Consider the following 288,358-nt stretch of genomic DNA (forward strand, 5'->3'; position numbering starts at 1 on the left):
CCATTTCACTTCAGGGCAGCTTCATTGTCTTCAGAAATGTTCATACAAGGTATCTCAAAACACTTGAGATTGCAAACAAAAATAAGATTGTGTGGCAACCAAGCTTTTGCAACCAATTCTGTATAATTCAGGAGTATGAAATACGATGTGAACATCAATGTTCAAGACTTCACATTCATTTGCATGACCTCTAGTTTATTTGTGGGGATATTTTGGCAACCATTATTGTGGAGGATTTATTCCTTTATTTTCCTCAATTGTCACTGCATTGCCCTTCAAATTGATGGAAAGGAAGATTGTACTAAAGTACAGGAAACCTACTCTTAAGGAAATGTTTTTCCATTGTCTCTACATGTGCCAAGCACAATACATCTTTGCCTTTCACTGATTTTAAAAACGTCTTTTAAAAGTAAGGGTTTGCAAGGGCTAACCCAGTGGTCTAATTTTTCAGTGATTTCCATTGTTCTTTTGACAGGAGGAAGAGCGAGAGATTAGTTTTCTAACTAGCTCCCAAAGTCAGATGGGATTAAGAGTGTCACAAAAAAGGAAATAGAAGAGTAAGTGTGAGGTAACCATCTCCTCTATATAGGGAAAGCATTTCTCTTTAGTAAAAAGAACTCATGAAAATGCATAATTTTTATGTAAAAATAGTGGTCACAGGAAAGTGCTTTCCAGAGACAAAATTCACAACTATGTTTAAGTAGAATCTGATGAGGACCACTATAGTAACATGACTTAAAAAAGGTTGTGCAGAGACCACTTTAGGATCAACTCTCTGTAGTTTTAGCAGATTATCTTCATACACTACTTGTATGAATAACACGGCTTTTTTGTGTTTCAGATCAACTGAAACATTTCTCTAAGTGACACTGGGGACAGGAGAATGCAAACATAACATATATCTCAGCTTTAGTAGGAATTTTGGCGTTGCCTTGCTGAAGTAGGGGGAACAGTCTTGGAAATGAAATAGGGGAGTGTGGCCTAGACAAAACCTTTATAGGGTAGTGCAAAACTTATTTGAAAACAGTACTCAGGCAGAAGATTTAGAACATTCAGTATCAAAATGGAATCATATGTTCAGTGGGATTATGTTATGGTTCCAGCCCTGGTCAGTGTCTTCATCTTAATGATGGGATAAAGTATGAATAAGCACATCAACAGCTAAGAGAGCACTGAATGACAGGATAATTTAACATTCTCTTGACATATGGGAGAAGTGGTCTGAAAAATGTAAGACGCAATTTAATAAAAACAAGTGAAGGTTTCAACATTTTTGTAGCAATGAGCAACTGGGTGGGGGACTACTAGCTTAACAGTAGTCTAAACAGACATGTTCTAAACATAACCTAATGTCACGCTGCTGCAAAAAGGGCAAACAATATTATGGGATACTTGAGCAGGAGTTAATGGTAACACATGTGAAGTAAACCTACTATTCTACTTGGAATTGATATGGGTCTCAACGGAATAATTGTGATCTTTTTTTTCCCTGACTATAGACCAGTTGGACAGACTTAAGAAAATATACGTTGTGAGGAAAGCTTGAAAGAAACTGAGTTATTTAGCTTAAAGAAAAGACGGTTGAAGGAAAACTTCCCAACAGTTTTGAAATCTGCAAAATACTGTTGCAAAGAAACAAGTATTTTAGAATCAAATTAGTCACCCTTTAACAGCTGTCTGTCTCTCTGACTGATGGTAATAAAGGAAGTCTAATCTAAATTAGGATCCTAATTTTCCCATGCATAGATTACATTAAGAAAAGCAAGGATACTTTCAGGTCTCACAGACCAAGATTCATCTAATGCACTTCTCTTCCTCAGTTGTAATTGATATAATTACTCCTTTACTTCAAGTGGTGGTGTTTATGACATTTTAAGGCACAACAGAAGGCACAAAATGAAATGGATGAGATCTTGGCTTTGGCACTTCGTTAAATCACATTACTTGCTACTGGAAGCAGATTTAAAAGTCCTGATACCTTATACATAAAATCAATGTGCAACTCCAGGTTCATTCATATCCTAGCTGAGATCTTACAAAGCTGCATATCTGAAAACAATCTTGGTACTAGGACAGAGTTCTCCTCCATATAGCTATCCCTCCTCAAAAGACCTCAGAAAAATTTCATCAGCTTCCACCAGAAAACCTCACCAGAAGCCTTGGAACTCTGGAGTTACAGGAGGACTCTTCCAGTAATCTGTTATGCATATATTACATGAATATATAAGCTATTTCATATATTAATTCAATCTTTAAGGCCTTTTATCTTTTAACCAGTCTGTGGTATCAGATATAAATCTAATTCACAAACTGCACTTAGCCTCTCTTTTCACATGTTCACCTCAGGTTAGTCCGTGCCATCTCCTGCTTCACAAGTATTGACTAAACTCAGTTAAAAATTTGCTGGAGTGCAGGGGAAATATCTGACACATCAGAACACAAGACCTAATCAGTTATTGGCAAATTACCTTCCACTTACTTTACATAGATCTCTCTTGCTCAGGAGGCCAAGCAAAATTATTAGATCAGAAAAGTACTTTCTGCCTCCTGTTACACCCCAGAAGAATACTTTAAAAGATGTAGCTTAGCACCCATGTTCAAAACACTATGAAAAGAGGCTTTTACGAAGTACAGTGCTATGCATTTCAATAACTAGTCATGTGGGAGTGTTGAAAGTTGCTGTTACCACTTCATAAACCATCTTCTTAGTACACTCGACAGATCTCATGAAAGACCCCACTCATAGGAAGATAGGCTAGATTAAAACCTCTGACAAAAGTCTAAACATCCTTAAAGAATGTCTTCCAAAAGGTCTGTCTTTACCAATGGGGATGGTGAAGGTGGAATTCAGAGACATGTTATCAAAGCAAGGAGGAAATCTTGTTTTGAAGTAGAAACTCTTGCAAGGAAGAAAGCATATTCCATTATTTTTAAAAAAAAAAAAAAGTACCAACCCTTAAATAGGCAATAACATTACTGGAAAAGTCTTTGCTTGGGAACAAGTTATAAGAAAAAACACCTATCCTGTGAGGCATAACAAGTACAGTGGAAAACACCAGTGATTCGATTAGTGTTGCAGCTGGCACTGCTGCCAGCTGTATTCTAGGAAGCGAAGCATAGACAGGAAACACAGACTTTTCCTCTAGTGAAATAACCTGCGTCACGTTCATCCTGAAGATCTGGAGTGGGAAGGGAACATGTGAAAGATTTAACTCCAAGAGAAACTCCACAGACTCTCCGTCATGATCAATATGCAAGTGCAGGCAGAGAGATGCTCAATACATCAGTCAGGGCAAACCAGTCTTCTCCCAGCCCCCTAGAAAAGGCAGGATATGAGAGGGCAGCTGGAGCTGGTCCCCGAGTGAATGCCTCCAGCTCTGCAGCCTACCAACTTCTACACTCTCCAGGTTCTGCCACAGCTTCACAGAGGCACAAGCTTCTCCCCGTCTTAGCAGGAGATTATACACAAGAAAAAGAAACCTGTCAGCAGCAGCAAGGCATTAAAAGACTGATTTAATCTTCAATATATGAGCACAGGCTTGTGTTTCCACCATTACCTTCAAACGGAGATCATACCACAAATGTAACGCATATACATACATGCCAGACCAATTTTGCTTCCATTGCACCCATCAGCTCTGAAGCATGACTGATCTTCTAGTTTGTGGAGCTGATACTCTTTCGATTTCACTGTGAAACACCAGGAGGTGGTTTTGAAAAATAACTAAATCATGCAATTCCTTTCCTCTTGTAAACAAGACAAACACCTGCCAGAACTCAGCTAAGCAGTGAGTGATTTTATGTCTAACCACCACTCTTTCATTTGTCCACTAATTAAATCTGTTAGTCTTGAGGACCCACAAATATTAGATTATAGGCGTGTCATTACGAAGAAGTTTCCAATTCACTTAGCAAAATAAGTATTGAAAGATAAGTACCGTCTTCATTTTCATGGATAACACTGAGTTCTTATGCTTTTTTATAAGACATTTCAAAAATCTGCAGACTGTCAGGTGAAACAAACTAGACATACTGGTCTCTCCTGAGTTCCTGTGCTATGAATCTATAGGACTTCTTCCTCTGCAACTGCATTCCTGCAAATATGAAAGTGTCTCTTCCGTCTTCCATGCCAGTGATCATATCTATTTACCTTCCTAATATCTGGTCTTCTGGAGAAGCTAAGCCAATGAACACTGTGACCTGGAACAAATTATCACCAGCAAAAAGGCATAGAATAGCAGCCAACAGTGAGAAAATAATATAATGGAAGCAACAACTGCATAAAACAGACAGTTGCATGCTGACAGTCCAAGAAAAACATCTGGCCAACACTTATGACTAAGATAGTTAACGAGCCATTCGTGAATGGGCAACCAGTTCCAAAGTCTTCAAGGGATGTGAGCATTTGAATGATGGAAAGTACAGGGGTGAAGGTGGGGAACATATTTTTCCTTTAACAGTGTTTTATGCTGTGTTGGGAGCATCTTTGGACTGATTTGACCTACAGTTTTGTCATTGACTTCACTGACATATGTATAAATATATTTATCTAGAAGTTAGTAATATATTTATTATAAGTAATCATGTTTTAACTTGAAAATACAATCATTTGGGAGATAAGCTATTTGTTCTTGTCATTACCTTTATAGGGATCACACTCCACCACACATTCTTCTGACCCTTATATAACTCTCTTCCCTCCAGAAGTGCTGGATGACCTGCCCTTCTGCCTTCCTCTTCCTTCACCTTTCCTTTCCATGTCTGCTCATACACAGCTCCAACAACATTGTCATCCCTGGCAGTTTTTTTGCCTTTCATGTTCCCATTTCTCTAACACACTCTAAGCCATCTGGATCACCAGACATCCCAAGTCCACCATTTTCCCCCTTTGCTTGGGGATGATGATTCCATCTGTCTGATTCCACCCTTCCTCTCAGATCGTTCCTACAGTCTCCTAGCCCCAAATTCCTCTTTGCTTACCATGATGACGTTGCAACTGTGTCAACTCATCCCAAAAATGTGATATTCCCTGGTATTATTTTCAGTTGTCTGCCATATACCAGACAAAACCTCAGAGTCTCAGCAGAGACAGGGGCCTCTAGGCAATGCACAGGTCTCAAACTGTCCTTCTCCAGAGAGTGGCTGGGTAACCACCACCCAGCTTGGTGCAATCAGCCATTTGCTCCCAGGACACAAAGGCGGAAGCATTAGGCACTGGTGTGCGAGCTACGTTGCACATCGTATATTCAGCTCGACCTTTCCTGCCTGTGAGTACTACATATATTTTACATGTAGAGCACCCTCACAGAGCAACCACAAAACCCCACATATTCTACAAAATTTTAGGTGCGTGGGATGCTTGATGCAATTTGTTACTGTTTTGGAAGTCTGGTGTTGACTTGAGTATTTGTTTCTTGTTTCTGTATAATTCTCTCATCACAACGAAATGAAAAAAGGACACTGCATACACTTCAGATGTGCCTGCTGTTGCTGTCCACATACACTCTGCCTTCAGAGGGTGTTTTGGGAGAAGGGATGCTTGAACTCTCCTGCTTCAAGCAGCACTTGACAGTGGCCCTGACTCTGTGGCTATGCTTGCAGCGTCACTTGATTGCAAAGACTTTTCATTGCGGATGAAAAAACAAATGAGACAGAGACGAATTATCAAATTTGCATGGATAAAAAGAGACATACTCACAAAGTAGTCTGATGAGAGTTAGAGACGGAAAAGATGTCAGTACTCTGGACTGGCTTCTGTGACTTAGCTGGAGAGTATTTGTGTCTTGATCGTCTAGTGGGTATCATTAAAGGATGCTCAGAAGGACCATCGGATGGTCATGGTTAAAGGAGGCTCAGAAGGGCTGTCCAAACTGTGATCCAGAGACCAGGCATGAGAAAGCTCTTCCTAGAGACCACAATTGCAGAATATAAACACAAATAAGCACCATGCCATTGCATTCGTTGTGTAACTGTGGCATCTGCTGGCAAATGCAAATGAAAATGTGCCCGAGGTCTCACCCTTAAGAAAGGGTACGGCAAAACGGCAATTAAACCTATTTCCCTGTTGCATGGCAGAACCAATAGAAAATGTGATTAAGTCGGCAGGGGGGAAAGTTACAACCTCAGGAACTGGTCCAATATCCTGTAGGCAGTAGCCTGGATAGTTTCAGTGGTCTGATCTATCACCCACTGAAAAGGTCTGGATTCCAGGAAGGCCAGATCAGCCCTGACTCACACTGGGTGCATGGCTTGTACATACAGTAGGAGCAAAGTTGAGCTGAGGACACAGCAAACGCTTGTTTGCCCACAGTTTGTGTCTCATACAGAAATCGGTGCTAAAAAACTACAGCTGGACTTCACATGGCAACTGTGTTCCCCCAGTGCTGTTTCCCCTTCTCATCTTTAGCAGAATCTATAGAATATAGATAGTATTGCAAATCCCATTTTGTGCAGATGGCTTCCAAAGTCCATTTTCTTGCTCTATTTTCTGGTATAATCCTTTAGTCTGCCCAGACTTCCTTCTTACTCCTGAGGAGTGTCTTTTTTTACCTTCTTGCCCTGTCTGAGGGGCTCCCCTCTCACCCTTCGTTCCTCTATTGTTCTTGAGCTTTTCTTTAAACACCTCACTACCCTTTCAGTAATATCTACCGTTACCCTAGCACCAGCATTTCTGAAACTCTTTTCAGGTTTACTTTGACCAGTAATATCAGAACATTCATTTAGGATAGTAAATCTGTCCCTGTCTTGTTCCTAGATTCCAGGGATCATTAGATGGAGGGGAGGCATCTAGTTGGTTAAATGTTGGGAGTTTTCAAGATGAAAAGGGCATTCTTACTGACATTTTAAAACCTCAGGATTTTAAACTTCTTACTATTACGTAAGAAGTAGCGAGACTACATCTCTGAACAAGGCAACAGAAGTCTACCTGTATCTTCCTACTCAGGCCTCTACTCTTTTTTTAGATCTGGCTCCTACTCTAACCCTTAGTCCTAATATGGGCTATAGTTATCTGCAGTCTGACGCAGAAAGATTAGCTATGACATTGTTTTAAAACCATCCTGAAATTGCAATTTTCCTTTCAAGTCATGTATTGAATTGATAGGGAAAACATTGTTTCTCTGTAAGACAATTAATTAGTTTAATATATCAGAAAAGAACAGAGATGAGAAAATATTCCTCTTCAGATGCTTTCTATGCAAATTTCACCATAAACTTGGATTGACATATTTTAATATCCTGACAATATAAAGCAATCTTGTGTTTACATTGCCCCTTTTTTTGTCATTGTCGTGACAATAAGTGATAAAAACATATCCACGGTCTTGAATTTATATTAAGATTGTAATAAATCTTAGACAGCTCTATTCTGGAGATGGAAAAAATGATGAGGTCATCCCATCAAAACGCCTGCCAATGAAGGAATATTTTCTGCAGTGTAGTCTCCGCTGATTTACAGCCAGATTGTACAAATGACTTTAAGTGATGGTTTCCTTTCTGAAAACTACTTCAAGAGAACGGCAACACAAAATGTGTCATGGAAATTAAACAGTATACTTTTTCCAGAAGCTTTTTCATGTCAAAAATATCTAGTCAATCATATTTGTAATAAATTGAGCAAATACATTGCTCACATATTGAAAGTAAAACAAACAGACACTTACAAGGATGAATAAAAAAAATGACTACAGCTTTGATTGAAACAAACATAACTCTTTTCCACTCAGTATATTGTGGAACAAAACTGTAAATCAGTTCTATCTCCCAATTGTCTGGAACCAATCTAATAATCTTTAGTGGTTTTGAAATGCAAGAGGGGAGATGGAAATCACAATACTTACACAAAACATTCCTGGTCTGAAGATGATGCTGTGTCTGCATTAGCAGCAACCAGTTCTGTGATGGGATTTTAAAGGCTGGAATCCTTATTCATTTTAAAGTCACACACACACACACCCTCCTATACACTGTAGTCCCCAAGGGGATGGTTTCACAGTAGATTTAAGAACATATGCAATCACACTGCCACTGGAAGTGTTCTTCACTCACCTCTGCTGCCTCCTTCACCCACCACAGAAGCATATTCCTGAATGTCACTTTTTGGCAGCTATGCCAGCTTAGGTTGGTTCAAGCTGATTGCTAAACCTCAGCCTCAAAGTGGATAGAGAAATTAAAGAGTATGCAAGATCCCCTGCTGGTTATCTGGGTTCCCCATGGACTTGCTGTTGCCTAGTTTGAAAGTTAAGATGATCCTGCAGAGACAACTTGAACAACTCTGAATATATATGAATTTTATATCTGAATCTTCTGCCTGAAGTGGCTTGCAAAGATGAATCCTGGAAAAGCATTTACCCCAGCATTAAAGTTCAGACAACACAAAGTGTCTTAGCATAGACATCTCATGGATGTCTGTTGTGATAAAAAAAGATGCTGTAGAGGAAGGAAGGCAGTGGGTTGGTCAGCATTGATAACATGCAGCTGTGGCCTGGCCTCAGAGGCAGTGGGTTGATTGACATGGATGATGTGCAGCTGTAGCTCGTTCCTGCTAAGTGGTTAAATAGCCCTGAGGAGTGTGGGAGAGGGGGGTTGGGTGGAGGAGGGGTGTGGTCTGATCTCTGGAGGAAGGAGCTATAGCATGGACAGTAGATGCTGGCCAACAGTAAAGCCTTGTTGCAGCCTACTAGTTTGTTTGTGCCTTAACAAGATGCCAACATTTTCCTATGACACATATATAGCAAAAGATATTTATAAAACACTCCAGTCAAAAGACAAATGTAGGTAGCTTTGAATGTGTACACATGTAAAATCCATTCTCTTTCAATTATGAGTATTGGTTGGATTTTGATTTTTGCTGTTCAGTTAACATATCTGAGTCAAGGAAAATTTTTTTGAGTAATGTTATGCTGGTTATTTATCCTGTAGATTTTACAAATTTCTCAAATATGTCTATTTTTTCTTATCTATGATCCAGTTAATTTCAGTGTATGAAGTTCTGTATCTTAACAACTTTAGCAATATACCTTACCACTACAAGACTTGCATTCACTGGTGGAAAATAATGCCCTCTTTGGCATGGTTTTGCCTGGTTTAGGATCAATTAATATAAGCTGAGTCTTAGTGAGGAATGTACAAACCAGACAGAATTCTAAGCTTAAAATTTTATTCAAACCTATTGAAACAGGAAAAATATAGTCCTATTTCAAAAGTGACTGAAAATCACATATAAAAGTATGTATATGTATATACGTGTGTATGGATACTTCAAAAACACTTAAGATCACTAACAGATCAAGCTGTCTTCCTCTGCATTCTTTTCATGCATTTTCCACAGTCAGACACAATATTTCCAAATCCTCCACTGTAGCTAAAGCAGAAATCCTTTATATGTTGTAGATCATTAAACTGATTTTAAAAATATATCAACCTGAAAAAAGTCACCAGTGCTATTCTGAAGAAAGCTACTGTGATAATTAGTAGTAGTACGAAAATTATAAGTAGGCCATTACTTGACTATTGCAACTAACTCTAGTGTCAGCACATTGGAAAGGATGCTGACTGACTAGAAACAGTTTAAGAAAGAAACAAACACAATTCAGTCTCTGGAAAATGTATTTCCCAGTAAGACAGGAGGCAAGAATAGCCATATCTTGGTTATGATCCTTTCCTCTCTGAAGAAAAATGTTTTTGTAACAGAGAATCCTTTAACCTAGCAGACAAGCTGGAAACTGCTTTCTATGTTGAGTGTAGAATACATACATTTTAGTTTAAAAATCTTCATGTCACACACAAAAAGCAGCAATAAAATCAGTTTACATTAGTACAAAATCCATTGATGTGAGCAAGTAGGGTTTATTGTCTAGTTTTTTAGAATTTCTAGAAATGTAAAAGTCCAACAGATTCTTCTTGTGTTTATATAAATATATTCACATAGTGTTTGCAAGGATACAGGAAGCATTGTGAACAGCAATGTATTTGATATTGATGACTTGAATGCACAGAGCTTGCTCCAAAGTGTGTTGACTTCAACAGAAGCATTTTTGTAAGCTTCGTTGATACCTCAGTTGAACAAGGCATATGAACGTGGAGCAAAATCCAAGAACTTCACTGCTTAACAAAAGATTTAACATCATCTTAACAACCCAATGTATAAATTCTCTAAAACCCTTTCTCAATCAGCTGCCACTTCCTATCCCTGGAGGCAGCTAAAACTCTAGCCCATGTGTTTCTAAGCTATCAGGGTTGCCCAAATCTAAGAAATCTTTGCATGCTCCAGTGTTTTGCTTTTATCAGGTTCATACTGGCAATTAAAGTTCCTTCTGTAAAGTTGCTGTCATCCTAAATAATTCTACTAAACGCCCTTCAAGTAGTGCAGTTCCCCTTCACTTTTTACTAGCCTGCATCCACTTTCATCTTCCATACTGGATCTGCATCTGCAAGAAATCCCTGGACCATTTGTCCTCATTGAAGCACAACCTAAAACCTTGGGAGCTGCAAAGGCCCACAGGAGAACATAGCCAGCAGAGCCAGCCAACATGCAGCAGTTTGCGCAGCAGTTCCGGGGCTTTGCTTCAGGATCTTCAGGAGCTTCTTTTGGGATGGTTGGAAGACTCCTGGGAGCTATTTGGGGACCTCAGTGCAGCCACTCCTATCATTGCTGCTGCGGAGTGTGGGTTTCTGCAGCAGGTACTGCCTGCTAGCAAGCTCTAGCAGCCTCTCACCCCAGCTCCACCAGCAACTCCAAATCAAATGGAACTTTTAACTTTTTGTTTCCAACTGGCTTCTCCTTAGCAAGGGCCAGACATTGTGTCAGCAGGTGCTGGAGGTGCCCATGTAGCTGCAGGTCCTAGATCAGAAGTGGACCAGAAATTCTGCCATGGTGTGTTTGTGTGCTGGGCAGTGGTGGTGACATGTGGCAGGGCATGGTCTCTAGTCCCTAGGAGTGTCTACCCCTGGCACATCAGAGACCTCAGCTCAGAGCAAACTCCCAAAGGCAAGTGCAGCTGTGCAGCTGGGGGCTGCAGGGTTGCCTGGAGCCCCTTGCCAAGGCTGGGCCAGAGCTCCTTGCCTGCAGGACATGAGTGCTGGGGAGGGCCATCCTGCCAACCGAGTGAGCTGCAGGAGGTGGTCCACAGGCTGTGCATCAGAAACGGTGAACAGGAGGCTGACTGGAGCTTCTCCAAAATCCTTCAGGGACCAGACCTGGCCCAGCTGTGCCAACGGAAGGGGAGGTCCATGCCAGTGGGAATAGGAAATGGAGATTACCATGATGGCAGACAATGGAAGCTGGTGACTTCTAGTACCAGGAGGATGGCTACTATCCCACCTGCAGTTCCAGAAGGGAATCAGCGCCCTGGTAGTAGAGTATGCACTGGGACATCTAACCGCAAAGCCTCCAGGCCAGCAGTGCCTGAGCACCAGAGCAGCACCAGCAGTAGCTGTAGGAGACTTTGTTGCAAGGACGGAGGCTCCCATCTGCCCACCTGACCTGATCTAGGGAGGAGGTCTTTCTCCTTGCCAAGGGCTTGGATCAGGGATACTGTGGAGAGGCTGCTAAGGCTTGTCTGGCCTTGGGACTGCTATCCACTGCTGCTCTTCTACAGAGGCAACAACAATGCTGCCAAGGAGACCTGGAGCCACAGGTCTAGTCACAGGTTCTTCTTAAACCACAGGTCTAGTCACAGCAATGAACCAGTAATGGAACCAAAATTGTATCAGACCTTGGAGCATTTTTTATTTAACTTTCCTTGCCTGTAAACACATTTCCTCCATCCCATCATGAGTCTGTGAACTCACTCTGTCCATTCGTATGTTCTTACTGCATCTGTATTAGATCTTTATATCTCTTCTGCCTCAGAAAAATCTACTTCCTTTCTGAATATGATTACTCCTTGTACTTGCCTAAGCCTAAGTCACAGCACTTTAAGAGGGAATACAAACAAAACCTTTAAATACCTCAAGCAACTTGTGATACAAGCTGGCTAATTGAAAAACTCTAACCCAGAGACCCTTATGAGATATGGCTGCATTTAGTTTCAGCTTGTAGACTGTTGTTAGGTTTAGGTCATTATACCACTGTTTAAGTATTTAATATTTAAAACACTACCACTTAAGAACTTTTTTAATTCTAAGCTAAAGTTGCATTTAAGAACTGAAAGAAATGCACAGGAGCACTCAGTAACGTTAAAAGTAAAAATGCACTCATTGACTTATAGATAAAAAAATGAGGAAAAAAAAAATGTCTGCAGTTACCCCTTCCAGAACTTTTTTTAAGAGGCAGTTCATTTAATCCCAGTGTAGCAAATACATGTCCTCTTAGACAAATGTTAGTGACTCTTCATTGTTAAACCAAATCTTAAGTTTGAAAAACAAACAGGCAACTGGCTAAGGAAGGGGCAGTGAATATTATTTATTTGTTTTTATTTTCATCTCTTCAATCCTTGTTTTTCCAACCACTCAAAGTATGAAATATAGGAAAAGTTAAGTTTTAATAGCTCCCCTGAACGTAATAATACCATTCTGATGTCCCTTGAGGGTTTGGAGCTCTTTGTGCGGAAGGTCTCAAGGTACACACTTTTATAAGGGTGTCTGTAGAAGAAACCAACAGGGCCCTCTACTTTTCTCCAGGTATTTCTTTCACATTCAACAAAGCAACTGACAAGTTCTCATAAAAAAAAAATAATAATCTGGTATTTTTAAGCTGGGTTTTTTTTCTTTAAAACATTACAAATTTCCCATCCAATGGCTGATATACAGTATATGGATTTCTGGTTCCACAAAGCAAAAATGGTACAAAGAAAAATAAAAATAAATATTCCCTAAAACGTAGTAATCTTGCCAAATGAGTTCTGCCTAATGCAGTCTGATAGCAAAACCCATGCACTTCCAGGATTTTCTTCAGATCCATTATTCATAGTCTTTGGGGCGCAACTTTATATACTTTTGCTTACAGTGCTTTGGAAAACTTATATTACAGCTAATTCTAGTGCATTAAAATGAAAACCAGTAGATGTTATCATCATTTGTTTTTAAAAAGGAGAAGTGGGGCCAAATGCCTGGTAAATTACATGAGTCCAGTTCAGGACCACTAATTTCATATTCAGCTCTGAGACCAGCATTCTGTGGATGCCATTTTTGTATGAAGATATAAACAGAAGGGGGGAAATTGCAGAAAAAAAACTTTAAACATAGTCATAATGAATCTTTAAGCATAATTAGCTGAAATACACAGTCAGCTCCATGAACTGAACTTGGCATGTCAGCTATACATAAACGAAGCTGATTCAAGTGAAAACCAAACTGCTGTTTTCACAATATGTATGAGATATGTAACCTAACCACTACAAACAGTACTATTCTCCTCCTCCAGATCAAATCCAAGTTCTCACAAATCAGGACCTTCTGGACATGTTTTAATACTATAACTAATAAAGTTATACTTTATTTATTTATTTATATATACTAATAAATATAAACTAATAAAGTCCATACTCAACATGATGTACTTTTTCCTAATTGTTCAAAAGTTTGGGATAACATGTTCTATTTATTTTTTCAGTAGGACTCTGCTGAGCTGCTGTTTATCTTACTGCTCTCAGACCACAAACTTTCAAACAGGCCCAGCTGCTCGGTGTCAGCCGTGATCTTCCACTACTCATGAACATATTCCCAAGCCCAAAAGTGTAGAGGTCCTGGAAAGTCATCTTTTTCAGGCTTAGCAAACATCAGCTGCATGCATTAAACTTTCATGCCTTGCCCATCTGTTGGAGGCAAGTGAAAAATTCTGTGAAATCTCATGGATTTTCTGTTATTTTCATGTGTCCAAACAACTCCAAGTTCCTCACCTCCATAAGAAACGCAAAACCTTATGAGGGAAACCACTGAAAAAGTGCTGCCAAGCATTATGCAAGGATCACCCTGGGGGAAAAGCATTCCGGCAGCCACCATTCTATATGGCCATGGCTATTTCATCAGAGACCACACGCTATTATTACTACTGCTATTGTAGTATAATAATAATAATAATAATAATAATAAATAGTGATAAATAGTGATAAATAGTGATAAATAGTAATAAATAGTAATAGTAATAATAATAATAGTAATAGTAATTAAAGAATAATAATATCATCTTCAACATTCAGAACAGGAAACAGGGAGACATAAAGGTCAAATCTGCGGATGTAATAGGCCAAACTCCAGTATCCTCTTTCCAGAGTACCTGCATAAAAGCTCAAAATTTATTCCATTTTATGGGAATTTTCTGCTCAGTATTTTGAACCATAACACTCCTTTTAAACAGAACTGCCGTGATGCAAGATAATAAATGGACATTCAGAACTCACATCATTTCTCTACTGAAAATGAAAGCAAACGTAAGACATGCAAAGGCAAAAACAAGTACAGCTTGCTGGGCACCTTTATTTCATCATGCAGGGGAGACATTACTCTAGGAGTCTACATGCTACCTGTTAACATTTAAAGTTTTCTGCAGATTGCCCATAAGTATACTACAGCAGCTGTTGTCCCTGGATTTCTATTAATTTATTCAAACACCTGTTCTCTCCATTGCTATCCAGTATTTCAAAACAGGTAATTTTTAATTCTATACTACATATGTCAGCTTATGTGATGAAAACCTCATCTGCATGGACATGGAATGGAGTGTAGAGGAACAACAGCAGACAAGGGAACTAAAATAACACCCAGTCCCAGCTCCTCACAGGCCCATCAAAGGAGGGCACACAGCCCAGCAGCTAAACCCAGCAGCTGGGGGTGTCCACACTGTACATATGTACATACGTATTTCCCACTAACAAACCTTCTTCCTGATCTGCCAGAGAAGGGAACAGTTTGTTATTTTATTTCTGGAACATGTGGTCGGTCATTTCAGACAACGATAACTTGGTGGAGGGGTGGCAGATGCTTTTGCAAATAACGGGAGAGAAACTGGACGCTGCTTATGGCTGTAACTGTATTTAAGAGTGCAAAGCCTCCCTTCCTGACTGGTACAGGCTGACTTTTCTCCCAAATCATAGCAGGCTGGAAAAGTCTCTGCATGTGGATATAAACTCGCAGAAGAGCAGAGCCTGAAGAATTCAACCCTGCATCACTTGCTGCATACAGCTTACCAGAAGGCCTGTGAGACCAAGACCTGTGCTTAGAGGGGGCAAAAAGGTAATGTCACAGAGAGGTGCAGAGTTGTATTGGAAAGGGATGGAGTCATCCTGGACCCGGGAGCCTGCTCAATCATAAGAACACACTAATTCATCTGGCAACGACAAAAATTTCTAAAACACAGATGGAAGCTGTGATTACGAGATTTATGTTGAGAAAATGAAAAGTGTAGGTTAAAAATTGTGGATTTACAAGTTCACCAGATACAAGTAGTGCTTTTTTCCTAAGTATGTATCAAGTTGCTAGTGGCTTGACACTGTGGAACATTCTGTATACACGGGACACACACCAACCAGTCTAGCTTTCTTCACAGCATTCTCAATGCAAACATGATAAAGTCTTGGTCAGCTTAGTTACACTGTAAACAACACTGAGCAAATAAGTTATGAAGTACAATAAAGTGAATTGGAATGCAGTTAATTTGCTGAGTAAACAACCACCAGAATCATTTATCTGAGGTACTGACAAAATCAAAATAGACTACAGATCTGCTATTACCATAATCCCTGATCTCATCAGGATGTCTTAATGAAGTAATTATTCTTGCTATTTCTGACTGATGATGTTTTTAAGAATTACAGCAAACGTACTGACTGAAGGGTTCACAAAATAAATCACAACATTCGGTATAATCCCATAGCACAGGCTGTATTTATAATGAGCATGATCATGCTCTGGGCTCTACATCCTCCAAGCCTCCAGGCGGGGAAAATGGTCACAATCTTCAACTCCTTTTCAGCCTACACAGCCAAACTCTCTTTCTGTAGTAACCAAGAGTTTAGGGAGGATGCACTGATGTGAGCTTGGATGTGCCTGTGGCTAGACCCAGCACTGCCAGGTACAACAGTTTAGAGTCTTTTGTAGCTTGTCTAACCTTTACTTTCACCTATCCAGTGCTGACAATGCTGGAGGACACTGTGAAGTGGTCTTGTGGTTTGTGGTGTGGGGAAAAGATTTTCTGTGAGCCCCACCAGGACTGTCCATCTATGATACACTACCTGTGGCAGCCGGTGGTCAGTCTCAGAGAAGGGAGAATTCCCGTCCTTGCTGGATTCTCATGTTTCCATATGAGTGCAAAAATGTCATCTGCTGCAAGAGTTTGGCAAATCAGTGCTCAGCAGAGAAGCATCCACCCGAACATAAGAGAAGGTAGAGGGACACGTGGAAACTCTTTACAGTGGTGAGAAATGGGATCTCTGATCAAGTAGAGGTGATCTCCAGCAACAAATACACAGGAGCACATACAAGATATGGGAGAAGAGGAAGGAAAGTGGGATATGGTTTCAGAGGATGGTTTCAGACTTCCTCCTCACTCACCCGGATTTCTGCAAGAGCTCTATCATCCATAAAAGTTGAGGGGAAGCCTTTTTGACCAACAACTATCTAGAAATGGGTAGGTAATCCTCAACAGAGTAGTTAGAATACATAGAAGTTATTATTAGTAGATGTATTTTTCTCTGGACTCTGTGGAGTTCAATGATTTCCTCAGGAATAAGTAACAATAAAAAGATAATTTCCTGAATTAACCTGGATTGTCAGTTATAATCTACATGGATTAACTAGGAAATTATAATTCTACAGTGGTCAGTTGATCAGCTAATAACTTACAAAGACTTTTGAATTATGTTTTCTGAAAAACATCAGAAAAAATTATCTATGTCATAGCTAAGGATTATTCTAGTAAAAAAGTTAACAAAACTTCCATTGCTAGGGCTTTCATCTGTGATTACCCTTACTTGGTTTTCTGCTTTTATCTGTTTGGCCATTTCTCACAATTAAACCAGTCCTTTATCATATTGCCATATTGCCTTCAGCTTGTTTATTTTAATCTTGACATCATATATTTTGGTTTATGGTTACTCAGCTATAGTGTCCAAGATGTAAACTGGTTTTTGTTGTCTGGAAGGGAGAATGTAATATGAAACAGAGTGACAAAGAATCCTATTAAACCATATTTCAGGAAAACCCTTACTGAAAATACAAAAATGTTTTTTCCCCACTTTTGTTGCTAGCTAAAATTAAGTATACCTAAACACATTTTGTTCTATGCACAATACAGTTCAATTTAGGGCATTTCATTCAACAAAATTGAGACATTCCAGAGATCTGCAAAAACCTACAAAAAAAAAAAAAAAAAAAAAAAAAAAAAGGATTATTTTCAGGAAAAAAACAACTCAAGAACTTGGAGATATTTAGTCTAGAGGGGAGACATGGTAACAGTCTTCATATCCATAAGTCTGCTGCAGAGAAGAAACAAACAAACTGCACTCTACTGTGATCAGGACAAGAAGTCATTGCTTTGAAACTGCAGAAAAGGAGAAAGAAATTTTGGAATCAATCTAGGAGTAAAAAAGTGCTGAACTGAAGCACTTCCACAGTCAAGGAATCTGTCTCTGAAGAGGTAAGAACAAGTGAAACACCCAAGTCAAGAATGATGGTGAACCACCATGAGCCTGCAGTTTAGCCAAGCAGATGGAATAAATAACAGCTCAAAGTCTCTTTCAGAATAATCTCTAACATTCAAAATCAAAGACCTTCTGAGCTGAGATCTTGCCTGTGGTCTGGCATCTTTTCACATGCCAGCTGATGAACGCCTTTCTTTCAAAACACCTGTCCTCTACAGAGTAAGTCTAGGAGACATGGCATAAGCAGACCACAGCTGAAGTGACTTTTCTACAATCAGAACATACTAGAGAGATTTCTTTTCCTGGTTCTTCAGCGATAGAATACACTTCTTCAATAAATTATAGTAGCAATTTCTCCAAGGTTTTAACTTTTGCTTGTGATGAAGTAAGATGTCCCTTTCTCTTTAAGACCTTATTGGGAAATTTATTTCAATGGTAATTTTGTACTTCACTAAGCAATGGCATTTGTGATGCTTAAATAGAGGGTTAAACAACAGTAGAGGGCTGTGGGGTTTTTAGAATTGTGATAGAGTGTGAAAATTAATCAGTTCTCATCTCACCAATTAAGTGGACGTAGGATGGGTATGTGCACAGCTAAAAAAATAAGTATCTAGAGCTCTGTCTAAAAGTGGTAGAAGGTTCATTTTCTCTATGGAACAAGTGCACATGTTATTTTCCCTTCATTTTTATTAACCATGAAAGAAAAATCATGTGAGTCTTGTTCTAATTATCATTTTTTCCTGTGGCTAGAAATGTTACTTTTGAGAAAGCTGAATTTTTCTTAATTAATAAAATATTTCCATTCACAAGACAAAAACAATGTCTCTAGTCTCTGTATTTATTTATACATGCTGAAAATTAAGTTCCTGGATCTGGACTTACTCTGAATTTGCATGTATGTAACAGGGTGAAATGCAGTCCTTCAATTAAAGACAATTTTTTAAGTCTACTGTTGTCGCCTAACTTAGTTTCTGGTTAGTTTGTAAAATAAAAAATGTATTGGAAAGTTGCATATGTTATGACTTTTCTGTTTAACACATTCATGTTTTTTAGCCTCCTGATGAAATGGACTAGTAATCTTGAAAATTAGAAAATGCAGATCTGGTTTTTGTGTAGACTTTACCATAGCAAAACACATCCTACTGAGATGACTAGTAGCTGCATAGTACAACCCCAGTGTAATCAATGCAGTGGCTACATCATAGAATTTAGAAATCTAAATTACAGTGTATGGGTTTATGTCAGCATACATAGATTTTTTTTTTTTCTCCATGAGTAATACTTTCTTTACCAACAGAGACAGGGCTGGCATTAAAATACCTTTTGATGCACTGCAGGTCTATAAACTCCCAAAAAAGGGAGTCATGGGCCAGGTTTTAGGGAAGCTGAAGTGATGCCCAGAAGCAAGTAAGCCCACTCCAACTCCCATGTGTAGGGGAGAGCTGGACATCACAGACTGGATCCAAAAGAGCCAGGATGCTTACCTGGTAGCAAGAGAAATGCTGGCAGACCTCGTCCCCCTGAGCCAGGTGTCCAGGTGTCCCACTATCTTCTTAACAAGCTGTCAGAGCCCTATCTTCTGCCACCCAAATGGTGACCTCTTTGTTTTATAACATAGCTACTAGTGACAATTTTAACATAGCCGGGCAGGAGGCATGCTTCTGATGTTTGAGCTCTCACTGACGCTGCAAGGCTTCCCTGTCTTCAGCTCCCTTCTCTGCCATTCGGGATTTACACCTCAGCTCTCCCTGGAGTTCACCCAAGGAGAACTACTATGAGCCTCTTTAATAAACACTGCAGATAATCTCCCAAAGAGCTTATCCCAGTTTGTCAGATGAACAAATTGGGTGGTGAAGTATATCATTTTATACGACCCACCATTTTCCTACCCTTTATTAGTGAGACAGATCAGTTTGACAGTTGCCAGGTCTGTGAGGGGCCAGAATTACAGGGTCCCAAGCAAGCCCTTAGGATCTTTGGTGGTGGAGACCTCTGGTCTGCCTTTACCTGGCATCAGCTCACTGATTCGTAATAAAATCATTCATAGCCTTTCTTTACAGTTGTAGCAGGCTGGGGGAAATGCCGAAAAATAGGTGCTGCTTGCACTGCCCCTGGAAGCTGTCAACTTTATGAGTCCACCAAAGCTGCTGAAACAGCGCCAATTTATGGGGTTACAACCAGTAATTCTTCAATGTCTTCCCTTAAGAAACAGGATATTGTTTACAAAAGACCAAGTCATCTACTCTATTACACAGACCAGCCTCTACCAGTTATCATCTATAAATAAATCATGTAGGGAAGTGCTTTTAGCCATCACACATAATGAACCCATTGAGACCCACTGTGTCACCTTTGCTAGCCAGCGTGCTACACAGCAGGGGATGGAGGAAAGTCCTGCTTGTCTTGATGGAGAGACCCCATGAACCTAAACATTGCACTGAAACAGAACTAAATGACAGGACTGCTGGCACATCCACAGAGCAAAATAAAACACCACGGCTAATGCAGAGGAAAGCAGCAATCATAAGACTTCTGTTCCGCTGAGGAAAGGAAAGGAGAACAGACATAGTTTGGTAGCACACGTCATGCGAAACTCAACAGAGCCCACAAGAAGAAATGCAAGATTGTAATCACCACTTGCCCATGTGGTTTGTTACACAACTTGTGTCCCAGCACTACTATGGTTTACAACTTAATGGTGCTTTTTAAATTAAACTTCTACATATTTTCATTTGATTATAACTGTGGAATGCAAACAGTGTCCAAGCTAACCCAGGCACGTTTATTGTCCCCTGGCTACCACATGCACACGATCTGAACTCACATACAGTGTACACACAGCAGTCTGATGCAAACAGCTTTAAAGTACAATAATGAGGCTTAGCTCACTTTGATAGTACTGCAATTACCATTAAATCCACAGAGAACTGTTTACAACCCTCTGTTTTTCAAGCATAAATTTAACAAGCTTTTAAGACTCAAATAGTAATGGTTCTACAAAATTATTTTTAAATAACTTTCTATCAGAAGCTTTAAAGTTCTGTGGGAATACAACATGAATTTAAATTTGGATTTTGTGTTCATCACTGACAGGACCACAGCCTCCTGAAACTACAGTTTCAGTTTATCTGGGTAATTATTAACTGCTGATTCTCCCATAAATGCCATCTAGATTCCAATATTTTCTAGCTTATGATAAGGAAAGGATTTGCATTAGCTCTTGTATATCGGCCACATATCTGAATAGTAAATCTAGCAATTTATCAAAGAAATGAAAGGGGGGAAAGGCTAATAAATATTACAACTCTTCTATGTTTCACAAAATATGCTATATTCCCTCCAAGCAGGAGTCTTGGCAGTCTTACCATTCTTCACAGTGGTAACACAATCAGGTCAACACTGAATATTCTTGAATATGCTATCTTAATTCAGAATTTGTAAACTCCAGTACTGATCAAGTTTTCTCTTCAGCTGTTAATAACTTATTAAAGTACTGACAGGCTACTGCCAGGATATCAGCTTGACTAAGAATATCAGGCAAGCAAACTGCCAGTAGCAGTCAGCATGAAAAGTCACTTTGCACCACTAAGGCATAGCCTTTGCTATGTACATGAAGACAGTCCAATTACATTTTTATCTGTCAGCGAAGAGAGAAGGATCTTTTCAGAATGAACTCTAGGCAATCTGAGCCAAACTCCACTGATATGACCATGACAGTGGGTCGAAATGGTTACACTGAACAAGAATGTGTACATTTACAGAGCACCATGAATATCAGAAATATTAGTGATATAATGATAGTTTTGCCATTGACTTCAATATCAGAAGGCCTTTGTCCAAAAAAAAAAAAAAAAAAAAAAAAAAAAGAGGTCTCACAACCACCGTACTACCACTACAGAACCCTAAAAACATTGTGCAACCAGGAGATCTCACAGGTGGATGGCCAAATGCTACAGCCGGTCTAGTCTGTCAACAGTGCAGCTTTTCCAAGGTTGTCTGTGGTAGAAGTACATGAAAATACAACTGTTACACCTGTAACCAAAGACAGCAGGATGTAACATAGACAGGAATATCTGGGGGGGAAAAGGTCTCTGAGTACCACGACATAGAAAAACATACCATTTACACAGCAGATTTGCAAAACTTAAGAAGAGACATAGAAATCAAGTAGAGAACAGCTCAAGGGACAAGAAAGAAAAATCTGTCATATAAAACTGGGAAGTGTAAATTAATAGATGTCTGAAATGTTTTGTTCCTTATCCATACTATAACACTGTAATTTTGTACTTCTTTTCCTAAAATGCAATTGGCATTGACAGCACGGCAAGAATTCCAGATTTCAGTCATCTGTTACAGTTACTTGCTCAAGAAAATTGTGTGCTTGTTCTCCAAACCCTAATGAGCTCTTCCACAAGATAAACACTTCATTTATTTAGACTTGAGCTGGTAAAAACACAGCCTTTTCCAGGCAAATAGCAAGAATTCATTACATATTGCAGTGGAAGTTCATCAGTCTTGGGGCAGGCTGGAGAGACAGACACCTTCTGCATGCCATTCCTCTCCAGGAGGAACCCAAAGCTACTGCCATCAATGCCACCTGAAGATGCTCAATGCTACCAGAAACATACTCTTCACTTTGCCTTGCAGAGAACTTTGTTTCAGCCATACCCCAGCTTATTACTAAAACAGCCCTGATACATAACCTCATCAATTTAAGTGCATGCTAGAGATTAGAATGAACAAATAGTCCTTCTCCACAGATCAAGGAGTAAAAGTTGGTGCTGAAACTGAGCACCAGCGCTATAATGCATGTCGGACAGTGGTTTCCTTAGAGCAAAACCTTGACTTACTGCCTTGCTAGTATTATCTGCCTCACAATGAAGAGCAGAAAGCCTGTTGGTGGTTTCTTCTCTTAGCAACACCAGATTTTGTTGTGGCTAATGCTATCAAGCATCTCTCTGCTTTTTGAAAGAGTTCCCAACTTTCATTTTACTAAAATGTGGCAGATCTTGAAAGCTGTTTAAACCAAACCTGCGTCAGAAAACAAGCCAAGCATTACTGAAAATTTTTTACTTTCTTCAGTCCAGCTATGTGTCATGACATCAGCTGAATGCCTCAAACAGGATTACTAGTCTGTAACTAGTGCCAAGCTAGATGGGATTTGTAATCAGTTCAGCACACAGATTTAGAGCAACGTTGAACCAACAATACAGAAATGTCTAATATGAGTGCATATCGCATTGTAAAGAGCCCCTACACTGAACTTTCTTCAGAGGCTTCATTCGACATTGTCCAGCCACTAACAAAGCGATTGCCTCAGGCTTCATGTTTTTGTCTTTAGCTCTTTCCAGCCAAATTCTGCCCAAACAGAAAAGCAAGCAGGGAATTGCCTATTACCATTCTGTAATGATGCTCAGGCACAAGTACGAACAACTACCTTCCATTACTGTGAGTAACAAGGGGGCTGGCACTGGAGATCAGAGGGTGATCCTACCATCTTTCTAACATCTAAGCTCCACCACGTAAGGGGAAATGTTCATCCTTACTGCAGTTAAAAGATACTTTTTGCTGCTCACTCATGCAAATTGCCTTGTATGGATTGGAGAATTAGACCCCAATCCTTTAAACCACGTGTGGGTGTCATAAATTATGATTACAGTCTTTCCCATAAATGAAGGCTCATTTTCATACCTTCTGTGTGATGAGGAATGGAACACCATTGCTTCATGACAACTTTGTTATCACTGTTGAAAAAATCTACATCAGTTTTGCAATGCATCTGAAAGCATTTACATGCCTCCCAAAGCTTTTGTGCAACTACACTGGGAAACTCCGAGCCTTCCCTACTGTGCAGTTATTCCATAATTCTGTCCTTAGGTGTCAGGATCTTCTCTGGAGTTTCATGAACAGACAGAGAAAGCTGAGAATATAGAACTGCCAATGAATTTGGGGGGACACCTGTAAAAGGGTTATTTTTGTCATATGAAGACTAAGGAATATGTGCCTTTCCATGAAAAGAGGACAATGAAACCCTTCTCAAGAATACATCTTAAATGACTGAAGACAGCACTTTGCTCTTGATTTCACCCATTCACGTTAACCACAGGTTTGACTAACATGTGGGAAGCCAAATGCTACCTGCAGAAAACCATAAATTTATGAAAATCAGAAAGTGTCTCCAATAGTAAAAGAATACATTTCTAGCCATTGGAGAAAATAAGAATGGTAGAGAAGATGTGAGAGAAAGAATAAAAAAAAGTATTTCCCTAACAGTATTCCATTAACTTCATAGAAATTATTTTTTCTAAACATGGAAATTTTTTTCTTTGTTCCACCTACAAGGATTTCATGTGCATAATATTCCAAGTTGTTTACAAGCTCTCAGTTCCTGCACCACAGTGGAACTTGGATCCAGATTCAAATACCTAAATTCAGATGTCTATGTGCAGGCATCCACATGTGAGCCAGCTGTGTAAGCTTTCCAAATAAAACAGCGTTCTGGTCAACCCCATCAATGGAGCCTGCAGAGCTGCTTGTCATGCCCCAAAATAAACGTCAAGGCTTGATTCATTTGCCTGAAATTACACTCACTGTCTTTTTTATAATGTCAAGTAGGGTATTCTGCTTCACCTTGATCTGCCACTCCAGAAGGACTCAGGTCTTCCATAGGGGTGTTGTCCCGTGGATGTGCTCTTCGGATGTCTCATACAGCCCAAGGCATCTCAACTAACGGTAGACATCTTAAGTTAAAGCAATCAGGTTAAGATGTTAGTAGCTGGTCTCCAAGCACCATTGACTCCATAACAGGAATGCCCAAGCACCTACATTTACGGATGTAAATTTAGGTGTCCCAGTCTCAAATAAATTCTACCCTGAGAGACTGATCAGCCTTTTAAATACCACTGACCAACCTTTTAATAAAAACTTTACCCTTTTTACTGTGTGTTATTAACAGAAGTCAGTAAACTGCTAAATACTCTACTGGTAGAGTGGAAACATGAATATCATAACAGCATATTTTAGGTATTCCATGTCTCGAAAGAATTGCTGGGTTTTGCTAGAAAACGCGATAGTTATTCTGTAATGATATTATTCTAATTCTATGCAAAATATAGTATACCAGAATATCAGGTCAGAAACTTAAGAAACGTCAGAATATAATTAAATATGTCCTACACATGAGAATAGATGATGAATACTTCATGTCTCTGTGTTCAGACTGTGCCTGTGACAGAGGCAAAATTCTGTAATGATTCTACCAATAACCATGTTCTCCTAACTAGAGTCCATGTGAAAATGAAAAGGTTTCAGTTAAAAAGAAATTCATGCAGAAGAGATTAAAGTGGTTTTTCCACTTTCATTAAGACTCAGAAACACACTCACATTCCTACCAGAAACAAACATGAAATGTCTAAATCCACGCAATACTAATTAATATATCTAATGCAAAATGAAAAAAAAAAATAGGCACTATTTAAATTATTAAGTTCTCAGAAGTTAATGCACTTAAGCAGCAGGGATCAGCATGCAGTACCCACTGGGACTGATATAATGGAACAATAATTGCTGGACCTCCTGACTGTCTAAAACACTGCAGAAAAGGCCTTGAAAGTGCAGCTTTATTATATCAAAGCTCTTGGTCCAAGCACTTAGCCAACATTGTTTCTGCCAATTCCATTACCAAGTTAGTCACACATATCACTCCCAAAACCAGAAAGTCTGCATAACACTGTCTCAAATTGTTCAGCACAGGTTTTGAAAAGGATAAAGTGTTTTTCGATATGCTTTGCCATGTACACATGCATAAGCTGTTCTTTCCTAAATTAGACAGCGTAACAACTGCTAAAGCTAAAAGAACCACTGCAGCAAGCAAAATAGTCTTTAAGATTTTGATACAATTCATTCCAATATTGTCTCAAACGTCTCACACAAATGTTTTCAACAACTAACAAAATGCAGGTTTTACTCTGGGATCATAGAACTGTGAATGCCTTACTTTCCTACAACTCAACAGGATACCCAAATTTATCAAAAATTGTGTCTCATTTCAAGGTAACATCTGAAGACCTTTCAAAGAATGGTTCACTGCTTGGTGGAAAAAGAAAGCTTACAACAACGTTAAAAAATTTGAAGGAGGTAATAGTATTACTGCAAGTGAGAACAAGAATCCGGTCTAGAGCAGGGAAACAGCAGATGAAAGAGCAGTGATAAAAGCTGGCTTGATTGAATTTACTCTGATGTAATTTCACGGCCATCACCTTAAAGAGTTCATGGAGGATAGCTGAGGCTCCAGAAGGCCAGTAAAGGGAAAATCAAGGGTCTCCCTTTGGAAGATGGAAAATGAGGAAAATGGGAGTCAGAGGATTAGGGGTCAGTCAGCCTAACCTTGTGTCAGTACTAGAATGCAAATCCATACTATTTGAAAACATATCAAAAATAGCAAGGAGATGAGTCACAGTCAATATTGTTCTGACAAATCATCTAATTTCCCTCTGCAAAAGGTATTTGGGCCTTTTAGATGAGAGAAACATAGTCAATGTTGTGTATATTAACATTCACACACTTTCTGGCACTGTTCTACAACACGTTTTCATAAATAAATAATACACAAATTGTAAATAAATACTGTAACTACTATGGAAAACCTAGATCCAGACAATATAAATCTGTAAGTGAACTAAGCTATGCTTAGACATTTTCTGGCACAGAACATCCTATGTCCACATTGTTTAACTTCCTTCCCCTCCATAACACGATGACCACATCTCAGGTGCCTGTTGCTCAGCCTAAGCAACCTCTGGTCCATGTCAACAACACTCGCGCTCAAACACTGCTTGAGAAAGCATTAGCTGGCTTGGACCTCAGTCACAACCATGACTGTTCTGAAAGATCATAAACAGCACAAACGATGGAGTCCTGACCCCAGGATCATTCCTTGGCATGCTTCGTTTTCTTCACATAAATGTGCCTAGAGATTAATTATTAGAGGTTAATTGCCAAACCATAAATCTCAAGGAGCATCCAGAGGAATCTCTGCTTGATCTACACTTGTGGCCCTTATAATCTTGATGACAAAGAAAGCACTGCCACTGAAACAGCAGGTAATGCTGGAACAGGAGCTTGGAAGGCACAGGAATGCTGGGATGAGTAGAATGAGAATTCTGATTGATTGTCACAAAATTAAGAGATGACCTTAAAAAAACACAATACACCTCAGTAAGAATCAGCTGCACAGAAGCTCAGCTAGGCAGGAGTTCTACAGAAAAGAAAGTGAAGGTTAATATGAGCCATTAATTATGCAAATTTATGTTCAGGGTCATTCACTCAGTAATTATAAAAGACAGGGTCAGTCTCATGGAAATATCTCTTAAGTCCACATCACTACAGCTGGGCCACTGTGTCCTGATGCTCCATTGCAAGGGACCTTGGGGAAAAATGATCAAGTACAACATGAGGTGATAGTACCAGGTTGGCTGAGGCACTCAGACCAGATGTCCCTGTGCTGTGTAGAAATACCCTGTGCCACATTTGTTCTTGACATAGCTACCTTTTCAAGGCATTTATTTCCCTGCTGCCTACCCGTTATTCTTTGATCACTCCAATACCTTTCAGGCATCTGTGCTTTTGAATTAGTATCTTATGCCCCTTTCCCAGGCCATGCTCAATGTCCAGCAGCTCTGTGGTTCCACTAGACCGAGCTGGTTCTACGGTACCACAGCATATGAACAAAAGAGATGGAAACTGAAGCCTAGGTAGCTACAGACTTTATCTGATATTCTGCATCAATAAGTGCAGGTAGAGGCACCATCAGCTCCTGGCTTGCCATAAATTCACTCATTTCAGTGACTACACAGTATATTCCAAGCTGTTTAGCAGATACATCATTAACAATTGTTAAACAGCAGCTCAAAGCTCAAAGAATGCGGTTTTATTTATTCAGTTGAGTAGAGAATTGTGTTGTCTGGGCTCTAGTCCTAACACATTTAGCATACCTCAGTGCCTCACAGTCCTCACCCCCAGTCATCCATAGCTCCTTACAAGCCATCAATTCCAATGAAAATCAAGGTGAAGGAGTGGTGCCATTCATGCAGATCTTGTCCTAAATGGGGTTGGACCACGAATTCTGTCTACCTGTTTCTGGGATCTGTGAAGAACCCTGAGCTCCATGGTTTAGCTGTAGCTCCAGAGACCTTCCATTTTTGCACACAGGTAATATGCCTAGACACACTAAGGAAGTCAGGAATGAAATCCACACAGTTTGCTTCCCACATCACTAAGGACTTCTGTAAGTCAGATATAACTGTAACTAGGCTCAATTCACATACTTTTCATATCATTAAGCATCAATCAATGCCTTTATGTGGTGTATGAATCTCCAGAAGACAGTGATAAGTCAGAAGTCATTGCACAAAATTATTTCACTAATTCATTCCTATTCTTCCCATCCCAAGCCTGACACAAACAATTAAGTTTTCTGAAATTTGCAGAACCTTCCATGGTATTTGTTGGTATCACTCAACCACCTTCCAACAAGCTCTATCCTACCTGGATGCATCAGTTAAGTTATATTGAGACACCACATAGATATAGCCCAGAATGCAGTAAAAATATGTCTATTTATAGCATTTAGCCTAGAAACAATGTAAGATCTACAAATAATCTTATGTTCTGAGGTTACTAAAGATCACTGGTTTCACTATGTCATTTGCAGCATAAGCTATATTTAAAATGGAGAATCCTGTGAATAAAACAAGTAACTCTTGCAAGATCAACCATCTAAATTTTAAAGTCACTCATTCTGCCAGAAGTGGCTAATACTGAATATTCAAACATGTTGGCTGAAAAGCACCACTTCCATTCAGTTACCAATGAAGTCCTAATATAAAATCCCTCTTCTTGCAAAGTGTGGTTTTATATGAAAAAAAAACCAAACAGGTGGAAGAAGGAGTGGAATACTCTTCAGTGACTAGCATAGGCTGTGGCAACGTAATTTAAAATTATTCTGGATTACTATTTCTTCTGTTGTATGGAATTCAATGTTTTGTTTCTTTGTAAGATGACTGTATCTTACATGAAATAGGAAACATATGTTCTTCATTGTTTTATAAAAATATTTTTGTATGACTAATAATTTGTATAATTCATACAACTCCCAGTAAACATACAACTTTAGACTTTTTCCTGTGCTCATTCAGAAAAAGCAGAATATTTTACAGATATCAGGCTGGCAACTACTGAGAATGTTTTCTTTTCTTGAAAAATAAACAGAAAAGAAAAAAACAGATTGAGAGAAAATAGGAATAAGCATTTCTTCAACTCTTTCACACAAGTCTCATTCAATGTATCAGACTCTTTTATAGTGCTTGAGAAATCTGCTGGAGAGGAATTCACTGATTCAGCAGTCAATTATGTCTTTCCATAGGTGGAGCACACAGGCCAAGGACTTTGACCCATGTGCATTTTAGGTTTTGAAAACTTAGAAACATTTCTAGTTGGATTCCTCATTTTGTTTTTTGTTCCTAGAGTGAGGGATAAAACTGCTGTGGCCCTTTTGTTGCAGTGACAGGACAATCTGTTCTACTTGAGCAGAGGAGAGCCTCCAGGCACTGGGATTGGAAAATAACGCAGCGGCAAATCTGCCAGCAAGATTGATCAATGCACTGCAGACTGGAAAAAAAAAAAAAAAAAAGCCCAAGTTCAGGTCAGCCCCACTGACAGCTTGATGGCAGGAGTGACGGAGCCATCACCCCACACACACCCCCACACCCCCGGAGGCACAGGAGGCTGCGTTTGGCTTGCGATCTGCCCTTAGAGCACCTTTTTGTTTGTAAGAAAATAATTCCCCCGACACAGGTACTGGAGTGTCAGCAGTTCTTCAATAGTTTTTTTTACTTTACTGCTGCACTCTATTCCCATTAGACCCCCCTACATTTGACCAGGTTTAAACCACCCTCAGGATGTGACAGTGTGAAAATAACGTTTGACATTAATTGACTTTCCTTGTTGGTATTTCCACTCTTCACAGCAGATAATAAAAGTTTCCAATAGCATTTATTTGAGATCTCACAGCAATATAAATGTAGCGTTCAGTTCAGTCCAGCATCACATTTAAACGGCTGTTCAACAAGAGCAAACTCTGAAAAATCATGCCTAGACAAATGCCACATCAACATACCCAGAACTTAAGAAAAACTGCTGGTTGATACAACATCCAAAAATTCTAAGCTGCCTAATTAATCACATCATGAGGCCAAAGAAACAAAGAACAACAAAACTCACAGCTTTCAAGCATACACTTTGCAAAGAGAGGACACTGCCAATAAAAAGACTTCCATATTTGAGTCTGTTTTAAAAATCATGCACTTCCCACTGAGTTCCCATAAATACAAATTCATCAGTTGTGTAACTTGCAGCTATTTTCTCATAAACATGTTATTTAAGGCATATTTTCTGGCATCACAAAGGTAGCTTCCTTTGTTACACACTGGTAAAACACGAAACATAAAGTGGACATGTAAGTATTTATGCTTTACAATATTTTTTTTCATCCAAGGTGTCAAGATATTAAGTATCTCGGGGAAAAGGTGCTACAGAAAGAGAGATGTGCTGGAAAATAAAATGTGGCTGGGTTCTCTGGCCTTTTAGACAAGTCAGAATTTACTAGATCATTTTATCAGCCTAATAAACCTTTCTAAGTGTTTCAGATGAGCAGCAATGTGTCAGAACAATCCCAGGACCCGATCTTCGGCAGCTGCAGTTTCAGAAGACTTAGCTCCCCAGTGCATCCACGGGAGGCTGGCATGAACAGAAGTCTTGGAAATACCAAGACAGAGCTGATGCAGCTATTTTTAGCATTGGTTAGCTCCTTAGATTCCTGTTACAGCTGAGATACTGCAGACATCTCAGCATTTGGTCACATGCCTCATGCTGGTCTTTATAGGCATGACACGTTCTCTGCTGTATCTCAGGTAGTGCTGTACTGTGAATGCAACATGGGGCTGGATTAGCCCACAGGGTCAGAAAAAAAGAGAAAAGAAACTTAGGAAGAGGCATCCCCCAAAAAATGGGAATCTAGTACATAATATCCATGCAGGTTTCTTGTGTGGTCAAAGGACAGCTGGCTACCTGGCTTACGGTGAGTTGAGGTGAAGTACTCTCTGGAAGGGCCTCTGTCTCTCTAGCAACAATGAAGAGAGTCTGAACAACTAATTTTTGGTGGATATTTTTAGATGGCTGGAAACAGTGAGAAACATCCCACCTCCTGGACTGATCATTTCTGGCACAGAATGCACAAGGAGTCTAGCCTTGTTCATCAAGTCTGTCCAGGAGAGACCTAGGAGAGAGCTCAGGAGTGTGCAGTGGGCCCCTATCCTAAATTCAGGATTCAGCTGAGAGAGAGGAATGAAAATGGACGAACAATTAAGTAATACATTCCCTTCTGCCAGTTATCTGTTCCAAAGCTCAAATACAACTCAAGAGCATCACCAAGTGACTGCAGATTAAAAGCATCTTTCAGACATAACTGCAGTGTGTATTCAGAGGTTTCCTTCTGGGTATTTTCAGACATCCCTACCCATTCTTACTCTTTTTGATGCCTGGTGTTCACACCAGTGGCAACCATTCTCTAAACTCATCCCCCACTGACATCATTCCTCTAGCAATATTTACAATACAGATCTAAGACAAAAAGGTAGAACACCAGAAAAGTTTTTCAACATGTCACAAAACCTTTTTTCCTGGTCCTGCAAGATGTTACGACACTGTATACAGCACTGAGGCAGGTATCAGTTTATCTTGTGGTTGGCTGGGAAACTGGAAAAAACCATAAAAGACTCTGAAATCTGAAGGAAACTCCCCGAGTATTATTCTCTCACCTTTAACTAATTCTTCTTATCTGTAATATTAGTTTGGCTGTTCTCAGCAAGTAAAGAGAACTTCAGCAAACTGACAGAACATTTAATGGAAAATCCATGCAAAGCTGCCTTATGCATGTGGGCAGTTCAGTTTCCTCTCTGTTAATGCTACCTGAGGGAGTCGGTTAGCTGCTTACTATGTTTTGACCTCACTGGATTATTATGCAGTCATGCTATGAGAGTCTAAAACTTTAACACTGCTGTTCTTAATAGGAATGGCTTGTACTATGTGTTTGTTGTTGAAGAACTACAGGCAAAATCTAATGATATCAGAGAGCTATGAAATAGTTTTATTATATCTCTAATGGCAAGAAAAACAAACTTCAGTTTTGCCAACTTGTGCATCTCACTACCTCAGATAAAACTCTAAAGTATTTTTTATCTCTTATAAAGTAGGATTCACTAAATAATGTCACCTTGAAGGTGTAGGCGCCTGACAAGCAAACGCTGTTAGCAAAAATAAACAAACAAACAAAGGCAGAGAAAATTTAAGCTTGCAGGGTTCAAATCCTGCTATCCTTGTAATAAGCAAGCAAACTCATCCTTTCTGTTGTTCTCCTAATAGCCTTTTGTGAAACACATCACCTTTGCAGCAGTTCCTGGAGAAGTAGTGTCCTTACCACAACAACCTTTTTCACAGTTATTTACCAGCTGCTGCCAGTCCTCGCATAATCAAATCTGAAGTCTGACTGAGCAAGGTTATACACAGGTGTGAGAGGGGAAAGTCAGCCACAACAAGTGGAAGCAGAAAGAGGGACTACTTAAAAGGTAAAAACTGGGCTATTCAGCAATCTGGGCAAATGAAAGTCAAAATGTGCTGCTGATGAAGCTTGACTTACTATTTAGTCCTGAACAGAAGAAGGCATATTTCATAAGTATTACACTGTCATATTGTATGCTTAGCTCCAATGCAAAATCCCTGTTCTCTTTGTATTGTAATTCTCCCAGCAAAGTACAGAAGATAACTTAATTTGGATGCTGCAGGTCTCTTACCCTGTAATGAAAGAGGTTGAAGCTATAGTACAGTAACTTAGATCTGCCACATGCTTAAAGCATATCCACAGAATTACTGTGGTTCATCTGGCACTCTACCAATTTTAATGGCTGTCCCAACCCTAAGGCTGCTCTGCTGTAACATCTCTAGTCAGGTACAGAGTTTGTGAGGAGCTGCCACACTTCTGACAAAGATGGCACTGCTGGAAGGACATTACTCACCATGCACACTAAAAATGGGGGGAAAATACGTTTTGATTTTTCTTCCGTGTTCTGAACAGAGTATACTGAGAAACCCCCCTGCATAAAAAACACAACTGACATACTCTGTGAAATCACTTGGTATCCTGCTCACTTCTGATTTAATTAACTCAGCTGGACTTTACCATGCAAATGTGAAAAATGTTGGCTTTAGTATGTTGGAAAGTGAGAAATGAGTAAGCAACAATGAGAACGCAGCACAGTGCAAGCAGACATGGTCCAAACCTCCCTGCACTGTTCCAGCAACACTGACTTGCAGCAATGTGCCCTGAGGCTGCCAATAATTATGAATTCTGGCATTCCTCTGTTATTTTTATAGGGGCAAAACAATCCCATTAATTTCTTTTTTGTGACCTTCTTAGGGCTTGTGTCACAATCTCCCACTCTGAAAAATGTCAGAAGGAACAGTTGATTCCTGGAGCACTGTTCATAAAAGATAACCTTGCTAAATGTTGCCCTGGCAGCAGAAAGCTCATCCTTAAAATCTTTATTGCTCCAGACAACTATTATAAAATCATAAAACATTATTATTAAATACAATTAATATGGATAAGCAGTCATATGGATACTACACATGTCATTTCAGGCCATACCTTGCACTTGAATGCTAACTTCAATTTGCACCTTCAAGAAGAATCATATTTAGTCTGTCAAGCACTGCTTAGGGCAAGAACAGTGTTTGAAAAATCTCTCAGCTTTGTTTTACATCCCTTAGGCATCTCTGATGTTCAGACACAAAAGCTTTCCCTCTGAGCCTGCCTGCAACAGAAGGTTACTGCTAGTCAGCCCCTTTCATGTTTCTTTCCAGTTGTCTAAAGGCAGATTGTCCTGGCAGAGCAACTTTTTTCATTCTTAAACATCTATTCAGATATCTCTACCTCCTTTCCTCAGGAAATTGATTTAAAGGGGTTTTGTAGTTAATTTCTTAGCAGCGTGTTACTGCTTTTGCATAAAATGTTCCACTCCACTCCCCTGCCTCCTTTCTGTCTCCACCGTCTGCAATACCACAGGCTCTGCCTGCAGGTACACAGCATTTCCCCAACCTCAGGCAACACCAATTTGTAGTATCAGCCTGTCCAGCACCTCTGGAGAGTGTTCTGCCATCATGTTCCCGCATTTTCCATGTTTTCTGCACTCTCCCTCTGCCACAGTGAACAAGCCAAGCAGTGCAAGCATGGCACTTAGGACCTACTTGAGCTTATCGTGTTTTACTATCGTCTCTTTCAGCAGCTGCTCCAGGCTCTCCAGCAATACCATCCTTGTGTTTCCAGCCATCTCTCATCTTTTCGCCATGTTCTTTGTTTTATGCAACTTTTTACTGTTTTTCATTCCGGAGTTGATCTGAGGAGCTGCTGCCTGTTGTGGCTGCTTTCCTCCCTCACATACCTACCCATTATTTTGCTTACTCAGACTAGATTTGCTGATCTGGGGACTGGCAGCATCCCCTGCAGCAGTATAACAACATCCATCCAGTCCTTAGGGGTCTGGCCATTTTATGCTATCCACAGACATGCCATTGAGACCTTTCAGACAGCCCTGAGGTGGGGTTGGATCTTCTAGAGTACCCAAACAAGTCTCACAGTTCCCCAAAAATACGTATGCAGCAAAGTGAAGATTACGTGTCCCAGTTCAGGATGGGACCTAGCCATCTCTGTGTGCTTCAGGGACAGCTCTGACTCAGGCTTTTCTGGCCTCAAAAGAAGAGTCTGATGGCCAGAAGATTCTCCCTTATGAGCCCTCTTGACTCCCCTTGGTCTCCCACTTCATCACACCAAGATGCAGCATCTCAGGGCAGTGGGAGTTCCTCTCCATCTTCCCTTAGGGAGCAGATACTGTCCCTAGGGCATTGTAAATCAGCATTTCAACTGATGATCTAGTGTCCTCATTCACAGTCTGCCAGTGTGTAACATTTCCCAATTGTCATTTTCAAGAACGGTTTGTTATGGAGAGAAACAATTACCTGTTAATTGGCTTCTGCTGTAGAAGTGGCATTTCTCTTCCAGAAGACATAATTAATATTCCTCATCATGGGCACCCTGTTAGATTGATTGAAACTTCCTCCCTTTTGTTTAGTCACTTTTTATCACCTTCCAGCCAGCCACCTTTGCTCAGTGCTAGGGCTGTACTATACCTTTTTACATTCCTGGACCACTCTTGTCATTGCAGGCTTTGTATTAACATTCCTATCATTTGCAACAGTTTGCTTTGTCTTGGATTTCTCAGTCTTCCCTCTGCTTCCCAGAGCCTGTCCCAGAGAATCCTCCCACAACAGAGTCATTTTTAAATAAACTGCTACCTGGAGAAACTACATCCCTGGGATGAAACAATTTTTGGGTTTCTGTACAAGAGCATTATGATGGTTCATCTTTTTATTCACAGTTTGAAGGATCACTGGGCCCTTCAAAGAAGGATTTTCACCTGACACTTATTCTTTCAACTAAGTTGAGGTGTTCTTAACATAAAAACCCCACACCACATAGTCTCTAGGACTGTGGGAACGTATAAGCCTTCCCATCATTTCAAGGACACTCTTCAGGGAAAGGGGTATAGGAATTTATTTCTGTTGTTGTTATTAAGCAGTATTTTCAGAATAAAGTAAACTTTTCTGTACTTCCTAGCCCCAGAGCCAAACCTAGAAGAAAATTATGTACAAGGAAGCACTACATTTTCAGTCAAAAGAAGAGCCCAGAGTATCTGTGTTGAGAAAGTCTTCTCCTAGATGTTTTTACATGTAAAGCCTAACCTTGCTGTCTAGCTAAAAAAGAATTGTGTCTTTGCAGCATGTTGAACAAGCATTGAAGCCAAAAGTGCTATTTCCCATCTGATAGCGGGACGTGGACTATTATGTGAGAAGAGTTAAAGCTTTCTGGTGACCCTCTAAGCTAGGGCTCATGCAACAGTGAAGCTGTACAGCAACAGAGCGGGGCTGGGTTGTCATCTTTGTTGTTTTAACTGCTCGATTACTGTGTGTTCCCAAAGACCTGGGAGAAATAATTGTCACCAGCAGACAATCTAATGATCCCCAACCACCTGAAAAACAAAGACCTACCAGAGAGGTCACAGCTCATATAAACTGTTCCAGTTACAGGGAAAATCCTACTGATGGTTTGAAGGTAAGTGTTAGGCTAGAACAAATTAAACAACACTTTTCCAGTGAACCTCTTTAAATAAGAGTATGTTCCAACTTATGAATAACTACAGAGGACCAAAGGTGTTGTATCATATCTTCCAGCATACATCATGTGTTAAGTCTCAATAGGCAGATTTATCCAATTTTGTTTGATCTCTGCTGTCTGGAACACACTACACCTGTGAGACAGACCTCATGTGCAAAGCAGGATTTGTAAATGAAAGCCAAATGTGGCTGGAAACAGTGCTTGCAAGTCAGAACATGTATTTAGCTCGTGCTTTCTCCCAAACTTTTGCTGCTGATTTCTTTAGGCTCCTTTTGAATGAGCTATATGTGTATGGCTTCTTTGGTCCCGCTACTGACAGTTTTCTTGGCACTAACCTCCAGTCGACACCAAGAGACTCAGCCTATTAACTACCTATTTACACCTCTCTGTTATGCCAGCCACTTCTCTTAGAAATAAAAAGGAATTTTAATTTGTACAGCTCAGTTACAGCAGCTTCTTATGGAAAGATGAAGCTCCAGTATTTGTAATCAAATGTGTTCTTATTACCACCATAAGGCCAGTGGCTACCCAAAACTGTCCCTTGGTCTCTCCCAAGGCCATTACTATGAGGCACGGCTTGATGCCCACCACCCAGCAGAACAGGAAGGTGTTTAATATAAGAAGTTATATTTTTCAATTTTCACTCCTAGATTCTGTAAGGAAGGTGAGGCTTTGAAGTCTTATGACTGGGAGGGGTCTTTTTTTTCTTTCTTATTTTGTCCAATCTTGCAAACACAAATCTGATACACGCATTTTTTCTTTTGCCAGCTGATTATATGTCTCCCAGCAATCTACTATTAAAAGGTGTAGAGGCTATGCACACCCATGAAATTCAGCAGCAAGTACCGGATGCAAATTAATTGTACCAAAAAAAACCTTCTTCAGAAAAACATTTATAATTTTTCTTAAGACACAGAGTTTCTTGTGAGCATGAAGGAATCACAACTGATCATCAAGAAAAGGCTTCAAACCAGATGCCTTAGCAGATTTTGTGCTTAAAATATTGCCCAGGTGTCTCTGTGCAATATTTCAGAAAAGCTTGCTTGTCATATACAAAATCTTCCAAATCTGAACTGCCCTTGTTACTGTAGTTGTATGTGTGTGTGAAAAGGAGTCTCGATCTTCTGAAAATTCAGTTCTAATTCAGCAGGGAAAGTATGTGAGCAAACCTCCTAAAATTATACTTTTGCATCTAGGAAAGAAACTGCCATTCTGACCTGAGGTCTAAATGATTTCACCTATTGCATTCTGTGCCAGAGGCAAATCCTACTTATTTTTATTGGAACATAATCTATATTGAAAAAGGCACAAACAATACTAATGAAGATACAAGCAGCAGAATACACTGAAACAGCCCCACCACCCAGACCACAACTTTTAGAAACTGGTGGCCACATTTTCATGTATTACAACTGCCACAAATTCCACAGAAGTCAATTCAGGAATTAAAGTCAACACAAGCAATGTACAGTATCATGCCATTTGTCACATGTAGTGGGAAGAATATCCTTTTCTGTAGTCATTGTCTCTAATGGCTTTTCTGGTCTTTGCTTGGAACACCTGCAGCCCAAAATAATGATTGCTGAGAGCAGGACAGTCACAGAAATTTTTTTAAAGGTCACGTCTCATGGAATACACCCCATTTCTCTTCAAGTGTTGGTATCAGGGGGAAAGGCATTTACTTCAGGTATGTGAAATACTGCATTAAGAAATTTATTAGCACTGTATACATACCTCAGCTAAATAAGGTGCTTGTTTCTCTCTCTCTCTAGAAAATCAGTAACACCACAAACTGAAGGGGGAGGTGTGAGGGGTGGAGGAGTTAGAGGGGATTTAAACTCTCTATATGCTATTCAGACGTTGCCTAAAAGTTTTTGATCTGGTGAATCAAAGGTCAGTCAGGGTTAGATGTGGTAGTGGAAAAATATTTGGCTGGCATAGTCCACGGAATGTGTTGCAATGGCTTTGAAAAACTCTGGAAATCCAAAGCTGAGGAATTTTATAGAAATTAAAGAGTTATTGGCAACATTTTTGACAGAAGACAGCTCAGTGGAAATATCCTCAACCTGAAAATCTCCTGACGACATTTCTGGCTCGTTTGGTTTTATTGCATGGCAATAGGCTGACATCTAGTGGATATGGTCCTCTCAGGAATGCTGGGCCTAACCAGGGCTGGGGACAGATTGTCTGATCTAATCTTTCTTTTGATTTTTTAATGGAAAAGTACATTTTTGTCTAGGCAAAAGCTTTCTTGGAAATTTTTCTCTTGCTTTTTTATAGGAAACCACAATTCTTTCATCATTTGCCATTTTGAAACATTTTCCCTGGACATTTGACATTTTTGGCTGAAACCTAACCTGCAGGGTTTGGGGAGGGGGGGGGTGGTGCTTTCGGTGTTTTTTTTTGTTGGGTTTCTTTTCTTTTTTTTTTGGGGGGGGGGGAGTGGATTACATCTTAATCTTTTCAGTTTCACGTTGAAATTTTCCAGTCAACTAGATCCCCAATCTCTGTCCCTGTGAGACGTCCATTGCTGCTTTGCCATATAAATCCTCCTTATTACTCTGACCCTTCAGGGAAACAGCAAAAGTCTGCTCCACGTGGAGGAATCACAGCTGTACAACCGATCGTTTGCCTTTGCTTACACCCACAAGAATATTTGGTCAATATCCTCCTGGTTTGGACCAAGGACACAACTCCCAACCTGGGAACCTGTGAAAAGGGTGAGGATTCATCCCGCAGGGAGATAGCTGTGTGCAGAACAGGGCTACAAAGCTCATTTCTTAGCAGACGGTGTATGGCAGAGCAGTGCCAGGGCACAGCATTCCCCATGTGATCTTTGCTTTGTGGCAAAGCGACATGAAAATTAAAGCCTCTGTTGCTCTCCCCCCTCCCAGTGACACTTCCCTTCCCCAGGCGCTGGGTTTCTTTTCAAGTAATGACTTTATGAATCCTCTTACAATCAAAGCCATCTTTTCCCTTTGATCTGCGCTTCTGATATGCCATTCCTACACCCCAGGTGTGTTTAATCCCTTTGCTTTCTAAATGGCTTTCCCGCTCAAAGCCCTCTCCTGTGGCATGGCGGGGGCTTGGCTGAGGCCCCCAGCCACCCTCCTGCAGCAAGGCTGGACCACCCTCTCAGCCGCCCCTGGATAGGGGCCCAATGTGCATCACCCAGGAGAATCCCAGCTTCCCTAACATCTGTGAACAGGAATGGTTTGGGGTTTCTTGGGGTTTTTCCTGTGTTAAACCATGAAAGACTAAGCAAGAGACCGGGAGAGGAGTTGGCTGGGGGACTGTGATTGGCCATGGGAAGGTATGCAGTGTGGGATGGCAGGAAAGCTCTCCTCATCTCCATCCTCAGCTTGAAAATGGGGGCTATAACTGGCTGCCAGCTGTCTGTTGGCTGGATCTGCTGGGCTGGTGAGATATTTTTGTGCCCAACAGAACAGACTAGTTAGTAATGGTCATCCCTGAATGACTGAACAGGCAGCAAGTCCCCATCTGTACCGGGGAAATGACACCAGCGATGACATTCAGCTGAGGTGGTGGTTCAGCAACCCTCATTCCAACAACACAGGCCACAAACCAAAAGACCTGGGTGCCTGGGTGTAAAACTGGAGGAACAGGGGTGGGACTGATTGCTACCTGCCGTACCCTACCTCAGCGCCACAGGCAGCAAGCCCTGGGCACAGCTGCAGCAAGGGCCGCACTGCCCACTGAGAAACAAGCTCGTGGATGGCTTTTACCAGCTGTTTTACTCTTTTCCCACTGCAAAAGCCAGCAATCCAGTATTCAATTGCCTTTACTTCATCGAGGTCTCTGCTTGAAAGAAATAATAATACATTTAATGCTGGGGTTGTAAAGTGTATACGCTATGGACTCAGCTGTTCACAAAGTCTGTGCAAAAGAGCTTTATTCGGATAGGAAACTCTGAAATACCACTGAGTTTCTTTCACTTCTCAGATTTATTCAACTAATAATTTTATTTGGCAGACTGATTTGACTATAAGCCTGTGTTGTTTAGGAGCAGCTGGGACAATAAATCACATCATGTATAAGAGTCACCGTTTCTTGCTTTAGAGGAGAGTACAAACAAGACCTGTCTTAGGAAAAAACACACTGACATCAATTGTGCCAAGTGACGTGATAATTCAATTGTTGCAGAAAAATGAGTCTGGAAGAAATAATACGTACGTTGCCATCAAATCTGATTTGATTTGAGTACATACACACAAAAATTGCGGTAGTTTGTGAGTCTTCTTATCTCCTGCTTTCTCTACTACAGCAAATATTTTTTGATGCATTTTTTATAGTGTTATTTCATTCCTGAAACTAGAGGGAAAATGAATGAGGATTAGATTTCCAGCAATGCTGCAGCTGGGAATTTCACCTTGATGGTGAAAAGAGGTTGGGTCCAAGCTTGGACAGAAACCAGCAAGAGGTCTAACAGGTGCTCAGCCACAGTGTTTGTAAACCTTTTTTCTTCAGCCTGAAAAAGAAACTTAAACTGTCCTGAATGTATTTTAAACTATAAACAATTGTGATAATACTGGAACATTGCCATTTTCCCATTACTCATCGGTCTTGATAATGCAAAGTAAACCATTATATTCATTAGGATTTGCTGTGTTTTTTCCAGTTAGCATGATAACTGTTTGGGTAGCTTTTTAATACTAGAAGACCAAAGGTCTTGGTTGACAAACCTTTTTAAAATATCCCAGCATTTTCTCGGACGGAGGCAGGCGATGGTGGCCAAGCAGGTCGGTGCAGGCTGGCACACTGCCTGGCCCAGGGACCAGACGTCCCACTAGCGCTCACATTGTCCTCCTGGCATTTCCCCCCAGCCTTTGAGCAGAACCTCGCATTTGATTGAATTCAAAGGCAGATTGTCTTCGCTGCTTGGCCCCAGTCCCTGCAGCAGCAGAATACCCTAATTATTTTTGCAGACTCAAAGCAGTGCTATTTTGCCATCGCGGCAGGCCTGATGTCAGGCTGTCTGAGAGGCAGTGCACAGGTTAAATAAGGCTACTGTGCATGCCATTTTGCTTTTTCATCCAGCAGTAACCATCGATGTTTGCGGTCTCATCCTCCCCGAAAGCTCAGTGGCCCTTTCACTGGTGGCAAATTCCTCAACATCAGTCTCATCAGGATCAAACAGGAACAGAGTTTCTTTTTTTCTGGGCTTGGAAAAAAAATAAAGACCAAAGCCCTGACAAATGCTGTGTCTGGTGCAGTTCCTTCCTAAATCCCCATGGGAATAGGATGGGAAATCAGGGGCGCATCATGCCAGTTTTTGCACTGTTACTCTGTTCTCCATAACAGTAAAATGCTACAGATAGGATCTCCATTTACAGAGATATGGAAGAAGCAAAAAGCAGAAAAGGCAAATTTACTTTTCTTTGTCAAAGTGAAAGCCAATAAACAGTATTTTTCTCACTCTTTTTGCCTCCAATGCATTTAACTATTGATATTAAAAACATCCCCATCTGGGCTGGGCTTACGTCACGCACCTATTTCTGGCAACCCAGTCTAATATCTCTTTTGCCTGTCGACACATTGCCCTCCACAGAAAATGATCCCCTCCTGATTAAATATCCAGGCCAAGCAGATGAGTCTTGTCTGCTGCACAGCTCTGCCCTGAGCCATGCCTCCAGCAGGATGCAGCTCCAGGAGGGAGAGCCCCCTGCCAAGGATAGCAGCCCCTGGCACAGCTCTGGGATGGCCGGCTCCAGCCTCACCCGCAGCAGCAGCCACAGGGTCTGCACAGCCCCAGCCCCCGGGGGGTTGGCAGAGCTCTGCTATCATCTTGAGCTGCAGCCCCAGTTATAGAGAAGGCCAAGGAAACCCCAGAGCTCCCACCTGCCAGCCTTGCTCAAAAAGCATACTTGTCACTCAGAGGACTTTGAAAGGGGCTGCAGTGGTGTTACCATCGACTGGAACCAGCCTAGCACTGGTTTATCGATGACACAGACTGCAGACGGCACTGGATCTCAGGCAGGCCAGTCAATCCACCCGTCATCAAATACAAACTGGATACCCATTAGAACCCAGACCAGATAGGGTCTAGGGGGCTACGAGCCTCACAAGATCTAAGTCTCAAGTATCTTGCTTCAGTTCACCACACAATGCATGGGGAGAGCTAGCAGGAGCTTAAAAAAAACCCAGTGCTGGGTAGGAAACCAACAAATCTCATCAGTTCTTTCAGGTCAGGGCCTTCTGCTCTCCTCCTGTGTCTTCTGGTACTGTACCTTGATTTTTATGATTTTACTCCATTCATTCAAGAGTCATAATCCAGATCCCTGAAGACAGGAGCCTAAATAGCTTTTTTTTTAAAAGGAGCAAAGGATCACTTGCTTGCTCCCTTTACCTCTGCTCCTCATCCCTGACCCTCTGCAGAGGTGGCAGAAATGAAACCCAGCTGCCACCTCTGTTCCCCGCACACCACACTGTCCTCTCATTGAGGGTAGGGCACTTACAGAAGAGGGAATGAGACGTTGCCTTAACAGTGTGATTCTTAGATATGTGGAGCATCTGTGACTCTGAAGGCCTCTGGTCTGCATTAATGAACAGCCATAGGATGTGGTGAGGGCAATATACCAGTGGCAGTCTGCTTTATAATCACTGTCTCCACTGACCAGAGCTGTCAGTTGCATTACACAGCATTTCGGGACATTGCAGGGTTGGCTCCGAGTAGGTGATACTTGTCTGCTTGTGCCGAGCAGTCAGAAGAGCGGCACTTTCTGCTGGTTTCCTGACAGGTGTGTGCCTGCCTTCTGCTGTTTGATTTTGCAGTTGGGGTGTCTGTTCAGCATCGCAGCCATCAGGCGAAGATTAGCAACCGCTATGGCAAAGTTTGGTTTTTTCCACTTAGCAGGTGGCGGAAGGATTGCACCCTTTTTTCTTTTTTTTTTTTTTTTCCCTTTGGATTTGAACTTTGCAACTGTCTTTTGAGCCTGTGTCAGCTGGAGATGAGATGATGGTGCTGTGCTCGGCACAGAGCAATGGTTCAGCTATTTGGAGACTGCAGCTAATCAGCTCAACCTCCTACTCCTGATGAGGAATTTCCTTACATGAAGATACCAAGTGTGGGCTCTCTGCAGGCTTGCGCTGGCAACGGGGCTGTCTGCCAAAGTAGGTTTTTAAGACCAGTCTTAAGAAGTCAAGCCTTGCCTAAGAGATGCTCTCTTTTCCCTACAGTGGCTAGGCAGAGCTGCCTCAGCAACGTGCTGCTGCTGAGCCCCACTGTTGCAGGAGCAGGACCACAGCAGGAAATTCTCTATTAGGGTCTCGGAAATTATCTCACCTCCAAGCCACATGCAGTTATTAGTCTCTGAGAGAGAATCATATTCCTCACCTGTGAGGAGGTGGGCGGGGAACTGAGGGACTTAAAACTCTGCAGCTGGCAGAGGGGTAGACTCATTTCCTTCCTTCCAATATAGCTGTGCTTTGGGGCTGTGCTTGAGGAAATGCAAAGTGATAATTTTAATACGCTTCACAGTCTGCCACAGGTGCCGGAGCATTGGAAGCGCTCTCTATTATGAGGATCTATATAAATGAAAAATTATACGTGAGGAGAAAGGAGAAGCAGGCTCCCAAGACTTTTGAAGATTGAGTTTCTACCCTTGCTGCTACTGCGATTGGAAAAAAACAACCTGCTTCTGAGTGCCCAGGTAAGAAAATGCAGCTCTAATTTGTGCCAGTGGGTTCTATGGAATGAAACTCTAGTGAGATGGTTTTTTTACCTGGAACAGTAAAATACATCCCTGGTTTAAACTCTCACCCCAACACCAACTTCATTAGGGGTGCAGGATGGGAATTTCTGGGAGTAAGAACTGCTGTTGCTAGGGAGCAGGGGGGGCAGGGCGGGGAGCAGTTTGGGGGCTGGGTTTTGAAGGGCAATGTTGGTTTAGCTGTGAGACCAAAGCAACACAGTGACTGACGGGAAGGTTTTAAGAACAGGTTAGACAAACATCTGTCGGGGATGACAACTGGCCATGGAAGCAATGGAAATAATGATCAACTAAATTTCCTAGCAGCCCTGTTTTCTATCATTTCTGGGATGCTCTGTAATTCTTTGGTCAAGCAAGCATATAGCATGCTTTTTAATTATGATTCTAGCAAATCTAGACATAACCAATAAAACATTTAGGATTGTAATATTAGAGCTGTTTGTGTAGCAATTGGCTAGGGTAAGGCTGAGAAGATATGCGTATGTGAGGGAAATATGCGATATGCTGGGTGGTCTTTGTTCATCCTCCAAAAATGCCTTATGTTCCTAATTTGTTGACTATCTTTATTAATTATCATATTTATTTGAAACATTTTTAAAAGCATAAAGCATTATGTCAATGGAAAAAGCTACTTGAGGTCTGTTGGGATCCTTCCATTTATGCTTCATCTGTAAAAATTACATCAGACCAAGGAAAAGGGAAACGAGCCACACAGAAAGGCACACCACACCACAGGTAACAAACCGGGCAGTGCACCACTGACCCTCTCAGTCAGTAACAGGACACGCTGCAGCACGCCCTGGAGATCTGTCATCACTGATCTTGGACCACTGAAGGGAAGAGCACTGTCAAAGGGTCCTGTTGGAAAATGCCTTTCATTTTTATTCCCATGGGGCTCCTACCCACCTGCCTTCATTGCTTACATCTCCAACAGCACAGCAATAAATGGGGCAATGCTATTTCAGGTGGGACCGTTGAATCCAAGCTACTTGAACTATTCTGGAGCTCATTTATTACCCCACTGTTATCTCTAAAGTGCAGTTGATGGAATCTCTGTGTTCCAAGTGTGTGCCTGTCTCTGAGCCACTTTCACTAGCAGGCACGCTCCCATGTTCCCAATGGCAGCTGTCCCACAGAAGGTGTGTGGCACTGCATTCATCCTGTGAGGCCACTGAGCTGGTGAGATGGGATAGTGACATCCTAAGAGAAAACTCACTTCTGGCTGAAAATCAAAGAAAAAAAAGTGATCATGACAGACAGGCTTGTTTAATTGATTAGAAAAAAAAGACCATTTTATTATTAAATTATGTTGTTATATATAATTATAAATTTTATATTGTATTATTAGATATAATTATGTTATGATATTTTGATATTATTAAAATAATACACCATACAAATTGATTTAGGGGGGGAAAAGACCCATAAAAGAGCCAGTAAGACATACCATTGGTGATCATAGTTGTCTCTTCTGGCTGCTTTATGCAACCTAGCCCATAAGCATAAGTAATAAATTTAGGCTGGATGTTAGGAGAAGGTTTCTAACTAGCAGAACGATGTGGATGCACATGAGATTCCCAACACAGGGACTAAATGGAGTGGGGATGGCAAATGAAGTGGGCTCCAAAACCATTCTTGGAGGAGTCTGGTCAGATGCCAGAAAGAATGATCTAATGCAGCTAGCCTCAGGTCAACGATCTGGAGATCCTCCTCTAGGGCTGTGTCCCCAGCATCCTTTTGGCCTCAGCACAATCACAGGGCCACCTCCTGCTGATGCAAGCCTCCACATTCCCATCCCCAAGCCAACATGGACCAGGCCATCATGTCCTGCCACCCTAACCGAAGGTACTTGCCACTGATGGAAACCTGGCCTTGAAGCCACCTCTGTGACTTTAACTGCTCTGGAAACCAGCAGGTGCAATGGCTTTCACCTCTTTCTCCTTCAGAAGTTATTCATTCTGATCATGTCTTCCTTGAAAAAAGACTAACACTTATCCTCATGGGGTATCCAAGCTGATTAGTGTTTCAAAAAATAAAGACACTGCATAGCTGACAAGTATTAAAATAAATGGTGTGAACAGTGGAACAGCATGTGCTGGGAAAGAGAAGCATCCAGGAGCCTTTTCAATTTGGCAGTTTTGCAATTTAGTAGAGGATGCTGGCTCTCTTAATTTAAAAAAAAATAATAATAATCCCCAAACCATTTCAGCTGGACAAGGGAAAAGGAACAGAAATTTATATTGACTATACTTTCCAAAACCTTTAAATATGAAGAGGGTAGACTGAGTTTAATTGCTGTAGATAAAAGAAGTGGAGAATTATTACAGAGGATATCAACTGCAAAATGCTAAAGCTTGCACTGTCTTCACCATAGATGGCAAAAAATGAGGAAGACAAAAAGTGTATCTGAAAGGACCTAGAGAAAACAAGGACACTGCTTACCCATTGTTACTTCTTCAGTCCTTCATATTTTCAGAGTATCAAAATGAGTTACAGATGGACAAAAAAAAAAGTGCGGTGAAAGAGATAAACAAAGACATGCTTTCCAATTATGTTTTAGAGTTAGAAAATCCACACGATGGAACTGAAAGGAAGGAGAGAAGAGGAGAGAATATGAACTGCTGGGAGTTCACCAAAATGTTAGTCATCTCTTGAGCCTACCCTGAAAGGTTAGTGTTATTTTTAAGAATGCATTCCTTTAAGGAAAAGAATAATTTCCTAGCAGAGGTAATTTCTGGATCGTCATAAACTCTCAAGGGAAGCAGAAGCTCCAACAATGAAGTCAACAAAAGTTAGGCAGAGGAAAAGGAGGAGTAAATCTGCACAGGAGTCCTCGGGGCAATCCCAAGAGTGACCTGCTACTGGAAGGGAAGAGATATGGAAAAGCTTGAGAGAGAGCAACTGTTGAGTAGGTGAAGATCTGGGTGGGAAAAAGTCTACAAGGAAAGGGAGTAGAAAACAGGTATGTGCTTCCTAGGCATCACCTTAGCTGAGATGGCAGTAAAGAAGGCTGACTCACTCTAGTTTAGGTTTGCTTAATTTGAACTATGTGAGCTGTTCATGGGGATAAAGCAGGCGGGCAAAAATGTTGTCACCTATCCTGTAGCCCACAATACAGAATTTGTAACTTTTCATGTTTGAAAAATTGTCAGGTACCTCTAGCAACACGATGAACTAAGGGGTTGTCACAGAAACAAAAGTGTCACTCCCTCTCTGGTTCCATACCAGCCTCCCAGGCCAGCATGTTCTCCAGGCAGCCTCAAGTCGCAATGGAACCTGATCAGTTCAGTGAAGAAAAAATCACAGACTTTGCAAGTTGAAAACAATAGTGTTTTCATATTTTAATTTACTAACATAAAATTTAATTTAATAACATCTACGTGTTTCAATGCTCTGGAATTGTAAGTGGTAGCATGTTGCCCAGGAGACAAAGGAAAGCATGGTTCATGAGCTAGATGTTAGGTCTTAGCCATCCTTGAAAGGAAGGAGGACTCTGAATGGAGCTCGTGAGCCTGAATAAGCACTATGCCAGCGCCTCTTCTAGATGCCTCCGAAGCTGCAAGTTTCTGAGCGCTCCTAAGCCCCTCTGACATGCCTGGGAGTCAAGGTTGCCCAGTACCTCTTGACAAATCTCTAAGTACTGTGACAATTAGATTCATTGCCCACTGCAGAACACACCACTGTGTGTTTTCACTGAATGGCAAAGGCTGATATTTGCCTCACCGGGACCACTTAATGTGTTAAAAAAAATTTCTTGCTAGGCATTCTTTAAAACTGGAAAAGTTAATAGACTCAGTCATTCAATATGCTATGAGGTAACGACACTGTTTTTCTAAGATAAGTGATGACACTTCATATGAGTTCAGGAATGTTAGTCTATAAATTCAGCCTAGCAATCCTAAGTAATGAGTCCCTGCTACGATCAATAGACACAGAGACACCTGAAACAAAACAGCTGTCGTTCATCGCAAGACTTGCAGCTAAGTTTTTCTAAGTTTTTTTTTGCTGTCTGCCTTCTCACTAGTTAACTTCCACTCAGTCTGTTTTTCAATCTATAGACAGCTGAAGGGAGGGACCACTTTACCAGACAGCATGCACAGTGCCAAGCCCATTTTCAGCACACTAAGTATATTCATATTGTGGGAATCAGTGAGAAAATCTTCTTTGTGCAAGGAAATACAATTTGGAGTTCTATTGCTTTAACTTAATCCATAGGGTCAGTGCCGAAACGTGATCCACGTGATTCCTAGTGTGGATGGAAACATTTTGTTGTGCAGGGACTAACTTGGGTTAGAGGCTTTAATTTAACACTACCTCATTCACGCTCTTGAGAAGTCAGCTCATGAACTCATGTGATGTCGATACACCGAAAGAACTGAAACCAATTTCTAATGTACAACTCATCAGTAGTTTCCCTATTGATAGCAATGTATTCATAATCTAATATTAAAGATGATCTTCATGTGTTTATGAGTTTGGAGCCATGAAGGTGGAATTTTAAAAACATAAACACATAGGAGGCCAAAACCAGCTGTTTCTTCTTGGGAGGTTTTGGACTTGGGGTTTTGTTTTTCAGTAGCTGTTTCTTCTGAAGCAACTATCTCAGTATTGCCTCTCACCAGAATCCAAAGCTTTATTTTGACTTGAATGCCACTTCTTCCAGTCCTCTTATGACTTTGGTGCAAGTCTGGAGTTCCTTGAGGTTTTTAAGGACCAAAAAAAATTGGTATTACTCTAAGGTATGACTTCTAGCTTAATAGCTTTTACCCGGAGCACAGAAATTTGAAGAACTTTTTAGGGGAAGAGTTTCTTTAATCCTCAATTAGAATTTCTGGTCCAAAGAAAATTCATTCATAAGAGGATAACAACAGTTGAATATTTAGGTACTTATTTGGAAACGCAGGTTTCATGTGATGCTGGTCTTAAACCTCAGCCTTTTACATAAAAGGTGTGTTTAGGCCTCCATGGCATCGGACATTGTCTAATCCATAACAAGAGAAACCGGCGCTATCGTAACTAGACTCTTCTAGACAATCCTGTGAGAAAACCAGTATCTTTTTCAATATCAAAAGGGTTCAGGGAACTGCAAATACCCCTCCACCCCCTTCCAAGTTTCTGAAAGATCAAAGACTAAATCAGTCTTAAGTTTAACACATTTTTATTAAATGAGGTCAGGAAGATCATTTTGGGAAAATTATCACAACTCAGTGAATCTGGAATGTTTGAATCAAATCTGAACCTCAGCTTACTAAAATTTCCAAGCTTCTGTTAGGTGAGTTAAACTTCACAATTTTTCTACAATTCCAGCAAAGTTTTATAGTCTTTTTTTTCCCCTAACTTTATGGTGAATTACAGCTTTTACAGAATGAAATCATTACCATAAAATGGTGAATGATGACATTGCAAAGATATGTAATGTACTCATTGTGAAACACTCTCAAAATAGAAATCTCTCAATATTATGGTTTGAAAATTCACATTCAGCATCAAAAAGAAAGAGAAAAGCAAAGAGAAATTTCTGCAGGTTTCTCCTGGAATTACATCAACATGACCAATATTCTTTCTTTTATCCCAGTGCACAAGGCAATAATAAACCTCAGGCCAAAACAGCTCTCTGAGCCATCTTGAACTCTCAAAACGGGGCACTCGGGAGGTTTGACAGGTAAAGCATGTATGTCTGGAGATCTTCATCCACTTCTTGATTATTTTCCTGTTGTTTCAAAATTCAACCCTTGCAATAAAGTGCTCGGCTTTTGTAAACCTTCTAATAGACCTCTGGGCATGTGATACAGTACAAATTTCTTGTAGCACCAACTGTTTATCGAAAATACTGTCTGCTTGTTCCAGATGTTCATACACATCACATACCACATACAGAGCAGTACATACAGCATTCTGAAGTACAGCCAGATGAGCATATGTCTTTTTTTACCTACACAATAATGTTACACTTCACTCAGACCCAAACATTTCCCAGTATAGTTGGCTGATAAAGATTTTCCCAGTCCTAAAATACTTTGCTTCCTAAAACCTTGCAATGAGGTCAATCTCTTGGAGGCATAAAACTGTTGGCTTTATTACAGTACTCGGCAGCATTTGTGTCTAAGATGCAGGAGCTCTCTGGAGCTAACTCTGAATTGAGCTGCTTTATCATCTCTTCCCAAGCTGCAAAACGTCAAGTATTAAGCCACTGGAGAAATTGTACAGTTCTGATATTTCCAAATTTCAGGACAGAAATCAGGAAACTTTAATGGAGTTCAAGTTTGATTCAAATTTTCTAATGTTATTAAATCTGGAATTCTCTCTCTCTCTCCTCACCACCCCCACCATCCTTCTGGACCTCCTCCATTTCTGAATCACCTTCTGCATGGCAAGGCAGTTCCAGAATACCATGGTCATCCTTTCTATTTATGAAGATGGTATTTGCTGAACAGGACACAGAGCCAACATTTTTAGGGTTCTTTTAATTTCTTTCATTTCTCAGTTTCTTGAGTGATTTTTCCACTCACTAGTTCTGCACACAGAGGTGGAGCAGCAGTCATCCAAAAGAGAGAAAAGTTAATCAGGTGGGTGTCACTTCTACTTAATTAACTTTTTCTTTTAAAAATCACGAAAATCACATCTGCAGAGCTTTGACATTCAACTACATTTAAAAATTACTGCTTTCCATGGAGAAGACTGAATGCAATGATGAAAAGTCTCTTATGGGAAACATTTATTTTTAATCCTTTTAATGGTATTTCCAGAATAACTATTTAGCTACATGGGGGAGTAATAAAATCAATGAAAGGCAATTTTTTTTTAACATTTAAACCAAGAAGCAATCTGTCACCCCCAAACATGCAATCACTTCGAAAGTTTATAGCTGAAATCAAATCCCATCACAATTCTTCCTCTGACCATTAAAACTGATCATGACACCACTAAGGCTTCTAAACAAAACAATATTAATTATCTTTACATGCCTTTAAAGTACTAGTTATGCAAAGCAGCACAAGCCCCAGTTAATTACACAGTTAAAGTAAGTTTATAGTTGTTGATGCTTTAATGAGATTCAAAGAGAAAATGCAAGGACCTTGTCTGGAATTTTGTCTATGCCTGAGCTCTACCAGACATTCACTACATGACCTACCTGCTGCTTTGTAGTTCTCTTGCTATTTCTTCATGTCCCTTCATCTATTTGCATCCTTCTGTGTCCTCCCTGTTTCGTGTGTTGACAGTGAGTCAGCTGGAGTAGGGACCATATTTTTGCTCTACGATTGTACAATGTCTGACATAGGTGGGTTGGGGACACTGAGAAGGATTCCTTAGTTGTCCCAGTTAACAGTAATGATACGGTCAGTGACTGTGCATGTGCACTAAGTCCTGACCTGTTTTAAAATTGGATATTAAAAGAACATGAACCAGCTGTTTAATGATCTGACTTGTCAGATAATTTGTCAATTAATATTTTTGATTGACAAGGTTTTTAGTTAAGTTAAACTCAGCTGAGGCTCGACACCATATTCCATTAGTTTAGCACCTGAAAGGCTGTCTAGAAGGTTGACCTGAAGTAGAATCTGGTTTCAGTAAATCCCTTTTTTTAGGAAATTAGTGCATCATTTACAATCAGTTTCAGGAGCTTTTTCAAAATGGGAATTTGCTGCGCATGGCAGCTGGGGTCTACACTGCCTCTAGAGCTTTTAAAAAATCACTTTGTTTGCAAAATCTTTTAGTGAATGTATCTGAAATACTTATCTGATATGCTTTTATAAAGCCAGCTATCTATCCATAACTGTGTTTAAAAGAAAATCCTGTTTAAAAAAATCTTCAAACTGTAAATTCTTTCTTTAATTAAGGGATCCATTTTTGTATCAGGAGTCTACACAAGACTTACTGAAATACTTGTAGATCATCTGGAAGCTTGAAAGGAAACTTGGTAAGTTCCTGTGGCTTTAGGGCTCTGTAATAGGAGGGTTTAGGCATAGGATCCAGTGAAAATGGAGAGTGGCTGAATGTGCATTTTCTCTAAACCAGTGGCACTTCTCAAGTAACCTAAAAACCTGAAATTTTCAATCACAGATTATATGTGAAGCTCTCCTGCTTGGGCATCAGCCTCCTTCATAGAATATGATGGTACATAAGATTTGTATGCTCTGCTGCAAGTAATAAAAGGAAAAAAAATACTAACAACATAGTCATTTGATCTTTCTACCTCCTTTATTTTCTCTGCTTAACTGCATGTATGGAAAGACTTGCACAAAAACCGACTATTTTAATAAAACCAGATAAAATCCAATACAGCATGCTGAGGAGTAAAACTAGAGCTACACTGGGCTGTCGGCTTTAGGAGAAAAAGGAAAAAAAACTTGTCACCTGGTTCTCAGACCCTTCCAGGCTCGCTCACTAGACAATACCCAAGTTATGCTAATATTGTGCATGCAGATTTTTTAATTTTGACTATTGGCAATCTTTTTCCAGTGTGAACCTACCAGTAAGCTTTTATAATTGTAGTTAGGTCACTGGACAGCAGTGAGCTCATTTTCAAAGGAGCAGTTCACTTACAGCTCGCTGGGACTCTGGGATTTTCAGAAACCAAGAACTGAAATCCATCTCCATTTCTGATTCTGGAATATTCAACATAAGTACTTGAAGATGGCCTCAAGAAATTAAAATACGTGCAGCTGGTGGCTGAGCATTACATCCCCACTTTGAGAAGGTGCCTCAGCTGAGACTCATTGGTGGCCTCCAAAGAAAATTCCATGCCTCCCCCTGTGCTCCAAGTGCTGCAAGGCGTGCACCAGTTTGTGCTAATGTTTGGATTATTGCTTTCACCAAGAAATAATAATTTTAAAAAAAGTTAATAACACAGCAGTTAATATTTAAAATGGATGCAATCAGTTGTTTCTCAGATGGTGAAACTACAGCGGCCCAAGGGCAGAAATTCTGGTATTTGCTCTGTCCCAGCATTGTGGCTTCTTTCATGGGCAGCTGCACTCCAGAAGAATGGAAATACAGAAAGTATCTGATGAGAGCACATACCTCATCAACACTCTTTTGGGGATGTTGAGTTGAACTTCTGCCAGGATATAAGACCTACATCACTGGGGATTTCACAGATTTGGGACAAATTCAGATTTAAAGTGTTCTACAGCTGCAAGCTGTAGAACAGAAAATAACAAACTGCTGTGCTTCTATTCAAGCCATACACATGTGGATATGCAAAACCAGTAACTTGCAGAGGTCAAAAATCTCTCCCTACAGTTATCACTGCTCCCACGTAATCCTGCAGGTTGGATTCGGTTGATTTCTCTTTGACAAGGGTGTGCAGTACACCAGCTACATTCTCTGTCATTTGGTCACTTGAAATGGTGACTAGCAGCTCTAGCAAGCAGTGTGGCTGAACAGCCACGATAGACTTCCTTCTGTAAATGTTAATGGGATATTTGAAAAGATGCAGAGCAGTGCTAAAGAATTTTTCAAGAGCTAAAAATTTAAAGATGTCAGGACATCTCTATATCCTTCCTTGTTCTCTCTCAGAGTTGCCTTTATAGAGGTAGTGCGCATTCTCACCAGGAAAAGATAAATTCCCGGTTTTAATAGCCGTGTCCTCAACTTCCATCCTGCAATCGCGTCAGCTTCCCAAGGAACAGGGGTTGTTTCTGTTTTGTATAATCAGGCCAGTGGCTGTCAGCTGTCGTTGCCCACAGCCATGTCTGGCAGGCAGTGCCTCCTACCCAGAGTAATGCCCTACAAGTACTCTGCTGCACGGCTGACCCCTTCAAGGTTCAATCTCAGCACAGCCTTTCCTGGAGAAGCGGTGTGTGACAAAACATGAAACCACCAGTTACACTGCACTTTCCAGCATCTCAGTGAATGTACTGCATGCGATAGATAATTAGTCACTTAAATAAGGGGATGTTTTGCCCCGCCACCTCAGTGCCAGGGAACAGCAACAGCAGGGCTACTTGACTAAGTTCATGAGGACTCCTAAACCTAAGATACTCTAGAAGGGCTCTGACTCTTGGGGTCTTGTGTAGTCCCGGACTCCTAAAACCCCTGTACACCCAGTCACAGCACTTAAAATGTGGCACAACTGTAAGTACAGCAAGAAATGTGGTCCTAGGAAGCATTGGGACCATGCCAGCTCCATCCATACGTGTATTTTAAAGGTAGTGGGTGTAAAGCTGTGCTTCTGCCTAACAACCTGCCTTCGGCACACACTTAATTTGGTGTTAAATAGTTCCTTTGTTTGACATCTGTTTGGACAGACAAATGTGAGCTCTGGTTTCATGGAAAAGCGTAACTAAAAATCAGAAGTGTTCTTGTTATCTTGGTTATCACAATCTTGCTTTCTGTGAGTGTTATTATGTGCCTAAGGTATAGTCAGAATCATTTTTCTGGTTTTGTAACCTCTAACATTTCAATTTTATCCTTGGGAAAGAAAATGCTGAAAAAGTAGGAAAGTTCAGGAGAAATATGATATGATTGGCATGGAACCGTAGCTACTAATGAAAACACTCCCCAGGTAGCTTGCTTGTACTCTGTAGAGCTGACTCTGCATGCTGTAATCTAACAACACAGCTTTAACCAGCACAGTCACAAAGACATCATTTAAATCTCTTTATAATAACCAGGAGCTGGGCTTCGTAAGCTACAAAAACCTATGCTATGATTCAGCCTCACTTTAGGAACACCCTGGGAGAAAGTTACATGGTCTACGTTTGTGCAACTCAGATCTGTAGTTAGGGTGCCTGCTTGTGTTTATTAGCCATAGACAACCCCTGAAAGACTCAGAAATTCAGATCACCGTATCTGATACTTCTTATAGGATGCCTGATCCTATATTTTCCAATGAGGCATTTTCAAGAATGTTTCATTCTGAAAATACTGTGAACCCTGTTATAAATCAGAAGTCCAATGTGCTGGCAGCCCAACTGTGCTTTTAAGAATCGGCATTGACTTATGGAGGGAATTATGGGCTAAATTTTCATTTACACCATGTAACCCCACTGTAGCTCCAGTGAATTCAAAGCAGTTTTTCAGCACGTACCTTTGCATCAGCAGAAAGTTACACCTTGCATGTCTCAGTAGGTCTCTTATAAAAGCGGTCCAATGGTATATCACTGCAGCAGAGCTTGCAGACATCAGCTCATAACAAAACAACGCAGGAAAGGACATCAAAAGAGTACTTAACCCATCTCCACCACCTAGACAGACTCATATAGACCCAGGTCATTATTAGCAGATGTCTGTCCAACTCGTTCTTCTTGCTGAAGAAGCAGGCTGCGTCCCACAACAGCCTGTCCCACAGTTTGTTTGTCCTCTTAGGAAGGTTCTCCCTGATGTTTAAACTGAAACTTTCTTTCTGCAATTCAATGACCTGCTTCTAATCTTACCTTTCATGGTTACAGCAAACAAATTATTCTCCTTGACTTCAAGAGGTTTTGATATCGCTAGGCATAGCTGACAGAGAAAAATCTTGTCCCACCCCTTACCCCCAGGGGCTTCAAGCAACCCTAATTCAGTTAACCTTCCTGTGGTGGCTGTGCTTTCTAGACAACCCTTGCTGTCTGCCCCTGGGAGCTCCGCAGTCAGACCACTGGTTTCCTGTTGCAGAGCTCAACAAAACACAGCCGTGGTGATCTCGGTAGCTGAGGAGTGGAAGGGCATCACGTGTCTCCCAAGTGTGCTCTTGTTTATACACTGGAGCCTGTTGTTTGCCTTTTTCCACTGCAGCTTGACGTTGTTGCTGGGCTTGTTCATGCCAGCACGTCCTGCTCCTTGACATCCTTTGTGGAGTGATCTACGTTATAGGTACACTGCACGTGTTGTAGAGCAAGAGATTCATGTCCAGGCCAATAAAATGCATCTTGAACACATGTAGGAATGTGCTTTGTGACCTGTAAAACAAGTCATGCAATGTCAGCCTGAAGTCAGTTCTGCGGCCGCTAGCACAGAACAAATACCGATGTATACATTGATCTAGCACCAACAGTCCAACATCAGCCTGATTAAAGTTTTGTTCCTTCTCCCTCCCTTGCTTTCCTTCTTCCACACAGCCAGCTTTCCCTGTGTCTCCCAGACAGACTCACGTCCCATCATCAAAAGTATTTTTTGGCCAGTGAGCAGGGACAGAGGCTGGCCGCTGCCCTAGGTGGGAGATAGCTGCTCCCGCCGGGGCCTTGGGGCAAGACAGTGCCAGCAGCAAGCGCTGCCTGCCAGGCCGCCCGCGCTGCATGCAGCCCCCCTTGCTCACTGCCCCTCTCATTGCCTCCCTGCAGCCACCCAGGCTTGGGGAGCACAAGGTGGCACTTGGCTTCGCTTGTGGTTCGCACAACTACTTTTCGATCGCCTCCAGGGAAAAGGGCTAGATACGAACCTCCTGCAAGCCAGATGTGCCCCACCAGTTGCCAGATGAAATGTGCTAATCTAGGGAGACTCGGGGTTTAGGTTTGTGTTTGAGGATGTTCTTGCATTTGACCTTGTGCAGCGTTATCCCAGTCCTACGTGTTGCAAATGTAGAAGAATAAGGTCATTATGAATAAGTGGAAAAAAGAATGAAACTAGAGAAGCAGCTGAGGCAGGTCACACTAGGCTTTGTTTTCCGCATAATGCACTGTTAAATGTCTCATACTCCTTCGGTGAGAAGTGCCATTTTGAGACCACACGCTGTGCTTCCTCATGAAGAATTCACACCTTTTTTTTTTTTTTTTTTTTTTGTTTTGTTTTGCTTCTCCTGTATCCTGTAATAAAAGTCTTCTAGACTGTGGTTGGTCTCTGTGTGTTGGAGAAATAGTGGATGGAGTTGGGGAAGGAATCATGAAACGCAGCACCCCGTTTTAAATGGAGCGAGCAGAATATGTAGCAATGGCAAACTCACTCCTTACAACTGTCTCGATATAACTTAACGTTAAACATTAAAAGTGTTCATATTTTTATCATTCTAACTAAGATCCAATTAAAATCAGGGAGGGAGAAACAACAAGCTTTACCTGCGTGTGAACAAATGACCAAGGAAAAGGATCATGCACAGGAACAAGACACATTAATCATACTGAGTCTCATTTAACATCCAGGCAACCCATTCCTCTTTAAATGATCGCTATGGTGACGGTGCATAGTTCATTCCTGAAATCGACTGCAAACTGTAAAGGAAAAGTCACATGGCACCTTGCTGATACATGCCTTTGTACTGAACTTAGAATACAATGTACAGAGAGATCTCTGGCTTAATTAGTTGCCCACTGAGCTAGAGTTGGCTGCTATCTTTTTTCTCCATATGAAACCACAGAGCTTTTTCAGTACATTATTTCCACATGTGCTTATATTACTATCCCGGCCCCTTGATCCAGCATTTTAATAAGCATTCATCTCTAAAAAATGTATAAAGACATGTCTATCCACTTACCTAAAGTATCCCTTAGCCCAGTCCTCCCTTTCCATCAATGTGAGCCAGAAGAATCCCCAAGGATACTCGTAGAGTCTCCCTGGTAGGCGGCTGTTGTGAATCACATCAAGAGGCTCTTTTTTATATCATTTTATTCCTCTTTATTAGGGATACAATTTCTTATTCTTTACTCCAGACATATTAAAATCCTCTCTTGCCTGCGTAGCGCTGCCTAAGGTCTCAGCTGGTTTCAAGACATGAACACCCTGCTAGCGCCAGACAGACATGTGCTACCACAGCACAGGGAAGAGGATGCTGAGGTCTGAAAGCAAGCACCAACAACTTGCGCTTCCTCTGCAAGTATTTAAAAGGTAAGAAAAAAAGAAAGGAGTCAACACTTCTGCACCACTTACACATGCATCTGCCTGACACTTCACGACTGCTTGTGTAGGAAAAAGGTGGTATGTTTACACCAATACTTACACTTAAACTCAAGCTCTGGTTGCTTCTATGTTTCATCCAGTAGCCTGCATCAAAACCACCCTTCTGGGAACTGACCTATAGTCTAAATGTCTCATCTTCCTAATTTGCTTTATTTAAAGCTAATAACAATACTGAAACAAACAAACAAAAATATAATGCTTTGATTGACAGCCAAAGTTGTTTTAAGATGTTCCATTTTACATTTATCACTCTTCTTTTGTTCATATTTAATATAAAAATATTTTGAAGTTAAACAATTACTGACAAAACTGAAATTAAAATTTCCAGATAAGTGACTCAGTATGGATACCACAGTACCAAGTACCTCCTATCAGACTGCAAAATTAACTTCCTTTTATCTACCTCCCTGAACGTTTTAAACCATCTGAAAACTTAACTGTATATTAATTTCTTCTAGTAATAAAATATATTGAATGGCATTGTAATAAACTCAGTGGGTTTCCCTTTTCTTGCATGCTTTCATGAACAGTGAATCAGTTTTATTGCATTCTCAATGACCATAATAAAAGTGTTGGCCTAGAAGATACACTTCTGCATTTATTAATCTGTTCATATATCAGCTGGGAGATTATGGCAGACACTAGTGCATAAAACTACATAAAATATAAGGTAGAACTACAAAGCAGTCCTTGTAGTCATCTTAGAAGGAATCAGCCACCTGGATTTCATAAAAGACTTGAAATTGAAGGCAAATGAAGAAAATAAAACAGGACACCAAACGCAACAAACTACCTAAAATACAAGACAAAAACTAAATGTTAATTGCCAGTAGGAATATAAACACAAAACAAGTTTTGCATCTAAATAATCCTGAATTCCATTCTGCTGTGCTACCGTTTATTCAAGCAGCTGCTATGGCCTTACGGGAGCAGAGCCAGTCACAGGTTTCTGGACCCAGATAAATAAGAGTGTCAAGACACTGAGAAATCGTGTCCATGCCCCAGGCAAGTTTTACAACAGCTTCTCCATTAACTCCCACACTGTCTTACATTGGCCTTTGCTGGTCTCCCAGTGTGGGACAGGCTTTTATAGCTCATTTATACCGAACTGTTTAAAAGCCCCACTATCAGGCTTCGCAGCCTTTTGGTTGCCCAGCTACAATAGTTGGATTTCATTCCTTAGGCTCCCTTGGTGTTATTTAGCCTACAAGCTATTTTCAGAAACTTAAGTGTTCAAGATCCTTTGACTCTTTTTATTAATACCTACACTTACTGCTTCTTGCTGATATTTAAATCTCTTTACTACTTTTACCACTATCATAATAACCTCTGTGATAAACTGTTATCACGTTAACCTCTGCTGTCTCTTCTGTAGCTTAAACCACTGGTTCCTTCAACCCCTTCCTCATACATCTCACCTGTGAGGTCCCTGATCATTTCAGCTGCCACTTCCATTTGGAGCCCCTTGTGCACAGCTGGAGTACTGTGCCCACGCAGGAGCAGCTACTCCAGTGAGACTGCAGCAACGCTGGATGGAGAAGGCACCGCTTTCCAGACAACACTCCTGTTTACACAGCCCAGCACATTGGCTTCTTTTGCGATGGCTTGATAAATGTCAGATGCGATAGCTTGGCCTGCGTTCCGTGAACGATCCGTTCGCATCCCGGCCCTTCTTCAGCAGAATTTCTACCTTGTTAGTCATTCCCCACTCTGCATCTGTGCAGCTCAGAACTGTCTTTCCTGAGCACACAGCTTTGCTCTTATCTCTGTTAAAGTGGAACTAATGTTTCCAGAGCATTTCTGCATTTTCTCAAGGTCAACTTGAATTCTCTGCAGTGCTGGAAGTCCCCCCCCCCCCCAGCCTATTGCTGCCTGCAAATTTAATAAGGCTCTTTTCTAGCTTTCCAAACAGGACCCCAACACATCCCTGTGAAACCTAATTCAGTAACTTCCTCTTCTGAAGATTCAAAAGATAATCCTTCCTCCACTGCAACAGTCAGTTATTATAAGGCTTTCAAAGTCCAGAAGAAGATCGTAAGTGCCAATTCCATCCAGGGATCCTTGCACTAGAAGGGCATTATAGCAGACAACAGCAGAAACACATCCAGCCCAGTCATGAAACCAGCAGAGGATGCTTCCAAAGGTATGAAAATTTAGCTGCACAATACTTATTACGTCAAATTTATTCCTAGTCTCTCACAAATCAAGGCTAGCTTAAACTCTGATGCATTAGGGTTTAACTCCTCTTGCCCAGGTAAGCACAGCTGTACTTGGTCACAGTATGCTCAGAGGTAAAATCAACCCTGGAAGTCATGCCTGTGTTAGATTGCATTATTTTTTTTTCACATGGAAAAAGTCTTACCACAAAGGTGGTCACTGTACAAAGCAGCTCCATGTCTCACGAGCACGTCTTGCTCAGAGGCTGCTCTACCTCTGACAGAGTCCCAGGACTTTCCATATCATGCCAGGGACTTGCGTCACTCCCAGGAGAAGCCAAAGGTTGCACTGGTGGCTCATAACTAACCCTTCCTTCTCCTTACAGGTATAGTTCATCTCTCCCCTAACTTACGGAGCTTGAAGACCCTTAAGACACTGTCACTAAGATATCAGTCTCCTTAGGATCCCTCTATAGCAGAAACACAATAAATAAATAAATCGGGACATAATTTAGGTGCTCTGACTTACCCTTTTCAGAAACCCATGTCCTTCCATCAATTATTTAGACATTATAGGAATATTCCCCTCCTCAGTTGTTCCCTTAAGGTCACAGTCCTGTCACCCCTCAGGACTGTAATGTGTTTACCGGGACTGCAGCAACACACTAGCTACATGGAGTAAACTCAGATGGAAGGAATCAAAGGGAAAACAAGAAAAGGATAGTTTGCAGAGCACGCAAAGACTGCAATCAGCATCCACCATTTTATATTATTAGAAATTTATATTCTTCACATTCAGCAGTCACAGCCTGCTGCAGTTCTTGTTGCCATTAAAGATTACCACTCCTTAGTCCCTAATGTGCTAATAACGGGGAGAAAGGAGGCTGAAAGGCAGCAAGAACAAATGGCAGACATCAGGCAAATGTCTTGAGCGTTAGGGAAAATGTTTTGAGAAAACAGAGAAAACATGAAACCATCTTCCACTTTGGGAAGTGCTTTTCTATTAAATGAACGCCACCATAAGTTATGTGTTAAGAATAAGAGCACACAGCTGAAACATATGGCAATAAGATTAAGCATTTTTATTGCTTTATTATCTTCTCATTCTGGGCAAAAACTACAAACCCACAAACCTGCAGCTCTTAAAGCAGTTACACATATGGGAGGAAAAAAGCAAGAAACAAGACTGAATCACTCTGTATCTTTTATCATCTGCTGCCATCTGGAAATAGGTGTATTTTCTACAAGGCCGGGGGATTTCAGGGAGAGTTCTAGGTGAGAAAAAGAAATTATAGAATGGGATTTTTTTCAAAGCTAACAAACACAGTAATTTTACTTCTGTGGGTTCTTGACCTGTACAACTGAGGTGCAGTGGGCTGACCCCAGATGGATTCCAGGCGCCCGCCGTAGTTTCTCTGTCACTGCCCTCCTCAGCTGGGCAGGGGGGAGAGAATATAGAGTCTCGTGGGTTGAGATAAGGGCAGGGAGATCCCTCAGCCATTACTGTCATGGGCAAAACAGACTCGACTTGGGGAAAAATTCATTTCATTTGTTACCGATCAAATCAGAGTAGGGCAATGAGAAAATAAAAACAAATCCTAACACCTTCCCTCCACGCCTCCCTTCTTCCCAGGCCCAACTTCACTCTTGATTTTCTCTGCCTTCTCCCCCCAGCAGCGCAGGGGGATGGGCAACGGGGGCTGGGGTCAGTCCATCACACGCTGTCTCTGCCGCCCCTTCCCCCTCAGGGGCAGGGTCCTCACACTCTGCCCGGCTCCAGCCTGGGTCCCTCCCATGGGACACAGTCCTCCATGAACCTCTCCATGTGAGTCCTTCCCACGGGCTGCAGCTCTTCACTCACTGCTCCAGCCTGGGTCCCTCCCACGGGGTCACAAGCCCTGCCAGCAACCCTGCTCCAGCCTGGGCTCCTCTCTGCAGGGGCCACAGGTCCTGCCAGGACCCTGCTCCAGCACAGGCTTCCCTCGGGTCACAGCCCCCTTCGGGATCCACCTGCTCCGGTGTGGGGTCCTGCACGGGCTGCAGGTGGATACCTGCTCCACCATGGACCTCCACGGGCTGCAGGTGGATACCTGCTCCACCATGGACCTCCACGGGCTGCAGGTGGATACCTGCTCCACCATGGACCTCCACGGGCTGCAGGGCACAGCCTGCCTCACCATGGGCTGCACCATGGGCTGCTCCACCGCCTGGAGCAGCCACTCCCCTTCCTTCTGCACTGGGCTGGGGGTCTGCAGAGCTGCTGCTCTCACGTGTTCTCACTCCTCTTTCCCACTGCAGTTTCTATTGCACAAGTGGAGAGTTTTTCCCCCCCTTAAATACATTATCCCAGAGATGCTGCCACCATCACTGATGCGTTCAGCCTTGGCCAACGGTGGATCCATCTTGGAGCTGGCTGGCTTTGGCTCCATTGGACACGGGGGAAGCTTCTGGCACCTTCTCACAGAAGCCACCCCCATAGCTCCCCCACTACCAAAACTTTGCTACACAAACTCAATACGTGAGGTATTTTAAACTGTATCAAAATAAAATATTTCCGAATTTATACTCTTAGGCTTTACTGTATTTCCCCATAAAAGGATGTTATTGGCACATACAGTGAGAGACCCCATTGCAACAAACTTGTGCCAACACAGGAAAAGGCAGGCATCACCTAGATGGCAAGAGTCTTGCAATCTCACTAGAAGGGAAGAGACAGCAGCAGATACACAGAGGCAGAGGACACAAGAAACCGCAAGATGTTGGTCATCACAATAGCTCTCAGCTCCATGGGATCACAAGGCTTGTCAGGCTCACACACACCGTCACATGAAAAATCACAGCAAAGCAGACCTGCTGGAAGGGCTCGTAGGTGTACTGATCCAGCTGGGACAGTTTTTCTTCAGAGTAGCCCATTCGGTGCTGCGTATCAGATTTGTGACCAAAGCAGTGCAGATAACACACCAATGTTTTAGCTCCATCAAGGCCATCTCTATTCCTCGTGCTGCCCTCCTAGCAGGTAGGCTGGAAGTGAGCGAGAGCTTGGGAGAGGACACAGCTGGACAGTTGACCCAAACTGACCAAAGGCATGTTCCATACCACAGAATGTCATGATCGGCGATAAAACTGGAGGTACTTTCCAAAGTAGCTGTTGCTCAAACACTGGCTGGGCATCGGTCTGCTGATGGGAGGTGGTCAGTGATTGCCTTTGTATCACTTGTTTTTCCTTCCCACCACACCCCACACCCCCCGCCCTTTTTTTCCCCTTCCCCGATTAAACTGTCTTTACCTCAACCCATGAGTTCTTCTCTCTTTGCCCTCCTCATTCTCTCCCCCATCCTGCTGCGGGTGAGAAGCAAGTGAGCAGCTGGTAGGTGCTTAGTTGCTGGCTGATGCCAGCCCCGTGCAGCAGGAGAGCAGCGATACAGCTTTATAAGTGCATGTAAGAGCATGCCAAGCATCATGCATGTATCGACCCCGGAGGTACGCCACCAGGGACTGCTCTGCAGCTGGGCTTTGTGCTGCTGATCGTAACCCTTCCAGTCTAGCTGTTCAGCCAGTTTTAAGTCCACCTCAGTGACAACACATTTAGCTCATACTTTCATCAGTTTATCTATGAGGATTTTATGAGAGAAAGCCTTACTGAAGTCTACATAAACATCCAATGTTTCTTCTCATCCATGCAGCCAATCTCCATATCATGGAAAGCTATCAGGTCGGCTAAACATGATTTCAGCTTCACAAATCTGTGCTGAACAAGTCCCAAGTGTCCCTTTTATCCACCCTGAGTTTGAGTTGGTAGCTATTCATCCATAAGTGAAACTGAAAACGATTTCAGTCTTCACAGGCAACAAAAGCTCTGAAGGAAAGGGCAGACCTGTGAGACAGCACAGGGACGGCTACTGAGCTCATGGGCAAGATCACTGAGAGGTCAGGGTAAAAGAAGTGAGCAAGGCTGAGCAGATCCTGACCTCAAAGCTGAAACAGGCCAGGAAGCCCTTCCAAGGGCAGGCCGGAGGAACAGCAAGAGAACTGTGAGGAGAATTAGGGAAAAGTAGCGCCACGGGGGCCAAACTTCCAAAGCATGAAAAATGACAGTTAAAATAGCAGTTCACCCCCCAAAAAAATAATAATCTGCACATCAATTGAGTTTTTATAAAATACTTTAGCATAAAGTTTTCCTGGAGCTCTTTTACAGCCACTTCAGTCCCTGGACAGCAATGGGCTCTTTATCTAAAAGGTTTGCTCCTGTCCACAGAACCAGTACAGTTCCTGAGGTTCTCCACGAACACCACGGGCCGGCCTGAACTGAGCTCATCAGATAAGACTATTTATGCTACTTCTGCCAAAGGTAACAGCAAAGCTTCCTATAACTTCATGTTGAATCAAGCAGTATGCTTTTAAAATGAGGTGACCCCTTGTCAGAAAAGTCCCACTCAATGATCTGCAGGGTCATGCTTACCAGCCTGACCACGGAAACCACTGCTGCATCGCTTTGGATTATGAGCTTTAACACGCAGGTGAGGCAGCCTCTAAGACGCGGTGAGGATGGGTAGTGGTTGACAGCGTACAGAAGCTGTGTTCTAGTGCAGGAAGCTGTATTGTTAAACAAGCAAACACTTGATATTATTAAAAGTCATCTTTAATAGAATTCAAAAATAGCTATTGAAAACTTTATTTGAAGAAAAATAAATCAATGACAGTTTTTGAAAATCCTGTGGAACAGTCTAGTTCCTTAACATTCGTTTTATTATTTGAAAAGAAAGAAGCAATTTGCATAGCTGGCATGTTAGTTCACCTTTGCTCAAGACAGCTCATAAAAGCATTCTTTTTCTACCAATTTCTGATTCGATCAAAAGTGGAAATGCATATGATTATCCTAAACTAGATCAAAGTGGGTATCTGACTAAGTCTTAAGGCAGCCAAGAATGTTAGTTCAAATTTCTTAGTGTCTGATTTGAAAAAAGAAGAGATGCAACAGCCAGTAGGATAGCTAATGTATGGTACATTACACCTGCTTATATGATAATTCCCTTGAGACAGCATTTTTTATATTTTCCTCCTCATATCAGTATCCCACCCAACCTAACAGTACTAAAAAACACAACAAAAAAAATTAATTCATAATGTAACATCATAAGATCTGAGCAAGGCTGATGAAGCTTTTGATTAACCACTAAGAAATACAGAAATAAAGTGTATGATTTGAAATTACAGAGAAATACTAACACTGGAGTTCTGGTGACAGAACTGTAGTACATAAGCAATTAATACACATCTGAAAATAATGAACTATCCATTAGGAAAAAAAATCACTGAATTGATCTGATACTGCACACTGTCAGACTTTATTGCATAGAATAGCATCAGTGCAATGCTATTTCCAAGTGGCAAACAAAAATTCAATAAACTGAATAAGAAAAAACACTGAATTCAAATATTTTGACATGGGGAAAAGGAGAATCTAATAACTCCTCAAAAGACCCGATCACATAACTGCTGTTATATTTTATGGACAAATTACTAGTGAGAAATCTAATTTTGAAATCTCCTATGTATTTAAGAGGACTAAACACATAAAGATGGTTCACTGTATAAAGATTTATGGTAGAAGAAGAAAGGCTGTAACAGAAATATTATTGGCCATTAGAATTAAAACTGCATACTCTTTCTCAGTATTTGAGATAGAAAAATTATGCCATTGGGCACCAGTTGCTTCCCAAATATAATCTTCCCTAAAAGCCTGTGTATTTTGAAAAACAGAGCATCACACAATGCTGTTGGTTTGGGCACTTTGTGAAGACCTTGTATGTTTTTTAACTGCACATACATTGCACACTGTAGTACCCTGGAGCCTATATAATGGCTATGTGTATATATATATATGCTTTCTACAGGAATCTGCTTAAACCAAATGTTGCCAATATTCATACTAACTTGAACAACACATTTGGAGAAATATCGCTAGGATAGTATTTTGAAAAGTGAATAAAACCAATTTTTGAATCTTAGGTTCAATTTTCAACAGTGACTTTCAAGGCAAAATTGAGGCACGTAACGTTGGACCTTGGCTTTTATGTTTCTCCTGCATCAGTCTGGCCGCTCCCCCTTTTATTATTCATGTGCACAAGCCACAGGCTCCTGCTTGTGAAGCACAGGACAGCATGGCAGCGCCACACTGGGCAACAAAGCAGCCACTGAGCTGGCCCAGCACACAGACTCCAAGGTGCTGTATAACTGTTAGGCAGCACTTGTTGGCTGGTCAGTACAACGTGTGGTATAGAAGGCTTCTAGGTGACACCCACAGAGAAACTTGTAAAGAAAACTTCAGCTAAGATCATGGATGACAGCAAAGGTAGAATCTGGGGCGGGGGGGGAGATCCATTAAAATGCATTATGGTTTTGTTATGAAGCCAATCCTAACTAAATGACTATTTCTTACTGCTTTATTAGCACATTAATGGCCCTGCACAGACCACATCCATTGAAAGCATACGGCTGAAAAGGGCATGGGAAGTACTGGACAATGCTCAGATTTCAAAGAAACAGCAACCACACAGAAATGTTCGGGCAGTGCAACATGAAGCCTCCATCACAAAATACCTTTTTCCTGACTACTTCTAGCACCACTCCTTAAAGACCTTGTTCCTAAAGAGTTACTGAAGATTTTCTGCTGAAAGATTTCCTAGTAACTTCAGTGGGAGCATGGCCCCTCTATCATCAAACCTGACTTTACAGAGCAGTTAAAAGAAAAAAAAAAATATGCTGAGCATTCGTGTAAAAGGTTTCTACGCAATGATAAGGAAAACAAAAAAAAAAAAGTCACTATGCCACATAATGTTCCCTTTCCTCTGTTCCATTCACTGCCAACACACAAGACAAAATGTATCATCTGCAACTCATTCAAAGCAATAGCCGCAACTACAAAGTGACTGAAGGCATCAGTGTAGGGATGTTAAAGGCCACCTGGTGTAAATATTTCTTTAAAGTCATACAATGTACCATGCTCCTTTAAAATAGCTTAGTACAGAGGCAGATTTGGATGTCTGTAATATACGCCTGCCGTATAGAAAAAAATAAAATAAAAGAGGATGTTTGTTCACTGACTCAGACAATTTCCATGGCATGGTGCATTATGACTGATGCTTCTTAGTAGGGTGTGCAAGGCAGCCTAGAGAAATTTAAAAACATGTGTTGTTTGTCTCAGAAATAAATGTAAGGGAATACTAATAAAAGCTGCATTATCTGAAATTAGGCTGAGCAGCTTAAATCCATTTTTCTGGAGGATATTCAGGAAGCTGGGACTGCCTGCAAAATAAAACTAATTTATTCCTACTATCTACTGCAAAGGACTAGTTCATCTCCAGTACATCTTGCCTAGAACATAAGCCTCTTTATCCCAACATTAATCAGGTATCAATGTCCCTTTAGAAGTTCTACATATATTAAAACCTGAAAGTACGTGCGCTTTGGGTTCTTGAAATTATATTAAATGAAGGCAAATGACACATCAAGACTGCTGTCCCCAAAGGCAAAAGAAAACCTGCTTTCATAGGCCACCAAGAAATCAAACCCACAGTGAAACATATCCCAGATTAGAGTGTGAATGTTTTCCAGATCTTAAACTTGGCACAATTTAATCTATGCTCCCATATGTGAATAAAGGATATGAGACACAAAGATGTGTTTCAGTTTGTATCTCAGTTTCTATTAGCTTTGGAGCCGCGTAACCATGGGCATGACTTACAGAAGGTCAGATCCTGTATCCCATTCACTAAGTAGTGCTTTGGATTTCAATAAATATGATCTTACTTCATGTGGGTCAGAGCAGCACAGGTGCTCATGTTAAGGCACTAATTCAAGCAGCTAGATCCAAAGGGCACCCAAAGACAACTGAAAAGCGTGAACTGACTGTATACAAAGAACCAGGACTAAGGTCTGCCAGAGAGACAGAACAGAATCCCAGGTTTGTGAAAAAACTTCTCAATACAGCTGAAGTAAACAACCCCACCTAAACTCGTTTTGGAGTTAAAAACCTATACCTTGGTATTAGAAGGCACCTAGTTCAGGAAGTTGAAGCCTTTTCCCATGCTCCCATGCACTAACTTCCTTTGTAAACAAAAGTACAGATCAGCATAAAATACAAAAATATATATTTTAAGCAGTAGCAAAATTTGAGTAACAATTAGAAATTGCTCAAGGAAAGTGCCATATTATTACATGTGCACACATACACATTCCGTCTCAAAAAGGTATGACAGGGAATCAATAGCCTTAGAATTTCTACCTGTGTTAGTTGGCACGACAGCTATTAACTTCACTTCAGTAACCAGGACTGTTACCGGCTTGGCTTCCTTATCAAAAAGTAAGCATTAGATATCACAGGCAATGTCCAAGAAGGAAACATCGGCTTGCCAGACAGGGAAGAGGTTCATACACTCCCTCAGGAGGGAAGAGGTCCCAAGCTCACGCATTTCTACATTCACAAAGACCTGTAATTCTCCTGATGTGCAAAGAGCAGGTTTGGGTGTAAAAGTGCCTGCTGCTCCTCGCCGTCTGTCTCCCCCACCTACTTCAGCAAAGCACTTAAGCATACGAGGATGTGCTTAAAGTTAAGCAAGCACGTCAATTGTTTTGCTGGACTGAATGCATGTGCAGCCCACATCTCCTAAAAGCCTCTCCCACCAACCAACAACAGGAGTTGCATGCAGAGATGGCAGTCGGGGCCAACCAGCTAACGTGGCACAGACAGCAGTAAGTAGCTGCTTAGAGTTACGCCATTTAAATTGTTGACGAGACAACACCGCAAATGTAAGACATAAATGATGCCCCAGAGCAACATTTCTAGAAGACTTCCAAAAATCAGGAAAGGATCAAAGCAATCTTCATCCTGCTGGCCATAAATATGCCAGTGGACACCAGCACTCTCACACAGAAAGAGAATTAGGTTTGCTTCTGAATAACCCCAGCAAAATGAAGTCTCAAACATAGACTCCATCTTTGATACACTTACAGTAAAAGCCTTTCAGAGTAAAATGCATGAGAACATCCCGAGGCCTTATTTTCAAACATGATTAGCTTATGTATTGGCAAAAAAATCCACCTAGCTTCTCGTAACGATAAAAGATGACTGACAATTTTCTGGAGTGTTCAGCAGTTTGCGAATGCAGCACTTTCTGGCTCTTGGATCTGCTCTGAAGCCAGCTCCTTTTCATATTATTCCCCATGAGAGCATACAGCTAAATTCAGTATTAATGTTGTGTCATGGCTGCAGAACAGAACAAACCAAGCTCTATACCAAGCTCTGCTTACCAACAACCCAACAGAGAGGCAGCTAGTGTTTCAGAAAAGCACAGTAAACTAACATACACCCCTAAAAAAACAAAGCACAATTTAAAGTTGAGGGAAAAAGGGAGTAGGAACATGGAGCTAGGTTTGTATTTTCTGACTGCTTTCTTGGTAATTCTGTGCTTCTTCAGAAAATAACTTCAGTATGAAACTAACACTTGGAAAGTTTTTCCAGCAGACACTTAAAGAAGTTTTCTGGCACAGCCAGAAATTCACCATATGGGCCAGCCCAGCTCTCCCTGAACGCAGCAGGAGTTTGGTCACTGTAATCGCTAAAGACAGGCTGGTATCTGAACATAAAACTTTCTTTGGATAATTTATGGAAACTTTAGATGTGAAACATGATCAGTTTCCTTTTACAGCACCCAACTGCACAGCAAGTTTACATGAAGGACAAACAGCACACAGAACAAAGAGGCCAACGAAGAGTGCTGAAGCAAGGCTGGAGAACCACCTCGGTGGCAAAGACCGCAATCGCTTTCACAGAAGTCACAAGAGGTTATACTTTGCATTACTTCTGAATTGTAGCTTCTCACCGCTCTTCTCCCTGTTCAGAAAGATTAGTTAACACTAGTTAATGAACTTCCGAGAACCGACCAACAAATTAAGTTTCACAAAGAAAGCATTTTTAAAGGATGCACTAAACTCTGATGCGGATCTTGTCATACACTGCAAAATACTTCCCAGACCGGGTGTTTAAGCCTAGGCATTAATCTTTGTTCTTCTCCCAAAACATCAAAATGTTCTCCGTATATTCAGGCAAATGCTTGGTGAAAGGCACACTTCCACAGACCTAATCTCAACTGTGAGACCCAATGTGCTCACAAACTTCAGTCAAACATTTTTAAAGTAATTTTTCCCCTACCTACAAAGCAACCCCCGTGACAAAGGAATTTGGATGTTTTACCTGGCAGGTTAGCGGCTATGACATTTAAGAGCTAGGTCTCTCATAACTGATGCTTTGTCTGTCACTATTACATTTAGGAGCTTCAGCACCCTGAATTTGGGACTGCTCACCTCACTTAGCTCCTGCTCCTGTATTCTGCTCCCCTGTTCCCTGAAGAATTGCTACAGAGCCAAGACTAGAAGCCTGGAAAATCGTATTCATTTCAAAAACATCAATGCATAGCAATTGCTCACTGAACAAATTTTTGCATAGGTTCTTTCCCACAGTTGTTTTTTTTTGGTTTGGAGGTTTTCATTCCAACTAGGGACATGCAATTTCTTTTTTTTTTTTTTTTTATAAGTAGTATTTTTTAACTGAAATGATATTCAGTTTCCTTTCAAGCCCCAAGATATTAAAAAAAAACCATAAAAAATAAAAGATGTAACTTTACAGGCCCGAATGCTTACCCAGCTGTGACACTCAACTAGCTCTGAACAAAGTCAGGTAAGAGAAGCAGCAGCCATGTGAATGTGCTCAGCAGGTGTGTGTATATTAACCCCGGCAGATCTCCTTGCTGGCACTGCTGTATTGGCATCCAAGCCAGCCCTTATACCTATGCCAGCTGTAGTATCTGCTACACAGATAAACTGCAGAGCATGAGGATTCCTTAGACATCTCCTCGCTCCGAACAGGCCATGAATTTGGCTGTCACCATCGCATAAAATATACACCTTGGGTCACTATGAGAGTGATGGAAACTAACAGACCAAAATAAAAGGACATTCCTGTATTAGATAGGAAGGTGTTCTCTCAGGAGAAAGCTCAGAATCACGTTGACCAATAGTATGCCTATGCTACATAATAGTAGGAATGGTGTCTTGTGAAACAGTATTTGAAACAATCTCTTTCTTAAGGTCAAAGGTTTCTATTGCAGCACTGAATATGTCACACAAATTTTAGTGTTTGAGAATATTAATTAGTATCTTTAAATTAATATTGATTTATTAATTGAGAACTTATGGATACTAAATGTATTTACATAGAATAAAAATATTTACGCATGTGCATTTATATGCAACTTTTTAATACACATAGTCATTATCTAACAGCAGTCTTATAAAAAGACTAGGTCTTGAGCATTTCTCCTAGAAACTGAAGCATGTGGAAACTCCTTTTTGCCACAGATTCTAAGTGTTATATGTTTGCCTCAAACAAAAATTGCTTTACTTTGCTGAGCCACTAGGCCTTAAAACATGCTCTACATTAATGGACAGTGTAGTCACATCCCTAGTTTCCTATTTTAGTATAAAATTCTATGACTGATCAAACATTTCAGCCTACATAGAATAAATGTGATCTTCATCTAGCTAAAGTAGTACACATCATAGCATATTTGGTTGTCTTTTGTCTTGTGCTAAAACAAACCAACATGAAGAAAATTGCCTACACAACTTTCTTATGCCTTATCTCAGACCAAGCCCAAATCCTTAATAATGTTTCAGCTGGCTGGTCTAATGAAAACCTCTCTAATATCTTCTCCAGCAGCTTGTAATCTTTCTTTGCTTTTCATTTTGCCCAAGAGCTCTGTATATCATTGCCTTTCTCTAAAACACACTCTACACCAAAAAAAAAAAAAAAAAACCAACCCAACCCAGACAGCTTTGAAACAGTTTTTCCCATGTACATTTTTTGTACATAACTATAGAAATCAAAACACTTGCATTTTCTCCAGTGAAGGACTCGTAGTTTAAACCAGAAACAGATGTAAAAGATACTTGAAAGATAATCATTAACTTGGCAAATGAACCACAGTGAAGTTCTTTCTTCATTTTGTTGGGCCATATTGAAGCCAATTTATACAAGCTGACAAATAAGTTCTGACAATCCACACCAGCTGAGGAACCAATCCATTAGAACAGTAAACATATATTTGTTTATAATGTTGTAAACAAACATTACTATTTGTTACAAAAATTTGGAACGTCAATGTCCAAAAAGGTTGCAATTCAATGAAAAAAGTAAATTTCAGTCTGATGTGTCTTTGTCTTCACTAAAATTTGTCCTATTTCCACAAAAAGAAACTTTATTTTAAACTACCAAATCACTGAGATCTGTTTGGAATGACTGACACTTACTAGGTTCATAATAGTCCACTACAGTCACTGAAGCATCTTGGATGTTTGCCACTTTGAAGTCTCTCACAGCCGGAATATCCACACAAACCTGTGTTTCATTTAGCTAGAAAAACAAGAGAAACATCCTGAGAAGCCAGGTGATGGTGGTTTCATGGAAGAGGTAAGGACTTCTAGCTCAGTGGTAGTTCATTTAATTTCTGAAGACTTGGAGTCAGGATGCATATAAAGTTGCTTACCTCATTTGTAGTAATTTTGGCCAAATTACAGACTTCTTGAAATGTCTGCCTTCTTATGTATGATTTTTAAGAGGCTTAATCTAGAAACCCCTTAAAAATATAACTGAGTTGTACCTATCCAGTCAGTCTCGCTAAAAGAACAGTGAAACTGTTAAATCAATGTGAATAGCAGATGTTAGTTTACCCAAAGAATACAATGTCTTTCCAAATTTAAACCAAACAATGGCAGAGTCAAGATTAACATCGCTACAAACACATTTCTTGTTATTTTCAACTTACAGAGTCTAAATATAGATTGACTTTTCCATTGTCCTTTTCCATCTTCTTAAACGTATTGTCTAATAGAATGAAATCTGGTGACACAGAGAAACCACTGAGTAAGCCAACCTCCATGAGGACCATACCACTACTGGGAGCTGTGCTGGAACCCAAGTACCTTTTCAAAACACAGAGACAAAGGAACTTTTAGTAGAAAACCAGTAATCCACTCCAAAGAAACTGTTTGATCATTAAATCCCAACTATAGAAGCAATAACACTTAAGAATACTTAAAAAACAAACAGAAAAAAATGCCAACAAGAAAATTTCTAACAATAAAGATATAATAATTGATTTCTCTATTATTCTGCCTGATAATTTCAACATATGCAAAAGTAGGTTTAGCACTAAGAAAACTACAGTACATAAATCGTATGAGAGACCACACTGACACCACTAGGAGCTTTTCATTGGCATCTGTAAGTGCAGGCTTACATCACAAATATGCAGGAAATATTGCAATTGAATACGTTATAAAAGAAGTAATTAAGAAACTGCTTAGGAACTCTTGAACAGAAATATAAATATTTCCTATTATGGATGCATTGTTTTGCTTTTATTCATTTTTGGAGGATGAGGTAAAGGTATACACCAAAAAAGTCTCCCAAATCTTTATATTTCCTTCATACAAATTGATAGTTCCATTAATAAAGTCATCATCAGATTATTTCTCAAAGTTCCATTTTTAAAATGCATAGCTATGTTATTCATCCAGTTTTGGAAAAAGAAGATTTAGTAAGTTGAGTTCCTTCTTTTTTCATACATGCTGCTTATCATTACATCTTCTTCCAATGTGAAAATCAGATGCTGGACTAAAAAGCTTTGCTCTGTTGAGCAAGCCTTACGTACTATGGTGCAAAACAGAACTATCAAAATATATTTATGGTCTGTGCTACAGTGATACCTGCAAAAGATTATTACTTTAAATGAAGCAAATGGCAGAAGAGTTTCACCCCCTTGGCACAGAGGGTAAATGAGCCTTGTTGTACGAGAATAGAAGTTTCTCCAATCCTCATTTTAAAGGCTTGACAGTAGTTGAAAGTTATTAAACTAATTCTTTCTAGAGCTGGATGGTTTAAAAAAAAAAGGGAAGACTTGCTTTCAAAGCAATGCTGTTAAGCCTGGCAGCATGGCTGATTAAATGCAGATATGACTTTGAAAGAAATACAGCACAATTGCTGACTTCAGTTGGCTCATGAGATTAGAAACAAATGAAACCATCTGTTGGATGATGTGCTGTGCCAAAGTAGCTGCTATTGAAAACAAATAACTGAATTGGAACTGGATGCAATTATTTCTGCATAATTACTAATAAGAGGGGAGGAAAATACCCAAGCTGCCTATCAAAATACCAACAGGTAACTAAACACGCTTGGCATTGTCAAGAAGTGAGTAAGATATATCCCTAGAAATTATGAGGATCTGGCTGTCTTAACAAAGAAGAGAGACAGTCTTGGGGGTGGCCCCTGGTATTGTCTCTTCAACTCCACGGTCTCTTTAAAAAGAAGAAAAAAAAAAGTCACCATGCAAGAATGACCAGTAAAAGAAAGAAAGAAGACTTAAAACTTGTACCTGAAGAGAACTGAGAATGTTTTGAGTTAAATTTTGTGTTTCAGCTCTTTCAGCAATATAAGAGCTGTGTGAGACCCTCTCATAGATAATGCAAAAGAGGAGAAAATACAACCAAGCTAGTGTACACAGAAAGCATAAACAAGACAGTGAGTAGAACCATCAGCTGTTTCCCAAGCCTGGAAATGGTATGCAGGCAACGAGACTGACCAAAGGAGACACTGGCAGCCCTGGGTATTTGACTCCCAGACAGTGAGTTAGCTTCTCTAACCAAGAATCAGTTCAATTTGAATGAGACAACATCTGCTCCAGTGTTGTCAAAAATGATACCTAGTTGAGATGACCGTGACCAATCACTAACAAGCTGGTGAAAAGGTGGAATATTCTGCAGATTAGAGAAAGAAAAAAATTGTAAAGCTGCAGCCTGTTACCTGACTACACATACCCACAGCTAGCTAAACCGGTGGAGATTTCAGCAGTCTTTCTGTATCTGCCTGCTTTGGTTTCTCTACCAGAAAGCCACATCATGCTGTAAAGATTATAAGTAGACCAACCTGAAACTAATTAAAGAATTTGAGATAGATAATGCATATATTATATAAAATATATAAGCAGAAAAAAAAAAAAAAAAGAGGATGACTAGTCTATCAAGCTAAGCAACCAGAGATGAAGTCTCAGCCTAAAGAACAGAAACACACTTACTAGAACTTATACCAGTTCACTTTCCATTACAAGAGTTGATGAATCTTAATGTTCCAAATATTCTCCTGGGGCAGTTTTATAATGCCACTAGATTTTCCCCTATCCTTTGAATACTTTGCAATTAAAACATCATCACCCTAGTGCCTTCCCAGAGAAATGGAGCCCTTCCTGTCTGTACTCCTGAGCCAAAGGTCTTAGCCAGAAAATCAGAATGCTCAGCCAAGACTTATCCCAGACCCAACATGTAAGCTCTTTACATGTCAGGAATTTGTGCTAGACTGTAGAAAGCTGCTGACACTTCACAGAAAACTTTAAAAGAGAACAAGCCCATTCTATTTCAAGAGCTCTCATGGATTCTAGTGTCCTTGCCCACCATCTGTATCACTGAATTTGTTACCAGAAACACATAAAAACCGGGCTCTGGCTTTGTGCCTGCTGGCTATTTCCCAAATTAACTCAATCCTCTCTGTGCTAAAATCATATCCACTATAGCTGATTACTTGTATAATGGTGTCACCTAGAGGCTCCATCTCCAGTCACATCTTCCTTGTGGTAGACTGAGCATAAAAACAGTTCCAGGCATATGGTGTTTAAAGTTTAAATAAATAACAAAAAGAGGATGTGGAGGAAATGAATGTAAGAGTAATCACAGTACATCAAGTGGTACTTTGCAAATCTTGCATTTGCATTTACAAGGAACCCATCAAAATGTCACAAGACGAAAACAGTGTTTCTAGAGGAAGTATTCACAGATTAAATCCTAAAATACAAAGAATGTAGTCATCTCAACATCCTTGTAGATAATAAAAGGTAAAAGACTAAACCCACAAATATATAGATACAATGTTCTATAGGGTTTACCGTCAAATAAGCAGTGCTCTTAACCACAATAAGTGCATACTGAAGAAACTGCCAGAGAACAAACATCTTCATGTATTTCAAAGAAATACATGTTTAAACACTCTCTCAGCAATTAAAAATGAGGCAGCAAAGCAGTCAAAGAAACAACCTGATTTAATGGCTGGCTGACCTAGGAATATGCAATATGACTGTTCATCATCACCTGTTCTCATCTAATGCAAATTCTATCCAGGTAACATCTTGTGGCTGTTCTGTGGTCTCTGACATGATACTTCAGCAGTCTCAGCTCAGTTCTTAGTAGGTATTTACAGAACAAGAAACATCACCCCAGATGGACCCCCGTCCTCCCGCCTGTCTTATTCAGCAGAAATAGCATCAGCCTGACTGGAAAACTCATCACCTCTTTCAAATATGTACATATGTACAGAATTTGTCTAGAGCGATGCTTGCATTATATTACATTACCATATTCATAAGACATACTGGTAAATGAAAGACCACAAAGATACTTGCACAATAAGACAAAACCCCAGCTGAATTTATCATAAATTTATATGAATTTGAATTTATCAAAATATGGATTTTGGCTCCTGCCAAAATTGTTCTGAGCAAAGTTTATTAACAGAGATGACCAAAGAATGATTACTTCTATTCCATGGTGCTTTCAGCACTTCAGAACTTCCTTCTCTCTTTACAAAAAAAATAGATCTACTTCTAGATCAAAAGCAAAGCATTCTATTCATGAAAGGTAAGAGTAATGGGCAGTTGTCACAGTCTGCTACCAGAAGTTAGAATGTGGAAGACATCAGTTCAGATTTCAAGTCTGTCCACAGTTCTCCATATAGCTAAGAAGCACTTGCACCAAAGAAGCCTTTGAGCATTTTCTTGTATTTCACACAAACCCTGCCATGCACCTCAGATATTTAGGGTACCACAACCTTTATGCATACCAGTAAAAGATATCACCTGGCCAGCAATAATTTTGCACAAAAGATCTATTTATTGACTTAGGAATTGCTTCTTAGTTTAACTACTGCTGGTTTTACAAAGCAATTTCTTTATTCTCTTTAGTTATATGTTTATATCCCATACATTGGTAAATCCATACAAACAAATGGGTAGTTAAGCTGATTTTAAATCATTTAAAAGATGTACAGACAAAGAGGTGTATGAGATGCTTCAACAAAATTACCTACCTTGTGCACACATTCAAGGTCAAATGGTTTTTATCATCTTTATCATCCTTTACATCAACATTCAAGTCAAAGGCTTCTTGTTTTCGGACAGACCTGAGCCTCTGATCGGTGTGTTTTGTGTTGTAAATAATATTGAGCTGTGGATTGCAAGTAGAGACATTAGGTTACATATTTAAAGCGAATCTGTGTGGTTAAAACACTTCCTAACACTATAGTGCCAGGGGAGTGCTCCCAGGAGACAGGATATACATGGCCTTCTATATGACAGTCACACACATGAGATTCTTAGGAATTCTCCGAAAGAACTATCCCTTCTGAAGACTTTGTAATGCAGCAGAGAACCCATATAATTAGCAGGACACAACTGAGGCAAACACAAGGGAGCTGGAGGAGAACCAGCAATTTTCTCCCTAGTTGCCTGCTGGTTTATAATGTGTGCAGCTACTTCCCGACAGTGAAATGGGATGAATAAAGGCAAACTTCAGAGAGCAACACCCACTGGGTTAAAAAAGACAGGCTGTATATGAAAGCAGAGCAAGAGCAAATACATAGCATATGTACAGAATTTGTCTTCAGTCTTCATTTCACAGCATTCATACACACAAAACAGATGAGGAATAGCACAGTACTCCAAGCTCAGAACAACAGTTTCCTTGCAGTTAAGTAAGCAGTTTCATCATCTTGTTCATCTGTGCAAAGACAAAGCTACGGTCTTCAGTCCACGCCAAGGACAGAGCTCTCACCCCTTGTGCTCAACAATGCCAAGCTCTGCTAAGCGAGCCAAGAAGTATGGCAGGATGTCCGGTGCAGGACAGTGACATTAATATAAAATAAGCTCATCTGCTAGGCACAGTTTGAAGAGTTTCCAATTCTTCTAGTGTAGACGTGCATAAGATCCTTGAAACGGTTGTAGAAGAGTGGCAAAATCAGAAGCCCTTAAAAGAGGTCTGAATAATTAGGAGATAGCCTGATTATCTCAATATCCTATAAAATTGTCAAGAGCCAAAGCAGAAATGCTGCAACTGGAATAGAGCCCACCAATCAGCATTCTCACATTACCAGCCATGACAGAATATTATGCAGTAAAAAAACAGGCTGTACTGCCTACAGAACTGAATTTGATGAGGTAAAGAAATAGCTGAATTATTACCTGCAGTGTTTCTTTAAAACTGCCTTAGTACCAGACTAGAGGATGACAAGTGGGTGACCATTAAATGTATCTACACAGGATGCAGAAAATAGGGTGAATCCTGATGTAATAAAGTTTGCTGATTATACCAATTTATTTGAGGTAGCAAAGAGTTGCAGAATGAAAGAAATTTTACGTACATAATAATGGGGTTTGAACTGATTACTACTGGATCTGTTAACCATTTAAGAAATGGTAAATTAGATGAAAATTCAGACGTAAACTGTGAAGTTGGAAGAAGGACACAGTAAAGGTCTATAGACTAATGACCTGCATTGGGAAAGATGAATGAATAGAAAACAGTTTTTCATGCAATGCAAGATTAAATTGTGGAATTCCTTCCCACAAGATGCTGCAGATACTAAACTGTACAAGCATTCAAGGGCAAAATAGACAACTTCATGGAACCAAAATTTCCTAAGCCCACAGAAACTATCTTCAGCTGAAGGTCTCAAATAATACAGGGTACGAGGCAGAAGACAGTCAGGTAATGTATTACATGTATTTATCTTATTATACTTTCTCCTGAGCATCCACTTCTGGCTGTTGTGGAAAACAGAACACTGGGATAGACTGAGCTTTGCTCTGACCCAACACAGTCACTCTTACACCTTCTATCAAAATACAAGAACACGTGCAGCAGACTCAAGCGGAGAAAGGTACTGCTTGTTCATGCAATACACCATTAGCTGCAGAACTACTTGCCATAAGAAGCTGTGGTTGTTAAAAGTTAAGAAATACTTTAAAAGTTACATACTTATGGAAGAAAAAAAGAACCTATCAAGAAACCACCTACCCAGCCAGAGAAAGCACATAGAGATGAACTGTGGATTGGGAAGGCCCCGTATAGCAAATTGATGAAAGGCAAGAGGGCATAGCATTGAGATATCGCTTCATGCTTGCCCTGTTCCAGTAGCCTTCATTGGTCATCCTCTCTCTACTGGTCCCTACGGGATACAGGATAATGAATAGGATCAGTTGCCTCAACACATCTGCTCTAGCCTACTTCTGTACTTACACTCCATAAAAGACAGAAAAAATGAAATTTAACTTTGAGAAAACATTCTAATGTGCTTCAGGCTAACTAACACCTGATGCGATGTTAATGGTAACTGCAGCATCCCTTTGCTGTGGCACAAATGGGACACCACCTCTGACAGAGGACGAGAGAATGGGTTGCAGACTCAGCACTTCAGTGTGATGAATCAGAAAGCTCAACTTTCAAAACCCTAGAATGACAAAATCGAATACAAGAAACTAAGAAAATATTTACTATCAAAGAATAGTTGACATTACTTGTCAAAATCGTAATTTTCACCAACAGTAAGTTTGCACAGTTTTCACATACAAACTAATATTCATCATCTGTTCCCTTTGTCATCAAGATAAAACACATGGCAGGGCAGAGGGAGGAATCTTCTTTGAGTTTTGGTAGAAAAAGAAAACCAGAAAGTAGCTCAAATAACTCCCCTTGCAAGACCCCAACATGTATTTTGCTTGGCTAGGGATAAAGGGAATGAAGAGTGCCTCTGGAAAGCCATAGTCCCTTCACAACAGTTTCTGGCAGCTAATGGAAAACTGTCAGTCCAAATTTAAAGGTATAACAGGGGGCTGTCCAAGTTACAGGTTAGCAAGTCAGTTATAGGCTAGCAAGTCTGTGCAAACAGGAGTCTTTAATTTCTGATTTTTGCTTTTGCTGCTACATCTTTCATTCCTTGATATGAAAGTTATGGTCTTTCTTTCAATCCACACACACAATTCCTGTTGCCCTGCCTTGCATCACTGAATTTAGCATGCTGTATGAATACAGAGCCAGTCCTGCACAGCCATTCAGGACAACCATCGTGCAACAGCGAAGATTTATCCTGTAAAACTACTCTGCAGGAGAAGGCAGTACCAAGGATGAAGCCAATCTAGAAAGCCTGCCAGTTAAAGGCATGCAGAAATTTTGGTGAAGACAAGCTGGCGGTGCCTCAATGATATGTCATCACAGAAACAAAGCTGTTTTAACTTTTGCCAGAAAAAGCTAATGAATGGGAATTTACTGCCAATGAAGGATGTCTGAAACCACATACTGAACAGGTCAATCAGCTAGTATTTTCATGGAATAAATTATTGCTATAGTCTGACTTTCCCTTCCCAATTTCTCATGACAAGGAAGGAAAAATCTTTTTCAAAACAGAGTTAAATTATATAATTATTATAATTAAAGCCTCCTTCTTTATACACTCTTACTATACCAGTAGGGACAAAAACTAGCATTAAATCAATGAAACAAGCAACTGCATTTCTTCTTAACCCTTTTAAGAAGCAGCTGCCAAAGCTAGAGGCAGATCTGGTCCAGTCTTGTCATGCTGCAACCAGTTCTGGTGAGAGGCCCAAGAAGAGAAAACTAAAAGCTAATTTTCTGCATGGGACAGATGCTTTTAACAGTATCTGACCCAATCAACTGCACCAGGTTTCAAAAAAGTGACTCATTTATAATACTCTAATCGATTTCTCTTTCCCTATCCTTTTTGTTTTTCAACTAGCAGCACAAATGTGCTTGACTGAGGGCATGAATTCAGTGAAATCATCTCCAATATTTTTCTGCCCCTTTTTGACTACTTAGTATCCACTCAAAGTGTAACGGAGAAATATGTGTGCGTTTCACAGTGTACCTTTTCCAGTACCATTACACTGATTAACGTTCAGCCTAAGTCCGGTACAAATACACTGAGTGGAAAAAACTGTCAGATTCTCAGTGATGAGTAACAGGTTTTTTTCCTCATTCTCTCTCTATACACTACCAAGAGATCAAGGAGATCTCGTTCACCCATCCACTTTGCCCATACCCATCCTCCTTGAGCCTTCCAACCCTCTCCCTCATTGCTAGTCCTGGATTTCAGTGTTTTTTTTTCTTCTAGAAAGCATGGGCCATGCCAAATTTTTGAGGCATTTGCCAAGCCCAGCAGACAGCAGAGAGGTATTTCTTCCATGACTTTCAGCAGGCCACCTAGGGAAGACTGCTTCTTTGACTCCTTTCTCTGGAAAGTGCCTTTCGTATACCCTAAACATACAATCATCCTTTCTTTCTTTCCTCTTGCAGAGAAAGTGTCTTAGGTCTTCCGTGGAATGTGCTCACATAATGAAGGGATAAGCTAGGAGACTTTGTTGACAGCAGGATCATAAAGCTACACATAAACGTCTGCTTTTGCAATTATACTATCCAAAATAAACACATTTTATGTGATCCTGCAGGGTCAAGAGTGAATGCACTGCCAACTTGCACACACAGATAGTGAGATTTCACAAGATATAAGGTGGGGTTGTGGTTTTTTTTCTAAGAATCCACTCTGTTGGGAAAGCAGCCTTTTCCATTAATGGACCAAATCTTGTGTTCTGTGATATTTAAATGAATTACTGTTTTGACACGCCATATTTGGCCAGAAAGTCAAATCTCAGAACAGTGAATCTCACCACTGTACTTTGGCAGGCCTAAGACAATGAAACCCAGCTGAAGGAATGTGATCGCAATGTCACATGCTATCTGATTTATTACATGTGACCTAGATCTAGCTTGTATCTGGGAAAAAGATCAATCTCATTCAAATGACATCAGTGCTCTTTCTTTCAGAATACCAGACCTACCAAAGGAAGCAGAAGGCAAGAACCGACCTGAGCAAAGAAAAGGTTTTGGAGAAGCTACTACAGCGTGTTAAGTACAGTATTTTGAATCAAGTCACAGCATCTCTGACTCAAAGCTGCAGGAAAAAAGGTGACAGCACAGTGACCTAAGCATAGAAGATAATCTGGCAATGGTTTCCGAACACCAGTTACTTGGGAGCATATTTGTATGTTCATACAACAAACCAGGAACTTTAACCATGGAGTCAACTACTGGTTATTCTGGGTGGAGGACTTCTGCTCAGTCCTCACCAGACACACTGGTTTGGATGTGAAATTTTCCTGCTGGCAAAAACATAATTGGAACCAACGTGCTTCCACAAAAGGCATTCATTTTAACAAATCGGCGTCTTCCAGCAAGAAACAACTTGCTGAAAAGTTTTTGATCTGCTTGCCTGGCAAATAACTTGTCTTAATATCAGGGAAAATTTCTCAACAACGATTAAGGTTAAGTAGCCCTAACTGTTCTGGAACCCTACTTTGTTGCATTCCACATACACACACACTGTAACCACAGATGTGTGAATGCAGTCCTGCTGAGATGTTCATTCCTATCTGGGCCTGCAGGTCTGAATCTAAGTTATACTCCGAAACTTTTGAACTTTGCTGTAAACTTCATTTGCACTTCTGGGAATTAATAAACACGGGTCATGATTTACGGCACTGCGGGTTTTGCAGACTGGTGCTGAATGAACGAGGCGTATCTCTAGCTGCTGTTCACTGCTGATAAGCAGCTCTGAAGGTTTCTTCGTAAAGGTCTTTATCAAAAGCATATTTACCAACCATCACCATGCTTTTTTGTTTCCCAGACACATAAGAACACCAAAGTGAAGGTCAGGTTGGAAGGAACTTGAGATGGAGTCTGACCTGGCATAAAACTCTGAGATGATTAAAAGCAGCCCAAGTTCAGTTTTCCCAAGTACAGCTAGAAGGAGTCTAGTAGGAATTCTCTGCTTTTGTGATACGCTCAGCAATTGTGAGTTTATCTATATACTTCAAATAAAATGAGTCTCTCATGCTTAGAGGCTAATATTTCTGTATTACCCATAGCTTTTCAAAAGCCATCTTTTTCACCTGTGTGGTTCTAAGCCACTATCATGGACAGGACAGCAGGGAAGAGACACCCATTAGTGGCCATATCAAATCAGACCCAATACTGTCATCTTCTCACATTATGTTTGTCATAGGGTTAGAGAAAATCTTGGAGGCAGAACAAGATTTCCTGTTATCAGGAAAGAGCAAGCAGCTGAAAAGACTGTTTACAGTTTCCTAGTTCTAAATAGAGTATGAGCTGATCCCAGCTTAATTTGTTTAAATGTAAGTAAAGATGTTTGAATTCATACTACCAAAAGAGTCTTTCACAGGACAGGCGGAGAGGGGACCACTATACCTCCTTCCATCCCTCACCACGCCCCCGCTTCTGGCTGATGCTAAGCATCTATTACTGCTGGCAGTTTGCAGGATCCTTTGACTCCGTCGTTCATGCTATTTGAGAACAGTGTAAAAATTGCTGGAGATTCTGGCTGTAACAGTCTTTTATTTTTTAACTTTCACAACATTGTTGTATTGTGCTTCAATAAAAGGAAAATAATGCTAATAACTAGCAGTGTAATCTTGTTCTGTACTGATCTGTGCTTTACCATGCTTTACCACAGGTTCTCAATGAGGCACTCCTGCCTGGTCCACATGCCTTTTTTTTCACTCTGACCTTCGCGCCTGCCAATGTATCGCTGCAATGCTTTGTCTTACAGATGGACACTGCATTTCGGCAGGTGGGCAGGGCTGTTTCGATATGGTCCATGAAGTGCCCCAGAACTGCCAATAATCCATCAGTATTAAAAAGTCCAGGCCATTAGACATAAACAATCACAGACATAAACAATCACATGAATATGTCCATTCACAATATTTGGTTCAGAGCATTCTTCAATTAGTGAAGTACTTTGGTAGTGATTTGAGACATTTCAGAAGATTGTTCTTATTAGCATGTTTGATAAAGCTCCAAAACACACCTTCCTTATAGAGAGCATATTTTTAGCAAGAATAACTGCACTGTGTACCTGAAAGACAGCAAATCCTACTCCTTGCGCTGCCACTGTAATTGTCATTGGTTGTGCAGGGGCAATCTGAAAGAAAGATAAGCAAAACAGTATTTTCAAAGTACTTTCAGTTAGCAGACTTTACAAAAGTATTCCTTGCTTTCTACAGTACCTCCTTGGTCTGAAGGAGAAAACGGTTTTGAGTATCAATTGAAAATGTTTCTGGCATTTTCAAAGAAGGTGCTGTCACTGTCACATCCATTTCTGTTTTGCTTGCAGTAGTGAGAGTTGCGAATAGACTCAAGGCTTGCAGAGCCACCACCGTGTCCTGTTGAGAGAAACAAATCCTGCATTGAAGAAGCCGCCTGCACAGAGAAGTTCCTGTTCATTGGCCATCCTCGGGGACCTCACAGTTCCTGCATTATCCCATTTGTTGTTTATGCTGGAGTCTTCATGCAGCCACCTCCACACCTCCACTGGGATTCCGCTGGTATGAAGGATCCCAGCACAGAAGAGGGATGGCAACACAGGACAAGTTAGCTACTGTGACATACAATGGAGAATGAACTGGGAGCCAGCTAAGGAAGTTCTCCTCTTGTGCACGCTATGTGGAAGACCTGACATGGTGGTAGACACAACAGTCAGAATCACATACCATGTGAAGAGTGAAGAGAAAGCCAATGAGGAAAGCAATCTGCTTTCTAGATTTATTTCGTGACTATGCATTAAATATCCAATACTGCACAGGAGTTATTCAGGGTACCTGACCACTGAAGCAAAAGCTACAGGTCTGAAAAACTATTAACATTTATTAAAAAAATAGCCTGAAATGAGTTTTTATCATACCCCTGGAAACAATTTCAAAGGTATTCAGCCCATTTTTTAAACTCTATATTTGAACTAAAGGTTTTGTGCAATTGTTTAACCACTGCAGAATATGTTTAAAAACACAGTATCATATATCTATACGGAATTTTTTCTTTTCTTTGTGTATGATTGCAGGCTTAGCTCTCCAAGTTTTGAATACAAGAGGCAGTTTTTGAATATTTGGTCCATCACAGTTTAGTGAATGATAATTTTAACATCCACTGTTTTCTAGAAAAAAAAATTATGTCTCTAACACTTCTCAGGAATTTTTCATTTTGCACCTATTTTTAACCAGTGACAGTAAAGGAATTGGCTTGCAGGCTCAGCATACAGAGGTGGTTTGTTTATTCTTAGGTCACTTCTAGTAACAAAATACTAACATAACAGAAGCTTTGATGAGCTATGACATGGTGATTGTGCCATACCTTAAGGTGCCAGTATATGCTGCCTATTCACTCTAAACGATTAGAAACCACTCTCCTTCCCATGCCCCATCCTTGTCTGAGATGACCTGCTTCGCTGATTTCTTAAAATCCAGAAAGATCAGCTGATTAGCAGCAGTGCCAAAGTTGCTGGTGCGCTGAACCACTACAGCTGAGATCCCAACTCCAGTGCTTAACATGGTGTGAATGAAGATACAACTAATGGGCTACAAAAACATTCAATAGTCTGGAGTAAGTGGCTGACTTTTTCAGTAGGAGGCTAATATTTACCCTGAAATAGTATCTTCAAGTACTTCTTTGCATCTGAATGACTCTGCCCTTACTCAGCCCACTCACATGTCAGTTTGTGATGAAGATACACAGCTTGGAAGCCCAAACTGAAAAAACTTCTTTCACACTGAAGGGAACGAAACTACAGTGACCTATCACGTCTATATGTCTGATCTATCTTACAGACCTAAGGGGCTCTAAGATCTTGTTGGAGAATCTGATCTTAATCAACTGAAAGCAGAAATACGTTTGCCCTTACCTAAGCTGTGAAAACCAAGGAATACTGTGAAGCGCTTTTTCCAAGTCCTTACAATTACATTTCTCACATTTACATTTCTCACCCTAAATTCAGAGTTCAAAATATCTAGAAATGCTATCTGACATTGCTGAACATGACTTCAGAGCTCTTCCACATCCTAGGCTCAAAAGACTTCCAGAAACACAGGTGAAAAACAAGAAGGCAAAGAACCACCTACAGAGAAGATAAATGTTCCCCTTGGCATGCTCTAAAGCAGGAGGCATACCCAAGACTTTTCACCAGGACATATTCACATCTGAAACATAAGGTACACAGCTCAGTATGACAATGCTGTGTCAAATACACAACCTGAAAAGTTAGGAAATATGGTCTCAAGCCAGACTCACAGGCCCACCCCTCTTGCCCAGCAACACAGGCTTTGCAGAATTTGCTACTCTTTCCTACCCTTTAAAACTACATTCATATATATGCTACTTTTTGTGTGAATTGTATTCCTATATATATGAAACATGTACATTTTATGCCCAAACATTAAAAGTATTATAAAGCAAAATATACTGATTGCAAATTCAGAGTAAACTATACCATGTATACAAATTGCAAGAAGTTATCCTAATTTACAAAACATCACACATGCAACAGATTACTTTCCTACTTACTGTTTAAAAATATATTAAGTTTCTAATGCAATAAACTCATGGAAGGAAACACTTCAAACATTTTTTTTTTAAGCAATCTTAGAAGTTAACAAAAAGTATGGAGTCATTTCCATAAATTAAAAGAAGGCATCTGGAGAGACACTGTAGTAATTCTGAAATCAAAATAGCTTAGACCATAGAAGAACAAAAGGATTAAATTCATTTCTCAACTTCACCCTCAAGGGTAAATGGTACACTGCTGGATTTTCAAACTTTACAAATAAAAACTGTTTCTGAAGAATACAGAAAAGCTTTTTCAACTCATCTAGTGCTTCAATCAGCCTCTTCAAATAATAAGCAAGGATTAATGCATCAGGAAAATACTAGAACCTCTGGGCAACTAAGCTGGTTCTTAAATTGCATTTTATTTAGTAGAACTAATTTCAATTAATATGAACAAACATTTGAAAATAATGAAGGATGGCCTGTACAGCTTGGTACTAGGCAGCACAATGAAATGTGACATTTTACTGTGACCAGCATTTGCAGTTAATTTAAAAGCTAGTTTAAACTAATGCAATCCAAAGGACTATACACATTTTCTGGATGCCGGCACAGCTTACAAGATGTGGTTTCAAGAACATGGAAACCTCCTGGAGATAATGAAGATCTTCCAAATTTCATGGCCCATCAAAAATCTATGCAATAATGAGGACAAAGTACATTATTAAGTTAAGACCAACTGCCAACAAAGGCACTAGGATGAGCTGTTTCTCTAAAACCTACTCCCCTTTATTATCGTAGTTAATAGCCTTTCAGGAGTTTAAGGACCCACATATGGAAAGAATAGAAAGAGGTTCCCCTCCTTGGGAAGAAAGTAAGCAGAGATATTTATCATACTTGCTTGGAAAATCTGATTAATTATTTTTCCACTGGCATCACTTCTTCTTAATTTAAGATTTTTTGTTATATTTTATACAACCAAGGTGACCCTCTAATTCTGTTTTTTATTAAACATGCCAATATACTAAAATTGGTAGTCCAGGTTTAAGATGCTAATAACATAAAGAATGCAAGCTTGCACATAACCGAGGCTGTTACAGCAAAACAAAATTCAGTAATTATCACGTAAAAAAACCAAATGGTCTCTTTTTCCTTTTTTTTTTTTTTTTGTATTAAATACACAGTGCTTATTTAGAAAGTATAATGAAACTCCTTGAGACAAGCTATTACCTGAGTAGAAGAAAATCCCCCAAGGTGATTTCTTTGCTGACTTAACCATTTCATAATAGGGATGCCCTCTGCTAATCTGTCTTGATGAAAGTGTGAGAGCAGAGCATATGCTGCAAGTTCAATATCGATGGACCGTGGCTGCCATGAATCAGAAATTTCAGAAGCAGGTGTTATCCAGAAACGAAATTCTCCTGCAAAAGGAACCAACAATAACCTCAGATCCACAAACTGAAGTCTTTGAACTTCTGGGAAAGACTTTCCTGGGAAAGGGAAGTCTCTTAATTAATGTTTACATACGGGATCTAGCAAGCTTCTTTAAAAGTGTTAGTGTTTAGGCACATGGCCTGTAAAGGACTGACTGAAGCACTTCATCAGCAGTGGCTGAACTCAGCTACAAAAAAAGCTGGACTCCAAATAGTCACTCCCATTGATTTCAGTGAACTTTACATTGATCCTTTTGTCATCAGTCCGAAGTGCTCACATAAAGGAGCCCTTGTGAAAAGGCCACCTCATTGCTGGGGTGCTACTTTCTCTTCCAGACTAGCACCTTGAGCAGCACAGCTGCTCACTAGGCTCATTCTTGAGTCAAGTCTTCTAAAAAAGTGACTTCCTCCCTTATCAAAAGTGACTGTCTGAAAGACCTAACTCGGTAAACACAGAGGGACACCCAGAAGGCTCCATTTCTAGGCTACAACATTAATCCCTTCAGATTTTTCAAGAGGACAGTTACTATTATGAGCCAAAAAACCCTTCCATTTCTTATACTCCATATAGCCTGTCCTTTCCCCAGAACAGGGGAAAAAGCTGAGTCATGCTGAACTCAGAATTTAAATATAATGAGACGATTATAATGAGAGATTTCCTACAGGAAATGCAACAGACCTCTGCACTGTCTTACAGCAAGTCCAATCTTTCGGTTCTTCATTACAATACTGATTTTAACTAGTTGCCTCCCAACACCCTCCTGACCTACTCAAACCACTTTGGAATAGCTAACCTCATCCACCTCTCTTTAACCAGGCTGATCTTACAGTTGCACATAACACCACAGGAAAACTTAACAAGTCATGTTCTTCAACAGCATCACGGTACTCCCATCAGGAACACGGTGACTGAGACTGAAAGGCCTAGCTTTGTTGTGAATTGTCATTCATTTACGGACACTTTTCATTACGGCTGTCTTGGAAGTTCTCCACTTATTCTCTGTATCATACTCAAAACATTTGAATTCAAAAGGATTCTCTTCATCTCTAATTCTATACAAAGTTGTAGATATATGATAGGTGTTTTTAAATTTGACAAAAATCCATCTATACAACTGTATAAGATAGTTGTGCAATACCTTGGTGTTCTGCTCTCTGGTTCAGTAAATTCAGGGCCTCCTTTGCTTTTGTACTTTTTGCCCAGGACAATGCATATGTAACAAGTGCCAAAGTGTAATTATCCGAAATGCCTTCTTCTAGTTTATCTTCTAGAAAGTTTGTAGCACTCTTGATGACATAAGCATGCTGGAAACGAAGATCATAATGAGGAAAGTACAATAAATAAAAATATATATTGAAATACTAAAATTTAAAAGAAAAATTTGTACAGAAACAGAAACATTACTATCACCAAACAACAAAGAAATACTGAAAATCTCTTCCAGAGTCACAGGCACAAATCTCAAAGGCAAGCCTTTTGATCTGGCACTGTCCTTTATGAACGTGAGTAATCTTAATTAAATCAACTGGAATGACTTAACATCCTAAGGATAGTTCCCGCCATAAATTTCTTTGTAAGTTCTTGGACTAAAGCCATGACAATGTTCTTGCTAAAAGCAACTGCCTTTAGATTTTTGCAAAGGCACATAAAATTGAAGGGTCTAACAGCACAACTTTATATTGTCTCCGGTAGATAAGGGAAGTTGAACAAAATCAGGTGAAATTTTGTCTCTGTTCAGATGTCCCTCTATTGCCTTAAACTACCAAGCGTTTTCCAGGTACTCTGACAATTTATGAAGCGTTTCAGTAACAAGGAATTCTATTTATGAATTCCATCACCTGTTTATCTGGGAATCCTAGGAGGGATGACATGATATAAGCTGTGAGAGTGACTGGATTACTGGCACCTCCTTGAAGATCACTGTGTAACACTTTCCCAGGCTCATTAAATTCTCCATTTAATTTCTGATGCCGGACAATCCATTTAGCTGTATCCACAAGTACATCTTGGTCAATATCTATGAATGGACGAGCTTGAAGGAAACATCTTAATACAAAAGCTGATAACCTTGGGGAAAAGATTAAGTAAGTATCACAAAATTAGCAACGTATTACAGCTTTTTCTGTTTAAGATGATATAAGAATACTGCGATGCATACTACATGTTCTACACACATCTCCCAAGCACAGAGGAAAATATATGCCTCATCCAGACAAGCAAGTAGATTAAGCTTAACCCTCAAAAAAATGAGGTTATGTCCTTGTTCCTAAAGATCACCCCTTTAACAGCTGTTATGTTTAAAAAACAAATACAGAGTATAGACTCCAAGTCTGCCAGCACGTGTACATCTTTATTCAAATGTTGCTCTCCTGCCTTCTGCTGCTAGGCTAAAGCGGCAAAAATCAGTTTACAAAGTAATGTAGTTATGAGCATGATGTTAATTATCATGATCATTCCTGTAACGATACCATTGAAACAGCCTTTTTTATCTTATTATTAACAATGCCAAATCCTGCTTTGACTCCCTTCTTTGCCAAACATGTATTCATGTAACCTGTCACTGCACTATTTAAGTACCACAGTTGCCAGTACAAATAAATTATCTTTCATTTTCCAATCCATCAGTTCTGAGTCAAAGGCAAATCCTGCTGACGTCAACCAAAGACGCTCAATGACTCCAGGAGGAGTGACTCCATCAGTGGCACAGTAACCGGGATAGTTCTATTTAAAGTCAGAAGCGCGCACTGAAATGCTTAAGTGTATTTACATTACACTAACCGACACCGGTTAGCTGAACAAAGAGCTAGAACTTGTCTCTTTGTCATCTGCCTAGCTTCCACTACTGTGCTCACTATGCTTCTCAGGGTAACATTCAGCACTTGGAAGGCTTTTTCAGCTGTATTTACAGTCTCAAAAAAAGGAGGTATGTGCAAGGTAAGTATGAAAGATTTTTACCACCACTAACTGTTCACCCCCTAGGAAATGCCTCAATCAGTCTTCAGCCTCCAGTACGGAAAGAACTGAAAATCTGTTTGAAGCAATGATGATCACATAGCCCTAAATGGTTTCAGTCAACTGCAAGAGTAAGTCATTTAATTATTATTCTTCATTCCTTTGAGGAAAGCAACACAAAAATTTTCAGACCAAGCTAGTCCCCTGGCTAAAGTAATTCATCATTCGTCTTTTGTGAAATGAAAAAGTCTTGCCCTAATAACGGCTTTGACAGCACGTTATCCAGCGGGATGACCTTAGAGTTGGCCTAAACACCTAATGAAAACCAGGCAGAAGGCTAATACAACTGGAAATTTTTACCAGCTTCACAAAAAAATTTTAGTCGCAGGGAAAGTATCTAAAATACTCAAATTCTACAGTCAATCTGGCAGAACTACTTACCATGTGCTCCCAGAGGGATCTTCATTTCCAAAGGCACTAAACGAGCCATCATCCCTCTGGAAAAGCAGCTCTCTTTGGTAGCCTGAAGTGGAAAAGCAGAGATGGGTATTGAACACTTCCCTCTCGTGACAGTTCCAGCACAAACTGCCTGCTCATGTGAAGCGAGGCACTTTCTAAGGGTGAGAAGGGCAGAACCTGAGCTTGTATTTCATAAAAAATGTCCCAAACATGTAGCAACACACAAAACTGCAAGGAAGATGATGAGAAAGTGGGCAGCAGTAACACTAAGGATCCATCTATAAAAGCAGAACCAGAAGCTCCCATTCCCACTCATCCGCCACCCAAACACGACAGCTCAGTGCAGAGAGACATGCTCCCACGTAACTCGGTGGCTTCAGGAGTGCAGCAGCAAGCACAGAGCGGAGTAGCAGCTATAGTTGAATGCTTCATTGCTTTGGGGAGCTGGAGTTATATGTGCCTACAGAAGCACTCTATCTTCCCAGCAGAAGGAAGCACAAGTGAAAATGAAGTCTTTTGCAACTGGAAGGGCAAGGGTACAGCAAAGCTACAAATGCTGCTACAAAGCAGACCCTTTCAGCAGCTTGCTTTTGTGAAATCAAAGGATTAGCTAGCACAAAAGCACACTGGAAGAAGCTGTTCTGAAATGAGTAAAAAATTTCAAAAGACCTGAAGGTCCTGAAATCCTGAGAGGGACCCATTCAAAATGTATCCAAAGATTTTTTCAGTATCCAGAACAAGTGCAGCTCTCTCCTGACTGCTGAATATCTATAATAAAAGGGCCCCCACAGGGCTCACTAGCTGCTCACAACCAGCTAGCAGCACCCTTAATAGCCGATTTCACTGCAGAACCAATGTTCATTAATCTTAAGAAATTAAGAGCTTTCTATGATATGCTATTTACTGTAGTTCCTGATACCTAAAGCTTTCCTTCCCTTACATTTTGCTTGCCATTTGTGTATCCAGAACAATAACTGTATCTATTTATAGCATTTTGGAAGACATCTTTTCTTCTTTCCTCCCACCTTGTCTTTCTCCTTGGCTTTACTGTTTTAGCTATTATAATTAAGAAAGTATATTCATTAGTCTAACACCTGACAGACACAATAGTGAATCAGCCAGGCAGAAGGAAAACCCTCAGGCAACCATCACTAAGTCCTACACAAATTAATGATTTTAAATATGTCCCATGAGGTCCATCCAGCCACAACCGTTCCCATCCAAAATGTTCTCTGCTTTCACTGATAAAGGATTAATTACTTGTTTACATACTATCTGGAATATAGATACACAGTGAGCGAACCACACCACTAATTACTGAGGAACACATGGCCTGGTACCTCAATCTAAGTTACAGTGTAAGATGAAATCCTAGTCAGGTCTCTGTATTATAGAGGACATATAAAGGTGTGAATCTGAGCTGCTATAGTATACCAGTGCATTTTCCCATACAAACTCTTATCCCAGTAGCATCAGGTTAAGTTTTTGTTTCTTTAGATGAGTTTGGAATCACAATTTCAAATTCATTATAAAAAAATCAAACTTAAATAAAGGGGTTTTATAATGTATTAACATGACGACAGTGGTTGATTACACGGTTAAAACTGGTGAATCTTTCCCATACAGAAAAATCTGTCATCCCAGTTAATGACCTTGAGAAGTCAAGCCCTCCTGAGTGGGAGGAAAAAGGAAGAAATGGCATTTCTCACCAACGAAAGCAAGAGTCAATGTCAAAGTTTAAGCCTCAAAATAACGTGCTATGAGGAACACAAATATATATATATATATATACAAATAGATTGCTTCCTTTTCAAAAGTATCTGACTGCAAGGCTTGAGAACTGAGGTCTACTTCTCTGTGGGACAAGCAATATGTATTATAATCACCATCCCACTGGTAGCATAAAAGCACAAAGCTAAGACCAACAGCCTGCTTAACAAAGAATGCTGAGCAGCCCTTACACAGGGATAAATTAATCTCCGAATTTGTCTAAGATTGGGAGGGATCAGAAAGATGAGCAGAACCAGGGGGAGGATGGAGCGATCACACAGCTATTTCCTGCAGTTAGCTTGCTTTCTTCTCAATGCCAACCCCACTGCAGTCATGCAAGTCTCCAAACATGAGAGTATCTCACATGGGGAAGCCTGCAGAAATGCTGGAACGGGAGACCTGGGGGTTGCAAACCACCGCGTTCATTCCAATCAACATGAAAAACAATACTTCAAATGTCAACACGTTCAAGTGGAAAAGCAAGGAAAAGATGGATCCTATTATGATGATGTACACTAGTAGTCCCAGAGGACTAGCTGGAACCCAAGAGATGCAGGAGGCTCACTGAGCAAGGCCGAGAGTGCACTGGGACAGAACAGGCTTCAGGAATATGTGAAAGAACTAAAGGGTCTCGCATTTCAAATGGCTTGGAAATACTGCTCAAACTCATTGCTTGCTTTGGGTCTAGCACCAAAGTTTTCAGACAAACCAGGATTTTTTTTATTTCTGAAGAAGTGATTTTGAGATGGGATCTGTCATTCCCACAACTGATGGAATTTTTTTTCCTTCAGAAAGGCACCTTTTCTTTCACTTTGCCTTTGTTTTAGGTAAATAAAGACTGCTAAAACAAAGATCGTATAGCAGTCTCTGCTAGCTATATGATCCCTTCTTCTCACAAGCATTTAGCCCTAAAATTAATTATATTTACTTCAGATTATGAGGTCATGTTTTCAAATATTTAGTGAATTCTGACATCTGAAATAAAATCTATTTTAAATTAAACTTCCTGACAATCCTATCAAAAACTGAGCAACCAAAAGTTACATCTCAAACTAAAGATAAATTTCAACTTTAAGATTACCTTTCAAAAAGAATCAGTGGAACAACTGAAATCAATTGTTAAAATAAAGCAGAAAACCAGAGTATTTTTCACGTTGTGGCTCTTTTCTATCTTAAGCTTACAAATATTTCAGCACATTAATTGTTTTTGCTATTATAGTGTTAAAAACATGTACCTAAATTCAAAGCTGCAGGAACAAGTTAAGTAACACAATATTTTGCATATGTGACATTTAATCCTATAATTTTCACTTGCTTTGAAATAAATACAATACTGGAAAACTTCAGAAAATTATGGTAGCAAAACTCGAGCTTCAAAGAGCGGCAGACTGCTTACAAACTTCAGAGTAGCTGTTTACTTAACACATCTCTTCTCCCCCCCTTACTTTTCAACTAAATCGTGTAGTAGGAAGGGTTTAAAAAAATCAGTTAACTGCTTTTACTGCTTTTGACAGAAAATTGGGATCTTGATGAAAGGAAAAATTATTTTGAGCTGTGTCTTTTCCAAGGGAAATGTCAACAACTTAAAAAAAATAAATAAATCAAACACACAAAAAAAAAAAAAAAAAAAACAAACCCTAAGACTTACAGAGAGTAAACAACATTTGAAAATGTCATCATAGCACCTTAGTAGGGGTGTAGCTCACATGAGGATAAACTCATTCCTCTCTGTGAACCAGGCTCTCAGCATGCAGACTGACACATGGCAAGCGTGGTACATCGCAGTTAGACACTGCCTGATCCAAAAGGCACAGAGAAGCATAGTGCAACTAAGCTCTCCACACCTTGTGACGCCTTGCAGTATTTCCTAATTAAAATATACAACAATGTCTAACTAAAATTTTCCAGCTTTTCATCTCCAGCACAGAGTTCACTTCTGATCAAGTCTAAAACCTGGGTAGGTGAAAGACAGCCACCAGAGCAACCGCAACTCCTTGAGCTTTACAAGGACGTGGCAGGATGGGGATGGTGTCACTGAAGACTGATACACACACGGGATGAATATGGTTCACTCTGCCCACTGACTACTTTTCAACCTCTTTTCAACATTTCTGACCTCTGCTTGAGGTCAGAAATGTTTGCTTACGGTTCTAGCAAAGGAGAAATACAATCACCTAGGAAATACCTAAGAATTACCTTCTAAAATGCATTTTTCATCTTAAAAAAAAAGTAACTATTTAAAAACAGCATGTTTTTTTCTGAGCAAACTTGTCCTTGTAAACAAAACCATTTGCTCTTTAATTCTGTCAGCCCAGAAAAGTAAGAGAAGATGAGCTTTTCTTCAAGTTAGAGCAGTATTTCAAGCACCAAATGCAAAGTCACAGATACCTTTTTACTAGTAAGAGTTCTTAAAAATCTAACATCTTGCCTTTAAGCATACAGACCTTTTCTCATAAATGATACAGCTTTTGATTTAATATCCTCTCTCAGCTGCCTGGTTTTAGTCAGGTATTGCAAAACATAAACATTTGGAGCAAAATTGATCATATTCTGTTCACCACAGCCGTAAGGCATCTTGATCAGTGATGACAAACCGTTGATAGAAGGCCCAAGTAAATCACCTGAAAGATAAAATGTAATGAAAATAAATTAGAGCTTATCACAAGTAAATAGATACACAAAAAGTGTGGTATCATCTAAACTGCAAGAAAATACATTAGGAACGCTTATACTAAACACCACTAACCAGGCAGAAAAGATAATTCATCTTCTGATTAACGTTGTGCCCACTGACCCACCTCCCCACAGACCTTTCCAACTAGAGTAATTTCAAACAGCTACCATTTAAAAAAAAAAAAAAAAGAAGAAACAAAAGATATTTAATCCTGGAAAATGTTTCAATAATGGCACATATTTGAAAATTCCTGTATTTCATCTCTCACCCACAGTTACCAAAGCCTAGGTGTCACAAGAAACAATCATCAGTCAGGTTTTAGGTTTTATTCTGCAGACAAGCAAAATTTAAACAGGATGTGTGCAAACTTTGCAGGACCTTCCTTATTAAAATCCCACTCCCCCTCTAACTCTGCAAACAGATAATCAATACCACAATATTGCAAATTACATAAATTAAAGGAATAACACATTCCATCCATAAAGTTTTCTTATGCTTATTCTAATGCATGATGATAAATTATTTTGAATTAATGATTCAACCTCTTAATATAGCAATTACATAAAAATGAATGCAGTTCCCTAAAAATCTATAAAGCAACAGCCATAGTGGGCAAAAATGTTGTAAGGGTTATTCAGCAGGGGCTCTGAAAGAAGCTCTAGCAAATCCAGCTAGGGTAGCTCAGCTTATTACATACCAGCCTACTTGCTCTACTTGACATAGTTTACTACTTCTAGTTAGTACTGGCAACTGCTCTGTTCTTTAAAAACCACCTATGCCTACAGGGCAAAGATGCCAGCAGCTGGATTATGGACATATATATTTTAGATACTGAGTTCAACAAAAGCCCAGCTGGCAAAAAAGTATTAAAAAAAAAATACAGTTGACCAGTCAATAATAAAGATGGAGACAGAATAAGATAAACCTTACCAACAGCAGTGACCTGCACTCTCTCACTGCCACTTACAACATCAGAAGGAAAAGTGAAATCCAAAGTTTTTGACACTACTTGTGGTTTATTCTCTGTCAAATCCAAAAGGACGGTCTGAGAATATATCTGTTCCAATCCTTCAGCCTATCAAAATAAAGATAGGATTACTGTAATCTCCAACAGTTTGTTACTTTTAGGACAGGAGTTTTGTGGTTACAGGACTGAGGGGTCTAAAACACTGACAGGTATTCTGTGCTGCCTGCTAACATATCAAGAACCTGAGCTATTGGCCTCTCCAAACTGACACAGAAATGTTTCTCTCATTATAAAGACCTACCTCAACTACTACATGTGAATTACAAAAATACACCCACAAAGTCAATGAGAGCATCTCCGATTCCAGTGAGCTCCAGGCCAAGCACAGAGCTCCATGGCTGAGCACATGCCAAGGCTGGAGGTAGTACCTTTCATGCTGTCTGCAATCCTACAGCCTGTCATACAAGGAGAACTTAAACTGAAGTTAGGTACATGGACATAAAGGTTTTGCTTCCTTGTGCATGAAAAAATCCCTTAAGAAAAATTGTCCTCGAAGCAGAGAAAATAAATAGGTTTCTGTCCTCAGCCTACACCTTAGTCTAACAGGCTTTTATTCTCTTCTGCACAACCGAACTTCAACAGAAAGGTCAGTAAGTAGCTCCACTGGAAAACATTTCACAATCCTGCAAGATAGTGGTTTTAAGGGGTCTAAGAAGAGGCTGGCTCTGCTCAGCCTGGAGAAGAAAAGGTCCAGTGTCACAGCACTCTCAAAACTAGCCAGCTGCAACAAAATCTTCTACCATCACATACTATCATACTCTTCACACCAGTCCCTCTGCTGCCTTCTCCTAGTCTCTCCTCATGCAGGGGGCACTCTCTATTTTTCTTCTCTCTGCTTCTTCCTTGGCTGCCCGATCACTTAACAGAACCAGCCACAGCTGCACCTTGTCTACATCAGCCAACCCACCGCCCCTGAAGCCAGCCCACAGCTGTATGTTGTCAATGTTAATTAACCCAGCTTCACTCCTCTACAGTTCAGGAGGTTTCATCAACGTGTATAAATACCTTATGGCAGGGTGTAACGATGGAGCCAGGCTCTTTTCAGAGGTGCTCAATAGCAAAGCAGGAGGCAATGCACACAACTTGAAATAAAGGGATTTCCTTTCAAATATTAAAAAAAACAACCCAAACTTTTTGAACTGTGAGAGTGTTTAAACACTGGAACAAACTGTTCAGAGAGGCTGTGAAGGCCCTGTCCTTAAGGAATTAAAAACCTGACTGTACAAGGTTCTGAGCATCCTGCTGTAGTCTATCCTGCCCTGAGTAAGAAGGTAAGGCTACTCCCTTCCAACCTCAACCATTCTGATTCTATGATCTTAAGCACTTATTTTAGGATAAGATGTACAAATGTCTACTATCATTCACTGAAATGGAGCCTAACATGAACCAGGCTTCGATGTCCAAAGTCAGGCCAGTCTTACCAGTTTCTGGTTTATCAGAAAGTCTGGAGGCTAGATTTCCACCACTAGCAAAATACATAAATGTTCATATAAAATAGGCTTTGAACTAAAACCAAGTGTATGGCAAAATTGATTGCACTTATCCATAACAAATGTATTTGGTCCACTCTCCCCAGATTATTAAGGTATCTTAGCAGCAGGGGTTCACCGATGCACAAACAGGTTTCACCTTGCTTTCAGAAGCATCTGACAAACTATCTTGTTGTTGAACAGATCTATACATTAATTCCTGGAAGGAGATCTAAAGAATTTTAAAGGAGAAATTATTTTAAAAGAAGTGCTTTCGACTTACAGCCACCTGACCCAAAACCAACCTTATGAAGCAAGAGGCGGACAAGTAAATTGGTTTGCATTTTTGCTGTCCACTGTTGTCTATTTTAGGCAACAACTTATTTCAGGAACAAGCCAAGCTGCAGACTGTTTACCTTTACTAAAACTTTCTGGATGATAGCATCAGAAGCAGCAGATGATATTGCTGTCACTTTGATGGGAATCTCTCCCAACTTTTTTGGCTTGATTGCGAATTGAACAGTTTTCCCATCTTCACTTGGTACAGATACGGACTGCTGATCTTCTGTAGCATTTATTTCATTGGATGTTAGAATAATTTCAAAAGCATCATTCATATCCAGGATCACAGTAACCTGTAAATACAGTAACATTTGCAATACAATAGTGTTAATTTTGAAGAACCGCTTTCATAAGCTGCCACCTTTATTGTGTATAAATAGCTTTATAGTCTGCCCACTGAAGAAAATATTAAAGTTCTCACAAGAGAAAGACATGGTCTCCACCAGTGATGAAAACTCTGCAGTGTCTAGTAACATTTAAGTACAAAGAGTCTGGTTTTTTACCTCAGCTTCTTCTTTCAAATAATTAAAGATGTTCACTTCCAAAATGAACTGCTCTCCTCTGATGACAGAGTATGGAAGGTTGAGGAAAATGAAGAAAGGTTGAAAAGCTTCTAACTGCAAAACAAAATCAGCAATGAACCCCTACTAGCATGAAAATTACTATACAGCTCGTCTTCTGATCACTTTTACATTCAGATGACACAGTATGTTTACTTGTACTATACAGTTAACAAAATGTATTACTGCAGGGCTGAAGCAGAAGCAAAAGATGCTTCTGGTCATTAGCACCTTTGTGGGAATGCAGCAGCGTCATTCAGATGAGAGCTGCTGGCAGCTTTCACAGGGCAAGTTCCAATACGGGCACCTGAATTGGGGCTAAGAGTCTATCATCTGCAAGTCTGGAAGCTGTGATCTGTTCTGAGAGCTCATTAAGGTACATGTGAACTGTTTTGAGTGCACAAGTAATGGATGATTAGGAATGTGCCAGTTGCTTTATCTCCATGTCAATACAGAACTGCATATTGGAATACAAAACAACTGACTCTCCCAAATTCTGTAATTCACCAGCACCTTAAAATGTGTTATTTTGTAAAATTAATCTTGGCATAAGTTCTTTATTTATATTTCAAAAAATACATCTTTTCTTAATTACAAGAAAAACTGTAGAAATATACCAGCAAGCAGTTACTTTTATCTGTGAACAGAGGGGGTTGGATGAAGTCCTGGCTCCAAGAAGTCAGTGGTAAGCTCTCATCAAGCTGAATAGGATCAAAATTTCACTGTTTATGAACATCTGTACAATAAGAACAGCTGAAGCATGATATCCTTTATTATTGAAATGTCAACTAGAAATGGTTTTCATTTGGTTTTCATAAAAAAAATTCTTCCAAGTGTCTTGAGTTTCAGATCCAAAAACCCCTCAGCTTTCTTTCTAGCTAGCAAATATTCCAACATTTTCCTTTTAAACTTTGAAAAGTTGTTTGCTAAAGCTTTCAGTGTCAAAAAATTCTTTAGATATTAGTCATTAGAGAAGTTCTGATGGAGAATTTTTGGTTAGCTCTTCCCTATGTATTTATTTTCTTTCGTCTTTTTTGTTTTGTTGTTCTGTAAAACTTGCAATTTTTAAAATATATCCTGGTATATTACAATAAAATACAATAGGGTAAAATTATCGACACTCCATGTAGTAGAAGTCAAAAAAACCAAGATGCAAAGCAGTAAATGCCATTAAGCATGCAGATGTCACTTATCTATTTCCCCATTACTGTTTTCATGCATTTCTTTTATTTGCCTCTCTATATGGTACTGATTAACATGTTTCAGCATATGGAACTCTTAAGTGCAATCTAAACATCCCAGCGAGGATGAAGCACTGAACAGTGCATGTGAGTGATTAGTTAAATAATAATCTCAACATCTGTTCTACTTGCAGCCTTCTCAGATTTGAGGATGAGAGTCCAAGTATATACTTTCATACACTCTGAATCAGAAAAATATTCCTCCTTCTGTCCCACATCTGCCAAGCTGAGTGAAAGAAACAAGAATCATGACTCCAGTCTCAAAGGAGTCTTAGCCACAAAATTACGATTGGGGTCCAAATTCTGCGGTGAAGTTATGATCAGGATGTTCAAAGCACATGTTCTGTGTCTGGTGTAGCAGCCAACTATGAAATCTGGACCTAGATCTTGGTTTGGATCCCAAAAGTTGCCCCTCCCCAAGAATCTGAGGGCATGAGAACTTAAACGAGTAAATGGCTGTCTCCAAGCTATGCTTGGACTAGCCCTGGCATCAAGCTGGAAATCCTGCAGCGTTTCAACCTTTCTATAGGCACTTAAGTGGAATTGTCTCAGTTAGGAACATAGTTTCTCTAGGACCTTCACATAATGAATGGAAGGAGGTAACTGCCTTCAGAGGATTATTCAATGTATGTAAAATACTAGTTAAATGAGGTTTCAAAAAGTAATTCCTATTTTAAACAGGCTAAATAACTCTAAGTAGCTGTTTCCATGAATACAGTGAGCCTAGGACAACTGCACTTGTACATTAGGTATCTCAGATTAGAGACCTAAACTGAGGAGCCCTGAATTTAGCTTAAATTGCTAAACTCCTTGAACACTTGAAAGTACAAAAAGAGCCTCAGGAGACAGGAACTTAGCAGCAAGAAGCATTTCACCCCACTGCCAGCTTTCGTTGGCCACTCTGCTCCTCAAGCTACATCACCCAAGAAGTAGCACCTATGTTTACTCCTAGACTAGTTTTGACAGATAAATGAAAGCAAGGCCAGAATTTAACCTTCAAGCAACCCTCCCATCCTCGCTCCCAGGGTAAGTCTTAGTGGAGCAGCAGAGTGGCATGATCTTTCCAGCATAAAATGTGTTTCTCCCATCCCAGCCACCTCTTCCCAGCTAGTCTGTGCAAACCCCCCTGCATGCACTATCAACTCATGGAAAGCCCTCTTGGCAGAGCCAAGAAAACATGGAAACACACCGCCCTCAGGCAATCATTCTCCCTTTCTACATACAAAGATTGTGAAGGGGGCGCATCCTGAAAGTGCTCTAACAAAAATAGGCACCCAAGTACCTGTGTAAAATCCAAGATATTTAGAGGAGTAGGAAGGGGGGGCAGATACAGTATCACATAACTTCAGCGATGATGATTTCTTCACAGTTTGGATACACACGGCCTCTCAATCACTTTATTAGTATAAGGAGATGGCTGCTGTTAGAACTAAAATACAGCTTCCAGAAATAATCTACAGTGCTACCACCATTTAAAGGAGAAAACTGTCTAGTGCCATGGTACCTCCACTGGAGCAGTCGTCACTCCAAGCCCGCTGTTTTCAGACATCACAAAAGCACTGGCTACCCAGGATGTGATGGTATCAGGTACAATGACTTCCATTATGGTGTCTCTGTCAGATCTGATGGCAGAAGGGGAGAGCAGACTTTCAAAAGTATCCATTTACAGACATCACTAAGCAGACACAAATGTTTAAAATCCATCAAAAATTAAATCCAACCTCTTGGTGGAAAAAGCGCTGTTTATCTGGTTTTATTTCCCTAATCATTTATAAATATTTGTGATGGGATCAAAATAATTTTTGAAGGTCTAAATTATTTTAAATTACATTAATTGAAGGTAATTACATTGAATCACATTACATGTAATCAACTTTTACATATCCTTTAAAGCAATCCCAGATGACAGTTGCTTCCCAAACCTCTCAGCTGTTAAAGAATACAAGATTTGTGCTTCATGACACCAGTCGGATTTCTATCCGACTATCATCTGTGTGAACTGCTCACTGAATTAGGTGCAGACAGGAATAAATTTCCCTTTCCGGGCTAATCACCATCTTCTCATGTACTCCAGAGAAAAAGGCTGGGTCTCCCCATCTGCTATCTCCCCATCTTCAGAAGGATAAGAGTTACTTTTGTGTCCAGGATTTTTATCTAGTTTCTATTGAAACTACAAGGCCTTCAGTCAGGCATTGTCCTATTTTGTGCATTTTGTACAATGCATCGTTTGGCGGGTCTCCAATCTCACATGTGGCCCCTAGGTGGTAGCAGAATATAAATAACACCACATACTTAGGCAATGTTCTTCAGCACCACTGCAGAATGCTACTGAAAGCTACCAAATAACAACGGCAAGTGTAAATCAGTTTCCATTTCCTTCTAATCTTATACCTAGTTTTAGTGTCTATCCAAAGCCAAGTCTCTGGAAAATGTGTCCTCACATAGAGATTGCTGAAATCAGGAGGTCCATTTTTAGATACCGGCATATCATCACCAAAACCATCCTCTAAGGGTATCATTCCACCATCTGCAAAATAAAAAAAATATTGTCCTACCTACAAATATCTATGTTTAAGAAAAATCAAATTAATACAGTTTAAAAAAGTCAAATTAATACAGTGTTTGCAGTGTTTGGAGAACAATCTATAGCTTTGTTACATATAGTAACTACATTAGGAACTAATTTTCTTGCTTCTTTTTTTTTTTTTGGTAAAAAATGTTTCACACAAACTTAAGATTTCTACATGGCCTCTCTGGAGTGCTTATGGAACTGGCGTAACATGGCTACACATGACAAACCACTGTAACATGTATCAACTGGAATGGCAAATAGTAGCTCCATTCATCTTCAGGGCTTTAAGTAGTGTCACTCAGGACAGCAGCAAAACCAAAGTTTTTAAAATACTAGTCATATGCATTTTGTATGTCTTGAGCATTGGAAATGGTAATGGTTTGCAAGGCTGGATGAAGCCTGCATACAGTAAGAAGACCTAACAAGGGCCCTAAACCATGGATCTCCTTCCCTACTCAGTAAATTAAATTCAGCTACACTTATTTTTATTACTTACAAAGAAAATGTTCCTTATCTTCCTCAAGGATTGCATCAGTTGATATCCAAAGGCTGCATTTCTAGATAAAATTTATACAGTATATCTCAATACAAGACATTCAGGACATCAACAGTACTTATCTATTTTCTTTTTCTTTTCTTTTCTTTTTTTTTGTAAGAAAAAAAAGTCATCATAATAAAGCAATCATAGAACTAAAGCAATTAATATACAGGAATCAACAAAACTGAGATCATCTGTATCTGAATATTGCCTTGAAGACTGAAAACTTTTCAAAGGGAAGACAATACCAAGCATAAAGCAATCCATATTTCTGAAAGTATAAACATATTTCTTTGCATTCAGAGTATTTACATATTGATAACTGTCACAATTCAAAACCCACATCAAGCCATGAAAGCAGTATGCTGTCTACAGTTGCGAACTTTAAGAAGGGCATTGTCTTCCAGATGTTCAAATCACTAAGCAGTAAGTAAAAAAGCCAGCTTAGAATAAACAAAAAGTACCTGAAAGACACCGAAGGAACCTCTGACCAGGGGGAAATACTGTATTGTGCTGTATAAATTGAGCTCATGGAAGATCTAAGACAAGAAAAACAAAATCATACAAAGACTGAATGCAAATTCACATTTTTCAGAACTTTCAGTTGTAGATGTTAATTCATAGAGCTGTACCTCAAGCAGCAGCTCGCTTAGCTCTCATGTCAAAGAGAAAAGAATCCAAGACAGGACGAAGGAGATTAGGCTGCAATGGTTTCATGATTAATGGAAGAGTGACCAAGGCTATAACAAGCCTAAAATAACAGCCTACAGTCCACTGATATTCTGCAGCACTTAGGCTATGTCATTTGAGCACTTTAAGAATGACGTATATTGTAAGCTCTTTCAAATTGTTGATGTACTAGAGCTTCTGCAACTAGAGGGAATTCAAAAAGATTAATAATTTATTCTGCTCTTCAAAAAATATTTTTTTCTTTTTTTATATTACTAATTTTAAAGAGCACAAAGCACAAATCAGTAGGGAGATTTTCTGACTTTTTTGTCTTTTTTGAAAGAAGAAACTGCCAAGTGTTAACTGAGCAGTTTATCAAATGGAAGAACAATAAAGTATTAATTCAAATTATAAATGCTGGACCTACTACCTTATAAGCCTTACAGTCTTTTCCATTCTTTCCGCAAGTGTTGATAAACTACTTGCGGAAGTAAAAAAATTTGCACAATTAAGGAATAAAAATCCTGTCCAAAGAATATTACTTATTCAGCATATAAACTATAACATTTCCATGAAAATATTTCGTATATACAATAATGAAAACTTTTTCCCATTTACTTACAGAATCTTCTGTTATGTCGCTACTTTCTCCTAGAAGCTTTGTACTTTTATCAACAACTGCAAGTCCAATTATCGATCCTGGTTCCGTTGTACTGATTTTAAGGGAGACTTTCTCAGATGGTTTGACCTTATCTTTGCTCCAAGAGATTTTAATCTAGAAAAAAGTGAAAAACAGTATTGCTTTAAATTACACAGTGATATTTACTGCTACTGAACTCCAAGGAAGCATTTCCTTAGTTTAATTAGCTATAATTAAGACTCTGGGTTTGCTTTTCCTAGGACCTTTGCGAAAAGACTACAGCATTCATTTTGCGCTCTTGCTCTCCAAACTCATCAGTTCCCTGGGCTAGTGGGAAGTCAGCATCAGGATCCACTGTCATTTCAACCAGCTCTCAGCGTACAAGCAGCAACCTCTTGACCCACCAGGACACAGCAGTTTCTACAGCTGAGGGCAGTAAAAGAAATGAATTTGCTGTTCATCAGTGCACAACACAGCACCTAACTTACTTAGTGAAAGATTATTTTGGGGAAAAATTCAGCCCTTGAAGATTACAACTAAGAGTTCCACAGTGAGATCAATATAGAAAAGGGATATATGTAATAGGTGCACGGGTAAGGAAGAAGGAAATAAATAGGTTAGTACAGCATCAGGATGCCTTCCTTGGGGTACTGAAGAGAGGAAGGGTCATCAGCTGTAAGGTATTTCTAATGCATCCCATCCCCACTACATCAGAGGACAATGCAGAATTTCTGTTTAAAATGAACAGTTTTACTCTCTTCCCTCATCAAACCATCGTTACTACAAAGTCACGAGGTAGAATTGAGGTCCACACTTAAATTTCCTACGTTTAGCTGACCATGTTTCAGTTCAGTGTTTAAGCTCCCATCACACACACAGTCAAAAGAAATAATGGAGACTAGATAGTCGTTTGGCTCAGCACGAAGCATAAATCCAAGTGGCAGTGAATAAAACAGTCCTACAAGCTCCACAGACCGAAATGGCTGTGGGTTGGATTCAGTCACATAAACACTGGCACTTAAGTGTCGTTTGAGACATGCAAAGGCATCCAAGACATGTCCAGTGGTAGTGCCAGACAGGACACATGACTAAGCCTTCTGCAGCAGGAACTGGAGTCCAGGAAGAATAACTTCAAACCACACTTTTGGGGTAACTGATTCTATGTAAACAGAGTTTAGACACATAACTCACACACAGAGATGAGACTCAGTCACTTGAAGGCAACTGGACACTTAAGATGTCCCACAGAACACTGTCTGATCCTCAGCTCTCATTCCAGAAAGGGACAGGTCTCCTATAGGACCTTTGAAACATCCACCTGTCCCAATGAAGACATCTTGAATACGCTGTGGCCTCTTGGAGGACAGTAGATGTCTGTGCTTAAGCAACTGAATCCTGACCCTACGTGTAAATACATGTATTAGATGTTTGAAACTACAGCCTCATTATACCCTTCCTCTGATAAATCTGTGTAATGGTATCTTCCAAGCACATTCAGTATGAAAATCACAGAGCAACACCAAACCAACTGATGCTGCCAATATAATGGGATTAGCACCATGTCCTTCACTATAAAAGAGCATCACACTGATTTACTCAGAAAAATGCTTTGCTTCTGGGTTCACTGTAGCAGTGCACCTCTGTATATTTGATTTTACCAACTCATTTACAGAAATTAAATGCTTGGCAAGGCTACAAATTACACAAAAAGTAGCCTTCCACAGCACTGGATTAATTTCAGTGGCTAGCATTGAAATGGTGAAGTAGAAATAGCTTGAAATTTTGAAGCCTTTGAAATCAGTTCTTTCCTTATCTTACATTTTTTCACTATCCAGTGAAATGCAGCAAATACAGCAGGGTTGAAATTCTCATAATGTATTGTCTCAACTTTTCATCCTCCCAGTATATTACCCTACGATCATGTTTTTCATCCATAAACTACATTTAATCAAATTGGCATTTTCAAGATCAGGCCTTACCTCATTGCTACAAAATGTAATGCAATCTTATCTGTGGACACTGCAATCAGTGGAAATATTTCAACTTGTTTCCAGAAGGCTGAACCAAAGAGCTTTGCCTTCGTCATTAGAAATACCTTCCTATATCTACCCTAAAACTCCGAAGTTTCAACTAAATCATCTTACTTGTTTCCTATTTATTTAGATTCCTCAGACACTGTTACATAATAACATTTCTTCCCTTCTGAGGAAAGGCTGAGAGAGCCGGGCCTGTTCAGCCTGGAGAGAAGATGACTGAGAGGGGATCTATCAATGTCCATGAATATCTCAAAGGCCAGTGTCAAGAAGACGGGGCCAGGCTCTTCTCAGTGGTGCCCAGTGACAGGACAAGGGGCAACAGACACAAACTGCAACACAGGCAGTTCCATCTGAATATGAGGAAAAAGTTCTTTACTTTGAGGGTGACAGGTGCCCAGAGAGGCTGTGGGGTCTCCTTCTCTGGAGACACCTAGACACAACCCTGTGCAACCTGCTCTAGAAGAACCTGCTTTAGCAGGGGGTTGGACTAGATGATCTCCAGAGGTCCCTTCCAACCCTGACCATTCTGTGATTCTGTGATAATAGCCATAACCACAAAATGGGTGCCTACAGCCCTCTCACCATCCTGCCTCTCCACTTCCTCATCCTGTGATAACAATGCTCATATCCTGAGTTTGGATAAATCACAAAGCGAATGGAGAATTTTTTCATGCAGGAATAAGACAAGTAGCCTCCCTACTGATGTCTGGTTGTAAGTGTCAAAGTTTCCATAGGGGAGGAAGAATTTGAACCCATTGAGAGCCTTTGAGTGGTCTCACCTGTAAAAAAAAAAAAATCACACCGAGGCTTTTATTTGCACAAAGGACCAAATCTCATCTTGGAAAAATCAATTCATTCCTGCAATAGTAGGTTTCCCACTGCTCTTCAAGGTTTTTGAGTTAAAGTACGCACAGTCACATCATACACAAACACTGGTCACGTTCACTGATGACACACCGTGTACAATGTGACCACTGCCAGGCTAGAACAAGGTCTTCATAAACATTTACAGTTCCACACTTAGAGCACTTATGAGTGCCTTTCCACTGTACTGGCCAGAGCAATCTTCGGTTTAATAATTGACCAAACTATTAAAAACACAAGGAGATGTAGTGCACCTGTTTATGTGGAAAACATAGAGCTAGTAAAAATTTCTTTCAGATATGCAATAGCTGGATCCTAACTGCACTGGTATTATCAAAAGCCTTTCCAAGGACTTACACAAAGCTCAGGTTAGATCCTCAGTGAGGAAGTCTGTTCACATTTAGAATCCTGTGACCTAAAATACTGTTTACCTTGCAACAGACAGACAAAATCATGGTCTCAGACTCAAGTTCAATACAGTTACCTTGTCATCCAAAACAGGCTGAATGGGGACAGTGAGAGCATCATTTACAACCACTCCAAGTTCATCAACGTAGAATACAAGAATACATGCCAAAGGAGCCCAGGAATTTTCTGCTGTTAAAGTGAAAGTTTTTGCAGCCTTTGTGCCAAAAGCCATAATTTGCTCCTTAGATAACACCTGAAACGGAAAATTGAAACACACAATCTGTTGGTATCCCAATATGCCAGAAGGTCTGCAATTCCTTCTACAAATAACTGTTAAAAGAAGAGACATGTAACTGTGACTTATTTACTTTTTACTATGTGGTTGACCAGTTCTATAAGACTGGGTGTGGAACAGGAGGGTAATGTAATATTTATATATTAGAAATAGATTTTTTCCATGCTTTAACTCTTTTATCACTATGGATAAGAACTACAATGATGAGTGAACAGCACAATATATGCTATGAGAACATAAAAATACCACAGTAATACAGCTAGGTCACATGGGTCATCTATAATAGCATTTGAGTTTGGATCAGGAACACAGTTTTAAAAGCAAATCTCTCAAACACCCCTACTTACCACACTTCAGTTTGCACCATGGAGAGTGTGAACTGGGACCCTCTAACACGTTCCAGTTAAAAACAGGCCTTCATTTACCAGATCAGATTAGAGCTAGTCTGAAGGTACCTTGAAACATCTTGAGTTCAGGCCCACAGCACCAACTTTTTCACTCTATATCAGTTCCTACTGGACCATACCATTGACTAATGAAGACAGAGCCACGAAGGGCAATTCCCTGCCTTTGACTGCACGAACCTGATTTTTTAAAAATCTAGAATATATTTCTATTTCAGAAAATACAGATGAATGCCTACATTTCATATTGTCCTAAGGTCTTCCTTATTCAGTGTACTATTCAAGTCTCTGAAAGAAAAAAGAACTGTAAACTGTAGTTACCATGACCATTATGGTGTAGCCTGTGCACAAGACAGGTACAAGTTAAAGACAGGATGGGAGACTGATGATGGTATATATAAAACCTTCAATCCAGATGCTGTAAAATACAGTACAGCAGCTGAGCCATTAAACAAGCCATTTACTTTAAAATGCATCCTACAAAGTTCCCTTGTTAAAAATGCCACCCTGCTCACTGGGCCATCTCTTTCCTCAGCGGGCAGGTCTTCTCCTTACCCTGTGCCTGCAGGCTCAGCCCTGACAGTCCTGGCGATGCATATAGGCTCCACCAGCCCCCTGCTTCCACCTGCACCTACAGGACTTACTGACATGCCCCAGCTTGGGCTACTCCTGGGACATCCCTGCCCCTTCTCCCATCATGGGTGCTCTGCACAGTCAAGAGACAGTATTGCTCTCACAGTTGGGCCTTGTCTCACACATCTATAAGCAAAGATAACCCAACACCCAAATCAGAGACACACGTTTTCCAGAGAGCACCTCCTTACAGTGCCAGGGGCATTTCTGCTAGGTAATGAAATGGAGCTCTCTTTCAAAAAGGACCATCTTAGTGGAAAGGAAGTTTTTGTGCCTCTTTTGCAAAGCACAATGAAAAATACTGACTCTCTCCAATGTACAGTCACATTCCACTCACTGGAGTATTTTTCAAGTTGGTAAAAGTCATCTTGGATTGCCCCTATATGTAAAAGCAGCAACTTACCAGATAGTGGAACTCTCTCACTGGCTTGTTGCTTGCAATGCTCACCTCAAAAGGCTTCCCAGCCTAGGAAAATCACACAATTCATATGGATGAGTATGGAAACATAATGAGTAACTTGAACCGTTCTTAAACTGGCAAGTTTTGTCTCAGACTGTACCTTTATATCCTGGCTCTTTGTTTTAACCTGGAGATAAGTCTGGCTGGGGGAGCTGAACACATCATAGACACTTATGTCGGTCCTACTGCTGAGGAACTCTGCCTGAAGACAACGCAAAACAAAGCTCTTAACAAAACAGAAAAATCTGTGTGGTGATCACGTATAAGGTACTGTTCACAAGAACATCGTAGCCTTAATGGCAGTACAGGACCACTTTACTGCTTGCTCTGGATATCTATTTTGTTTTTTTCCCTTGTTACCTTGGTACAATTATCAGATCACATTTAGACAGGATCCATCTCTTTCCAGCTCTAACATAAATATGAGGTAAGGAAAATAACAGTAGGTGACGTATCAGCTGTTACTGATGGGAGAAACAGCAAGTCATTGATCTCAGGCCACTCAATATGGTGTGTCACTGCTCGAAAACAGCATATTACAAAGCAATACCTGAACTCTCAGAGTTTTTGTATCAGACAGGACTGGAAACTCAATATCAATTATTCCATTTTCTGGGACAGTGTAATTTAGGACATGGACTGTCAGATTTCTCTCCTCTGTTGCCTCATTCTCAAGGTGAGAAAGTGAAGACTGGTGAAAAAGCAAGTCTGATTGTTGTGCAGTGATTGTGACAAGATTCTGCCTCTCTTCAGCTGTCAGCTGGTTGCTATCAAAACGTGTCACCTTTAGCTAAAAGCAAAAAGACAGAAAACAAGGTAATTCTAAAATGCACAACATATAACCTATGACAATATATATGCACTCACATCATATCAAAAAAAACAAGAGCATCCTCAGATTTCTCACACATCACACATTTTAATCCCTGTGAGCACTGCAGGTGAGCAAGTCATCCAAAAACAAAATTATTTTTTAACTCCAGGGAGCAAAGAGAGCAAAAGCAACACAGATGGAACTGAAAAGTGACCTTTAAGGCAACTGAAAGGAGAGCCTTTCAGCTCTCCCAATTACTCTTCTTGTTGAAAATGCCTGTCTCACAGGCAAATTATACAGATCCGAATATTTAATTTTATCACTTGTATCTCACCATCACAACAAAGGACAACCTAACATTACATCATGTGCAGGAAAACGTGTCAGATGAGCAGAGATGGTGCCAAGTCAGATGTCTTTATAGATTCATCAAATGAGCTGAAAAAAGGCCCAAAATTCACAATCTGCACCTTCTTCACTCCAGTATCCATCAATCAGTACTACAGCTTACATCAACATTTATTCCCCCATCCAAGCACACTCTCATCTATAGTAAACCCATTCTCCTTCTGCATTACACACTCTAAAATTCAACTTCTACATTTACAAGCACCAAACTGTTTCCCTTTTCTTTTTCAGTCCAGAGGTGTCACTCCATTACCTCTCCTCCTCTGCCATTATTTTCCTATCCTCTTTGTACAGCATATGCAGATCTCCACTTACTAGTAATAGCAGTAGTTGTTCCTTCATACTCTCCTAGGAGCATAACTGACACCTTCTTCTCTGCCAGCTGCAAGCATTGCTAAATGCCTCAGCTACCTCTCACTCAGCTTATCTTTGGAAGATAAAGAAGCAGCAGGTCAGAGCTGGAGTTAAACTGGGACACTGACAAAGAAAATGAAAAGGAAGAAAACCAAACCCCCCAATGATCAGGCTAGCACAAAGCTATGGCTTGAGCCAATCTACTCTGAAGGTGTATATTCAGCCTATTTTATTGGTATTTAGGTCTGATTTCTATACAGTAAAGCTCAAGAATTGTAAAGTCAATTCCCCTTTTCAAGCAAAATGCAGTGAGGCAATATGCAACCTCTGCTAAATACAGAAATATTGAACGCAGACTATGGACAGCATGAAGAACATGAAATATTTCTGAGAGAGAACTGCAGCTGGTGTAAGACAGACAGGACAGAAGGCATAAAAGACACTTTCACTTGAAAGCAATGTCTGATGAGTTTTACTGAATTTTCTAACAACTGCTTAATTACACGTATTCATTAAATAAAGTATATATTTCTGAGTGTATACACACACACACACTTCCATACACAAATATTATTAGGAGGGTTGGGACTCAACAACTAATTATTTTTTAATGCACAGTCACCTAATGGAAAACAATCAGCTAGAGACTGAAAAGATTCCTCTTCCATAAGAATGCTGAGAAACGATAAAATATATCCTGCCAACACTATAGCATTCCCTGCCAGTTTTTTCTTTTCTAAAGCAAATGCCTCTAAGTTTAGTATTTGCCAACATGTATCATGAAAAAGAGGTAATTTGAAAACAAGTCTGTAAATTATACTTAAAAATTCAAGGCAAACTTTGGCATCTAAGCAAATATACAGGAGAGGAATTCACATTTGTTTATGCACAGATTGTAATTAAAAAAAAAGAACTTACAGTAGCTAAGAAGTTCAGAGAAGGTTTTATAACTCTAGAGTAGTCCATAAATTCAATAAAATAGTCACTTTGCTTTGGAAATATGATGGTACTTGAATTTTGGGAGATTCCTGTTGAATAATTGTATGTGTTTAGACAACATGCTCTTAACATGCATATTTCTTTAGCAGTATTACTATTGATTGTCCATGATTTTTAAAGAATTCTATCATATTTTTCACCATTTCCACTCCTATCACTCTTCATCCCTCCAGCTAAGGATGAGTACAAAGGTGGTATACAATGTTTTCCACAATGTTAAGTAAGCCATGCCACATACTGCTCTACTCCACACAGACTATGTCAGAGTGACACAAGGAAGGAACTTATGAATCCCAACTCAACCAACTTCACCTTGCTGGGGTTACTACAAAAAAATCTGTAATGAAACCTAGTTTCTAGGACAGGCAGAAATTTTGTACAAATTATTTTTTTCTAATAAGCAGGGTGCAGTGGAACAAGAACTCACAAAAAGGCTCAGTTTGCAAATCAGCCAGTCTAGAAGAAGGTAGACAGTTGACAAACTGGGGCAGAACTCTTTCTACTGATGTGGTTTACAAACAAACAAGTAAGGTAAGTTTATGATTAAAATTGTTTGTAAAACTCAGGCTAATGCTAGCAGTTCTTATGCCTACTCTTCTCATCAAAAGTGATCGGTCATTGACTTTAAGCCCCCATCTGAACTTATTTCTTGGTTATATACAAACCATTGAGCACAGAACTGTATTCAACTGACTTAATAGCTGGTTAAACTATATAATATCTAGGCAAGCAATAGTTCAGATAATACATTTTTTTCAGATAATATATTTGCATGTATATGGTTCACACTGCCATCAGCACATGATATTTTTCTAGCACCCCAATCAATCCCTTCTACACAGCAGTTAAATTCTTCCAGTACCACCTAGTCCTTGGATTTCTCTCAGAAGACAGGACACATGACACCACCACATACCTGTGAGCGAATCAGTGACCACAGCGATAATTTCTATTGGCTCTGTGTAATCATTGTCACCTTGGTGCCACAACTGATCAGCATTCAAGTTTTGCAACGTACGCTTGTTACAGGTTATATTCACAGATCCATTTATCTGCAATTCAGGGAAAAAAAAAAAAACAACTGTTGAGCCAGCAAAGCTAAGGATGTCTTTCCATCTACAACAGCTTATTTCTGATTAAGTCCTGTACTCTCCCCACATACAAGTTCTGGGGGGTCAGCACCAGAGAATTATGAACACTGACCTCTTTTTGCTTTCAGTAACAATTTTTATCAAATCCAGAAGTTCGTTACTTTTTAGAGTCAACAATGCCTTATGGAGAAAGTTACTTTTTTTCCCCTAATAACTAGAATTACCCACACTTCTACATGGCCAGAGCAGTGGTGCCTATGTTTTACAGAAAAATACAATGAACAGATCCCTGCTTGAGGAGGGGTGGTATACCCTATCCAGTATCTCTGAGCTCAGAGCTTCTGTAGGCTAAGTGCTGCTGAAGGCACTGAAGTCAGCCAACTGCTGAAGTCAGCCAACAGAAAATGACAGGCACACCATTTAGCAGAAATTGGACCTGCTTCAAACATAGCCCACAGCTCAAATGTAGAATGCTTGATTTTGCAAAAAGATGCCATGAATCTATCACTACTTTTAAATCTTCAGAACAAAACTGCATGCCTTTTTAAATTTCATGTTCCAGGTTACAACTAGTACAGTAACTCCAGTGTAATTACTAGGCAATTAGTAGGCAAAAGGCTTTGGTCTCTATCATTCTAGAGCTCCACCTAGAGAATTACAGTGGTCTCCTCCAGCCTTGTAACACAGGGCTGAGCATGCAGGGGCACACACAGAGCCAGGGAGTGTTCCTGGGCATGTGTCCTCCATCACCTATGCTGCTACAGCGGCTCCTGCAAAGTTTTTTTCTTCCTGGGCCAACTAGCACTCTCCAAAATAACTTCCAGGCACAGTTCAAGGGATCACAGCAGCCAAATATCATTCCCAACAAGCAGCCTGAATGTAGACACTTTATTCTGGAAATTAAAGAGAGTTTAACACTACCCCTGCAAGTCACTCAGACCATGCCAGCTGAACTCAGCGCTCCAGAATGTCACAGGCATATTTAACCTACAAAAGGAGACACAGGTCTAAAGTCTGCAATAATGCAAACTGTTAATGGAAGACTCACCTCCATTGTTGTTGTTATATTTCTCTTGTTTGTCCAGTAGGAGACAGAAAGGCAAGTGACCGTTACAGTTCCTTTCACTGGCTTTCCATATGTGTACCTGAAACACAACAGTCCAAATCAAACAAGGAGCCACCGCCGGGGCTTGGGCTCCTGAAGAGCTCTCAAAGCAAAAGATTCTACTAAAACATTTTTTTCCCGATCTCAAACATGGCGAGAACACATTTATACTTTGAAACACAATTTTCAATACTGAGACCAGTTTATCAACACTAAAGTCAGATGCACAGTGCTGCTCTTCCCTGCACGAGTTCTATAAACCTATTACTATTATTATGGGCTGTACAATGTAGGAAAATTAACTATATTAAGCTAAGCTGGAAGTAAGTCATTGAATAGAACACCAATGCAGCATCATTACTAATACACAGTAGAGTTAAAAGGAGATGTGAGAAGCGCAAGTGTTTTGCTTCCCAAATGCTGCTAACACAAAATGAGAGGCCTCAAGATATTTGTACTCAAATTACTAACTAATCACAGTCCAAAGAAATCATGGCATTATTACATGACAAACATAACTTGCAGCTGTGGCAAATCTGAAAACTGTAACATACTCGCTTCTAGAATGCCATTAGCAACCTGAAGTCAGTAAGCAGTAATAAAATAAACATTTTGTATAGATGTTTCTGTGTTATACATAAAAGAAACAATGACATTATCAGATTTAGACAGAGAAAGGTGAGGTGGGCACGCCAAAATCACACTAGTCCATCAGTAGTAATGCACTAAGATGTGATAACTTTAAGTATTTTAAATCATTATGAATTTGGCAGCCACTTAAGACATATCAAAGCTGAAAAGCAGAGGGAAAGAACAATAAAATAGCATAGTTACAGGAAGAACTCTGACAACACTGTCTTGCATCTGAACTCAGTCTTTCCAAGCAGACCTAATTACAGTAATAAGCTGCCATTAACCTTGAAATGATACTGCCATTGGATAGCATCTCTGTACTTAATCTAGTAACACTCCGGAGATGAGAAAGGAAAAGGATTTTATGACATCTACAAGTGTAAGGGACACATAAGCTCTTTGTATACAGAGGCATTATGCCTATAGGAGCAGTCACCAGGAATGAAGTAATTCCCTATAAATAATTATGACATATCAACAAAACTTTGGCACTACTGGGATTCAATCTCAGACCATTCACTGGCATCCAAGTCTGGATTTATTGCAGCAGACAGATACACTTCCAAATACCCTATGAGTATACCTAATGTAGGAGCCAAGTACCCTGTAGAAGATCAAAAATACATAGGAAACCAAATTCACATCAGCATATAATGGATTCCAAAAGCAAAACAGAATGGAAAAAAAGTTGAGGAAAACCTTTTTCTAAAAATTGCCCCTTAAAAGAAACCTAGATTGTTTATAGTATTAGGCTGCATTGCCTCTAGGAAAGGAAGCTTTTTCTCAGAAGTCCAGACATTTAATTTAAATAGCTTGTTAAACAATCATTTCAACATTTCACTTATAAACAGAGTGTTGTTTAGAAGGTATGTATTTTATTGCATTAAAAAAAAATCACAAAAGACCTTTTATTTCAGGTCTTCTTGAATGGATCTGTCAGGTAGCTCTATCTGACTCTCGTCTTCCCAAAATAAAATTAATTCCTATTTGAGATTAATGCATACTAATTTTTTGTTTAGGTATTTGTTCAACTGAAAAATAAAGTATTATTTATACCATAGACTATGTGAAGTCTCTTCTGAATTTCTCAAGAGTTTTTAGTTCTTCAACTACTTACAGGTATAGGTATTGTGACAGGCAGGAGAAGCCTGTACTTCAAATCCACAACGTGGATAAATTGGATCAAGAAGGATGCGCATAGACGTCTGCAAAATTTTCCAAGTGGTCTAATAAAATATAGTTACTGTACCTACAGACCTTGATGCAGTAAGTTGAAGAGCACCATAAAAGAGCGATAAGAACAAAAAAATGCCTCAAAATATACATAGTAAGCAAAAGACTCACAAAATTTTCTGAATAAAGTAGCTCAGAATGTCCTGGCTATAGTCTAGAAATACCTTTACCAGACCAAAAAAAGAACTTAACTAGAAGTATGAAAATCTATCTAACATTGTTATAACAAGTTCCAGTAAATAGAAATGGACGTTAGTCAAATAATTTTGACTGGAAGGTACGTTTTTAGCATTCTGAATATAATTCTTCACTTGACACAATTTTCTTAAAAGTGGTGGTGACAACGGTATCAATGATTTACTTACTTTGCAGTGACAACACCAGTTACATCTTCCTCTCTCAAAGAGTAGTATAATGGCATTGTTATCATAACATCAAATTTTGGTAAAACTGGGAAAAAAAATTACAGAAAGCTTTAAATTCACACAAGTGATTGATTTATTTATTTTTAGTAACAAAGGTAGAAGTGTAATATGATAAAGACTACTACAGTTTCTTAGAATTCCTTAGAATATAAGATACATTTTTAACCCTGCCCTATGCATGCCCCAGACTGACTTGTTGAAGGGAGAACAACAAGCAACGGAACAGCAGCCTGTACACAAGCTTGTAAGACATGTAAGCTTCATGATCAGACATTATACAGGTAATTTGGGATGAACACATTGTCTGCATGATCCTGGAAAAACAGGGACAATAACTGCACCTCATAGGCTTAAGATAGGCATTTTAGAGACTGTATGACATCCAGACGGTACAGTAGTAAAACTACCAAAGATAAACAGGGCACCTGATAAGATGATATTTTTCCCAGGACACAGAATTAGTCTCAGAGAAGCAAGAGATTTGGAAATTTCTGGGGGTATTCAAAAGGTTCATGCTAAGGGAACTAGCTAAGGGAAGCTAGTTGAAATTAATGCAGAATCAACTACCAATTCTGGTCACTACTAAATGCCCTTAAGTAACACTTACCATATTCCATCACTTTAAATCTTTGATAATGAACTTGACCCTATTGAGAAAAAAAAATCATACAAGAAAATACATATAATTGTGGTTAGATTAGCAAGCTTAACGTACCTTCGAGGCCAAATCCCACCCATTTTAAAGTTAAATTACAATTTCTGACAGATGTGATTTTAAATCATGGCTCAGCCATTATCAGCTCCTGTTATGGAGCTCCTGTAGGAACCAGTAGTATGTATTTGAACCAGAGAAGGACACAGAAGCTCACATGTGGCAGACTGTTAAGTGAGAAGAGCTTGTGGAGCTTCCAATCTGCAGACATCTACATGTGCCTGGTTTCTGAATAAAAAAACAAATATCCAAGCTAGGTAGCATAAAACTACGTAGCATAAGTACTCAGTCGTCATGATGAACCATTAACTGACTTACCAGCAGTATGTTTACTAGCCCACTTAAAATTAACTCAAGTATACCTACAGGACAAGACCATTTCAAAAGCATGTATAAACCTCAGTTTCTTCATTTACTCAAAAGGCAGCTAAAATTTTGTTACAGTCTACAGTACATACTTACTTCAGCAGAGATGTTCAGTTATATCTTCCTTTCTTGTTTATTTGTTAGTTAAAAATCAATGGAAGAAATAAACAACTATACAATACATTGTTACTTATATTCTCTTCTATTTTCCTATTTTTCTAATTTTTTTACTTATTTCCTGATTTTCCTCAGGAGGGTATCTGAAAGTATATTCTGGCATATCTCTGAGATATGGCACACCAGGCTATATATGGCACATTGTTGGGAAATTAATTTTAAAGGGTTTTTTCACTCTCTGAACATTAAAAATTCAGCAGATGTTTTTGTTCTTCGGTATAATCACAGTTGACAAAAAAGTCATGATAGTAAGCGGCATAAATTTTGCTTTCAGTTGTCTTACTCAATTGTTCTTCCTTGCTAAGTGCAAGGAATTCAAACAGCACCAGGAGAGGTTTAAATTCAGTATTAGGAAAAAATTCACCAAAAGGGTTGTCAAGCAATGGAACAGGCTGCCCAGGGAAGTGGTTGAGTCACCATCCCTGGATGGTATTTAAAAGATGTGTAGATGTGGTGCTTAGGGACATGGTTTAGTGGTGGACTTGGCAGTGATAGGTTTATGGTTGGACTCTATGATCTTAAAGGTCTTTTCCAACCTAAATGACTCTCATTCAGTGATTCTGAACAGGCATGTACATCATTTGTCTACAGACATATAACCCTCGTTCAACAATTTTTTTACAGCATCATACCAAAAGCTGCCATCAGCAGGGAAACATCATGACGTGATTTACAGCAGCGCCTAGAACCGGAGCTCTGAATCTCAGCTGATTTGTTTGATGCAGGGATTACACCAGAGCAATGATTTTCCAAGAGGAAAATCTGATCTAAATTGGGCCAGGAAAATAGTCTAAGAAACCAAAGGAATCTCCACTTCCCAAAGGACAGGAAGGGAGAGGCCTCTTTTGAAAGCTTGTTTTGCCTCTTCACTTAAGAGTCTTCTGGGAAATAGGGGAAAGATCAAGAAAGACAACAGTCTGTCGCTAAGAAGTGGCTGTTTTGGAAAGGTTAATATTACCAGCTCTGCTCAATTGCATGATGAGGTTATGCTGATATGGAGCTCAGAAGTCTGATTACTTTGATTATTCCTGAGAACAGTGACACCACTACAAGTTATCACATGTGCTGGAGTACTTCAGCGAAGATGGTTTGAAACACGGGGCAAAGGAGATTGAGTATGGATAACCAACCATCAGGTAGCATCAAAACATGTCAAATGGGAATGAGTGTCTGTGGCAAGAGAGGATAAACTGAGAGCTCCTATGGAAAAAACCCTAGGACCAGGATCCAAGGTGGAAAAAATTGTAACTGATCTCACTTACCTGATCAATGACTTTGCAAATTAAGCATCTCAGACCAAGCCCCTTAAACATCTATTTACCCTATATTTATACTTTTCCTAGCAAAACATTTCTATCAAAGTAAAAATCAGATTGCTACAATTTCATTATTAAGTCACCAATCACCAGAATAATTGCTATATTTACATTCCTCGGTTTGAAAAGATATATGTAAAATCCGCTATTTTCACAATATTTGTGCAGATCATAATCCTTACAACAAAAAGTGCTAAATAATGGCATTGCAGCCCACAATCATTACTATCAGGTAATCTTAGGAACAGGTATCTTAGGAAAATGAGCTGTAGTGATTTTATCTCATGTTCTCTGCACATCTTTTATTTCCAATGATAAGCATATATATGTCACCCTTGCAGTTACACAAACCAAGAACAGAATGTTACTCCAGCTGGCAGGATGAAAAAGCATCTCCCTTGAAAATGAGATTTTGTTTCACTTGTTGACTTACCTTAGAAGTAAAAAAAAAAAAAAATAAACAAGTAATTAAAAGCTAGTAGAACTGTAAACAGTAGAAAACAAAGACAAAGATTAAAGCGAGAGTAGCATATTTGGCTTCGCTTTCTCTAAAATGACAACCTTAATGACAGAAAGCAAGCCATGCTTCACAGTGCAGGGAAATGAAAAGACCCTACTAGGTCATCCTGATGATTTGAAGCCAGATTTCCCGCTAACACACACTTTTCAGCCAAACTGGTTTGGAATAGGACAAGTAACAGCACTTCAACCACTCCACATCATTTTAGTTCCTCAGGGCAGGGCTGTCTCTCTGGCAAATATTGTTCAAATATTTTGGAGTGGAAGTTGTTAAACCAGTTTCCAGGAGTGGTGGCTTTTAAGACAAGCAGTTACACACACAACACGAGATACTTTTTCTTGAAGATAGGAAAACAACATCATGGCTATTCCACTTGTTTCCAGAGCTGCTTTATTCTAGTTGGTTTTGTCTTCCACGCCTTCTCCTGCTTCCTAAACACACTCACCCACACAGACTACTAGCATTTTGCTCTAAATCAGCATTTCTTAAAACTGCAGAACATCTGTTACACTCTGTGCACACTGCCCAGAGTATTAAGAAACAGTGCCAAAAAGATATCCTTAAGATATTGTGAATATTAACGAGCCTTTCTGCAGTTCAGCCTTAGATGCTGTGGATCCTGACATCTGAAAATCACTAACTACAGTCCAGCTTTTGCTCTGCTGTGATGAGCAAATCTTGTTTGAAATCATTTGGGTCTAATCCAACATGTGAGATCACAGTAATTTTTCCACCCAGTTTTTTTCTTCTTCTTTGGCAAGCTAAAGTCCCTGAAACTAATCGGGTCTAGGTCCATTTTCTTATTTCTTTGACACCTACATGTGTCACAAGTTACAGCATCAGGAAAGACTCCAGGTGTGGTCTCAGGGCTTTGCCCGGAGGAAGCCAGCGCCGGCTGTATCCCCATGGCTGCACTGCCATCTCACGGCCCGCCTCAGAAACACTCCTCCATCTCTGCTTTGCAGCTAAATACAACAGATTTCTATCTACACGGAATTAACAGAAGCATTTCATGATCACTTTCGTGCTTTATGTTCAGAGGCAGGAAATAAACGCAGAAATAAAATTCTCTGTGAATTCCCAGACTCCTGGTTAAATCCACCAGCACAGTCTCCCGAAACTAAGCGGAGTCCCACCCCCATCAGCGGTATTCACGCGATCAGATCCTGATTAAATATTAGTGCTCATTTGCAAACTACTGAATACACAGCCAATTCTAAAGCTTTTTCATACAGTCTGATTTTGAAGGAAGGTGACACTTTTTTAAAGCAGTGATATATATAACCTCAAACTCAGCGCATCAAATGTAAAAATCTGTAGCAAGAATTCACTGTGGATACACTGTAATATACATAAAACCTCAAAAGTTAAAAAATTCAAAGTGTAAAGTATATCACCAACCCCAGTTGATTCTGAAAGTTGCTTTACAGCTGAATCTTCTAAAAAGATATAATACTTTTCAAAAATCTTTAGAAAGTCCTACTTGAACCGGAAAATTACTACTTTTCAATATTTGAACATAAATTTCCAAATAACAACTTCCATAAATTAGATTACAAAATGCCTTATAACTAGAAACAACTTCTGGTCAGAGATGCCTGCTACTAACACTCAGCAACTAGAAGCCTTTCAGCAACAGTTTCCACAACAGGAAATATAAGATATCCAACTAAAATACAAGGTGGAGACTTGGGAACCAGACTGTAATTACTGTCTTGAGTTTTCTTGGAACAGCTGTACTAACACCTGAACTCTTAATAAAAAGTACTACAGGATGTTTAACAGAAGCAACCAGCCAGAACCTGTTTTAAAACAGGATTCAGAGGCAGTACTTCCAGGAATCCAAACTCAGTACACTTGGGAACTGATCTGTAACCACTAGAAGGGAAAAGTTATTTACTGTCTTAACAGTGCTCTTCAAAGACAAGAGGGAAACCTGATACAGAAAGGCTGCACAGCCAACTGTTTAACTAGAAAGCTCACAACATGGCATCTGGATAGCCAAGTCATGGGGAGATCAGCCTGGGTGTGCCATCTGAAGATGTTCCTAAAGCCCTGAGTAGATCCCCAAGCTGCGGTAGCAGTACTAGTTAAGGATAGGTAGGCATATCTCATAAAAATGCCAGGCATATACTAAGTACTCCTTAGCAGTAAATCCAAGTTCTCAGTGACCTCTGTTATCAGGAAGGGATTGGTGGTTCTATGTAACTTTATACAAAACACAGTAAAAACCTGCACCTCCCTTGGATAGCAAAATAGCTGCAGAACAGCGAGGGATATCCAGGCAATAGCTAGGATTATCCATTTGGAGTGATCCAGGTCCCTCACTAGCTTTCACTGAATACCAACTAAAACTCCCCCACATCACCTATAAAGACATCCACACATCTTAAAACTCAAGCTGAATCCCATTCCATATGACCTTGTATTTCAAGGTATAAGCTCACTTGGAACTAAGAGAATCACAAAGAGTCTCCCATCAGGAAAGTTTTTTTCCTTTATTCTGCACGGTTTCTTGCAGATTTCATTAACCCAAAGGTACCACATGCTATCAGAAAAGTAAGTCTGTGAGATAACCCACTAGACACACCTAGTGTAACAGTGTGAATATTGCAATAGTTATTAAATAAACTCTGCATACGACAGCCTTATCCAATGCTACAGAAATAATACATACTGCTTTGTCATTATATTCAACATGGAATTGGAAAATTAAAGTAGAGCAGGTGTGAATGATGGAGGGAAAGGAGTTTGAAGGTAGATATAAGTTTCTATGTGTGGGACTTGGCATTGCTATTTTATTCCCACAGGAATCCTTATAAGCGTTGTAAGGCTAGCCAGGTTTTTCTGGACCCCAAAGCCTACAACTTTTTTTTTTAATATAATATTCTGTTCTTTTTCTCCTCTATTTTAATTTTTAATTCCAAGAGTTTAATATCAGAAGGAACCATTTAGCCCGATCTCCTTTTACGCCAGGTTAGGTTACCCTAGTATTCAGCTACTCCAGCAATCTGCATTATTACAATGCATCTTCCAAAAAGACAATTATTCCTGGTGCTAAAACACCAAGTAACAGAGAAGCCCTCACTCCCATTTTTTTGTTTGTTCCAGTGATTAAGAGCCTCATCAATGAAAGATGTATACATGCCGAAGAATTTGTCTGGCTTCGATTTCTATTGGTTGGTTCATACTATGCTTTTCTCCACTAGATTAAAAAGCCTTTTAAAACCCATAACAGCACTCTCAGACTGTAATCAATAAATCCATTCATTCATTTGATCTCTTGATATATAGTCATCAGATGGGACTTCTGCAGTCTCCCACTGACGTGGCTAACTCTGCCATCAATTTATATTAGAAACACCCTGGGTGAGTGTCAATTGCCCAAAAATCAATCCACCCTTTTTTGACAGACTTTACATACATTGCTGGTTTTCATTGGATTTTGTACAGTGAAAAGCTTTTAAAAAATCTGTTACATCAGTAAATCTACCTTAATAACAAATCCATAGTAGCCTTGAAGATTTTAACTCTTTATCACCTTTGTAGTCATTTTTCTCATGCCAGATGACAGCTCTATAGTTTCCCATGTTAACTCACTTACTCTTTCTGTTAAGGATATTCACCTTCTGATAGTCTTTTAAATTTCCCCACACTGAGATTCACTTAACCACTCAAAATAATCACCCCTATTAAATGTTTCCATCTCTGCCACATAATTACTGTTTCCTCATGTTACTGGGCTCTGCCACCATTAGAATTTATTTTGTTTCTAGCAGAAATACTTTCATACTTCTATCAACCACCAAGTTTTCCTTGGGATCTTTACATTTCCTACAAATAAGCAAGAGTCCAGACTTTCATTTCTATTGATAGCTATCTCCTAGTTCCTCTTTTTTTCCATTTATTGTTTGTTGAATATTAACCATTTCTTCTGTAAACGAAAAAAATAATCACGCTCCTGTTCTGCTGAAGTTTATCTTTTCCCAAGGGAGCACTTCGCAAAATGTACCAAAAGCATTATGCTGTACTTTCCACCATGAATCATCTCCTGTAACAATGGTGAACAGAGAAAGATATCTAGAGTGATGAGCATCATCCCTACCCCTGGATATTCTTCATACTGCTGGAGCACTTAGAACTTAAGAACCCCAAACACTCTATGTTAAAGCCCTAAGTTTTCAAAATCTAATCCTAGGCAAAATTAGATTAAAATATGATAAAAGACAACCTGGGAAAGGTTGTACCCTGGTAGGTCTAACATGAAGGCCGATGTCCAGTCTTTGGCAGCAGCCAAGGTTCAGCACCTAGAGAACAGCACCAGCCAGGGTAGCCAGCAGTGACAGTGTCAGCTCAAGCCTCGGGGCTTTCTAGTTAACAGTACTTTATAATAGAGTGTACTTCTGTAGATTTGTCCAGACATCTTTTGATCCCACCTGAGTTTTCAGTCTTCACAACATCCACCAGTGCTGTGCCCCACAGTTCAATTACGCTGTTTTAATTATTTTGAAATTGCTCTTCATCTCCATCACCTCATGCCCTCTAGCTATGCATCAGGAGAAATAGTGAACAAAATATTCCCTATTTACTTTCTCCTCATTACTCATGGTTTGAGAGATATATGTTTTTCCCAGGGTCATTAACCTTCTACAGTAGTACACTAAATGGCTAAAATTTAGAATACCATCAACTACAGTCCACTAAGATTTCACTTGTCTGTTTTCTCACAGCTGTTTCATTAGCCCAGAAGAATCTACAAAGCATTTTTCTTTCAATTTTACAATTTTCTTTTTCCTTGTCTTTTGGTTTTGTTTCAGGAGGGTGTGGCACTCATATTCAGAACGTAAAAAAAGCTGCTTCAATTCCTTCAGCGGCATCCTCCTGACTTCAGGATTACTCAAACCTTTGCAGAAAGTTTTTTTGCCTGGCAAGCGAGCTATTGAAGGAGCCCAGCACTGGCACCAGCCTTTGTTCCCACATCTGAGCCACACTTCCCCACCTCCTGAAAAGCACCTGTGTAGCTGAGTGGGGCTGTGCTGTCAACCAGATCAATAAACCAGTCTTTCTGGGTTAGGCAAAGAAAAACACAGAGATGCTTTTCCATCTGGGTCACTTCCCTGGCATGCTTTAGATCTCAGCCTTACTACAGCTGCCTCAGCATGACTGAGAAGCTATTGAATAGCAGCTCAGAGATGGGAAGGAGTGGCTGAGCACAGGAACAAGGGCAGGAACAACTTAAAACATCTTTCCTGTCAAGGACAACAGTAACAACTCCACACCCACATGAGAATGTTTCCGAAAAATCCAGTCCTGACACTCACTGGAGCACCACCCTCACCTACCTCAGCCTATAGAAAACTATTGAGCATATAATGGTACTGGTAAATATTACTCCCAAGTAATACATGATCACATGAGTTTTTCTGGTTTCCACCCCATCATCTCTCTCATTAGAGAACATTAAGCAGCCCTGTTTGTACTTGCTAAATGTCTCTAACAGCCACTGCAAGCCAAGTCAGAAATGCAGTTCCCAAATTAAGGGCATATATACCCAAAACTGACACAAAGTTTTGAACAGGTGAACCTCCAGTTCTTTTTGCAACATATTCCACAGTGTACGAGGAGTGTACAGCTGAAAGGATTGGACTGATAGAACTACTATCAACAGCAACGTGCAAACTAGACCATACTGGTTTTGTTATGCAACAGTTTTGTCTTACTATTTACCTTTTCTATCTTGCACTGTTAGTTCTTCCTCAGTAACTACTCAAGTCACCATGAACTGCTGAAACGCCCCTGAAACTAGGCAGAGATTTCTAAATAGTCTTTGATTCCACAACCCTTGAGACAGTGACTAGCTGCACAGCAGGGCGCAACAATTTTCTGTATATTCACTTATAAAATGAATGTAAGGGCATTTCACTTAAAAAAAAAAAGATTAGTAGTCTATAAGATCTTTATATTAATGTTAAAACCCTTCACTTTTTAAATAACTTTTGTACAGAATCAAAACACAGCACAGACCTTAGGATAAAATATGTATGCTTTTTTTATATCTTTTACACACTACTTAAAGTTTTGTGAGGTTTGCATAATATCCCGAGTTTGCCATGAGAGAAGGATTTCTTCATCTCATGGTCTATGTTTACTTCTGGTTTTGCTTCACAAAAACAAACACAAACACAATTTTATTCACATTATCAGGAGAACTGAAATCTCTCTGGGATTGGCAATGTTAATACTCACATTCACTTCCACCTCTATGGACCAGTCTCCTAGCGGAGGGTTCATTGATAACTGAAATTTCCTGGAAACTATGCCCAAATCACCCTGCTCCATCAACCACTGCTGAATCAATTTCTTCCGAGGGTCCTAGGAGAAAAGTCAGGCTGCATATTAAATGTGAGCAGTCTTGCTAACAAGATTTAGGTAGCAATACATATGATCTTTATTTGTCACATAAAGTGGGAACATATGACAGATTTCTATGTATAACTTAGGTTCTTGCAGATACTTACTCGGATATATATATTCAGAGATGCTTTGTAAGGTTTGAGATCAGGATAGACAGTGACAATCCGAAACATCACATCTTGTCCTGGTTTATACATAGATTTATCAGTCTGGATGAACACAGAGATGCTCTTTGACATGTACATCAAGCTGGTACGGTTAGAGAAGATGCGCCGGCCATCAGCATGGCCTTCCACCAGTAATTCATAACTCCCAGAAGCACTGTTCAAAGGCAACTAAAAAGACAATAGCGTTAACTATATTTAACTCTGTTAACTATCCAAATATTCTTGAAGATATTATTCTTCCAAAAACACTTGACATAAAAAACTGACATACTCCTGAACTTATCATTGTATGTAAATTCTGAAAAAAAAGAGAGGACTTCATGGCTTTAAAATGTCATTTCAACAATTACCTGAAAATGTGTTAGCAGAAGCATCTTTTCAACATATTTGCATCTGATTTTCAGTACTAATCAAGTTTCCAACAATCCAAGTATCTATGCACTCCACAGACTCACACACAGATTGCGCTCTATCTTTTCTTTTCATAGGTATTTAGAAATTTCTTGGGTTTGATTTTGCAGGCTAATATTTCTCTGACTTTATCACTTTTTGGTAATGACTTTTCCAGAAATGAAAGAGCTAAAGAAGCTATATGAGGGCAAGATAAGGACAGCAAGAAAACCTTGCACTTCTTTTTACAAGCTTGCGCTTCATGTCCTATGGGATAGAAAAATACTCAGAATGAAGATCTCATGAGATGGGGTACTGTTTTTCAATAGAAAGCTCACTGCTTTTGTCTCATTTCAGTTTAATGATTCATAATTACAGCACATATTGCGACTGATCTAGAAAGTAAAATAAGTATTCTTCCCAAAATATTAAGGAATAAAGGAAGAGACATTTTATAGTTAACTTATTTAGGATAGACATTGAAGGCTCCTTCAGTGCCGGCAGTAAACACACATACCACTGGCAAGGAAATTTAGACCACGTAAGCTCAGAATAACCATGCGCAGGTCTCCCTGTCTGTCTCCCTAGTGGGCAGAGGAAACAGAGCTCCTAACTCAGACGCATCAGTTCATTTCCTAAATTTAGGTGGGCGGAATCGCAGCCACGGAGGTTAAAACTCTTGAAGCAGAGCTGCTGCAGCACATGGCAATTTCACTCAAGCACAGCCTACACGGACAACGAAGGACCCCCAGGGACATCCCTGCCCAGATGCCTGCTTCTGTACTGCCGTGTGCTTAAGAGTGTCTCTTTGAAGAAGAAGGGTTTTAACACAATACACAGCTCGTTCCAACAAGTAGCCCTGCTAAAAAGCTTAAGAGTCACATGCTTCTGTTTGCAGTTACAACAGTAAATCTGGAGTAAAACCTCTGAAGTCAAGACAACTAAAACAGACAGGCTTGCATTTTTCAGCATAACATATGGAAATAAAGCACTCCTCTTGCACTGGTAATGAAAATTACAGCTGTTAACTCACCAGGCACAGCACTTCAAAAGTATCCTACCAAGCTCCATAATGAAAGGCTGTCATGCTGTCAAAACTAATTTTAAGATCCCACAGTGAGGTAACAAATTCCCAAACAGGAAAAAATGTCACAGGATGACAAACGAAGTAGATACAAATGTGTCAAGTATTGTTTCCTTCTCTGTGTGTTTACCTATAAAGAGGAATCAACTCCAATGTCATCCCTCTCTGTTGACTCTGTTTTAAAAAACAAGCCAGGAAGGGGAAAAATAAACAGGCTCTTTTTTCCCACCCATAAGCAGGCGTATGATGACACAGGAAGAAGAGATTCCCCCTTTAAAATCTGGACTTATATAACTACATTTTAGGTGCAAAGGTCCACACTGAAATAGACCCTGCATTTTCTTCAACTGCAGGTTTTCGTATACACATTGCCAAGAACATATGATTCACATATTTCAACACTCTCCAAATTCCATGCCAAGTATTCTGGAATATATTAAATAGGAGGAAAACAGCCTTAGTTCCTGTATCTGTCAAATATTACCTAAAAATTAATCAATTTATGAATATTATCATTTATTAAAGAAGGTGTAGTCCTTAAAATGCAGATAGGATACCCTACAAGAAGTCCAGGAAACATTATAAATATTCAAAATCAAAATGGGGGGAAAATAGGTTGTTTTGTCTCATCATAGTTGTGAATTGTGCTCTTACAGCATTATTTTAACATACTTGCAAGGACTGTCTTTGATTTCTTTGTAAGTCTGTAAATGCCATTTAGAGACCTCATATATTTTTATGTATCTTTTTCCTATCATGAAAAATGATAGACAGGATGGTTTGCTCCCTTGATTTTTATGCTTTTTGTATTTCAAAAGATCTTTCCTTCCTGCAACATGGTGGCAAAACTGCCTGTTGTACCTTTCTTGATGTAAAAGCCAGAAGCAATGAAGTTGCTACTGCCACAGAAGTGAATTAGGACAGCTGAGGTGCAAAGTAGCCCACCTTCGGGTTCACACATCTATACGAACAGAAACTGCATATTTCATACAATAATGGTTAACTGTTTACCTCAGCCCCACCAACTCCTTCTCTAAAGGGTTGTTTTTCAACCCAAATATGAGCAAGACAGCTTTTAACAGTAGGCAGTAGGAACCTAATGTGAAAATATTTTAGTCAATACATCCCCCAAGTGAACAGTATTACAGTCTCCATTCTGGGACTCCTAATGTAAGAGAGAAAAAAGCCATCGCACATACTTCTAACCACACCAGCCACCATCACGAGCACTTCAGACAAGGAAGCTACTGTTTCCTCTGGAAATGATGACAGCTGAAATCAGACACTCATTACCCACCTTCTGCTACCAGCCAACTAGACTTGGGGCAAAACATAAATCTACTGTGGCTATACGAATGAAAAAGCATCTGATTATTAAAAAGTGAGTCAGTTTTCATCACTTCAGATAGCGGAAAGAGAGGGAGGAAATCACCTCACTTAGTTTTAGGTGCTTTAACACTTTAAGACCTGGCCAGATTATATTAAGGAACTTGTTAATTTAATCTTTTTTTTTAAAAAAAAAACAAAACCTGAATTTTGTTTGTTGATTTACAGTTTGTATAGATGCATTTCAACCTAGTAGTCTTCATAATGTTGAGCTGCTTATTATCACTGATTACCCATCAATCAAACATTTCCAGATTATTTCATTGGATATACAGTTTGAGATCAGAATTAAAACCCACTGGATTTAGGGATACTCAAGATTTCCAGATGTTTAAAAAAATAAAGATTTTGGTAAAACTTTTTTTCTGACACAAATACATCATTTTCACAAATACATGGATCGGGTTTTCAAGATGATCATCCAGGATTATAAATTCAGGACTCACAGTGAACACACAATTCAGTATTACACATTTTATTGACCAATTAGCTTATTACGTACTTATTCACTGAACATGCATTTCTGAATCCTTAAGAAGACTATATATATTTTTTTATTTTCGTATTTCTAAAGTATTGCTTTGCACAATTCTTTCAGCTCTTATCAGACTTCATGGTGTGTCTGAGAGACATAGGTATCTGCCAGTCAAAAGAAAATCCACAAAGTAAAGTTCTGTGTGCAAGTTTTATCAGCTTGTGCTGATGCTGGAAATTAGCTCCCACATCCTGTAATTACTTCTAACAAGTTGCAGAGCACTTCATCTGAAAACTCCTTGGCTTACTGATCAATAAATATGCTCATCTGAGAATGTGAAAAGAGCTACAATCACATACAAAGTACATCATCTTATCGACACCAACTGAGGAAAAGTTAGAGAGTCAACATTTTATGAGGAAGGAGGAAAGGGAAGAAATACTTACTGCTGGAAGAACAAGAGTCCCAAAGGAATCTGAATGAAAAAGAAGAAATACCACACTGTCAGAAACGTTATAAAAACTTACCAAAGCATCAACATTATCAGGTTAATTAAAAGAGCAGTGCTGCTCCCCCGTTCCCACACTGCCCATAATCGCCATTGGACAACCGAATTACCTTGACGCACCTACTCTGCAGCTCGGGGCACATGGACTGTCCAGCCAACACACATGCAATGGCTGTGACCAGCTGGCGGCATGCACATGCTTACCGGCCAGCTGATAGCTGCCAAACACCGTCCAAACGTGAAACTAAAAAAATACACAGCCTACAGCAACTGCTGTATTAGCCAGTATTGACACGGTGTTTATACTTCATTCAGCCTCTCATTCCCTGCATTTACTCCTCCCAAGTCTGCCAAGGCCACTGCCATCCACCACCGGGTTATGGGATATGCAGCCCACCTCCACAGATACACGAAGGACTACAAAGGAAGGCCGGCAGGTGGGGGAATCCCAGTAACACCCAGGCCCATCCCAGGGGAGCATTCAGCCCACCACACATCCACTGCCACAAGCCCAGAGGCACGCCAGCGGGGGGAACCCCAATGCCCCAGTCACAGACATGATCTCCCTACCATCAGGCTACCAGATTCAGCAAATCCCTAACAATCACCACTGTCCAAATTCCACTAAAAGAACCAGCCAGAGCAGAACAGCCCAGAAAAACTGAAATGCAGTGCTCTGCTTAAATAACGATCTGAGGGTGCCAGCAGTGTCCCAGCTGGGAGCTACCTAAACAAGGAGAGTACGGTACTGCTGTCCTTGAGAACTCCCCTCTCTGGTACTACTGCCCTGAGACCAAAGATCCCTGTGCTTCTGCAAGGAAGTTGCAGAATCAACTCCTTCACGTGTAAGAGAAACCCAGGATATTTTGTATTAATCTCTGGGGTTTAGTAGGCAACTACTTTTTGTAGTCATTTTTATCAAGATTGACAATTTTTCTAGAAGGAATAAACCAGAAAAAGACTACGTTGTTAGAGAAAGGGAATACAGCAAAAAAACTACCTTTAATCCTGGCTATTCCCTCTAGCATAACCTCCCACCTGGTGGTTTCACTGCTATGAAGCAAAGCCTGCAGCACGGCGGTATGCCTGTGCTGAGCCATTACTTCTACAACAACCTAGAGCTGCTTCTTCACTGGGCACTGGCTCCCAGCTTCCCCTTCACCAGATAAATCCGCTCCACCCCTTCCTCCCTGATGTGGTTGATGGAAGATGTAGCTGCATACTGGAGTTCGTACTTTAGCAGTCCTGCACGTTACTTCTCTGTTTGGTGGGGGCTTACATCCCTGTTCTCCACTTGAACATTTTCCTTTATATTCCCGTAGACTGAAACACCTTCACAATCTATTCAAACCACTGCTCCACCTGAGTTATTATTTTCCATTGATTCTGCAGCTCACATAAAGACTATATTTTTTAAAACCATGCACAAAATTTACCACCCTTAAGCAAAGAAGCACCCAGAATTAACCATCCTCACTGCATTACATCACCATGGGAATAAGTAACCAACATATTAATGTATGTGGGTCAATACAACTTATTATTTTAACTATTTTAGTTAATGTGCCTTCAAATATTTTTAGAATCCAAATAAATTTGCTGTTAAGCCTCTGGATATCATTACATCATGGAGCCATCAGTGCCACAGCTTTTATTTTAATTACATAAGTGAATAGAACAGGACTAGAATATTTCAGTTGGAAAGGACCTACAAAGATCAGCTAAATCCAACTGCCTGACCACTTCAGGGCTGCCCAAAAGTTAAAGCATGTTATTAAGGACATTGTCCAAATGCCTCCTAAACACTGACAGCCTTGGGGCATCAACCACCTCTCTAGGAACCATGTTCCACTATTTGACCACGGTCTCAGTAAAAAATACTTTCTAACGTCCAGTCTGAACCTCCCCTGGCACCGCTTTGTGGATTTTTGGGAATCCACATGTCCTACCACTGGATATCAGGGAGAAGAGATCAGCACCTCCCTCTCCACTTCGCCTCCTCAAGAAGCTGTTGAGAGCAATGAGGTCACCTTTCAGCCTCCTTTTCTCCAAACTAGACAAACCCAAAGTCCTCAGCCGCTCCTCATGGGACATTCCTTCCAGCCCTGCCATCAGCTTTGTTGCCCCCCTCTGGATGCATTTGAGGACCTTCACATCCTTCTTGAAATTGTAGGGCCCAGAACTATACACAGTACTCAAGTTGAGGACGTACCAATGCTAAATACATCGGGATAATCACCTCTATTGACCAGCTGGTTATGCTGTGTTTGATGTACCCCAGGATGTGGTTTGCCCTCTTGGCTGTCAGGGCACTCTGCTGACTCATATTGACTAATATTTTCTTTTGCCAATTCCATTCAGTTACTTTTTCATATCTCCTAAAAAGCTATGGGTTTATACCTATCTTTTACTCATTTGTTTCATGGAGTAAGAAAAAAAAAAAAAGTAAAAAGAGGAAAGAATTAATTTATTTTATGTCCTTCTTGATCCTGAACATAAAAGCATTCCATGATGAAACAATCACTTGACCTTTGATCTATAATAAATGTTAATTTTAAAAGGCAAGGAATTCTTTCCTTTGACAGTGGCAAACAGAAGGAAGTCTTGATGGACTGAACACAGGTTGTCCTGGCTGCTGCACTAAAGGAAAGATCCCATCCAGCAGTACCATCTATTCAAATTATAACCTGGGTTAAGCCAAATGACTCACATGCCACAGATGAAGTTTGTGGGTAGCACACTCCAACACTTCATTCTGGTATGCAAAAGCTTAGTGGGAATGGGTGGCATCAGGCCCTAAGCAACACAGTTCTTCCCATAACATGTTTATACCACCGTTAAAGCCACAATTATTTTCCTATCATCCTGCTCTTCACCCAAGAATCAGCCCATGCAGTCGTTGACTCTGAGCAACACTGCCAGCCTTTGAGGTTTTCCAGACAGGAGACTCAGGAAAAATACACACTTATTTTCTCAATAACCAGCAGCGAGGCATTCTGCCCTACTGCAGGGTGGCAGGGAGCCCCACACTCCACCAAGCTTGCTTGGCACACAGGGCTACATCTTGACTCGTGCCAATAGCCAACACACTAGTACACACGCACCACAAGGGCAGAGCATGGAAGGGGGCTGCTGTACATCGCCCTGCACAGCATCTAACAATTTCCAAAGCAACCTTACACGTAACAGGGCAGGTACTTCGCAGCTTTCTCATCAGAGCAGGGCCCACTTGCCTCCACCTATTTTGAGAACCACTAGCATGCAAAAGACAGAAACCTTTAAGGTAGAAATACCAGGTTTCTTCCGTGTTCCCAGACCTGGGAAACCTAACATCAGGTCTGAGCCAATATACAGCCGTGATGCAGAGGGGGAAGCAGTTGGGGAGGAGGGAGATTTAAATCACAGTCACATCTTCTTTGTGCAACTCGAAAAGCATTTGCCTTCTGAAGCAGTGTCATGAGTTACAGCCTCGCTGGCTGCCTTGATAAAGCCCAGAGAGCCACCTCATTCCCAACCAGTGAAAATCATAAAAGAGGCTCTGGGGCGTGAGGTAATCTTCCAATTCATGTCACTACGTAATTATTTTGTTAGGAACTGAGCAGCCCAGGCAGATCCGAAACTCTTTGGCGTTGCAGTGAATTTCCGTGTCATGCAAGATTTTCCCATGTTCTCAGAGACTACCAAGTTGCAATGAATTCCCTGGAGCTCTGCTCAGCTACGCCCAGGGATGGCTTCAGATGTGCTCAAGTGAGAGCCGTAGGCAAAGTAGTTCCTTTATGCCAATACTGAATTGCTGAAATTCACCACATTTTTCTGTCTACTATATGAACTGAAGTTATATTTAATGATACAGCAATCTCAGGCTTATAAGCAGTTAACCATGCCCCAACAGCCAGCACAAGGCACTGCTCTGCTAGAAGCTCAGCTATCATGCAGCTGGACACTTTTACCCACCGTGCAGTGCATAACACTTCCACGTGGTTTATACACGACACCAGTCGAGTCCACTGTCCCCAGAAATGGCAACATCTGTCACCCTCCTTTGGCACATCCTTGCAAGGGACCCCTTCAGTTGTTAAATACACCTCTCAACAATTACAGGTGACGAACTCCAGGCAGTAGAAGTAGGTTTAGAAAGGATCCCAGAACAGCTCTGCCACCTGCACCAAGCATTGTGGACAACAAAATGTTTCCTCCCGATTCATCATTCCTGCTCTGTGCAGCAGCAGGCTAACCAGCACAACTGCAACAGGCCACTGAGGGGAAAGACCAAGGAAGAGCACGGGTCCCTGCTACCGCAAGGGATTAGTTAAAGAAAACTCCCAGCTGGGAGCCATGCCCTAGCTGCGGGGGAAGGCAGGAAAAATTCAGTGGACCTTTCCAGGCTAATCTTGAGGAAAGTCAAAAAACAAACAACAAAAAAAAATCCCCACAGAAGTCACAGGGCCCCTCAAGAAAAAACATCCTTCCTCATCATTTACAAAATCATTTCTCTCACAGAATTCCTGAAGCTTGTACTGTATTTATTCAATAAATACTGCATTGAGGAAATACATGGTAATACTGCGGGAACAAACACCACGTTGTCCTGCCTCCTTTTCCTCAGAGTCCTTGGCATTTAGGACAGTCCAGCAGAAGAGAATCCAAAGGCCATGTAGACAGCAGTGGGAAATTAAATCATCATCTTAATGTACCCAGCCACCATGCCATTTTTTGGAGGTCTAATAGTACTGTTAACAGCAAAGCAAGCAGGAAAAAATTCTACAGAGCCAAATACATGCATATTTTTTTAGACTTATGAAGAGCTGTATAAACACTGCAGTCTTACGTTCTTCCCACTGCATGGGCCTGACCCAAACCAAGAAACGTATGCTACACTTTCATGAGCTTGATACCACCAGCGCTAGGACTAGACATAAATGTTTCAGCTGCCACTCCCGAAAAAGGGCAGAGGTTCCAGAAAAATGACTGTATGGCTTGGCACAGTGAACTAGAGCTTGTGCCAACACAAATCAGCACAGCAGCACTTCAGTCTCTGATTTATACAAATTCAGGTCTTGACTCTATATTCTAGCTCATGTGGCGGGTATCACTACAGACTGTCTCACTTAACCTTTTCTACCTACATCCTCGTTCCTTCTTAGTCTTGTGTAAGGATGTAAAAATGTAACTGGAATCACTTCAGATTGATTTACTGAAATGATGCTACGTCTTTCTTCTGGCAGCTGTGTTCACATAGCCATGCTTAGGAAATGTTTACAGAGAAGCATTTTCTCTGCAGTGGTAAATGGAATTTTTTCTACTGTGGAGTCTATTTAAAAAAACTCACAACAGAGAAATAAAAAAATAATGTTCTTCAATGTTATTCCACATTTTTAGATCTTCTTCCCATCCAAACTATATACTTTTTTCGTTGTTTTTTTTTTTTTTAAAAAAAAAAGAAAGCATAAATAACAAGGCCTAAACTGTCTATAGAGAGTGAAAATATTTTTTTCTTCACAAAAGGAGGCCTGTAAATCTGTTGAGTTCACAGGTTTTTTTAAACGTGTTACACTCCTCATCTATTATCCTAAAATTAGCACCCAAATTAGCACTCTTTAGTTACTCAAGTAGCTCAAAATACATAGTGTGAGCCACTGCTGTTACGTTATGGCTACATTTGGGCCAGATAGAAGGAGGGGCAATACAGCACTCAAATGGATGCGATAGGGACTGCTAGTGACAGGCAGACATCCAAAGCCAAACAACGCCAACAGGCCTGTAGCAAAGGGGTATACTTCTCCACAAAGCCTTCTAAACCCTTCCTAAAACCCTCCTGCCTGCAGCACTATTTACACTGCCCTCCACAGCCACTCATTACCCTACTCCCTATCTCCACCACCCCTTATCCATTTCAGTCCTTTTGGCAATTTTGGAGGCTAAAAGCACTCAAAAATTATAAAGGGAGAGAGGCAGGGTAGCAACACTTACTATAAAGGCGGGCATAAAGAGACAGGAGGAATAATCTGAACTGGACCTGAATTTACCACCTGAGGGTCCGGTCAAGAGACTGCATTGCAGCTCTAGAAGACAGGAGAAAGGCAACATGCACAGACATTTTTGCAATTAAAGTCATGTTTTACCAAATTCTGCAGTTGCTAGCAACTTCTAGCTTTGGTCTAGGGTGCAGACTGTAGGGATATTTTCCTGACAACCAGGACAAGTCATGACAAAAGAACCTTCTCCAGCTAATTCCAAAGGTTTTTCCCCAATATGCCTTTACTCCAAGGTCAGAAGAGTGGTGGAAACCCAACCACAGAAAGCACAACCAGAAACACTCATGGCCATGACAGAGGAGATACAGTTTTACCACAAGGCATGAAGACAAGGGCTGCTCCTCTGCCCCCTCACCATGGCATTCCCTACTTCACACAGCAAAGGAGTCGTGGTACCTCCCTGCTCGTACCTTTTACCTGTTCAGCCCTTCTTTCATCAGCACTGCCAGATCCACCCCTAAGAAATACCACCGTCTTCCACCCCCTCAGACAGGCGGACACACTGCTGATGCTGGGTGACCTGTTGTTGCCCTGCCACATCCACAATCCCTTCCACAAACTAACACCAAGTTCCCTGCAGACTGGCCTTTATAATTTCTTTTTACACTTAGGTCATAATTCAGACATTTAATTCTCCACTTAAGTCTTCTAAAGTAAAACAACCAACTCTATGATTATACTACTATTATCACTTTGAGATGTGTGGTCAGAGAGTAGCCAGCTGCAAGCAAGAACTCAATACTTAAAATGCTCTGTGGTTTATCTGAGGCACTGCATGATGCGTAGGAAAAAAATGGCTTAATATTTCTAAAACTAAATCATCTCTTCAATCAGAGACCTTCTGACAGCTATCCAGCAGCTACCATCCCAGACACTTAAACACAAGTACAGGCTCTTTTCAACTTCTTCCCAAGATCAGCCTCTAAGAGACATCCATGGACTTTTTGTTATGCGCATGACATTATCACTGCTTATCATAACCAAATAACTATATTCCCATGAATTACAAATTTACAGCTGTTAGCAAGACAAGTTTTGAATACTACAGAGAAAACTTTCATGACATCAGATCCAATCTATGAAACTACATAGACAATTCTGAACAATCTCAGATTTAAGCCTGAGAAATTAATTTAATTCACTTTGTTTTCCTTTAGTGACTGTACACAAACACACAAGCTCACAGGCACCTGCACATCCTGCTTTCAAGGCGCTACTGGCCATCATTATTATCCATTCTGATGTCCATGAAATAAACACAGACAAAGCCACTATTGCTGCAATTTAAAGCAGCCAAAGTTTTTGTTCTGACTTAAAACATAGGGAAACCACACAAGGACAAAATGCGGCTAAGTCTGTCTATGCTAGAGATTTGGCAGTATCAATATCACCCTCACTGCATCAATGGCTGCAACTGGAGCAAAATTCCAAAGTGAAATCACCTATCAGACTCATTTACTGTAAATACATTATCCAGGAACTATTTAAGTTTCTCTTAAAGGAATGAAAGAAGGTTTGTTTTCATATTGGTTTTCTTCTATTTTCTGGAAAGCATTCAGGGTCTGAGATGAAAAAGCCACATAACTTTTCTGAGATCACAAAATTATTTAGATATATAAAAATATTACCAGAGACTCCATTAATTGGTAAAAAAAATAATATATTTATATATTGAATGAATATAAATAATTATACAAAATAAGCACCTGGATGTCACAACTGTACCTCCAAGAAGCTGGAGAAGTAGGGGAGAAGAGGTCTGTCACTCTGACCACATTTTCTACACACATACTTATTTGGACTGCAGTAAATCTAGGTGAACCAGCATCATTTCTTGCCATGTGCTATTCAACCCATGCAGATAGGATCTCAACTCTGCCTTCACAAACAGGTAGTTAGGGATAGCAGAGCATGGGAACCAGCAATGCTGCCAGTGCAGATAGTCCTAAGAGTCTCATGAAAAGAGAAGCCACCTGTGTGTGACTGCAGACCCATGAATTTCCCAGCTGCTTCTTGTCTCTGCAGGTACTTCTAGAACCCTCAGCACCTTAGTTTGGATGTCTTTCTAATTAGACACCAATAAGGACATCACCCTATACCCATCTGGAGATGCACTTTTAGCTCCCATCCCTTTCTCTTCAAAGCTACCTTTTTTGTACCTGAAGGGTAATAACCAGGTGCATAGCACACTTCTCCTGACACTTTGCCACAATGCCTACCATCTTTCCTCCTGCTTTCCAGAACGTAGAAGAGTCCCAGGGTCAAATCAAAAGTCTGTTTAGCCCAAAGTACCATCTCCAACAATGGTCAAGGACAGACATCTGAACAGCATAAAAACAGAACAAGTACACAGTGACCCCTCCTTGGGTACTCTTTCCAGCCTATGAAATCTGGAGCTTGGGGCCTGACAAACCAGAATTTGTGTTTTTATACTGGACCAGCCTTTGATGGACTTTTGCCTCATGAATTTGAGCAATCACATTTTCCATCCACAACATGTGGGACATAGAGTTCCACAATTTATTTCCACCTCATTAATCACAGATTCACAGAATGGTCAGGGTTGGAAGGGACCTCTGGAGATCAGCTAGTCCAACCCCCTGCTAGAGCAGGTTCTCCTAGAGCAAGACTCACAGAGTCACATCCAGGCAGGTTTTTAATATCGCCAGGGAAGGAGATGCCACAGCCTCCCTGGGCAGCCTGTTCCAGTGCTCTGTCACCCTCAAAGTAAAGAACTTTTTCCTCATATTCAGATGGAACTGCCTGTGTTGCAGTTTGTGCCCGTTGCCCCTTGTCCTGTCACTGGGCATCGCTAAGAAGATCCCAGCCCTGTCCTCTTGACACCTGCCGTTAAGATATTAGTGGACATTGATAGATCCCCTCTCAGTCTTCTCCTCTCCAGGCTACACAGCCCTGGCTCTCTCAGCCTTTCCTCACAAGGGAGATGCTCCAGTCCCCTCATCACCTTGGTATCCCTCCACTGGGCCCTGTGCAGCAGTTCCCTGTCTCTCCTGAACTGGGGAGCCCAGACCCGGACACAGCACTCTAGATGAGGCCTCACCAGGGCAGAGCAGAGGGGCAGGATCACCTCCCCCAACCTGCTGGCCACGCTGCTCCTAAGGCACCCCAGGACACCATTGCCCTTCTTGGCCACCAGGTCACACAGCTGGCTCATGGGCAGCTTGCTGTCCCCCAGAACCCCCAAAGTCCTTTTCTGCAGAGCTGCCTTCCAGCAGGTCACCCCTGGCCTGTGCTGGTGCAGGGGTTGTCCCTCCCCAGGTGCAGGACCCTGCACTTGCCTGTGTTGAACTTGATGAGGTTCCTGTCTGCCCAGCTCTCGCTGAATGGCAGTGCAGGCTTCTGGGGTATCAGCCTCCTCCCAGCTTTGTACCATCAGCAAACGTGCTGAGGGCACACTCTGTCCCTTCAGCCAGGTCACTGATGAGTAAGTTGAACGGGACTGGACCCAGCACTGACCCCTGAGGAGCACCACTAGCTACAAGCCCCCAGGTGGACTCTGCTGCTGATCACAACCCTCCAAACTCTGCCATTCATCCAGTTCTCAACCCACCTCACTGCCCATTGAGCTTACCCATGCCTCTTCAGCTTATGTATGAGGCCCACCTTCTTTTGTCTGGTTTGAACTTGTCTTCTGATGGATTTCCTATCTTTCCCTCTGCTATCTCTGGAACATCTCCAGTTGGCTCACAGCCTCCATGGGGAATGTCCCAAATCAGGCACAGCATTCCCCAGGATGCCTAATTAGAGCTGTGAAAATTACTAGAGTACTTACAGAAAATATTTCTGTGTATATACTTGAGTACAGCATTTGCCTTCTTTTTTGAGCACCACAGTATTACTTACAAGCTTCCACCTTCAAACCATCACCCACGCCCACCACACACACCCTTTTCTGCAGGACTGCTGCCTCACCTTTTTTCCCATCCAGTAAACACATGCTCTTTTATTCCTCAACAAGAGCAGAATTATGCAGTTCCCCTAGTGAATCATACTCCAGTTTTTCCCCTAATAATTTCCTGTATAGCCAAAATGAGTTTAAAATCTAATCCTTCCTCCCAGCATCCTTGCTGCTCCTTCACTGATCTAATAAACATTCTCCCCTTCTCATCCATGTCAGCCATACTGAGCAATACAGTTTCAGGGCAACCCATTTCCAGTTTGAGAGTGAACCACTTTAGACCTACTTTGTGAATAGTATTTTCCATCCAGCCACAAACGTATTTAGCAAGAGTTCCATGCTGTCCCCGCTTCTCCAGCTGGCTTGTCAGCGTGCCACGCCAGACTATCAACAGCCCTACTAAAGTCAAAATATAACAATATCCCACTTCTTATCCACCTACAATCCCTGCCAGCCCATGGTGGAACACATTTTATTTGCAAGTTTTCAATCTCCCAGAACCCCTCTCTTCACTCATGCTCTCAAAACTTCACTAGCATTTCAAACAATTCCCTAAATATTCTACAGGTAATTTTATCAGGCTTAAACATCTACTTTACCAAATTACTCTTTAAACTGTTCCTCCCCTTTTGTTGCCTTAATTCTTAACCCTTTTCCATGGCAGTTGGTTGATCCTCTTAGTGAAAACTGAACACTTACTCCCTCCCAGCATCACTGACCTTTCTCATCAGAGTAGCAAGCCACATCCTTTGCTAGTTTTCTTGCTACCAGTATGACATTTAAAAATCCTGCCTTATTATCCTTCACATTCTTTCCTACTCATGGTTTGGCCTTTCCAGCTTTGTCATTTCTTACCCATGCTACTCCTTTAAGCTCTATCTTTGTAATCTGATCTCATTTTCAGTTTATACAAATGGGTTTCCTTTTATCTGATGTTTTTTGGCCAATGTTAAGATCGTGTTTAGTTACTTTATTTCTTACCCTTCTGCTATGTTAATCATACTACCCCATTAATATGAATCCCTCAAGAGTGTTCTCCCTTTGCTTCCCTTCCTTCTTGTTTCTGATAACATCTTACCTTCCAATGCCTGTTGTTTATTGGCATCATTTCCCCCACCACCACTAAGTTCACAGCCTTTACTTTGTTTTTCCTCTCTTCTCCCATTCCTAAAAGCTGTAAAGCACCACCAGTTTACAGTAGCAACAGGAAACCCCACACTGGCACATGTAATATTCCCTCCTCTCTGAGAGTTGCCACACTACCACCCTTTCTGATAGAAGTCAGTTATTCCACTCTTCTCAAGGTACTGTGAAACAGCCTACAGCGTCCAGTCCGCCACACTCTCCTTCACTGAATATTGGTGAAGACCATGGTGAACAAACAACCTCATGCACAAACTTGTAAAACTTGAGCCACAGAAGGACTCTCCCTCAAATTTCGAACTGTATCCAATCAGTAAGAAAAAGTTCAACTACTGGATGAGCTTGATACTTCCATCTTTCTGCAAAGTACTTAATGGCCCTGTTAGCAGGATAGATTCAACAAAAGGTACAGAAGCCTGTTGTTTGTTTGTTTTTTCTTATATGTACTCCAGCAATACAAAAGCCTGTACGAGAGGGTCCTCTTCTCTACTAGCTCCCTTGCCTCTGGATCCAGCCCAAATACCTCCTTGCCCAAAACTTTTCCTTCGGTCTAATTTTGCATAGGTTATCTGCCTGTGCTGACTGACAACTTATTTTTCATGAGGCACAGTTACACATGTGTTTGGAAGTGGAGGTTATGGACACAAAATTATGGGACTCATTCTCTCTTGCTGTTTGGCTTTTTAGGCATTGATGCAGAATTAGGCAGAAAGGAGCTGTCCCACTAAACTTCCAGCAAAATCCTTTACCCCACAGATTTTCAGCCTAGATTTTGTGGTCACCGACGAGTGAGTCATTTCATTCTGAAATAAGGTGCAGAAGCAACTCAAGGTTAACAAAACTGACTGGCATACTTAAGCCATTCATTCCCATTTGGCTGTTACTATATAACTTACTATCCCTAGTGCTTTTCGCCGTTCCACATACTAACATGGTCAGAACCATATTACTAAGTATGCAAAACATGCCTTCGGGTAAAAGCAGATCTTCCATTGTCTATACGGATGATCACTGCAAGTCTGAGCTTGACAGACGTTCTCACAAACTCTATCATGTTTCATAAATCTTAGCTGAGTATTTACCACGCTCTAGCTCAGTAACCTCTATTAACAAGTACATTTACTCCTCTCTAGAAGCACAAAAAGCAGTACAAATTAATTAACATGTACAAGTAATTTACGGGGAACCCAAACTATGCATGCTATTGTAAACCAGATTCTTCAGTTCACAAAGTAGTTCTCACTCACTGTGCCTTAAATAAATTACGTTGTACCTTAAATACCCAAAGCTCTAACTAAATGTTATTCTTAAGAATTAAAAACATTCAGGCAGGTGGGTAAATGATGACAACTCATTACAAATGAAAGCTTTTTCTAAAACTAATTCGTTTTTTCAACTTACATGTACTTACTTTTTCCAAACCATTCTAGCACCAACAAAGAAAACAGACTTTTCAGAAGCTCTCACAATTAAGGTATAAGGTTTCTCATAAACTAACACATGCTGCAACGTCTAGGGAGCAAACCCTGTACAACAACACTTCTTGCCAATTCGAACTACATCTTTATTGATCAATGACTGGATAAATATGCATGGCAAGAGTCACTCTTCACTGTAATCACTGAAAATCAAGCCATTCATGCATAAAATTTAACTTGTCTGTCTGTTATTTCCATCTTTTTTGTTGCTGGTGGTGACCCAGAAAACCCAACAGCTCAAATTGCACATAAGCCATTGTTATCTTCTGCAGTCAATTTCAATCAGGGTGAAGATCTTTCTGATACTTCATCTCCACAGAGAATGTGTCAAGGCTTGATACCGTGCACAGAAACAGCTTTAGTTAGTGCTTCATGTTTTTCTGGAGTCTGCTGCAAACAATGGAAACCTATTCTCCCCTGGTGACGCACTGACTTACTTTTCTCGGTTGCACTTGCTCACACAAAGTTTACCTGTAGCAGCAACATCCTGCTTGCAGACATTCAGTTGGTCTGTGTTCACCACATTTAATCTAATTAACTTAATCCCTGTACCAAAACATTGGTCTTAATCTCCCTTGCTACAGTACGCTTGGATTCTGGAACATTGAGCCAAGCTCAAAACATCAGCACTTCCTTAAATGTATGTGCACGCACACTTTCTCCCTCACTCCAAAACATACAAACCAGCCACTTTATTAATAAATACATTATTCCCCTTTGTTATATGAGAAGCGTGATAAAGACATGAACCAACCCCAACTGCTAAAGCCTTTCTCTAATGGACGATTTCCCAAGCATCACTCAGATATCAAAATTCTACTTCCAGTAACATTAAAACAGTGAATGTTTTATCAACCATCACAGGGCAAGCACTCTATTTCTTACATAAAGTAAGAGTTATATAAAGAAAAAATAACTATGCCTCTAATTCAGCAAGATCCTTTTACGGAACTAACTTGGAAATTCAGACCAGTACACGCACCATACTGAGCTGCTGCTGGAGAACCAGAGCACTTAACTTTAAGCAACTGCAGATGCACTTTGCCAGACAGGTATGTTATAGCGCTTACGCTTAGGTACTCAGCTAAACTCAGCCTGCAAGATTAAACAGCACTAATAAAAACAGTGTCCTCAGCCTGTCCCCAGCATATCTGTCCCCAGCATCCAATTCCCAGCTCCGCACCCATCTCATTTCCATCAGCACAAATGTTGCACACTGAACCAGGGAACCTGTCTGCCTAAAAAAATATTCAACAAAATAAAAACTTTAATTTCAGTCAGATCAGTTTCTTAACTCAGTTAATCCCCTGATTTTGCCGTCACCATGCAAGGAAAAATACAGAGCATAACTGAGCCAGCTTAGGCAGCAGCGCCACTAAATTTGCAGCCTAACCAAGGTAGGTGATCAGTTCCAGCTTCCTGGGTATTCAGCATGTCAACATCTTCAGCTACACTATGCCTCTCTTAATACTTACTCTGCATAGACACATGGCAATGAAAGTCATCAAATTCATGTGTACCGCAGGAACAGTAATACCACTGTATTAGCCACCCTGTGTAACCCAATGGGCCCAAATGACAGATAAAGCAACATTTTCTGGGCACTAATATATGCACCAATGATGTCATTTAAAGAAGATTTTGTGTGCCTGGAGATATATTTGGGGTTTTTTCCTTCAACTGCAACAGCTGGCCTAATAAAACTTCCCCCAGTCATCCTTCAGTCACATTCTTAGACTAACACAGTTACAACAGTATTGTTGCATATTTTATCTTAAAGTTGTTTTGTGAAGTGAAGAATTTAAAGCTTTAGAATCTTACCCTGACAAACTGCTTTCTCTCTGGGTAACTCTATTCACAACTGATCCACTTGTGTAGCACCTTCAGATACGCGCCTTCAACACTGCATCCTCTGTTACAGGGCAGTTCCCTTGCCCCTGGCCCGTAACAGTTTTGCCTACATATTTATTCACAAGAACAAATGACTAACAAATTATATAACTTGACTTTAACAAATGAATGGCCACATCCCAAATTTTAAGATCTTTGCAAGAGGAAATACACTGCATGCTCAGCACCTTTTTTTTTTTTTTTAGGTTCCATTTATCAAGTAAAAAAGCATGGAAAATTCAAATATATATTTAAAATATATTCTGCTTTTTCCTCACTGTATCCAGCCTGATACAGTGTCACACCTATGCCTGATCACCCAGCGTTCCCTCTGACTTCAGCAACTCACAGTGTCAAGTATCATTCTGTGTGCTGTGCAGATACGGACATCCAAATATTTTCACATGCTTGGAATTACCAGTCACTTGTCTGCTTTTTAATGTTGAAAAGGACAACAGACAGGTTGAAACCCATGCAAGGCTCACTGAACTTGATGTTAAGCAGAACAGAAGCAGGAGATAAAAGCCATATAGTTAGAAGAAGAAAAGGAGAAGACAGTTTTTCTTGTAAAAACAATGAATCAGTTGGTTTGGGTTTGGGTTTTTCGGTTTTGTATCAAAATATTGCCAGGAAAGGTCTGAAGAGGAGTTGTGAACTTAAAAAGGCAAGGTCGCTACTAACAGCGTAATAAATACATCAAAGTTATTTTCTCCACAGAATATGAATGCTCCTTTGTCCAATGCTGAATCCTCTGCTATGTCTAATCCAATAGGCTTGCTCTATTTTTGAATAAGCAAAATCTAAATATGCTATATAGTGTGTTATGGAGACTTCAGATTAAGGACCGTAGTAGGCATGGCAGCCACTCTGGTTTACTTGCATGAAGATTGCTAGCAGACCTGTCCTCCTAAAGTACTTGCCTTAGGCATACATCACAACAACCATTAGTATTACATTTGGATGCTAACAGATCAAGTGTCTAAATATGATTTAAATAAGGAATGAAAATTTAGATGAATCTTTTTTTAATCAGCCTTACCACTACAGGAAATTTGCCTTCAGGTTTATCCTTTTACACTGGCTGCTGGAGGACACAGAGCTGGAAACAATATAAAATTAGAGTGGATAAACAATACCCAACTTGAAGTATAACCTGCCAATGCACAGTTCTGGAGAACTTTTTCTGAATATTTGAAATAGCAAGAAGGGGGTTGATCAGATATGCTTTTCTGCATCACGAGGCCATGAATTCCTCAATCTGGTGCATTTCTTCATCACACTCAAAATTTCAGCCTTTTCTACAGGTTGTGAAGGGAGGCGGCCTTTCATGAAGGCTTTGAAATGAAGGTGTGATGTTTCCAATTAAGGTATCTACATTATAAGACATTAACAGAAAAATTAGTTGACACCAACAAGAAGAGAGTGCATTACAGCAGGGTAGTTTTTTTCTAGGACTTCATATTGCCCCCAGACTCTCTACTTACAACAAGTAAAAAGCTAGAGTTTGGGCATCATTTATATTGCCTCACACTAAGAACAGTCTGAAAGCTGGATTACCCAGACAAAATATTTTCTTTCTCATGAGGGAAAATCTCAGGCAGGGCATCTCTGTGCTTCTGTTCCCAGCTGGCCTTTATGAAATGGTGCAATTAACTGCCACCACATCTTCTATTGCTGCCCGGGGCACAGATTAAATCAGCCTGCTCTCAGGGGTATTTATCTTCAGTACTCAACCTGTCCCATGATCCAGTTCTTGATCCTTAAAAATTTCTGTTTCCGCCAATACACAGAGCTTCCAAGTAATGGTGTCCGACACGGTCATCTCCCCTATCCTCCTCAGATTCTCCCTTTCCTAGGGCATGAGAAGCAGCCATCTCCAGATACTGTATCACCTTGTTTGTTCCACCCCTACCATTATCCTGTTTGCTTCCACCTTGCACCCTAACAACAAGCCTACCAATGAGCACCTCTTCTTCTGCTTGTTCTTCATCCCACATTGACCAGAGTACTTCCTGGCTTCTCAGAAACCCTATATCCATCACACTTTGCTACTATTGGATTATTTTCAGAGTTTACAATGAGTTGGCACACCCATGCAACCACTCACTACCCAGCTCAGTCACCCACCCGCACACAGAACCAGCAGAGCACAGGATTGTTTTCTCTTAAGTGGCCCCTACTTGGTAAAATAAAAGTTCCTATTTTAGTACCATTTAGAAGCTGGGATATTTGGGGAGCAACAGACTATTGTGAGAGAAAGCAAATCTAAATCCTTCCAAGCCAACTCCGTTCTCTTACCTTTCTCAAAGACCATCTCCCTGCTCAAGATGGTCTCGTTATCTCTGATCACTTCCCCCCTGACGGTGACCTGTGCTGGGCTGTCCGGCAGCAGAGCCACCCCGACAGTCATGTTTGCTCCAGGCCTGATGTTCCAGGGAGCCGCCACCAGGAATGCAGGTCTGGAAAATCCAAACGGGCAGAGGGAGAAAGGGCAGGGAGTGAAACACAATCCCAAAAAAAGTAACAGCGTCCGCACAAGAACGCGCGGCGCAAGTTGCAAAGCCCTCCCGTTGCGCTCCGCCGCGGCGGCTGGAGGCGATGCTCGCTCAGCGGGCGCTGGCGTGCGGGACGGGGAGAAGGCAGCGCTGCTCCGCGCAGCTGCCCGCCGGCCGCCGGCACCCCCGGGGAAGCGCCCCCGCCCGCGCAGCCTGCGCGCCGGGCAGCATGAGCAGGCGCGGCGCCCCGCGCACCCGCCCGGCCCCGGCTCGCCCGGCCCCACGTACCCGGCCGCCGCGGAGCTGCAGAGGAGCAGGAGCAGGAGGCGGCGGACAGCGCCGCGGGCCCCCGCCATCGCGCTCGGTGCGCGCTGCCCCGCGGCCGCGCTGCCCGCAGCCCTGGGCCCGCCCATGTGCGCGGCGCCGGCGCCGGGCGGGGGCGGGAAGGGAGAGGCCGGCGCTGCCCCTGCGCCAGGCGCGCTCCGCCGGCCGCAGCCGCACCAGCGCCCGCGGGGCGTTCCCGAGGCCGGCCCGGCGGGGGCGGGGGGCCGGCGGCACGGCGGGGGGAGGACAAGCGCGCCTCTGTCCCGTGGGTGCGGTTCTGCCCCCCGCAGCCCTCGCGCCCCGCGCCCTGGGGCAGATGCCGCGGGGCAGCGGGTGGCGTTCTCAGCCGAACGCGCCACCCCAGCAGATGAACCCCCAGCGTAACGCCGCCCGCCCGCGGCACCGAGCGCAGCGGCAGCCCGGTGTCGGGAGCGCCCGCTTATCCCCGCGGCTTTGCACCGCAAAGACTGGGAGAGGCTTGGAGAGCCCCCCGAGGCGCGCTGGCACGGGGCTCAGGCTCGCAGGCAAACCGGCAACAGCTCTGGGTCTGAACAGGGACAACGATGCTGGCAGAAATTCCAGGAGCCTCGTAGCTACTCAAACGTGAACCGGTTGGTAATGTAGCTCTGCCTGGACTGGCCTCCGTGCCCAGTATCTGCGAAATAAGGTCATGTCTGCATACGCGTCTTAACCCACTTTCAGAATCCAAAACGTGCACTGAAGCAGCTTGGGTGACATTTTGCTCCTTTAGCATCTTCATGCTGAGTGGAGTGGGCACACCTAACAATGTTTTGATTCATCTGAATTCTCTCATCCCTGCGCAAGTCTCATACATTTAGAAATGCCACCCAGTCCTTGAAGTCTGCCTCTTCAGAAGCGCTGGGCTGGCATCCTCTGCACTGTGTTACAAAATACAGTCAGTTGTAGTGCTGAAAAGGAGCAGCATATTTCGTTCTTCTGAAAACCAGGTATGAACAGTAAATGCACACTGTGCTCCAACAGTATCCCAGGCAGTCATGCAGTCTTTTCACATCTTTTAAATTTGCTTTTCTAAGTTTTCATACCTCTGCTGATTCTTTTTGGGGCACCAGTCTCTGCAGTGACAGGAGAGGGTGCCATCTCTGTAGGCTAGGGACGGGGTGATACTACAGCAACCACAGCTGATGCCTGGAAGGTCAGTCTTGGCAGCTCCTCACCTGCAAAAAGTGCACGATGAGGCAGCGTTTGGGAGATGTTTGCTGTTATTTGTAAGTCCTTAACTTGTTGTTTGTGAGAAACAGGCAGGGAAGATGAACAGTCAATGCCGCTCCTTTTCTTGGAGATGGTGGGAAGAAGCGCTTACAGGTAGTGCTGTATCCCAAGCACCCCAGCCCGGAATGGTGAAGTTACTCTCACAATACACATTTCTCCAGCCTCTGGCACTGAGCCCAGCTGGCACTCCAGCATACCTATCAATACTGATCAGCTCTCTTAGTCTCCGAAACAAGGTGGCCACATCCAAACTTCCTATTGCGTGTGGCCCACGCTAACCCCCAAACCGCACTGTGATCTGGTGAAGAGAGCACTTGCTGGCCAGGGCAAAGCCGAAGTCAACCTGAGGGTAGAGACAACCAGCCTCTAGTCCCAAGATCATTTGCTGGCACTGTTTTAATTCATTAGCATGGATGTAGCCCAAAAGTCCATTAGTGAAAGTCCTTGCAAATGTCACAGATTTTGCCCAGTTGTGCAACAGTATTCGCACACATATCCCATCTTCCCTTTACTTTCCTAAGGGCTTGGTATTTAAAGATACTTTTGTATATGTTTTTGATCTTTCCTTCTACAAAAACACCAATAAAGGAATCCTACAACAGAAAGTAAGAGAAGAAATGGATTATTAATACTAGGATTTCATCTGTCCTGGATAGATTTATCACTAATAAAAAAATGGATAAACAGAAATTAAGCGTTAGATGCCATGCCATAACAACATGCAAGCTCCATTTCTTACAAGTATATTCATGTACTCAGAGACAGGTCAAATTAATGGAGGATAGTCCTACTGCTTGGAGATCTCAAGCCCTGAATCCTCTGAACATATCCCATTTATTCCCTTGCTAATCCAACATGGAGTTTCCTCTGCTGGATTTATACCACCCTCTGATTCCCTCTGCCTTGTCAGAAGACCCTTAAAGACCCTTTTCATTATTTCCTTTCCAAATAGGATATACTGCTCTGTAGGTACATGTAGAAGGTTTTCATGGTTAAACATATAATTTAGGAATCAAATATGGTATGCAAGGATTCAGTAAGTTCCCAGTTAGCAGGAAACTTAAATACATAATAGCTCACTTCAGACACAATTTTAAGAGTCACATCTTACCAGCATCTAAACAAGACTTGATTTTCAAAAGTGCTCTGCAGCTGCTGGTTTTCATTGTAACATAAGCTGTGATTTCCCCAAAACACCACTTCAACTCCTACATTCTTTTACCAAATGTGGTCCTTCTTTGGTGACCGAATGATACTAAATACTGTACCTGGACTGGGAGTAGTTATATTGTGTGATGGTTCCCATGAGCCCCAGGAGCTCCCTCTCCCATTCTCCACTCAGCACCTCACAGCTCTGCAGCCCGCAGCCCTCCCGACACTACCCGGCAGCCTGTGCCGTACAGTTCTTTCTGGAGAGAGGTTTACTTCTAACACGGCTCATGTCAGTGGCCCCGTTTGCAACACAGCCCCACAGGTGGCTATCAGCACAGTATGTAGATGGGAAACTGTGGAGCGTGGGCAGATATGAGGTAAAACAAGGACATTTTAAGCCAGCTTCAGCCCTACAGCCAGTGTACACGATAACTACACCATGTATCTCAATCTTCCTCTGCACATTCCTCTGCACACAGAGAATAAAAACAATTCAGGAGTAACTGGAAAATAAACACAGTTATAGAGAGTTGGGCTAAGTTGATATCCTATTCACACTCTCTAAGTGTTAAACTATTTGTTCTGTTGGACTTTATCATGCAGCCTTGCTGATTACAGGACTGTTTCATACCCTCGCGCTTATTTTATCTGCTCATTTCCATTTACAGTTGTCTACACTAAGGTTTTGTTAGGCAGTTACATGTCACTCTTTAGTTTTATCTAGGTCAGACTGGTAACTCAAAAAAGTTTGTGTTACATTTGTCAAATTTAAACTTAGGGGTGCCTAGGTTTGAAAACCTTTTGCACGCCCACCAGCTTCTGTTATAGGGCACAAAACATCCTCAGCTAAAGAATACCTGTCCGTCCAGAACAGGCAGAAGAAACAGATTACATTAGTCCTACTAAACTGCTAGGAGATCTATGTTTAACAAAACAAAAGACCTTAGCTGCACATCCTTTTCAAGACTATAGAAACAACCATTTGGCAGTGTCTAGACCTAAGCAGGTTTTCAATGTCTGGCTCTGACAAACACCTGAGAGACTTGTGCACAAAACTTGAAGCAGGGAACTGCACAGCAGCTTACTGAGATCATCGTGTGAGGGAAATTTGTTTTGGACCCGACTCCTGCATATTAGGAATAATTTTGAAACAGTATAACCTAACATGAAAGGTTTTAATAATCTTCAACTGCTCCAAGCCGGTAGAGTGGATACTCTGGAGACACAATTTGGGAGGTAAAACAGGTTGTTGTTGTGTTCGGCACGCCAACCAGGGAAGCTAGCTGAAAAAATTTCTCTGTTCAATTTTCACATTTGGGAGTTAAGCAAGCGTTACCAGACTCAAGTTTTACACCCATCTGTGATATGTCACCATAATGAAAATTCCACTTTTACCACCTTCACTGGTCCCTCAGGAACCTAATTTTGCTAATCCTTCATGGTTTCTTACAAACAGAGCCTGTAAAGGCTGCGAAAGTCATCGACAGCACTGGCTATGTCTCAGGCAGCTAACAGCTATACTGTTGTCGGTTTCTATACAACTCAGTTTAAGTCTAGCTCGAATATATGTACCTGTATCAGCTGAAATCACACCTTTGAGTTGCAGCCTAGGTATACTCTAAATAAAAATGTGTTTAAGTAAATACAGAAAACCAGACTGGTTCCTTAATGAGCCTTGGTAAATAAGGATTGCAGCACCTAGCAAGCTCTACTAACGGTATGAAGACTGGCTGGAAATAAACCCATGCTCAGCAAGGTCTGTTTTTCTCTAATATCACGTGGAGAAAGGAGTACTGTTTGGTTAATGTAAAAACCTAAGCACTACAGTACTTAAAATACTGGAGGAAATTTCAACAAAATTACGACAGCGGGGACTTGAATGGTCAATGCCCTGTCCTGTGTTTAGCATTAGACAGTGGACTTGGCTGGTCAGACATTCATCTGGATTCAGCAGGCATTCAACCAGATCGTGGTGCAAACAAAGAATGTTTCCATGAAATGAGGCAAACACAGGGAAATCTGAACACCTATGCTATGTGGAAATTTGAACCAGAAGATCACTATAGTCTCTTCCAGGACAATATTCTGTATTTCCAAAAGCTTAGCTGGTTGTCTTATGCATCACTGAACTCAAGGCCTGCAACTAAGCTCATTTAGGGGATGGGTAGATCTTTTAATTAATCTCAATAGGCCTTGGATCAGGTCCTAGCAGAAACTGTGATTCAGCAGCTTGTGGAATTAGGAAGGAAGCAAAAGTCTGTTTTATCACTCACAGTGAGTAGACAAGAATTATACCGAACACTAAAAATAGGTGAGTGGAAGATCATTCCATGGTAGCAGGAGGGCACATTCCTTGCTTGGACGTAAGCCTGAAGAAGTTGTGTTTGCTGGAAAGTACTGACAGGAGCATAGGATATAAACCTCTCTCAAAAGTGCTCAGTAATAACACCTCAGACACTGGTTCTGATCATGGAATGTGCCAAAATGCTTTACGCTATGCTGGTGAAGGGTGTGCCATGCACTGAAATTTGCCTTGAGCTATCAGGGTAGAATTTCATGAAAATCCGGTCTGCACTGATATTAAGAGCTTTTTTCCTAGTACCTGAAGACATCTCTCTTAATAAATAATGTTATTTGCAAATTCTTTTCCAACTTGAACCGTTACTCCAGGCACAGTGGGTAGGATTCACTTCGTCAAATGTGGACTCTGCACTTGTCTACAGCTAGTTATACACATTCTCTGGATAGACAATGGAATGAACTATGAACTTTTCACACCACGTTTATATGACTCCTTAAGAAACCAACATTTGAATGAGCCTTCTAAATTAATCAAGTGAATCCCATCCTAAAAATACCAATTTCTGTTAAACATCTAAACAGGGAGTCGAGACAAGTAATTCAAATATATCTTGTTATCTGCAGAGCATGTAAGATGACTGTAGATTAAGTGTCCTCCTGGAGTATTCAGTGAATCAAACCTAAAGAAAGACATTAATTTTGACAAGCTTTGGATTGGGGCCTGTTCGAAAGTATAAGATTTTGTTTCTATTTGTTCAAAGCCTGGTATAAGAACAAGCAATGTCCAAATAAGCAAAAAGCTTCTTCTTTGTTAATATAGCATAAAAAAAGGTTATTGTCTTGGAATTATATGCTTATATTTTCACAATATTTTAATTGTTATTATTAAAATACCTGTACATATTTTAACCATACCCATAAAAATTAATGGTGATCAAATCTGTAAATACTGTTTTATTGCATTGTATGCAATACTGTATTCATGCTTTGAAATACCCCAACAAAGCAAAGCACTGTCTTTTAAGAAACACATCAAATGTAGGACAGCATTGTTAAGACTTTACGAGGTTTTGAGAGATTCACTTTTTGAAATGAGATTCAGAAAGGGAATTAAAGAAGGAATTACATAATGATACTATGGGAGATGTGAAAGTCTGAGGAGCAAATCTACAAATGATACACCTAGGAGTTCCCCTACAGTAAAGATAATCCTCTGACCAAGTTCCCTGGCCTTACAGCCCTTTTGAACTGATGGAGCAGTGCAGAAGGACCATAATGGAATGAAAATGAGGACCTTGCCCCCTGTTTTTCCCAGAACAATAGCTCTTGGCAGTTGATGGATCTCACAGAACTATAATGAATTGCTGTGGAATGACCCTGTGTTCTAGTTTCTGATGTGCTGAAGGTCCTCCAAAGTGCAAGTAAATGCGGTATCCAGAACAGGTTTTTATGTGTAGCTGAATTTTTAGATTTCCTCTGTGGGCATCCTCAAAGCAGACTCTTGGCTTTACAGAAATCGATGGCACTGAAATCATTGTCTTCAGTGAGGTCAGGACTCAAAACTGTATTCTCTACTTTGTTCAAATCTCTGTAACTTTGATACAAAAAAACTGAGGTTTTTTGCATTATTTGCTGCATTTAGCCCCTTAACTTTGATTGATACACTGTATCTTACCTGATACATATGAGCAGAACATTTAGGAAGCAAGTTCATGTAATGCCTTTATTGCAAAGTTGAAGTCATGCCTTAATTTTGTTTTAGCATTTTTCACTGATTGTAAAATGTTCAATCATAACAGTAGGGGCTCGTTGAAACATGTACAAACATGCTGTTTTTATGAAACTGAGACAAGTTAAACTTTTTTACAAAAGATGACAGGTTGTCCTCAAAAATCTGTTTTCCTATGGCAGTATTTTTCACAATTGTGTGATGAAATTCCATTTACCAAGCTTCATTAATCACTTTATATTACCCACCCTTATTCCCTTAGCTCTCTGAGGGTTTTCAAAAGGTCAGTGCAACCGCTCCTCATTGCAAATACTGCTGAAACAGCCAAGAAAAACCTTACTTTCATTAAACTATTTAGTGTATATTAACACTATTTCATTCTAGAGAATTCCCCGAGGATTCAATTATCTTCAACTATAGACTATACCTAAACTGTAAACTTAAACTATGCTTTAAAAAAATTAATTTCTAAAGCCAGTGTTTCCATAATGTCATAGAGTAGCATATCACAGCATTCTGAAGTACATGCATGCATACATTGTAGCTTCACTTTTAATTAAGTACATAAAAACTGGCAGATTTTTTAATGAATGTGTGTTTCTGTAACAGCTATTTATGATATTCATCTATCCATAAAAAAGGGGTGTTAGTAAAGCAGTCGGTTTCATAGACCAGTGTATCTCCGTAGGCAGAGGCAGCTTCCTTTCCAAAGCAGACTGACCTGAAAGCCGTTCATACTGGCGACAAAGATCATTTCCCACATAACCAACAGACTAAAGAGATGCGTACTTTAACTCATCAGAGCGAGAAGACTGAGAGAGGCCTCTCCAACACTTTCATAGGAAGAAAATAGATCAGGCACTGATCTATGGGAGAGAAGTGTAAAAAGGTCTAACGCTCAGGCACTAAAATCAATCAAATGCAAATTAGAAATGAGGCATCTACTACCAGCAGAGGATATCTTCCTGAATAGACTGCCAAGGAAGGTGGTGTTGCTGCTTCTTTGTATGTCTTCCCATCAAACCTGAATGCTTTTTCAAAAGTCTAAACCAAGTAATTAGGCTAAATACAGGGGCAACTTGCTGAAATTCTGTACTCCATCATATACAGAAGATCAGGCTATGGGGTCTCTGGGCAGCGTGATGAAAATCCATGAGATTGCTCTAGAGCTGAGGGACCAGAAACATACCCAGAGAGATGAATGTATCCCAGAAAGGACAGAGCAGGGATTTGTTCCCAAGGAAATCAAATAGAATTGACAAGAGGGAAAGAAAAGCACCTAGCAATGGTGGAGACTATACTATTTCAGTCCTGGTTTCCTCCATCTTGGAATGACCAGAAAAGGTGAACAAACAAAAAAAGAAAACAGAATTAGAAGTAGTTGTTAAAATGGAAAGTTTTTGTAGGATGTGACCTCTTGCAGGATAGCTTTTTTTCTTTCTAAAAATGAAAACCACGCTTTCTGCTTGGAAATTGGTCAAAAGCTAAACTAAGTAAACTATGTTTAAGTTTAGTTTGCATTTAAAAAAAAAAAAAGGAGAAAAAAATCCTTTACTTTCCAACCAATTCCACCATGCTATCAAGAAGCAATAGCTATGTAAAGTAGAGGTAGGTAGACATTAATTATGTAGGTAAAACTTCTCAGAACCTCCATCCTATTTTAGATTACATCCATTTGACAAGCACATGAGTCAACCTTATGTTACACAAGTTGTCTCTTACAGAATCGTTTTTTGTAGCAGCTACAATGGCTTCTATAGACAGAAGCGATTAAGAATTATTTTTTTAAAAAATACACTCAAACTATTTATAAAACTTGCTCAAAACTTTGTGTTTAGTTTAGACACAGGTAAATACTAGCTGTCTCTCCCTGAGGACTAACTCTTACCGCATACAGCCTACCGGAAAGGAGGGAGGGTGAGGAGTCCGATCTCCATGATTGAGGACCTGACTAAAGGTTTCATATTTCAAGTCACCAAATAAGCCAAAGTCTAAATAAACTTAGCCCTTAAGTAATGCCACTATATGATATCCATTCATGCTGTTCAAAAGGCCACTGTTTGTTCCATTGCCAACCAGCCACAGCAGCAGTCTTTTTTTTTTTAAATGAAGAGGGTGTGGACCCCAGAGGTACATCTTTCCAGACCTTAACGCTGCAACCAAATGCTTGGAAATTGCTGTCATATGTCTGAAATGTGTCCTATATCGGACAACTTTCTAAGGCCTCCTAGCCATGTTTTTAGGCTAAAGATTCGCCCTGTGATTTTTCTGACCACTAACAGCAGTTCTGGAAGTTTCTTCTTTTCTTTTCATTTTGTTCCTTAGCAGTAATTTACTTCAGATATTAAGAAAACCAAACAAACTATATGTAAAACACCTAGTGTGCATGATGTTTTTTTTACTCCTGAGAGGGGTCACAGGATCACAGGACCACTGGAAAATTCAGGGCAGAGGACTCAGGAGTTCATCTAACCCAGCCTGCTGTTCAAGGCAGGGTTAGCAATGAGGTCAGACAAGGTTACATAGGGCTTTATCCAGAAAGATCTTGAAAACCTCCAAGGACTGAGACTGCAAAACCTGATAGTTAGATGATGTAAACCACAACCAGGTCGCTATTCAAACGACTGCAGTAATTGCTATTGCCTTGATTCCCCTTCTCCAGTAAATACAAATTTTGACAACAGGACAAACAGCTCTTATACATTACATAATACAATTAAAATGAGAATTGGAGGTAAGGAAGCAGAGAGTCTGTGATGCTACTGTTTCAGCTCTCTCAGCGAGGTATGGCATTATGGTATGTGCTACACACTAGAAAGAGCTCTGAGTGAGCAGGTACAAAGGATTATGTGATAGGCATCGGGCCTGGATGTGATCCAACTGATATTCAACGTGTACGTGGCCAGGCTGTCCCAAGAGTGATTCTGCGTGACTGACATTGAGTCAAGCCAGGGTTTACTCCCTGACATGGGTTGCAAAGAAAGTATAGATATACTTTACATCTATCTTAAAAAAAATCCAGCCCTTGAGACTTGATGCTCCCCAGCAAATAGAAGGAAAAATACTTGCAGGGTGTTTGAAGAACATAGAAAAGTTTTGAAAGATTGGAGAGAAGACTTTTCCATGATAGCCAGAAAGAACAGTTTGCCTGCAGCCATCGGGTAAGCCAAAAAACAAACCTCACAAAGAAACAGGGTTTGTAAGGGGTGTATTGACCTACTTAGCTGAGAATTTTTAAATGTGAGTTTAAACATTTATCTTACTTTCCAAACCCTGAGGTGGAGAGAGTGACAGCTGTAAGTCATACACAAAAATCTTCACGGGATTAACAAAATAACCTAGAGAGCAGTCCCAGAGAGATGTCCTTCAGTGGGCAAGGACATGGAGCCAGTTTGCAGGAGCGAAAAGACAAGGACTTTGCAGAGGCTCCACCACTCCACAGCAGGATGAGGCTGGGCTTGCAGCAGGGTGCCAGAGACCCTCACAATGTTGGCACCTCTGAGGGATAGTTGGCTTCCACAGCCGGAGACTCGGATTACATAGCAGCTTCTGCACCCTAGCACCAGTCACCATGCAGCACCTCAAGAAGTTACATAAAGGCTCCTCAGCCTCAAATGACTCATCTGAGACAGCATGAGCACTGCTGTACAACTAGGTTCAGCATTTTAGAAAGTAAATGAATGGGACTCACCTCCTTTTCTCCCTCTCCCTCCCTCTCTTTCTTTCTTTTCCTTACACTCTTCATTTCTCTTTTGTTTTGTAATAGTCCTACTGTATTTTTATGTAAAGTTTTTATGTTCATCCTCTAGATGTAATAGCTGTGGATAACTGCCATTATTTGCAAAAGAAAAAGTAGGTTGATTATGTTATGACAGCATTATAATCGCCATAAATTTAGGCTTAATTTTGGAGCTCAGATTGACAAATTAGAGGCATAATTTTGGGCGACATTATAACAAATCAGTCTAGTAAAAAGACATCACATTTACTCTTTCAAAATCCAACAATTTTCAAATCAACATCAAAGAAGAAGTGTCTTTATTGTTGCAAGAAGCTTTGTTTCTTTTTCTAGGCACACGTAGATACTGAACATCTGACAATCTTCAGATTTATGTCTCCCTTAGACACTTTCTGCTAAAAACTAGTAAAGCCTAATTCGCAGGTTCTTACCTTATCCAGCATACTGTGTTCCTTGAGCACAAAAAAAGCACATCATCCTGTCCTGTGTGATGGGTTCTTTCCAGCTTTCTGAGATCTCTGCAAAAATTATTTACTTAGTTATTGACAAGGAAGACATATTTTTCAGGATCCCTCACCTATTACGTATCATGCAAGTTTGCACATTATCAGCACCTCTAAGCTTAAGTGAAGCTTCTTTTGCCACTGGAAATATTTTTTAAAGTTTTATCATTAACTTTCACTATAGAGTTCACATTCAAAGAAAGTTAGAAAACACTTAACTGATAGCTGAAGTATGTTCTTGGGCAGTTCTAGACTTTGACAAATCCAGCTACCAATCAAGTTTCCAGCAGGAACTGAACAAAACTATTAAGATAACCTGTGAGATGCCAGCATTATTTATCCTCATTGTTCCATCTTTCATGACAGAATAATTCAGATTAATTTTGTTTTGCCACAGATCTGAATAGCTTCAACATTGCAGAATTATAATACACCACTTCATGGGGTGGAAACTCTTGAAAGAATCATTCTAGCCTGGCTCCAGGCAAGTACAAAAACATGGTTTTGCAAGACTAAGCTACACAGCTGAAAGCATAAGTCCAACATTTATGCATACCACTGGAACTCATAAAATATACCTCAAACCCTATAAATCTTCCATATTTCAGCACTTGACTCTCCACTAGTAAAACACCTTAAAAGACAGTGTTTCTATGGCTAGGCATGTGCACAGGGAGAGAGGTAAGTCTTCACCAAGGACTCAGAAAATAAGCATTTCTTCTCAGAGCACACTTTGTCTAAGACTGTAAAGGCATACCCCTATGCGTAGTGCTTAATTCAGCTGTGGAACTCCTTGCCACAGGGAACATGAATACTGAATTTTACATGGGTTCAAAAAGAGATGGTGTAAAATCTTCACAGACAAATATGTCAGAGACTACTGAGTACAGAAGTACCACATCCAGCACACCCAGCTCAGGGAGGTCCTGAGTCACCAGTCAGTGTATTCAAACATGCAGAGACTATTCAAAGGATGTGTCACCCTGTGTTTGGTCTGTACAAGTCCTTCCCTCAGCATTTGCTATTGACCGTTGTGAGAGACAGGGTACTGAGGGAAATGGACCGTTGGTGTGACGCACTATAACTATTCACACATTTTTATAAGCCCATTGACAAAAGAATTGCACTTCTTAGCAAGCTCTCCAACATCCCTCAGTGGTACCTATATGCACAGTGAAGCTCTTAAACTCGGGAAATAGAGAAATCACCCACAGGGCTAAGGGGCAGCACAGGTGGGGAATCTGCTCTTTTCCCTAAGGGATATTCATGCCTTCTATACATGAGGAAACAACTACAGTTAAAAAAGAAAGAAGATTCCACAAAGTCCCAGTGCATTGTTTTGCCTGAGGTTCAGCATTTACTGCAGAAGTAAAACTAAATACCACTGTCAGAGAAGAAGTATGAGTCCATGTTTCCACGTACAGATGAGTGTCCTGAACAGAATCCAGCTGTTTAATAGGAAATGTCCAGGTACTCCCATTTCCTTCAGGAAGAATACCTTTAAGTAGGCAATTCTAGCCATCAGGATTGCCTGGACTTCCAATCTGTACTTCTATTGGCTACTGCAACACTGAAGTTTAAGCAATATAAAGCCTAAGTCACTTCTCTGAATCTAGTTGAGCACTGCCACATAACCCAGAGGAGTACTTTGTAGAGGACACAATACATCCGTCCTTTCTTCCGTATGAAAGCAACAATTTCTGCTGTCATGGCCAATGGCAAAAATTGAAGTGTATGGAGTGCCTCTGCTAACAAATGATAAGAAAAGCGGGCTTGATGAATACCTCCCCTCCCAACATAAACCCTCAGGGAAGAATTTCTGCAGTGACAGAGAGCCCTGAGGCATTTGCAGCAGACAGAGTATTTCCAGGCAGATGGAAACACATTGTACTGCCAGAGCCACATAAACCTTTTCTGATTTGGTCAGCATCATCATAGGCATGATTTAGTAATGAGTTTGTATTCAGCTTTACAGTAGAACGACTGCACAGCTCAAGGCATCATGATGCTTTTCCTTTTTGATTGACTGTAACTTGTTCTTTTGTGGGAAACCTGAGAAATTTTTTGCTTGGATACATGTGCATATCTTTTCTTGTCCAAATGATCTGATAACTGTTTATTTTTCCACTTTGTAAATTATCAGTCTAAACCAAAAATATCGTTGTTAGGCATTCACAACATAAAAATGCTGTATAGTGTACTGCACATAAAGAGACTAAGACAAATTATAAAGTAGATATTCCAATCTTAACTCATTGAACTCTGTTTATGTTACTCCCACTTATTTAATTAAGAATAACCAGATGATTCTTATATTGTAAGAGCTGCATTACTCTGCTCAATTTTTTCTGTTTATCTTGAAAAACAAGACTTCAGATTTAGAGTCTTTGAAAGGACATAAATAAACTATGGTATCTTGTAGTATTAATTAAAAAAAGGCAAAAAAAAGATGTGGGAACCCAGAAACAGACAACTTTTTTATCATATACTATAAAACTTCACAACCTGACAGAAGTGATGCTATCTTGCTCCATGAGGAAATGCTGTGACTTAGGTTAACATCACTGATATATTTTCCCAGGCCACCTTCTTCATCTCCTAAGCAACCCTCAACATTTAGGGTAGTGTTAGTTTGGTAGTTAGGTAGTGTTAACCAGTTTAAAATATATTTCTACATCATCACAGCTGTATCCTGTCTGCACTGCTGGATGAGTATGAGAGCTTGCCCTAAGGAGCCATGGCACTGGAGGGAACAAAGCTAAAATTTCTCTTGAGACCCAGGCACCATTCAAGGTTTCTTTTCCCAATTGGACTTCAGAGTAGAGAATGCACACCTGCTACCCTGCATGAGTCATGCTGCAGAGTGCTGCCTTAGCTTGAGTATATATAACCTCAGGGTGGGATTTAGGGAAGGAAGTGCAAACCTTTGGTGTTCTCTTGCATGGTGTGGAGCCAGGTGACAAGGGAAGCCAGGTGCTGAGCAGTGCTGTCTGTCACCTCCCCAGCCTAGCACAGAGCACAGTTGCATCCAGCGTTGAAAGTAACCAGGGCAAAAGTGAATACAAACAACAGTATTTTTTAGAAATAAAAATAAATGAAGGCAGAAAATACTTCAAATACTTCACATCAGGGCTGCATCGCAAGTCTGACACAGAACAGAGCACAGGCAACGGCCAGCCTTGCCTGTAGGCTGGCCAGAGGCAAACCATGCCTGTTTACATACAGCTATACACAAAATCAGTCTCCAGGGAATAAGAAATGTTCTTATCTGCTGTGACAAATGTCAGTGTTCCTCACACACTCCTAAATCTGCATTCATGAGTGTCACCTTTTGACTCTGGGCCTGCAGCCTCACAATCAAGATGCTTTTGGTGCAGCGTTTCACTAAGAAAAGAAGATTCCCTCAGCAGTGAGGGCCTGCAAGATCTCAGAAGGATGCAGCAGGGCAGAGAAATCCATGTTCCTTGCTATTGCAAGGTTTGCTGGCATTAACCCATACCAAGACTGTAGCTGAATTTAAGATACAAATTGTCTTGGTGAGAAAAAATAAGAGAGGGGAAAAAAGGGGGAAGCCTAGGAAAGCTTTGTCTATTGCTCCAGTTCCTGAAGTCCCTCTTCCTCCCTGCATTATTGATGAGAGGAGTCTAGGGAGAGCTTGGGGTTCAGCCTATGAATGGAAGTGATCATACCCATGACCCTGTGGACCACATCGGTCCTGGCCTGTGTGCCCCCAGGCTTCCCTCCTCATGGGCTGGATGCTAGCGCACTGGTGTCTCTCTCTGGTGGTATATACAGACAGACCACGAAGGGTACAGCATGTGTGAAATGCAAAGCTGAAGTCTTCAAGTGCAACAAACCATATCTCCACTTCTCATAAACTGTTGCAAATTATGTTTGATGTGTTCTTTGTCAGAAAACAGCAATTGGTTTTCCTTCTGTAGTTTTGGCTGTAAGAGTGACTTCCAGGTAAGTTTGACTCACAGAAGACACTCTTAGGCTCAATTTCAGAATCAGAACAGAGGTCCTGGTTTGCTTCACATGTTCACATAGATGTAATGCTGCAGGACCGGCACACAGCCACAGGCATTCTGTTGCTGCTTGCAAATTCAGTGTATCTACCCCGTGTGAAACAAAATGGTTGAATATGCTGACAGGAATCCTTTACAATCTTCCATTTTCCGATACACAGACTTTTCCAGGCAGTTTGCAGACCCGTGTGATGGCACAGGCACCTAGCAAAGCCCAGGCCTTGGGCAGCTGGCCGGCAGAAAGGCCACACTGACTCAGCACTGGGCCCTGGCAAGGGCACAGACCCGCGGCAGGAGACTCCTGTGAGGCCTGGAACGCTTAGAAGAGCTCTCTGTCCTGCCGTTAGCTCCGACTGAGGTTGAAAGCCACCGACTCGGAGCAGAAAAGCTCTATTACATATTCGATGATGCTTATTCCTTTGTTTAGGTGCATTTCAAGGCCACGCGCCGCAGAATGTGATACGGGAACTGCAATTTATTGACATAACGGGGCACTGCAGCGGTTACAGAGAAACCCCGCACCCGCGCTGCGAGCTTCCCCGCTCCGGACACGGCTGCCGCAGCTGAGCCGCTCCGCGGGGCCCCTCGCCTTCCGCAGCGCAGCCGCGTCCGGTGCGGCCCCGCGGCCGCCGCCCGCAGCCCTCAGCGCGGAGCCGAGTCCCCGCGCTGCCCGCGGCGCGACCCGCTCCTGTCGGGGCAAGGCTCGAAACAGCTCACGGCCGCCAGCCCCCCGCCACGGCCAGGCGGAGGGCAGCCACCATTCGCCTCGGTGGTCCTCGGAATGAGGAACTTTGCCCAACAGTCGAGACAGACCGCACAGCGACACCCGCAGCCCGGCCGCCGGTCAGCGCGTCCGCTATTCCCCACCCGCCCGCCAGCCAGCCAGCCAGCCAGCCAGTCAGCCAGCCAGTCAGCCAGTCAGTCAGTCAGCTAGTCAGTCAGCTAGTCAGCCAGCCAGTCAGTCAGTCTGTCAGTCTGTGAGCCCCGCCCCGCCCCGCCCCGTGGGAGGGGGAGCGGGAGCGGCCGCCCGCGCCCTGCAGATGGCTGGGTGGCGCGGCCCCTGCCCTCACCAAAGATGGCCGCCGAGGGCGGGCCGGGAGCGGTGCCGCGCTGCGGCTGAAGCCGTTTCCGCCCGTCAGTGCTCATCACATGACCGCCAGGGGCTGCAGCTGCCGCTGGCCGGCACCGGCGGGGCACAGCACCGCAGAGCAGCGCGGGGCGGGCGGGCTGCGGCGCGGGCAGCCGCACTGCCGTCCTCTCAGCGGTGGCGGCTGGCGGTCTGGCCCTGGGCGCGCTGCGCGGTCCGTGTGGCAGCGAGATGGAGACCGAGGAGGGAGAGGACCGCACCCCGCTGCTGAAGGAGTCTCAGCCCGGCACGGGTGAGAGAAGCGGGAGGCGGCACCGAGGGCAGCCGCCCCGGCAGACCGCGCCGGGCCGAGCTCCCTGCTCGCTGCGGACCGGCACCGCCCGAGGCCGCGGAGCCTGGCACCGCCTCCCTGGCGGTGCCGCGGCCCGGGTGTGGCGGCGTCGCGTTGCCATGGCGCCGCGCAGCTGCGGGGCGCGGGCCGAGCGCGTCCCTGTGGGGGCCGGGGCCTGGGCCCGGGGCTCGCAGGTGGTCGCGGCGCCCCAGTCAGCGTGGCGGCCGCCCGGCTCCCGCGGGCCCGGGAGATTCGCCCCGCGCTCTGAGGCGCCTGTGACGTTCGGGGCGCGGCGGGAGGCAGGGGCGCAGTGCCTGCCCTCGGCTCCGCGGCCCTGCCGTGAGGGCGAGGGGGCAGTGCCAGCCTAAACACCCGCCTAGCGGTGAGTGACTGTGGGGGTCTGCCGAGGTTATGGCAGTATTTCATTTTCAGACAGAACTTGAGCAGGACTAATTGCTTGCTTTGGAAGTATGGAGAGGAAGGAAGGTGGGAGAAGGCACGAAGATAGTGATAGGAGATGAGGGTCGTTATGGGGTCAGGGCTTACAGCACAGCTCACATGCTTAGGGAGGTGCCTGTGCTGCTTTGTTTCCCAGAATGTGCAAACTGTCAAGAGCACAGTGTGATTTTACATTTCTTCAGTATGCCATGCACAAATACTCTAACCTACTTGAGAAATGTACAACTGCAGCAAGAGGGGCTGCTAAGAAAGTAACTGAAAAGTGCCAGAAAGAGGGAAATTTGCATTCAGGTCAGTTACTAAAGCAATACATTTTTAAGTTTGCACAATGCACCGTGCTTCACTTGAGGTGGTTCACCTCACCCACAAGGAAAAATACAGCAGAAGAGCAATTTCCTTTAACTGCCATGCAGCTTGCAGCACAGACCTGTTTTTTTTTTAACTGCAGCTGAAGAATCTTGTTCAACTAGGGCTACGTTTTTTATAAAACATGCCCCTGAAATCAGAATTAACTATGGAGGTAGGACCCAAGACTACCAGTCAAGGTAAGACCTGGAACATTATGGTTAGCCATCTTAAACTTTAGGGGGGTGAATGTCTGTGTCTCTTTGCTTATAGCAATCCCCTGAAGAGATGGGTGTCTGAAATGCATCTGGAATCTTCTCAAATCTTCTGTTCTGTTAACCTGATCTAATATTCTCAGGTGTTGCAAACACACTTGGTGGAAAGACAGGGAAGCAGTAAGTCAGCAGCCATTTGTTTCAGACTTGCAGATCTATGTATTTGTTAGACTATTATTTTTTTTACGATAAACTATTTACAGTTTAAAAAAATCCAACATTAGTGATCTTAAGTTCTCACACTGTTTTGTGGAGCTTGCTTTCCAGACAAGGTGTATACCACTAAGAGACTTCCAGAGAAGTAATGCATGTTCCAGTTAATCTGCATTTCCAAGGAGGGGTTGCATCATCAGTGTGATATTCAGCCTTCTGTTATTATTGTTTAACCCCAGCAAATACAGGCAGTGGAAAGGTTAAATAGCTTTACCTGTAATTCTATTCATTGTTATAAATTATGTCACTATACATTTTCTACTTAAGGCAAATTGCTTTTTAAACAACAATAAGGACAAAGAAGCTGCTTGACTAGTTTTTGTGCAGTAAATACTTCCTGTACTTGGTGCCTATTGTTTTTAAAGTAAGCAATAAAATCTTGGCTGCTCTCCTTCATGTCATTTAAAAATCAGATATGCCTTTTTCAAATGCTGCTGAGGCAAGCTGCAATTACCACAGGTCTGGAAGACATTTTGCGTTTTTGTACAGTAGCCTTACTTATTACTCTTTACTAAATGAACATAGCAAAACCAGCATCTCTGTCATTTTAACAACTTGTGCAGCCGCTGTGAACTTCACATAAAGTTGGTCAGGGTTAGAGAAATCAAAAATGGGGAAGTTCTACTACTTTCATGGAAAATACAGTCTTGCAGAAAGGCTCTGTTGGTGCCCCCACTGAAAAACACACAATCACATAGGTTCATTCCTTGTTTCGAGGAAGCTACTGGGAAGGGGAAAGTCTTTAGATAGCTTGTCCACAGGGCGTGCTTTTTGATTCTTAGTGCAGATAGAGAATCAAGTCAAGAGACGTACTGCAGCGGCAGAGGAAGCTCCAATGAATCATGTTGTTCATAGGTGTACTTGTTCATGTTTTAATTGTGAACAGTCAGAGAAAGATGAGATCACTGTAGACTGATGTAATATCTGAAGGTGCTGATCCTCAACCCTCCCAGAGTTCCAGACGTCCAAGTTATAAAATTTTCTGTCAGCATTGTAGTTTCTTCACAAGGGGAGAAACTCCACCCCCTATTTGTAAATTCAGCAGATTGTTCAAGCAGTTTCTCAACAGTTTGATGGTTCGCTTAGGAGGGTCAGGCATTCCCAGCTCATAAAGAATGTCTGCAGAGCTGTGAACTCTATGTTGTATAGATACAAAATGTATTGCCACTGGTGATATGCTGGCCAAGTTACAGCTCAACTCTGATATGAATCTCCTGATACTGATGACCAATCTCTGCCAAATGCTGCTGTGTACGACTGTCAATGGGAATCAATAGCAGTGTTACAGTGCAAAGTCTGATATCTGGGTTTAAACCGCTGACAGAATCAACTGAATGCCACAACACAGGTTTTATGCTGAATCTCAGACTCATTTTCCGTTGTCAACTTCATTGCTGTATGGTGACTTGGAAGCGGGGTGTACTGCGCAACCAGGAAAGTGGTGCTGTTTCACAGTGTTTGCCATTCCCCTTTCTGCTAGTTTTCTCTGATTGGCAGCTGTCAGCAAATGCATATTCCTTTATAAGCCAACTTAGAGAAGGAAAACTTGTCCTAGAAAACAGCCTGGAATCTCAATGACTGTTTTTAACACTGGTTTAAGTCTCTTTTTCTTGAACCACTTCCTGCTAATCTTAGAGGGTTGTGGTTTTTTTTAGTGCAAAGTTCTACTTTGAATAAATATTACTGTATTTTGGAGAGGAGTTTTTGAAACCATGTTTCTAGATCATTTCTGCAGACCATACACCATGTTTCCACTGCAGTCCCTACACTTGTGTGGGTAGCTACCAGTTGTCTGAACCGGAATTAGATTTGTTTTGCAAGTCAGTAGAAAAGTGGGCTTTCCACGCTCCAGCCCCCAGCCTCTACACCTATAGAATACACCCCTGAAGACTAGAACACTTAGCTTGGTTTCTTGCCTATATTTTTTATTACCCATAAATTTCTGAGATTACTAGTAAAAGCTACTTATCAGTAGTTCCTATTTTGTTAGGTTCTGCTAAAACAAAAATTTCTCATTTGCTTTCATTTCAGTCCCTGCATGCTGCTCGGCTCGCTACAATCTAGCACTACTGGCCTTTTTTGGGTTCTTCCTCCTGTATGCATTACGTGTGAACCTAAGCGTTGCTCTGGTGGATATGGTAGAACCTAACACAACCTTAGCAAAGAATACGACTTCCAATGTGTGTCCAGAGCATTCTTCCACCATAAATGTTCCTCGCAACACAACGGTGAGGTCTGAAACGTATTGTCCTGTAATGTGGCATGTAAAAGTGTTTTGAATAGAAGTCTGTGATTGATGACTCAGGTGGCAAGAGAACAGGCTGTTTGTTACCAGATAGTCTTGTCAGTGGTTCTTTTAAAGCTATTCTGAATAATAGCCTTAAATGACGAGCTAATTTAAAAGTGCTGTGCTCAGGGTTAGGGTTTTTTTACATACATCCTTTCTGTGCTATTCCTTACCAATTGACCAATCTGACCTTGTAGATCTACTGTGACTCACTGTTTTATATGTCAGCAATCAACTGTTACCGTTATATCTGTGTCAGAGCTCACATCACTGTACATATTTGCCTATTCTTCATACAGTCTCCATGGCGTGAAGTTTCGTTACAAATTAACATGCAATATCTTTCTCCTCCCTTCTTTGATCTCTTTCCCAGATCATGATTCTTGTCTTCGTATCCTTTGTCTCTGACTTCTTTTCCAGTAATCCTTAAAATCACTTTTCTTAACTGAACAGAACTGCTTTTAAAAAAGCCAAATCATCAACTTTGTGAATTTGGACTTGCGTAGATCTCATCTTATAATTGAAGTTTATTACTGAGCGTTCTTCCTGTCTTCCTGCCTTCATTTTGTTTGCTTGGTTTTGATGACCAGAGGGCTGGAGCACCTCTTCTGTGAAGACATGCTGAGGGAGTTTGAATTGCTCAGCCTGGAGAAGAGAAGGGAGACCTTGTAGCAGCCTTCCAGTACCTCAAGGGGATCTACAAGGAAGCTGGAGAAGGGCTTTTTACAAGGGCATGTAGTGACAGGACAAGGGGGAATAGCTTTAAACTGAAAGAGGGTAGATTTAGATTAGATATTGGGAAGAAGCTCTTCACTGTGAGGGTGGTGAGGCACTGGAGCAGGTTGCCCAGGGAAGCTCTGGATGCCTCATCCCTGGGAGTGTTCAAGGTCAGGTTGGATGGAGCTTTGAGCAACCTGGTCCAGTGGGAGGTGTCCCTGCAGGGGTGGAACTAGATGATCTTTAGGGTGCCTTCCAACCCAAACCGTTTATGATTTTATGATTTAGAGGTCATTTATTATTTATGAGCAAATTATAATTGTGAACTTTATGGGAAGAAGATTTTGTCTCATCACTTCTGCGAAATGTGTACTGCTTATTTAGATGCTCATAAATTGGGCTTTTGGAAGTGATCCCAAACTTAAGAATCACTTTATTGGGCAACAGTTCATGTCTTCTTGCTGGCTGACTTCATAGCTTCAGGCCCCTTATCTCAGTAACCTTTGTTTTTATTACTTTGCTAAACTCATCTTCCCTCTGTTGTTTGTTCCATTATTCTACCTAACCTAGTGAGTCCTGTCCTTGGCTGCACTTTCTTTATATTATATTTAAGCATCTGTATCTCCTTGTTTGCTTTTCCGTCCATAAATGTCCTGCAGGAAGAGCCGTTTTCTAAAGCATGACAGAATGTCCACCCTGTGATACAGAAGTGGGATTCAGGCTCATGCGGACCACGTAATCTGTACCTGTGTCACCTAACCCAAGCTGCTTAGAACTCAGAAAGGGGTAACTGCCCGAGCACTTAAATTTCAGGCTGTGAAGATTTTCATACTTGGGCTAAAGCAAGATGTGTCTGGACAGACTGTGAACTACCTGAATTTGCTTTAAACACAACTTTGAACACAGTACAGATATATTTAGAGATAGGAGACCCTAAGGAGGAGGCCACAAAGGATTTGTAATTTAGGTATAAAGGACTAAATGATGGCTCAAAGTTATGTAATATATGGTCAGAGAAACTGCTATTTTGAACTTACTGCATTTTGTGTTTTTTTTTCTCTTTTTAGGGGGAAAAGTATTCTTGGGATGCTGATACTCAGGGATGGATCCTTGGTTCTTTTTTCTATGGCTATATTGTTACTCAGATTCCAGGAGGATATATTGCAAGCAAAATTGGAGGGAAGCTATTGATGGGGTTTGGCGTCTTTGGTACATCTGTATTCACCTTGCTTACTCCCTTAGCTGCAAATCTGGGAGTTGGCTACCTCATAGCTGTCAGAGCCTTGGAAGGACTGGGAGAGGTAATCCTTTTTCTCTGTGTAACTTGAAAATGTATTTGAGTAGTTTATTAATAAACTGTAGTTATTAGACCCTGTAGGTGTTGGTATGCTGGAGTAGTATTGTGGCTTTTGTAGTAAGCTTTTTATTTTGGTAGCTTTTAAGTAGCTTAGTTTTAAATTTTTTGAATAGTTAAAAAGTTTGCACTGTATTTTAGCCTAAGCTTTTCAAAGGACACAAGATTTTATTTGTAATGACACTTGAGACAAAATGAGAGTTATCCTTTCTCATTTTTCAGAAACCAGGAACCCAGAACAGTATTGTTTATATTCTTGCAGGTTTTCCAGTATATACAGAATCAAAAGCAAGAGAAATTAATTCTGCCTCCTTACTCTCACACCTTGCACGCTTTTTTTTTAAAGTGGTTTCTTGCTAAACAAGAAACTAACAGATTGTACTACTGCTTTTTAATTAAATATGCTTCAAAACATGCAAACTCCAAAGGAGTTGTAAAATTGTTGCATTTCAACAGAATTAAATGTTGTTTTCTAGGGTGTTACCTTCCCAGCTATGCATTCAATGTGGTCTTCTTGGGCTCCTCCACTGGAACGCAGCAAGCTTCTTAGTATTTCATATGCAGGTGAGAAATTCCCACGCTGATAATGGGATTATACATTTTTACTGCAGTAACAGGGAGGATTGACTTAAATCAAAGGGATTTACATTTAATGTGGAAAGCATAACATTGAATTAAATATTACTTTGCATTCATTATCTTCATTTATTCATGGCTTTTATAACCCTGAGAAAAAGATCTGCAGCTAAGTATAAACTTCAGTCTAACTTTGGTAAAAAGTGGTGCAAAGAGCTACTGTGAAGCTGATTAAGAGAAGATACTGTAAAGGAGACTTAGTATTAGGAACAAAAACCTGGAGGCAGAATCACAGGATAGAAATGTTTGGGGTTTTGTGAAGTGTTTTTGGAGGAACTCAAGGAAGAAAATGTCCAAGGTCCCAGGTCTTGTTGCAAGAGCTCCTTGTCAGAGTCCGAAACTCTCTGACCAGATTCTCTTAGATATTCTACACGTGGAAGGTGTAATATTTGATATCAAATTTGCTTGTCTGAAGATAATTTGATGTTACACAGGATTTGATTTAGCAGTGTGATACAAAATATATGAAAGCACAGTACAGATGTAAGTTAACACTTGGCAAAATACAACAATTGCAATACACATTTGGGTTGAAGGCAGCTCAAGTCTGTTGTTCTCTTAGAAATTCTGCTTAGTTGTTTAGTTTTCATACTTGATGTTGGGCTGATGCATGTATTCGCTCCTGTCATGCTGGTCTGGCTAACTCAGGGAAACAGCCACGCTTTGAATGAACTTGGGGAGAAACATTTACACCACCAGCTGATTCACTTAACTGACATAGCTGTTTATCTAAAACAAAGGCCACCCTCTGGTCCCCTCTGTTGAGATAAAGTCGGCTTTCTTCAAAACAGCTGTGGGCAGTCACACCCTGCATTATTCCCAGAGCTTCACCGACACGTTGCTTTTGCCCATCTTCACTGAGCCTTTGCCTGTTCTAGGGATTTATTGGCCAGTCACATTGTGGGGCAGATGAAAAGCGTAGATTTCTAAATTTACTAGTCAAAATTGATGTTATTTCTTTGAGGATGACAAATTTTGCAATCACTTAATGATGTGATGGTTTTTTTCACTCACTCTTGTTAGTATAATTCTGTTACAGCTTTCCTATTCGGCCTGGGCTTCCTCAAGAAGACAGGGCTATATCATGTAAGTTGTGGCTAGTTTCTCAGGCAGCTAAACCAGTCTAGTGACTCACTTGTGCTAACAGGAATGAAGCCTTGACCCTTTCTTCTGCACATTTCCTCATTTTCCTCCTAGCCAAGTGTCTCATTCCTCCTTTTGTGCTATTTCAGGCACTCATCAGACCCTTCCATGAGCCACTTTAACCTACCTAATGCAGCAGAAAACTTTTTCTCTTTTTTGTCTTTGTTTTTGGCCTTATTAATGAATTAAATCTGCTTTAAAATGATGTCTCTGTCTGAGAGCCAGCACACAAGCAGAGAGCACAGAGCTGGGAATGGCTTCTACTGCATTTAACAATTGGGAGCTTTTAAACTGTCCTTTTATATCTTGTGAAACTATATGCTAATGTACTAGCAAGAGGAGTCTGGGGCCTTGAACAGCCAATTGTTAACAGTCATGGATGGATAAGGCATCTTGTGTAAACTCTGCAGTGTTTCCTTTTCCCCACATTTTCATGGTTAGCAGTCATGTGATCTGTGGTTTATTTAATTATGATCATATTGATTTTCTAAGAGAACATATGATTAAGATTATATGTAGTTGTTGTTCTGATTTATATTTTGTATGACGTATGTGGTTTTGTTGTTTGTGGTTGAATTTTTCTGCCTCAAATAAAAATCATTGTTTCCATGAAGATGGAATCTAGGCAGCCAGTGTATCAACATAATCTAATGTTTTCTAAATTGAGATTAGGTTTGGAGAACTGGTCATATAACTAAAAATAAGAGGCAAGGTCTGCTATGTATCACCAGTAGAGTTCCTAAGTATGTAAATAACATGGTTTGGGTTTCTGGTTTAAATTTGGAGTGGAGGAACCTGCCATCCTTTGCAAAATGTATATTGAATTATAAACTCATAGGAATAGTTCTTTCCTGCTTTTGGCTTGTATCTGAACTGAAATCTACTCATCTTGCCCTTTGTCCTTGCCTGGTCCTACACCCTGTTGAATTTAGGGACCATGGGATTTGAACCTACCGGTTATATGGATGCCTTCTGGCTCTTGTTTCTAGCATTCCTGTTTCTGTGGAGGTGGTAGTAGTTAATAGAAATGCAAACAGATTACAAGTCACACAAAATATTATCCCCCAGCCTCCCCCAAGTCCTCAATTATACTGTGATGAGCTCTCGTGTTTTGCAGCAATGCCATTTGACTCACTTGCATTGTTTTGGATGTACTAGAGGCATCACTTTATTGGAGACAAATGTGCCAAGAATGCCTGTCTCTTATTGCTTTTTACTTGCAATTTTGGATGCTTAGGGCTTGTTGGCTCTGTTTATTTGGAGCTGCCAAAGCAGCTTATTGTGTCTGTGTTTCTCTAAGGTGAAATGGCAGCCCCCTACTGGGATGATAAATCTTTTCTGCATGATTTATTACAGAAAAATAACATAAGTGATATGCCACTTAGATCTCCTATAGACCCCTTAAACTACTTTTTTTTTTTTTTTCTGCTTTGTTTTGCTTTCTTCTGGTAGGTGCACAGCTGGGAACTGTTGTCTCTCTACCACTATCTGGTTTAATTTGCTACTATATGAACTGGGTTTACGTGTTTTACATATTTGGTAAGTGTTTTTTCAGTTATTGAAAGTACAGCCCATATTCTTTTAAAAAAGCATGATATATTATAAAACTTATTTTAAACTTTAAAAACATGTTTGACATGTAGTGTTACTGTTTTATTCCTCCTGGGAAATTAGAGATACTTAAAGTTAGGTAGATTCCTGTGTGTGGCTCTGTAAGTCCAATGAGCAAAGCTGTCCCTGAGTTGGACAAAGGCTGGTACAAGTCAAATGTTCTTAACTCTCCTGCCACTTGGAAACAGCAGGCTGAAATTTCTTATTTGAAGTGTGAAATTGAGTTAATAACTTTAATCCCAGGAACACACTTCTACTCTGAATAAAAGAACATGTGAAAAGTTACTGCTGCTTTAAATGGGAACTGTGTGGAAAATCTAACAGTCACAGGAACCCTGAAGGAATGCCCCAAATGCAAGGCATAGCATGTTTGCTGTGAGTTATGTTCTAGAAGAAGCTCAAACACAGAAAATATTTTCTAACAGCGTGTCATGTTCTAACTGATGTTTTTGTAGGTCTGTTTACATGTCTGAGCCATTTCCTATAATGCATGGGGAAGGGAGAATCAGAATAAAAGACAAGGGTCACACTTTCCTCAATAAAACCACCTCCAATTTTTGTATAAATAAAAAGAATTCAAAACAAAGAACTGGACAAAAGTAAATAAGTTTACAATGCTGTGGTTATATAAAACTACAGTTGATTTGGACTGACTTAAATTTAAGTTACCTTTTTCAAGTGACAGTTCTGGGATTGGCTTAAAGAAAAGGAGGATTGGTATGTCAGTTAAGCTCTACGTAGTGATATTCTCTGTATGTGCACAAGTATTTTTTGTGTTTGAACCTAATGTGATTTTTTATTTCCTCTGGGTGAGCCATATCCTTTGTGGCTGTTTCATGTGACTGATAAAAATACAATATGTGTGTGTATGCAACTTTCTTGTTGTGTGAGGCACTTCCACAAGTGGAAGGAAAAAAACCTAACCAAAACCACTTTACTGCTTAGTCCTCTTCATTGTTTATTACTTCTAAATGTGTATTGTTAAGACACTTTGGGGAACTACTGTTTGTAAGTAGATAGAAAAATAATGTTCATTTAAAATTATATTGGAGTATTTGGAAAAAAACTTGCAACTAAGTAATCAGAGTGTGCCATTCACTCGACATAACTGCTTATGTTTTTATTTCTATCTTTTCACCCATCTTCTCCTAACAATAGGTGCACTTGGTGTATTATGGTTCTTCTTCTGGATGTGGTTCATTAGTGATACACCAGAAACTCACAGGAACATTTCATGTGCTGAAAGAGAATATATACTCTCTTCTCTAAAAGATCAGGTATAGCACTTTGGTATAATCATACTTAAGTGAGAATGTAAACCACAAATATTGTCATTAGCATCATGCTCTGTTGATGCCTACAAAAACATCCTTAATCTGAGATGGAGACAATGTTTGTCAAACAAATTAAAAATGTAGTGCAGTTGTATAAGTGAGAAACAATCAGTAATCAAACAAAGCATTTATAATAATGCCTTTTGTCACAGACTTTGTTGTGGGGCTTTTTAAATAAAAAGCTCAAGTCCATCAGTTCTCTTTAAACCAGATCCTGACCTGTATAATGTCTTTAAACTTCGCAATATTACATTTTACAACTTCTTTTCAATGTGTCTTCTAGAGTAAGGAAGAGATTACTTTTTGCTGAAAAAACATTTTGAAAATGCTGATGAGCCAGTTCCTAAAGTGTGAATAAGAGTTTGTTCCTGTGATTGGGAATATGTATTTACAGCCTGTGAAGCTGGCTGAGAGACCAAAGTTAGTATCTAGCATTGAGTAGGAAAGATTCATTTAGATAAACATGTGAGGGGTGACTTTAAATATTTAATGATTTATAGTAAAAGCAGGAGGCAAAAAATGTTAACAAGGGAAATCGTACTTTTTGAAATTCTGATTACAAAACAATAGTAATTGGTTTACTTTGCAATAGTAAACAACAGAACAGTGATGTACATTAGTATATCTTCAGTGAGAACTGAACACAGTAATTCATTCATTGCTGATGACTTGCATCTATTGACAGACTCCTTGTGCCCTTCAGAATGAATGATCAGCATAGATTTAGGTAGGATCAAAACACTGTATTTGCTAAATGTTCATGTCAATGTCCTGATTACACTTTCTCTTCCCTTTTTCTTTGTCTTCTGCTTGCTAGCTTTCGACGCTGAAATCTGTTCCCTGGAGACCTATACTGGAGTCCCTTCCACTATGGGCTATCGTTGTGGCACACTTTTCTTATAATTGGACTTTCTATACTCTTCTTACACTCTTGCCCACCTACATGAAGGAGATTCTGCGGTTTGATGCACAGGAGGTAAGATAAAAATATAGTCACTTTCTTCTGAATTAAAGAAATTAAGTAACAGGGATCTTCTCTGCTGTTTAGAATAGAGCAACCAGTTTAAGAACCTTGGAATGTAGATGTATAGCTGGGAAATAGTAAAATAAATCCTTACAATTAAGCAGATGCATAAAAAATGTTGCCTGCCTTGTAATTTCCACTTTTTTTTTTCAGGACTTACTTGACATTTAGCTTAATGCTAGCTTTCAAGCTCATTTTTGTGGCTGAAGATGCATATTACTCATTTTTACCTGCTCTGATTTAAAACAATAACTATAAAAATATTTTTCTCTGGTTTATGGTTTGTATGATTGCTTCAGATTTTATACGTGTTTTATGACTTCTGAAATCCTATCTTTATTTCTTTGTTCACTCATAAAGGAAAACATTTCCAGTTAAAACAGAAAAATAAAGCTAAGGAAATAATTAATAATTGAACAAGTGGCATTTTTTAAAGTAATTTTAAGGTGGGGGGGGTGGGGAAGGGAGGGCCAGGGTGGGAAGCTTCAGCCTGATTGCATACCTTTCCAAATCATAATTTTCTTTCCTTCCCTCAATGAGCAGGGTAGATAGGATGAAACAAAGCCATTAAGGTCAGATACAGTGCTCTTCAAGAAAATTTTTAAAAATGAAAATTACTCATCAGGAAAAAATTATGAGGGCAGGGCACGTGGAACATTCTTATTTATAGCAATTAATTTACTGTACTGGTCTTTCTTTATTTAGAAGGTTTTTGATAGCTGTACCAGCTTCTCCAAGTAAACTAAGCTTAAGTAAAAACGTGCTCAGAAATTTCAAGAAGTTTAGCATAGTCTTTTCCTGTTTTAACACATGAGACTAGTTTAGAGCAAACTGAAGATGCGCACCATCCAAGAAAAAGATGAAGCCAGCAATCTTGAGAGAAAAAGATGGGGAGTCTCCATGTTAGAAGAGAATGTTGCAGTAGTGCAAGCTGCAAAATGGCTGGAAAAAAAAACCACCTGAAGTTGCTGGTTGGGTTCCTTATTATACCTCTTGCGGGAATACCTGCATAATCATCTATGAAAGTCATTTGCTACCACAGCCCTCAATTGCAGGTGTTTTACAAAATGCCACTGCATTAAATGCTAATAGGTTCTGCTCTGAAGTGGTTTCCTGTGTCTCTGGGTAATGTTTCTTCTTTTTGGAGTGACTTAAATTCACTTGCATAATGTTGTTGGACTAACTTTGTTGCCAGCTGTTTAGATGGAAATTGCATTACTGTTGAAATATTATACAGTTGCTACTGTGTAGTGCACCGGTTTCCATCCTATAATAATGGGATAGGTTAAAAATAATGCTGTGTCTTTGAACAGTGCTTCAAAAGAAGTTAGGGGGTTTTTATTACTGAGACTGTATTCTCTTTTTCAAAATTTTACTTACTGCTTTTGAAAGATGAGCATTGGAATCTAACAGGCAGCATGTTTGAGTTCTGATAGTGGATTTCACGTGGGAATGTGTTTCTCATCTCATTTAAAAATAAATTTCGTAGGAGAGCTTTCACTTCTGCTTTGACAAATACACATTTTATAATAGTATATAGATGTTAAGAGTATTTCTATCCAATAGCTATCCACATACCTCTCTTTAATCGGAGATTAGGTCAAATTATAGCTCTGTTATCAATAATTTCCACAATTGTATGGAAGGGCTGGAAATTTATGCAGTTTAGTAGAACCACTTTTTTCCCCTCATCAGAAAAACCATGCAGAATCGGGCAGAAGGCTCTAAACAGCTCTTGTTTAAAGTAGTGGGAGTTAACAGGTGACTCCACTGTAAGTTATGTCAAGTCCTGAATGATAGCTTTACTTTGGGATCGTGGAATGTCCAGCCTCGTCCTCATGAAATACCTACTTCTGACTCTTGTCTGTGATTACAGCCAGCGTCAGATGGTGCAGCAAATAGGTTGAGGATAATGTAACATGGAAGAATTGTAGCAGTACAACCCCCTGAGATTCCATATAACTTTCAAAATTCTGAATAATATTTACAGCTTCTACTTGCTAAAGTAACTCACTCAATAGCCTGTCCTACTTGAAACTGGTGTTTCTGGAAACTTGTGTGATCAGGTCCCCAAGATACCTTTATGTATAGTTTTGTTTTTCTTGAACTCAATTGCTGATTTCAGTCTTTGAGTTTTTGGTCTCGCTGCATTAGTAGTTATGGATTAAGTCATGCAATGGAGAATTTACACATTGTTAACTTCAAAATGCTCTGCTATTTCTCTCTTATGGTAACGCCAACAATAGTTATGTGGGTGGGTGGTTTTGACACCTCTGGTTCAGTCTCTGTTAATGCCCCAGGACAAGTGATTTTTCAGCATATTGAATTGTCATTTCATAGTCTTAACTGTCTTTTTTTTATCTCCTTAACAGAATGGGTTTTTGTCTGCCCTACCTTATTTTGGCTGCTGGCTATGTATAATTCTGTCTGGGCAAATTGCTGATTATTTACGGGAAAAACAGAACTTGTCCACTGTTTGTGTTCGCAAATGTTTTACCCTAATAGGTAGGTGCAAGTATCATCTCTGTTTGGAACATACCACCGTATCAGTCTGGAAAAATGAAGGGTTTGGGAGAGTAGTGTGAAATTCTGCTGTGAGACTAGGCAGGATTGTGCATGGCTTGAGAGGAGCAGCTTTATTTGTACATTAATTTGTCAAGAGTAAATCCTATCTTTTTCAATTAAAAACTAGACCTATTGGTTAAGAGAATAAGAGATTTCCAGAAGCTTTGTTTAGGTCAAGATACATCATTCTTACGATCAAACTGATTAAATAAACGGTCAGGCAGAATCACCATTAAAGCGGTGATGATTGCTTGACAGTATGATACCTTGTGAATGACTTTCTCAAACTGAGATGGAGTATTGTTCTGCGTGAGCCTATTCCCTGCCCTGTTTTGTTCAATATTTTGTTTATTTAAGACTTAAGTAACTGAATAGGAATATACTTGCAAAATTTACAGTTGCTACCAGGGTAGGAAGATCAAATAGAATCCAAAATAGTCTTGACTAATTGGGAGGAGAGATGATCCAAAATCACCAAGAGATCAACAAGATTGGGTTTTTAATGAAGACGGGTAAAAGATTGTATTTAGGAAGACGTTGATTGCCGATTAAAAGAGGGGACAGTGGAAAGAAGGGATGAGAGGGAAGATTAGGCACAGGATTCACATAAGTTGCAGCCTGCTTGCTGTGTGCCCATCCTAGCTCCTTCTTAATTCTGCTGATTTAATTGTTTTCTTTAAAGCAGTTCCTATAACAAACTCTCAAGCATTTTTTTTTTTTTTTTTTTTTTTTTTTTTTAAGCATATGCCATTTTGGTGATCCTGTTTACTGCAGGGCCTCACACCCAAGTATGCACAACTGAGGGGGAAACATGCTCTTGTGTTAGGAAAAGTGGGACTGTTAGGTTGGCTTCAGCAACCAAAACATGTACTTGTTGCTGTTTACAGAGATCATGATGGGGTCGTGTAAATCAGCTCTGGTACTGGGAAATGGGTCCCAAAGTTGACTGCGGACAGGAAGCAGCATGCACTAGCTCATGATGGCTGCTAAGCTGTTTCCAGTACCTGACACAGCATCTTTAAAGCTAGCCTTGGTTCTCCAGATTGCACAGGAGGCTCCAGTACAGATATACCAGGTGTTCAGATCTTGTAAGTGTGAAGTACAACTCATTCTAGAAGCTGCCTACAGGAGAAATATGCATACATATATATGTATGTATGTCTTTATATTAAATCTTCCAGCTTTATTTTATTATGGTCTGTAGAAGTCAGTGTTTGTTCCTGAAGCCTGGGGAGTTAAATGGGGATCATTTCTTTGCAGTGCACTGTTCACCAACCAATGTCTGTGTGGCTTCTGTTATTTTTATAACAACAAATTAGGTTTATTTGTTAGGTCACTTTCAGTATCTGTTCATTTTTGTTGAATTTTTATCTAGCTGAAGTTTGTTCTTTGGAGCTAGGGTGGGATTTTCTTGCTCTGGCTACCGTTTCCTGAGGCAGCAACAGGTTTGCGACCCATCTGCTCCTCTCTACTTGATGCCCACTGTAACGCAGGTAGTGCAGTGCTGGATCTGTACACTAGGTGGTAGTGGAAGTTATATAGAAAATGTATGCACAGCATAGAGGCTTTTAATGTCTCTCATATTAAAAGTCCATTGACTGTAAGATTTCTGTCTTAAAGGAATGATTGGACCTGCGGTGTTCTTAGTAGCAGCTGGATTCATAGGCTGCAACTATGCACTGGCTGTTGCATTCGTAACCATATCAACAACACTAGGAGGATTTTGTACATCTGGCTACAGCATCAACCACCTGGACATAGCACCTTCGTAAGTACTGCTGAAGCTATTGTTAGTGCATGTGATACAAAAAAAATTCAGTGGTCATAAATGTGTTGCTGGGGGTGCCTGGGAGACTTAACTATGAAACCATGTGCTGTACAGACTTGGAATGTAAACACTGACAGTGACTCAGGTTTACAGTATTAATCATTGTATTTGCAAAAAGTGGAAGTATGGTAGAGGATATGATAGGAACAACAGTTTAGAACAATTCCATTTTTGATCCTGCGGTAATAAGTGATATAATTCCTGTAATTATATTTACTAGATTTTTGTCTTATTTGATTCAGGATCTTAATAGGACACTGTTTTTGGAACAGCACAATACAATTAAATATTTCACTCTTTTAAGCTTTACCATCAGAGCTATCAAAATTTAGCATGAATTACCATATTTAAGCACTGTGATACAGGCAAATTATTTGTATTTGAAAAACATTCTTTGCATCAGTATCAAAATCTTCTCATGAGTAGGTGACCCATTATCAGCAGGTGACATATCAGATACGTACAATTGCTCTTAAATGACTAACTTTTAAGAAAGGAAAATTAGACTTGAGGCTGTAATTTCTCCACTGTGTTACAAATTCACGATCTGACAGATCCTTCAGTTTCCTAAAAAGCATGGATGTGCATGTATTTTTTTTTTTTTGGAAGTCCACACAAGCATTCTTTGCACTGGTAAAAGTCAAGTACTTTACTTTGTCGTTCATTTACCCGTTTGTGGTATCACTTAGATATGAGCAGGGTCAAATGACTTTATGACCAAAGAGGGGAGTGTTTCTCTACTAATGTGTAAAATGAAAAGAGTTTAAGTGTAAGTAAAGAGTGGGGGGGGGGGACGGGACCCATTTCATAGAAATGTTACCTAGAAAACAAATCTTTAAATCTGGACAACTTCTGGGAAACCTCAGGTCCACATTGAAGATGGCACCCAACCTTTGGCAGTTGGGAGGGTGGTGGTCATGTCCACCACGACATACAAGTTTTGATTTGACAGATGAATATGAAATAGTGGGAGCGCAATCAGTCTTGGCAGATGAGATGAGGTACCAAGCAAGAGGGAAGGTGTCAGTGGACAGCTATTAACAGCTTGTACTATGAATTGAATATGAAAGTAAGAAGAATAGTTTCTGTGCTGTGCCTTGTTTTAAATCAGGTAAAATCACAAATTTATAAGATGTAGTTAAAGCAGTGCATCTGGGGTATTATGGGGCCATTATACAACTTCTGTTTCCAGCTTCACTTTGCAGAACTGCAACAGTTAATTTCCTAAAAATGTAGAACATAACTCCAACTTGTAGTCAATTTATTTTATGTCTCTTTAAAAACACAAAGCATAAGCATTAATGTCAAAAGGCATTACTACTGTAAGTTACTTAATAGTAGAATTTGGGTAACTCTCACAGAGTTTGCACGTGTTAAGTCAGATTCTTGTGAGGACCATGTTCATACCCTCTGGCTTTAGGAATCTGGACTCGTCTTTAGTTATGAAGAGTGGTGGGAACTTCTTGAGACTGGCTCAGACTACATAATGTGTAAAGGGAGTCTGCAGCAGCTGGAGTCCAAATTTAAACATCTCTGCTGAGAAGCTGATGTTGGATCCAGTGAGATTAACTGAGGCCTAGGTTATTTATTGCTTGTTTTTGTATCCATCTTCAAACTATTCAGTTCTGGTTGGCAAAAATTACTCAGAGTTACTCAGAGTGCAGACAGAAGTCAGTGGAGCTATGCTTTGGATATATGAACAATGCTGTTAAATACTTTTAAAATGAGACCCTAAGGATCTCAAATCAAGCATCCAGTAGCCACATACATTCTTGGCCTATGTTTTCATTTCCTGTCCATAGGATGGGTTTTACATTGTCACCCCCTCTCAAGAGTGTTGGGAAAATAACCTAATACTGTGAAAAGTTCTACTGAAAAGCATTTGGGATGATTAAAATTCTACTTGCAACAGCTGAATTCTATGCAGAAAGCAAGGTTTGGGTCCATGCATTGAGCAAGTGAAGTGAAACAAAAATATTAAATGGTGCTCATTAAGTGAATACAATTCATGCTGTCCACTAAGTGCAACAGAGCAGTCAGAGGAAAAAGGAAATCATGCAACTGTAGTGTGCCTGTGTGAGGCATATGCACAAGGATGTGTGCAGGTGACAGCTGAGGTTTCTAGAACTAGGATGTTGTATGTATTTTATAATTTGACTGATACTTCACTTTGCACTTATTTCAAGGGTGATGTTGTATATAATGGTATACAAAGTATTTTAAGTTGTTGAAAAAAGCCACAAGAAAAAAATAATGATGCATGTCAGCAGGCATAATTAGATTCATCATATGAACTGCTGCTGATCCCTCTGACCAAATCCCACTCTATCTTCCTACCCTTGACAAAGTCCTGCTTTTATTCCCTTTGCATTTAAACAAGACAAGCTCCTCTAGCCCTTCTTTCCTCTCAGATAGGCTGAAGGGAGGAGTATACTGGTGCCTTGCTGATAGTTGAGGGACTTTGGCCAGGCATCACCTCTATAGGTGAATGGCTGCATATGCAGGAAGAATTTGCTGGATGGCAACATGGTCAGGCTGGATGCTGTTTTATTGAAATTGATGGTTCTCTATTCAGCACATGTGTGCTTTAATTCAGAGTAAATCTGTCCAAATGAAGATAGAAGGAAAAGGGCATGTCCTTGTAACAAAGGTCATAGAATGATACTTTCTTCAAATACAAAAATATAAAACCATCTAAGATGAGAGGGAAAAGATAACTTACGTACACACACACTTAACTTTTTGCAACTCTCTAAGCTTTGTTGGATGAAATGAAGGCAGACGTTCACCAATACATACATCAATACATTGCCGTGGTTACGATTTTTAGTAATGCTGTTAGCATGAGCCCTCATAGTATTCCCATGGCTCTGTTATACACTAAGCACTTCGCATAGTTGTTTTTTTTAATCATGATTTTACTACTAAACTGCTTTGCAAGTCGACTTGTATTTGGTTATCCCCACTATGCCATAAGAACGAGACCAACAGCTTACTGTTGGTCTTGCTCTACAGACATGTCATTTTTTGCTTTCCCATTTCATATGGGACTCTCCGTTGTGCTAAGGGAGTGGCATAGCAGTTATCTGCGTCAAACAGTAAGCATTATCAAGAATGTAACCTATGTCAGGAACACTGAGCATAACCAGATGCATTTAGCCAGCAATTGGTTGCCAAAGATCTTTGGCGGCCAGGGAAACAAACCATGTTTACTTTTGAAAGTGAGTGTTAGCAGTATTGTAATGCTTAAACATGTTCAAGACAAAATTCATTTGGTTTTACAGAAAAACTCCATTTAAAGCCTTTAAGTATGTGCTTTTTTTCCTAAGGGAAGCTTCTAGGCTTTCACATTCAGCTTCATAAAGGCTTATTAATTCTTAAACACTTTCCAAGGTAAGAGGACTGCATGCTACATTTGTAAGAAATAAAGATCGCTATCATTAAGGCATTGGAGCTCAGTCTAAAATACAGTGCTGTGCTTTAAACTGATACGTAGCGTTGACTCTCAAGAAAACAATCAGCTGTTAGGCTAGATAACTGATTCTCTTTCTCAGGAAAAACCACCTGTTTCTCCAATATTGTTGGACTGGATACACATATTACAACCTTTTATAACAATTCTGTATGGTTGAATTTTTTTGTTTTGGTAAACAAAAATGTCAAAGCTCTGCATCTCTCTTTAGAGAGAATTATGTTTCTGTTGTGTTAAAATTGGTGAAGACACAATTTCACTCTGCTAAGCAGCCTAGAATGGTCACTGGGCAATAATTTCTTTCTCCTGTGGTAAACTGCAACTATTAGTATTTCATATGATTCTTCAGCCAGCAAATCTACCTTGAAAATCAGAACCGCAGGGATCTGTACTCTGGTGTTTGGAAGGTCAAGGTCTGCTGTAGAATGTCTAGCTCTTATTTCTCTTCAGTCTCTCTCACAAGTCTGCACTTGTGGTACAGTTTCAAACATCATCTTTTGGTATTGCAACACTCCTGTGAGAGAGATCTTTAATTGCTTAGAGATGAGGTGCTGAGACTGAGATATTAAGCAAGTTACTATCTTTACCCATCAAGTTCTTACTGCTGCTGGTGCATATGCATGCACGTGTGTGTGATAGCAACACATTCATGGAACAGGAAGCCTCAGAATGGAGCTGCAGGAATGGCAACCAGCAAAACTGATTAATTCAGACCCATTTCCCATTGGCCTTGACCCATAGAACGCTGAAGGGAAGGATTGCTGCAGCGCTCTGAACTCAGGTCTTTGGAGCACACGGTCTGTAGTGTAAGCAGGGATACCCATCTGCACTGGTGATACTGCCTTCTTGGCAGACACTTTTTAGTAATGATACCTGAACCAACTCTTACTGTTGCTGACCAGCATTCTGTCATGCTCCTTATCTTTCACCTTCCAAGGCATGTAATGTTTGTTTTCTAACTTCTCCAATGGATCCATTCCAGTTTGGTTGTGGCTTAGCAAAGGGTACGTGAGTTTGGATTATGGATCCTGAGCAAAGACGTGAGTAATTTAACTTAAATTCTGTCACTAGCCTCTGGAAAAGAGGGACATATAGAATCATTTAAGTTGGGAAGGACCTTTAAGGTCAAGTTCAACTGTTAACCTAACACTGTGAAGCCCACCACTAAACCATGTCCCTAAAAATGTACATACCAAGTTGTCAGTGAGTTCTTATTAGAATAAAAGCAAGCCATTCCCACTAGAATATTTGTGTTTTAATTTGTTTGTGTAATAAAGATGAGGCCTACGTGACAAAATTGTTTCCATGACTGATAAGCAGGATAAGTTAATAAGCAGTGTTAACCATTTCTCTTACAGGTATGCTGGAATTCTCCTGGGGATCACAAATTCTTTTGCTACTATCCCAGGAATGGTGGGGCCAGTTATTGCCAAGAACCTCACTCACAATGTAAGTCTGCTTACTATTTTTTCAGTTGTTATGTTTTTATCTTCATTGAATGAAAGTTCTGTTGTCTTAAGTCTGCAGCCATTAAATGAAATCTGGGTTATACATGTAAGTTGTACTGTTCCGTTGCTGTGAATGACTTAATTCCTTGCCTTTGTTCTTCTGATTCTGATCAGGTAAAAGATACCTGATTACTTAAAGGTAAAATCCAAGACCTATGTAGGACTTTAAAATATTAATGACTTATCCCTTATATTCTGTAGGAATAAAATTAATATGGTTTTTTCACAATAAAACTCTGTAAAAATGCCAACTAGGTAAGACAGTTGTGGTATTGTTTCAGCAAATTAAGACAAGTTCTTACTTGCTTTTTTTTAAATCAAGCTGTCACACGTGTTGAGTTGTAAGGTCAACATTTGTCAGATGAATGAGAAGCTAGATTCAAATGTGTGGGTTTTATAATGCATCCCTTTGTCCTAATCCTGTAATGTGCGTACATTCTAAGATGTGTTAGTTTCACAAGACACCTAACTTTAACAGTGTTAGATTTTACTTCCAAGATGGTTTAGTTAAAGGCTGGGGCAGAAAAAGGGAGCAGAGTTGTTTGATTGATTTATTTTTTTGTTAAATCAACTGTATGTCTTATTCTAAAATCCTTTAAGAAAGGAAGATGGGAGGAATAAGTTTATTGATACAATTAAAATTTTGGAGTTGGTGATCATTCCAGTGATTTCCTTAAAAATAATATTAAAATGTTCATTTATACATGAGTTCAAACATTAATTCTTCCAGCCATCTTAACAAGTGGGATTTTTTTCTTGTTTGGGTTTTTTTTCCCCACACTAATGCAATGTCCTGGTATTATTCTTGTTTTGTAGTAAGATTGTTTACGGGTTTGTTACAACAGTCACCTGGAACTAAAAAAAAAATAATAAAAAAAAATGTTTAAGACTTCTACAGATATTAATTCTTTACTTAAAAAGAAAAGAAACCCCAAAACCAAACAAGCCACAGCTCTTTGCTACCCATGTCTTAAGGCCTTTGTTAAACACTAGAGTGTAGAGGATTCCTCTTGAAATCTGAGTAAAGATAGCTACCTTGTTTGGGCTAAAAACCTTATGATTCTGGCCTATCCACCCAGTAGTCGTTAAAAACAGCAAACTATATAGTGTAGAGCGCTTCAGCTACTGGGTCACCTGACTTGAAAGCAAGGTAGTGTTTCCCCTTACAGTAAGATTCTCTGAGTTTGTGTAGCATTTGTGCAAATGTGAATTTTGATGTGAAGGTTCTGCATCTCAGATGATAAACTGATCCAGATAATCCTGTCAGAGCTGTGTTAGACGATCTGTGTAAACTGTATTATTAAACTGAGGTTGACTATACTGATGATTTGATCTGTTAAGTTTATAATGCTTTTATGTTGCTATGAAATCATACTGAATAGAATTTACATTTAAATAGGCAAGGCATGTAGCATTGGTTTTAAAATTAGTTTTTCTTGAGTGTGGAGCTGCACATTGACTGCATTTTTTTTTTTTTTTTCCTTCCCCCCCCCCCCCCCCCCCCCAACAGAATACTGTGGGAGAATGGCAGACGGTTTTCTATATTGCTGCTTCTATTAATCTGTTTGGAGCAATTTTCTTTACATTATTTGCAAGTGGAGAAGTTCAGGACTGGGCAGTCAGTGGATATCACTTGCCTAGAAATTGAAGGAGATGTTGAAATACCAAAGCTGTGCTGAATCCCAATGCGCTAGAATTACGTGACCGGAAAAGTGCCTTCCCGACTGATGCCTAGGAGTCTTCAGAGCTTCTCAGTTAAACTATTTTATCTGTATATCTTTGGTACTGAAAATCATTTGACAGCCTATGTGTGCTATTTCCTAACAAGAAACTACTTGAATTAAATATAATAGTTTCATGCTAAGACTTGATATCAAATATATGATCAGAGACAACTTTTTAAATTGGTGTGCTAGGTTCCAATTCTTTCCAGTTTTTAATTAATATTTTCGGAATTAATGTGTAGGCAGATGTTTGATACTGAAATGAGAGGAAAAAGCAAAGTGATTATGTAGCACTGTAAGGAGGAATAGCATGCAAAGGATTGTACCCAAAAAATGTTTTGATTTCCGTGATGAGATAGGGTTTTTGCTGTTCAAAAGTCTAGAAGAGCTCTAGTTTTCTACAGTCTTTTATAACGCTTTTATTTTGTCAGTGTTTTAATTGATGTCGAAGAAATGCAAACATAATTTTAATCTATTTTACACACAAGTTTTTGATACATATACATTCCCTGTTTCATGAATACAGCTTCACAATTGATACAGAGTGATGAGGAAGTAAAAGGTACTGTTACGACTGACAGAATAACCCATGTGTTACTGCTCTCTGTGGTGCAGGTTTTTTAAATAGGCCTTATTTTTATTCATCTGTGCAAAGCAGAAGCGGTGCAACTCTGTGGTTTAAATCTAGGCAGCGTGCAAGAGATGAACTAGAAATAGAATATCTGCATGCTTACTTTAAAATAACTTTCTGTTTGGTAGTTCATTTTTTCTCTCTTTAAATCAATGCAGTGGAATTATTTCCTCTTGCATGTAGATATATTTGTCAGCTTGTCAAGGTAAATGCCATAAAATAAGGCCAGTGTAGGGAATAATGATGAAAATCAGTACTCTTCTCCAACAGCCTTATTTGTTAGATAAAAGTAGAGTAAAAAAGAACTAGTGCAATAACCTGATGCTATTAGTTTCCTATCAACGTAGAATTTCACACTCAAGAGCATCCTTTGCACAACATGCAGTTAAATGCCACATGGTAGCATTAAATGAAGTCTGTGAAAGCGGCGGCCTTGTTAAGAACAAATGACTGAATGATCTTGTAGTCACAAAGCAAAAAAAATTCCTGTGCCAAAGATTCCTGGGTTGGAGCAATTAGAAAAGAAGAAAAATCACTGGGCTCTGGGTTTTTCATTTACCACCAATCCAAAAGAAAAGCCCAGTACTAAAGTTGCTCCAGTGGAGCCCTACCTGCTTTCATTTCTAGGAAATGGCATCTGCCTGTTCTTTTTAAGGGCCAGTTTGTTTTGACCTTCCTTGAAGTGTCATGTTCTCTGATGGTGGAACTGTGTTTAAATCTGAGTTTGTGTCTGCAGCAGCATTTCCACAATAAACAGTGTGAATTTCAGATTAAATTAGTAGTTGTTCAGTGGGAGTATGTTAAAGCTATATTGTGTCTTCAGTGTTTCCACAATAAATGGAATGAATAGTTACATGTGCATCTGTTGTTGAAAATTACTATCTCCCTGAAGTTAGAACACCGTTCTCAAAGTATGCTGAACAAGATTGGTGACTGTATTAAGGGATGTTTGTTATTTTCCTGAAAAATCACCCGCTTCAGAAGTTTCCTGTCTAGTTTTACAGGTGAGTACTGTCTTCCACCTGACACTGTATTAAAAGGAATAATTTTGCTTTGTGTTTATAGAAATGTGTACTTTTTCAGGAGCCTTGTTTAAAAAGGCGGGGGAAAAGTTTAAAAAAATGTTTCTTAATATAGATTAATTTATGCCTTTGCTTCTCTAGAGATCATAAGCAGGGCAACATACAGACAGGGTTGCAGTTTCTCTTCTTCTGAAGTTAGAAGCTCCAGCTTCCCATGCTTTTAGTATTTTTCCTTGAAAACAAGTCAGTTCAGAATATCAAAATTAAAAAATACATACTTAAGGGAGTAGATGCAGTAAAAGTGAATGTAGACATTCTCTGTATCGCTGAAATGAGCCTGAACTGGATTCACTTAAAACTCAATCCATTTTAGGCATACCAGCAACTGAGCAGTCCAGAAACTTTTTACTAGCATACTAGATCTTATTTTCTCCTCGTCTAATGCACCATTAATACTTACTTTGTATACTGTGTAACTTTTAAGTGATCTTGAAGGAGGGAAAAAATGCTATAAATCCTTATATTATTTCTAGACAACGAGCTCCAATTAATTTAGTAGTACATAACTATTTCCAATTTTACTTTTAAAAGTATCAAAACCAGCATGGGATTCTTGCTCTTGATTCAGTGAGGCTCTTCACACATAAGAAACAAGAAAATCCCCAAAACCACTTAAATTACCTTTCTGCATCATGCTCAGAAAGAGGAAAATCTGTAGGAAAAAGCTGTCCAAGTATTTTGTGCTAATCATGATACTGTTTCTATTGCATTGCAATGTTCCTGTTTGCACAGTGTTCTCAGTCAGTTTCATCTGTTCAAAAACATTTCTCATATTCTGTATTTTCAGAAGTAATAAGGGGTTTGAGTACTTGTCTTGGTTTACCTGTGTGGCACAGGACCTTGACAAAAATTGGGTAGGTTTTTTGTGGTGGCTGTTTTCCTGAAACAATCCTTTGATTGTTACTTTTTGCTGCATTTCCTTAACAGGTATACCAGAGCAACAAGTTGTGCTCTCCATTCCATCCAGAACCCTGTGATTAGGATGTCCACCTGGAACGAGGGAAGTCAGTTCAAAACCAGATTTCACCCATTTTGGAGCACAAGTTGAACTACTGGTTTGGGAACTTGTCTTAGTGTTGCCAGGTATTTTTAAGCACATTCTCCTCAATGTCTCCATCTGACACAATTCTGCTTAAATATATTTTTGGAAAATTTAGTGCAAAGTTTTACCAACATTAGTAAGAGATGGAATAACTCTTCACAGAATATCCTAGAGCACGTGACATGGGTATTGACCTGAGATCTGAACCATGGTATTTTACAGCCTGGAAAAGTGTCTTCATCATGCTTTTCAAAAGAGGAAAGGCCACAAAGTAATGGGTGTTTTCAATTCACTATTTCTTTGTTCCAAGGGTACAAACTGTCAGTCATGCAGGTTAAAGAAGTCTGAAGTATTTGACAGCCAGAAACATGAGTTATGTAGACTTTCTTAATGCTAAACTAGTGAAGATTTATATAGCCATATACAGGCACCTGTGCATGGTGCTTCCCCATCTGCATGTTCCTCTGTAACTGGTGATGACTGTATTTGCTACGTGAAAGGATCATCTTAATTCACGTCCCATAAGTTGAATTGTTCCTGTGATGTATCTTTTTTTCCTGGCTTCTCCTCTCAATCATTTATTTACTTAGTTGCCAATTTCTTCTCTTCTACTTTCTGGGAATGTTTGATTCTATGATAAATGAACTAACCTTTGAGTTTAACAGGTCTTCCAATGTTTTTAGCATTTGCCAGGAAGGAAAGCTATGAGTGAGGAAGCCTATACATTACGAGGATAAGTGAGGCAAAGTTTGTACGGAAAGGTGGTGTCTCTCAGATGCTCTAAGTCATCTAACAGAAGACATGCTTTAAAATTTCAGGCCTCCTCTTTTATGTTATGAGCTCAACCATCACAACTAAAACACTGCTAATTGTGCTTTGTAGGCTGTTACAGTGAGTAGCATCCTGAGAGGGTCCCCAAGTTCTCCTGTGTACCTGTATCTCAAAAAGCCGAATATCTACTTTTGAATCACATGATTTAAGAGCAATCAAATCAAACAAAGTAAATTGAAATGATTCTCACTCAACCACTTCTTGGCTGGCCAAATCCTTTTCGGAGACCTGTCAGTAAATATACTGTCTATTAGTACAAGGGCACTGGACTGTGTTGTTATACTGAAGAAGGTATGTCTGACTTGAAGCAAAGGAAAGGATATAATTTGCCATGAATGATCTGGTATTAACACATTTTGCTGTTATTGTGCCCACTGGGACACCATCACATGCCACTAGCAGTAGTGTATTTACCAACAGTGAAGTAGGTAATACTGAAAATATGCAGAAGATTGTGGGGTAAGTACTTAAAGTTAAGAAGTTGATTAGCTTTCTGTAGGTCTCTACTATAAAGTAATATAATAAGCCATTTTTTAAAAATGCATTTATTTACCAAATCAGACCATGCTAGAGTCAACTTAAAGCTTTCGTGATTTGCCTCCTTTATGCTTCACTCATAGAACAGTTATTAATATTTCTATAATTCTATATCTAATGGACTATGTGTTTATAATTCTGAGAAATACCTTAAGAAAGGTTTCATTTATTTACAGTTTGTGATGGTGCATATAGTCTATTGCAGAACTAATTCTTGCCATGTTTAATGTGAGAGTAAAACAATGAGTTTATTTGAATTTTTTGGCCTCCACCCAGCAGAGTTGCCTGTAGCCCCAGTAGTTGTTTTATATCAGGGTGTTAGTTATTAACATTTTTTAAGATTCAAATTGCCAGAAAAAGAGCTGCAAGAAGACACCAGCAGTTATTTAAATCCCAGTTGTGTAACAAATGGGGCGGGGGTTTGTTACACAAAGGCATGCCAGAGGATAAAAGCCTGCTACCTTGAGTGAGAAACTGGAGATACTCCCAATTAAATCACCATCGCAACCTTTCTACTTCCCTTCCTTCGTAAAGCTGCCATAATTGTTGTTGATCGTATGTTTTGGACTAAAACTACATCTACGTGATTCAAATGCTTGACACAGAAATCAGTTATTGTGTGTAAAACCATTGATCTGACTTGATGCAACACCTGGTAATTTCTAAGAAGCTCCAACACCCATCTGACTAATTCTCAAGAGAGTCAAAACTCAATACAGTGAAAAAGGCATTTCTTTGAGAAAAGGGTTTTTTCTACATGAAATTTTAACTGTTTGACCTTATCACTTAAGCAGTGCTGTTTTAAAATAGTTGCAGATGTTATTTTAGAGAAGTACTTTTCCTTATCCTCCTGTAAGCTCCAAAAATGCTGAATTGATTTTTGCTTCTCAGTAGCATACTTAATAAGATTACACATTGGCAGAATTTGGGATTGGATCAGACTCAAAACATGAAAACTCAGGTTGTGGAGCAATTAAAAAGAAGGTTGAGGTACTGATGTGCATTTTCAAATGAATGCATATTAACTTCAGAATAATGGTAACTTTGCTCCTATTGCAACACAACCTGTATGAGGTTGCAACACACTTTGAGAGAGGGTGCCTGGGAGTTGCCCAAGGCATAGCAATGGAAAGAAAGTGTGGCTTATGAAGCCAAAATTCTGTTTGCCTTCCCCTCTCTTTAAAGGATAGCTGTTTGCTATAGAGTAGACCTGAATGAAGAGTGTTAATAGCCTTTCATAAAGTGTTCTTGGGAGGAAGTTTCATGAAAGGAATTTCTTAAAATCCTTTGTATACAGAAGTTTCCATATGGCTGCTTCAGAACAGGAAATTAATATATTAATTTTTCTGGTCTTTTCCTAAATTAAATTGCATTGTAGACATTTAATAAACTTAGCTCAGTTAGACTTGGATATTGTCAAGTTTTCTGATGGAAAACACGATTCTGTTGATGTTTCTCTGAATACCCCATATGCTGAAGCATTCTAGCAGTAAATGAGTGACCTTCTATTTCTGAATTGTCTTATTAGCTGAGAAGACTTAATAGATGAGGACCCAGAGGGTTTGTTTGGTTTTGGTTTGTGAGAGGTGGGGTGATGGTGAAAAGAAAAACAAAACCAACAAACAACCCACAAACAAAAAACCAACAACCATCTTTTTCCCTACTCCTTTATCCCTGACCATCTGAGCTTCATGGAAAACAAGAAGCAACAAGTGCCTTCTGTATGTACAAGTTTAAACAGTCTCTGCTGAAGGGGAAAATAAGAGTATTCTGTGCATTCATTAAGAGGAAATTAAGCAACAGCTGATAACTTGTAAGCAATTTAGGGATTCAAAAACTGCACGTAGCTTTTTGTGACAATATAGAGTCATTGCTGTGGCCATCTTTAAAAGGAAACTGAAATGGGGTATATATTGACGCTCAGTTCAAGACTGACATTGCCTGTCAATGTTTGAGTCATTTGGACTGCGTAATTTACTTTAACTTTTGGTCAGCTTTGATGTGGTCAGGCAGTTAGACTAGATAATTGCTGTAGGTCCCTTCCAACTGGAATACTGTATTCTAAGACCTAAATGTGCCAGTCCCGTTGAGCAGTAAGTAGCTTTAATGCTATTATTTAAGTAAAAACACTTCAACTGCCTTTTGCGTGAAGGAAGGGCTAGGGAGGGAGGTGGGGAAGAAAAAAAGAAAGGAGGGCTTTTCCTTTAATAACAAAAAAATGTCTGTCTTCTGAATGAATGATCTTAAAATTAAACTGTATGAACATACAAAACATCAGTAAGTGAAATTTGGTTTAGACTTGACTGATGATGCTTTCAAATTTGCATGCTATGTGTGGTCAGTGCATCTTGCACGGTGGTTTTGTTCAGCTGGGGAAGTACATAACAACGTTAAGGGGAGGGGAGGGTGGGTTTTGCTGTCCAGTAGAAAGAAGGTAATAATGTGTTGCTCTGCTCAGATAGGATGGAAAATAGCATTTATAGAGGAATTAATTATTTACCATGGTCTGATTTGCCATCAAGTCTCTGTCATTACCTTCGTCATAACTGGCATTCATTTTGCAGAGTCAAGCACTGCTCCTGCAGTTAGCAGGCCTGATTAAAGGTCTGAGACTGAAGGTGAAGGAGTTTTAAAATAGCCATAACTGGATAACTCGTTCATCTGTAAGTTGAACTATAAAGTCATTTGGAATGGCTATGGAAAGGCTTAATTTCTCGTCTGGAGTGTTGTTTAGTTAGTGCAGTCTTTGTCTTTTTTTCTTTTGGATTTATGCATATTTTGGAATCTGCTTCCAATGCAGTTACTTACGTTGATATTTTCTGCTATAAAATAGCTTCTGCTTAAGCTTAACAGCCCTCATGTAGAGAGATTGAGAAATCAAGATATTTGAGTTTTTAATACATAGCTAGTAGAATTGCTAAGCATCTCTGAATGGTTTTGAAAGTAGAGAAAACCGGCAAATACAAAATGTACATAGCAATAGAGGAGGATCACACTGTGGAAGAATATTCACACAGGGATAGCAGTGTTAATGTAACATCTCTCTGTAGAGTCATGTTGATGCCAGTGGTACTTTAGGCAGCTATTTAGAGTTAAGCATCTGCTAAAACATTTCACTGTAGTATGACCTAAAGTCAAATCTGCAAAGGAGATGGCATGTGGCAAGGCTGTGTTATCATGCATAACTGGTAAAGTACGTGTTGCCAGCAACAGAACCCACAGTTCTGTCACAGGCCTAAACTCTCCCTCCTGTGGGAGAAGTGGGCTTGAACTCCTGCTGACTGAGGGTGAAAAGAAGCCTTCTTCCCCCTTCTGTCACAGATGGGGGTGGGTGGAATTAAATAATCAGCACTTGCTCCCTGTTTTAAGAGAAAATGAGTGACTTTCTTTTTTTGGTGAACAGCCCACCTTGTCAGTCCTCTCTTTCTCAAGAGCTGAGAACACAGCCTGCATGATGTCTGTGGAGCTACGAAAGGTTTAGAATGAAAACAGGTACCAAGCAGCCGTTATGTCAAAGATTGGTGTAGCTGCCTGTGTGCAGCCAGGACCTGTAATGTCAGTGGACACAGGTGCACAGAACCTTCTCTAGAGATGGGCAGCAGCTGAGGCTTTGACTACCCCAGTCAAAGTGTGTGCAAAATATGTTCACTCAAGCTTGGATGTAATAGGTATCTCTTACTTTGCATGCATTGCTATATTCTTTGGCTTCAAATTATCCCTTTTTACTGAAACAGGCTGTGAAAAGCAATCCACAGCAGTCTTCAGCAATCAAAGAACACACTGAAATCACAAGCCACAGAAGCTGCAGTTCCTCCCCACAGCTATCCTCTTAACGGGGTGCTAACTTCAAAGGTTACTTTTGACCATTGAAATACCAACTGTATTAACAAGCGGTCAAAATGCAAGCAGCCAGTTTGAATTGCTGGAATTGAATTATAAGCAGCTGGCTTCACTTCTAACTGAGGATCCAATGGTAAAAAGAAAAAAAAAAAAAAAAAAAAGGCAACAGACCAAAACAAAATTCCAAACTAAATCCATCTGTCTGCTTCTACTCAATGAAAGTTAAATAGTAAGTGTGTCGCTTTGAAGCCCAGATGAGAGTTTCACTGTTCAGAGAACGTGCAGCCTGTACAAACACACTTTTACCAAGGCAGATGCCTTCCTACAGGAGGAAAAAATAAATCTCTCTACAGGTTTTCTCTTCCTCTGTGTCTGTTTTAAGTCTTCTGAATCACAAAATGTGATGCAATATCACAACCACATGCACAGATGGGTGGTTAATGTGCAGCTCCTGTTGTTCCGAGGAGGTTTGCTGTTTGACTCGTGTCTTTTCAGCTGAGTCATGAAGTATAACTATGCGGCTGTGCATTTCTTTGTGTCAGTGCGCCAGGCAAGGAGGCTGCTGCTCAGAGCAGCTCTCTCTGGCAGCGAGGGAACACAAAAGCGGGGATTTAGAGTGCGTAGCGGAGCAGTGCTGAGCTGGTGCATGCTTCTGCAACAATGGAGAGCCACGGCGGGCTCTGCCCCAGCACGGCTGTCCCCAGCCAGCACCCCCTCCTACCAGCTACCCGGTGGGCAGTTGACACATGTATAAGAAGGCACAGAGGACAATATAGAATAAGGCACTGTAAGAATTCAAGGCAGTTGGATGGAAATAATTTCTCCTGAAGTGCTGATCCTTCAAAATCTCAAGATCAGCAAGTCAGTTAGCTCAGTCAATAAAGATCATTTACTTTCACCTTTTGCATAGTGCCTTTACTGCATGTGGGTTTGATCCAAAAGCTACATGTCAAGAAACATACCAAACCTTTCCAAGCAGGCTGCAGTCATGCCCCAAAGTATCCTTGGAGGTCCCTGCACCCCCACACACACTTTGTTTGAAATCACTGCCTCTGGCTGTAATTGTGTCCTGGAGCCTTTGCTTTAAATGAAAATGGCTTCACGTTGAACCCTAACCTTTATTAGCATCCTCAAAAGGAAGGAGCCCCTGTGGTAGTTCTGCTTCTGTAGAGCTTTGAGTAGACCTACTTGACTCCTTCAGAGAGAAAAGCGACCTTAGGTAGGTAGGAGAAATGCATTGGTTAGCAATGTATTAATGATACGGTAATGAAGCATGAATAGCTAGTCTTTACATGTCCAGTGTTTTCCATCTGAGTGACTTCAAATGCTTCCCAAATATCTTGGCATTATAGTGCCTTAGTGCCTTTCTTCTGTAGCTGATACAGTGTTAGGGACAGCTACTTGGAAGAGAGGGGGGGGAGGCAGTTGGAGAGTGGGAACCAGTACAGTGAAAGACTTGCTGCTCCTCAAAGCCTCTGTACTGCGCAAACAAGGATGTGCAGCCCCGAAGCTTTAGAAAAATCAGCAATTGGATGGTGACTGTTAGATTAGCAGGTTTGTGTGGTTTCAGTCCTAGATAGCTGGGGTGTAGAGGTGAATGGTTTTCTCTTTATTTTTCTTTGTCAGACGCAAAGTACAGTTGGTTCCAGTGTGGAAGGTTCTCACATCTAGAAGACAGGTAGCACAGGAGGGGAACCAAAAGCTAAACACTGGCTAATTTTTATGAAGGCACAAACGAGGGGTCAGAGGAGCAGGAGGCTCTGGCACAGCAACGAGCAGCATCACTGGGACGGGCTGCCAGCTGTGGGGGAATGCTTCCTCCAGCAAAGGCATCTGGCCAGTGCAGTCTCCATTGTCTGCATGAAATCAGCTTCGTGGTTTATATGTCAACTGAGTTAGAAATGACAGATTTTTAAGGATGTAACTGTGATGCAAGTCTAGTTTTTCCGTTAAGTGACAAACTGGCAACGGTGTAACTAATTTACAGCATATTGTAATTCTGCTTAGTATATGGGAAAAAGAAAATAGTACCCAAATGCTTTTTATTTTTTTAATAGAATGTGAGTCAATCACGTGGCTCTTCCTAATAACTGCATCTTTTATTTAACATCCACACATTGCAGCTATTCACTTTTAAAACAAAATTCAACGAAGTATAAAATATGGGAAAAGGCAGGTATAGGTACACTGCCTTAAACTGTCTTGCTTAAGAAAGAGAAGGGAATTAAAAGAAGTTTGTGTATTGTGTACTGCAAGTGGTATTGCTCATGGTAATTCCTAGAGCAGGCGAGTTGTCTATAGAGAGTTTCAGTAAGTTTATGACTTCTAGAGCCAAGTGATGAATTTATTCCGGTTAATTTTTATTTCTGGTGACCAAGCCTTCTACCATTTTATTCTGCCAAGTTATGGAGGTGAAAAGCTTAAAATGACTGCACCTGTGGCTAGTTTTACATTTACATCTACATAGCATTTCACTTTCACTGCTAACAGTGACTTTCTGGTAGGCAGGGCTGTACTCCCTGCTCTCACTTTCTCTTGTCTGATTGAAAAGGGCTCAGGACTTTGTGTATGTGTTAACTCTTTTTTTTAAAATCTGTATTTATTTATTCAACTCTGCAGTTTACGTTACATCGTCTACAAATGTAGCACTGCAGTATAAACTATATATGCCTCTAACTGGAAAAAATGTGGTTACACTGATAAGGTTTTGCTTGCAGCTGCGATCATATGAGACCTGCTTTATAATTCATCCACTGGGAATCTTGTGTCTATTTTGGAATCTCTGACATGTGCCTTTTAGAAAGAAGGTAACTGAGAACTGTACACTGGCATTCTCAAGTACAGTGATGACAGACCTTATTTATTTATTTATTATTTTAAACCTTGTGGGTCCTTTTGGACTGAGACTTGCCTAGCGTGTCATAAGAGACAGGATTATAAATCGTGCTTAATCACTGTGGTTTACCTTAATAACAGTTGAAAACCAGTTCTACTGCTGCTTGGATGGTAGCAGGAGTGATTTTTGTTCTGTTGAGAGTAGCTGGGCAGAACCACCTCAAACCACCCTATGCTTATGTTAAGGTAAGATGAGGGTGTTATGCTGTATGTTACACTGGGTATTTCTGCTAATCTGCTTAATGAAAAACAGATTTGGGCTTTTTCACAGAGGTTTGTGGTTTCTCTTTGACTTTGAATTAATCTGTACTTTCTGCATTTAAGAGTACTCTGGTGTCATTCACAAATGGGTAACTTTTGGGAGATGCCTATATATCCTATGGATAGCAGGGGAGGCCCTCTGGTAAATTTGATATAAGTGTTGCCTGTGTTCCAGGCACGGTCTGTGTTCCTTTTCTCTGAGCCTAGTCAGAGCGAAGTACATGAGACACCACTGCTGCCATTCCGGGAGACATCAAAGATGCTTCAACAACAGTTTGGAAACTTTGCTGGTTTGTCTGAAATCATAATTTCAAAGCCGTCGCATGGGTTATTGTTAGAGTTGTGTTTTCATACTGCATTTTAAACAAGCTCTGTGGTAGTTGGTCTTGTAATCCTAAAAAGTCACTATTCTGTCTCTTTTGCAGTGATATGTTTTTATTTATTTTTTTCCCCCTTAGTGCTTTAGGCAGTCACTGGATATCAGAATACGTTATGTCTGGAAGAGAGAAAATATGGAAGGACAGAATGGTTTGTAAAATTGAAATGGAAAGCATATTTGGTTGATATGTTCTTAAAAAGCAACAAGAATATAAGTGATAGAGTATTGTCAGCTACTGCTTAAAGGTTATGTATATTAGCTTAACCAATCTGAAATGTCGAAAACCTGGTTGGGCTTCTCTAAGATGCAGCATTAGAACATGGTGGTGGATACATTTTTTCTTTTTTTTTCTTTTTTTTTAAACGCCTAAGCAAAATTCAATGAAACTTAAACTCTGGATTTATTTGGGCACTTTTGTTGTATATTCAACGTATGAAAGGAATTATTTGAGTAGAAAGTGAACAATACATGATCAGATGTAATTGCTGCATATTGCCATTAATAGATCGCTGGGTGCACATGGGTATTGTCTGTTGTTGCTTGTAGGCTTTGAGATGGTACCCTTTAAGTCCCACCCTCTGTTAGCAGGCATTGGACATGTGTATAGCAAGAAAAGGAAAAGAAAAACTCCGAACAGCAACAGAAAAAAAAAACAACACACAATTCCTGGTTCAGAGTTTAGAATTAAGAGACTATAGAGGTTGTCACAAGGTCAGGGTCACACTAAGATGACCAAGGTGATCTGAGCTTTCCTAGTCATGCACAGAGTGAAAAGTTTATAATATTGTTGTAAAGTTAATATAATATCGTTGTAAACTTGTGAAGTTGTAAAATTCTAATTCTTATTTTGTGTGTATTACCGTTGACTTCTCTGCTGAATCATGAATACTTATTAGCAGCAGAGAAATAGACTTGCCATGGAAAAAGACTCAGAAGCTTTTTTGGAAGAGGTGAGTGTATTTTCACAAGGTTTAAGTATGAAATGCAGGTCTGGGCTTCTTAAATATGTGTATAGTATGTGACAGCCTAGATCATCCTTGGTGGTTGTAATCACCACATAGCTTAGTCAAGAGAATAAGTGAGTGCAATTTCACTTCGTAGCTAATCTGATGTAACCGAGCCTTGCTGCCTAAATGATATGTCCTGCCTCCTGTGGGTTGAATCTGGGGTTCACGTGGCCATGGAGTTAATTTGTTCAACTGGGTGACTGAACAGAAAACAAAAGAAACAGCCCCCACCCCACCTCCCCCCCCCAAAAAAAAAAAGTTTTCTTGTGGATAGCTTCACTGCTGTCACACCCCTTTCTACTATATGATTACTAGATTAAATGCAGGAAATTTTCGGGTAGATAGAGGAGAAAAGTAGTTCTGGCAGGTTTTCACAGCTGTGTAGGTTTAGCTTTGACGTAGAGTAACACCTTTCAAATTGCTGAACTCAGATGCAAGCTTGGAATGAACTTATTTTGGAACAGACTTTCTTTTTTCCCTTCGTAATCTCTATAACTACAGTTTGTTTTACACACACCAGTTGCTGTCTGCTTCATAGGAATGCTGTTCTGAACTGCTGGTGGATGATGTTTCTCAAGAATATCCCAGAAGGGGAAAGCAAGTGAACAAGTTGCTGCTTCCGTAGTTCCTCTGGGTGTGTGAATGTTGCTGGGTTACATGAGTCACTGCACAGCTCTGTGAGGTAAATGGGACTGTATTAGCTTGCAAAGCAAGTATAAGCTATTTCCCATAAATAGTGATACTGCACTTTGTCTCTAATGACTCGACGGAGCTAAATTTAGAGAAGGAGCTAAGATCTACTTTCTAAAAAGCAGCGTTTCTTTACAACTTCCATTTCACTCACATGCACACCCCTACCTTAGATGGTGGGAGGACCCCATTCAAATGCGGGGGGGCCACTGCTTCTGTGCACCCCTACACATTTTCTGTTACAGTACTTGCATGTAGCGTGCACACATGATTAGGTTTTCTGTGGTGAATGACTGTGTATTTCAAACAGCTGGGGGGTGATTTAGTGTCCTCTGTGCTGAATGGAAAACAGCATACAGAATTAAAAACTCAGACTGTGCCTTACATTTCAGGTCACCTTAGGATTTGCACAGACTGTGATATGGAGACTGCCCGGTAACTGAGACAGACCTTCTAGGTCTTCCTTTGCAGAAAGGGAACCCTTGATTGCTATTCAGTTTCAGCAGTACAGGCTGCCTCCTGTTGAGAGCAGAAAAGTTCCTGTTTCAGGCAGCGGAGGACAGTAACACGTGACTTCCTCGTATGAATCAGTTAGCGATCTTTTCCTGACCTGTACTGTCTTTTTTACGTGTTTTACTTTCATTCTGGCCCGTGGGATAGCCACATCTCTAAGCTCAAACCATCAGTCTTTTACAGTTCGTATTCCCCTCGTCTGCCCCCTTCGTATCTCTGTCATGGTGGCCCGACAGGATGGCATGCCAGCCTTGGCTCCCCTTGCTCTGAGATTTGGCCTGGGTGCAGAGAGCTGACTCAACACCTGTTCCCAGTTTAAAGGGGCTGAAGTCTACTTTGTACAGTGTGTGGTCCAAGCTTTTAACCTCTGAAATGCCATTCCTCTGCGGACCGCCTTGCAAACCCACAGCTGCTGTTTTTCACAAGCATTGTTACCAAAGGGTCTGAGGAGCGGCAGCGTGTACGGGCTGGCCTCCCACATCATTTTAGTTAGCTGATAGTTCCTGTCATGGTATCACTGCCTGTGGGAAAGTCATGTGCACTTGTTTTTAGCATCATTCTGGTTGTTTAGAAACTGCTGGAGAAACCAAACATGTTTTCCAGTATTTCATTTTGATAAGAAACTAGTACTGAACGCTTTATAATATGCCAGGAATCTACTCAGGTTCTACCAGTTCTAACATAACCTGCTATATGCAGCAGCAGGAGAAGATTCTGGTACAAAATTTCTTCTGTCTTTCACTTTAACCTGACTCTTCCTTGGTTAGAGTTTAGAACTGACTATTCCGTTTCCTTCCACACCCCTCTGTTAGTTATATTAGGCTAGCTATTTGGGTTGTAGTAAAACGTACTTCATCATCTAGTGTGGAAGGTGGAATTTATACAGCGAGATGAGCGATTACTTGTTGAAATATGTGTGAATTTCCATTCAGATGTGACTACTGTAACTAAAAAGATTGACCTTCAGTTGATACAAACACATTAAAGTCCCAGGGAGATTTCCTTCCGAAGCTAAACAACATGGGCTGGAATAAGAAATTAATTCACGATCGCACAGGTCTTCTGAGTAATGTAAACCTACGGAAATTAAGTCCTGAAGAGATTTTTGGTTATCTAGAAATAAGGATGTATTAGTTATACTTGCACCGTTCCTGATGGATATTTAGGTGCTTGTAAGAAGTTGGGTAACAATGGGGATTCCACCAGCTGCCCACAGAATCTGTTCCAGTGTTTTTGTCTCAAGTTATCATCTTGAAGCATGGTTCCTAAGATGGACAAAGTATCTCAGTAGAGGCTTTAATGAGCACTGAGTGGAAGATTTATTTTACATATCTTACAGCACTTCTGTTTATATATCTCGGTATGTTTGCTTTTTTCACAAGAGTATGGCCAGTGTTGACTCATGTTCAGTTTGTGATCCACTCTAACCCCAGGTCTTTTTCTACAGGACTGTTGGCTAGCTGCTCTTGTCCTGTGTTTGTGCAGTGAACTGTTCCTTAAACAGGGCAAATATTAACCTTGATTTATTTCCTAATTATTTTAGACCATTTCTTTAACTTGTCTACATTATGCTGAATTCTGCTCTTGACTTCTGAAGTGCTTAGCCCCCCCCCTTTTCCCTCAAATGTGCAATTTGTGTGCATTTATAACTGTGTATTTGTATGATGGAATAATGTCTGTGCCCACAGAAACTGATTTGATACAAACTTTCATAGTGATATTTGCAATTACTTTGAGCATGTGTCATCTTCAGCTGGTCCCCTGCGCATCCATTATTTTGTCCAAGGTTTGCTGAGCTTAGTTATGCAAGTTGCCTATAAGGAGTGTCAAACCTTCCTGTAAATTAAATGATACCCACCTTTCCCCATCCATGAGCTTGTTAAACCTGTAACAGTAGCAAAGATTAATTTGATGCAGTCTGCTCCTAACAAGTCCAGGGCTGTTACTTATCAACCTATTATTTTTCTAAAAATAGTTCATTTGTTCCAATATATTTTTCCAGGGATTGAATTTAGACCAACTGTTCTATAACTGCCCAGCTCATGCATGTGCAATCTTTCCTCCCTTCCCCCTTCCTTCTTTCCTCCCTTCCCCCTTCCTTCTTTCCTCCCTTCCCCCTTCCTTCTTTCCTCCCTTCCCCCTTCCTTCTTTCCTCCCTTCCCCCTTCCTTCTTTCCTCCCTTCCCCCTTCCTTCTTTCCTCCCTTCCCCCTTCCTTCTTTCCTCCCTTCCCCCTTCCTTCTTTCCTCCCTTCCCCCTTCCTTCTTTCCTCCCTTCCCCCTTCCTTCTTTCCTCCCTTCCCCCTTCCTTCTTTTTTTTCAATTTAGAGATTTTTTTTCTATTTTTCCAGTGTTCTGGAACCTTCCCATTCCATAGCTTTCAAAGATAATCAGTTGTGGCTTCATCTGGCCAAATACTTCAGAGAGACTGTATTAAGAGTCAGCTAGCTAAAAACAAATACATCATTTTAAATAAACGGCCCCTCCAGTTCTCCCTCCTCCCCCCCCCCCCCCCCCCCCAATCAAGTTCTTTCTCGTTTATTGGGTTTGGGGTTTTCTTACTAACATAATTAAATATTGAGCACTTCTTCATCTGTCGACTTACTGCTTTTATCAAGCTGTTCCTACTGTTCATTGTCAATTACAAATAATTGGCTTCTATTTCTACCTTAATTTAACTACCAGCAATCTAGAATCTTATGTCTGTGTGCTTAGGCTCATGATTCTTCCTTTACAGGATTTTCTGTCTTTTGGAATACTGGAGACTAAGCCAAATTGCCCGTCAGTAAACTCAGTATAGGCTGAACAGGTCAAGTATAAGTACTTTTGGAGATCTAGACTTAATCCCATAGTTCTTTTCTGAAACCTTTACAAATGGTGATAGTCTCAAATCTAAATTCACTAAATAAATGTCAAGCATATGCTATATACACTAAATCTGAGCGAGGCTTCTAAATTACTTGACTTGCATGACTTTTGTTACTGCAGTTACCAGATAGGAATGATGATGTACGTATGACTGCAGTGAAAATTGATCCTATGGCCTGAGCGATGCCGAGACTCAAAACCACAGCAGTGTCAGGATGGGAGAGTGAGCCATGGATGGCACCTCAGCTGAACAGCTGAACGTGTCCACACTAATCCTTACTTGTGTCAGGTATTGCCCTTATTCTTTGTTTGGCCTGTCCATCCACTGTCTCCAATTTATAGCGTACTTTTGCAGCATGCACCAAAATCACCTTCATTATGCTTATCTCCCTTGCAGCCATAAGCAGCATCGCAGGTTTTCTTGATTCATATAAACCCCTTCTAGGAATCTACCTATAGACTTTGTCTCCCTCCTTGAAAACTTGCCTTTACTTGGGTCAGTAGGAGAGGCAGAAAGGGGGGATGCAAAAGGTCTGCAAGGTGAGAACAGGGAATTGCAGGCTTCCTGTTGATGAACTTCCAGCTTGTTAAGTGCACAAGCCAGCTCCAATCCTACTATAGCGAGAGGCAGCAACATTAACCTTATGAGTGGACATTTAGCAAAGCTATCGCAGCGTAGCTCAGCCACTGTAAGGGCTCAGAGGAGAAGCAGGAATGTATGGTCAGTGAGTGAGGAGTTGGGGTCCCACTTAAAGGTTTTGTCACAGGTTTATCAGCACAAAAGGAGGATGAGTATGTTGCTTTTGGGAAAATTATTTTTAGCAGAAGAGACCACAGCTTTAAAATGGAAGTTTAGAAGTTCATGGTAAATTGAGAACAAGAGCCAGACTGCCCTCACCCAGCGGGTCTCTGTTCAGTAACTGACACTTTCTTTATGCACAATGCACTATTTTGTGTGTGTATGTGTATATTTATTTATTTAAATTTTTTTTATGCTCCCATTTAGGACATTTTTTTAATTGAACTCCTAGAAGGCCTTACCATTCATTTAGGGTATCCAAAAGGTGGTGGGATAATTGTAAAAATGTGATTCCATTTGGGGAAGAGAAGCACATGCTGTAGCCTGTTTGCTGTTGGAAAACGCTAATGCAAAACCACAGAACAGTTTAACAAATTGTACTGTTTCTCCATAACGGTGGTTACTTTGTCAGCCCTTTACCTTTATTCTGCATTGGCATCTAGTCATTCTGCTTTTTGCCTGGAGCCAGCTCATCAGCTGGTGCAAATTAGCTTAGCACTAATGAAGTATATGAAGCTTTGTCAGGTCTCTACAAGTGAAGGGTCACCTTTTGGTTAAAGGAGGAATTCTTGGATCTGAAGTCTTCTAGTTGTCTGCATGTATCTTCCCATTCACTGTTCTCTTCCAGAACACTTACTGAAGCAGCCATCTGCTGCTGTGAGGATTTCTTCTTCCTGCTTAGGACACTTCTGCTCTAAATCAGGTACTTTCATTTTCTAGCTTATAACAGAGATTTAAATACAGCTGTTAGTTCTGGTTGCATCTACAGTAAGTATACCCACTCTGTCTGGTAATAAACCTTCAGTATCACAGTTCAATTGGTACTGAACATTCAATATAAATTAACCTTCTCATGCTGCAGATAAATGTGGTTTGAAAAGATTGTCCAAAGGATTTTTTTTTAAAGCAACCTGTCCCCTAAGCGTTAGTCCTTCACCTGTTGTAAATGCTGTAACTGGAACAGTAGTGCTTCCCCCAGGAAACTTGCTGTAGCAGAAACAGTGCCTTTTTAAGAGACTCATGTTAAGTTTTTCAGAAGCCTCTGAAATTGTAGCTGCTTATTCATCCCGATAATACTTTCAGTGGTTTTGAAGGGCACTCTTATACCTCCTACTGTAAGACCTTATGTTCTGAATCTATAAGCAAGGTCAGCAATGAGATCAGACAAGGTTGTTGGGGGCTTTATCCAGTCCAAGTCTTAAAAGACTTCCAAGGATGGAGGGTTTTATTTTGTGCTGCCTCCTAAGACAGTAAATTAAAGTGTGTTTATTCTTGTCTCTTTGTCTTACCAAGTAATTTCATTTATATAAAAATATCAGCTCATAGTACAGAGCTAAATAACTTTCCAAAGTAGCTTTTTTCAAGCAGTTTAGTGACCTCACTGAGTTCAGTTAAACCATTTTTTCTGAGGCAGGTTTTAAACAGATATTATATTAAACAGATGACTGTAAAATCTGATAGTAAGCATTGGGATCATGTAGGGAAAAGGATTTCATAACAGATGTAAATGCTTTGTGTTTCTATTAAGAATCAATGCATTAAAGAACACTTAAAGATGGAAGTATAGCTGTGTTCTCATGCCGTAGCTTGTTGAACATTTGGACTAATGTATGTACAATGACAATTGTAACATAGGGATTAGAAAGCATTTCACAGTAAGTATGAGATCAATTGTATTACAAAATAACGCTGCGTACCAGAATCTGGTTTTGCTAATCACAGATTACTATTGGTAATTTTGAACTGCTTTTCCATCACACTTGCTGAAAGTGCCCTCAAGAAATCTTAGTGCCTCTTCCGTTTGTACTGAGCTTGATAAACTGTATTTATCATATCTGTGTTTAAAGTCTTGTGCTTATGAAGTCTGTTTGCTTACACTCTCGAATGACCTTGTGCATTGCAGTTCGTTGTGTAAGTGCAAGTTACTTTCATCTTTGTGCAGGAGCCTGACCAAACAAAGATGCCACTTCCAGGTGTATATGGAAGGGAGTTAAAATTTTTCAGAGGTGCTCAGTGAGCAGATCCTTTGTTTTCTAGAATGATTTCACTGGCCGTGCCTGTGTTCTAAGCTTGCCGTACATTCTGTGTGCCACTAGCTTCTGTGATCTCAAAATCCATTTAACGTTTATTTTTAAAAGTTAGAGTATTTGGCTTAGATATACTGACATCGTAACTTTCATTTTAGTATTATTTGATTTGAGATTCCAAACCTTTTTACAATGATGTCTACTCTATAGGTTTCTACAATACAAATGCTTTAGAGAACCCTTCTATGAGTTCTTACAGTGGAAGCATATGTGAGCATAGGTTATTTCAGTCTACCACATGCTTACCAGTGTTTGAGGGAGAATGAATAATTCCGGCCCCCCCCAAAGTCCTATTTCTGAAGTCAGTGTGGATTTAATAAGCGCTATTCCAAAGCCCAAAAGGCCTTTACTTCTTTAAATCTCTGATCTCTGTTTCTTCCTAAATGTTTCACATCAAAGAGATTAGTTTTGTTAAATCTAAAGTCTTTAACACATTTTTTGCATCCAGGATTTAGTCCAGTGTATGCCTGTGTTAGCTGAGAGCATTCTTCAGAATGCATTTCCACTGAATTATGTGAATCTACTCATATATCTGAAGCTCCCCAGCTGTATAAATATTTGTGAGATTGATAATAGGAATGTTCCGCTAATAGAATGGACAATGAGAGATATACTAGTTGTTGAGAGAATAAAAGCATGTATTGGACAGATTAAAGAGGAAATAATAAAATTCTTTTGAAAACTCAATTAAAGACAGGGAAGGGGGAAAAAACAACTGTTGTAGCCTTGAACTAGGAACGCAGTTAAAAGTTTGCCCAACAAATTCAGCTTTCATAGCTTTCAGCTATGTACATACCACAGAAATTGCTGTCTTAAGAAATACATAGCTCTAAATTCTAAATGCCTTTATTTATTAAATAGTCTTCTAAAAAACCCCAACAGACAGTCCCTTGGGAAAAAAAAAGTGCCATTTAGTATGGGCCATATGAGAGATCGAGAAATCGGTAACACATTTCCTTTCTCCTGTCCCTGTTGAGGCACAAGGCATTGACTACATTTGGAAAGTGTTAAACCACCTTTTTAGAAGAATGGATACTTTGACAGATCGGTCCATTAAAAATAATCCCCTACTGAAATAGACATTTGAGAGGCTAATTTCAAACCATCCTGAATAATAAAGCTTTTTAGCTGTGTTTACAAACAGTCTTTGCTTTATAGGAGATCCTAAAAATGCTGCTTAGCTTTCTTACCAAATATTACCCTTTGGTTGGTCCTCAACCTGTGTCACTAAATCACTTTATGGTAATGGATTTTCATTTCCAGAGAGTGATCAGCCTCCCTTTCCCTGCCCTTCTATTACCTTGTCTTCATGAGTAACTGCCCCTAAATGTTAGCTTTGAGGCACACTGAACCATCTCTAGCTTCCCTCCACTAATCTCTGCCTAAAAAACATAGAAGGGGAAGTGAAAGACCTTGGTAACTTGGTTTGTTTCTTAAGAAGGAATTAGGGAGTTTGTTTAATGATATCTGAAGCTTTTTGCAGGTTTTACTGTGAAACTGGATTTTTGTGTAAAAGGTGCATTTCAAATTCAGCATCTTCTCTAATGTGATGTGTCTCAAATCACCTTTGTTATACAAAATGCACCTTTTTTTTTTTTTTTTGCACGTGCAAAATATCAGATATTGTGGAAACACTTTGATTCTATATCAATCCATGAAATACTAAGTTTACCACTCTTTAGTGAATTTGATGCTGGGTCTATCTCAGCTAGAGGAACTTGGGAGTCAAGTGAAAGTCCAGATGGATGAGGTGGGTTTTTTGTTTTGTTTTGTTTTGTTTTTTTTTAACAAGCAGCTATTTCCATTCTTTACAACTGCAGTCTTAAGAGCATACAAAAAATTAATGGGATTATAGTTGCATATATGTAAAGTAACTATTTCTAGCCCATGTAATGCACTTGAAAAAAGAAAACAGAGCATATAGCTTTGTTTCCTTTGCAGGCAATTTTAAAAGAACAAACACAGGTTATTTTGGGAGTTTTTTTGAGCTTCTCAGCTTAATAATTTCACTTGAATAGGTACAGGAGATATTGAATATGTAATGGATTTTCTGACATCAGTTAGGAATGAGTAAACCAGAGAACAATCCGCTGGAATCACGAGGGCTTTTATTTCCGATGCTGTGAGCTGTTTGGTGACGACTCATTGCCATGATTTCAGAAATGATTTGCTGGGGCTGGCTGCCAGTTTTCTCACGTGGAAATACAGCGTGGGGGCACTTCTCGCAGTTTGGGTTTCTCACACAGGGGTCACATACCCTAAACACTGAAGTGATTTTAATATGTTTGCACAGCAGATGCATCTTTGCTTTGCTTTGTATGTTTGTGCCAAAGCCTTCTGAGCCAACTTTTCCCTGATGGTGCAAGAAAGGAAAAGCTTGCTGGGGGAAAAAAAAAAAAAAAAAGCAGAAGAAAAAGCCAAACGATGCTGTTTCTTATTCTGGTGTAAAAACTTCCCGACATTCCTGCTCTCTCCCTCCTTCCCTGCGAGCCGTGCACCACCGTGAGCCGGACGGCTCCGTGCCTCCTCTCACCTGAGGCAGGTACCAGGTGCGGGCGGCTCGGTGCCGCTAACCGACCGCCCCAGGCGCGCTGCCGGAGTCATTTTGTGTCCCCAGTAACAAACAGAACGCGGCGGCCCGGGGCCTTCCCTCAGCGGCCGCCTCCCCCAGGGCCGGGCCGCGATGCGACGTGAGACGCGCCTTCGCCCCAGGCCGCGGGCTGTGGTGCGGGCCTGGCCCCGGCCGAGCGCTGGGGCTGCCGCTGCGCGGTCCCGCTACCCCTCGGGGAGGGCTGCCGGCTCCCATCGGGCCGCCTCGGCCGCTTTACGTCCCGGCGCTGGAAGGGACCGGCCCCACCTCGCTGCGCTCCGCTCCCCGGCACACGGCCGGCCCGGCCGGGGCGCGGCAGCCCGGGGGCGGGGGTCGCCCTTTGCCCGCGCGGGGGCGGGGCCGCGGGGCCGCCGGGAGTGGTGACGTGTCCGCTAGGCCCCGCCCCCGGGCAGGGTATATAAGGAGCGGCGCTCACGCCGTCGGTCTTTTTCGCTACGGGTTTGCCGGCGCCGCGCAGGTGAGGCGCGTCCGCGCGGGGCAGGCCGGGCCGGGGAGGGGCAGGGCTGGGCCGTGGCCCGCGTGTCCAGGGGACCCGGCGGGCACCGGGCCCGGGCGTGGCTGCCAGCGCGGAGGGGTGCGCTGGGGGGTGGGGGGGGAGCGGAGCGAGGCGGGCGTGGGGGGCCGCATGCCGGGGAGATGGCGACGCGTCGCTTTCCTCGGATCCCCCCCGGGCTGGGGAGCGGCGTGACGGCTGCAGTTCGAGGCGCCCGGCCACCTTCCCTCGGCCGCGCGGGCGGCGGCGGGGCCGTCGCGCCGGGACGCGTGGCGGGCGGCGGCGGGGCCCGTCGGGCGCTGTGGGGGCCGGGGGGGGGGAGGGCGCAGGAGTGAAAAAATGGCCGCTCGCCTTTCCTGCCCGCCGCGAGCTCCACAAAATGGAGGACGCGGCGGCCCGGGCGGGGTGAGTCACACAAAGGAGCGGGCCGGCCCCGCCCTCCGCGCTGCCCGCCAGCCACACCGGGCCCGCCGCGCCGCCGCCCCGCTCCCGGCCGCGGGGTAACTCGAGCCCGGCGGCGGCGCGGGGAGGGGGCGACGCGAGGGGCGCTCCGCAGGGCCCCCCCGGCCGGCGCCCGCCTGCTCCGCCCCTCCCCTCCCCCGGCGGGGCGGGGCCGCGGCCTCCATCCCGGCCGGGCCTCCCCGGGCCGCCCCTGACCCCCCCCCCCGGCCGGGTTCCCGCCCGCGGCGCTTTGGAGCGCGCTCGCACTGAGGCGTAACCGGTGTTTCTGTGGGGAACTTGCAGGTGTCGATTCTCTTTTGCCGAAAAAACCAACTTGACCAACATCCGAAATGGGAAAGGAGAAGACCCACATCAACATCGTCGTCATCGGCCACGTCGATTCTGGCAAGTCCACCACCACCGGCCACCTCATCTACAAATGCGGGGGCATCGACAAGAGGACCATCGAGAAGTTCGAGAAGGAAGCTGCTGAGGTCGGTGGGCCTGTGACGTCCCACAAGCTTTCAGGGTGTGGGAACTAACAGGGGTTTAGTTGCAAAACTTCAGTCGCAAACTGGTTTGCGGCCACAGGGAGGCGGTTTGGTTGCAGCTGCCCGGGTAGCTGAACGAGTGCGCAAGTGTGCTGCGGCCGCGGGGCAGCGGTTAGATTGCAGTTGTCCAGTAGTTGGACAAATGCTGAAGCGTGTCTCAAACTGGGAGTGTAAAATAAGGGAAAAGAAAAGAAGTTTAAAGCTACATCTGCGTAATTACACCTGGAGTCAAAATGTAAATGCGGTTTCTAGCTTCAGTCTTTGCATATGCGTGTAGTTGAGAATAAGATTAAAGAAGTTGCTCTGATAAGGTTTACTTACAAAAGTGAGGAAAGCATGGATTTTGGTGTTTGAATCTGTAGAAAGTCTTACAGTTCATACTTTTTTCTCTGTAATTACATAGGTCTTAAGTGCATCACAGAACAAAACATAGCAGACATTGGGCTGAGTGGCGGTTAAAGCGTTATCACAGGGATTGCATTAGTAAGAGAACTTAAATGTGTAGAGGACATTTGATAGTAGGGCTTAGGCTCAAAGAGATCTATCATAAAGATGTGTTAGTGCAATTAACAAGTTGTCAGGAAGGCTAAACTGTCAACAGGTTAAATAACAAAACGGTTGGCATCTCTCACTAGTAGTGCCAAGTGTATCTTGTTGCTTGTTTTAAAAGCAGCAGCATTTGTCAGTATTAAACCACTTACTATTCTTAGATTTTGCTCCTTGGCTGAGTGTGGTCTGGTCTTTCTGAAGTAAATGCAAATATACATGGTTTTTAAGAAAAGAGGGTGAGGAAAAGATTTTTTTTTTTTTTCCCCACAGATGGGCAAAGGTTCCTTCAAATACGCCTGGGTCTTGGACAAGCTGAAAGCTGAACGTGAGCGTGGTATTACTATTGATATTTCCCTGTGGAAATTCGAAACAAGCAAATACTACGTCACCATCATTGATGCTCCTGGACACAGAGACTTCATTAAGAATATGATTACGGGAACTTCTCAGGTATGGAAATAAAAGTAAGGGTTTTGGGAGTTCAGGCGGGTGGGTGGGTGGTTGTGGGGCTTCGTGCAATACCTTGATACATGTGCAGGCATTCTATAACGAGGGGTTTTTTGTTTCTTTCCAAAGGCTGATTGTGCTGTCCTGATTGTTGCTGCTGGTGTTGGTGAGTTCGAGGCTGGTATTTCCAAGAACGGTCAGACCCGTGAGCACGCCCTTCTGGCCTACACCCTGGGTGTAAAACAGCTGATTGTTGGTGTCAACAAGATGGATTCCACTGAGCCACCTTACAGCCAGAAGAGATATGAAGAGATTGTCAAAGAAGTCAGCACTTACATCAAGAAAATTGGCTACAACCCAGACACTGTAGCTTTTGTGCCAATTTCTGGTTGGAACGGAGACAACATGTTGGAGCCTAGCTCTAATGTAGGTTTGGCATTTGTTTATATTAAGAAACGAAACTAGAATTGCAGAGATAAAATGATGCAATTGTAAAATGCACATTTTTTTAATAGTAATGTTTGGAAGTGTCAAGGTCAAATGACGTCCCAGTGCTTAACAAATTCTTACTCTGCAGTAGTATGCGGAGATAATGCTAAGCTAAACCACTTGCTCTTTTCTAGCCTTGTGCCATTAAAATCGGCAGATGGTTTAATGCCTGGGCTTGTTTTTGTTACAGATGCCCTGGTTCAAGGGATGGAAGGTTACCCGAAAGGATGGCAATGCTAGTGGAACCACCCTCCTTGAAGCTTTGGATTGTATCCTGCCACCAACTCGTCCAACTGACAAACCTCTGCGTCTGCCTCTTCAGGATGTCTACAAAATTGGTGGTATGTGTTCTCTTCATTGCTTCTCAGTTGCCAGCAATGGGTCGTGTGTGCAGTGGGTCATGTATTTGGACAGAAATGCAGTTGTTTGCCTCAGCTGTTGTTTTCAAGTGGAAAATGTGTGGAGTATTTGTTTCAAGTGTTTTTTTTTTCCTGTAAGAGCATATATTCACTGAGCTGAACTGCTAATGTTGCTCCGTTTGCAGGCATTGGTACTGTACCAGTTGGCCGTGTGGAGACAGGTGTCCTGAAGCCAGGCATGGTGGTTACGTTTGCCCCTGTCAACGTTACAACTGAAGTAAAATCTGTTGAGATGCACCACGAAGCCCTGAGCGAAGCTCTGCCTGGTGATAACGTTGGCTTCAATGTTAAGAACGTGTCTGTGAAAGATGTTCGCCGTGGCAATGTTGCTGGTGACAGCAAGAATGATCCTCCCATGGAAGCTGCTGGCTTCACTGCACAGGTAATTTTTGCAGCTGTTGAAGGCGTTTGACATGTATCTCTGGATCGTGAAGTACTAGTCTTGTTCTTTCTCACTGGTAGACTAAGCTATAAAGTGACGTAGGCTTGTGTTCTGATACACAATTTGCTTTAAGCAATTACATGAAAAAGCCCCGGCTTTGTAAGACCACATCAGTGTTCAAAATTACCCTGGCGTTAACAGAGCTTTCTTGGGTTTATAGGTTATTATCCTGAACCACCCTGGCCAGATCAGCGCTGGTTATGCCCCTGTGCTGGATTGCCATACTGCTCACATTGCATGCAAATTCGCTGAGCTCAAAGAGAAGATCGATCGTCGTTCTGGCAAGAAGCTGGAGGATGGCCCCAAATTCCTGAAATCTGGAGATGCTGCCATCGTTGATATGATCCCTGGCAAACCCATGTGTGTTGAGAGCTTCTCTGATTATCCTCCTCTCGGTAAGGCAGCTCATAACATGTGTTAATACTGATGTCTGGAAAAGGTGCACCTTGGTTTCTGGTTTTGGGACTTGGTGTGTTCTGTAAAACGGTAAAAGCTTTGACTTCCCGTAGGAACTTGAAAGTGGAACCAAAACTTCAGCGGGACAGGGGCGCGCTCCAGATAATTGTCTCTTCTGTCCCAGTCTCATGCAGGTTACTGTCCTAGAGCAGCGTGGCACTTGCCCACTACCGGAAGCTGCGTGTTGCCGCTGTGCGGATAAGGCTGTGGGAATGTAGCCCTAGACAAAAGTCATAAAACATGTTTTTGCTTTCAGGTCGTTTTGCTGTGCGTGACATGAGACAGACGGTTGCTGTTGGTGTCATCAAAGCAGTTGACAAGAAGGCTGGTGGAGCTGGCAAGGTCACAAAGTCGGCCCAGAAGGCCCAGAAGGCTAAATGAAAATTCTGTACATCAGCTGCCACCTCAGTCTTAATCAGTGGTGGAAGAACAGTCTCAGAACTGTTCATCTCAATTGGCCATTTAAGTTTAATAGTAAAAGACTGGTTAATGATTACAATGCATCGTAAAAGCTTCAGAAGGAAAGGAATGTTTGCGGACCATTTGTTTCGTGGCAGTTTAAGTTATTAGTCTTTAAAATTGATAAATTTTTTAAAAATGGAAACTTGACCAAAAATCTGTCACAGAATTTGAGACCATTAAAGCAGAAGTTCAATGCTACGTCTCTGTGTTCTTTGGGTTAATGGTAAAAGTTCATAGAAAAAAACTACATAGAGCCCTGGTGGGATCAGAAAGGACAAATGTTAACTTGAGTATGTTCAGATGTTGCAAAGCCAAATTAGTTTTTTCTGAAGAGTAGAGTAAAATTCAGCTGCAGGTTTAGTTTTAACTGATCTAAGCCTTAAAATTCTGTGGTGCTTTTTTCTTTTGAAGATGGTTTCTAGACTGGATAGCACAAATACCAGTAACCGGTTCAGTATTTTAGTGCATTCTGTGAGGCACTGAGGTAAACCAAGAAAACTTGATATTGGGAAGTAGAAACGGTGTGAGAAAAAACATTGAACCTAGAAAAAACCTTATTCAGATGTTGAGTTTCCTGTAAGTCTTGCACAGGGATTTTTCTAATTGCCAGCCAGAAACATTGCTGTTTTTCCTGGGGAACTGATGAACTGTCATGTAGATCTTCCAAGATGAAACACTTGCATCTAAATGTTTTCTAATATATAGTAAGACATTGAATAGCTATGTTTCAAGAATAAGTTTTGTTCAGGATGCTGTGATGCTTGGCAGGCAGTCTCTGAATGACCCACTGTTACAGCGCCCTGCTCGGTTTTTGTTTCAAGAACAAAGCGCGGAGGAAAACCAGCAGGTACTGCCACTGACTTCCAGCAGGATGGCGTGGGGAGTGTTAGCGGGGCATTCCGCAGGGCGGTGTGAGGGGGGGGTGAGGGGTGCGCTGCAGGGCCAGCACCGAAGGGCAGGGCAGGACTGCTGTTTGCCATCGCCGTGACAAGGGGGTTGGGCAGTGGGATCAGTCAATTGAAGTGGGCTTGGGCAGCTGGTCCAGAAGGTTACTATTCGTTACTGGATAGAGTAAAATGCTTACCAGGCTCTTCAAAAAACAACAGCTGTAATAAATGGGGGTTCCAGAGTAAGTGTCTGAATTGGTAAATGGAGACGAGCAGTTAATGGATAATCAGATCTGACTTGCATAATGGTGCAGCTGTGTTGCTAACCTTTAACACGGTTTCCCCACAGCATCCCCACATGAGTTCAAAAAGAATTTGGTATCTGAAGGATTGTTTCACGACACCAGTATGTTTGTTCTGTCTGTAACGGCTATATTCTCGTTTGTTTTCCTTTCCTTCTTCAGCTATGTGCTTGCTCTGCAGGAACTCGTAACATATCTGTACTGCTTGGATATGCTTGGATAATCCTGAACTGCTATTAATACTTTCATGCTCTTTGTTTGCTTTGGTTGGATGTTTTCTCCTTTTTGCTCACCTTCTGTGTCTTAACTACAGTAAAACCTGGGAGCAATGTACACCACGTGCGAAGGTACAGATGAACTGAGTACAGCAGAAGCAAGGGCTAGAGCAGAGCACTTCAGTCTGGAATTGAGTGAACGAATCCCATCTTTATTGTTAAATCCTCCTTCTAAAGGCTTGTTGGTATCCCCAAGGCAACAGGAAGTACGTAACTAAACTTGAGGCAGATGTAACCATTGTCATAATAAAGCGAAAGTATCTTGCCAAATCTTTGCACACGTTTCAGTTAAACGGTTGACTTTTTCCAAGAGACTTTAGCCAAATTCGTTCAGCAAAGTGCAAAGTTCTGGTTGGAGGGGAAAGAAATGGCTTTGGCAGAAGCTGCGTCTGTGCTGAAATGCGTGAGTTGCATTTCGTATGCATTCCTGTGTAGGTGCAGGATGTTTGGTTTGGCTGGCCGCTGCCTGGGTATGCAACGTCCAGCCTGCAGTTCCTCTGCTCTTCGCACAGCGTCTTTAGCTGGGTGTAGTTGCTCTACTACAGTTTGGAAACTAGCGTGTAATAAGCAGCTGATTCAAACTGAAGCCTTAAGGCAAAATAAGGTGTGAAATACAGTGCCGGGTGTTCCAGTGTCTGATTGTAACCAGCGGAAGCTGAAGGGAGGGCACCAGCTGAAGGCTGAAGCTAAGCAAAGTTATTTCGAGAGGCCATTTTCTTCTGATCAGAATAGTTGCAAAAGCTGCTGGGAGGACGATCCATGTTAAAATGGCCCAGCTGATCAGGCGCAGGAGTCTGCTTTCTGGTTTGGGGCAGAGGGAGTGGTTCTGCCCCTGTGGGAAGGGAAAAAAACCCACAAATAAACCCAAAAGCTAAAGCCTGGAGAACGGGATTGCAGCTAACAACTTTGTTGTGCACATTAAAAACAAATGGATGCTCGTGAACACTCTGCCTGCAATATTAGCAATTTCTTTCAAGTATTTAAAACCTCAATTTTACACATTCTGATTTTTTTTTTTTTTAAAACTTGTTTGCTTCTATGCACTAATGCGATGCCATCTCAGTTCTATTAATCTTTGACTACCTGGGGAAATTGTTAGACTTTTGTAAACAAAATTTGGGAATAAAACTACTTTGGTCAAACTTTTAATAAATGTTAATAGTTGAGAACTGTATTTGTCTTCTGACTGCTTATTTGCTTAAGCAACTTTTACAGCTGTCCTTTACGCTTTCCATCCTGTCCTGCAGTGCTGGCGCTGTTTATACAGAAGTCTGAAAGCATACCGCCATGGTGATGCAGCTAGCTACGAAGGCAGAAAACTGGCTAGAATATGAAATTGAATTATTTTGAGTTTTATTGCTGAAGGTAGCAGTGGGGAGCTGGAAAATTGAAACCTGATTTCCTTTCTAGTTGGTGATGCACACTTCGGGAGTCAGGAGGGCTTTTAGTACGCGGAATTACTCCAAAAATGTATTTGACGAGGTATTTGGGGACAGCTACAACGAAGCCGTGTCTGTGTGGGGGAGTGGAGCAGCACAGTCACAGCAGCTGGAGCCAAGTAACCGCTGGCTTTTGTTTCCCCGGGTGAATGTCCTAGGCTGGAATAGAAATGGCTCCGCTCGGGCGTTTTAGTGGCATCTCAGCCCAGCTTGTGGAAGGCGAGTAACCGCAATAGTCAATTTTACAGGAACCACAGATAAAAGACTTAATTCGCATTCTGATTGCAGCTGGCTCAATGTATTTCGCAAGGTATTGACAAACTGACAAACGACTGTTCGTTTCTCTAAATGCAAATGCATGCTTTAAATTGTAGATTTGGTAGAAACAAATTAAACCTTGTCCTCGTGGGCGCTAAACAACTCGATGCCCATTTAAGGACAGCATAAATTAAGTCTGGGTCTCGCACCCAACTCGCCTGGTTTTGATTTACATTAGTTAAATGCTTATGTAGTGCCTAGTGGAGGGGCCACGAGTTCCCTGCTGCCCCAGCAGCATCCTGCTACCGTGGTTTTTTTAGATGAGGTTACTTTCTCTGGCTATCAATAATTCTTTAATTTTTTATGTTTCAGTTCTTGGCACAACAGAATTCAAATCTGCTAGCTTCTCCGCACTGACAAGGTGACAGTTGAGCGTATTTTCCTTGAAAGCAGCTGGGTGAAGGACTGAGGAGAGGTGGAGATAAATGGCTGTGCAATGCCCCTGTGGGTGGTCGCGGGGGGACAGTGGGGCAGCAGTGGGGTGCGCAAGGTGGCTGCCAGGGAGCTGTGCCCATGCTTAACAGCCTGGATTTCTTCTGCAGGTTTTGTTTATGTCTTCTTTTTAAACAAACCCACCAACCCACCCCTGAAGGTAACTAACCTTTCACCAGTGGAACTCCCCCCGTGGGCCAAACGCGTGCTTTCAAGGGTGCTGTGGCGGTAGGTTTGCCCTGGCTGCGCTGGTGTGCCTGGCTGGGGCGTGCTCCTGGCTCTTCCAAGCGCATCAGCCCAGTAACCTGGTCGTCCTGCAAGAGCATCTACCAGCTCAGGCCCAGCACACGCACGAGTCCGTGGGTTTAACATGCCTCTTTTTCATATTACATAGTCACTGGAAATACCCAGAGCCAGCTCACCCCTAACTCGGGGCCCTGCCAGCAGCAGTCACAGTCTCTTTTTCCCTTTCAGCCCAGTAAAATCTGGATTTTTCAACACAAAAGGGAAGATCCACAGCAGAGCCCGTTTCCCCCCCCCAGGTGCCAGTTCCGCAGGGCTCAGCGTAGCGGCCGGCTGGGGAGGCAGCCAGCCCCAAACCCACACTGATGGAAAGGCAGAACAAACCTCCCCCGCCGGAGGGGTTTCACTGCAGGGAGGGCTGAAATTTAAAAGAAAGTTTCAGATTCTGCTTACCTGCAGTCACCTGGGCACATCTTAAGCAAAATTCCCATTTTTTTTCTTTGATATAAGGGGTGTGTGTGTATATATACACACACAAATGTATATATAACATATATATACACACATATATAAAAATAAGGTGCCTTTCTCTTATTTTTTATTATTAAAGTTGCCAGACATAAAAACCTGCAGTTCATTTTGAAGCTGGATTCTAAGCTAATTCCTTAGTAAATAGAGTAAAAGCCTCCCAAATGACTAAATATTTAGTAATGAATAATATATAATTATTTAGTTAATAATATAATGTATTATATATTTAGCTATCATTATTAAATATTTATTAAATAATTTTATAAGCTGGACTATGGTTCTGCTAACAGGACATGGGTATTTTGAAGAAAGAGATGTCGGCTTGTTTGGTGGTAAGTGCTATCTTAGTGTTAAACAAGCCCTTAAATAGCCTTTCCCAGAGGGGAAAGAAAAAAAAAATAGATTAAGTGTAATTATAGGTCTGCTCCTACTTGACTTATTTCTAGTAGTAATAACTAATGTTACGTAGTCTGCTGCTAGAGTGCTTTTATGGGTGGCAGCACCCTAATTCTTTGGGGAAGGAAGGGATGCGCAGAGGGACCAGGGAAAGGGAAGAGCAACCCTGAGCAAGAGCTCTGCTCTGCCATGGCTGCTCCCTTGGCCCCGCACCAGGGCAGCGGCACCGCACCAGCCCACGGCCACCTGGCCGAAGTCCCGCGAGGTGCCATGGGACAAGGACAAAAACCTCCCTGAAGCAGCCAGCCCAGCGGTACCAGCCACAGCAGCCTTTCCACTTGCCACTTCAAAGCCACTCCACTTGTGTTCTTCTGACACAAGGCTCCACCTGGCCACACCTAGCAATTTTCAAGTTAAGCCATGTAAAATTGCGACCGAGACCAAGTCACAAGCTTGTTGTGAGCTCCCCTCTCTCCTTGCTGCCCTGTAAGGCGCGGAGGGAGCTCATTTCCCACCTGGCTCCGTGCCTGCCCTTCAGTTAACCACATCAAGTGCTAAATCGCTTGGAACAAGAACAGCGTGTGCTTATCCGTCCCCAGGTCCCCAGTGGTGCCCGACCGGCCTCTTGGGGCTTGTGCTGGGAACCGCAGCTGATGCTAGACGTGAGCGCCTTCTCCCTTCGCTTCACCCACCTCCCATCCCCGCGGCAGCACCCACCTGTGCCAAGGAATGCTCCCCCCGGGGAGCCGTTGGCAGCCCGCTGGGGCTGGGGGCAGCCCTGCAGACCCGCTCCCGCAGCAGGGAGGCACCAGCTCTGCAGGGACACAGATGGGGAAGGTGAGGACACGTCTGAGCCCGTGATTCACAGCTGAGCACCTCAAGGAGACGTCACAGGCTGCCAAGGTATCTAGACTTAAGTCTGCAAAGAGGTGAAGAAGTTGTAGCCTCCAGCTTTCAGGCGAGAAGATTTGCCACTACTGCGCTGCCTGGCACAGAGGTCAAGGCCCAGGCACCATGTGTGGTGGCTACACGGTGGCAACCACGGAGGTAGAGAGCTTCTGGTGGGAATCCACATCTGTCTCCTCCCTCAGAGTTACACATGCAGGGTTAAGCCTACACATTGGTTCGGAAAGGACACAAAAGCATAATTTTGTTTCCCTAAAGCATCCCTGTCGCTATGACAACAGATCAAGAACCAACCCCTTTTTCTCTGCCCTCTCTGTAATAGCAATCGCAGAGGAAGTCTTCCATCCTCCAGCTGAATGCTCTGCTCACCACCAGCGTTCAGCACAAGTGGGGAAAGACACATTTCATTTCTCACTAGCCCCACGAAGCCACAGCAAGAAATGGAAACAAACACCTGGAAGGACTCTGAGCAGCAGGGGCCATGGTTTTTGGGGAAGCACAGGGAGCAGCTCCTGGGGGACAGCAGATTCCTCCTGCAGCCACTAAATGGGCTCTTGAGATACTTGTCACTGGGCGGAGGAGCACAACCTGGGAGGAGTAGGCAAAGCTGACAAACCCCTGAGCGTCTGAAAAATGACTGCAAGTGAAGATCGTTACTTACCAGAGTGCAAGAGCGATGCTCAACTGCGAGGCACAGGCCGTGCTTGCAGGGTCCGGTGAAGCAGGGACTAAGGCGAAACATTTAGCACAGCCACTGCTGCATCACTGCAAACACTCCAGCAGCACTGAGACCATCAAAGATTGGGCAGTGACAGCTTTTCGTGTCTCCTAGCCTCAAGCGTCTTCCCGTTTTTATTTTGCTCTCATCTTACAGGCAGAAATAAAGAAAAGATAAAGAAACTGCACAGTCCACATACCATATAAAGTGAAAATTAGAACAGGAAAGGAAGACAACAGTTGTCCTGAAAATCTGGTACAAGATAGAATGGTGGGGATCTGAGGAAATTTGGCTTAGGGAAAATTGCTGATCACCAGATCTGCGTTCTTTGGGGCGGGGAGTGGGGGGAAGACACACTGAAACAGAGAACACAAAGACCCTTGGTACGTGCAGTGAGTTTGGCCAACCTCTCACCTCGCGTCCTACCCTCCCTGCTTCCCTGGTCACAGCTAGGGCTCCAGCAGGACAAAGCGCGACTCGCTACTGCGGAGCCCAGCAGAAGCAAGCAGACATCCGTGCTAAAGGCAGGCGCCTCTGGTCCTGCCCTTCACATCCTGCCAGCCGTAGCGAGACCATAGGACCTGGGAGGGTCCAAGCTCACTTTGTCTTCACGTAAAAACCAAACTTTGGGCCTTGTAACAAATCCCCAGTGGAGTCAGAAAGCAGACGGCATGATGCCTGCGTCCTACCTGCCCATCCAATTTACAGCAGATTATTTAGCCTTTCCACACAGGGTTTTCTTAACAAAATTAATAGCACTACTTGTAGCCATGGTTTATCATGTTAAAAGGCTTCTCGAACAAGAGCTGTTCAACAAGCAGATGTTGCAGCAAGCCCAATATACCCGAGGAGCAGCCGGTCCCCACACTTGTGCACGTGCCAGGTTTTCCATTCCAGCAAATACGAACATCATTAACCCACACACGTGAACAGAGGACACCCTGTCTCAACAAGGGAGCTCACTGGTGGCCAAAGACCCACTTGACGCTGAAATATAGGCAGCAGTTGTTACAAAAGATCTGCTGGAAAGCAATGCATTCATGCGCTTCTGACTTCAGTTTGCCCCGGAATTAACTCACTCTCTCCCCTCTTTCTAGCTTTTAGATCACGGCTGTGCATTGTTAAACTGTTAAAAGTACGAAAAGCAAAAGTCCGCTCCTCCTGCTCTTCCTTTGACACCAGTACAGCCCAGCTCAGTGGAATCACCCTTTCATTTTACACCGGTGTGCCTGAGACCAGAACCAAGGCCTTTGTAGCACAGAAGTAAGTTTAGCAGAGAAAGCTGAGGAACAAGTGTTTGCTTTTGTAGCAGGGTGCAAGGGCCTTGCCTTTCAAGACACATTACTGGAAGCAAGGTTTTTCCTGTCAAATGACTGCTTACATGAACTAGGAAATGCAGTTTTGAGATTGCACAGTCAGCTTAGCAGTGAGAGGATGAAGGTGTCAACAGGGCTTCCTTCCTAGTCTGTAAAAACCGTATCTGAATTTTTACAGACATAGGTACGTCAAAACCAAACACGACGCACAGATAATGCAGTGGAGAAAGCACAAAACTTTTTTGATCAGAAGCACTGCTGATTTGAATAGACAAGAGAGGTACAGGATTCAGGGCTGCTTTGGATTCACATGGCTAGAATTTCAAGAGCACCTTACCTGGAGCCCGAGTTACACCACAGAAAGGGTAGCTGCCTTCCTTATGCTAAACTTAAGACTTACAAGGTTGAAGTAATTATCTGAGCCAACAAAACTGAAAGGAAAATAGGCCACAGTCATGAAGGGGCAGATACACTTGAGCTTTTCCGAGCCATTCTGCTTCAGCCTGGAGAAAAGGAGGCTCAGGGGAGATCTTACCACTCTCCAAGTACCTGAAAGGAGGCTGCAGGCAGGTGGGTGTCAGTCTCTCCACCCAAGTAAGGAGCAACAGGACAAGAGGAAATGGCCTCGAGTTACACCAGAGGAGGTTTAGATTTGATATCAGGAAAAGTTTCCTTGCCGGAAGGGTAGTCAAGCACTGGAACAGGCTGCGCAGGGACGTGGTGGAATTGTGTTGGAAGCCGTTCTGTACAAGCCAAAAGCTCACCACCCAGAGATGCTTTCAGGCAGACAGATGATGCCCAAAGGCAAGCTGTAAGCTCTGCCCATCCCACTGCACGACAAGGGTCTCTTACTGACAAAAAGGATTTGCTCTGACTCCTTTCTCTGGACAGGAAGAGAACCATTCACCCAGAGTAAATGAGACAGAGAAGTCCAGGATCTGAATTTCAAAATGACAGATGCATATATATAGAGAGACGTATTTACGGTTTACTTTTGGACTCAGTGATCTTAAGGGTCTTTTCCAAACCAAATGATTCTGTGATTCTATGATTTAACTGCAGCAAAACTTGTTCCCAAGCACGTCTGCCCAGTCAGTTCAGAGGATGTTCAAAATGAGACTAGCGTCAGATACTGCTGCCTGCAAGGCAAGGATTCAGTAGATGCACAGCTTGAATTTAGTGTTTCTTGATGGCACACGAGAAACCGACTGCCCAAAGCCTTATCTCATTCAGATGCAAGGTATGTTACTGTCAGCTGCAGGACCGGTGCTGACAAGAAGCCCCTGGTCCTGTCCCCTGGCCCCCAGCACGTCAGCCTGTTGGTCACCACACTGCCTGGATCTCAGGTTCCTGGGACAGGTTCCAACATGTCTCCCACCTTCCTCAGCACCCCGGCCGAGGCAGCGAGTCTCACTACAGTTGCCTTCACCAGCTCCACCTTACCCGCCTGAAACGTGACCCAGTGAACTGCCAAGGCTCTAGCGAAAGCTAAGTGACAACCAAGATCTTCAGCAAGTTTCAAGATAAGCTGTATTTATTTTAAAGGAGGAAAAAAAAAAAAACAGGATACGGTGTTTACATTCAGTCAGTCTCTTATGCAAGTTGCAGTATCTGTGGTACACACTTTCATAGCTAAGTGTCTCCTACTGGCTGAGAGCACACTGAAACTTCAGACTGCGTGTAGCTGCTGCACAGTGATGAACACAAATACCCAAGTCAGTGGAACACACTTTCCAGCTCAAATCCTCTGGCGCTGCTGTGGTTTCAGCATGGTAACATTCCTTACTCATTTCAGAAGAGCTGTCCTTTCCAAGATGCTTCAGAACACATTTTGACTATCTGACATCTTCCGAATGAGTGGAATTTTAAAAGCGATGCCCCTGTCTTTTCATTTGGATAGGCAAAATCACAGGCTGTGTTTACGTTCCTAAGCATTTACTTCAGGTTTGCACATTCATTGCCTCTGTTCTACTCAATGACACTGTCACAGAACACAACCAGAACTGCTTTGGATCCAGCCAGCGCAGGCTTTCTCTCTGAAGAGGCTCGGAAGCACAGGTGATCTTGCCACGTACCCTGGCAGGAGGGGTACGCTTCCCTACGAAGGTGTTTTAACACAGGTACTCCGGCTCCTTTTCAGAAAACTCTGCTGAAATGTGTTTTTAGGAAGCTGCTTTCTCTGAGTGCGTTTCCCCTGGTAAATACTGGCCAGTCTGAGGTAAAACTTTTCGCTTCTCTGTCTTCTGGTGATGGGTTTTCACAAATCTTAGCAGGTTGACGATAGCAGCGGGTGTAATTCCAGGGATGCGGCTGACTGCGCCGATCTGTATGTGGAAACAGGAACACGTTAACCTGGAACAAACCTACACACTGGAGCTAGTGAGAAATGAGATCAAAACCTGCGGGTATTCCCTTCTCTGATTCTTCTCACCCCCCCATGTCCCTTTGGAAGACAGAGAAGGGATTTCATTGCTGCTCAACCTTGCTGAGTCCCAGTATCTTACCGTCCGGGGACGGTTAGAGTCCAGTTTCTCCCGCACCTCTGCTGACAGCGATGCATCAATGGCGAAGTAATCTATGTCCTCTGGCAGCTGGAGGGCTTCATCACGACGCACTTCTTCTATTTCCTGCTGTTGATTGAGTACACACCACTCGTAAGCAGCTGCGATGGAAGATTAGAGAAACAGGAAGACCAGAAATACATGTTCATGTGAAACGGGTCACTTGCAGGAATGCAGGACCAAGAATGAGCAATTCCACTGAGACAGTCAAAAGCTTCTAAGGAAGTTTCCAGCCTCACAGACTAAAAAGCCTAGTTCACATCACTACTCTGGAAGAAGTCGTGCTCTATTTGTTACAGGAATTAAGGTAACATGGGTCAGCTTTTCCTCTCATCCTAGGAAAGGACGGTCTATTTGACAGAGCAGTAAGGAGAAAAAACCCAGGAGCGAACACAAATAATTGATCTCACACCGCAAAGTCAAACACAGGTGCCTGCATAGGGCTGTGGCCTATGGCAGAAGATACATGCTCTCATAATAGTGTTTCATTTCACTAAGCAGCAACATGAAACACACTGGGATGAACAGACTGGCTCTCCCCTTGCTGAACAAAACACGCACAGATCCCACTAAGAGACTGTAAGTCTTGTACTCTACCTTCTATTTTCAATCTCTCTGAGAGTTCTCTCCATTGAGCAAGCTTTCCCAGGGGCTCTGGGACAGCCCTTGCCAGAACTTCCATGTTGGCCTCTGGACACTGAAGGACTTCAAAAGCACTGTGGAGAACAAGAGTAGATTTTTATGGTAGGAAGGAGTCACTTGCATAAGGCAGATTTACAGTTGTTCCCAGTTCAAACTTGCGAAGAGTTCAACATAAGCCAGAAAAACTGCAGAGCCAAGTTTACCTCTGTACCACCTCCTCTCAGTATGCTGAAGAGCTGTTAAACTCCTGAAGAGGGGCTCTTAATGAAAGATGAACGGCAAGATAGAAGGGACAAGGTAAGGGCACCAAGGGGTACCTTCCACACAGAGACAGCCAGGTCTTAGTCACTCATTTAAAACAACAGAAAAGGTAAGATAAAGGATGAGTAAGGGAAGCAATGGCCTTTGTGTACAAGAACAGCTACCATGTGACACTAGCCTTAAATCAACGGCTGCTTTACCAAGCTTCCAGCGAAGCATCAACCCACTGCAAAATCATCACCACTTGGTGACACTCTCAATAAGGACAGCAAGAAATGAGTGGCCCAGTAGAGTACCCCCTTGTTTTGGTAGCTTATGCCATCATGAGGAAACGTGGTGTAGTAAAAAAAAACAACATCACACTTATTCTATAGGCAAACACTACACATCTCTCCCCTAAAGGCGATAAAGCTGGAAATCTTGGACAAATGGTGTCAAATGGACAAATGGTGTGAAATCACTAGCCAGAAGTGCTAAAGCAAGCATAAGTCAGACCAGAAAGCTTCAGCTCTTAACCTTTACCTGACAGGTGACCTTCGACCTCTACTGATGGGAACTTCTGGTATTAACTGGGACCATTTGGATATGCTGAACTGAAGGGATTTTAGTGTCGCAATTCCATCCTCTAAAGCAGCTCTCATCTTAACCGCTTGTTTGTATCGCTGCTGTGACACACATCTAGCTTCTTCAAAACCTGCAGAGACAGACGGCATACAACACAACGGTCTACAGCCAGGCAGGGCTGCTCACTGCAAGCGCCACCACAATAAAACACCTCTGTGGGTGAGCCTGGCATCGGCATTGTCAGGCCGGAGGGACATGCGGAACTCCACACGGCTGGTGAACATCCGGTACGGCTCACTGGTGCCCAGACTGGTAAGGTCATCGATCAGGACACCAATGTAGCCTTCGGTGCGACTGACAACGAAAGGGGGCTTGCCATGAACCCGTAGGCAAGCATTGATCCCAGCAATCACACCCTAGGCAGACAGAAAACAAACAAAAAAATATTTATCGGTTTCTTTGTGGCTAAAATATCAGCACATCTACTTCCAGAGACTCGTGTCAAGCTGTACTCTGGAAAACGCTATAGTCTGCGCTAGTAATCTAAGCAGTTTCTTGCGATACTGTGAGTGTCTGAGGAGCTTCTTGGCCCCTGCTGACATGACTAGAGACAATTCCCACATTTTTCAATTATACCCGTTGCACAGTCTCCATGCTGAAACATTTGACAGTACTTCCAATTACTTTTATTACTGCAGTCTCAGTAACAGCAGCCATAGGTGCTAAAAGCAAAAATATCTGGCCAAGTCTGGAATCAGAGCGAGGAACAAATTTAGGAACACCTCATTAGCACAAGACAGGCCTAGCAAGACTGTATCGAAGACAAATGGCAGGGCAATATCCCTTTCTGAGCGCTGAGTACACATGATCAGATTCACCCACCTGAGCTGCAGCTTCTTCATAGCCTGTAGTGCCATTTATCTGGCCTGCAAAGAAGAGGCGCTGAACAAGACGAGACTCAAGAGAAGGAGTCAGCTGACGAGGATCTAAAAAATCATATTGCACCCCATAGCCTATGACAAACAACAAGACAGATCTTATGGGAGGAATTTTGAAGGTCCCTATTTATCAGCAATCAGTGGGGCAGAACAACTTAGGTTATCAGCTTTTATTTACGATTTAAAACCAACTGAGGAACAATCCCTGCATTCAAGAACAAACTTTGTTTCGTATTTCCTTTGTTTTGCTATGCTTTAAACAAAATCTGTTTTTTTATTAAATGGTAACCATTATGACAAAGAGATTTTAAACTATTCACCCCCCTCACCTGGCTGTAGTATCTTGGCGTTTTCCAAGCCTGGGATGGATTTGACCACCTGCTCCTGGAGCTCAGGTGGCAGCGTCATTGATATGCCTTGCGGGTAAATGACATTGGAGTCCAAGCCTTCGGGCTCCAGCCACACCTGATGTTCTCGGTTTGGGAAGCGCAGAACCTTTGACTCAAGAGAGGGACAGTACCTGCAACAGCAAATAGCCATGTGCATCACCTGGCATGGAGAAAAAGTAACTTTCCAGTAGCAAAGCAGGAGAGACCCCCAGTTTCAGACAGACTGTCCACTCGTGCCGTTGACAGCCTTGCATAAAGCCACATACTTACCGCGGCCCCCTTGTTGTCTCCCTTATATGGTTGTTCAGGTGGAGGTTATCACGGATAATCTGCTGGGCTTTCAGGGTAGTGCAAGTCAGGTAACATGACAGCTGATCTTCTGGCTGAAAGAGGCCAAAGCTCACTTTAAGTTAATCCAGTCACAACAGTGTACCCTTACTAAACAACTCCGAGGCTCTCCAAGGACTTTTCCATGACAGTTGGCTCTTGCTTCCTGGAGAGATGGGTAGTGCTGCCATACCTACTGTACAGACAGAACGTGAGCAACCGAGAGCTTGAGCAACATGCCCAAAAGCAAACCAAGAACAGAACAGAACCTGGGAGCCCAGAATTCAAGTTCTATTCTATACATTGTATTCCTAATTACAGGATGGATATTCCTATTAAAGCAACACATTGTATCACAGCATTCCAGTTAACTGCAGGAATTCAAAGCTCTGAAGTAAGAGGAGCAAGTGCTGACCCTACAGCTAACAGCCAGTTAAAGCGATTGGTGAAGGAAAAAAAAATATCTCTCAAAACCCTGCACTAACATGGCAAATCCAAGGTCTGCGAAAAAAACCCCACCAGGTAAAGTATTTCACTGATTTTTCTGACAGTCAATAGACTCACATTCAAAATAGTAATAATGTTGCACCTCAACTACTCCTTAAAACCTCTCCCTCACACACCAATGACTTCAAGTCATACTACTTTTGCCTCCACCCTGATTATAATAGGCTATTGCAATTCCTACACACGGTGCGGAAAATTAATTCCTGATAATTTATTCTGTGTTTGCTGTTTAACTACATTATGTAAGAATGTCATCCATTTCCCAAGATTTTCTTTGGAAAACTGAGTTTCTTCTGCTTTTAAGTTACATGCTATCTGTGAGCTCTGTGGTTCGCTCTATCCTTTCTCTTTCCTAGTCAACACTATTATTGATCTCTAATTTCAACATTTTCATCTTACTCCAGAGCCGGGGTAACAAGACAGACATCATAAATCTCCAGAACAGAGGTCTAATACTCGAAGTGTTTTGTAAACCACCCATGTAACCAGCACATGAAGAATACTAGCAGTACCATACTGCACACAATTCTGATTCTAAAAGTAAAGCAATTCTGGTTCTCGAGTTGAGAAGTGAGAGGAAAAAGGTACTTGCTTTCAAAAGAAAACAAACAGTTTCTTCTTCTTGTGCACTGAGAGTTCTCAGAAACACCTCCAGTAGGAATACCACCCAGCTCCCTTTCCCAGCCATCAACTCCCCGGCTGATTCCGAGTATGACATTCCCCGTAGCACCCCCCGCCTGGCTCTCTGCGCATTTGCTGTGTGCCATCTCACCTTGATCCACACAGCCTCACTGAGGAAGCTGAACGGCACCGGAGGATTGTCAGCTACACGTTCCTCCAGACCACGGAAGTCAATCGTATCTTTGGCAAGTCGGGGTGGCGTCCCAGTCTTCAGCCTGCCCACTGCAAATCCCAGCTTCTCTAGAGTCTGAGCCAGCCCGATGGCTGGCTGGTCCCCCAGCCGTCCAGCTGGGTGCATCTCCAGTCCAATGAGGACCATACCCCTCAGAAATGTACCAGTGGTCAGGACAATACTCCCAGCATGGATTGTGCTCCCATCCCCTGAAACAGCAAGTTTTCAGAGATGCACATATTTTAGCATCAACAAAGCCCTGGTATTCTGGTGTTTCTGTCTAAAACTAGACTAACTGTTCACTGAGAATTCATCCATCTTTTATTATTTAATAAAATCAGCATTTCGATAATAAAAGCATTAACAGTAATAATTGCAACAAGCAGCATGTGGTTATTCCTGTATTCTTCTTACTCCTAAGCACATTACCCCTAACACAGAAAACCCACTCCTGGGAAAAACTCCTACGCAGGCCGTTATTTTGGAAAGCTTGTTTACTAGAACAGCAAGGGGTAATAAAGCACGAGTCTGCTAGTAACAGGATACTACTACCCCATAACGTCGTTGGCAGCATATGCCATTTACAAATAAAATCTCAAAACACAGCATGGAATTGAGTATCACTGGCCTGAAGAAAACTAAACTTATGTAACCTCCGAACATCCCATCAATCTAGGTATGCTTTTCATCGCATTACATTTAATAACCTAGTTTAGTTCGCACTTGGCCTAAATCACCTCTACCAGCCAATTCAGCTTTCCCACTGATGAATCAGAAACGATTACCCCCGAAGGGCTGCTCTCAGAGTAACTGAAGGCGCTTACTGAGTTACTAGCACGTACCCAGAATGACTCCTGTGACTTGGCATTTCCCAGGATGGTCTGGTTCTGGCTCTGCCAATAGAAGATCCTCCACAGATGCCTCGTGAACCGTCAGCAGTGGTGTGTTGAGGATTTCTTTCTGTCATGAAAGGAGTTACTGCAAAAATTTAGGAAGTTATGAGACATTTGGGCAGTCCCAAACCCAGCCGATTTCCGAAACACCTATCACCCTCTTCCCTTTTCCGTCCTTACCAGGTCACTTGGCAGACACTCAGTTACTGTACTATCCTGATCTAACCAGTAGAACTTCCCGTACACAGAGAGAGTTCAAGCTCAAAAGAAACCATTTGGTCACAAAGCCTGACCTGTATATAAAATGTTAGAGGATTTTTTAAACTGTGCTGAGCTCTACGCTGCATTAAAGCACCAAAGAGAATGGTATCTAGATTTGGTAGGAAAATATTAAAAAATAAATTGCTCCTCCCCATCATCCTCTGTAGTTCACCCTAGTACTTCAGATTTAGAATGAGTAATTCATTCTAATACTCCAACCCACAAACACACTCCAAAAAAATCGCTCCTGCCTTTCCCGCTCCCAGTTCACAGTACCTGCCGTCTCCACCAGGCTGTACATACAGAAAGCTCCCGCGCGCGGTCAAGGCAAACAGGGCAACCTCGGGGCCGCCCTCAGCAGCGCAGCCGCTCCCAGGCCGCCGCCCGCCAGCCCCGGTGCCGCAGCGGGTCCGGGGGACCCGAGGACCCGGGGCCGCCGCCTCCCGCTCCCGCAGCCCCGCCCGCTCGCTGCGCAAAGCCACGGCCACGGGCTCTGCCCGCCCGGTCCCGCCCGCTCTCACCTGCATGGCCTCCTTGTAGCGGCCCCGGTCGATCTGAGCGCGGAGGCCCCACACGGCCGGGCCCTTGCAGCGGTTCAGCACCTTGTAGTGCACCCCGGAGCGGTCGCAGACCCGGCCGCACAGCCCGTCCAGGGCGTCCACCTCCCGCACGAGGTGCCCCTTCCCGATGCCGCCGAAGGAGGGGTTGCAGGACATTTCCCCTGCGGGGGACACCCCTCAGCGCCGCCGCCCCGGCCTAGCGGGGAGGCCCGAGGCGCCCGCGGGAAAGGGGCCGGGCCGGCTCCCCGCGGTACCTGCCCCCCCCCACCCCCGCCGCGGCCGAGCGCGGCCCGACCCCCCGGCGGTACCGATGGTGCCGATCCTGTGCGTGAGCAGCAGCGTGCGGGCCCCGCCGCGCGCGGCGGCCGCCGCCGCCTCCGTCCCCGCATGGCCCCCGCCGATCACCACCACCTCGTAGCGCGCCGCCGCCGCCCCGACCTCACCGCCCGCCCGGCGGCGCCCGGGCCCCGGCCCCGGGGATAGCGCCAGGCGGCGCCAGCCGCTGCGCAGCAACATGGCGGCAGCCGCGGCCCGTCCGGCACCGGGGCGCGCGCTGCGGCAGGAACCGGAAGCGGGGGGCGGGCGCGCGGGATTCCTCCGCGCGGGGCGGGGCCGCGTGCCGAGCGGGCACCGTCTGCGGGCGGGGGCCCGGCCCGGCGCCCTGGCGGCTGCGAGCGGCCGGAGAGGGGCCGGGCGGCGGCAGTGCTCGCGTGCCCCCGCCCCGCGGGCAGGTGGGGCCGCCCGGGGGCAGGAAACCGCTCCGAGGGGGCGGGCGGGAGGCGGGCGGCCGCGGGATGGCCCGGCCCGGCCGTAGCCGTCGGGGTTCCCCCGCGGCCGGGCTGCGGGGCGGGAGCGGGCACAGCCGGGCAGCGCAGGCGAGCGCGCCCGCCGGGGGTTTCGTTTCCTCGGCGGGGGCGCGGCGCCTGGAAGAGGAACTGGCCTGAGGCGAGAGGCGGGACCCCTCGCCCCGGCGCGGCGCTCGCCCTCCTGCGGGTGCGGGTGGGCAGCGGTGGCCATGGACGGCGCCGGCGGCACAGGGTAGCGGGGCAGGCGGGTGGCGCTGCCCGCAGCCCGGACACAGCCGCGACCCTCCGGGCGCTGTGGAGGGACCGGTCCATCCCCCGGCGCCCCACCGCCGGCGAGAGCCTGCGGGCCGGCCCGGCGGGCGGCGGAGCGGGGCACCGGCCGCCAGAGCGCCCGCGGCGCGGAGGCGAGCGGCGGTGCCCGACGGGGCGGTAGCCACCCGCCGCACCTGCGGGAGGTGCTGTCGCGGCTCGGCCTGGACCGCCGGGACGCGTCCGATGCGTCGGCGCTGGTGAACCAGGTCGTCCCGCAGCTGACCCAGGCCCCCCGGAGCAGGGACGGCGGCTTCAGCTCCATCCAGCGGCTGGGCGCCGGCAGCTACTACGAGCACGTCGAGGTGGGGGCGGGGCCGCCGGCAGCGCCCCTCCGCCGGCGGGCCCGGTGCCGGGGCCAGAGGGACGGTGTCCGCGACGGCAGGCGGAGCCCCGGAGCCCGGCGGAGCCCCGGCAGCGGCGAGCGGCTCGTACAAGCCGGATTCGCGCTGCGCCTGCGCCTCCAGTGCAGCTGTATGCTGGCCCTTCCCGACGAGGAAAAACTTTCAGGATGAATACGTTAATTAACAACAATTTACGATAAAATGGCTCACATACCGAAAGATGAGCGTATGTGCATTACCGGGAGACGCTCGCTGCCTCACCGCACCGAGCCCCGCCAGCCGCAGGACGCTGCAGCGACGGCCCCGCGCCGAGTTCTCGTTTATAGTTTTTTTTTTTTTTTTAAAGGAGGAGAAACAGCAGTACCTTTTCCTTTGGTTCCAGCTCTGTCTGAAACAGAAGTTAAACACGGAGACGCTTTTTTCTTTTCCTTTTTTTTTTTTTTTTTTTTTGTTGTTGTTTAAACCAGCTTCAGGCATAGTCATCATTTTTCTCCCTCGCAGCCGATTCCTGTGCACAGAAGGATGACTATGGTCAGTGTTCATGCAGCGTTCAGCTTAAGCTGTTAAAACGCTCTTAAAAATTAAGCAATTGGAAAGCTGGAAGATGAACTGCCATCAGTAAATTGCTCTTCTCCACTCAAATGCAGAGCAATCTTCTAATAGAAATCCACAGAAACAAGCTCACATTTCACACTGGACGTGAGAAGTACACCAACGCAGGCATTGATAAAACCACAACTGTTATAAAATCCTAAAGAGATAGAACTTTGGTTATACATTGACTGTTGTATTCTTGTACTTTGCAGAACCCTGAACCAAGTGAGTTTGGTATCATGCTTGTAATGCCTATTGAGAAAGACTCCCAGCTGGATGAATGTGATGACATTGGAGCCTATTAATATCTAACATTCAAAAGAAACCCCAAAGAAAAGCATTTTATTGAAGTTTTTAGATGAAGATGGAAAATTGTCAGCCCTTAAAATGCTTCAAGCACTAAGAGAAATTATTAAATGAGAAAACCATTAAAACTAAGTCCTAGAACAAGCTTCACCTAGAAGTGCTGCAAAACCAACTCCATGGTGCAGGTGCATTGCCCTGTTAATAAAAATGTGATTTCCTTGCCTCCCCATCTGTCTCTTCATCTCAGTGTTTGCTCTGGTGTTAAGAATCACAAGTCGTCAGGGCTGATCACACTATGTGATTAACCCATTGCTCCACTATGCAATTCACTTTTCATATGAAACTAATGAATATTAAGGGTGCTGCTTGGTACTTTCTACCTGACCTGCCCCTTTTCAATCTGCCATGTACAAAGAGCCCTTTGCTGTACTTGTAGCAAAAGGAAGAACTCTCTTTTACACATTACCTAATATTTTATATTTATCTGTATAAAAAAAATGTATCCCCTTTTAGGGTGCTGTTTTTCTCCAAAGCTTTCAGAAACATTGTGGCCAAATATCTTGTCTCAGTGTTTTCAACAGTGAAGCCGTTCATTGGAAAACATTACTGTATTTCTAAATAATGTAAATGTAGTAAATCAAGCAAACAGCAGTTCAAGAAGAGTGCTCATTTCATAGAACTCAACAGGCCTTCGTAATGTTTTATTTAAAATCCTTATCCTGTAGGATAAAGAGCCAGTGACTGAACCCAGGTATTTCTTTTGATTGATTCTAAATTCCTCTTAAGGTAAAAACCTTAACACTTTTAAAAAAGTTTCTAATTGATGTAATATGTTTATATATATAAACAACTTCTTTGTTACTAGATGTGGAAGTAACTGTAAAAACACAAAAGGCTGGAAGTCCTGCAATAACTCTTCTGATCAAAAATCCTGCATCAGAAATATCAGTGGACATCACCTTGACTTTGGAAGCTCAGCAGAGCTGGCCACCTAACACACAGGATGGCCTCAAAATTGAACAGTGGCTAGGAAGAAAAGTCAAGGGAGAGTTCAGAAAAAAAAAATTACCTTATTTAGTAGCTAAAGAAAACAAAAAAGAAAAGGTTCTAAGAGGTACCTCAAATACAATTAGTTACAAAATATCTTCTCTACGACTTGATCACTTAGAAGTACTATAAAAAGGGTATTCAGATTCTGTTTAGTATTCTGCGTTTAAGGTGCAGATACCTTATATCTTGCATGCATCCAGATCAAAGACAATTGAAATCCCTCTTTAAAAGACATCAGATTTGTGGTAGTGCTTGTGCTGTACTGAAATTTAAAGACAAAACTGCTCTGCCAGGCTGTACACTAACCATTCCAAAGAACAATATATTAAATCTACTAAGTCAGACACATGAACATGAACCTTTCCTGTACTGCTTTAGTTACCAGCAACACCCACTCCTTGGCTTTTTAAGACAATAAAAAAAATAAATTCTAAGGCAGGGAGTGCCCCTGTAAGTAGGACTGCATACACAAGTTATATACCTCTGCAGGAAGTAAATGTGTACTTTTCTAGCAAGATCCATTATTTCTCATACTCTGGAATGGCTACAAAGTTGTTGGTTTTTTTTTGTCTCCTGACCACTGTCACACCAAGCCTACATTAGTTTGCAGAAACATTCCAACTTGTTATTGCATTAGGAGAACTGGTGATCTCAGCAAAAAGAGTTCAGGCAATCTGGTATTCTTTTTAATTAGCATGCCCACCTTAACAATGCCAAATAAATCATTACTGCTCTACCGGGCTATTTTTTCCTGAAAAAATAAAATGCAAAGAGTAAGTGAACCAAACAGGCTCTGGGGAAACAATCTAACTTACATAAGGAAGACGAAAAAAATGATTGCTGGTGTTTTAAACACAGGGGTTGAGCTATGTTAATCATTGCTTTTAGAAACATGACCAAAACAAACAAAAAAGCTTCACAACAGTCACCTTACCTGAAACAAACTCACAAGCCTATTATTTGCACAAAGGAATTAAAAATAATGGTGAAAACTTTTTGTATTCAAAACCGGAATGGTTATGCAGTAAAGCTAATACAAATGTTCAAAGGTAGTAGGATTTCTGAGTAGTGGAATTCCCCAAATCAAGTTCAACAAATGCAGAAAAGTTCAGAATTAAGCTTAAATTTTAATATAAATCAAAACATCCTTAAGCATATAGTTAAAGCAGCCAAACAATTAAATATGTCCTATATTAATGACATTGTAATTGTCTTTGCATGGAGTAGCTGGGGAATTAAGGAGGAAATAACTAATCGTAGTTACTGGATTTCTTTTTTTTTTTTTGTATTTTGTTTGTTTTGTTGAAGTGCAAAGAAATTGTTGGTATTTTAAATTAAGTCAATTATAGTGTCTTTGTCTAGTTACAGACACTGGTACTTACTGCTGTGTAACAACTTAATAATCTTGTACTCAACTTTAGGAAACACCTGGCGACTTTCTTTCTCACATATTGAGAAAGCCATGATGAACAACCATGGCAGCTCAAAGACATGTTGTGAATCTGATGGACTGAAGTGCTGTAGGTTGGTATTTCATATGAGTATTTTACTTTAAGCCTGTGCGAGCCAGGCTAGCACTGTTTCACTTTAAGAATTTGATCTAAGACTAATTACTCATAATAGGGAGCAAGAATAAGGCTTTTAGGCATCGCTGTTCTACAGCAGTTCTACATTCAGCAGAATGTCTGACTTGCATTTACTCAATGAGGCGGAAACAAATCACATTGCAGGTTTATAGTCCAGACTCACCTTGGAAAGCAAGAAGATGAAACTTGTTAAATAATCTTTCCCAAACTCATTCCTGTTTAGAAGAATCAGCTTAGAAGTCTGATAATCCATCTTTTTCTGTGCTTTGGGAGCAAAGTCACACTTCATACCAAAGCAACTTCTAAAATGATGGTGAGAAAAGAACTGTTGAATGACACCAGGATGAATAAATGATTTTTCTCTCCAATAAAACCTGGTTTTCACATTTCTTTGAAGAGAAAGCATAAAACCCACATGAGGTACAGAACCTCCTTAACAGCAAACCAAATTCTTAGTTTACTTAATTACATCTTATACTGAATCAAGAAAGTCACAAGACAACTAATGCGTAATTCTTTGTCTTTGCTTTATGAATATTATCAGACATGCTATGCCCCTACCTAGCAGTACGCTGCACAACATACATACCTCTTCCCCTTGTGGCATGCCACAGGAAGGTCATGGCATTTCCTTCAGCATAAACCCAAGCCAAAAGTGCAGCTTTAATCTTAAACAGTGCTCCAAGGTTATGTCATACTGGTAGCATCTGCAGCTGGGAGACTGCACTGTGTGAGCAGGCTTCTGACCAACACTTTATATCTGGGTCACTGCTGCTACCAGTGAAAGCTGTGTACGCTCAAAAGCTGTCATTTAAAGTACAAATCCTTCATTGCTAGAATTTAACTTCATACACAGTAGTTCTAGGATTATCCAGCCTACTGCTGCACTTATTTTCAGATTTTATTCAAAACATTATCGAAAATGTTATTTGAGTAAGAACAGTTTTATTGTTTTCATGAATAATGTGTATTTATTTAGAACTATGTAGAAGGTACCTAATAAATTCTTATTTACTTAACAGGAAAGGTTGTCTTAAGCTTCTGAAGTACCTTCTAGAGCAACTTAAAATGAAATACACCAAAAAGTTGGAAAAATTCTTTTCATACCATGTCAAAACTGCTTTTTTCCACTCATGTGTCATGTGGCCAAAGGACACAGACTGGCATTGGGCAGCCCTGGATCACTGCTTTTGGAAGTATCTGGGGTATTTTCTGGAGTGCCTGCAAAACACTCAGCTGCCACATTTCTTTATTCCCAAATACAGCTTGCTCAGCCTGGAAGATAAAGTGAGCAGTGACTTCCTTTCAAGACAAATAAATGATCAATTGAACAACAGATTCCCAGTATTTCAGGAGAGTCTAAAAAAAAATAATCATTGTTTACAATAACTAGCTAATCATGTAAATTTGCATATTTAAAGCCAGAAGTTTTGTACCTCACGTTACTCCTCAGTAGTCTGATGCTATAAAAAGCAAAACAAAATCAAGAACACTAAAAGAAAAACTGTATACCTCAGTTACACTGCTCAGTTGTAACCCTTCAAAGAAAACAGAACATTAAGTAATTTTTTTCTTCCCTATCCAAATGTAGATGTCACCTGCAAAATATCTTCAAGGTATACTAAGAATGTATAGAAGAATTTGCAAGTTAATTTCCCGTGCAACTTCTAGGATTCCAAATATAAAGGTATCAATGACTGCGTAAAGTGGAAAATGACAATTTTATTTAAAATGAAGGTCCACTGCAAAATACCCCAAATACACTCTGGCTTTCAGAAGGAAGTCACTGCAGTTACTCTGACATAAACCAGAAGTTAGCAAGATCAAGTGGGTGGATGAAGACTTTTTGCAGAGGACAACCACCAGCAACAGTGAACAGACTATCAAAACAATACAAAGTTCCAGAAATAACTGATCTTTTCTGAGTCTTCAGAATTGGTTTGGAAATTAGTCTTTTCACTGGACTTTGGATGGGAAGCAATCAGTATCTAATGTGCTGCAACAGAATAAAAGTTACTGTGCTAATGAGCGTTAATGAGGTATCTCTTTCTACAAGATTTCTATCTTCAACCTGCATCAAGGAGGAAGACTCTCCACGTGAAAAGTTGTCAGATTCATGCTGTATTTTGGTTTTGATATTTTCAGAATCAGTATTCAGCTCAATTTTTCTTACGTGGAAGAGTGTGTGTGGCAGGAAAAATGAATAATTATTTCCTATTACTAAAACTGTGCAGGTGATAAATACACAGCATTTAGGAACTGCTGTGCTTTAAGTAAATACATCTTTTGCTTTTTCTTAAAGAAGCCATGGGAAGTCTCTATTTTTAGCCTACTTTTTGAAAGCAAAATAACCTACTGGCTTAAATAATGCCCAGATTTCACCTCAATTACGAGCAAATAAAAAAAGAGGTAAGGTCAGAAGAACATTTAAAGAGTAATTTCACTAAAATATTATCATCTCACTAGATTCAGTTTATTAGGTTTTCCATTTACTCATATGACATATAAGTAAACACAAGCTAAGACCAAGCATTAAATTAAGGTCCTTCCCATACAACTTCCAAAGAGTGAAAACAGACCCCACTATCATTAGGGGTCTGTGTGAAAGAACCTGACATCCAAATGTAAAATTTGAATCAACTTTATCTCAAAGAAATAAAAGCTGACCTTCAAATATATTTTTTCTTCATGATTTTATTAACATTGCTCTAGTAAACTGTTTTTCTTCCTTAAGCTAGAAAATTACATTCATGAGAACAAGAGTAGACGGAAGCTGTTTTTTTCCCCCCAGTTAGTCACGAACACATACTTCTTGTTATGCTCTCCTCCATCAGGAGGAAATGTAGACTTCTCTCAAAAAAACCCTTAAAACACAAGTCTTAACAAAAATGTTTTTCAATGTTTCAGAATAAACAAAAAAAACCCAAACCAAAACAAAACTTGCTTCAGCAGACATCAGTTACTGCAAACACAGCGGTTCTCAAATAACCAAGTTATCCCTAGAAATACTGCCAGATGTGGTGTATCAATGCAGAAGTACACTATTTTGAAGTCAGTGACAAACTGCTTACAGTCACTCATCCAGTTTTCTGAAACTAAAGATTGTTTTTTATATTTTTATATATTAATATGGCATTTAACTAAAAAAAAAACCCCACAACCAACCACCAAACAACTCCACAGTATTTGTTTTTAACCAGTAGGTAATGGCTTTAGAATCATGCACATCACACTAGAATAATGAAATTAAGTGAAAGTAGTGTCTAAGTGCAAAACCAGATTTAATTCTATATAAAGTTAATCCAGGTTTTTTTTTCCTAAACCACTATTTAAAACTCATTTTAATAGCACAGGTACAGAAAACAACCAAGACAAACTTCTAAATCCAAGCCCACAGAGGCTAAGACTAACTATAATAATTTTGTTTCACTAAGTTTTGAACTTCGATTACAGTTATTTTGAGGGCTTTCTCCGAGGTCTTCGCATATCCTTTTCAGTTTCTTTTCTGATTTGAAATTGTTTGTATCTTTCTGCCATTGCAATAAGCCCGTCTGGAACTACCTGATAAGAAAGCAGCAGAAGGACAAGGTCAGTTTTAAATCTAAACATGCATCCAGAAGTGAAATACAAATGGAATAAAATATATACTATTATTCCTCAGCAAGTGTCTATGTCCTTTCTTTGGACACAGAAGGCTTTGATTAAAGCTCCCGGTTCTTTTCTGGGACTCACCTGTAAGGTAAAATACAGATAAGGATATCCACAGCAAGACAGACTTAAGCACCGATTTTTTGCACAAGACCCTACAAACACTCACCAAGAAAGGTCTAAGTAGGCTTAGACCTTCACAAACAGTTTCAGGTCGTAACCCAGAACCAAAACAATTCCTACCCAGTAACGTGTATTCTTACTTGGTTTGCTCTTTCCAGAATTTCAATCAGCTCAGATGCAACTCTCCAATCATTCTTGGTGACAAGTGTTACTGCCTTCCCAGTACGTCTAAAACAAGGAATAAAATAACTGTTGATCTTCAAAACAACTACTGCTAGGCTTTTCCTACTGAACTATACAGTAATAAGTTGTAAGGCAGTGTTATTGAACTGGTAAATAAAACTGGCTTGAGTATTTACTATGCATGTGACACAAAGCAACTTTTCATAAAGATCGTAATACGGCAATTCACCTAATACGGAGCAAAGGCACAACTAATTGAGACTTTTAGACAATAAACCTAGCATAAAGACAACATATTTAAGCATGAAAAGGCATACATACATACCATTAATAAAATAAACACATACAAAAGAAAAACTGCACTTGTGCCAACCTGGGAAAGCAGCATTCAGAAATTCTAGCACCAAACTACACCACCATGACAGGCTGAAAACTTTGAAATTATATAAGTTTTTCCCAATGGGCTGCCTAGGAAACTAAACAACTTAGTGGCTCACGAAGAGATAGACAAGGAAGTGACATTTCAGATTATCTACACAGACAATGTTTTGAACCATAATTCTTCAGCATTTAAACCAGCTGTCAAACAGCCCTCGTTCCTATCCACTTCAATGAAGTAACAGAAGAGTGGAACACTTGTTTGCCTTACATTTAAGTGAACTAATTTCAAAACATGAAGCAGTACATTATCTAAAACATACTTGGCTAGACCCTGAAGACTTCACTCCCCCACCCCACATCACCTGTAGGTCTAGTATTTGGCAAGACAAACACCTATGCACTGTATAAAACACTGACAACACGTTACTCTTCTCTTACAAATGCTTACCCTGCTCTTCCGGTACGACCTACTCTATGAACATATTCTTCAATGTTGCGAGGGAAGTCAAAGTTAAAAACATGAGTAATATCATGCACATCAAGGCCACGGGATGCTAAGTCAGTAGCTACCAGTATTCTAACTTTGCCTAAAATAAGTACAACAGAAAGAGAATGGGAGTTTATAAAATAAACAGTAAATATACTCCTTTTGGTCTATTTGTTTTCTAGTGTATAATGCACTTATTCTTAACACATAAAGGAAAAAATCGTTGCATGTCACACCCAGTTAGCATCAAATACAAGGTGGTAAATAAGCACTCAAAGTATCATTTTACTATTATTTGTACTTCCCAAGTAGAACAGTAGGGTGCAGAACAAGCAAGAAACATGCCTAGCTGAAACAGTCTGAAAAGAACAGAAACTCCACCAACTATATTGTCAGGGGGCATCCTTACCATAGGACTACTGTTTTATTAGCACGTGATCACATAGCATGAAAGTATAACCCTACCAGCATAATCAAGAACAGAACTGTTTCACTGAAAGCACCATTATTTGACACTTTAAATTTACTGTTCTGTAGACTAACATAATATTGACTTTTCCATAGAGATTTCAAGAAAACAAACAAGACTTACTTTAAATTATTTAACTCAGACATTCCAAATTTTATGGAAGACCCCGTTTCCTGATTTTTTTTTTTGTTTTTTAATAAACCAGTACTTTGGTACTAACTTACCTTTCTTGAAGTCATCTAAGGCCTGTTCTCGATCACACTGTTCCCTGCTACCATGAAGTGACTGTACTGGAACTCCTTGGAGACTAAAGTCACTTGCTAAGTCATCAGCTCTAGGATAAAATAAAACACTGGTTCTTAAAGAGGGCTGGGGGAAGAAAAAGCGCAGCATCTACATTTAGATCCAAAAGATGATACTGTGTCAACAAAAACTAAACGTGCCTAAGGACAAAACCCTACCTAGGTCAGCTGTTACTTATTATAAACCAGTATGAAAGCAAGAATAATCCCCACATAATTTTTTGCTTTTTTTATATATAAGAGAAATAGATTATTTTTGTGTTTTTCACTCAAAAAGCTCAGGTATGGTACAGTGACATCGTGCCCCCCCCTCAGGTCTTGTAGGCACTGGTTGCATATGAAAGTAAACAGTACATCACATTAATGTAAACCCAAGAATCTTAACATCTACTTACTATGTGAAATTTGAGTTTTACCACCACCATTAATGACATTAAAAAAAAATCCAAACTACTAGTCAGTCTAGAGGAATGAATAAATGAATAGATAAACATACTACTGCTACTGACACGTTGACAAGAGCTGTTATGCTTGGTAATTATGTGAACTAAGAAACTACCCAGTATTTGTTAGGGGGAAAAAAAACCCCAAACAACCCACCAATGAACAGATGTAATACTGGGAAGTGATTACATACGTAAGTTTTTTTCCCACAAAAATGATGACTTTATCACTTGGCTTCATAGTGTCAATGAAGTACTGCATGAAAGCTTTCTTTTCCTCCTCGGCGATAACAACAACTCTCTGCTCTACTGTATTTACTGCCTGTTAAGCAGCAAAAAGGGATGTTAAGTGGAAACAATTTTTCTGTTAAATCCCATATTACGATATATGAAACTAGTAACATGATACCATGAAAAACTATTTTAAAACCAAGATATGTATCAGTTTAGAGTTCAAACAATGCAGATTTATTCAATGTTTCCTCGTCACTTTAGGAAAACAGTAAAATTTATCTTTAAGCAGTTTGCCAGGTTATATATTTGCAGAGATTTAGAGGGCACAGATTAACAGCCTAGTGAGGTGAAACAAATATTCCTAATCTCAGTGAAAATCAGATTGAAGTACTTTAACTTGAGTATATATTACGTTAATCCAGAGCAAGCTGGAACAATGGCAGTCTTCCTTGAAGGGACAAACTTTTAAAGAAGACTAATCTATTTGAAATTATCAGTCCTGTTTAATTCTTCCTACAACTGTTTGTTAATAAAAATTTAACTCCATTATATTTGATGGTTGCCACAGAACAAGGGTCCTCAAACTACAGCCTGCAGGCTGGATACAGTCCCCCAGGGTCCTCAATCCGGCCCCCGGTATTTACAGACACACACCCCACACCCCCCCCCCCGGCCAGGGGTTGGGGGGGAAACCAAGCAGCCGCAGATGGCCTGCTGCCACTTCATCCGCGTGCCAGACCCGTTTAAAAAGTTTGAGGACCCCTGCCATAGAATGTCTAAGGTGCACTGTGTGAGTAGTATAAAGGTCTAGACATTCTCATGGCACTATCTCATGACCCTGGGGCAAGGGCTGAAGAATCAAACAAGTACACAGATTCCCTCTCTACACAGGAACCCCTCCTCACCCCCCCCCCCCCAGAAGTCACCTCTTACAATTAAGAGAAGCTCCTGTAAAAGAGATGAAGAAAGAGAGCTACAATAGCAGTTGTTATCTTTCAAAGCCCAATCCTCTGCCTTTGACAAGTAATGCCCTTTGATTATAGTTCTGAACAGAACTGATGAAAACTACATTTTCCCCCTATTTCCACCCAGAAGTATATTGGATACCAAGTTTCCTCATCCCTACCGCTAAAGGTGGAAGATTTCTTTTTTAGAAGAAATAAAAGAAGTGAAAAGGAAGATTTCTTAAAAAGAACTGAACTCAAAGCAATCTCTGGACCAGGATGCAGAGACCTTGGTAGAACTACCATTTCTGTAAATCCTACTGGTACTGAAGCCAACTACACACAGCTGCATAAGCATGACAAGTATGCAACTACATCTACATATCAGAAGTTCTGAACTTTCTTAGAGTTCTTCTTCTAACACATATATACCTGCTCTATGCAAGTGCCCTCCAGGAGTTCAGTACAGAGCTTCCACTCTTTGAAGAAAGCAGCAGTTAAGAAACACAGATCCATATAGGGATCCGTATGCATGAGAATGAAGACCTTCAGAAGGAAAGGGAAGGAACAAGAACTGGCTGAACAGGGGCAAAGGCTGCAGAAACCAAGGTTTAGGCAAGAACATGTGGCAATGCAAAGTACAATATTCAACTTTAATTGTATTGATTGTATACAATTGTATTGATACCCCTCACTTGTAGTATCTTCTACTGAAGATTTGTTACAGAAACACACGAACAAACACCTTTGCTACTTTTTTTCTTCTAGTGTTTTCTAAACTTTTAATGAAGCTTTAAAATAATGATATGGATTTTTTTTTTTTAAGTCTGAACTGATTTTAAGTTACGTGCATTTACTTACATATAGTTACAAGCAAAATTTTTCCTGGTTTAACCATAGGTTCTTCTCAAAAAAAAAAAACAAAACCAAACCAACAAAACAACCAACCCCAAAAACTTACTGCTAAGTCAAGAGTGCCAACATACACAATCATAGGATTTTTCAAATAGGATTTTGCTAGGCGACGAACACCATCAGGCCAAGTAGCACTAAACAGGAAATGGAAGAAGACACACACATAAGAAGAGTGTGCAAAACCTTCTCCAATTCATTAATTTAATCACATTCATCTTTCTTTTCTTTCTCATACACCAGTGAAACACTTGAGCATGCAGTAACAGTGAATTTATGTAACATTTAGAAATAATCTTAAGAAGTTTAAGCACTCAAGCTTTAAAGGTACTTTCTAGGTTAAAAGTACGGGCAACAGCTATGGAGCCTTTCTAATGAAGACAGAAGTTAATTTACTACTACAGGGATATGTAATAAGCAAGTTTCCAGTCTGCTTTTATTGCTAAAACAATAGCTCCAATGTAAAATACAGTAACGAGAATTATTGTTGGGATTTTTCTATTGTTAAGGTCCAAAAAGCTGGGTAATTTCAAAATTAATCCAGGTACAGACTAGCACAAATATTGATCAGGAAGTCAGGAGACACATTTGGCCCCAGATGAAGATGTGGAAGCTGGCATTTCAAATTGATGGGGCAAATTCTAGCACTCCCAGGACACCTCCGTTTTTGGAAAAAACTCCGTTGGTTTTATAGTTTATATACAACATCAGAAAAGGGGTTAGAAATGAAAATAAAACTGTGAAATGACTCATTAGGATTGACTAGACAGAATTAGAAAGAAAACTGATGCCATACCCATTCAGGCTAGTGGAAGTTTTTATTAAACTTGACACATTTGTTTAGAACTTAACTTTTTCAATAACCTTATGTTTACAGTATTCAGTACAGAACATTATGTTTACATACCTTGTCATAACAGTTTGTCTGTCAGGCCGCACATCTATTAGGATCTTCATTATCTGAGGTTCAAATCCCATATCCAACATTCTGTCAGCCTCATCTAAAACCTGCTCAGAACAAGGTTATTTATTGTGTCTAGTTCCTTAGGTAACGGTTTCAGCAAAACACTACAGAGCAGACCATTTTAATGGTAACAATTTTAATTGCAGAATCCACTCCATAACATATTGCAAAACCTGTTCAACTTTATTTCACCACTTCAATTTCCTTGAAGGTTTTTCATTTAGTAATACATTTGAGGGCAGAAGAAGAAAACCTACACCCTTAAGAGCACTTAAAAGTCAAGGAAGAAGAAACAACTGTTTGTTTGAACAATAATTTGGTTGGTGTCTGAAAATAAGCGCAGAACTAAAAAACCCAACAAACCTAAAATTGACAAAGCACAGGGTGTGGAACTGTGCACAACACTCTTCGTAAGAAATTTTTGGTAGTTTAGAGGGGAAATCTCATTTCTACCTTGTTAGAGATCTCACAACAGATCAAGATATCAGTTATCAATTTAGTTCCTCATTAGAAGTAGGAAAAAAGCCAGACTGTACATTCTGGCTCACAACAGGACACTGCAGAACATCCAGAGCTCAAACTTGTTTCATCTAGTAACAAAATAAGAACTAACAACCTACCAAAAGAGAACAAGTGAGCTGAAGGTCTGAGCACAACTATTTGGAACTGATCTTTTTTCTAATATCAAGCACACTTGTGAACGTTTTAGTCTCACGCAAAGGAAGAAGGCTGCCATTCAAGTCTCATTTTTCTCCTTTAATTTTCAAGTAGAGTTTACATAAATCAAAATTATATGGATCATGCTTTTAAGTACTGATGTTTTCTAGTCACTTATGTGGAAACGTAAGACTTTGATGATAATCCCTTTCTACTGTCCTGATTTTGCTGGTCCATTATTTTCAGATGTTTTATTCTATTAAAGGGTTTTTGTACACTATCTGTGTAAATCTTAGAAATAATCATCTGAGAGACAGAAGACAAGAATTCTAGTTCTTGATTTAATTCTATTTATTTTCAAAAGACTCACAGAGACTTCCTTAACTAGTTGGATTCTAATACAATGGCAAGGCTGAAACATGACTAATTTTATATACAGATTTGGCTACTACACCCCTTTTAGCAGCAGGAGCTTTCTAAGCTATGAAGCACACTGGTACTTCAATGGGCGGGGAGAAGAAAGCGTAAGTATGTGTATCAGATGGATCAGAGTAGTTGAAGTTTATTTATGACAGATGCTCAATAAAGAATAAAAGCTGTAGTAGATGTAAGATAGATACTAGCACTGTTTCTTCCAAATTCCTCGTAGCCAGGTCCTTGTTTATAAACCAGATCTCCCACAAACTGACATAATCTTAGGTTTCTTGTTACCTATACTTATTTGCTTGTTTGTTAGTATTACTCATTTCAGTTGTATTTCTTGGCAATAAATTCTTACAAGCCAGTTAGTTCTTCATGTGAAAACTATTTTCTTTCCTCCATTTTAAAATTAGTTGGTAAGTTTTACACTATTTTTTTGTATTTGAAGAATAAAAGGACTACTCTAATCTACCTTCTATATCCTACTTCATGATTTGTACAGGTTTTTTTTTTTTAGTATACTCTTCCCCCTAAATGCTTCCCAATTATTCACATGCAACTCAAATTTCCTTCCTTCCGCTTCATGAGCATAAGGTCAAAAGAAAAAAAAAGCACTCAGATTACCGATTAATGAATACTGACTTACACTGAACACAGCGATACAGAAAGGAATCTTCAAGTGACATGTATTGTAAGCAATCAGTCTACTCTGCTGTCTTCCAAGAGTATTTCCTTTTCCAGATGACCACATTTCTAATGATGCTATACCACCACTGGCCTTGCCAGTAAGCTGACAACTATTATCTAGAATTGAAGCTAACTTGTTAGAGCAAAATGAGTATTTAAGCCTTAGGAAGGAGCGCAGATAACGGAAGGAAAGTGGGCCAAATTGTCAAACTAGGCAACAAGCCACCAGTTAGGCAGACAACTCAATTTGAATATATGAAAGTACTTTATGAAATAGCAATGGTTTTAAGTGTCCAGCACAGCAAAAGACAAGAATGAAGACATAAGGATTCATAACAATGTTTATCTACCTATTTTCCCCACTGAGATTAGAAGAAAGTCAGTCACCCAAACATTTAAATATTAACTGTCTGTGACTCTAGTGCTTACTGCACAAGCTCTAATAAGACTCTGAGTCACTGGAAACCTTTAAAAGAAAAGGAAAAGACAACTTCAAAAAGGCATTTCATCCACTCATAACTGACTTTGACAAAAAGAACTTTAAACCAGCAAACATTACTAAAATGAGGTGATAATTTAGCATGTTTAAAATGCTTATTGTACTAGAAGCCCGTTTTATTTTTTTCTAGGCAATATTCCACATCTGAAATGCAATTACGGTAAGCATGAACCATCCCTCTGACACCAATCTGAATGTTAAGATGTATTGTAATTAAGTCTTGAAGAGTTTAAAGAAAGGGTGAACTTAAGCTTTAATAAAGTTAGGTCAACCATTTCCCAACTGGTGCATTATGCATTCTGTATCAGCTACTTGCCAAGTATGTTATGCTCTTCAAATTTATGAAGTTGTTCATTTGAAGATCATGCAGTCTGCCAGGAGTAGCAATAACAATATCCACACCTTTGGTAACCACGTTTATCTGTCCTTTTCGGTCCCCACCACCATATATGCAAATACTGAAAAAAATAAAATGTTTACAGAAGCAGTGTATTAAGGTTCAAGTAAAGTCAATCTTTTTCAAATAAACGCCACTATATTGCTTCACTTTAAAAAATACCATCTGGTATTACCAAGAAGAAGAAACACAGTAAGTATGACTGACAGCACCACAATAAATAATGAACTTAATACTCCCTCAACATTCAGCAACAGCTTTCTGCTGAAAGTGCAGTGAAAGTAACCATAAAAGGAAGGAAGGTAGCTATTAAGCTACGAGTATGTTTTGCGTTGTTCTGGAAATATTCATACCAAAAATAGCTGAACATATGAAAGGATGCATAATTTTCTAAACAGTACCATCAAAAGTTAATTTGTTTTGCTGTTAAAATCAATCAATGTACTTGTAAAGGTATTAGGCTTACATTCAAACTCAACACACTCTGTAAAACTCCTCAGTATTTTGGGGAAGGAAGTAGAACATGCATTTAATTATTTGATGACTACAATCCTGAGTGCTATACAAAGTTACCAGAGAGCTCTGAAATTAAGTTTTGAAGTAAAGTAATGTCTGTTTAACAGCTTAAATGAAAATCTACTCTCTCAGCAGGTTTGTGGGTAAAACCAAACTGGGGAAGCAGGTGGTACACTAGAGGACTAGGCTGTTACTCAGAAGAACCACAGAAGGCTAGAGAAATGGGCTGTCAGGAATCCCATGAGGTTTAATGAAAGCAAAAACGGGGATGGAATTACTCCATGGCTGAGGGCCAACATACTAGAAGAGGACTTTGCAGAAAAGACTTGGCTGGGCAAGAAACTGAACACTGTTCAGCAGCGTAACTGTTGTGCTATACAGAAGGTAGCCAGCAGGTTGACAGAGCTCGTTATTCCCCTTTATTCAGTGCTTGTGAGACCACACCTCAAGCACAATATCCAGTTTTTGTACTCCCTGCCTCTACTGAAAGACAGACATATCCATACTGGAACAAGTCCAGCAGGCAGCTACCAAGATGATCAAGAGGATGAAGTGCATGATGTGAGAAACTGGTTACCAGGCTTGTTCAGCCTCAAGATAATGTTCAGGGAGATCTTATTGCCGTCTAGAACTACCTAACAGCAATGCCGAGAAGACACAGCCAGATTTTTCTCAGCTGTCCATAAAGCAGGACAAGAAGCAACAAAGCTACAATACAGAGAATTTGACTATATAACAAAGATTTTCACCATGAAAGTAGTCAAAACAGACACTCTAGAAACTGGGGAAATACAGACTCCGCATTTACTACCTTGCCCTCCTCTCTTAGCAAATGCAATTATTTCAGTAGATGAATTAAGCCACAAGTGGTAGGAGACAAATATTACTTAACAAGCAAGTAAGAAGCTGGATTACCTTTTAATTCCTTTGTATACGTACTTCAAACATTCTGCCTCTACTTGAAGTGCCAGTTCTCTAGTGGGAGCAAGGACTAACATTCCTGGCCCCCCACGCTGATCCTTGGAACTGCAATAAACCATCTTTAGAATGTGGGTATGTAAGGCTAGGCAAAGTCCATCACATCTGACATCCAGTATTTTTATACTGTTCTAGACTTTCTCAGTATATTGCTACTAACAGAATCCATGGTGACAAAATTGGTACTTATTCCACCAAGTTTATAACTTATTTCCAATTTGTAACCATCACATTGGGGGTGGGGGTAGGGGCGAAGCATCCACAACTACACAAGTCAGACATGTCAGCAGTTCTTACATTGGTTGTGAAGTCAAGTGAATGAATCCAGGCATTAAGTACGCTAATGTCTTCCCAGTACCAGTCTGTGCTATACCAATAAGATCAATTCCTTGGAGTAAGATCGGCCATGCCTGGGACTAATATAAAACAACAAATACTTAATGTATTTTTAACTTTAGCTTCAGTTAGGGTCATCAAAATTGAAGGAATACCTGAATTGGTGTAGGCTTTTGAAAACCAACTTTTCTTATATTAGCCATAATATCAGGATAATGCTCAAATACATCTTCAAATTTACAAGCAGGATTGGGAATGCAGCGCTTTTCACCTTCTTTTAAGTCATCACAAGTTACATTATTATTTTCTTTCCTGTATAGAATTAAAGAAGTGCAATTGCTTTAAAGTCTCATTAACTGAAAATTCAGAGCTAACATAAAAGACTGGCTTTCTGAGGTTTGTTTTTTTTTTTTGGGTTTTTTTTTGTTTTGTTTTGTTTTGTTTTTTAATTCCCTTAACAACAGAAAACAAGTTGAGGCTCTTGAATGAAACTTACAGCTATTCTGACTTTTACGAAAGCTTTACTACAGAAACTTCTCCTGGAGGCATCAATTACCATTCCTCTTAAGCATGACTAATTTGAAGTTATATATGGCTATTAACAAACTGCAGTACTGTCATATCAGACTTCAATGACACTCTATTAACAAATTAAATAATGTTTCAAGTTTTTAAACCTAAATACAACCCAGAACACAGAGGAATGGATTGCACCTCTTTGTCAGAGCACTATACTCTGACAAAAGCTTTCCTGAAATATTTTCAGAGCAGCTCCCCGGATGCTCTAGAAAAGACAAACAGAACAGTCTAGAAAAAACAACGTGGCCAGTAGGCCAAGCTCAACATTCCGCCCCCCCCCCCCCCCCCAAAAAAAAAGCAACCCCAAAACACAATGTACAAAAAAGCTGTATTAAAAACTGAGATTCTGCGTGTGTGTCCCCCTCCCCACCATTAAGCGGTATTAAGTAGTTTATCTTCACTCCAGTCCTGTACTCTTCTGAAGATTCCATTCAGCAAACAGTTTTACCTCAGGCAGGGTATGGGCTATGAAAAGAACGGGTAATTCACCCTCTCCTCATGTTTAATTTTTTTTTTCCATTTACTGCCTTTTCCTCTTTAAAACAAACAGATTAGATTAAAAACATCCCTCTATCACACAAGTGCCATTTCTCAATGAATGTTCTGAACCTACAGAACAAACATTCTGTTACTCTTGACTAGCTTTAACAATAACGTACATAAACTTTCAGGAAACATGTCAATTCCATGCTTTGCTCACTGTGGCAAGGTTTCTCTGGTGGGCATGCAAAAGAAAAACCAGAACCATGCATAAAGAAAAGTAATAAAAGGTAACGCTTCAGGAATGCTCACCAACTTCATTAGAACTACTGAAAAGGGTTGAAGCTATTACCAGGGCCTGAACTGAATCGCTTGAAACAGATGATCTGCTTTTCTTGTGAAGTAATGATGTAGATTAACAGATCAAAATGAATGCATACAGTTAACTGAGGCATATACTCACCAAGATGCACTTGCAAAGACAAGACAGATAGGAAGAGGACAGTAATAAAAGTTGAAATTTGCTTTGAACACTGCATTTGACTAAAATATATGGGGAAATAAATGGCAGCCAAGAGGTATTCAACACATGAACAATCATATTTGGAAGGACCTAGAAAATGTGAACATGCAGTTTCATGAAATTCAAAGAAACAGCCAAAAGCCAACAAACCATCTTGATTTTTTTTCCCTTCCAAAAGTCAACTAGATCAAACACTTTTAGAGAAGCAGTTAATCCCTAAAGTTAATTTTCCAAGCAACTAATTAATACATCATCTTCTAGTTATTGTTTAACTTCTAATAAAAGAGTTCCTAAGAAAGATCTAAATTATTACAAAACCCTAACATTAATGCTTCTGTCGCTGTATTTCACCTCCAACTTTCTGGGCTTTATACTTCAACAATAATTTTTGCCAAGCAGATGATTCCCAATAGAAACGATCTTACCGCCACAGCTCCACTTCCTCTTGTGACATAGATGCAGTCCTTGATGATTCTTCATAGAAGTTTTTCTCAATAGGAGGCAAACCTTAAACAATCAGAAGAAGTAAACTTGAGTCAGTAAGAAATGCTAGACTCAGGGAAAGTCTGCTAAAGTTTAAGATGGAAATCCCAAAACCCAGACAGTGCCTTGTACTAGGATGGCTAGTCAAAAGTGCTGGAAGACTACTGCCGTTCACATAAAAGATGAAGGCTGAGACAAGTGCTTAAGTATCTGCAAAAAGAACCACTTCCCCACATTTCAAGTTCTAAAGTAATTTCTATTAACATATACAATATTTAACATTCCTCAGTTTTTTGCTGCGGTCACATACAAAACAGCAGCATTTTCAACGGCTGAAGTCAAAACACCAGTAGAGTAGCAAGTTTAAGTCTTCACACAACAACTACAGCGTCCTCCATGACCATGCTGAGAAAAGCTCATGTCGTCACTTTACTGCAAATACTTAACTGTATCTTTAAGTGTCCAAATCAGTTATCTCAAAGCAAAAACTAAAACATTTAAGCATTCAACAGATTTACCAAAAAAAGACAGGTACCATACAATCAAAATTTTAAAACTAACCTGCCCACTTCATAACTTCATATTTAGCTTTGTTTTCTCGAAGAGAGATCCAGTTAATGACAGGTTTCTTTGGATTAGTTTCAGGGTTCCTAACGTCTAAGGTTCTTCCTGCAGAGTCAGTACCAAAATGCTGCTGTTTGATGGAATCTGTTGCAAGGTAGGGAAGAAATCATCTCAAACACTTGACTTTCTTTTTCTATTGTAAGGCCTCTTAAGTGATTGTGAATAGACATGAAGCATTTAAACAGAAAATTCTTTCCTAGGTCTTAAACTGAAACATTGGCAAAACCTGTACAAATCCAGTTCTGGTAAGAAAAAAGCAGCATTTCAACATCTTTATAAAGGAATTAATGACAGGTTCCAAAATGCTGTTCCTCCAGCTATAAAGGAGGCTTGCTGTTCAGCAGACTTTTGAAAAACCTAGTGAATCCAGTAGATGGTATGGAGACAGAAAGCTTTATTTTTAACACCTACAAGAACAAGGTTTACTTCTAAAGCATCCAATAACACCACTATTAAAGTCTTAGTGCTATTATACTGTATATTCCTTTTTTTTATGAGGTTAACACTCCTCAAGAAAGAGATTTTACAATGAAGATATAAATGGAACATAATTAGTGGAAGAGCAGGAAACATGGGGAAAACACAGTCACACATACTAAAGTAGTGTTAACTGTTTCTAGTCTCCTGAAACATGCTTGTGTACCATCTGGGGCACCTCCAAGATCAAAACTCTCAATTACTCCACTCCTTTTATTCTAGTGCTGGAACACAACTCTCTGATGATCCCTTCTTCCTCATCAGTGCCTCAAATAAACAACTATGGATGCTGTCTGCGCAAAAAGTCATTGGGAGCACATAGAAGACAAATACCAGTAACATAAGCAGAACCTCAACATATAGCCATTACTTACAGATCCATGTAACAGACAGTTAACATCATCAGGTCTAGTAAAGTGAGGCACCATGTGCAATATCAAATCTTAAATGCTAACTTGCCATGCAAGCAGTAAGAAGTCAGCATCACCCGTGCTATGATCAGTACCATTTGTTTTATAGGCTACATTATAAAATCTTACTGAATTTTAATACTGCACTGATACCAAATTAGACGTTAAACTATAACCAATACTTGTATTTTGGAGGAATCGGATTGATAATGCAAGAAACGCTTTTGCATTCATTAGAAGTGCTGAAACCTCAAAGGAACAGATTCTCACACAAGTCTGGCAGTTTGGGGGCAGGAGGTGATACTATTCATAGCTGAGAAAAGAGGACATCTACATATTTCTGTTTTAAGGAAGTATGACAATGTCCAAGAACAAGCTGAAAGTTAATTCACTCTGGTAAAATATTAACAATATAAAAATACTCTAGCAAACGTAGGTTTTCTTTCCCCTTCTCACCTTCCAAAAACATAATACTTACCTTTCTCAGTCCCCCCTCTAATGTTCTTTTGTCCAGATCTTGTAACAGCATTGTCAATCAACATCTTGGCTTTGTTTTGCACAGCAACACTGCCAAAAATCCTTATTTCAGCTTCATGGGTTCCCTTTATAACCTATGTTCATAAAACCTTACTGAGTTTTTTTTGATACTCCAAAAAAATTTATTATATAGGAATACATACTGAAAACAAACTTTAATTTTTTTTCCCTGAATTTTAACTTCTCTTCCTAGGAAGAGGTCCTTTAATTCCCTTCCTAAAACAAAGGGAAATAAACGCATACTTGGGGAAAAAGAAAATCAATAAGCTCTTCCTACTTTCACATACCAGTCAAATTGCACCCTCAATCCCACTTCCTTTTTACCCATTCTTGTAAAAAGAGCTGAATTATCACTGCAACACCCTTCAACTTGCTGCAGCCACTGGTTTACACTGGAGCAAAACCCAGTATGTTCTCAACAGAGCCCAGGCCTTGATGCCACACAGCATATAGTACCTTTATCCTGGAACCTGAAGAATCCTCAAGTTCTCTTATTTTAGTTCCTCCCCGACCTGTTATAAAGATATATACTGCAGGTATTACAGAGATTTAGGCAGAACTGTAAAAAACTACACATGGTAACTCTTTAAGTATTTTGGTTGTAACCAAAACCTAAGCCATTCATGTGAGGGTATGCATCCATAAATAACAGCACCTGTGGCACCAAAACACTGGAAAATGTGGCTAACTTTTCTGGCCACGGGGCGGACGGCACCCCAGTTAAAAGAGATGGAGCAGCAAAACTACCTCCAAGAGAGCCACCCTTCCTCCACATGCCTAAAGAGGGGCTTCAGCCCACTTACAGACTGCTAGCCATGAGAGACGGGCACCAAGCCAGCCACTTCAGGGAGGAAAAGCTTTGCTACCCTGGCTAGCAGGAGAGCTCTGCTCTTCAGCCAGTGCCCTGCAAAAGCATCCTGCCATGCCAGACGACTGAGGTGCAAGGGAACTGCCAGGGGCCCACACCAACAAACCTCTCCCTGACCGGGTCCTGTCCTCTCCTGCTCCCCCCGCTGCCAAGCGCCCCGGGGGGTGGCGGTGTGGCCGTTATTACCTATGAGAGCCCCGACCAGGGCGCTATCGATGTGGAAGGTGAGGGGCACCGCGGCGCTCTGAGCTTGGCCGGCGGTGGCTCGGGGCAGCCCCTGCCGCGCCGCCTCCCCGGGGCCGCGGGAGCCGTCAGTGCCTCGAGCCTCCCACTCTCCTCCGCCGCTGGCCGACCCCTGCCGCCACTCTGTGTTCCTTCGTCCTCCGCTACCCTCTACGGAGATGCGGCTCTGCGAAGGGGTCGTCGGCAGCTGGCACAGGCGCCCAGCGGCGGCAGCAGACGGCGGCCGCCCCGACACACCACCACCCCCGTCGCGGCTCCTGCCCCAGCCAGACATGGCGACTCCCCCGCCGGACGCCGCGGCTCACGTGGCGGCCCTCAGCGTGCCTTAGGCTAGGGGCACGCTGATTGGCCAGGACGGGCGGCTCTGTAAGCAGTGATTGGCTGGCTCGGCGAGACGGCGCGCGGGCGGGAGGACCTACGGCCGTCCTGGCTGAAGCCGAGGCTGAGCTCGCGCCCAGTCCGCGCCCTGGCGCGTGCTGCGGGGGCGGTAGGGTCCGGCGGCTCCGCCGGCCTCGGGGCAGCCCGTGGCGGGGGGGGGCTCCGCTGAGGGCCAGGCGGTGGTTTACGACTAGAGGGGCAAGAACTCGGCCCTGAACCTGTGGGATGCCCCCGAAGTCTGTGGGGTGGCCGGAGGGAAGGCAGGCAGCCTCAGGGGAGGCTGGGGAGTGAGCGTGGTGCTGAGTAGTTTTGTGAGGTGTCCAGGCTCGTGTCACGCTGATACACTGCCGTCTGAATTTTTTAGGGAAGTCGTAATAATATTTAATCTCAAATGAGGCTTTGATGATACTTTAATGAAGATTGTAGTATGACTGAGTGTACCAAAGCCGGCATGGTATTGGAAACAATCAGAATGGCTGTGGTTGGAGGGGCCTATGGGGGTCACCTTGTCCAGCCCCGCAGCTCAAGCAGGGACACCAAGAGCTGGTTGCCCAGCAGTGCGTACGTTGCCAATGATGGAGACTCTACGAGCTCCCTGGGCAACCTGGCCCAGTGCTCAGTCACTGTCACAGTGAAAATACAGAAAAAAAACCCCAAACCCTGAGGAAAAGTGAACACCCCCCTTCCCTCCTTTCAATTACACTGAAAATCTGCTAAATGAGGATTTATGTTTCCCTTTTAAGCATGGTCCTGTACTATAGTGCAGAGCTGAATGGTGAACATGTATGTGTCTATGCATGAACGTTACTGCTTGTGCCTGGCCGTTGTGACCTGCAAGGTAACAACTTAACGGGAAGAACTTCACATTGCTGTCCTCTGACCCTTCCCTGCTATCTCTATGTACACCTGAAGCAAGACTGGCCGGTTTAACACAAGAGGAGCAGGCACAGGTTTGCTTTTTTTTTTTCTCCTGTCCTCTGTTTATCCTTAGGCAGAGCTTGGCAGTGTTCATATAGCCTGCGGGTACAAATGGCTGACATGGAAAAATCTGCCTTTCTGGAGACTGCACCTTTAAATTTCAGTAAGATTATGTTCATCAGAGAGGTAGGGGATCAACTATCCCTGTACAAGAAATATCTTGCTCTGATTTTGAAGTCTCCACAGGCACTGACTTCACCGCAAGAACAGGCTCTCTGTATTTCGTACTTCACACTGAAATACTGAAGCGTCTCTTTGGCAGGACTACAGGAAGAGCAAAGTGGGGAAAGATGGCTGTACGCTTGGTGCAGCAGCATTCTAGAGCAATTTTAATGATTCAGTGCAGAGGAAAGGGGTTCACCCAGGCCTCAAGTTAAACTGAGGTAGCAGATGGGCCTTCCCTGAGGAATCCCGCTCCTCACACAAGCCCCTGGTCGCTGATCCTGAATCAATTACCATTTATCTAACAGGGAAGGTAATAATAACTTCCAAACTCATTTTCATAGAAGTGCTGAAACGTGAAGTTTAAGTAGACAGTTACCAGAAACTGAACATATCAGACTGGTTTGTGTGCATTTTATTCTAGTAAACTTCCTTTGTGGTTTTTTGGTCCATTTAATAAAAAATTACGAAACTTCAAATGGAAAACAATGAGCGATTTAAATTTTTTTCTTGCCTGATATGCACTCACACCATACAATCTTTCTTGTAAGGAAAGAACCCCAGTAAGCGTGGTACTTTTCAAATTATTTTTATTAACAACAATATGGATTCAACTTTGTCAAGAAGTTACAATTAACATTTTAATGTACTGGCTAACGTTGCAGTGTCAGTGGAAGCAGCCTTTGTGCCTTCTAAGTCTGTTATGAAACTGTCTTTTTATCTTTCAAAGAAGTCAAAAATGCTTCCAGTAGCAGATGATATTGGGTATGTCTGGAATTGTCCTATGTGTGGCCACAGCTGAATGAATGGCCACATTTGCATCCAGATGAATGAACAGGAAAATATTACATGCTTCCACTGACGCTGCAGGGGACAAATCTTATTTGAAAAATCAATTAACCTTTTTAGATAGTGACAGCACTTTGTGTGATGTGGTAATCCATTTGAATTAAGTCAGTTAACACACTTGGAAAAAAAAAAAAAGTGAAGCAGAAATATCTGGGCAAATTCTTTTCTAACCTGTATTTCATTCAAACCTAATGAATCCAAAAGGATTGCACGACATATGAGTCAGGGTAAAAGTTGGCCCAGAGAGGCAAGTTCATTCCTGGTATAGGTGGGTTCAGCTCCTTTAAGGTCAGTGGAACTGAGCCTGATTATCCCAATGGAGGCTGAACTTCACCCAGCTGGGCAGTGAATTCATTGAAGTCAGAGAAGCCATCCAAGGATGAATTTAGCCTCAGGTGTTTAAACCCTTTTTTCGTTCCTTTGCTATTATATTTTCTTTTCCTGCTTACTCCACTTTTCTGATTGTTCTCCTTTTCTGTGTGCTTTTTAAAAATGTCCCTTCTTCCCTTTTTACATCAATACTTTGTGCGTTATTTTTCATATAGTCAATGTGACACGGGTAAATTCAGCTAAATATTAGTTTCCTCAGGAAATAACTGGAATATTACCATTTTCACTTTAAACAGATGCCCAACAAATTAAGGATTTGAATCTGAGTTCCTGATTCAAGAAAAATTCTTGAATTCCATAGAATGAATGAATTCCATAGAATTTTTGCTTGAGTAAGGATTGCAGGTCCCAATCCAAAAATAGTACTGTACATCAGATGTTCTACTATACATCAGCAATTCAGTATGATTTATCACAAAAGAGCAGGTGAATTACTCATCACCATACTATGAGAGCAGTCATTCTAAGTAGGATTATCTCAAAAACATATGGAACAACCGTGGGCACTGTGAATAAAAGTGTATGATCTTTGCAATCTTGAACCCTAGGCTAAACCACCATATTCATATTTAAATAAAAAGTATAGATCATATAAGCCAGGAGCAATTACAAATTTTTATACAAATAATAATCATCAAAACTATTCTTTTCACTTCTCTTTTCAATCAGATACAAGAAACACGCTGATCAGAAAACAGTTATTTGGATAAGGCATAATTCCTGAAGCTCTTACTTAAGATCAAATTCTCTCTTCAACAATCCCCAAATGGATTGTAAATCAAAACAAAAGTTGTCTTGTCCCTACTCATAAACAACTCTTATTATCTGTCATGAACTGGACTTTATAAGCAGCTCAAGACAAGAATTGAAAAGCCAGACAGGTCCTTCTTTTGTGAAACTGATGAATGACTGTCAGTCATGACACTGTCTTTTAAAAAGCGAGTGTAGAAACAGGAAACTTCTCATGAGGAAATATGAGCAAAGCTTATAAAAATCCAAACAAACAATTCTTCCTCTCCAGATTTTCATATATTCACTACTCTTTCTATTTTCTAAGAATATTATGTTAAAAAATTCCTATGTGATAAGACTTGCAGCTACAAAAATAATAATGGTGAGCACAAAAGAAAAAAATCAGGATTTTAAACCATAATTTGAAAAGATACAATCTTCTGGATTTATTAGTACTTTGTAAAGACATTAACATTTTCATACATAATTTATAGAACTCATTCTTTTGTGCACAAAATTGTATTAAATAAATTAACTTAAAGTTAGAAGGACTCAAGCATGTCATTTAAGGCAAAAATACCAAGTTTCCGTGAGATAAATTATCAGCAAAACCCAAGGCCCTGTGTCTGTGTGGCATCGGTACAGGCAGGGCTCAGTTCTCCCACTGATGCCTTCCGGGCTCAGTGGGGCTGCAAAACCATCTGCTCGTGCAGATGAAGGTGGAAGAGTGGTGTCCAATTCATGATGCCTTGATTTTTCGATCTCGTCAAGAAGGGGAAGGGAGTTTCATTGCTGACACACAGTTGCCATGTGCCGGATCTCTTGCTCCTTGACCGAACCTAAGTGCAGGTTTACACTTAGGTCAGCAGGAGGGTTCATGTGAAAGGCAAGAAAGGCACCAACAGTTAGGAAAAAGAAAGAAAAGCCTAAAACCAGCTTGTACATTTTTAAATATTGGATAGTACTTCAAACCTACAGATCTGTCTGATAAACCACAGACATTCAAATAAGTTAAGAGTTAAATGAACTGAGATGTAGAAAAATCCCTATTTATCCTCACAAAATTACTGTTGTAATCAGGCTTTAGTATGATCAGACTGCACATGAAAGAAAACAGGAAAGGCTGAATGTGGTAAATTATATGGCAAATCAGTGGTGAGGAAATTGTGCTTCAAGGTGTCTTTCAGGATTTAACAGCTGAAGTTTGCTCCGGTGTAAGCCATGGAACACAGTGTACCATCCGTGGACCCCATATAATGACACAATATATACACTCTACAGTTTGCATGTACTTTCACATAATAAGTTTGTCATGTAACATCCAGGAATACTTCTGTAAAGGAAATACGGAAGCAGAAATTGTAATGGTTTCATAGTAAACAGATCAAGTCCTTCACAATACAATCTACAGCATTTAGCCATGGTTAAGACTGGAGTGATGTTGATGTACAGAGTAAGTTCCCAGCAGGTCTGGGCCTCGAGAGAACACTGCCCTGAGTGAGCTGGCACTGGCACCCCTGTACATTCGGTGTTCCTGCTGCTAGAGGGAAGCTGAGCCCAAATCGGGTTGTCTACAAGCCTGTGGTGCAGGTGGGATATAGATCAGGGGAGGCAACACACAGAGACCTCGTTCAGCTGGGAAGAGCAAAAGCCTGTTTAGGCTCTGCAAGGGATCTCCCAGTGGCAAAGCCTTGCTGGGGATGTGCAGATAGTCACTAACGCTGCTCCTGCATCTCAGCAGAAGTGAAGTGTAGGTTAGGATGAGAAAAAACAGAGGATGTATCAAGCAGGAATACTTGGTCTCATGTAGGCTTTAAATTTGGAAACTCGGGTATTAGGAGGAAGGAGTCTGAAGGTTCTTTCTTGGAAAGTTCACAAGAAATGACAGCAGGTGGGACACAGTGTTGAGCTATAAGGGTGCAAACGCTTTCCCCTCTCTCCTCCTCCCCTTTTATTTAAAAACCAACCAACCAAAAAAACCTCATCTGCAGGTTTGTTTTTTGTTTTTTTTTTTTTTCAGTTAAGGTGGTCTTCCCCATTTCTATTTCCATTTCTGGTTGCCTACATGGCCCTTTTTTTTTTTTTTTTTTTGAAATAGCACTCCATATCTGTGACTGACAGGCTGGATTAAAAAAAAATACAGCTTTTTGCCTCTTTACCTTCCTTGTTTTATTTTCTGGGATCATTTCCCTTCCTGCACATCTAAATCCGTATTTTTTTTTTTCTTCATTGATTGTGTTATCTTTCTTCCCTGTGCTGTCCTTTTTAGTTTGTATTTCAGTTCCTCGTTTTCCCTCCTTTCCCAGCCTTATGAAGTAAGTGCTGTCATGGTATCACGTTGGGACTGCACAGAAAATTGCCAAAATTTCCACAGAAGGAAATAGTCTTCTACAATAAAGGCAGCACCTGCTTCCTCCCCTCACCTACTGCTGCCAAAATGTTTCAGATTCACATGATAGCTCCTCAATGAGACTGGAAGGAGAGAGTCCCCTGAATTTTTACTGCAGTCACCCAGGTTATCCACTTCTGAGGCCAGCCCCAATCCTCAAAATACAAACTTTTCATAGTAAAATAATGTTCTTGTTATAAAGAACAACACGATAGTGGTGTGTCAGATACTTTTGCCACAGCACTAAATCACCAAAAATCGGATGGATATGAACGTACTTTTCAAAGTTAAAAATAACTGACTACTGATGAGCTAATGTGTGTATCTTGCAACTGGCAGCCATTTCTAATCCCATATTACTGGTTTCCTTGGTACCTTGCTAGCAGCTGTAGATAATTTTTTGTTGTAAACATAAACTATCATCTAAATCAGGACATTATACATATATATTTATTTATTTAATTAGTTCAGAAGCAAAGTGCTTTAACCCTTACGATTTTTACTTCTGCCCTGTAGAAACGGCACTAGGTCTAAATGCTCAGATTTTTGCTTTTTGATACATCCTGCAGCATTAGCTTTGTAGGCAACTCATTATTTAAACCTACTGTACTACACGAAAGGCCGTACTGTAGGTGTAAATTTGAATGTTAGCCGTCACTTAAACATGCATTTTCATGCAACTAGGAGATATGGGCTCATTCAACTGCTTTGCAGATTCATCCTGATTTTCGTGATTTTATCTTATTAAAAAGGCTTTGAAAACAGTTCATGCTATGATATGTATGACTAGAGGAATGACCCAGCCAATGAAGAAAGCCCACAAGCTGTTATTTAAGTTTGACATGGAGCAGATTGAGTGCTTCTGTACCGTCCCCTGGCTTGCAGATGCTTTGAGATGATCTTGATATTCCAGTCCTTAGAGAGTCAGCAGAGAGAGTTGTTTCCACTAACGGGCGCGAGATGGCTTCAGTAGTCTCTGCTCCTGCCTCTGTCTCCAACTCTTCATCAGTTATAAATAATTTTGACTCCCTCCATTTGGAGTATACGTCTTGGCTACCTCTGGAACTGCTGGAGTCACTGCCAGCAATCTGTACATTCAGTTCTTCTGTTGATTGTATAAGGTTTTGTACAGATAAAGATTTTCCTAAATCCATTTGCACCACAGGTTTAACAGAGAGCAGAGGTTCCCCTTCTGTATCCAGACTTTTTCTCCATGTGAGATCCTTTGACGTAGTGGACTGTGCAACTTGTCCGTTATCTTTTGATGCAACAAGGCAAGCGGTGACATCAGAAATATTTTCCTGTGTGGTTACAGGAATAATATGAACGGGCTCAGGCCTATTGATATGCTTCATTGATGAGAAAGGTGGTATTTGTAATGTTGTTGGAGTTGCTGGCTTAGTTGCCTGGTTTATTTGGTTTGATGTATTATTAACTGTTGCAGGTCCATCATTTGGCACTTGCGTTGCTTGACTATGCATAGCTGGACTAAAAGCATAGTAAGCCTGAGTGCTGAATTCATTTGGTGTCAGTATAAGCTGCAGGCCACGAGGCAGATTGGCACTAGCTGATCTGGATACACATCCACTGATTTGTGCAGAATTAGACAAATCTTTGCTGTCTGATGGACTCTGATAATCAGAAGTCTGCTCACACTCAAAAGCTGGCATTTGAAATGAAGCCAAAGTGAGTGCAGATGCCGATCCTTTTCGTAAAACTTGTTGATAAATATCTAATAGACAGTCCAGTTTTGATTCAATGGATTGTACCTAGAGGAGAAGAGTAAAAGTTTGACGTTAATACCAAATACTAACTTAAAATATTTGGAACCCAAGCAAAGGGAAAATGTGACTACTGAAGAGAAGAATGGAAGGAGCTTGGTATACATTATTGACCTTTGAAAAATGACAAAAGCCATGTAAAGTTTTCATAAGCAGAATGATAAAAGGAAAAAAAATTAATAACCTGCAATTTTTCCTTACTTTTTTGTTCACGGAAGACAGTTAAGGTAGTGTGATTCATACAAATTTTATTTCAACATGTAAACGAAGGGGGCTTTAGAAGAAAAAAAAGTAAAAATTACCTGTTCAGCCTTGGAAAGTGGCAATAAAATACACAGAAGGCATGAGCAACAAAGCAAGATAAGGTGACACAGAAAATCACTCTACCTGTTTCTCTACCTTGACTACGCGCCCTAACATACTGAGGTCGTCAGTTGTCTCATTCTCTGCAGGATTCTTTTCTCTACTTCTTTTATCCGCTGTGATTTGTCCTTTCCCAAGAATTTGGTCAACGCTGTAAGAGAAATCAAAAGTTGCCGTGATTCCTGAAATCGGTGATGATATGGAACTATTCACTATATCCATACATTAAACATTTAAATCACAGTACTTCAGAAAAGCACTTGAGAAAGAAAAAACCCTTGATTTTATTAACTAAGAAGAAGAAAGAAAAGAGTTATTTTTTAGCATTTGAGACTGCTTTTCTTTTCCATTGGCAGGAACTGGGAGCCGGTACTTCGCCATCATCTGGGAGATCCAGGGCTAGACTTGCTGAGAGGGGGAGCAAGGAGGTGGCCTCTCCAGCAGCCTGATACTGTGGAGGAACAGACATACCAGTGTCACCCTCAGCTCTCCCATCCTAACAGCAGCAGCGAGTCCGGGGAAAGCTGTCAGTTTGAAGCAGGCATCTCAGCCCTGATGCTGGTAATGATACACATGATGCCATGTCGTGGTTTTTTGGTTGTTTTTTTTTTTTTTTTTTTTTTTTAACATGATAACTGCTGGGAGTTGAGAACATAAAATCTACGTAAATGCTACATTACCGGTAGTTCCCAATTTCTTTTACACGAAAAAAGGAAGTCTGGGGTGGGAGAAAGGCAGTTCTTAATGTTGACTTCATCCTTTTGGCAACCACCTGACTAAATTCCTTGTTTATGAATGGACTTTACAGATACAGGGTTACGTTTTCTATTGTTTAGACTACTGTTTTCTGGGGATAATTTAGATACATGGGTTTTTGTTTGGTTTTACCCACAGTGTAATTTCTGGCTTAGCTGTGTTCATGGAAGGAGAGGCTGGGCTGAAGCATGGATGACAATTGTACCCAAATGTAATACGGAAATGTGAAACGTTACCAATATTCATTATGCAGTGAATGACATAAGATGCTTATGCAGAGCAGAAATTATTCTTTCCTTACCGTGACTGAAGACTCTTAATCCTGCATAACATGTCTAGATGACCTGCTGAATACTGCTCAATGACATCTTTGACATCATATGGACGAAGTGTTTCCTTAAACTTTCTCTTTGCAACATGAAATTTCATAATTCTGTGGGGAAAAAGCATTTCACAGATTAATCTTCAACAGTTGTGAAACAATACAATATACACTGACGAAAGTTTGCAGCTAATTTTTATATGGAAGATATTTTCAATCCAGCTTGTGCAAGTGAACTTTTCCTTTTACAGAATTGTTTTTATAACTAAAAATACGTAGGTACAAAGGCGTAGGTACAAATGCATTGTAGCTATCCCTTTGAATTGTTAATACAAGAGAAAACAGGTAACACTATTTTGAAGAGGGCAGAGCATGCCTGGCTTTTTTATAGTAGGTGCCTGATATGAAAGGTACTGAAGCTTAACTTAAACCTGGGGTTAGTCCCACTGACTTGAGCGGGATAGTTTGTAAGCTACATTTGTGCTTAAGCTACTTCTGTTCTTGTTAGAGGAAAGATTTCTCTAACGAATCAATTACACAAACAAACAATAGTATTCTTTTTCCAGTGCTTTTTTAAGTTTCCATTTTGTAAAAAAAATGAAATTTATGCACTCAATTCCTTTTTAATTTAGTTTTTTATTTGTAATTATCATTCATGCCTAAGTGTTTTTGAGTTATTTTGCTGACTTCAGATCAAACTTTGAAGGCTACTTAAGTCTTTGTGTTTGTCCCATATTGAACTATATGGGAATTATTGTTTAATTAGCATTTGTGATTTTTTCCTTTGACTTTTACTGCAGAACAGTAAGTATCAGATAACAGTAAACATTCAAAATTGATGAATGGTGTATGTTTTTTATGTCAGACTTGTACAAGTTTCTGTCATGCTTATGGGATGTCCACAGAGTAATTCTTCTTCGAATGAAAAGGTTTATATTAAATTGCAAGTTTTAAATAATAGAATTGACAAATTTGGAAAGTAAATGACAGTGAGCTGATTTTCCAGGTCAGCTGTGAAAACCTGCAGCTCTCCTTGGTTTACATGAGAACGGCAGAAGAGAGAACCATGCAGGCAGTAGGAGAGAAACCGAGGGATCAGGTGTGTTGGCCATTCTGGTCTGTGTTATAGAGCTTATGGAGCCCCATTAGGGCCAAATTGCTGATATTTGCTATCTATTGCAATTAAAAAAGCAGAGACGGTAAATTGGTATCCTATTCCAAATGCCAATATTTCATGCTAATATATTCCCTCTTTGTTTACTGTGATATGTACTTAGCAGCTGTAAGACAATGAATTACAACTAAACCCAAAACATGGCTCTCGTTCTGTGATAAAAATAGTAAAATTAGTAATGTTTTAGTGGAATTTAGGAAAACTATACTTTGTATAGTTAAGACAGACGTCATGGTAATAGCTACGTGGAGTCAGATTAATAGTATATCGTGATCCTCTACCTGTTTCTGTATCATACATAAATGTTCTTCCAAATAATATCAGCCTTTTCCCACAGTGCTTAGGTTGTTGATATTTCCCATTCTGGTAACTTCCAGATAAAAATGAGGTTGCTTGTCACTGGCATAGAGCTGTACCTATGATTCTGATTATAGAAATTAAAAATGGAATAGGTCTGTTAAGAGTAGTTCATCACCTTGACAGTTCAGGACCTCCATTGCAGTTTTAAATATGTCAGATGATGCACTTTCCTCTTTTCTATTGTCAGCTGGTTCTACAGGTTTAGGGATTTTGGCATCTTTTGTAATCTGAAGGCCTCTGAACCTGGGATGCAATTTTTTTTTTCTTTTAGCTGTCAAATGATGCCAAGATGTTCTGTTCATAATAGTCTGACAGCACAGACAATCTCCTGAAATCCAGTTCTTTAGTCAGGTTACAGAGAATACATGATGTAGCTGACATACAAGAAAGTATTCTTTTGTTATTATTCTCTGTTTTGGTGGTCACAAATTTTTACTTCATGCTCTTGATAAAGTAAAAAGATGACACTCTATTAGAAAAGCAGAGCCAGAGGATTAGTAGCATATTTGAAGACAGCTGAATTTACCACAACTGGGTGATTTTACAAGCAAAGAGACAGAAAACTAATTTTTATTAACAGCCATAGAAGCTTCTTAATCAGTGTGCACAAAAGTCTTCATTACTGCTTTCCAGCTTTGTAACAGGTTTTTTGCTTATCAAGGCAGTTTGTTCCTAATGTTCAGAAGTCAAACACAGAATCGAAAGCATCATGGCTGTATCAGTGAGGTGTAGCTGTACTAGTTCTGGTTTAGATATTAGCTCATGTGATGCCATCAATTAAATTCAGCAGGGTTTGGAACAGACTTCTATTGCTTAATTTTTGCTTCAAATATGTAAAATTTTCCATAAACTGTGCAAAAATCTGAAAGGTTATAAAACACCGGCATTTTAAAAGATTGCAAGTTAATTATGAAACAGAAAACCTGACTTCTTTCAGTGATGGAGCCTAGCAACTGCTTTGCAGTTATGAAATTTGGTTGATTCTTCATAGTTATTTACTGTCAATTTTAAAAACTAAATTGGCTTTCCACTTGTTGAAATAACTATGTAATTGAACTTGATAGGCTTGAACACCCATCTGAAAGATTATTACAACTATATAGAGCATATTCAAAAATCGTGAACAAAAAAGCCTTCGAGCTTCCTTCATTCATGCGTCTAGAATAAAGAGCTGTCTATTCTGGTGTGTCGCTGTGGGATAAAAACGAAGGGTCCGGTTAAGCGGGCACAAGTGGGTAGTCTACCTGTACCAAAAGAGGGAAAACGAGCACGAAATTATTCATACCCCAAATATCTGAAGCACCAGCCCTTGACACGAACGGGAGGAACGGGGCAACCAGCTACAGCTCGGGCTGTCTCTTCTGGCTGTACCACGAGGGGGCAAACACGGCTCGTGGGAAACGCGGCCGCTGCCGGTACTGCCCAAACGGCAGCGATGGAAAGTCAGAATTTACCCGAAAGAACGAAACCGTGTAGTCCCCCCTGACTTTTTGAAACGTTATTTATACTTTTAAGTCGCTGTGTGCCCTGTAGCGAGGTGGTATTTTGTAACTCAAATCTAACGTGATAGATGATGCGCTGTTCTAAGCCTACTCAAATGCCAAGTGTGACAATTTTCTGGTGAGAATTAACCATAAAAAGTAGCCTATTTCAATGATGCATCCAGAGGAGAGCAGAAAAAAAAGTCTAGTGCTGAATTAGACCAATATATCAAAGTGCTTTGTCTATAGTTGATGTCTAAACCACAGGTCCCATTAATCTTCACGTGCCCTGACAATCTGTAGAAAGCTGCAGGTCCAGTACTAATTTTGTCTTACTGACCCGTAGCAGCCAAAAGACGCATCCATTTCATTTACCTCTTGTCAAATGCAGGATCAGCACTGATCTAGAACGACAGTGTTTTCTGAATATTCATGTTGCATCTCTTTCCTGGCATTTGTTGCATTTTAATTTCCATTTGTGTTGCCCCTTCTGCTGTTAGAAGCTATTCTGCTTGTCATTAATACACTTTACTGCGACCGGCACCGAGTCAGAATACCTTTAATACTCTGTGCATCCCTGTCATACTGTTATTTTTGTAAACCTCTATCCTGTCAGTCTTGTCGCTATCTCAGGAAGAAATGGAGCTGCATTCTCCTGAGATTCAGATAAACTCATATATGGTTACTGACTTGAATATTAAAAGACAGGTAGGTTGTTTTACCTATAGCTAGATGAAATGACCACAGTTTGTTTGCTCATTTTACTGCATCAGGAAAGCAGGTGCACACCAATCTAGTTGTGCTGGTTCCTCTCTATCTCTCTACCTTTACTTTGCCAAATAACCCTTCAAATAACTGCAACGTGCAGCAGAGACCAGGACCCGATACAGACAGGACAACAAACAAAGGTGGTTGAGAGATGGTTCCACTACAGGTGGCGTGAGCGGGTCAATATTGTCCCCTCTCTCAAATCTTGGCCTGGACCAACCCACCCCCTAGGAGCCAGAGACAGCATCTTCTCCCAGACACACTGCTGTTGTAGGCAAAGACACATCTGAGAGCCTTGGCCTATACTCTGAAGATCATGTGGGCAGAAAATACACAATGTGTTGGGATTTAAAAGAAATAGACGATTCTGAAACGCTACCATTGAACAAATTCACAATGGCTGCTAAAAATACATTTTATAGGTGTAGCAGAAACATTTCAAAGACTGAACACAAATGGTAAATTATATTTTCCTTATTTTGGCTACTAAATATGTATGACTATTCAACTAAGTAGCTTATCAGCTCAAGAATTCTCAAGTTTCATTACATTTAGCTACATTTATTATTATTATTATTATTTCTTACTAACAACAAATGAAAACATATCTATGCAATCACTGGAGTTAAAGAGAGAAAAGGCCTTTTAGGTCAGGAAGTTCATCTTCCTGCCACTGCAGCTATTTCCTATTGCTTATTTATTTATGCTTCTCAAATCTAATTTTATATTCCATAAATAGTGAAATAATTCCATCATTTCCATGGTGGAGAGTATTACAGCATTTAGTGTCTCTCGCTATGAAAAATTATCAGAGATATCGTAATATATGGAAACAAGGTATCCTCGTCTTCTTTTTAGTCTCTTTTATATACATTCATCCCTGTGAACTAACAGAGCTAGATAATGCAATGTTTTTTGTTAGTCTCCAGGAACTCTACAGGATATTAATGGCTTTTTGTTCATGACAAGACTAGGGCTGGTTGAGTAGTGCTACCAAAGCTGCTGGCCCAAAGGCTCCACGTACTGCTAGCAAGAACTGCTTTGTGCACTGCTCTGATCCCAGCCAGAGGCTGCAGAGGAGCAGGATGGATCCTGGCCGGGTCCAAGGCGTGCTGTGGAGCACACATTTCACCACGCTGCCCATCTGTTCCTTGCTCACCCAACACTGTGCAAATGCATCAAGCAGCTTCCCTACTGCCTCAGTTCGTCTTTCCTGACAGAGGGTTTGTAGTAAGGGGGAGTGGAGGGAGCAGCACAAGAGATGGGATGTGGAACACTCAGCTTGGGGGACTTTGAGAGGAGGCTGACAGCTCAACATGTTACCGGTCAGGTCTGCCCAGTGGGTCTTCAGTAGGACTGGTTCAGAGTCCTACTTTTGGAAAGGGTCAATACGTTAAGGACTTTTCCAGGAAAAGCCTATTTTCTCCATCTCCTCTTTTAACCATTTCAAAATTAAAGTTTAGGGTTTTGTTTGTTTAAAATCAAAAAGTTGTTTTGAAGAATAAAGTAGTCCTGGGAAAGATGTAGGTAAGCAAGGTCAAAACTGAAGCAGTACACTTTGAAGTTTCCAAAACGAAAGATTATAAATAAACCAATCTTTGTCTTGGCTATTTCAAGGCTGTCCAACCTGAGAGTAACCAGCACATTCTAGGCTCCTTTCCCATACACATCCCCAGTTCTTTCTGATTCCAAAACTGAGAGAGGCCCTACCTCTGTAAACCCACAGGCATGAATTAATTTTGCTAGTTCCACTTTTTCCTCCAAACAAAAGGACCATTTGTATCACTGTAAATCAAATCGTACCCAGCTCTAAGCAGGAAAAAAATAATTACTCTCCCTTATTGCAGTTTTTCAAGGTGATATAGCCAGAATGGATTAAACCATGTGTGCTTATATTTGGGGTCTTTTCATAGTATCTCATGAAGCTATGCAAGTACCTTCTGTCTTCATCTGCTCCTGTATACCAGCATGAAAGGAAAAACAACCTCCCCCCTCCCCCATTCCCCCTGTAATTCAAAGCTGTTGCTAAAAACAAACTTCAAAATGAGGCACAAAGTTTCCATATAGGCAGATGTTATCATCTTGAAATTCTACAGTTACTATATAGTGTCTCAGATCCTTCTTCAGATGTTTGCATAGATCCCGGTGTAGTCAGGTAACAGATACTCTGAATAATCAGAAAGAGGAGTATCAGCTACCCGATGAACTGAATTATCAGTCTCTTGATTTTGAGAGATGAAGGTATAGCATTTAACATGGCATATTACTGCTTTACAGATCTCAAACGAAGGTGTTTCTGAAGCAAGATTTATGTGCCGTTTGTAATCTAGTGAAACATTAATATTTGCAAGGAGAGATGGGAGAGATGCATGGCTAATTGATAGCAAGTGGAGATTCGTATTCTCAACCTCAGTCGTGAAATGAGTTGGTTTTTGGTAAGCCAAGTGTGCAGAGAAAAAGTTGGAGGTAATCTAAAAAGTTGATTCATCAGTTAAATAGTGCATGTCCGAAACATCGAACTGTTGCAGCTTTGCTGTTCTGATTAGAACATTTCTGTGGATGGCGCTGTAGAAGTTTGCTAACCACGTCCTTCACATTTGGTTACTTTCCATTTGAGCTGGTAATTACCAAGAGAACCAAGCAAAGATGCAGGTGATGCATTGAACAACCCAGTGATGCCTTTGAAAACAAGCTCCATTAATTTAGTATTGAAATGTCAAGATGATCTTAAGGAATTTGGACAGTATTAAGAATGAGATGACCATTGATACCACTTGCCAGTGCAGTGGCAAGGTGCACTTTTCCAGCCAGTCTGTTTAAAACGGAACATCACAGACAAGGATCTCTGGCACCAGAGCCAACAGACTATGCTGATTGTTCCTAATTTGAGCATTTTCCATTTGAAGGAACAGGCCTGCCTTTTAGGTGGTTGTCCGCTGTGTAGAAAGATTTCTGTCACCTGCTGAAACATTGCTGGCAAGAGGGGGTTCTTGGCGGTGACATCTGAGTTGCCAGTTGCAGTAGCTGTGGACACAGACCTGGTGTCTGACATGTCCTGTGAGGTCATTTCCAGGCTGGTTGGAAAAATGGTTGAACAGAAATCTGCAAGTGATCTGTCAAGCTGTCTGCACTAGTAGAAAGGTATTAGAAACAGGCTTACTCGCCATCTGTCTGCATTGGCAACTGGTGGAAAAAGGGGAAGGAAATACAAGTAGCCCATAGGTTATCACTGTACAAAATTATTTGATGAAGAGCTTGAGCCCTTTCTTCCCACAGTGCTGAGAAAACTCAGGCAAGAATCTCCCTGCAGGAAAACATCATCTTGCCATAGGGTTTTGTAGAAAGTCCCTGTGGCTCCTGCCTGCAAGAAGGACAGGGGGCACTGATGTGACTGTGATGCAGAGCCAGTGGGGTGACCCGCAGCAATAACCTCGGGTTTGCTTCAGCAGAGACGGAATGCGTGGCCTCTCCTTGCTTGCCGATGGACCCTTTATGGTGGGGATCCTGCCTGTCAGGGTTTGCACTTAAAAATGAAATTCAGGACAGTGAAGAGCCCTGACAGTCTCAGTAGGATGAATGCGAAGTTTAAGCTTTCAAAATAGGTAATTCTATAAGTTTTGATGGAGTTTGATACTTTCTTGGAAAAGAATGAGACTATTAGTTTGAAATTATTTGGGTTATATTTAGTTCAACGGATAGTGGTAGGCAAGGCTTTGCACAATTGAATGACTGTCATTATTCTGCTGTTACCAGAAGAAAGTTGCAGTAAAAAGCCACATGACAGGAATATGGAAGTACAATAAACCCCTAAACTTAGAAAGGAAATAACTTTTCCAGGCAAGACTATACACGTTCAGTAAAACTACATCAAACTGGATTACAGTATTTTTGATTACAGGAAATATAGTGGAAAGCAGCATTCATGATGCTCTCTCTTTTCTGAGTCAAATTATGTAACATTTTTAGACATTGAGAAACCAATAACAGAACAGGTAAAATATTTTTACTTTTAACTTAACTAAAATACTGATGGAAAGGAATCATAAATAAATTACATTAGCATTAGTTATGTAAAAAATATAGCCATGTACTAAGTTCAACTACCATTTTATTAATTGACATGCAGTTAATTAGAATCTTAATTAAAGAAACCTCAAATATTTATACACTCAGTATTTTTTACTCACCTGATTGCTCTGATGACAGTTTTAAGAGCAGGGGTGAGATCTTCTACTGACACATCACACTGGCACCCTTTATCATCATAAACATCATCTGTTCCAAGACTGGTGTCAGCTGCAAAATACAAGAGCAGACTAAACAAGCAGCATTTAAAAATCTCTTCCTTAGTGTTTTCTAACGGCCTGCACAATGGTTTGGAAAAATAAGGACTATAAATCAAATGAGACAGAGCTTCATCAGTTTACGAACTCTATCATGCACTTGTGTGTGTCTATGCTTGTGTCATAAAAGGCCTGGGTAATCCCCAGTGTAAATAGTAAAAGTTAGAAAGGAAAAAGGTCCTGTTATTTTTCAAACAAATTAATAGTTGAGTACCAGTATGTCTGCTCCTCATGTCTCACTGTTTTTCATCACATTCTCTGTCTTAAAAGGAAAGTAGTGAGCTAACAGATGTAATGGCAGAATCAAAAGATGCTGAAGTTATATTCTTTTTTTTTACCACTATGGATCAGCCTGACACTGAAGACAAAGGAGAAGATCCATTTCATTTAATGAGGAGGCTGTGGAATGATCCAATGCTTTATTACAGGTGAAGATAAACAAAGTACCTTTTTACCAGCAATAAACAGAGGATGACATCCATCATGGATCAACTGCCATTTTAAACCTCAGAGCCATGTAGATATTGCAGTTTTCCTTTGTAACAGGAGCTTAAGCCAAGTTACTGTATTTATTTGCCTGAAAAAAATACATCCTCTACCCTTTCCTAACACCACCTCTGCAGAGTTACCATTTGAGAATTAGCTAGAAAACTCAGGAGTGCGCAGTGTACCTCAATGCACAAAGAAAACGGGGACTGATGCATGACCAAGAAGGTTTACAAACTTAAAATGTGCCGGAATGGGAACAAAGCAAGGAGGGCAGAGTCAGTGGATGCCTGTACATCATATATGTCTTGAAGGCACGTGAAGTACAGGAAAACTCTTGAAGGTAGGTGTTTTTTCCTCCTAAACCATCTTTCTTCAACTGCATAAAGTCCAGATGACTACTAGGTGAAGAATTTCATCCAAGGTTTGTGTATTTCAACATTCAAGTGTCTCTGCTTCATGAGGAAGAGAGTGTGAAACAGAAGAGTGACATGAAATAGAGAAAAAAGGGTGGGATTCAGTAACTCTCAGTAACGGAGATTTCTTCCCAGCCCTATGTTCCTGCCTACATTCATGCTGTTATTTAAAACACAGGCTTAGTCATCCAGAAACACTGCAAGCAAACCATTTCAGAGGCTCCTATTATAAGCAGATTTGAAGCACAATCAGACACAAATGATTGCAGGACATTTTTTGCAAGATCCTTTTTCAGAAAGACAGTATATAAAAGATGAAAAATATTCTTTGCCCGTCAGAAGTGCCTGGAAATTTCATGGTACCTTTTACATCTAATAGGAATTCTATCTTGGCATAAACAGCATTTTACAAGGCTGCATCTTCAGGAACTGGTATTCCTGCATTGTTGTCTTCACAGAGTTGATATTTGGCCATGATAATTTATTTTGATGACTCTGGCTACTTCATTACCCTCGAGAATATAGTTTCTTTTTTGACTGCTGCTGAACTGGTACGCTTATGAGGAACATCTCCTGTAGCTTTGAAGAGCAGGAGATTTTATCTTTGACAGATCAGCTTCATACAGGAAGAAAGATGGTTTATAGCCAAGTTAATAATATTTAAGTACATATGAAATAATAAATGCAACCTTAAAAAAGAAGTTTTATACTGTAAAAGTGAATTTTTTATACAAAACTGAAATTTCCTCTTCCATGTTATTACTGTAAGTCATGCCTACAGTGATGACAAAAGCGCTTTTTTCTCACACTCTTTCATGAGCTTTCATGACTTGGCTTATCTTACTGGTGAAATATATATTTCTCTCCATCTATCTTGCCTAACTAACATTTGGATGCCTGCCCAGAAATGCAATTAGCTGAAGTAAACTATGTTATTAGTTTGATAGGTATATACACTACCTACCCCCCTCCCCCCCCCCAAAAAAAAAAAAAAAAAAAAAGTGCTAAGTATTCCACAACACTAACTTTCCAGGTGTCATCCCTGATCAACCTCGCCAGTTACTTCTCCCAGAGCTGAAATCTCCCAGCTCATTTCTAAATGCCATACTAAACCCAAAGCTTTTTATGCTGCTGGTATTTCCAGTGGCTCTCTAAGGTTTGAATCTACTCAGTTATGCCAGTGGAAATTAGGAATAATTCTGCTAAGGGCACAAGAGCTACAACCCAGTGAAACAAGAGACTCCAACTTGAAAGTTTAAAATAAACATGTTTCTGAATGGTTGTCTCACTGATACGGTTCTGGGTCCTTTGCCAAGTACAGTGTCACTAATAAAAAGGCTTCCTTAACACAGTATATCTTTGCAGAACTGTTTTGAGAACAGTGTGATACAATTGTGGTATTCCATGTTGCTTACATGTGGATAAAAAGATCAGCAAAATCTTTAGACAGATGCTGAAAAATTCTTCTAAATTTAAGCCAGCTTTAAGAAGAGCTACCGCTCCTAATAGATCACTTTCTTTTTTTCCTTTCTAATATTCCCACTGACATGAATTTCCTTCTTTATGGCAGGCACTCAGTACCACATCTCAATAAAACTTGTGAAAAGCCAGAAACCTTGTTTGATTCATATGGGAAACATTCCTGTTTCTTTAGAATACTGAGCCGACTTGGGAAAAAGTTTGGGAGATGCAGAGTAACAATTTGGAAAAAAAAATCCACACTGAAATCAAAGTTCACATTCTGATGAGTCTTTCCAGTGGAAGCTCATGTTGTGTACGACATAGTTACGAGGTGAGATGTACTTGTACCGCTTCCGTCCCTCTCGAGTTTATCCTTGAGGTCGGGGCTGCGTTGGGGTCACTTTGGCTGCTCTGGCAGCTCCAGCATGTTAAAACCCGGGCCAGTTCCCAGGCAGGGCTAAGCCATGGCCCCTGGCAAGCCTCACTCCAAGCTCCTGCCTGTTCCCAGAGGGAGCCCTCCCCGTCACTAACGGGGCAGCTAGACCCCGTGGTGCTAGCTGATGCTTAGCTCTGCACACATCTGCTTCGTCCTTCCCCGTACCCTTTGTCCATGTCTCCTGCTCTGCTGAGGTGGCTGTGCACGGTCCAAGTGGGCTCCACAAGGAACCTTAGGCAGCAGCTGCTCTGCATGAACTTGGCCGCTCGGCTAGGCCTTCCTAGGGTTAGCACGGGTTGTTCTTTCTCTCCAGGAGCCTCTACCACCAGCTAAACAGGCCTTTCAAGTCTGTTGCTTGGGCAGGTCACAAATCCGGTCTCAACGATGGCCAAAGTGGTTTTTAATACCGATTTAGACATACCCCTGCAAATCTCTGTAAGAAGGGGTGTCAGGCAGTCTGACAATCCAGGAACAATTCCCCTTTTCTAATACCAGCATCTTTACAATTCAGGATGTATTTTAGAATCATAAAATCATAGAGTTGTTTAGGTTGGAAAAAACTTTTAAGATCAGCAGGTCGAATCGCTAACCCAGCACTGCCAAGTCCACCACTAAACCATGTCCCTATGCACTGCATTTACACGTCTTTTAAATACATCCAGGGATGGTGACTCAACCACTTCCCTGGGCAGCCTGTTCCAATGCTTGTCAGCCCTTTCAGGGAAAATTTTCCCTAATATCTAATCTACAGCCCTTTCGATGAAGAATTTTCTCCTAATTCCCAATCTAAACCTCCCTTGGTGCAACTTGAGGCTGTTTCCCCTTGTCCGATTGCTTGTTACCTGGGAGAAAAGACTGTCACTCACCTCTCTACAACCTCTGCTTTTTATCTGTAAAATGTTTATTTTATCTGTAAAACGTTTATTCTGCTGTGGCACCTACTGTTGTCTTAGAATCTTTGACATTATTTACTTTGGGCTACATCTTGTCTTTGCCACTATTTGATTTCTTCCAATTTCTTCCTGAATAGCAGTCTTTGATTTACTCACACATCAGATCAGCACTTAACAAGAAATAAAAAAGGCATGCACAAGTCATTAAAATAATCCTGATATTTCCCTGTTTGTCACAGTATTTACGTACTCTTCATGCAAACTTCAGTCATTTATGATCACCCCAAATGAATGGGAAAAAAATTACACTGTTCTGAAACACTGCATCACCAACAAAAAAGTTACAAGTTTGAAGCTGCATTTCATATGGCTCTGTGCAGAAGTTACGCACAAGGCTTGATTTATATTTCTGTAAATAACATGTGTCCTTTCTCAGAAGTGTTTTCTGTTGTTTAATAACATGCTTTGGCATTGGGAAAACTGTGACACTGCTCTGATCACCCTCATAGCTTCATGCTTTCAATGTCAGTAACGCTCAAGTAATTGTGTTCCTGTTTAACAGAATCAAAAAGATTTTGTACTCCAATTTGTTTTCTGGGAACTGCCATACGCTAGCAACAACAATTCAGATTAAGAAGCTCATGTGCCGACACCACGAATAGTCCTGTGGAAGTGCTCCTAACGTAGCGATTGGTATGGTGATCCCAACACAGACCTTTTGACTTGCTTTTTGGAAGCCTTTGGAAGCACTTAGGTCTTACTCTGACTGTGTAGGAAGTAGTTAGGGCTGTTCATGTGGGTGATCTAAATTGTTCTGCTGAGGCTGAGTCCCCACCTTTTAGACGTGACAAAACCTAAATAGGTGCCTGAAGTTACCAGTCTGAATATGACTCTTAATGTAATAACTTAAACTGTAGATGTTACAAGCAGAGTGTTTTGTCAACTTGGTTAAAAAAGCACTGATTTGGGAAAAAAGTCTGATTGATTTTCATAGTAATGCACGACTCAAGGTAAGAAATGGATGGTGGCCTGATGGTGTGGAGTTACATCAAGCCATAGTGTATAGCCATCATTCAAAATCCAGAGTTCAGCTTGGGAACTGAAGTCCAAGCACTTCATAATGCAGCTCCGTAGCCTGCTCCAAGCGTAGAGTTGCTCTGGCTGCCCAGGGCAGGAGTGCAGGGTGCCCCACTGTGACACGCTCATCTCCAAACTCATTTTCTGTGTAAGTGGTCAGAAAGAAAACGAGTGAAGAATTCAGTGCATCTGACTTCTGGGCAAGTAAAGTTAAGACATAAATTCAAAACTTTTGGAGGGCAGGCTGTCCCTGCGGGAGGTGCCAACACAGAGCTCTGTGCCCAGGCAGCTGCTTTAGCGTTAGGCTCCAAACTGCCGTACTCTTAAACGGCTGCTGAGCTCGGATGACTGCTCTTGTTCAAGAAGCAATGCTGCCACCTTCATACTCCCATTACGCTCTTCTTTCAGCCCCTTTTGCAAGTAACGTAGAGCCTCTGTTACGCTGCTCTAGGTAGTGCCTAGGGTGCCTACGAGGTAGGTGCATTTCACTCAGCTTTACGCTGCCTTTGAAGTAACTTTCTTCACCCTGAGCATTTGCTGTGGGGAGCTAGAGATTTAGCCTATATTCTCTAAAAAATGGAGGTGCCCCGTACATATTTTATAGTATTCCGCAGATGTCATAATGCACAGAGTGTTTCACAAAATCTCAGTTACATTTTCCCCCTCAAAACTTATTCTAAGTACAAACATCTTCATGGTTCATACAATTAATGCAATTTCCCTTTATCAAAATAAAATGTACCCCAGCCTAGTGCCTTTGTTTAAATTTGTTTCATGAAACTTCTCGCCTCTTCACAAGCTGTCATTTTCCTGTTTGTTGAATCGTGAATACAAATCCACTACTCCTAGAAGTGACTTTCTTTCAAATTTTCCTTTGCTTTAAAACATAAACAAGCAGAGTCTTTCAGCGAAGAGTTCACATAAATCATTTTACTGTGATTGCTTGCTAGGCTCCATAGGAAAAGTCATCTGAAAAAAGCAACACTAATTGGGATGGAACTTAATCACACACTTAATGATAAGAACGCCCAAAGCACCCCCAAAGAGGGAAAGGCTGCAGCCCATGTTTACATGCTTTCCAGAGCAGAGGCCAGAAAAAGGAAGCCCAAGGGAGTGAATCATGTATTTATTTCTTTGATGCCTGAAAAAAACAAAAGGCTTTCTTGTCATCATGAAAGAAGGAAGAAGGCAGGACAAGTAAGTTTCCATGAACGTGCTCTTCAGGTTAGATGCTTAATACTTGTTCTAGCAAATGACACAAAAATCCCTGGGAGTACTCAGCAGTATCCATGTGGCAAAATTCGGAAACGGGGAATAAGGACGACAACATTTGAAAAAGTGGCTTACAGGGAGTTTTTATGAAATGGTTGCCACTTCCATGCTGGAAAGCAGTTTCTCATGAGAGGAAGGAAACTGGTGTCTCCTGGAAGGAGGAGCACTTCTGCATGAGCTTGCAGGAGCTCCTTTCCCTTCTGAGCCCCCACCCGGCAGGCAGCGCCTGCGAGGAGTGCAGGAGTGTTGTTCCCTTCCCTGCCATCTTCCTCCTGAAAAAGGCAAAACTTCCCAGATGGGGAAGGGAAGAGGACATCAGAACTGGAATTTGGTATCTGCAGTGCCATATGAAGCAGAATATCATAAAGAATATCCCCAACAACATTTCATATGTGAAAAGCTCAAATTTGGCCAAAATGGATGACAGGATTGATAGAAAGTTTTTTACATATTCTGGGTATAATTATCTAGTCTCCTTTCTTTGTAAGTGCAATTTTTTAAGGTCAGAAACCTAATCTATAACACGAAATATATAGAAAAATCTATAACAGAAACCTTATAATATAATGCAGGCAAGTTCCAAATATCTAAAATTCTAGCATTCCCTTCTAACAACTCTCCATTATCTTTAGTTATTATTTAACTTCACAAAAAATTTCTACACTGGCAAGATTTCATGGAACAGCTCCCACTATTTAATGAAAAAGGAGTCCTCTTCATTTTCAGTGATGATATGGAGGACCAGGAGACTTTCTAAAAACAATTCATTATATGCACAATAATTGTGCCGTTAAAATGGCTGATGTTATTATAAATAGCAGCATATTAGCCAGCAAGTTCAGATGGCCATGTGAGAACAGTAAGAAAGAAAAATACTAGGTGACTCTAAATGTGTGTTTTTCATGTATTTTTAGATACACATCTGTTATTTTATCTACACCACACACAAGAAGTTAAACCTGTAAAAGAAATTGCAGATATATAGGATAAGATCTAGAACTGTGGATGAACGAGCTAAATGTCACATCTAATTGACCGTCTCCCTGCAAGACTTGGTAGCACACGTCAGTTGACATGATGTCTGATATTCCATGAGGTCTACAGACGTCCTGTGCCCTGGGAGATTGCTAGGTCCTGTTGTTTGAAGGAGGTGGTAGCTGTGGGCAAAGGGAGAGAGGAGGATGGCAGCTTTAGATTCAGATAGCCACAGGAGCGTTCTGTATTTTAAAAAGCCATGAAGGATTTCCCCAGCAACGTTTTGTAAAAATGAAAACGTTCCTCAAACGTTTCAGATTTGGTGCCAGTGGGTTACGTGGTGGTTGGGAAGCTTTATAAGCGTGCTCCCAAAACTACCGCTTAACTCATTCGTTTATTCTTCACTGCAGATGAGGTTTTCTGAAATCCATGCAAATCATCCATCTGTGTGGTGGTCTGCTGCCGTCCCTCATGGAACTCAGCTTGCTGATCATTCACCTGTGACCACCAAGTAAGCACTTAGTCCAGCGAGCAACGGTGCACAGCAAGTTCCTCGAGATGTATCATAAAGAGAGAGACTAAATTATGGACCCATATGGTCAGGACCTTGGTTGGAATAAACTAAAATAGTGCCTTAAAACCAACGGCCTGTACTTACTTACACAAAATGATGAAGTGACTCAGAGCTTAGATCAGAATGCCAGATCTTCCTAATTAATTACAGTGACAATGGTAATAAATGAGAGCTCTATCATCAAGTTAAACAATCACAAGAAAATAAATCTCCTGTCTAGCACAAATTGATATATTGCTAATAAAATGTCATTTAGTCCCATCATCTGGGGTTTATACAAATTGAGCAGCTTTGTTTTGACATCTTACAGCTTCATTTTGAATCAGCAAATTTAAGCTAACCAAGATGTAAAAGCAACCAAACTAAGGGCCTTTGCCACATCAAGTGAACCTTATACAAGGTCAAGATGTTTGTGCTACTGAAAGGAAAATCTGTCAATTTTGCAATACATAAATCACACGGTAGTATCTGAGGACATGGGGGCTGAAATGCACAATTGCATTCTTTCCATGGCTTTTATAATATACTCTACCCTGAGGATCTTGTGCAAGTACTCTGTAGGGAATGAAAGGCTAGAGGTCGTGTGAGCGTGTAATGTTCAGGGACGGTGCAAGAAATCAAATATATCCTTAGGGATTTCTTGCTAATTAATCAAGTGAAATAAGTTTGTAATATCTCCAGTGCTGCATGCTTCTGATGTTTTATTCAAAAAGCCACACAATGTCTCTAGGTTACAATAAAGGCACAATAACTCATTTAGAGGCTTAGAAGCATGGGATGGTAGAAAAAAAATATAATAGCGCATTTTTGTCCCTCACTGAGAACTGCATCCACAACACCGTATCACTTCATTAAGCAGAAAAGCTTCTGTTCCTCAGAAATAGAGGCAAGCAGAAAAAAAACAGGGCAGGAACCGTGCCTTCACGGGAGAGATTTTGTGAGGTGAGACTCTGTGGCTGGATCTATGCTACCTACATACAACGAGGCACGGGCACGGTGTCTTAGGTAATGGCACGAGATCACCTGTACTATTTAACCACTTGCACAGACCCTGGCATGAGTTTGGTCCCTGCCAGTGGGTATTCTCATGCGCTGGGGGCTGTTCCCCACGGGCAGTTTGGCTGTGTTTTCCCTGGTTTTGGTGCAGGGACACAAGCCGTACTGCATGAGAAGACCCTGGGGCCAGAGGTCTCCCGGCTCATTTTGTGGCGCGTGGGTGGCTGTGCGCGGCTCCAAGGTCAGGCAGCACCTTCACCCATGTGACATGGCATTCCTTCAGGGGAGGCTCTTGCACAGCCCTGTAGGATTCTTCTGTCCTTTTGTGTGCTTTGTAAAGCTTCGGTATTTACGATTCTTGATTGGTGGAGATTTCCCTTTGATCTGCTTGGTCCTGAGAATTCCCTTTTAGACTGATAACTGGGATTTGAAATACAGCGTCCTGGCACCCCCGTTAATTTGCACAGGATCTCCACTTCAACAAGAGTTCTGGCAGTTGCGAGCCACATGTCACCAGAGTCTGGGCATATATTTAAAATCAGATTATGTAAGTCTTTGTTTTCAATTTCACCCTCCTGCGCTGCTGTTAAATGCTCCGGAGAGCATCTGCAGCCATGCCACCAAAGACCTCTCCAGCCATCAAAGCTCTCTCAGGTTTGGATTCCATTTGTGAATGCACATATGTAGCTGAAATAATTGCTGTTGTTGCCAGGCCCATTTTGGCAATAGCAATAAACGGTTTATAGCCAGTTTCACAGGACTGTTGCTACCCATAAAGCCATTTGTGCAACAGTTTTAGTCATACTGTTCTAAGGCTGCTATGCCAATATCCTTTTGGGAGATACCTGCGGCCAGCTTAAGTGTTTTCCTTGCTGCCAAGAAACTCTCCTGTGGTTTTAATATCCAGTGGGGAAGTGTTAGTAAAGCTTTTGTTACTGGGTAGCCTAAGAGGAAGGCTACTACATTTTCAATCATGTTAGCCTCTTAGCTGCCTCCATAAGCTCCTGTTTGGATTAGAAACCTCCCTTTACAGGCCAGTTTCTAATTGCTAATGTTTAGTTTTTCCAGCAGTCTCTGATGGTTTTGGCCCAGATTGCAACCGTGTCCTTTATTAGAACTCAGTCAGCCCTACAAAGTCACTGTGTTGACTGTCTATCTGTCTTAGATCATCCTCATATGCTAACAGTTCCTCTTCCTTTCTGAACCCTCTACTCACATATTTGCTTCTTTGCTTTATGTTTACACAGAGTACAGTGCGCCTCACCTTCATAGCGAGGTAGTTCCTCCTCTGCATGTGCTAACACTAATGCTAGTGCTAATGCTCTTTGATCATTTACAAGCCTAGATCTCATACAGCGAAAAAGAAATCAAGCAAATGTCTGAGTGTCTTCTCTTTTGGAAGGGGAAGTTCATAGTGAGAATTTAATTATTTTTTTATTAGATCACTGATGTAAAGTTTTGACACTGGACTAGGTACCCAGTTGTCACTGTCCAAAAGGCCTATTGCAAGTGTCATTTCTGCTCCCCCCAAACATGCTAGAGGTGTAAGAAGCACCAGAAGGACTGGCTGTTCAAGGGACATATTGTTTTGTGTCCAGACTTTCATCTTGAAAGGGGTGGCTTCTGGTTTGGCTTGAAGATCAGCCCACCAAAATAATAAATCCCTTGGCCGGAGAACATCTGAAGAGGAAACAGGAGGACCTGACAACAGAGAGGAATTAATGAAATGCTGCAAACACTGTATTTTCATCCAGTGAAAAACCACAAGATGTTCTAACACAAGTACATCACCTCCAGATCCCTTTCATTGAGCTATTGAACTCAGAAAGCCTATCGAACCATGAAACTGGTAACACACACACAGAGAAAAAAATCAAGGTTGGTGGTGCCTGACTTTCCCTGCAATGGGCTGGGGAAGGCAGCAGGGAGCTGCCTCTCAGCAGTGAGCGCAGCTGACAACTCTCTGATGACACCAGTCCTAGAAGTAGTTGGATGAGGTCCCAGAGTGGAAACTTGGCATTTGCCTAAAAGCTGGAGACAATGGAAGCTGTTCCTTCTGCCATGGATGAGAAATTGGTCGTATCTGTTGGCCCCAGTTCATAAGGGTGGACTAGTACCTGGAAACCACTGACCAGGAAACAGGCTGTGCTCGCCCTGAGGAGTGGGAAGATCTTTAAGAGTTTACAGACAGCAATAAACTCTGTTGTTGTTATCTCTTACCTACAGATATACCCAAGGTGCCGTTTATGCCACCTTTTCTGTGAAAGGGAGACATAAAGAGGGAACATGATCTTCTCATGCAGGTCATTGCTATTAATGACAACATGCACAGGACAAAACAGAGGACATGCTGAGGAAATGTGTCTGTGACAAATGGGCTGATGAAAAACTAAATGGATGCTTGAGTGAGGTGCAGGCTTCAGGGCTGGAGAGAAGTGAGCCGCTGATACCCCGGGAGAGTGCTCAACAAATTACTCTCTTCTTAGGTCACTTCCAGGCACAGTACGAGTTACGGGGGTTTAACCTATGAAATCACTTCTGGCCTGGTTTTGGGGAGATACTCATGCTATATAAGTGATTACATAGGGAGCCTAAATTTAGACAGGGTAGCTTCAACCTCACACTGGTACCTAGAGCATTTCTCACTTCCCATTGTGGAGCAAGTGGCCTTGTTCCAGCTCCATGTCAGCGTGAGACCCAGGCCAGCATCACACAGCTCCTGTGCCGCAGCTGCCAAGGGACATGAGCCAGGGCCTGTGCCCCAGAACAGGGCGAGGAGTGGTGAGCAGCCTGGACAGCAGCCTGGTGGCTGGTGTGCCCCAGTAGCTCACTGTAACACAGCCAGATTCAGGATTCGTGCAACTGAGAGGTCTCTGTGGGGGAGGACTAGCCTGGAACGATGACCTTAGCAAACACTGTTGGCTTGTCTTGTTTGCCCTTCAGGAAACCTTTATTTACCCAGGCTTTTCCTGAAGAGATGTGTTGTGTAGGATGTCCTCAGCTGAGGGATGGGGCATTTCAGTTCAATGGGTATTTTGCAACCTACATGTCTGTAATAATATGTACTCTTAAAAAGGAAGCAGACACCAAAATCACACCTCTGTCTAAGTAGTTTTACCACAATTGTTGCATGGAACATGCACGATTGCCATCATAGAAAGAGTTTAAAATTATATCTGTTTACTTGATTTATGTTGTACCTTTCCCATACAGTCAGGGTCACTGTCTCCCGTTGTAGCCGATTGGTTTGTTTCCCTTATTTTCTAGCTGGGGGTCCCACAAGAAAGAACAAAATGTTCTTAAGTTGGCAAAAATATGAATGGAGAAACCCAAATCCAAATGCACCGGGGCAGCGGTACCCCCAGAGCTGTGCAAGTGCAGTTTTCAGTGCCGGACCCGGCCCTTACAGAGCTCGGGCTCAACTGGTGCTCTCGGCTCCTGCCTCTTCGGGGGCTGCTCTGCCCCGCGTCGGTGCTCCCCGTGTAGAGGAGTCACTGTCTCTGTTTGGGCAAGCTTTTTTTGCAGATGAAGACCTTTGCCTGAACACTGGCTAGTTTAATGCCGGGGAGGACCCTAGCTGGTGAATGGAGAGCAGAGAAGGGACAGCACAGGAGGCAGTCTGCGGGAAAGGCTATGTTGTTGCCTGCTGCGGGATCAGCAAGCCATTTTCCCAAAGGTCCACTTCTTCACATGTTAGGAGTCCTTCCTGCATCTAAAACACCCTTTAGAAAGCGATACATAAAAGCAGTAACGCTAGTTTTGTTTGCTAAAGCCACCTGCCTTACTGAACCCGATAAAACCCTGTAAAACTTAAAGCACCTGGCAGTATATCTCTTGGTGGCAGGTGACTGTATCGCCACTGGGGGTAAGAGGGCACTTCCCAGCTCCTCAGCAAGCTCCTCTGTCTGCTGTCAACTCGGCTAGCAAGGGTGCAGCCCGTGCAGCCTTGGCCATGGTGCATGGCCCACCAGCACGAGGCAGCAGGTTTAGGCAGCAGCTTTGGTGGGAGAGGGGCCATGACGGCAGCACTGCTGCAGCCAAATCCGTGGGATGCGTTTAGTCCCCCTGCAATTTTCTGTAGTGACCCTCTTTTCCACCAGTTGCTCCAGAGACACAAGATTTCTTATTAAAAAAAAAATCATTTTGGCACGCTCTTTGAAGTGGGCTATAGCTTTCTTGTGTCTCTGCCCCCAGACAACAATTTTTTCTGCTTTCCAAAAACTGGTTGCATTCACAGTGCAGGTGTGCAAGAGCATAAGCAGTCTGGGAGCAGCATGCACGAAAAACTCCTACCATCGACCACAGGTTTGGGCTGTGAGCTCTTCAGCCGCAGCGAGGGCCTGAAGCGGGTTCGGTCGTTGAAGCTCCAGCTCTTCTGGACTTTGGTTGGGCTGCCCTCGGTGGCAATGTCGGCACTTGGTGACCGGCGATCTCCGACTGAAGACTGCCTGTTCTTTATGCTTTGACCTCGTGGGCTGGCCATCCGCACCCGCTCCTTAAAACTTAGCTTTTGACTGCAAAGGAGAGAAATATATTTTATTTCATAGTTCCTTCACTCAGTTTCTTTTTTCTATTGTACGTTAATGAAAAATAATCTCTAGAAATTATCAATAGTATGAATATTTTTCTTACACACTTTTATTTTCATTGAAAGTATTTAGTTTGGGAATGACGATGATTACATGTAATTGCTTTTTGATAGAGGCATTATCAATCAGTCTGTCTTACAGTACAGAATAACCTTGTAAAGGAAATGAAAATAAATAAATAGAAAGAAATTTCACCCGATTATTATAGATCAAGCTCTATGATTTTTTTTTCCTATTCCTTTAATTTTAAATAGGTTTATTTCCATCTTAGTCTGTCCAGCTCAGTGCATTTCTGGCCATTTCTTCAGATAAACAAGAACAAAATGTATTCTATTATTACTGCATGCCATGTAGTATTTGTTTGGTTTTTTTTTTTTTTTAAGCAGGCAAAAATACTGTTAGTATCCTCATGCTTTTTCAAGATGTGGCACTTCCAACATTTCATATGCATTGTTAGTGATCACTCATATCCAGAATTCCTTGTTACAGCACTTACTTGGACAAGACGAAACCAAAATTAACAAAACATCCATGAAACAGTGTGATGACCAATTAATAGAAATGTTATGATATGCTGTGTGGTTGCTGGAGATGAAGCTGGGAGCTGGTTACCTGCAGGTGGTATCGGACTGGTGCTTCAGGACAGGTCCAGGAGCCCAGCAAACCTCATGACTGTGACTGCAGGATCAACGGTGGCCCTGTGGTCTTACAGTTGGCCAACTGTAGGCTGATTTTTTCCCCTCCTGTGCTTATAACCCTCCCCTCCAGTCAGCTACAAGTGAGATATGCAGATTTTCTACTTCCCAGTGCTTAAATTACCTTTCTTGATGTTCAAACATATCTGATGAACATCCTGTGGTCACCATGACTATCTGCCAATGTTTTTCCACTATTTAACATTTTTGCTTTTGTTTGTCTCTCCCTGTAGCAGAAGGCACAAAGGGGAAACAGAAAGGAAGTCTGATACTAAGGTCTGAAACCTTGTTTTATTTACAAGGTTAAGTTCAATCGCCTTTACAAAGCAATGGTCACCTTGATCAGTGGTCCTGTTCTTGCAAGGCTAGAGATAACGGGAGCAATGCAGTAGCTGCTCCAGGTAGGATGTTACTGGGTCTGGCAGTCCTGCTGCCCTGGCATAGGCTTTGGGAGTGCTTTTAAAACACCTACAGCAAAGACTGTCTACCTGCAAATTATAATTGTACTTGAAGTTACGACACTTTCCAGTACTCTCAAAGTCTTTGCCTTTAAACTTCAGCATGCCCATAAGATGTTTTCAACAGAAATGTATTCTGCAGCTAATTAACTAGTGCTAACCAATATGGACTATGTGGTTCTTAGATGTTTAACCTACTGCCCTCTGAAAATACAGTGTTAATGTGTAATTATATGAAATGGAAAGCAGTTATAAACTTCTGTGGCTGTGAAATGTTGAGATAATCAGATATTTTCGTCCATGCATAGCATAGCATAACATTCTGAATACAAACATCACAGAGAGCAGAAAGGATGCAGTTTGTAGCAGGCAAAGCACATGCTGGGAAGCTTATAATGAGATAATTTTCAAGAATGCTAAAAAAATATGCACATCAATAGAAAGATTATTAGATAAATGTATATCTATATGGCATGTTGAATCACTTGAATGAATAACTTTACTATAATTTCTGAATGTTATCCCCTTCCTTCCTTGCCCATAGTAAGCAACTGTTGAAATAGACCCACATCATGGTGCTGGAAGTGTTATCTATTTCCATTGCAAATCATTACCCAGACCTGCAGTAATGTGTGCTGTTGCATATGCAATATAAAAGACCCACAGAACCTACTATTTGAAAGAAAAGTGAGTTCTAAAATTTAATTTTCAATGCAAATTACATTTAAAGACTGAATTACATTTCAGCTCAGGAATCTTTTGCATTGTACAACCTAATGAAAATATAAGCTGTAAAATAGTTATTAACCACATTATTGCAACGTCATACTATACAGAATGAGCAACAGAATCAAAATGGATTTCTTATAGATATTATTCCTAGGGATGTATCCCCTGTGCTTTTTTTAAAGTCTTTTTATTGTATTTGCTATTGAAGCATGAAATCAACTACTTTTATTTTTTTAGCAAATCTTAGAGTAAAAAAGTTTCTGGTAAGGTCTCTTCCTGTGGCACTAGTTAAAATGAAAGGGAAATTGATAAAATAGCCATAAAAACTATCAGTATAGATTGTATTTTTTATAATCCCATTAACTCCAAAGTAAAAATGAAAATAAAAAATGAAGAAGCACATGTGTTCTGTTGATTAATTTGTACTAATAAAAGCAATCACTGCCTTTAAATTATTTGTACACATGGTTATTTAATTTATAAAAGCTGAATGGTACACAATGGCTACTTAACCTGAATATCTTTAGTTCTCCAAAACAAAGCAATGAGGCAATGGTGAAAGGAACAGTAGACACTTCATCTGAACTAGAGACAGTTTTCAAAAGTGCAACACTGAGAATGAAAATATTAATTTAAAATGCAGACCTCATACTTAAAAAAAAAAATAAATATCTGCTTTGTAGCAGTGGCAATGTAATGGCATGCCAAGGGTCCATGCAGAGGATGCTGCATCATGAAAAGAAATGCAACCCCTGAAGGAAGCATGGTTTTGAAACTCTATTTTGCATCTTGAGAGTTTCTCCAAAGACACTGGTTATAGCAGTTCTTCACTTCTTGGATCCCTGTCCCTATTCTGAGACTGGTGGGAACTGTTCCTGAAGTCACTGGGTCCTACTCAGCGCAGATATAAATTATATGACTTTCAGTAGTGGAGAATTAATGCTCAGGAGAAGAAAGCTGCTGTCCTTGGCAGCGTGCTGCCATAGGGCTCCTCTGTGGTGTGAATATATGACAAATAACAGTTCATGAGGGAGTAACTGAATCAGCATTTCAGGGGCATCCTGACCAGGTTTTTTCCTACAGGGAAAATATCCTTTTTCTAATAGGCTGTATAGTTCCTGGCTCTTGATTCTCTGTTGCAATAGTGGCAGAGATGGTGTTAGAGATACGAGGTGGAGATAATCTTATGCCCTTTCAAGCACCTTTGGGCATTCTGCACTTGAATCAGTAGCCGCTGAAGCCTTTAGGGCCCTTTATTCTGATTTAGTGCTTGCTGGAGTAGCACTGTCCAATGCCACGCCAACAATCCTTCACCTCTTGCAGGACCTAGGCTATTATATTTTTCTCTCTCCTCTTTTCTCTTTTTACATGATATCCAAAGGAAATTCCTTGAATTAATGGGGAAATTAAACCTGTTAATGGCCACTGGAAATGCACATATTCCTGTAAGTACTCCCAAACTTTAAGTTGAATGTTGGTCCAAAAGGCAAAAGCCATGATAAAGAATCAGGAAAGTGAAATTACACAAGTTCCTGAATCAGACCTAAAGGACAAGGATCTGAGAGAACGACAGCTGACTCCAGTCATCTCTGCATTCCTTTAGATGTGTGTCTGTCCATCAATTCTTGTACGTTATGTCATTGATAGTTTATCCCAGTTGGTTTATATACTTACTTGCTCCCTATTACAATCTTCCCTGGCAACAGTAATCTTTGTGGACCTATTTCTACTCTGTTCTTGAGGTTGCAAGTTGTAGAATATATTCATATCTACAAGTCTGGAGCTTTGAAGCATCTTTTAGTAGAGATCAATTACAACTGGCACCTACGGAAAAAAAGCAAGTGACTTCTCTATTTGTTTGCCTTCTGGAATGGCAGTTGTGGGATCTTACCACTCATTCATTCCTCCTGTCAGTACATGCATGACCCGTTCACTTCCCTAGACAGCAAAGGACTTTCCAGTTATTATTTCTTCTTTAAATTTTGTCTTTTTCACCTTTGATTTACGAAGGAATAGGTGTTCAGGGACACTAGAGGTCACTGTAGTTTCATTGCAGGGGGAACGCACACTTCTCTGCTGGACCACATGACTAGACTTGATAAGATTTTGTTTTAATTGATAAATGCCTACAAATACAAATGCCTACTTTGCTTTTCTCTCCCGTACTCACAGCTCTGTCTGTCTTCCGTGGACCATCTTACTATACTTCTCTGTTAACGGAGCATCTCTGCTTCCCAATCCCACTCCCCTATTTCCCTGCCTACCTTCCTGCATTTCTGGTCAGGTTTATCTTCTGCTCTGCTTCAGCCTCAGACCTGCAGCACTACTGCTTGCTGCTAGTCGCAACTTAACATTTGTTTTTCAGCTTTTCATACTGAGCCAGCTGGTGGAAGCAGAAAGAGGAAGAAACTGAAGTGAATCAGAAGTAACTGGAGGGCCTGAGGGTGAGGGAAAATGCTTTGGATCTCAAGTCAAGAAAGAAGCTAAAACTGCCAAAAATTATTACCCATGGCAAACAACAGCAAGCAAAGATGCATGCCAGTTTTCAGCAGTTCCAATAAATAGACGTTGATTCTTACCAAGCCTACAGACAACTTCACTGAACTTAGGCTAAGCTGAACAAATGTGAATACAATGGATAGTATGGAGAGACCTGAAGTTCAAACGTTCAAGGCTTCTCCACCAGTCTCATGCTAGGACCATGAACCCAAGAAATGTAGTGTTACATCTCATACCTTCAATGCGTAATAACAAGAATTTCAGGGATAGAATGTC

At 41.1% G+C, this 288,358-nt stretch overlaps 6 protein-coding genes across 11 annotated transcripts in view; 2 read left to right on the forward strand and 4 right to left on the reverse strand.

Annotated features, from left to right (window-relative positions):
- Positions 1 to 64,238: 64,238 nt before the first annotated feature.
- On the reverse strand, positions 64,239 to 163,001 carry CD109 (CD109 molecule). Of its 2 annotated transcripts, XM_080388710.1 has the most exons (33): positions 147,512 to 163,001; positions 147,027 to 147,187; positions 130,202 to 130,230; positions 126,358 to 126,588; positions 126,086 to 126,211; positions 117,356 to 117,395; positions 116,689 to 116,773; positions 114,401 to 114,497; positions 113,178 to 113,313; positions 112,181 to 112,290; positions 110,237 to 110,476; positions 109,787 to 109,888; positions 109,630 to 109,692; positions 107,971 to 108,147; positions 104,569 to 104,721; positions 103,742 to 103,816; positions 103,236 to 103,296; positions 102,559 to 102,694; positions 101,672 to 101,789; positions 98,870 to 98,983; positions 98,441 to 98,659; positions 96,459 to 96,603; positions 95,299 to 95,475; positions 91,067 to 91,148; positions 89,512 to 89,740; positions 88,812 to 88,977; positions 87,470 to 87,660; positions 83,932 to 84,087; positions 83,781 to 83,846; positions 76,866 to 77,002; positions 72,499 to 72,655; positions 71,984 to 72,086; positions 64,239 to 69,509 (listed from the first exon to the last, which is right to left on the reverse strand). In XM_080388710.1, the coding sequence occupies exons 1-33, from the start codon at positions 147,634 to 147,636 to the stop codon at positions 69,319 to 69,321; spliced, it is 4,398 nt and encodes a 1,465-aa protein (XP_080244836.1). In that variant the 5' UTR covers positions 147,637 to 163,001; the 3' UTR covers positions 64,239 to 69,318. The 2 variants fall into 2 exon arrangements, with proteins under 2 accessions (XP_080244836.1, XP_080244835.1); XM_080388709.1 differs by having other exon boundaries at positions 147,027 to 163,001.
- A 417-nt stretch (positions 163,002 to 163,418) lies between these two features.
- On the forward strand, positions 163,419 to 187,653 carry SLC17A5 (solute carrier family 17 member 5). 3 transcript variants are annotated; one of them, XM_080388711.1, is made up of 11 exons: positions 163,419 to 163,629; positions 166,992 to 167,188; positions 169,032 to 169,265; positions 169,795 to 169,882; positions 172,550 to 172,636; positions 173,867 to 173,985; positions 174,860 to 175,018; positions 177,439 to 177,571; positions 179,252 to 179,399; positions 184,290 to 184,380; positions 185,950 to 187,653. In XM_080388711.1, the coding sequence occupies exons 1-11, from the start codon at positions 163,569 to 163,571 to the stop codon at positions 186,085 to 186,087; spliced, it is 1,455 nt and encodes a 484-aa protein (XP_080244837.1). In that variant the 5' UTR covers positions 163,419 to 163,568; the 3' UTR covers positions 186,088 to 187,653. The 3 variants fall into 3 exon arrangements, with proteins under 3 accessions (XP_080244837.1, XP_080244839.1, XP_080244838.1); XM_080388713.1 differs by lacking the exon at positions 163,419 to 163,629 and adding an exon at positions 163,682 to 164,050; XM_080388712.1 differs by lacking the exon at positions 163,419 to 163,629 and adding an exon at positions 164,076 to 164,672.
- A 20,884-nt stretch (positions 187,654 to 208,537) lies between these two features.
- Positions 208,538 to 213,180, forward strand: EEF1A1 (eukaryotic translation elongation factor 1 alpha 1). Its single transcript, XM_080388778.1, has 8 exons — positions 208,538 to 208,690; positions 209,471 to 209,661; positions 210,538 to 210,717; positions 210,844 to 211,140; positions 211,394 to 211,544; positions 211,748 to 212,004; positions 212,225 to 212,459; positions 212,777 to 213,180. The coding sequence occupies exons 2-8, from the start codon at positions 209,518 to 209,520 to the stop codon at positions 212,899 to 212,901; spliced, it is 1,389 nt and encodes a 462-aa protein (XP_080244904.1). The 5' UTR covers positions 208,538 to 208,690; positions 209,471 to 209,517; the 3' UTR covers positions 212,902 to 213,180.
- Positions 213,181 to 222,257: 9,077 nt separating this feature from the next.
- MTO1 (mitochondrial tRNA translation optimization 1) lies at positions 222,258 to 230,996 on the reverse strand. 2 transcript variants are annotated; one of them, XM_080388770.1, is made up of 12 exons: positions 229,810 to 230,987; positions 229,463 to 229,662; positions 228,630 to 228,747; positions 227,707 to 227,996; positions 226,371 to 226,483; positions 226,041 to 226,231; positions 225,656 to 225,786; positions 224,985 to 225,189; positions 224,732 to 224,903; positions 223,904 to 224,022; positions 223,250 to 223,407; positions 222,258 to 223,069 (listed from the first exon to the last, which is right to left on the reverse strand). In XM_080388770.1, exons 1-12 carry the CDS (start codon positions 230,879 to 230,881, stop codon positions 222,908 to 222,910), a joined length of 2,931 nt encoding a protein of 976 aa, XP_080244896.1. In that variant the 5' UTR covers positions 230,882 to 230,987; the 3' UTR covers positions 222,258 to 222,907. The 2 variants fall into 2 exon arrangements, 1 of the variants encoding a protein (XP_080244896.1); XR_013928346.1 differs by having other exon boundaries at positions 222,929 to 223,069; positions 223,250 to 223,375; positions 229,810 to 230,996.
- Positions 230,997 to 235,889: 4,893 nt separating this feature from the next.
- On the reverse strand, positions 235,890 to 255,267 carry DDX43 (DEAD-box helicase 43). Its single transcript, XM_080388794.1, has 16 exons — positions 253,244 to 255,267; positions 252,646 to 252,701; positions 252,131 to 252,263; positions 250,703 to 250,810; positions 250,084 to 250,165; positions 248,232 to 248,388; positions 248,038 to 248,156; positions 247,678 to 247,788; positions 246,166 to 246,307; positions 243,530 to 243,630; positions 242,672 to 242,759; positions 240,727 to 240,854; positions 240,012 to 240,121; positions 239,280 to 239,418; positions 238,408 to 238,495; positions 235,890 to 238,057 (listed from the first exon to the last, which is right to left on the reverse strand). The coding sequence occupies exons 1-16, from the start codon at positions 253,572 to 253,574 to the stop codon at positions 237,950 to 237,952; spliced, it is 2,001 nt and encodes a 666-aa protein (XP_080244920.1). The 5' UTR covers positions 253,575 to 255,267; the 3' UTR covers positions 235,890 to 237,949.
- Positions 255,268 to 255,391: 124 nt separating this feature from the next.
- KCNQ5 (potassium voltage-gated channel subfamily Q member 5) overlaps positions 255,392 to 288,358 on the reverse strand; it is a 301,863-nt gene continuing 268,896 nt past the window's right edge. For both annotated transcript variants that reach the window (XM_080388769.1, XM_080388768.1), the window contains 5 exons: positions 283,406 to 283,626; positions 270,371 to 270,479; positions 262,380 to 262,511; positions 261,347 to 261,473; positions 255,392 to 260,947 (listed from right to left, as the gene is read on the reverse strand). In XM_080388769.1, coding sequence (XP_080244895.1) covers positions 260,006 to 260,947; positions 261,347 to 261,473; positions 262,380 to 262,511; positions 270,371 to 270,479; positions 283,406 to 283,626 — 1,531 coding nt within the window. In that variant the 3' untranslated portion in view covers positions 255,392 to 260,005. The remainder of the gene's footprint in view (positions 260,948 to 261,346; positions 261,474 to 262,379; positions 262,512 to 270,370; positions 270,480 to 283,405; positions 283,627 to 288,358) is intronic.

The sequence above is a fragment of the Falco punctatus genome (genome assembly GCF_963210335.1).
Source record: "Falco punctatus genome assembly, chromosome: 5".
Classification (NCBI taxonomy): Eukaryota; Metazoa; Chordata; class Aves; order Falconiformes; family Falconidae; genus Falco; species Falco punctatus.

Excerpts from the sequence above, each read along its gene's own strand:
- CD109 (XM_080388709.1), bottom strand. The coding sequence starts at position 147,636 with ATGGGCGGGCCCAGGGCTGCGGGCAGCGCGGCCGCGGGGCAGCGCGCA. Across the intron at positions 95,476-96,458 it reads AGTGCAGGTCACTGCTGTTG|GTGATTTACTTGGGCCTTCT; the intron begins GTAAGGTTTATC and ends TTTATCTTTCAG. Across the intron at positions 87,661-88,811 it reads CCAGAGAGCAGAACACCAAG|GAGAATTTCGTTTCTGGATA; the intron begins GTATTGCACAAC and ends TTCCTTTTGCAG.
- SLC17A5 (XM_080388711.1), top strand. The coding sequence starts at position 163,569 with ATGGAGACCGAGGAGGGAGAGGACCGCACCCCGCTGCTGAAGGAGTCT. Across the intron at positions 169,266-169,794 it reads CCTTGGAAGGACTGGGAGAG|GGTGTTACCTTCCCAGCTAT; the intron begins GTAATCCTTTTT and ends GTTGTTTTCTAG. Across the intron at positions 179,400-184,289 it reads CACCTGGACATAGCACCTTC|GTATGCTGGAATTCTCCTGG; the intron begins GTAAGTACTGCT and ends TTTCTCTTACAG.
- EEF1A1 (XM_080388778.1), top strand. The coding sequence starts at position 209,518 with ATGGGAAAGGAGAAGACCCACATCAACATCGTCGTCATCGGCCACGTC. Across the intron at positions 211,141-211,393 it reads TGTTGGAGCCTAGCTCTAAT|ATGCCCTGGTTCAAGGGATG; the intron begins GTAGGTTTGGCA and ends TTTTTGTTACAG. Across the intron at positions 212,460-212,776 it reads CTCTGATTATCCTCCTCTCG|GTCGTTTTGCTGTGCGTGAC; the intron begins GTAAGGCAGCTC and ends TTTTGCTTTCAG.
- MTO1 (XM_080388770.1), bottom strand. The coding sequence starts at position 230,881 with ATGGAGCTGAAGCCGCCGTCCCTGCTCCGGGGGGCCTGGGTCAGCTGC. Across the intron at positions 226,484-227,706 it reads GTGAGGCTGTGTGGATCAAG|CCAGAAGATCAGCTGTCATG; the intron begins GTGAGATGGCAC and ends GGCCTCTTTCAG. Across the intron at positions 226,232-226,370 it reads GAGACAACAAGGGGGCCGCG|GTACTGTCCCTCTCTTGAGT; the intron begins GTAAGTATGTGG and ends TTGCTGTTGCAG.
- DDX43 (XM_080388794.1), bottom strand. The coding sequence starts at position 253,574 with ATGTCTGGCTGGGGCAGGAGCCGCGACGGGGGTGGTGGTGTGTCGGGG. Across the intron at positions 240,122-240,726 it reads TTTGTGGGAAAAAAACTTAC|AGCTGATGACTTAGCAAGTG; the intron begins GTATGTAATCAC and ends ATTTTATCCTAG. Across the intron at positions 238,058-238,407 it reads TTCTGGAAAGAGCAAACCAA|GTAGTTCCAGACGGGCTTAT; the intron begins GTAAGAATACAC and ends CTTTCTTATCAG.